Source organism: Oncorhynchus keta, chromosome 24 (genome assembly GCF_023373465.1).
Source record: "Oncorhynchus keta strain PuntledgeMale-10-30-2019 chromosome 24, Oket_V2, whole genome shotgun sequence".
Classification (NCBI taxonomy): Eukaryota; Metazoa; Chordata; class Actinopteri; order Salmoniformes; family Salmonidae; genus Oncorhynchus; species Oncorhynchus keta.
The window spans coordinates 21,711,973-21,998,992 of NC_068444.1; the positions used below are offsets into that span (position 1 = coordinate 21,711,973).

Genomic DNA, 287,020 nt, shown 5'->3' on the forward strand with positions numbered 1-287,020 from the left:
CAACAAGAGTGTAATGTTCAATATCCTGACCTAGCCAACTCCTTGCACTAAACAGCAATTACCTTAACATTACAATTCAGTCATTTAGCAGATGCTCTAATCCAGAGCAATTTACAGTTAGTGCATTAATCTTAATTAAGGCATAGATGTTATAGGTACAACAACCACTTCTCACAGTCATAGTAAGTAGAATGTTAGTGCAAGAAAGGAACTACAATGATAGGGTGTTCGTTTTCTTTGTTGCACAAAAGCCATTATGGCTACTCAAATCAAATCAAAGTTTATTCATCACACGCACAGGATACAGCAGGTGTAAACTGTACAGTGAAATGCCTACTTGCAGCTCTCCCTCAACATTGCAGTGCAACTGTAGAGTTTTGTATGTGCTATTGGGTTTTATTGATAGCATTCAAAACCAAAGCACAGCAATGACATACAGGAGAGTCAACGCATATATGTGCTCTGAAGATAACATATATACAGATGTAGGATCTTCATTTGAGCCAGTTTGCTACAGCAGGAAAATAATACTGCAGCAACAGGAAAGTTAATTATTATGTGGATTATAATTAATGGACATTTTTTGTTAGGGTTGATAGATTCTTAGTTAGGGCAAATCAGGTGTGACATTTGACTGTGCTGTTCTAACTTTAGAAACCTTTTTAAACCTTGTAGTTTATTCAAGGTTGCATCCAGTAAAAAATCCATGCAGTGGTGTCCACGGAGGACGCAGTGTTTTCAGAGGTGATCATGTGGAAAAGAGGGCTAATGTGTGTGTGTGTGTGTGTGTGTGTGTGTGTGTGTGTGTGTGTGTGTGTGTGTGTGTGTGTGTGTGTGTGTGTGTGTGTGTGTGTGTGTGTGTGGGATAAGAAGAGGTGACAGCTGACAGCAACTTCTAAGTTGCAGGGTTGAGTAAACAGGTGTAGGCCGGCTAGTGATGGCTATTTAGTCTGATGGCCTTGAGATAAGCAAACAGGAAACCACTCACCCAGAGGCGGCGCTCCTAGTGGCCGGAGACTTTAATGCAGGGAAACTTAAATCGGTTCTACCAAATCTCTATCAACATATTAGATGTGCAACCAGAGGGGGAAAAATTCTAGATCACCTGTACTCCACACACAGAGATGCGTACAGAGATCTCCCTCGCCCTCCATTTGGTAAATCCGACCACAACTCTATCCTCCTGATTCCTGCTTACAAGCAAAAATTAAAGCAGGAAGCACCAGTGACTCGGTCTATAAAAAATGGTCAGATGAAGCAGATGCTAAATACAGGATTGTTTTGCTATCACACACTGGAACATGCTCTGACGCCTGTCAGATGTGGCAGGGCTTGCCAACTATTACAGACTACAAAGGGAAGCACAGCCGCGAGCTGCCAAGTGACACGAGCCTACCAGGTGAGCTAAATCACTTCTATGCTCGCTTCGAGGCAAGCAACACTAAGGCATGCATGAGAGCATCAGCTGTTCCAGACGACTGTGTGATCACACTCTCCGTAGCCGACGTGAGTAAGACCTTTAAACAGGTCAACATTCACAAGGCTGCGGGGCCAGATGGATTACCAGGACGTGTATGTGCTGACCAACTGGCAGGTGTCTTCCCTGACATTTTCAACATGTCCTTGATTGAGTCTGTAATACCAGCATGCTTCAAGCAGACCACCATAGTCCCTGTGCCCAAGAACACAAAGGCAACCTGCCTAAATGACTACAGACCCGTAGCACTCACATCCGTAGCAATGAAGTGCTTTGAAAGGCTGGTAATGGCTCACATCAACACCATTATCCCAGAAACCCTAGACCCAATCCAATTTGCATTTCGCCCGGAAAGATCCACAGATGATGCAATCTCTATTGCACTCCACACTGCCCTGTCCCACCTGGAACAAAGGAACACCTATGTGAGAATGCTATTCATTGATTACAGCTCAGCGTTCAACACCATAGTACCCTCAAAGCTCATCACTAAGCTAAGGAACCTGGGACTAAACACCTCCCGCTGCAACTGGATCCTGGAATTCCTGACGGGCCGCCCCCAGGAGGTGAGGGTAGGTCGCAACACATCTGCCACGCTGATCCTCAACACTGGAGCTCCCCAGGGGTGCATGCTCAGTCCCCTCCTGTACTCCCTGTTCACCCACGACTGCATGGCCAGGCACGACTCCAACACCATCATTAAGTTTGCTGACGACACAACAGTGGTAGGCCTGATCACCGACAACGACGAGACAGCCTATAGGGAGGAGGTCAGAGACCTGTCTGGGTGGTTCCAGAATAATAACCTAGCCCTCAAATGAACCAAGACTAAGGAGATGATTGTGGACTACAGGAAAAGGAGCACCGAGCACATCCCCATTCTCATCGACGGGGCTGTAGTGGAGCAGGTTGAGGTCTTCAAAGTCCTTGGTGTCCACATCAACAACAAACTAGAAGGGTCCAAACACACCAAGACAGTCTTGAAGATGGCAAAGCCTCTTCCCCCTCAGGTAACTAAAAAGATTTGGCATGGGTCCTGAGATCCTCAAAAGGTTCTATAGCTGCAACATCGAGAGCATCCTGACCGGTTGCATCACTGCCTGGTACGGCAATTGCTCGGCCTCGGACCGCATGCACTTCAGAGGGTAGTGCGTAAGGCCCAGTACATCACTTGGGCAAAGCTGCCTGCCAAAATTGTCAAAGACCCCAGCCACCCCAGTCATAGACGGTTCTCTCTACTACTGCATGGCAAGCGGTACCGGAGTGCCAAGTCTAGGACAAAAAGGCTTCTCAACAGTTTTTACCCCCAAGCCATAAGACTCCTGAACAGGTAACCAAATGGTTACCCGGACTATTTGCATTGTGTGCCCCCCCAACCCCTCTTATACGCTGCTACTCTCTGTTTATCTTATATACATAGCCACTTTAACTATACATTCATGTACATACTACCTCAATTGGCCCGACCAATCAGTGCTCCCGCACATTGGCTAACCGGGCTATCTGCATGGTGTCCCACCACCCGCCAACCCCTCTTTTTACGCTACTGCTACTCTCTGTTCATCATATATGCTTTAATAGTCATAGTCACTTTAACCATACCCACATGTACATACTACCTCAATAAGCCTGACTGACCGGTGTCTGTATATAGCCTTTCTACTCTTATTTTCAAATGTCTTTTTAATGTTGTTTTATTTCTTTACTTACCTACACAAACACACATATATTTTTTTAATTTCTCCGCACTATTGGTTAGAGCCTGTAAGTAACCATTTCACTGTAAAGTCTACACCTGTTGTATTCGGCGCATTGTATTCAGCGCACGTGACAAATAAACTTTGATTTTATAGAAGCTGTTTTTCAGTCTCTCAGTCACAGTTTTGATGCACCTGTACTGACCCCCCTATCATCCAAAAAGACGAGGTCAGTACAGATGTACATCAAAGCTGGGACCGAGAGACTGAGAAACAGATCTCAAGGTCATCAGACTGTTATTAAATAGCAATCACTTGCCAGCTACCAACCAGTTACTCAACCCTGCATCTTGGAGGCTGCTGCCCTATGTACATAGACATGGAATCACTGGTCACTTTAATAATGGAACACTAGTCACTTTAATAATGTTAACATACTGCTTTACTCATTTCATATGCATATACTGTATTCTATTATACTGTAATATTTATACACACATATATATATATCTTAATTCTATTCTTTTACTTTTAGATTTGTGTGTATTGTTGTGAACTGTTAGATACTACTGCACTGTTGGTGCTAGGGACACAAGCATTTCACTACACCTGCAATAACATCTGCTGAGTATGTGAATGTGACCAATAAAAAATGATTTGATTTGATGACATTTTAACCAGGCAAGATGAAGTCATACTGCCCTGCATGGACAGGTATCATGACCTACAGTATAGCCCTCATACTCAACTCTAGACCTTGAAGCCAGTTCCACTGCTGGTTTTCTGTTCTACCTGATAATTAACAGGGACTGATTTAGGGACACCAGGTGGGTGCAATTAATTATCAGGTAGAACAGAAAACCAGCAGGCTCCGGTACTTGTAGGGTAAGAGTTGAATGCCCATGGCCTACAGCCTGTGAAAATAACAGTTAAGGTCATACCATTATCAAGGGTTTAGACCCAGTAGCAAGATTGACTTGTTCATTTGGAATTTCCACCGAGTCATTTGCATGCCTGACCAGTGACCATGCACAAACAAACTCCCTTGTACATAAGCTCATACTGTATGCAGACCCAACACAGATATTCCAGATATTCCATAAGCAACATCACAATAACAAAATCATACAGCTGAACCTTTGTAAATTTCACCAATACACATTGTGCACATTCTCCGTTGAGGTTACCTACTGTACATGGGCTTCATAGAGTATTCAAATGTGAATGCTGACATGTTACGCAGGGAAAGGGTCTACCTCTTTTCCAGAGATGAAAAGTAGTTCACACACTTCACCATACAAATAGCATGCCTTCAACAAAGCCTGTTTCTAACCAGTGATGAAGTATCCACTAATTTAGTCATTCATTTTTATTTTAAGAAAGACCTGGCCAAAATAGCAGCACACAAAGTTTCAGACACATTTACAACACAAAACACAAAGCAATAATAATATTATAGACTTGTCACGTTCGTCGTAATAATGGTCGGACCAAGATGCAGCGCGATATGGTTTCCACATAATTTATTAAAGTGAAAAACTTAGAACAAAACAAAATAAAGACACAAACAATGAACCGTGACTAATGAGATGCCACGTGCACTAACTCAAAACAATATCCCATAACACACAGGTGGAAAAATGCTACTCAAGTATGATCCCCAATTAGAGACAACGATTGCCAGCTGCCTCTAATTGGGAATCATACCAAAACACCAACATAGAAAAAACAAACTAGAACCCCACATAGAAAATATAAACTAGACTAAACCCCTAGTCACGCCCTGACCTACTCTACCATAGAAAATAAAGGCTTTCTATGGTCAGGACGTGACTAGGGTGTTTGAAGACATAATATTCAAAGTCGATGAATTTGGTTATTAACATGATGGCCTCAGTTTTGGCGAGGGAGGGAGGCCTCAATAAATGCACAAAAAGAGAAATCAACTTCAGCACCATGGACAGCGCCTGCACACATTCGAGTCGAGATTTCTGATATGTTTTGTTGTGACTATACACATATAATCTATAGAAGTGGCTTAGAGCCTCTAGTTCTGACAATTTGACTGGTAAAAGCATGTGTACACTTGCTATGGCTGACCTGGTATTGTGGTAAAATAAATGGTAATTTTGAATGTTTTATCAACTGATGCTGGAATGCCATGGTCATGTAGAATATGCATTCAAATTATGCTAAATTAATGCATTTCTTGTAATGATTGATGGAAATGGCTGCCAAACAACTCGAAAAAGTCTGAAAAAGCTACTAAAGGTTGCAAAAAATATTTTTGGGAGCTCATCGCCAAATGGGGAAACACAGCAGACACTAGCTACACCTGACAACGATGGAGATAATCTGGACAACGCTGACAAGAATCTTGATGTGCCTCAAGGCCATAGGCCTACTGGTGTGGTTCAGATGTCCAAGACATTCTCCGTAGTGATTTTCTCTGTCTGTTCTTGGCATCCTCCTCCTTCAACTTTTTACAGACCATGAGACTGAAGGGTCAACTGAAGATCTCTGAAGAACTCCTCACTGATATTTCTGTAGAATTGGACAAATGAGGACAGGTGCTTCCCAAGTCCATTAGAGACTTCAGTCTGAACCGCCACCATCCGCTACACCTACCAAGCCTATCCAGACTGAACCACCACCATCCACCACACCTACCAAGCCGATCCAGACTGAACCACCATGCCTACCACTACCACGGGAGTCCCAATGCCAACCACTGTTGAGACACCATGGAGCCGTGAACTTTACATGAACCTTTCAAGAAAGCCTGGAGTAGTGCCCGAAAGTATGTGGACGTGGATAATCATGGAGCTGATTTGATGCCATATAAAGCCAGCGCTCCTTATTCGCTTCTTCTCTCTGAGAAAGCCGCCTTTTCCATAGAGGAAGGAGAAAAAGGTGCAGATGCACAATTTAGCTGTCCGTGTTTAACTTTGACACCAGCCATCAAAGAACGAACATACAGTCCCAGTTAAAAGTTTGGACATTCTACATTGTAGAATAATAGTGAAGACATCAAAACTATGAAATAACACATATGGGATCATGTAGTAACCAAAAATCCAATGATCCAATGAACCATTGCATTACTGTTCAAAATGTATCAAGTGTGCCCAAATGTGCCGAATTCGTCAATTGATGCATTTGCAAGTACATAAAAATAGAGAACTTACAAAAATGATATGGTAATAAAAATTGTACGTTTTTACACACTCCCGGGAATGTCATAAATTATGGATAATTAGCTTCCCTACAGAAAAGACACTAACCTTCACACATCTAAACACTAACCTTCACACATCGAACCTTCACACAGCAGGGGTTCAAACTGTAGAACCCAGTTCCTACATTTGATTAGAACAATTGATTTTATCAAACAAAACTATGCTACATTTTATCTATGGGACCCTCAGGTTGACAAATCAGAGCAAGATTAATAAATGTAAGTACATTATTTACCTTCAGAGGTGAATGTATCAAACCAGTTGTTGTGATAAAAGTGTTTTGTTGTTGTGCACTCCACACAAACAATAGCATGGTATTCGTTCACTGTAATAGCTACTGTAAATTGGAGAGTGCAGTTAGACTAACAAGAATTTAAGTGTTCTACCCCTATAAGACATGTCTATGTCCTGGGAAATGTTCTTATTACTTACAACGCCATGCTAATCACATTAGCGCACGTTACCTCAACCGTCCCGCAGGGGGGACACGGATCCCGTAGAGGTTTTAATGCGTTTGAGCCAATCCATTGTGTTGTGACAAGGTAGGGTTGGTATACAGAAGATAGCCCTCTTTGGTAAAAGGCCAAGTCGATATTATGTTAAGAACAGCTCAAATAAGCAAGGAGAAACTTTAAGACACAAGACATTACTTTAAGACATGAAGGTCAGTCAGTACAGAAGATTTCAAGAAATGTGAAAGTGCAGTCACTATGATGAAACTGGCACTCATGAGGACCGCCACAGGAAGGGAAGTCCCAGAGTTACCTCTGCTGCAGAGGATAAGTTCATGAGAGTTACCAGCCTCAGAAATTGCAGCCCAAATGAATGCTTCACAGAGTTCAAGTAAACAGACACATCTCAACATCAATTGTTCAGAGGAGTCTGCATGAATCAGGCCTTCATGGTTGAATTGCTGCAAAGATACCACTACTAAAGGACACCAATAAGAAGAAGAGACTTGCTTGGGCCAATACTTGAACATCAGACTGATGAAAATCTATCCTTTTGGTCAGAGTTTTTGTTACAACATAACTTTTGTTACGTGTCTTTGAGAGACGCAGAGTAGGTGAACGGATTATCTCCGCGTGTGTGGTTCCCACCGTGAAGCACGGAGGAGGCGGTGTGATGGTGACTTGGTGGTGACACTGTCAGTGATTTATTTAGAATTCAAGGCACACTTAACCAGCATGGCCACCACAGCATTCTGCAGCGATATGCCTTCCCATGTGGTTTGCGCTTAGTGGGACTATCATTTGTTTTTCAACAGGACAATGACCCAACACACCTCCAGGCTGTGTATGACCATGAAGGAGAGTGATGGAACATTGCCTCAGATGGCCTGGCCTCCACAATCACCCTACCTCAACCCAATTGAGATGGTTTGGGATGAGTTGGACCGCAGAGTGAAGGAAAAACAGCCAACAAGTGCTCAACATATGTGGGAACTCCTTCAAGATTGTTGGAAAAGCATTCCAGGTGAAGCTGGTTGAGAGAATGACAAGAGTGTGCAAAGGGTGGCTACTTTGAAGAATATCAAAACTAAAATATATTTGGATTTGTTTACTACACGATTCCATATGTGTTATTTCATAGTTTTGATATCTTCACTATTATTCTACAATGTAGAAAATAGTAAAAATAAATAAAAACCCTGGAAATAGTAGGTGTTTCCAAACTCTTGACTTGTACTGTATGTCCATCTATCCTTCGGGTCCAGTATACACGGCTGCTCTGCAGGAGCGATGTTGGACACTTTGGTCAGAGGAGACATTTCTGAGACCATCCCCCCTTATGATGGATTCTACTGCATTGGTTTGAACAATATGGGACAAATTATTGTCTACGAGGAATCCCATCAGGATTCCGTCCACATAGATTCCAATATCAGCCATTGGAATCTATGTGGACGAGGAATCCTGACCCTCACCATGGTCAGATGTCTTTCTACGATGTGCACAGCCAACAACACCTTTACACTACCGTCTTCTCAAGAAAAGGGAAAATAGGGTTTCTTTGACATCATCATTTTTAGTTTTTCACAAAGGTATCTTCAGAAAGTGTTAAACAGGATGGGTCAGTGAAAATGGTGGAGCTCATTGGTTGAAGGTTCTTGTTGATTGCATGGAAGTAATTTTGGTTATTTTTTACAATGAAAGTTGTACTACTTCGGGGCGGCAGGGTAGCCTAGAGCGTTTGACTAGTAACCGGAAGGTTGCAAGTTCAAATCCCCGAGCTGACACGGTACAAATCTGTCGTTCTGCCCCTGAACAGGCAGTTAACCCACTGTTCCTAGGCTGTCATTGAAAATAAGAATTTGTTCTTAACTGATTTGCCTGGTTAAATAAAGGTATAAAAAAAACAACAACAAAAAAACAAACTATACTAAATATAAGACTGGCTATAAGAGTCAGGCTGGTTCCCAGACTTGCCCTCTACAAGATCATCAGCAGACTCCATCACCATGATCTACCATCCTCTGACCATCTCTACTGAAGCCATGAACTGACCCTCTTCATCTTCAGAGGATACAGCTTTCAAGGACTTGGCCTCTATTGGTTGACCTGTCATGATGCTGTATATTGCTTGTTTGAGTTTTGCTCTGAGTCTCTATGAAAAACGCTATAGAAATGCAATTTATTATTATTATTATTATTCATATTAAATGTGGGTCTTTCTAAAAGTTAGGGTGCCAGTGATGATATTGGAGGCCATCTAAACTTTGCCAGGCAATAAATATGGATATGACATTTTATGCAATCACATCTTAGATAGAGATCAGGAACAAGCTAATTTTCTGGATTGAGATTCAATCTACTTGGCGTTTTACAGCATCTACAGGACCAGTTTTGTTACTGTGGTTTAAAATATACCACAACTTTAGAAAAGAGCTTGCTATGGCTACAGGAGAGAAAATGGTAAAGAGGGAGCAGGAGTTGACTTACAATCCACATCACACAATTTTGTATCTTTGTATAGTTTCCAGATATAGGGCCTAATGTATTTTCAATAGATCTGATATGGAGTCTAGCCTGAAGATATTGGGGAATATGTCTAATAAATAGTCTACCTGGAATTATTAATGCACCTCTGCACTACAATGTATGTAAAGCAACTACTGCAGCCTAGTACATGGTCAAATGTTTTCATGAAGGCCTAGGTTGTTGTGGATACCCCACAAATAGGTCCAATTCACGAGATAATATTCAGACTTTACAATTATGATACTATATCAGAGATGGTATAGAATCTCTGACTATTACCTACCAGATGCAAATGTTTGGTTCTAGATGCTTGGACGTCACATTACTGTAGTTTTGTTAAGCCAATATCGATCTAGTGGTTCACAGTGCCCTCATCTGTTCAGAGCTTCCACTGCATCTTCACACAAAGGATTACACTCCCATGTCATGCTGTAACCATGGCTGCAACCAGCAGAAGTTGATTTAAAAGCTATTTGGTTACATTTTAACAGTAACTATTCAACTGAAAACAGCATGGCTAGCCACACATTTATGTTAGCTCACACAACAAATGGTATGGACATGTTTAGCGTTGCTAGTCGCCTAAATGTATTTAGATGAATGTAGTTCTGTCCTTAAGATTCAGAGTTTAATACTCACCTGTACATGGTTGCAGGTGTGATTGCAGGGTACAGTGAACATCTTGTAGGACTCTGTGAAATAAAACAACGGAAATGGTAACAGAAAAACAACACAACTATAAATAGCGCTATATGCATCATAACTGTAGCAGTGATGAATAAATACATGTCAATAGGGGTGGGACAAGAGCAAAGACTGTTTAGAGGGTGTGGGGGAAAGACCAAAGCGGGAGCAACATGACCATTGAGGGGGGTTTGAGGACCAAGCTGTCCTTGTCTATGTTCTGTATTAGCCTATGTCATATATTTTATGTTTTGTGTGTAGACCCCATGAAGAGTAGCTGCTCCTTTAGCAACAGCTAACGGGGATTCTAATAAAATACTAGAGGAAGAGGCGAAGCTAGAAGGTTTATTCCGCACCAAAAACGTCTACAAAAATAAGCCCTAGAAGTGAGGAATTTCCGTATGGAGCTCAATGATTGCTGAATTTAGTCAACACTTCTTTTATTGCTAATTTGCTTATTTGGTCGAATTGAAGTGTTAAAATAATTTGGGTGTTACGAGTGTACTTATAAGTGCACGGCAACTACCTGCCTGCTCATTTGCTAGAATGTTCCCATCTGGGTTGGCGCCCCCCCCCCCTTGGGTTGTGCCGTGGCAGAGATCTTTGTGGGCTATACTCAGCCTTGTCTCAGGATGGTAAGTTGGTGGTTGAAGATATCCCTCTTGTGGTGTGGGGGCTGTGCTTTGGCAAAGTGGGTGGGGTTATATCCTTCCTGTTTGGCCCTGTCTGGGGGTGTCCTCGGATGGGGCCACACTGTCTCCTGACCCCTCCTCCAGTATTTATGCTGCAGTAGTTTACGTGTCGGGGGGCTAGGGTCAGTTTGTTATATCTGGAGTACTTCTCCTGTTCTATCTGGTGTCCTGTGTGAATTTAAGTATGCTCTCTCTAATTCTCTCTTTCGAAGGACCATGCCTCAGGACTACCTGACATGATGACTCCTTGCTGTCCCCAGTCCACCTGGCCGTACTGCTGCTCCAGTTTCAACTGTTCTGCCTATGATTATTATTATTTGACCATGCTGGTCATTTATGAACATCTTGGCCATGTTCTGTTATACTCTCCACCCGGCACAGCCAGAAGAGGACTGCCCCCCCCCACCCCATAAGCCTGGTTCCTTTCTAGGTTTTGGCCTTTCTAGGGAGTTTTTCCAAGCCACCGTGCTTCTATACCTGCATTGCTGGTTGTTTGGGGTTTTAGGCTGGGTTTCTTTACAGCACTTTGAGATATCAGCTGATGTACGAAGGGCTATATAAATACATTTGATTTGGTCGCGCCTCCACCGCCTGCCTTCCGATTTTGAGGACAACATCTCCCATTGTTAGCTCGGAGACACGAGCATCTCGTCATTATATCGACAATCTAATACTAAAGCTTGAACAAGGACGTGCCGAACACCCCGAAAACAAACACAGTAAACCTGAAGTCAGAGATTACCAAATTCCCAGCCGCATTAGTTTTAGCCAACCTGTGTGTACTCTGGTTTAATCATGTGATGAATCGATTCCACGATTCGGATTTGAGCGAGTTCCCGACACTTAACGCGTTCAAACAACTCGGGAATCTTAGACTTCCAACTTTAGTGCGTTCAGACAACTGGGAAATCGGGAGTGAAACGAACACGAATTACATTGAATGAGTTACAGGACAAAATAAAAACCCTCCAACCCAAAAAGGCCTGTGGTGTCGATGGTATCCTCAATGAAATGATCAAATATACAGACAACAAATTCCAACTGGCTATACTAAAACTCTTTAACATCATACTTAGCTCTGGCATCTTCCCCAATATTTGGAACCAAGGACTGATCACCCCAATCCACAAAAGTGGAGACAAATTTGACCCCAATAACTACCGTGGAATATGTGTCAACAGTAACCTTGGGAAAATCCTCTGCATTATTATTAACAGCAGACTCGTACATTTCCTCAATGAAAACAATGTACTGAGCAAATGTCAAATTGGCTTTTTACCAAATTACCGTACAACAGACCATGTATTCACCCTGCACACCTTAATTGACAACCAAACAAACCAAAACAAAGGCAAAGTCTTCTCATGCTTTGTTGATTTCAAAAAAAGCCTTCGACTCAATTTGGCATGAGGGTCTGCTATACAAACTGATGGAAAGTGGTGTTGGGGGTAAAACATATGACATTATAAAATCCATGTACACAAACAACAAGTGTGCGGTTAAAATTGGCAAAAACACACACATTTCTTCACACAGGGTCGTGGGGTTAGACAGGGATGCAGCTTAAGCCCCACCCTCTTCAACATATATATCAACGAACTGGCGCGGGCACTAGAAAAGTCTGCAGCACCCGGCCTCCCCTGCTAGAATCCGAAGTCAAATGTCTGCTGTTTGCTGATGATCTGGTGCTTCTGTCACCAACCAAGGAGGGCCTACAGCAGCACCTAGATCTTATGCACAGATTCTGTCAGACCTGGGCCCTGACAGTAAATCTCAGTAAGACCAAAATAATGGTGTTCCAAAAAAGGTCGAGTCACCAGGACCACAAATACAAATTCCATCTCGACACTGTTGCCCTAGAGCACACAAAAAACTATACATACCTTGGCCTAAACATCAGCGCCACAGGTAACTTCCACAAAGGTGTGAACGATCTGAGAGACAAGGCAAGAAGGGCATTCTATGCCATCAAAAGAAACATAAATTTCAACATACCAATTAGGATTTGGCTAAAAATACTTGAATCAGTCATAGAGCCCATTTTCCTTTATGGTTGTGAGGTCTGGGGTCCGCTCACCAACCAAGACTTCACAAAATGGGACAAACACCAAATTGAGACTCTGCACGCAGAATTCTGCAAAAATATCCTCCGTGTACAACGTAAAACACCAAATAATGCATGCAGAGCAGAATTAGGCCGATACCCACTAATTATCAAAATCCAGAAAAGAGCCATTAAATTCTACAACCACCTAAAAGGAAGCGATTCACAAACCTTCCATAACAAAGCCATCACAAACAGAGAGATGAACCTGGAGAAGAGTCCCCTAAGCAAACTGGTCCTGGGGCTCTGTTCACAAACACAAACACACCCTACAGAGCCCCAGGACAACAGCACAATTAGACCCAACCAAATCATGAGAAAACAAAAAGATAATTACTTAACACATTGGAAAGAATTAACAAAAAAACAGAGCAAACTAGAATGCTATTTGGCCCTACACAGAGAGTACACAGCGGCAGAATACCTGACCACTGTGACTGACCCAAAATTAAGGAAAGCTTTGACTATGTACAGACTCAGTGAGCATAGCCTTGCTATTGAGAAAGGCCGCCGTAGGCAGACATGGCTCTCAAGAGAAGACAGGCTATGTGCTCACTGCCCACAAAATGAGGTGGAAACTGAGCTGCACTTCCTAACCTCCTGCCCAATGTATGACCATATTAGAGAGACATATTTCCCCCAGATCACACAGATCCACAAAGAATTCGAAAACATATCCAATTTTGAAAAACTCCCATACCTACTGGGTGAAATTCCACAGTGTGCCATCACAGCAGCAAGATTTGTGACCTGTTGCCACGAGAAAAGGGCAACCAGTGAAGAACAAACACCATTGTAAATACAACCCATATTTATGCTTATTTATTTTATCTTGTGTCCTTTAATTATTTGTACATTGTGTATATATATATATATGTATGTATGTATATATATATATATATATGTATATATATATATATATATATATATATATATATATATATATATAATATGACATTTGTAATGTCTTTACTGTTTTGAAACTGTTGTATGTGTAATGTTTACTGTTAATTTTTGTTGTTTTTCACTTTATATATTCACTTTGTATGTTGTCTACCTCACTTGCTTTGGCAATGTTAACACATGTTTCCCATGCCAATAAAGCCCTTGAATTGAATTGAATTGAATTGAATTGAATTGAAACGAGCTCCGCCTGGGAAAAATCGTTCTGTACGGTCATCCAACTCGGAATTTCAGGTCGGAAACTCAGGCATACTGAATATCACGGAAGTCATGATTTGACCTCGTTTAAAATCGAGTTCCTAGTTGTCATGAAAGCACCAACACCCTTTGCCTGCTGAAATCTAGTACCTACTAGCACTAGAACGCTGAAGCACTGGCATTGTTTGTCCCACTCCGCTCGTCGTAGCTTAATACTCTGTCGCTCATTTTGCTCCACGTAGACTGCACATGCGCACTACACTGGTCACCTGCAAGAAGAGACGAGTGACCAGGAATAATACTAAATACAGGAATTACTTTACAATAAAATACATTTCGCTTGGAAGTAACAACTTCTGGATGAAAAGATGTTCAAGAAACTAAAGCAGCAAAAGATAAATGAGGAGCAATTGCCGCAACGGAATGCGCAGTCACCGCAACAGGCCCAGGTTGGTTTACGAGTTGTCAAACTCAGCTGTTCGAACGAACATGTCATGGTAGCTAGGGCAGAAAGGAGTATTTTGATTTGCCTAGCTAGCTAGATAACTATCGCGCTAGGCTAGTTGGTTTGCTACCTTAACGTTTTCGCTAAAACACAACAACCATAGCCAAATTCAAATGTCTATCTTCCCACTATTCTGCAAAACGACTAATTTGCTAGCTGCTCAGAACCGAAAGTGTGGCGATTCCATAAAATCACGCCAATTCGATACAGTTACGACCAGAAGTGACCCCTTTCGTTGCAGGTTAGAAGAATGCCTAATTATCCTAATCTGCTGCGTAATACCGCGTTAAAAACAACTGGGTACTCGGAAATCTCAGACTTCAGTGTGTTCAAGTCAACTGGGAACATGGACAAAAACGAGCTCGGACTGGGTAAAATCGTTTGAATGGTCCTCCAACTTTCTAGAGTTCTGACCTGAAAATCGCTGACGTCATGATTTTCCGAGTTCCCAGTTGTCTTGAAAGCATCATATGTTCTTTTAACCACTAAAGTATAATAAGAACTCCTAACCTGCTACAAAACAGGTTCTCATTTGGAGAGTGAAGTCCTGTGTAGGTGTTTGAGCAACACTTGGCTGTGACATGAGCAGAGAGGAATGGAAAGGTAGCTAGGGGTGTTAGGAGTTGAGGATGAGATGAGATGAAGTGGAGTGGTAAAAGGTGGAGGTAGAGTAGTGAGAGTAAAGGTTAAGAAGGTTAAGATGAAGCCTGAGGAGCCTTTGCAGGTCTTGTCGGGGGAGTAGTGATGAGCGAGGTTCGGTTTTCAGTGTTGTACTGAGAAGTGGTGTTAAAGGTTTTGGTGAAATTGAATGATGAGGGTAGAGTCATGGCGGTCTGATCGCGTTGGCTTGCTTCTGAAGCTAAGCAGGGTTGGTCCTGGTCAGTCCCTGGATGGGAGACCAGATGCTGCTGGAAGTGGTGTTGGAGGGCCAGTAGGAGACACTCTTTCCTCTGGTCTAAAAAATATCCCAATGCCCCAGGGCAGTGATCGGGGACACTGTCCTGTGTAGGGTGCCGTTTTTCGGATTGGTCGTTAAACGGGTGTCCTGACTCTCTGAGGTCATTAAAGATCCCATGGTACTTATCGTAAGAGTAGGGGTGTTAACCCCGGTGTCCTGGCTAAATTCCCAATCTGGCCCTCAAACCATCACGGTCACCTAATAATCCCCAGTTTACGATTGGCTCATTCATCCCCCTCCACCCCCTGTAACTATTCCCCAGGTCGTTGCTGTAAATGAGAACGTGTTCTCAGTCAACTTACCTGGTAAAATAATGGTCACATTTTTTTTTAAAGGACAGGTGTCTGCTAAAGTTCTTTGTGATGGAAGTTTGGTGGTGTGTATCAATGTTTAACATTTACATTTAAGTCATTTAGCAGACGCTCTTATCCAGAGCGACTTACAAATTGGTGCATTCACCTTATGACATCCAGTGGAACAGCCACTTTACAATAGTGCATCTAAATCTTTTAAGGGGGGTGAGAAGGATTACTTTATCCTATCCTAGGTATTCCTTAAAGAGGTGGGGTTTCAGGTGTCTCCGGAAGGTGGTGATTGACTCCGCTGTCCTGGCGTCGTGAGGGAGTTTGTTCCACCATTGGGGGGCCAGAGCAGCGAACAGTTTTGACTGGGCTGAGCGGGAACTGTACTTCCTCAGTGGTAGGGAGGCGAGCAGGCCAGAGGTGGATGAACGCAGTGCCCTTGTTTGGGTGTAGGGCCTGATCAGAGCCTGGAGGTACTGAGGTGCCGTTCCTCTCACAGCTCCGTAGGCAAGCACCATGGTCTTGTAGCGGATGCGAGCTTCAACTGGAAGCCAGTGGAGAGAGCGGAGGAGCGGGGTGACGTGAGAGAACTTGGGAAGGTTGAACACCAGACGGGCTGCGGCGTTCTGGATGAGTTGTAGGGGTTTAATGGCACAAGGCAGGGAGCCCAGCCAACAGCGAGTTGCAGTAATCCAGACGGGAGATGACAAGTGCCTGGATTAGGACCTGCGCCGCTTCCTGTGTGAGGCAGGGTCGTACTCTGCGGATGTTGTAGAGCATGAACCTACAGGAACGGGGTCATTTAACAGTATGGGAAGGCGCTCAAACTCAAGCAGGTATGTAAACGTGCGGTGGATAGTAGCATGCCGGATCAAACTGGACGGCAGTGGGTGAAGGGAGTTATTACTGAATTTGTTAACGTGAAATATATAAAGGACCACTTGAAGGGAGGCTCTCTTAACATCTTACGGTTGAAATCCCGTTAACGGGATCGATTTGACAACAGCCAGTGAAAGTGCAGGGCGCCAAATTCAAACAACAGAAATCTCTTACTGAAAATTCTTCAAACATACAAGTATTATACACCATTTTAAAGATACTACACTTCTTGTTAATCCCACCACAGTGTCTGATTTCAAAAAGGCTTTATGACGAAAGCATACCATGCGATTATGGTAGGTCAACACAGCCATTTTTCCAGCCAAAGAGAGGAGTCACAAAAAGCAGAAATAGGAAAATGAATCACTAACCTTTGATGATCTTCATCAGATGACACTCATAGGACTTCATGTTACACAATACATGTATGTTTTGTTCGATTAAGTTCATATTTATATCCAAAAATCTCTGTTTACATTGGCGCATTATGTTCAGAAATGTTTTGCTTCCAAAACATCCGGTGATTTTGCAGAGAGCATTTACATTTACATTTAAGTCATTTAGCAGACGCTCTTATCCAGAGCGACTAGCCACGTCAATTTACAGAAATACTCATAAATGTTGATGAAAATACAAGCATTATACATGGAATTAAAGATATACTTCTCCTTAATGCAACCGCTGTGTCAGATTTCAAAAAAGCTTTACGGAGAAAGCACACCATGCAATAATCTGAGTACAGCGCTCCGAGACCAAAACAAGCCATACAGATACCCACCATGTTGTGGAGTCAACAGAAGTCATAAATAGCATTATAAATATTCACTTACCTTTGATCTTCATCGGAATGCACTCCCAGGAATCCCAGTCACACAATAAATGTTTGTTTTGTTCGATAAAGTCCATCATTTATGTCCAAATACCTCCTTTTTGTTTGCTTGTTTAGTTCACAAATCCAAATTCACAAGGCGCAGGCACTTAGTTTAGTTTTGGCCTGCCATATGAGTTCTGTTATACTCACAGACATCATTCAAACAGTTTTAGAAACTTCAGCGTGTTTTCTATCAAAATTGACTAATAGTATGCATATCTTAGCTTCTGGGCCTGAGTAGCAGCTAGAGGCCGGCCGATTATGATTTTTCAACGCCGATTTATTGGAGGGCACACAAAAAAAGCCGCTACCGATTAATCGGCCGATTTAAATCAATATTTTTTGTTTTGCAAGTATATATTCACACACACACACACACACACACACACACACACACACACACACACACACATTTATGTAATAATGTCAATTGCAACAATACTGACTGAACAATGAACACTTTTATTTTAACTTAATAATACATATAGGCTTTTGGAAAGGTGTTCTTAAGGTGATTCCATAGGTTGGTGGTATTTTTTGATTTAGCCATTGCTTACCCCATGCTTACATCTTTATCACAAATAAGACACCTTGCTTTCCCTGGTGCCAATTCCATGTAATAATCCCACGCTGGTGCTCTGCTTTTCTCTGCCATCTGTAAAACACACACACAGCTCTGAAGTGACAATGATACTGAAGATTCTGCTTAGGAGACAAATACTCTCAACTGTTTGAATAAAAATAGAGTTTAAGTTACCTGTGATGAATGTTGAAAACAAAAACTGTCATTTCTATATGCAGGAAATCCTATTTTAATAATGGACATGGTAGGAATTGACTACCAAAGTGCGAGTCATAATTCCTATGACACCTTCTAGCAAAATCTGAAAAGCGGTTCCTTCATTAATTTATTCCATAGGATATTTTTAGATTAACTTAAAATAAGGTCTGTGTTTCGTGTAGGCTTACACCACCTTGCCAATTTTATAACTGTGTAGATATAATAATAAATAATATATGCCATTTAGCAGACGCTTTTATCCAAAGCGACTTACAGTCATGTGTGCATACATTCTACGTATGGGTGGTCCCGGGAATCGAACCCACTACCCTGGCGTTACAAGCGCCATGCTCTACCAACTGAGCTACAGAAGGACCATCCATAGGACAAGGTAACTCTGATCAATATTGGCTAAATATAAGCGAATATCTTTTTTTTTGTCGAGTGGATTTATGAAAATATGTTGACAAACGTTACCTTATCCTAGTGAGATTTACATGGGTATCAAAACGCAGAGGTGGTTTAAGCCTGCACGAAACACAGACCTTATTTGAAGTAGATCAAGACATTCTGTATGGAAGACATGAACGGTAAAATAACGAAGGAACCCCTTTCAAGTTCAGCCGCAAGTTATTACAGGAATTATAACGCGTCGACTATTTCTCTCTAAACCATATACCTTTGACTATTACGAGCCTGCTGCTGCCTACCACCCCTCGGTCAGACTGCTCTATCAAATATCAAATCATAGACTTAACTATAATAAACACACAGAAATACGAGCCTTAGGCCAAATCCGGAAACTATCACCTCGAAAACAAAACGTTTATTCCGTTCCATATTTTATCTAACGGATAGCATCCATGAGTCTAAATATTCCTGTTACATTGCACAACCTTCAATGTTATGTCATAATTACGTAAAATTCTGACAAATTAGTTCGCAAAGAGCCAGGCGGCCCAAACTGTTGCATATACCCTGACTCTGCGTGCAATGAACGCAAGAGAAGTGACACAATTTCACCTGGGTAATGTTGCCTGCTAACCTGGATTTCTTTTAGCTAAATATGCAGGTTTAAAAATATACACTTGTGTATTGATTTTAAGAAAGGCATTGATGTTTATGGTTAAGTACACATTGGAGCAACGACAGTCGTTGATTGTTTTTTTATAAGATAAGTTTAATGCTAGCTAGCAACTTACCTTGGCTTACTGCATTCGCATAACAGGCAGGCTCCTCGTGAGGCAGGTGGTTAGAGCTTTGGACTAGTTAACTGTAAGGTTGCAAGATTGGATCCCCTGAGATGACAAGGTAAAAATCTGTCGTTCTGCCTCGTTCCTAGGCCGTCATTGAAAATGTGTTCTTAACTGACTTGCCTAGTTAAATAAAGGCAAAATCGGCGCCCAAAACTAACGATTTCCGATTGTTATGAAAACTTGAAATCGACACCAATTAATCGGCCATTCCGATTAATCGGTCGACCTCTAATCCAATCTACTCAATACTGCCCCCCAGCCATAAGAAGTTAATGAGGGAAAGCGCCTTCAGATGACACGAGATGGAAAGAAGGTGGATAGCCTGTCAGTGCTACTAAACTTTAAATATCAGATACTGCCAGAAAAACGTAGGATTAGTTATGAGTTATCATGTGCGAGCTTATGTTCCGAAACCATTGTGTTACAATAACTGTCAAAGGTTTGGGTATATGGCGACAGTGTGTATAGGAAAAACGAGATGAGAAGCAGTGAAGGTAGTTCACACACAAACAAGCGGGGAACCTAAAAGAACAGGTATTCCAGGGCAGGTCGGGTTGCAGGTTGGGTGTGATGTAGTGAGCAGAATGGGGGAGAACACAAGACTGGTAGAAGACATGAGCAAGGTTGTTACATTTGTGACAGCAGCAATCAATTGCACATAAAAATTACAATCTAAGACTAAGAAGATTCCGATCATAGTGGAGCAGGCAGTGAAGTATCCTGGGATCACAGGACTGACATGGGAAAATGTACAGGATGACATCAATAAGATTGAGAATCATTCTAGCCAGGAATCATTTATTGGTTAGTTGTCATTATGATGTTAATCCTTCAATGGAATGCCAGAAGTTTGATGGTTAATGGGCAGGAGTTCAAACAACAGTTTCTTGACGAGTTACCAGCCAAACCTGTTGTGATATGTCTCCAGGAGACATAGCTGAAAGCTACTCTAGATTTTTTAAATACAAGGTTATGTTGCAGTCTGTAGAGATAGGGGAGGAGTGGTGTGTGCTACCTTTATAAAGTGGGGGATCCCATATAGGCATGTGGGAGAGGGAGTTGAACAGGAGTATGTAGTGGTTGGGAGGGGGGAATATGCTCATAGTGTAATTTTACAACCCCTGTAAGAGAGTTGTTGGCCCTTGGGAATGTAGAAGGTCAAGATAGAGGATGGGTGATGTGGTGAGGGGATTTTAATGCTCATAGTACGCTCTGGGGAAGGGTACGGATAGATGTAGATGGACAAGTGTTGGAGGAACTACTTGATGAGAAAGGGCTTGAGTCTTAATAACGGCCGGGGAACCAGGATTGACCCAGTAACTGGAAATGAATCTGCTCTGGATCTTACTCTGATCTCAATATTCAATGGCAGGTAGATGTAGTTAGGAGGTTTTGGAGGAATCTACAGGGGGTAGTGATCATTATCCTATCATGTGTACTGTGGGAATGAGGGTGGAAAATTCAGTAGGACATTCCATTTTTTTAATTGAACCTTTATTTAACTAGGCAAGTCAGTTAAGAACAAATACTTATTTACAATGAAGTCCTACACCGGCCAAACCCGGACGACGCTGGGCCAATTGTGTGCCGCTCTATGGGACTCCCAATCATGGCCGGTTGTGATACAGCCTGGATTCGAAACAGGGTCTCTGTAGTGAAACCTCTAGCACTGAGATGCAGTGCCTTAGTCCGCTGCATCACTCAGGAGCACAAATGGATTGGATTGAGGAGATGTATATTTGGGAAAGCGGAGTGGGGTCAGTTTCAGGACTTGAGTGAACAGGAGCTGTCTTAGGTTGATCTCAATTCAGGTATAGAAACAGTGAATGATAGAGTAAGAGGTGCTATAGGAGGGGCTGCAAGCCAAGTGATTCCTATGGGAACAGTAGGGCGAAAGAGTAACTCAGTTCCCTGGTGGACTGAGGAGTGTAGAGGAGCTGTGAAAGGTAGGAAGCTGGCTTTCAGAATGTTGAAAAGGTCCCATAATTTCCAGCACCGGATACAGTGTAAACAAGCACAAGCAGTAGTCAGGAGAATCATTAGGACAGCTAAGAGGTAGGACCACTCCTGTAGGAGAGGTTTAGGGGGTGATTTAGAAGATGAGTAGCGTCAGATGAGATTAGGATCTCCCTGTGCTGAAAAGTGGGGAGATGGTTGCAGTGAGAGAGAGGCAGATGGTAGAGATGTTAGCCCAGGCATTTGTGAAGGTGCACAGCTCAAATAATCTGACAGAAGAGGGGCAGCGTGGGAGAGAGAGGAGGAGGAGAATATCTGGAGGTCCTGGATCAGAGAGCGATGGTGGGGGATGCGTTGAATAGCCCTTTTTATGTGGGCTAAGATGAAGAGAACTTTAGCTAAAGCTGGGGTAGCATCTCCTGGGAGGAGGAGATGTTACATCATGATGGTTCGTCTCAGTGACACTGCAATGGCGAAAGTATTGTGCCTGTACAGTAAGGTGAGGCAGGAAGGGAAACTGCCTGGAAGTTGGAAGCAGCATTCACATCTCATGTATGGAAACATATGGAAAGGATGGTAACAGAAAGGCTGATTTACTTTCGGGAGAGTAGAGGACTAATGTCACCAGACTAAAGTGGGTTCAGAAAAGGCAGGGGAACGATGGATCTTGTACTGTGCCTAGAGTCAGTCATACGGAAGGCACAGGCAAATATGGGGGTGGTAGCTGTTTCCTTTGATGTACAGAAGGCCTGATATGATGTGGAAGGATGTCAGGGGGGTTGATGGAAAGGTTTTCAACTGGATAAGGGTTTTTTCTTTTGGCCGGTCAATAGAAGTGAGGGTGCGGAGCTCTTTGTCAGAAAGCTATGAGGTATATAATGGTAGCCCCCAGGGAACTGTCATTAGTCCTTTGTTCTCTATTATGATTGACAATGTGTTATCCTAGGTGAGACCTGATATTGGGAGGTCATTGTTTGCGGATGACTTTGCACTGTGGAAGAGGGAGAAATATTACCCATACAGCCAGGAAAGTTCAAGAAGCTATTAGTGAAGTTGATCAGTGGTCCCTCAGGTGGGGCTTTGAATTTTCAGTTGAGAAACCACCGGGCGTTTTTTCTACATGAATGTTGGGGAGGAAATATACTTGAAGCTGTATGGAAGGAATCTGGAGAGAGTGGGAGGGTTTAGGTTGCTGGGGGTCTGGTTTGACACTCAAATGACATGGACAGAGTATATTAATAACAGTAGTTCTCAAAGGAAAGACAATATTGAATGTGATGCGTTGCCTGTCAGGAATGGAGTGGGAGTGGGGGGGGGGGCAGATAGAATGGTGTTAAATGCTTTATATAGTGCTGTTAATGTCATCACTGGATTATGGAAGTGTAGCATATGGATCAGCAGCTCGGACATCTTTAAAACATAAAAAAAGGAAGAAAAAATAAGATAGATGTAATCCAGGGCCAATCCCAAAGAATATGTTGTGGGGCACTCAGGACCTCCCCGGTGGCAGCGATGCAGGTAGAGTTGAGAGAGTTGCCGTTGAAGTTAAGACAACTAACCATGACATATTGGGTAAATATACAAGGACATAAGGTTACACATCCAAATAAAAGGTACTCCTATGGTGCTGGGAACACTAACAAAATCCGAATACAAGTTTTGGGTGGATAGTCATTGGCATGGCTAGAGAGATGGGGTTGTTTGGGAGGGAGTTTAGCCTTTCTGTGGTTCTTCCTGCTATCCCACCTTGGTTGCTCCCTCAGCCAGCGATAGATTTAGGATTGCTTGAGAAGGTAAGAGCTATTGAGGAAAGAGTAGATTTAGTTGTAAGTGAACAGTTTAAGAACACAATACTATGCTTTCTTGAATATATTCACATATGGATCTAAGGACCCCAAACAGCTTTTAGTCTTCCTGAGTTTAAGGTGGCAGTGACAAAAAGCAACGGATCATTTATCTGTTTACACAATGGAGTTGATGACCATAATCTTGGCTGCAGAGTGGGGGGGGGGTGAGGCCAGGCAGGGTACTTATCTGCTCTGATTCCTGATGAGCTTAAAATCATTTGTGTCTCGGAGCAGACAGATGTATTGTATGAGGTTTTGCAGTGCTTGTATAGGGTAAAACAGATGGGGATATTTGTGATGTTCCTCTGGGTACTAGCTCATGTGGGAGTATAATTATTATTTCTTATTTTGTTGATATATATGTTTTTTAAACATAACCTTTGTTTAACTAGGCAATTCAGTTAAGAACAAATTAGTATTTTTAATATTGCCAAGCAGGTTCTTAAACATCCTAATGTTGAGATGGAATTGTCAGTCAGTAAAGCAGAAGCCAAGGGGTTGGTTAAAAACAAATGGCAAGAGTTGTGGAAAAGGGAGGGAAAGGAAGACACCTGTCTAAGGTTCAGGAAAAGGTGGGGGCAGGGAGGTCCTCAGGCTGAGCGACAAGGGAGGATAGTGTAATCGCAAGGCTTCGACTGGGACACACAAGGCTCAATAGTACATTGCAATTGGTGGGGACATATCCAACTGGAAGTTGTGATCCTTGTCAGGAGGAGCTGGAGACAGTGGAACACGTTCTATTTCAATGCCAGAAATATGGGAGGAAAAGGGAGCGATTGTTATTATATTATTATAAGCACGACAAGCGTTTGTGTAAGTTTATCGATTCCATAAAGATTATTTGTATACCCAAAATACCTCTGTTTGTTGGTCATGTTATGTTCAGAAATCCACCGGAAATAGCGGTCACGACAACGACTAAAAAAAATCAAAATTATATCCATAATATCGACAGAAACATGGCAAACGTTTTTATAATCATCTCAAGGTGTTTTTCAAATATCTATTCGATAATATATCAACTGGGACAATTGGCTTTTCAGTAGGAGCGAGAGGAAAAATGACCACCTCTGACTTTTACGCAAGAATCACTCTGAGAGCCCTCAGCTGGCCACTTACTCAATGTAGTCGTTTACACTCATTCTTCAATATAAAGGCATGAAACTACGTCAAAATGCTGTAGGCACCTTAGGGAATACGTAGAAAAAGGAATCTGGTTGATATCCCTTTCAATGGCCAATAGGGGTGCATAGGAACACAACGGTTTCAAAATAAGAGGCACTTCCTGAGTGTTTCGCCTGCAATATCAGTTCTGTTATACTCACAGACAATATTTTGACAGTTTTGGAAACTTTAGTGTTTTCTATCCTAAGCTGTCAATTATATGCATATTCTAGCATCTGGTCCTGAGAAATAGGTTTACTTTGGGAATGTTATTTTTCCAAAAATAAAAATGGTGTCCCCTAGTTTCAAGAGATTTAAGTTGGTTGCCAACCGCTATAAAAAAAATCCACAGAAGAAGAAAGGGCCTCCTGAATGGCGCAGAGGTGTCACTAAAGCAGCGGGTTTGATCCTAGGCTGTGTCACTGCCGGCCTTGACCAGAAGACCCATGAGGCGGTGCACAATTGGCCCTGCGTCGTCTGGGTTAGGGGAGGGTTTGGCCGGCCGGCTCCTTGTGGCGGGCCGGCGCCTGCAAGCTGACTTAGGTCACCAGTTGGACAGAGTTTCCTCCATTGGTGCGGCTAGCTTCTGGGTTAAGCGAGCAGTGTGTCAAGAAGCAGTGTGTCTTGCCAGGGTCGTGTTTTAGAAGACGCATGGCTCTCGACCCAACTCCATAGCGGAGTTGCAGCAATGGAACAAGACTGTAACTACCTATTGGGCATCATGAAAATGTGGAGAAATGGGTAAAAGTACAACAAAGAAAGATAGAAGAATGCTACGAAAAGTCACTTCTGGTCGTAGATGTATTGAAGTGTTGTGTTTTTATGGAGTCGTGTCTGAGCAGCTTCGAACCAAAGTCTAGCTAGCTAGCTAGGCTAATCTATCTAGGCTAATCTAAGCTAAAACACAATAACAGAACAATAATCATAGTTTTGTCTACATTTAATCAAACAAGTGTAGCTGTCTGTGGAACCATTACATTTGTCCCAGCCAGCCAGATCATCTTTAAATAATTGATTGACTGGACTTGTTAGTAGTACTGTAGCTACAGTTCCTTGTAAATGTCTAGCCAGTTAGCTGGTGGCTTCATTTGGCAGCTCCATGCATGTCACTCCTACTGGATAATCATTTCATTTTAACCCATGATGTCTGTGTATCTCAAGGTAATATTTTTTCCATAGTCTGTGTCAATATAACCTGTCTGTCAAGCTGGCAATGTTTACAGAAAATAGTAGCCTATTGTTTAGTAAGGGTAGCTTGGTCTTTTAGTGAGTCAACACTAGAATCTTACCTAAAGATAGCCAAGGAAAAAAACAATGTTATCTAGCTTTAACAGATGCATATTTATTGTGTAGAGTGACATCCTTACTCTGTGGACTTGAACATGTTGGAAAAATGTGTTGTTTATATCATGATAAATATCAATAATTTTCCCTAAGATGGGCCCTGGAGAGAGACGTAGCAGCCACACACACCCCTCCCTGCACCAAGATACCTCAGCCTCACCTAGTGATAGAGAGGTAAGACATGAGCCTCAATGATGTATGTAATATCATCTGACCTACACTACAGTCTTCTGTTGATGTGCTTTGGCTCTACACTGCAACTTGTGCAGACAGGAGAAATTGGCCTACAGTATGCGCACTGCCTTCTTAGAATCACTTTCTTTATAAGGATTGCTTGAAATAATGTTATATTAGTCCTAGATCTTACGCTTCGGGCTAGTTTCTCTGAAACATATGAAGCCTAGTCCTGCCTAGCCTACAAAACACTTTCAATTGAGGTTCTAGAAACTAAGATTAATCTGTGTTCAAGAAACTGTCCCTCATCATTAAACATAGATGATATGTGTATGTCCCAAAGCCCTGTTTACCTTCTCTTCCTCCAACACCTCTTGGATTGATGACTTAGGCCAGGGCTCTTCAACACGGGTCCCGGAGGGCCTAAAAACTTCTGTTTTTCACCCTCTCCTTCGAATCAGGGACTGATTCAGACGTCGGACACCAGGGGCCGCCTCATTTATCAATATTACGTATATGCTATTCTAAAATACTACATCCGAACAGAATTTAGAATGTTCGTACGAATAGAATAAGGGTGATTTATCAAATAATCCTATGAGCCTCATACGCACACCGGTAGGAAGTAACTATCATGGAAATTCGAACCAAAAAGAAGAGAGACTGTAGATTCTTCAAACAACAACTTGGAGCAGTTAACAATTACTCAATCGTGCAGAGTTAAGGGCCCAATGAACAGAGTTGGGTTTCAGCTTTTATAGGAAAGTACAATGTCTTTGTTTACGTGGTGGTGAGCAGATGTGTGGAAACAGGTGTGGGAACATGGTGTAAAAGGTGATTTGCTTGTCTGTGCAGATTAAGATAGTTGACGTTGCCACAGCTCACACCATTGTCTGTTCCTTCCTGCACGTTTCCACACAGCTGAGTTCCTGCCGATAGTAAAACATGGGATTTGTCACATGCTGCGGTCGCACCCAAACGGCTCTTAGCTATACACCCAGTGTTATGACTAAGACACACAGACACGTTTGTATCAGTAAAAAAACACTAACAAATAACAATAGATCGTTCTCTTAAGTGAAATGTTTAATTAGTCATTTTCCCCCACATAATCATTGATAAATACCAATTGTTCTCAGTGCTCGTGCACTGATATATGGTCAAATTCCCCCCTTTAAAGCCTGTGGGGAATATACAACGAGGTGAGGTGATAGTGTCAGAGATTGATTACAACCAAAAGTTGTTATTTGACTCGCTCAGTCGTTGACCAGTACAAATAAAAACATGGCAACAAAGAGAACACCATTAAGACAATGAGTTGCTTTAGCAATGGCAAATCTACTTCAAATGAGTAGGCAACACTCACCAATAAGCCATCCATCCTCGACATCTCCCTCCTGTAGACGTTTAAGCCAATATTGCTTTCATGCAGAATGAAAGAGTTGTGCGTACCATCACATTCAGCAATGTCTTTTGCGAGTCATATAGCCTATCACCTGCACATTAAGAGTGGATGCCTTCACATACAGTACCAAAAGTCAAAGGTTTGGACACACCTACTCTTTCAAGGGTTTTTCTTTATTTTTACTATTCATTGTAGAATAATAGTGAAGACATCAAAACTATTAAATAACATGTATGGAATCATGTAGTAACCAAAAAAGTGTTAAACAAATCAAAATATATTTAAGATTTTAGATTCTTCAAAGTAGCCGCCCTTTGCCTTGATGACAGCGTTGCAAGGGTGGCTACTTTGAAGAATCTCAAATTTAAAATGCGGCGTTCATATTTGGGAACCCATTGATGCAAAGAAAATCCTCTTGACTTCAACCTGTTGTGCGATGGTGTATGGAAATTGTATGTTAGTTTGTTTTGCTGCTGATTTGCATTCAAAACATTGTCTCATCGAGGGCTGTGAGATGCCGCTCAGCAAGCTCCCGCTAAAAAGTGTCTGTTGCCAAAAACCCGAGGGTGGATGGCACTTGGATGTGCACCGGAATGGCATGTCTTTGCCTTTTTAAAGTAGGTCTTAAATCCTTGCAAAAATCTTATAAGATTGGCTCATCTGATATAATTTCCCAAAATCAATCTGTACTTTTTATAATAATAATAATTGCAGAAAAAGTCCCACCTGTCTCTGAAAAACACCTTCTCTGCTAAATGCAGCATGTGACAAATCTTCCAACAGAGCAAGATCAACCTAATTCGATTTCCCATAATCAAATATTTTTTTTGTATTTCAACAATGGTTTCACTTTCACGTGCCTCTAATTTAACAAATTACTGTAGTTTATATGGATTATTATCGTAACAAATGCACTGATGAGGTCAGATGATATGCCTGTCAATATATGTTGCATGAATTCACAATGGAAATACAATGAAACTGAAAATTGTTCAGACATTTTCAAGATATATTTTCCCCATTCTACGCTTGACAAGCAGCAGTTCTCTTATTCCACCACTTGGCATGGCTGTGTCTAAATTTACACACACTCTCAAGCAAACGTTCATATTGATAAATCTCACTTTCCGTGGAAATGATCCCACATATGGTTTATGCACAGATTTGTGCATTTGCATGATTGATAAATAAGGCCCCAGGTGAGTGCAGTTTGCTACCATATGTGTTTCGGCCCTCCAGGACCTGAGTTCAAGAGCCCTGACTTAGGCCTATGTCTGCAGTGCTTCCAGAGGACTACGCCGCCATGCTCTGCTGCATCATAAAACTGCCCTAATGCATATCCAAAGGTTTAAAGTTTCTGGAGCCTCACCCAAAAGATAAGCTGTTCAACCAGTATCATCCCTTAAGTCTCAGCCCTGCATCGATTTAAAGCTGATTAAAACAAACCATGACCAACATGGATGGAGGCAATTTAGCCTAATTAGTGCAAATTGTGGACTAAGTAAATTGCGGACCTGCTTAATTTCAATCACTTATTAGACCTGAAAACTAGGTTTTTATCCAATAAATTACCAAATGAATAGGGTTAAGAAATATTTCCACTATTGAAAAGAAGCTAAACCTTTTTGACTGTCTTCAAGTCCTAGCCAATTGTTTTTAGTTTTTATTGTTCAGGTCTTGGATAGTACTTCAATTAATTCCATGGGTGAACCACAATGTGTTGGCATGCCAAGTTTTTTTTCTAATGACCTCTGCCTTTGGAATGTAGCCTAAACAAGTGAAGTGACGTGTTCTCAGGTAGACTGCTCTGAAGAAGTAGCCTAGGCCATTATGCAGCAATTAGGCTACAGTCAATCATCGCCTGAAGACTGCTGGTGGAGCTGATCTATTGACACAGACTTTTAACTTTAGTTAAGGTGTAGGTGGATGGATCTCAATGAATGGCAATATATACAACAGCATTTTGATATTAGGACTTTGACTTATAGTGTTTTGTACAGTAAATCCAATTTGGCATATCCATGTCGTCAGATTAAAAAAACAAAAACATTTTTACCAAAGATCATAGGCTAAACAACTTTATTTTCAACACATCCATTTCAAAATCCGTTGTAAGAAATAAGCTACCTCAGCAAATAATTGATTGATTCCGCATTTTAAATCTCAATTCAAGCCGAAGATATTCACCAACCAAATCCAGCCTGAGGTAGTGAATTGTAGGCTAGACGTTTCAGGCTTCCAGCCCTTTGACAGCACCCGGCTTTATCATCTCCCCTGAAAGACGGCCATCCCCACTATATGGCTTCAGATAGCCTAGAGGCATCTTCTTCCTCCTCATCGTATTCAAATCATCTCTAGCTCACCGTCAGCTCCAGCCTTTACTCCTTTGACTTCACTGTTTCTGTGCCCCACAAAAATGTAGGCAAATTAGCCTCATAAAAATGTTTAGCTTAATGATGACTTGGACATCCTCGTTTAAAAGATAAGATGTTAACATTTAGGCCTAGCTTTCTATCAATCTCATGAAAGGCTATTTCACAATGGAGGACACAGATACTAGGATGTCAAATTCAGTAAATACCACATCGCCCTAATGTTGATTGGGTGTTCTTTCCATCTTTCCTTTCTCTCTGTCTCTCTTTGACCAGTCTTTCGCTCTCTCTGTTTTTTCTCTGTCTCTTTGTCAGATTCTCTCACTTTCGTTTTCTCTCTCTGACCAGTGTCTCTCCAGAGAATCTGGGCAGAGACTACACTCTCCTCAGCGCTGTTTCACTCACTCTCATGGTGTTGTTGTTTTTCTCATTGCTCTCTGTCCCCCCCCTCATCTGTCGTCCCGTTGACACACTGACCTTTGACCTGGGGTCAGGTGCTGGCCGGGATGATAGCCGAACCTGCTTTTCTCTCTGAGTATACTATCTTTGCTCTGGACCAATCAAAGCCACCCCCCAAAGCACCTCAGGCTCAGGTTGCTCAGGTAGCCAGTGCGGTGAGTTCGGTTCGCCCCCCTCACACCCACCCCTGCCTCCTCTCCTCTTCCTGCCCCTCTCGTTTTCCTTTCCTCGCTCCTGGGTAGAGGGTAGAGGAGCTGGCCTGCTGTTTAGAACCAGTGAAGACTGCTTGCACCCTGCTCTCTCTGTCATTTCCTCCTCCTTATCTGTTTTCTTTGATGTTCGTAACTTGAAGGCATCTCACCACCACCTAACCTTGCATCTAATCCCTTGGGAGTGATTGTTGGTTTGTAAATGTGACTGTTGGGATAGAAGCTTGTTGTGCTTTCTTCAGTATGCCAGTTTGTTGTTATCCAATAGTCTCTCTTTCAGTTGTCTCTGATTTGACAGAAAAGGATGTTATCCCGATTCCCCTTTGTCTTTAGTTATCCTTTATAGTTGCTTGCCCCTGAAACCCTACCAACCTCCTGTATTGTTAACTATAGATTTTATTCCCTTCCTCGTTCCCACTTCTCACCCCAAACGTCTTCTGTTTGGAGAGTTTATAGTCATGCGATTCACCTCCGGACCTTCTCTACTTAGCTTGCATAGTTGAAGCTTTTCCTAGAGCCATGAAAGATTTTCCTTTATTTCATTTTATACATATTTACCCTTCTTAATATAATTGATTAGTAGTGAAACAAACAGCCCATCCAACAAAACAATACCCTTCCAATTGGTGTTGAGTGACATATTTATATTAAAAAAGATCGTACACCAAAACAACCAAGCTGGTGTTGGGAACTAGAATAATGCAGGGGGAACTAGAATAATGCAGGGGGAACTAGAATAATGCAGGGGGAACTAGAATAATGCAGGGGGAACTAGAATAATGCAGGGGGAACTAGAATAATGCAGGGGGAACTAGAATAATGCAGGGGGAACTAGAACTAGAATAATGCAGGGGGAATTAGATTAATGCAGGGAATTAGATTAATGCAGGGGGAATTAGATTAATGCAGGGGGAACTAGAATAATGCAGGGGGAACTAGAATAATGCAGGGGGAACTAGAATAATGCATTCCTATTCCTCCTCACTTCATCTATTGAAATACAATTGGAAAATACCACACAATACATTGGTCTCAATCTCATGCTCTTAAAATAGACCAAGTTGTCCCCCCTGAAACATTTAGCTAGCCAGCAGGGTTGGGGTTGACATTCCAATTGACTTCCTGAATTGAAATGGAATTGACCCCACAGACAGACTAGGCTACAGGCTAGATTGCTGTTGAAAAACAGAGCACAATGGGCTGGCTAGCCTCATCTGTCTGTCTGGAGGATTTACACATGATCTGCATTTAGAGATGGACTTAATCCTTCTCTAGGCTGTCACCACACTCATCTAGAATTAACAAGTTATCTTTACTCATTCTGTGTCTATTACTTTTATTACATGTTTTATTTTTCTATATTTTCTTTCTTTCTGCATTATTGGGAAGGGCCCGGGACCATTTAACAAAATATCATCACTCTTCACCTGACTATAATATAGTATGTGTTTTACTATAACTGTGGAATCAACAGATATTGCAAATGATAGGCTATTTATTTAAATAATAGGTACTGACTCAGAGATATGTTACTATTTTGAGCAATGTTAAGTTGGAATCACGTCCTAATATTAGCCCATAAATGTAGTCTGTGTGTGCCCATGTGTGTTTGTACAAAACATTTAACTTGAAAGTAAATGGTAAATGTGCTTTTTTATAAACACGCAGCCTACTTGTTCCTCATAACTGCAGAGAGCTGTTCAGTTTAACACACTGACATCCTAACCTGTCCTTAGCCCTCTTGGAGTCCTCTAGCAGCTAACCTATTAGCCTAGTTTCTTATTGTGTTTGAGTGCAGAGACTGCAGACGTTCTCTGGGCGAGCAGCTTTCCTGTTAGCCTAGTTTTTTTTCTGTGTTTGAGTGCAGAGACTGCAGACATCCTCTACTTCTGACCTTGAAACACAGTACCAGTGTAGCTCTGCTTTCCACCACCTGGTGTCTGGAAGCCAAGCCAGGCTGGCATAGTTGTCTGTTGACACAGTATCGTTAGTCATCTGTTGGCTTGGTACAACTGCAGAGGGGAAAATATGATGTGTCCTGAATGTCAGGGATGCACCCTATTCCCAACAAATGGAATACATAGTGCCCTATGTAGGGAACACAGCCTACATCCTTCTGTTTGGCTACATATCCCTTTATATGCCCTGCCAGATTGTGTTCAACTACAGAGACTATGGCACATGTTGCTGGTACACTAGCCTGACTGACTGTCTGACACTACCACCATACCAGTACTGTTGTCATCTGCTAAAGATAACCCTTACAAACCTGCCCTGGTACATCCTGCTCCAGCACTACACTGCTTATACCTATCCAGCCCCCTTAGATCTGCCAACATCATTGTCAGTACGGTTAGTCATCATGCCTTGGCCAGTGGCCTGACAGACTGTGTACAACAACTAAAACTAGGCTGCTGGTTAATGATGCCACTGCCAGTCTTCACATCCAGTGAGTGACAGTACTGTTTTCCTCCTTTGTGTGCCATGTCTGCACACACAGCCTAACCTAAACAGCATCTTGGAATGACTGTTTGGGTGTAGTTGTAGGCAGCCTTCACAGTCTGGTTTGTAGGGGTGGGGATGGGTTGTGTCTAGACATTATTAGGCCATGTATAATTCATTGATTGAGAGCAAGTCAGGCCTGTTTTCCACTACTCTGAGCATCTCACTCAGCCACTCTGGGGCTCTTCCCTTTGTCTGCCTGTAAGGTAGGGTTAGGGGGCATTGGTTTGACCTACAAACACTCACACTCAGATCCAAAGTCAAATGAAATGACTTGTTGTTGTAGTCAAAGCAGACCCTGCTGCTTTGTAGCCTCACAGCAAACCAGACACATTGTGAAATGTATCCCTTCTCATCAGTCTCAAATTGCAACCTCAAACTCCCATAATACATTTGTATAGAGGTTTTCATTTGTTGAATCATAATTTATTAATATTTTTTATACTTTGCGATGGGTGTATAACTCTGTCTGTAATACGTTTGTTTCATGTGTAAGTGTGCTCTCAACATTTCTTTGTAACTGAGACAGCTCCTTGACTGGTATCACTGGTCGGATTTAAAGATCACACTTGCAGAAAACCCCTTGCTTTTCTTATCTAGTATCAATGTTACTCAAAGGAGGGGAGGAAACTGTTAACAAGCTTACAAGTAGGCCAACAACTGGGTCGTGTTCTGTAGCAAAATATTTAAAAACCTTTTTAAAACTGAAGATGACAATTTCAGGCAACCCCTCCCTCTTTCAGTCCATTTTCTTCTGTTTGGTGGCTGATGCACCAAACTCTGATCTTTTCTATAACCAACCAGCCAGGCTACCCAGCTAATGTTCACAACAACACTACTACACCTGTCTTTACTATGTTCTAGTTAACCTACAATAACACCCTGCTGCAGTGATCCACAGCAATGCCAAACCTTTGACATTCAACCTCTTCATCTACTGGCTCTTCTAATCAAGTTTGACTGTTTGTTTTGACCTAATGGCTGCTGTGTAGACAAATGCCTACCAGTTGTAGTTTAATGGCTACTAGCTGTAGATCTATTTGAACTCCTATCTGTTCTGTTACTGTATTTTGTACAGTAGAGATGCCTTCTATCTTGTAATTTAACCCCTCTGTTTAATCCAATTTTGCATGAGGGTACCCAACTACAGTACCCATAAGTCCCTGCATTGCTCCTGTCCAAGCAATACTAATATTCAGAGCCATGTATATTAGATGGCTCTGCTAATATTGCTTGATCCTATACAGAGTAATCAAGGTGTAGCGGTACTGTGCACGATGGCTGGGTGTGGGACATATGGAAGACTAACAGGTCCAGGTACCAGGGCTGCGTCTGAAATTGCACCCTATTCACTATGGCCCCTATATAGTGCACCACTTTGTCACCAGGGCCCATAGTCAAAAGTAGTGGTCAAAAGTATTGCACTACAGTATATGGGGAATAGTGTTCCATTACAGACCCAGCCCTGGTTAAACCAGGACCTAGGTTGTTCTAACCTCTCTCTCCTGCCTCCTGCTATAGAGTGGCAGGAGAAGTGCCACAGGATCACCTAGAGGAAGCATCAATGGAGATGGGAGGGCTTCTCCTCAGGCAAGTTACCTCATTCTCCTAACACCTTTCTCTGGCTTTTCTGTTTCCATTTAAATGTGGTTATTGATGTGTTCTGAAGAGGTCTTAAAGCAACTAAGAATACAAGTTAAGAGATGCTATGCCAGTTAGGCCTAATCAGCTGCAGAGGAAGATGCATTCTGATAAATGTGCCATTTGGATAGAGTCTAGGCCTAACAAAAGGAGTGGTTTAGTTGATTATCTTTAACCCATGCATGTGGAAACACGCATTCATATCCCACATGTCTCTAGCTATCTATGTACATTCCCATGTGTTTCAGTTCAATATAGTTGACTGCCATCTGGAAATGAATAACTTAAAGTAATACACTCTCCTGTCCATCCTCATACAGAGAGAAGAGCCCCAGTCGTTTGCCCAGAAGCTACAGCTCCGCGTCCCCTCTGTGGAGTCTCTCCTCCTCCGCGGTGCCAGCCGGGCCGAGGGCCTCTTCCGTTCCCCATCTAAAGAGAGCCTGAACCGCAGCCCCTCTCTCAATTCCCTCACCCCCCTGGGGGAGAATGAGCCCCTGGCCTCCCCCTCTGCCACCTCAGCCTACGACCCTCCATCAGACATCGAGAGTGAGGCAGAGGAGTCGTATGGTAGCCCTGAATCCCTGCCGGCCCTGTCTAAAGAACAGCTGATCCATCGGCTACACAGGGTGGAGAAGAGCCTGGGGAACTACAGAGGGAAATACTCAGAGGTGGGGTCATGAGACACTACAGCAGTGGTACTGCATGGTACATCCTTTAGTGAGGCTTGTGGAAATCAGTCTCAAAAGAAATCAGTGTAATCACTAAATAATTATCAGGTAAAATGACCAGTTCAGCAAGTCATTCCGAACGGCTAAAACAGGGAGGTGGCCTGCTGTATGTCTACAATACACCTCTATGGGATGTACAAGTCACTATGATCAGTCTTCTCTCGCTCATCCAGTTGGTCTCAAATTCAGATGACCAGAGTATGGAGTTGGCCTGATATGCATACAGTGCATTCGGAAAGTATTCAGATCCTTTGACTTTTTACTCATTTTGTTACATGCCTTATTCCAAAATGGATGAAATAAAAATAAAAATCCTCATTGATCTACACACTACCCTATCATGACAAAGCGAAAACCAGTTTTACGAAATGTTTGCAAATGTATTAAAAATAAAACACAGAAATACCTTACTTGCATAAGTATTCAGACCCTTTGCTATGAGACTCAAAATTGATCTCCGATGCATGATGTTTCCATTGATTACACAGTGTTGTACGAGATCTTAAGTTTCTTGGCAATTTCTCACATGGAATAGCCTTCATTTCTCAGAACAAGAATAGACTGACGAGTTTCAGAAGAAAGTTCTTTGTTTCTGGCCATTTTGAGCCTGTAATCGAACTCACAAATGCTGATGCTCCTGATACTCAACTAGTCTAAAGAAGGACAGTTTCATTGCTTCTTTAATCAGGACAACAGTTTTCAGCTGTGCTAACATAATTGCAAAAGGGTTTTCTAATGATCAATTAGCCTTTTAAAATGTTAAACTTGGATTAGCTAACACAACGTGCCAACACAACGTGCTTTGTCACTATGGAGGATTGTGTGTAGATTGATGAGGGGGGAAATTATTTAATCAATTTTCAAAATAAGGCTGTAATATAACAATGTGGAAGTCAAGGGGTCTGAATACTTTCTGGATATACTGGATATCTCTGTGTACAGCTATATGTGATTTACCTTTCTAACCATTCTCCTTCTCTCTCTGTGTGTGTCTGTCTCTCTACAGTTGGTCACTACCTACAGAACAGTCCAGAGAGATAAGGAGAAGACCCAGGTGATTTTCATAAACCACCTCAACACCAGATTACATATAGTGATGCTCTGTACTATTGGGAGGATGGAGGAACGCTTTTATCCACACTCACTGAATGCTGATGAAGTCTTTTCTGCTTTTCTCCTCAGGCCATTCTCAGTCAGAGTCAAGACAAAGCTCTCCGTAGGATAGGGGAGTTGAGAGAGGTACGAGTATGACCATGAACAACATATGTTTCTGTTAAATACCAGTATATGTCTGTACTATTTTTTGTCTTACTATCCCTATCAAAATACTGTCTACGGGGTCTTATTTTACTCTGTTATGACCCATTACTCTCTCTGAACTCAAAAGCTTTTAGGATGCAGGCAACCACTGAGTCACAGCATTAGGTGTGGAAGTCCTGAAATCTTTCTGTCCTGACCCAAAAAACAGGAGCTGAGCCAAAGGAAGGAAGTCAAGAGCAGTAGGTTAGCTAAGCCAAGGAAGGAGCAGTAGGTTAGCTAAGCCAAGGAAGGAGCAGTAGGTTAGCTAAGCCAAGGAAGGAGCAGTAGGTTAGCTAAGCCAAGGAAGGAGCAGTAGGTTAGCTAAGCCAAGGAAGGAGCAGTAGGTTAGCTAAGCCAAGGAAGGAGCAGTAGGTTAGCTAAGCCAAGGAAGGAGCAGTAGGTTAGCTAAGCCAAGGAAGGAGCAGTAGGTTAGCTAAGCCAAGGAAGGAGCAGTAGGTTAGCTAAGCCAAGGAAGGAGCAGTAGGTTAGCTAAGCCAAGGAAGGAGCAGTAGGTTAGCTAAGCCAAGGAAGGAGCAGTAGGTTAGCTAAGCCAAGGAAGGAGCAGTAGGTTAGCTAAGCCAAGGAAGGAGCAGTAGGTTAGCTAAGCCAAGGAAGGAGCAGTAGGTTAGCTAAGCCAAGGAAGGAGCAGTAGGTTAGCTAAGCCAAGGAAGGAGCAGTAGGTTAGCTAAGCCAAGGAAGGAGCAGTAGGTTAGCTAAGCCAAGGAAGGAGCAGTAGGTTAGCTAAGCCAAGGAAGGAGCCAGTAGGTCAGCTGAGCCAAGGAAGGAGCAGTAGGTCAGCTAAGCCAAGGAAGGAGCAGTAGGTCAGCTGAGCCAAGGAAGGAGCAGTAGGTCAGCTAAGCCAAGGAAGGAGCAGTAGGTCAGCTAAGCCAAGGAAGGAGCAGTAGGTCAGCTAAGCCAAGGAAGGAGCCAGTAGGTCAGCTAAGGCAAGGAAAGTGAGTACGGAGCAGTAGGTTAGCTAAGCCAAGGAAGGAGCAGTAGGTTAGCTAAGCCAAGGAAGGAGCAGTTGGTCAGCTGAGCCAAGGAAGGAGCAGTAGGTCAGCTAAGCCAAGGAAGGAGCAGTAGGTCAGCTAAGCCAAGGAAGGAGCAGTAGGTCAGCTAAGCCAAGGAAGGAGCCAGTAGGTCAGCTAAGCCAAGGAAAGTGAGGAAGCAGCAGTAGCTAAGCTGAGGATGGAGCAGTAGGTTAGCTAAGCCAAGGAAAGAGAGGAATGAGCATAGGTCAGCTGAGCCAAGGAAGAGAGTAGGTCAGCAGCTGAGCCAAGGAAGGAGCAGTAGGTCAGCTAAGCCAAGGAAGGAGCAGTAGGTCAGCTAAGCCAAGGAAAGGAGGAAGCAGGTCAGCTAAGCCAAGGAAAGGAGGAAGCAGTTTAGCTGAGCCAAGGAAGGAGCAGTAGGTCAGCTAAGCCAAGGAAGGAGCAGTAGGTCAGCTAAGCCAATGAAGGAGCAGTAGGTCAGCTGAGCCAAGGAAGGAGCAGTAGGTCAGCTGAGCCAAGGAAGGAGCAGTAGGTCAGCTGAGCCAAGGAAGGAGCAGTAGGTCAGCTGAGCCAAGGAAGGAGCAGTAGGTCAGCTGAGCCAAGGAAGGAGCAGTAGGTCAGCTGAGCCAAGGAAGGAGCAGTAGGTCAGCTGAGCCAAGGAAGGAGCAGTAGGTCAGCTAAGCCAAGGAAGGAGCCAGTAGGTCAGCTAAGCCAAGGAAAGTGAGGAAGCAGCAGTAGCTAAGCTGAGGAAGGAGCAGTAGGTTAGCTAAGCCAAGGAAAGAGAGGACGGGGCCATAGGTCAGCTATGCCAAGGAAGGAGCAGTAGGTCAGCTATGCCAAGGAAGGAGCAGTAGGTCAGCTATGCCAAGGAAGGAGCAGTAGGTCAGCTAAGCCAAGGAAGGAGCAGTAGGTCAGCTAAGCCAAGGAAGGAGCCAGTAGGTTACCTAAGCCAAGGAAAGTGAGGAAGTAGCAGTAGCTAAGCTGAGGAAGGAGCAGTAAGTTAGCTAAGACTTGGAATGAGCAGTAGGTTAGCTTAGACAAGGAAAGAGAGGAATGAGCAGTAGGTTAGCGAAGACAAGGAAAGAGAGGAATGAGCAGTAGGTTAGCGAAGACTTAGAGAGGAAGGAGCAGTAGGTTAGCTAAGACTTGGAATGAGCAGTAGGTTAGCTAAGACAAGGAAAGTGAGGACGGAGCAGTAGGTTAGCTAAGCCAAGGAAGGAGCAGTAGGTTAGCTAAGCCAAGGAAGGAGCAGTAGGTTAGCTAAGCCAATGAAGGAGCAGTAGGTTAGCTAAGCCAAGGAAGGAGAAGTAGTTTAGCTGAGCCAAGGAAGGAGCAGTAGGTCAGCTGAGCCAAGGAAGGAGCAGTAGGTCAACTAAGCCAAGGAAGGAGCAGGTCAGGAAGGAAGGAGCAGTAGGTCAGCTAAGCCAAGGAAGGAGCAGTAGGTCAGCTGAGCCAAGGAAGGAGCAGTAGGTCAGCTGAGCCAAGGAAGGAGCAGTAGGTTAGCTAAGCCAAGGAAGGAGCAGTAGGTCAGCTAAGCCAATGAAGGAGCAGTAGGTTAGCTAAGCCAAAGAAGGAGCAGTAGGTTAGCTAAGCCAAGGAAGGAGCAGTAGGTTAGCTAAGCCAAGGAAGGAGCAGTAGGTTAGCTAAGCCTAGGAAGGAGCAGTAGGTTAGCTAAGCCTAGGAAGGAGCAGTAGGTCAGCTAAGCCAAGGAAGGAGCAGTAGGTCAGCTAAGCCAAGGAAGGAGCAGTAGGTCAGCTAAGCCAAGGAAGGAGCCAGTAGGTCAGCTGAGACAAACTGAGGAAGGAGCAGTAGGTTAGCTAAGGCAAGGAAGGAGCAGTAGGTCAGCTAAGCCAAGGAAAGTGAGGAAGCAGCAGTAGCTAAGCCAAGGAAGGAGCAGTAGTTTAGCTGAGCCAAGGAAGGAGCAGTAGGTCAGCTGAGCCAAGGAAGGAGCAGTAGGTCAGCTGAGCCAAGGAAGGAGCAGTAGGTCAGCTGAGCCAAGGAAGGAGCAGTAGGTCAGCTGAGCCAAGGAAGGAGCAGTAGGTCAGCTGAGCCAAGGAAGGAGCAGTAGGTCAGCTGAGCCAAGGAAGGAGCAGTAGGTTCAGCTGAGCCAAGGAAGGAGCAGTAGGTTAGCTAAGCCAAGGAAGGAGCAGTAGGTTAGCTAAGCCAAGGAAGGAGCAGTAGGTTAGCTAAGCCTAGGAAGGAGCAGTAGGTTAGCTAAGCCTAGGAAGGAGCAGTAGGTTAGCTAAGCCAAGGAAGGAGCAGTAGGTTAGCTAAGCCAAGGAAGGAGCAGTATCTTAGCTAAGCCAATGAAGGAGCAGTAGGTTAGCTAAGCCAAGGAAGGAGCAGTAGGTCAGCTGAGCCAAGGAAGGAGCAGTAGGTCAGCTGAGCCAAGGAAGGAGCAGTAGGTCAACTAAGCCAAGGAAGGAGCAGTAGGTCAGCTAAGCCAAGGAAGGAGCAGTAGGTCAGCTGAGCCAAGGAAGGAGCAGTAGGTCAGCTGAGCCAAGGAAGGAGCAGTAGGTCAGCTAAGCCAAGGAAGGAGCAGTAGGTCAGCTAAGCCAATGAAGGAGCAGTAGGTTAGCTAAGCCAAGGAAGGAGCAGTAGGTTAGCTAAGCCAAGGAAGGAGCAGTAGGTTAGCTAAGCCAAGGAAGGAGCAGTAGGTTAGCTAAGCCTAGGAAGGAGCAGTAGGTTAGCTAAGCCTAGGAAGGAGCAGTAGGTTAGCTAAGCCAAGGAAGGAGCAGTAGGTCAGCTAAGCCAAGGAAGGAGCAGTAGGTCAGCTAAGCCAAGGAAGGAGCCAGTAGGTCAGCTTAGACAAACTGAGGAAGGAGCAGTAGGTTAGCTAAGACAAGGAAGGAGCAGTAGGTCAGCTAAGCCAAGGAAAGTGAGGAAGCAGCAGTAGCTAAGCCAAGGAAGGAGCAGTAGTTTAGCTGAGCCAAGGAAGGAGCAGTAGTTTAGCTGAGCCAAGGAAGGAGCAGTAGGTCAGCTGAGCCAAGGAAGGAGCAGTAGGTCAGCTGAGCCAAGGAAGGAGCAGTAGGTCAGCTGAGCCAAGGAAGGAGCAGTAGGTCAGCTGAGCCAAGGAAGGAGCAGTAGGTCAGCTAAGCCAAGGAAGGAGCCAGTAGGTCAGCTAAGCCAAGGAAGGAGCCAGTAGGTCAGCTGAGCCAAGGAAGGAGCCAGTAGGTCAGCTGAGCCAAGGAAGGAGCAGTAGGTCAGCTGAGCCAAGGAAGGAGCAGTAGGTCAGCTGAGCCAAGGAAGGAGCAGTAGGTCAGCTGAGCCAAGGAAGGAGCAGTAGGTCAGCTAAGCCAAGGAAGGAGCAGTAGGTTAGCTAAGGCAAGGAAAGTGAGGACGGAGCAGTAGGTTAGCTAAGCCAAGGAAGGAGCAGTAGGTTAGCTAAGCCAAGGAAGGAGCAGTAGGTCAGCTGAGCCAAGGAAGGAGCAGTAGGTCAGCTGAGCCAAGGAAGGAGCAGTAGGTCAGCTAAGCCAAGGAAGGAGCAGTAGGTCAGCTAAGCCAAGGAAGGAGCCAGTAGGTCAGCTAAGCCAAGGAAAGTGAGGAAGCAGCAGTAGCTAAGCTGAGGAAGGAGCAGTAGGTTAGCTAAGACTTGGAAAGAGAGGAATGAGCAGTAGGTTAGCTAAGCCAAGGAAAGAGAGGATGGGGCCATACGTCAGCTGAGCCAAGGAAGGAGCAGTAGGTCAGCTAAGCCAAGGAAAGTGAGGACGGAGCAGTAGGTCAGCTAAGCCAAAGAAAGTGAGGAAGCAGCAGTAGCTAAGCCAAGGAAGGAGCAGTAGTTTAGCTGAGCCAAGGAAGGAGCAGTAGGTCAGCTAAGTCAAGGAAGGAGCAGTAGGTCAGCTGAGCCAAGGAAGGAGCAGTAGGTCAGCTGAGCCAAGGAAGGAGCAGTAGGTCAGCTGAGCCAAGGAAGGAGCAGTAGGTCAGCTGAGCCAAGGAAGGAGCAGTAGGTCAGCTAAGCCAAGGAAGGAGCCAGTAGGTCAGCTAAGCCAAGGAAGGAGCAGTAGGTTAGCTAAGCCAAGGAAGGAGCAGTAGGTTAGCTAAGCCAAGGAAGGAGCAGTACGTTAGCTAAGCCAAGGAAGGAGAAGTAGTTTAGCTGAGCCAAGGAAGGAGCAGTAGGTCAGCTGAGCCAAGGAAGGAGCAGTAGGTCAACTAAGCCAAGGAAGGAGCAGTAGGTCAGCTAAGCCAAGGAAGGAGCAGTAGGTCAGCTGAGCCAAGGAAGGAGCAGTAGGTTAGCTAAGCCAAGGAAGGAGCAGTAGGTTAGCTAAGCCAAGGAAGGAGCAGTAGGTTAGCTAAGCCAAGGAAGGAGCAGTAGGTTAGCTAAGCCAAGGAAGGAGCAGTAGGTTAGCTAAGCCAAGGAAGGAGCAGTAGGTCAGCTAAGCCAAGGAAGGAGCAGTAGGTCAGCTAAGCCAGTAGGAAGGAAGCAGTAGGTCAGCTAAGCCAAGGGAAGGAGGCAGTAGGTCAGCTAAGCCAAGGAAAGCAGTAGGTCAGCTAAGCCAAGGAAGGAGCAGTAGGTTAGCTAAGCCAAGGAAGGAGCAGTAGGTTAGCTAAGCCAAGGCCAAGGAAGGAGCAGTAGGTTAGCTAAGCCAAGGAAGGAGCAGTAGGTTAGCTAAGCCAAGGAAGGAGCAGCAGGTTAGCTAAGCCAAGGAAGGAGCAGTAGGTTAGCTAAGCAAGGAAGGAAGGAGCAGTAGGGAAGGAGCAGCTAAGCCAAGGAAGGAGCAGTAGGTTAGCTAAGCCAAGGAAGGAGCAGTAGGTTAGCTAAGCCAAGGTTAGCAGTAGGTTAGCTAAGCCAAGCAAGGAGCAGTAGGTTAGCTAAGCCAAGGAAGGAGCAGTAGGTTAGCTAAGCCAAGGAAGGAGCCAGTAGGTCAGCTTAGACAAACTGAGGAAGGAGCAGTAGGTTAGCTAAGCCAAGGAAGGAGCAGTAGGTCAGCTGAGCCAAGGAAGGAGCAGTAGGTCAGCTAAGCCAAGGAAGGAGCAGTAGGTCAGCTAAGCCAAGGAAGGAGCAGTAGGTCAGCTAAGCCAAGGAAGGAGCCAGTAGGTCAGCTAAGCCAAGGAAAGTGAGGAAGCAGCAGTAGCTAAGCTGAGGAAGGAGCAGTAGGTTAGCTAAGACTTGGAAAGAGAGGAATGAGCAGTAGGTTAGCTAAGCCAAGGAAAGAGAGGACGGGGCCATACGTCAGCTGAGCCAAGGAAGGAGCAGTAGGTCAGCTAAGCCAAGGAAGGAGCAGTAGGTCAGCTAAGCCAAGGAAAGTGAGGAAGCAGCTGTAGCTAAGCCAAGGAAGGAGCAGTAGTTTAGCTGAGCCAAGGAAGGAGCAGTAGGTCAGCTAAGCCAAGGAAGGAGCAGTAGGTCAGCTAAGCCAAGGAAGGAGCAGTAGGTCAGCTGAGCCAATGAAGGAGCAGTAGGTCAGCTGAGCCAAGGAAGGAGCAGTAGGTCAGCTGAGCCAAGGAAGGAGCAGTAGGTCAGCTGAGCCAAGGAAGGAGCAGTAGGTCAGCTGAGCCAAGGAAGGAGCAGTAGGTCAGCTGAGCCAAGGAAGGAGCAGTAGTTTAGCTGAGCCAAGGAAGGAGCAGTAGTTTAGCTGAGCCAAGGAAGGAGCAGTAGTTTAGCTGAGCCAAGGAAGGAGCAGTAGGTCAGCTAAGCCAAGGAAGGAGCAGTAGGTCAGCTGAGCCAAGGAAGGAGCAGTAGGTCAGCTGAGCCAAGGAAGGAGCAGTAGGTCAGCTAAGCCAAGGAATGAGCAGTAGGTCAGCTAAGCCAAGGAAAGTGAGGAAGCAGCAGTAACTAAGCTGAGGAAGGAGCAGTAGGTCAGCTAAGCCAAGGAAGGAGCAGTAGGTCAGCTGAGCCAAGGAAGGAGCAGTAGGTCAGCTGAGCCAAGGAAGGAGCAGTAGGTCAGCTGAGCCAAGGAAGGAGCAGTAGGTCAGCTGAGCCAAGGAAGGAGCAGTAGGTCAGCTGAGCCAAGGAAGGAGCAGTAGGTCAGCTGAGCCAAGGAAGGAGCAGTAGGTCAGCTAAGCCAAGGAAGGAGCAGTAGGTCAGCTAAGCCAAGGAAGGAGCAGTAGGTCAGCTAAGCCAAGGAAGGAGCAGTAGGTCAGCTAAGCCAAGGAAGGAGCCAGGAGGTCAGCTAAGCCAAGGAAAGTGAGGAAGCAGCAGTAGCTAAGCTGAGGAAGGAGCAGTAGGTTAGCTAAGCCAAGGAAAGAGAGGACGGGGCCATAGGTCAGCTATGCCAAGGAAGGAGCAGTAGGTCAGCTAAGCCAAGGAAGGAGCCAGGAGGTCAGCTAAGCCAAGGAAAGTGAGGAAGCAGCAGTAGCTAAGCTGAGGAAGGAGCAGTAGGTTAGCTAAGCCAAGGAAAGAGAGGACGGGGCCATAGGTCAGCTGAGCCAAGGAAAGAGCAGTAGGTCAGCTATGCCAAGGAAGGAGCAGTAGGTCAGCTATGCCAAGGAAGGAGCAGTAGGTCAGCTATGCCAAGGAAGGAGCAGTAGGTCAGCTAAGCCAAGGAAGGAGCAGTAGGTCAGCTAAGCCAAGGAAGGAGCCAGTAGGTTACCTAAGCCAAGGAAAGTGAGGAAGTAGCAGTAGCTAAGCTGAGGAAGGAGCAGTAAGTTAGCTAAGACTTGGAATGAGCAGTAGGTTAGCTTAGACAAGGAAAGAGAGGAATGAGCAGTAGGTTAGCGAAGACAAGGAAAGAGAGGAAGGAGCAGTAGGTTAGCTAAGACTTAGAGAGGAAGAGCAGTAGGGAATGAGCAGTAGGTTAGCTAAGACTTGGAATGAGGAAGGAGCAGTAGGTTAGCTAAGCCAAGGAAGGAGAGCAGTAGGTTAGCTAAGCCAAGGAAGGAGCAGTAGGTCAGTGAGCCAAGGAAGGAGTTAGGTCAAGGAGCAGTAGGTCAGCTAAGCCAAGGAAGGAGCAGTAGGTCAGCTAAGCCAAGGAAGGAGCAGTAGGTCAGCTGAGCCAAGGAAGGAGCAGTAGGTCAGCTGAGCCAAGGAAGGAGCAGTAGGTCAGCTAAGCCAAGGAAGGAGCAGTAGGTCAGCTAAGCCAAGGAAGGAGCAGTAGGTCAGCTAAGCCAAGGAAGGAGCAGTAGGTCAGCTGAGCCAAGGAAGGAGCAGTAGGTCAGCTGAGCCAAGGAAGGAGCAGTAGGTCAGCTGAGCCAAGGAAGGAGCAGTAGGTCAGCTAAGCCAAGGAAGGAGCAGTAGGTCAGCTAAGCCAAGGAAGGAGCAGTAGGTCAGCTAAGCCAAGGAAGGAGCAGTAGGTCAGCTGAGCCAAGGAAGGAGCAGTAGGTCAGCTAAGCCAAGGAAGGAGCAGTAGGTCAGCTAAGCCAAGGAAGGAGCAGTAGGTCAGCTAAGCCAAGGAAGGAGCAGTAGGTCAGCTAAGCCAAGGAAAGGAGGTCAGTAAGCCAAGGAAGGTCAGCTAAGCCAAGGAAAGCCAAGGAAGGAGCAGTAGGTCAGCAAGCCAAGGAAGGAGCAGTAGGTCAGCTGAGCCAAGGAAGGAGCAGTAGGTCAGCTGAGCCAAGGAAGGAGCAGTAGGTCAGCTGAGCCAAGGAAGGAGCAGTAGGTCAGCTAAGCCAAGGAAGGAGCAGTAGGTCAGCTAAGCCAAGGAGCAAAGCTAAGCCAAGGAAGGAGCAGTAGGCTAAGCCAAGGAGGAAGGAGCAGTAAGTTAGCCAAGACTTGGAATGAGCAGTAGGTTAGCTTAGACAAGGAAAGAGAGGAATGAGCAGTAGGTTAGCGAAGACAAGGAAAGAGAGGAAGGAGCAGTAGGTTAGCTAAGCCAAGGAAGGAGAAGTAGTTTAGCTGAGCCAAGGAAGGAGCAGTAGGTCAGCTGAGCCAAGGAAGGAGCAGTAGGTCAACTAAGCCAAGGAAGGAGCAGTAGGTCAGCTAAGCCAAGGAAAGTGAGGACGGAGCAGTAGGTTAGCTAAGCCAAGGAAGGAGAAGTAGTTTAGCTGAGCCAAGGAAGGAGCAGTAGGTCAGCTGAGCCAAGGAAGGAGCAGTAGGTCAACTAAGCCAAGGAAGGAGCAGTAGGTCAGCTAAGCCAAGGAAGGAGCAGTAGGTCAGCTGAGCCAAGGAAGGAGCAGTAGGTCAGCTGAGCCAAGGAAGGAGCAGTAGGTCAGCTGAGCCAAGGAAGGAGCAGTAGGTTAGCTAAGCCAAGGAAGGAGCAGTAGGTTAGCTAAGCCAAGGAAGGAGCAGTAGGTTAGCTAAGCCAAGGAAGGAGCAGTAGGTTAGCTAAGCCAAGGAAGGAGCAGTAGGTTAGCTAAGCCAAGGAAGGAGCAGTAGGTTAGCTAAGCCAAGGAAGGAGCAGTAGGTTAGCTAAGCCAAGGAAGGAGCAGTAGGTTAGCTAAGCCAAGGAAGGAGCAGGTTAGCTAAGCCAAGGAAGAGCAGAGGTTAGCTAAGCCAAGGAAGGAGCAGTAGGTTAGCTAAGCCAAGGAAGGAGCAGTAGGTCAGCTAAGCCAAGGAAGGAGCAGTAGGTCAGCTAAGCCAAGGAAGGAGCCAGTAGGTCAGCTAAGCAAGGAAGGAGCAGTAGGTCAGCTAAGCCAAGGAAAGTGAGGAAGCAGCAGTAGCTAAGCCAAGGAAGGAGCAGTAGTTTAGCTGAGCCAAGGAAGGAGCAGTAGGTTTAGCTGAGCCAAGGAAGGAGCAGTAGTCAGCTAAGCCAAGGAAGGAGCAGTAGGTCAGCTAAGCCAAGGAAGGAGCAGTAGGTCAGCTAAGCCAAGGAAGGAGCCAGTAGGTCAGCTAAGCCAAGGAAAGTGAGGAAGTAGCAGTAGCTAAGCTGAGGAAGGAGCAGTAAGTTAGCTAAGACTTGGAATGAGCAGTAGGTTAGCTTAGACAAGGAAAGAGAGGAATGAGCAGTAGGTTAGCGAAGACAAGGAAAGAGAGGAAGGAGCAGTAGGTTAGCTAAGACCAAGGAATGAGCAGTAGGTTAGCTAAGACAAGGAAAGTGAGGAAGAGCAGTAGGTTAGCTAAGCCAAGGAAGGAGCAGTAGGTTAGCTAAGCCAAGGAAGGAGCAGTAGGAAAGGTTAGCTAAGCCAAGGAAGGAGCAGGAGTTAGCTGAGCCAAGGAAGGAGCAGTAGGTCAGCTGAGCCAAGGAAGGAGCAGTAGGTCAGCTAAGCCAAGGAAGGAGCAGTAGGTCAGCTAAGCCAAGGAAGGAGCAGTAGGTCAGCTGAGCCAAGGAAGGAGCAGTAGGTCAGCTGAGCCAAGGAAGGAGCAGTAGGTCAGCTAAGCCAAAGGAAGGAGCAGTAGGTTAGCTAAGCCAAGGAAGGAGCAGTAGGTTAGCTAAGCCAAGGAAGGAGCAGTAGGTTAGCTAAGCCAAGGAAGGAGCAGTAGGTCAGCTAAGCCAAGGAAGGAGCAGTAGGTCAGCTAAGCCAAGGAAGGAGCAGTAGGTTAGCTAAGCCAAGGAAGGAGCAGTAGGTTAGCTAAGCCAAGGAAGGAGCAGTAGGTTAGCTAAGCCTAGGAAGGAGCAGTAGGTTAGCTAAGCCAAGGAAGGAGCCAGTAGGTTACCTAAGCCAAGGAAAGTGAGGAAGTAGCAGTAGCTAAGCTGAGGAAGGAGCAGTAAGTTAGCTAAGACTTGGAATGAGCAGTAGGTTAGCTTAGACAAGGAAAGAGAGGAATGAGCAGTAGGTTAGCGAAGACAAGGAAAGAGAGGAAGGAGCAGTAGGTTAGCTAAGACTTGGAATGAGCAGTAGGTTAGCTAAGACAAGGAAAGTGAGGACGGAGCAGTAGGTTAGCTAAGCCAAGGAAGGAGCAGTAGGTTAGCTAAGCCAAGGAAGGAGCAGTAGGTTAGCTAAGCCAATGAAGGAGCAGTAGGTTAGCTAAGCCAAGGAAGGAGAAGTAGGTTAGCTGAGCCAAGGAAGGAGCAGTAGGTCAGCTGAGCCAAGGAAGGAGCAGTAGGTCAACTAAGCCAAGGAAGGAGCAGTAGGTCAGCTAAGCCAAGGAAGGAGCAGTAGGTCAGCTGAGCCAAGGAAGGAGCAGTAGGTCAGCTGAGCCAAGGAAGGAGCAGTAGGTTAGCTAAGCCAAGGAAGGAGCAGTAGGTTAGCTAAGCCAAGGAAGGAGCAGTAGGTTAGCTAAGCCAAGGAAGGAGCAGTAGGTTAGCTAAGCCAAGGAAGGAGCAGTAGGTTAGCTAAGCCAAGGAAGGAGCAGTAGGTTAGCTAAGCCAAGGAAGGAGCAGTAGGTTAGCTAAGCCAAGGAAGGAGCAGTAGGTTAGCTAAGCCAAGGAAGGAGCAGTAGGTTAGCTAAGCCAAGGAAGGAGCAGTAGGTTAGCTAAGCCAAGGAAGGAGCAGTAGGTTAGCTAAGCCAAGGAAGGAGCAGTAGGTTAGCTAAGCCTAGGAAGGAGCAGTAGGTTAGCTAAGCCTAGGAAGGAGCAGTAGGTTAGCTAAGCCAAGGAAGGAGCAGTAGGTTAGCTAAGCCAAGGAAGGAGCAGTAGGTTAGCTAAGCCAAGGAAGGAGCAGTAGGTTAGCTAAGCCTAGGAAGGAGCAGTAGGTTAGCTAAGCCAAGGAAGGAGCAGTAGGTCAGCTAAGCCAAGGAAGGAGCAGTAGGTCAGCTAAGCCAAGGAAGGAGCCAGTAGGTCAGCTAAGGCAAGGAAGGAGCCAGTAGGTTACCTAAGCCAAGGAAAGTGAGGAAGTAGCAGTAGCTAAGCTGAGGAAGGAGCAGTAAGTTAGCTAAGACTTGGAATGAGCAGTAGGTTAGCTTAGACAAGGAAAGAGAGGAATGAGCAGTAGGTTAGCGAAGACAAGGAAAGAGAGGAAGGAGCAGTAGGTTAGCTAAGACTTGGAATGAGCAGTAGGTTAGCTAAGACAAGGAAAGTGAGGACGGAGCAGTAGGTTAGCTAAGCCAAGGAAGGAGAAGTAGTTTAGCTGAGCCAAGGAAGGAGCAGTAGGTCAGCTGAGCCAAGGAAGGAGCAGTAGGTCAACTAAGCCAAGGAAGGAGCAGTAGGTCAGCTAAGCCAAGGAAGGAGCAGTAGGTCAGCTGAGCCAAGGAAGGAGCAGTAGGTCAGCTGAGCCAAGGAAGGAGCAGTAGGTCAGCTAAGCCAAGGAAGGAGCAGTAGGTTAGCTAAGCCAAGGAAGGAGCAGTAGGTTAGCTAAGCCAAGGAAGGAGCAGTAGGTTAGCTAAGCCAAGGAAGGAGCAGTAGGTTAGCTAAGCCAAGGAAGGAGCAGTAGGTTAGCTAAGCCAAGGAAGGAGGAGTAGGTTAGCTAAGCCAAGGAAGGAGCAGTAGGTTAGCTAAGCCAAGGAAGGAGCAATAGGATAGCTAAGCCTAGGAAGGAGCAGTAGGTTAGCTAAGCCAAGGAAGGAGCAGTAGGTCAGCTAAGCCAAGGAAGGAGCAGTAGGTCAGCTAAGCCAAGGAAGGAGCCAGTAGGTCAGCTAAGGCAAGGAAGGAGCAGTAGGTCAGCTAAGCCAAGGAAAGGAGCAGCAGCAGGTAGCTAAGCCAAGGAAGGAGCAGTAGTTTAGCTGAGCCAAGGAAGGAGCAGTAGTTTAGCTGAGCCAAGGAAGGAGCAGTAGGTCAGCTGAGCCAAGGAAGGAGCAGTAGGTCAGCTGAGCCAAGGAAGGAGCAGTAGGTCAGCTAAGCCAAGGAAGGAGCCAGTAGGTTACCTAAGCCAAGGAAAGTGAGGAAGTAGCAGTAGCTAAGCTGAGGAAGGAGCAGTAAGTTAGCCAAGACTTGGAATGAGCAGTAGGTTAGCTTAGACAAGGAAAGAGAGGAATGAGCAGTAGGTTAGCGAAGACAAGGAAAGAGAGGAAGGAGCAGTAGGTTAGCTAAGCCAAGGAAGGAGAAGTAGTTTAGCTGAGCCAAGGAAGGAGCAGTAGGTCAGCTGAGCCAAGGAAGGAGCAGTAGGTCAACTAAGCCAAGGAAGGAGCAGTAGGTCAGCTAAGCCAAGGAAGGAGCAGTAGGTTCAGCTAAGCCAAGGAAGGAGAAGTAGTTTAGCTGAGCCAAGGAAGGAGCAGTAGGTCAGCTGAGCCAAGGAAGGAGCAGTAGGTCAGCTAAGCCAAGGAAGGAGCAGTAGGTCAGCTAAGCCAAGGAAGGAGCAGTAGGTCAGCTGAGCCAAGGAAGGAGCAGTAGGTCAGCTGAGCCAAGGAGCAGTAGGTCAGCTGAGCCAAGGAAGGAGCAGTAGGTTAGCTAAGCCAAGGAAGGAGCAGTAGGTTAGCTAAGCCAAGGAAGGAGCAGTAGGTCAGCTAAGCCAAGGAAGGAGCAGTAGGTTAGCTAAGCCAAGGAAGGAGCAGTAGGTTAGCTGAGCCAAGGAAGGAGCAGTAGGTCAGCAAGGAAGGAGCAGTAGGTTAGGAAGGAGGAGGAGTAGGTTAGCTAAGCCAAGGAAGGAGCAGTAGGTTAGCTAAGCCAAGGAAGGAGCAATAGGATAGCTAAGCCTAGGAAGGAGCAGTAGGTTAGCTAAGCCAAGGAAGGAGCAGTAGGTCAGCTAAGCCAAGGAAGGAGCAGTAGGTCAGCTAAGCCAAGGAAGGAGCCAGTAGGTCAGCTAAGGCAAGGAAGGAGCAGTAGGTCAGCTAAGCCAAGGAAAGTGAGGAAGCAGCAGTAGCTAAGCCAAGGAAGGAGCAGTAGTTTAGCTGAGCCAAGGAAGGAGCAGTAGTTTAGCTGAGCCAAGGAAGGAGCAGTAGGTCAGCTGAGCCAAGGAAGGAGCAGTAGGTCAGCTGAGCCAAGGAAGGAGCAGTAGGTCAGCTAAGCCAAGGAAGGAGCCAGTAGGTTACCTAAGCCAAGGAAAGTGAGGAAGTAGCAGTAGCTAAGCTGAGGAAGGAGCAGTAAGTTAGCTAAGACTTGGAATGAGCAGTAGGTTAGCTTAGACAAGGAAAGAGAGGAATGAGCAGTAGGTTAGCGAAGACAAGGAAAGAGAGGAAGGAGCAGTAGGTTAGCTAAGACTTGGAATGAGCAGTAGGTTAGCTAAGACAAGGAAAGTGAGGACGGAGCAGTAGGTTAGCTAAGCCAAGGAAGGAGCAGTAGGTTAGCTAAGCCAAGGAAGGAGCAGTACGTTAGCTAAGCCAATGAAGGAGCAGGAGTTTAGCTGAGCCAAGGAAGGAGCAGTAGGTCAGCTGAGCCAAGGAAGGAGCAGTAGGTCAACTAAGCCAAGGAAGGAGCAGTAGGTCAGCTAAGCCAAGGAAGGAGCAGTAGGTCAGCTGAGCCAAGGAAGGAGCAGTAGGTCAGCTGAGCCAAGGAAGGAGCAGTAGGTTAGCTAAGCCAAGGAAGGAGCAGTAGGTTAGCTAAGCCAAGGAAGGAGCAGTAGGTTAGCTAAGCCAAGGAAGGAGCAGTAGGTTAGCTAAGCCAAGGAAGGAGCAGTAGGTTAGCTAAGCCAAGGAAGGAGCAGTAGGTTAGCTAAGCCAAGGAAGAGCAGTAGGTTAGCTAAGCCAAGGAAGGAGCAGTAGGTTAGCTAAGCCAAGGAAGGAGCAGTAGGTTAGCTAAGCCTAGGAAGGAGCAGTAGGTTAGCTAAGCCAAGGAAGGAGCCAGTAGGTTACCTAAGCCAAGGAAAGTGAGGAAGTAGCAGTAGCTAAGCTGAGGAAGGAGCAGTAAGTTAGCTAAGACTTGGAATGAGCAGTAGGTTAGCTTAGACAAGGAAAGAGAGGAATGAGCAGTAGGTTAGCGAAGACAAGGAAAGAGAGGAAGGAGCAGTAGGTTAGCTAAGACTTGGAAGGAGCAGTAGGTTAGCTAAGACAAGGAAAGTGAGGAAGGAGCAGTAGGTTAGCTAAGCCAAGGAAGGAGCAGTAGGTTAGCTAAGCCAAGGAAGGAGCAGTAGGTTAGCTAAGCCAATGAAGGAGCAGCCAAGGTTAGCTAAGCCAAGGAAGGAGAAGTAGTTTAGCTGAGCCAAGGAAGGAGCAGTAGGTCAGCTGAGCCAAGGAAGGAGCAGTAGGTCAACTAAGCCAAGGAAGGAGCAGTAGGTCAGCTAAGCCAAGGAAGGAGCAGTAGGTCAGCTGAGCCAAGGAAGGAGCAGTAGGTCAGCTGAGCCAAGGAAGGAGCAGTAGGTCAGCTAAGCCAAGGAAGGAGCAGTAGGTCAGCTAAGCCAAGGAAGGAGCAGTAGGTTAGCTAAGTCAGCTGAGCCAAGGAAGAGCAGGTCAGCTGAGCCAAGGAAGGAGCAGTAGGTTAGCTAAGCCAAGGAAGGAGCAGTAGGTTAGCTAAGCCAAGGAAGGAGCAGTAGGTTAGCTAAGCCAAGGAAGGAGCAGTAGGTTAGCTAAGCCAAGGAAGGAGCAGTAGGTTAGCTAAGCCAAGGAAGGAGCAGTAGGTTAGCTAAGCCAAGGAAGGAGCAGTAGGTCAGCTAAGCCAAGGAAGGAGCAGTAGGTCAGCTAAGGAAGGAAGGTCAGAGCAAGGAAGGAGCAGTAGGTCAGCTAAGCCAAGGAAGGAGCAGTAGGTTAGCTAAGCCAAGGAAGGAGCAGTAGGTTAGCTAAGCCAAGGAAGGAGCAGTAGGTTAGCTAAGCCAAGGAAGGAGCAGTAGGTTAGCTAAGCCAAGGAAGGAGCAGTAGGTTAGCTAAGCCAAGGAAGGAGCAGTAGGTCAGCTAAGCCAAGGAAGGAGCAGTAGGTCAGCTAAGCCAAGGAAGGAGCCAGTAGGTCAGCTAAGCCAAGGAAGGAGCAGTAGGTCAGCTAAGCCAAGGAAAGTGAGGAAGCAGCAGTAGCTAAGCCAAGGAAGGAGCAGTAGGTTAGCTAAGCCAAGGAAGGAGCAGTAGGTCAGCTGAGCCAAGGAAGGAGCAGTAGGTCAGCTAAGCCAAGGAAGGAGCAGTAGGTCAGCTGAGCCAAGGAAGGAGCAGTAGGTCAGCTGAGCCAAGGAAGGAGCAGTAGGTCAGCTGAGCCAAGGAAGGAGCAGTAGGTCAGCTAAGCCAAGGAAGGAGCAGTAGGTCAGCTAAGCCAAGGAAAGTGAGAAGTAGCAGTAGCTAAGCTGAGGAAGGAGCAGTAGGTCAGCTAAGCCAAGGAAAGGAAGCCAAGGAGCAGTAGGTCAGCTGAGCCAAGGAAGGAGCAGTAGGTCAGCTGAGCCAAGGAAGGAGCAGTAGGTCAGCTGAGCCAAGGAAGGAGCAGTAGGTCAGCTGAGCCAAGGAAGGAGCAGTAGGTCAGCTAAGCCAAGGAAGGAGCAGTAGGTCAGCTGAGCCAAGGAAGGAGCAGTAGGTCAGCTGAGCCAAGGAAGGAGCAGTAGGTCAGCTGAGCCAAGGAAGGAGCAGTAGGTCAGCTGAGCCAAGGAAGGAGCAGTAGGTCAGCTAAGCCAAGGAAGGAGCAGTAGGTCAGCTAAGCCAAGGATGGAGCAGTAGGTCAGCTAAGCCAAGGAAGGAGCCAGTAGGTCAGCTAAGCCAAGGAAAGTGAGGAAGCAGCAGTAGCTAAGCCAAGGAAGGAGCAGTAGTTTAGCTGAGCCAAGGAAGGAGCAAGGAGCCAGTAGGTCAGCTGAGCCAAGGAAGGAGCAGTAGGTCAGCTAAGCCAAGGAAGGAGCAGTAGGTCAGCTAAGCCAAGGAAGGAGCAGTAGGTCAGCTGAGCCAAGGAAGGAGCAGTAGGTCAGCTGAGCCAAGGAAGGAGCAGTAGGTCAGCTGAGCCAAGGAAGGAGCAGTAGGTCAGCTAAGCCAAGGAAGGAGCAGGAGGGTCATGAAGGAGCCAAGGAAAGTGAGGAAGCAGGTAGCTAAGCCAAGGAAGGAGCAGGAGCAGTAGGTCAGCTAAGCCAAGGAAGGAGCAGTAGGTCAGCTGAGCCAAGGAAGGAGCAGTAGGTCAGCTGAGCCAAGGAAGGAGCAGTAGGTCAGCTGAGCCAAGGAAGGAGCAGTAGGTCAGCTGAGCCAAGGAAGGAGCAGTAGGTCAGCTAAGCCAAGGAAGGAGCAGTAGGTCAGCTGAGCCAAGGAAGGAGCAGTAGGTCAGCTAAGCCAAGGAAGGAGCAGTAGGTCAGCTAAGCCAAGGAAGGAGCCAGTAGGTCAGCTAAGCCAAGGAAAGTGAGGAAGCAGCAGTAGCTAAGCTGAGGAAGGAGCAGTAAGTTAGCTAAGCCAAGGAAAGAGAGGACGGGGCCATAGGTCAGCTTAGCCAAGGAAGGAGCAGTAGGTCAGCTATGCCAAGGAAGGAGCAGTAGGTCAGCTAAGCCAAGGAAGGAGCAGTAGGTCAGCTAAGCCAAGGAAAGTGAGGAAGTAGCAGTAGCTAAGCTGAGGAAGGAGCAGTAAGTTAGCTAAGACTTGGAATGAGCAGTAGGTTAGCTAAGACAAGGAAGGAGCAGTAGGTTAGCTAAGCCAAGGAAGGAGCAGTACGTTAGCTAAGCCAATGAAGGAGCAGTAGGTTAGCAAAGCCAAGGAAGGAGAAGTAGTTTAGCTGAGCCAAGGAAGGAGCAGTAGGTCAGCTGAGCCAAGGAAGGAGCAGTAGGTCAGCTAAGCCAAGGAAGGAGCAGTAGGTCAGCTAAGCCAAGGAAGGAGCAGTAGGTCAGCTAAGCCAAGGAAGGAGCAGTAGGTCAGCTGAGCCAAGGAAGGAGCAGTAGGTCAGCTGAGCCAAGGAAGGAGCAGTAGGTCAGCTAAGCCAAGGAAGGAGCAGTAGGTTAGCTAAGCCAAGGAAGGAGCAGTAGGTTAGCTAAGCCAAGGAAGGAGCAGTAGGTCAGCTAAGCCAAGGAAGGAGCAGTAGGTTAGCTAAGCCAAGGAAGGAGCAGTAGGTTAGCTAAGCCAAGGAAGGAGCAGTAGGTTAGCTAAGCCAAGGAAGGAGCAGTAGGTTAGCTAAGCCAAGGAAGGAGCAGTAGGTCAGCTAAGCCAAGGAAGGAGCAGTAGGTTAGCTAAGCCAAGGAAGGAGCAGTAGGTCAGCTAAGCCAAGGAAGGAGCAGTAGGTTAGCTGCCAAGGAAGGAGCAGTAGGTCAGCTAAGCCAAGGAAGGAGCAGTAGGTCAGCTAAGCCAAGGAAGGAGCCAGTAGGTAGCAGCCAAGGAAGGAGCAAACTGAGGAAGGAGCAGTAGGTTAGCTAAGGCAAGGAAGGAGCAGTAGGTCAGCTAAGCCAGGAAAGGAAGGAGCAGCAGTAGCTAAGCCAAGGAAGCAGCAGTAGTTTAGTTGAGCCAAGGAAGGAGCAGTAGTTTAGCTGAGCCAAGGAAGGAGGTAGGTCAAGGAAGCTGAGCCAAGGAAGGAGCAGTAGGTCAGCTGAGCCAAGGAAGGAGCAGTAGGTCAGCTGAGCCAAGGAAGGAGCAGTAGGTCAGCTGAGCCAAGGAAGGAGCAGTAGGTCAGCTAAGCCAAGGAAGGAGCCAGTAGGTCAGCTAAGCCAAGGAAAGTGAGGAAGCAGCAGTAGCTAAGCTGAGGAAGGAGCAGTAGGTCAGCTAAGCCAAGGAAGGAGCAGTAGGTCAGCTGAGCCAAGGAAGGAGCAGTAGGTCAGCTGAGCCAAGGAAGGAGCAGTAGGTCAGCTGAGCCAAGGAAGGAGCAGTAGGTCAGCTGAGGCAAGGAAGGAGCAGTAGGTCAGCTAAGCCAAGGAAGGAGCAGTAGGTCAGCTAAGCCAAGGAAGGAGCAGTAGGTCAGCTAAGCCAAGGAAGGAGCCAGTAGGTTACCTAAGCCAAGGAAAGTGAGGAAGTAGCAGTAGCTAAGCTGAGGAAGGAGCAGTAAGTTAGCTAAGACTTGGAAAGAGAGGACGGAGCCATAGGTCAGCTGAGCCAAGGAAGGAGCAGTAGGTCAGCTATGCCAAGGAAGGAGCAGTAGGTCAGCTAAGCCAAGGAAGGAGCCAGTAGGTTACCTAAGCCAAGGAAAGTGAGGAAGTAGCAGTAGCTAAGCTGAGGAAGGAGCAGTAAGTTAGCTAAGACTTGGAATGAGCAGTAGGTTAGCTTAGACAAGGAAAGAGAGGAATGAATGAGCAGTAGGTTAGCGAAGACTTAGAGAGGAAGGAGCAGTAGGTTAGCTAAGACTTGGAATGAGCAGTAGGTTAGCTAAGACAAGGAAAGAGAGGAATGAGCAGTTGGTTAGCTAAGACTTGGAAAGAGAGGAATGAGCAGTTGGTTAGCTAAGACTTGGAATGAGCAGTAGGTTAGCTAAGACAAGGAAAGAGAGGAATGAGCAGTTGGTTAGCTAAGACTTGGAAAGAGAGGAATGAGTAGTTGGTTAGCGAAGACCGGGAAAGAGAGGAATGAGCAGTAGGTTAGCGATGACTTCGAGAGGAAGGAGCAGTAGGTTAGCTAAGACTTGGAATGATCAGTAGGTTAGCTAAGACAAGGAAAGAGAGGAATGAGCAGTTGGTTAGCTAAGACTTGGAAAGAGAGGAATGAGCAGTTGGTTAGCGAAGACAAGGAAAGAGAGGAATGAGCAGTAGGTTAGCGAAGACTTAGAGAGGAAGGAGCAGTAGGTTAGCTAAGACTTGGAATGAGCAGTAGGTTAGCTAAGACAAGGGTGAGGAGCAGTAGGTCAGCTGAGGCCAAGGAAGGAGCAGTAGGTTAGCTAAGCCAAGGAAGGAGCGGTACGTTAGCTAAGCCAAGGAAGGAGCAGTAGGTTAGCTAAACCAAGGAAGGAGAAGTAGGTTAGCTGAGCCAAGGAAGGAGCAGTAGGTCAGCTGAGCCAAGGAAGGAGCAGTAGGTCAACTAAGCCAAGGAAGGAGCAGTAGGTCAGCTAAGCCAAGGAAGGAGCAGTAGGTCAGCTGAGCCAAGGAAGGAGCAGTAGGTCAGCTGAGCCAAGGAAGGAGCAGTAGGTCAGCTGAGCCAAGGAAGGAGCAGTAGGTTAGCTAAGCCAAGGAGGAGCAGTTGGGCTAAGCAGAAGGTCAGTAGGTTAGCTAAGCCAAGGAAGGAGCAGTAGGTTAGCTAAGCCAAGGAAGGAGCAGTAGGTTAGCTAAGCCAAGGAAGGAGCAGCAGGTTAGCTAAGCCAAGGAAGGAGCAGTAGGTTAGCTAAGCCAAGGAAGGAGCAGTAGGTTAGCTAAGCCAAGGAAGGAGCAGTAGGTTAGCTAAGCCAAGGAAGGAGCAGTAGGTCAGCTAAGCCAAGGAAGGAGCAGTAGGTCAGCTAAGCCAAGGAAGGAGCAGTAGGTCAGCTAAGCCAAGGAAAGTGAGGAAGCAGCAGTAGCTAAGCCAAGGAAGGAGCAGTAGTTTAGCTGAGCCAAGGAAGGAGCAGTAGTTTAGCTGAGCCAAGGAAGGAGCAGTAGGTCAGCTGAGCCAAGGAAGGAGCAGTAGGTCAGCTGAGCCAAGGAAGGAGCAGTAGGTCAGCTGAGCCAAGGAAGGAGCAGTAGGTCAGCTGAGCCAAGGAAGGAGCAGTAGGTCAGCTAAGCCAAGGAAGGAGCCAGTAGGTCAGCTAAGCCAAGGAAAGTGAGGAAGCAGCAGTAGCTAAGCTGAGGAAGGAGCAGTAGGTCAGCTAAGCCAAGGAAGGAGCAGTAGGTCAGCTGAGCCAAGGAAGGAGCAGTAGGTCAGCTGAGCCAAGGAAGGAGCAGTAGGTCAGCTATGCCAAGGAAGGAGCAGTAGGTCAGCTAAGCCAAAGAAGGAGCAGTAGGTCAGCTAAGCCAAGGAAGGAGCAGTAGGTCAGCTAAGCCAAGGAAGGAGCAGTAGGTCAGCTAAGCCAAGGAAGGAGCCAGTAGGTTACCTAAGCCAAGGAAAGTGAGGAAGTAGCAGTAGCTAAGCTGAGGAAGGAGCAGTAAGTTAGCTAAGACTTGGAATGAGCAGTAGATTAGCTTAGACAAGGAAAGAGAGGAATGAGCAGTAGGTTAGCGAAGACAAGGAAAGAGAGGAATGAGCAGTAGGTTAGCGAAGACTTAGAGAGGAAGGAGCAGTAGGTTAGCTAAGACTTGGAATGAGCAGTAGGTTAGCTAAGACAAGGAAAGAGAGGAATGAGCAGTTGGTTAGCTAAGACTTGGAAAGAGAGGAATGAGCAGTTGGTTAGCTTAGACTTGGAAAGAGGAATGAGTAGTTGGTTAGCTAAGACTTAGAGAGGAAGGAGCAGTAGGTTAGCTTAGACAAGGAAAGAGAGGAATGAGCAGTTGGTTAGCGAAGACAAGGAAAGAGAGGAATGAGCAGTAGGTTAGCGAAGACTTAGAGAGGAAGGAGCAGTAGGTTAGCTTAGACAAGGAAAGAGAGGAATGAGCAGTTGGTTAGCTAAGACTTGGAAAGAGAGGAATGAGCAGTTGGTTAGCTAAGACTTGGAATGAGCAGTAGGTTAGCTAAGACAAGGAAAGAGAGGAATGAGCAGTTGGTTAGCTAAGACTTGGAAAGAGAGGAATGAGCAGTTGGTTAGCTAAGACTTGGAAAGAGAGGAATGAGCAGTTGGTTAGCTAAGACTTGGAAAGAGAGGAATGAGCAGTTGGTTAGCTAAGACTTGGAATGAGCAGTAGGTTAGCTAAGACAAGGAAAGAGAGGAAGGGGCAGTTGGTTAGCTAGGACAAGGAAAGAGAGGAAGGGGCAGTTGGTTAGCTAAGACTTGGAAAGAGAGGAATGAGCAGTTGGTTAGCTAAGACTTGGAAAGAGAGGAATGAGCAGTTGGTTAGCGAAGACAAGGTAAGAGAGGAATGAGTAGTAGGTTAGCTTAGACAAGGAAAGAGAGGAATGAGCAGTAGGTTAGCTTAGACAAGGAAAGAGAGGAATGAGCAGTAGGTTAGCTAAGACAAGGAAAAAGAGGAAGGGGCAGTTGGTTAGCTAAGACAAGGAAAGAAGGAGCGGTAGGGAGTGGAGAAAATCACATATTTTCATTATCAGAACATGATAAGGCATTACAGGTCACGTGTTTGAACTTGTGATGTAATTCATTGATACTCTCACCTGTGTTTGTAGGAAAGAAACCTTTCCCTGGTTGAAATGGTGCAGTGTGCCCTGCATGTAGGAAGTATAGGAACTGGCTCATGATTGTGATAATAAGGCGATCAGTGTGAGCAAGGCAATTCACAGAACTACTAATCTGGGTCTCATAGTGAGTAGTTATTAGGGAAGTAGGGTGTAAATCAGTCATTCTGAGTGGTCCGACTGCAGTGTAGTCGATCACAAACACACTATATTCCTCACCAAGAGCTGTGTGTATTAAGGCAATGTGTTATATGACAATGTTTCTCCCCAGGAGTTGCACATGGACCAGCAGGCTAAGAAGCACCTTCAGGAGGAGTTTGATGCTGCCCTGGAGGAGAAGGACCAGATGATTACTGTGCTTCAGACCCAGGTGTTTATATACAATACAGTGCAATTTTCACATTTTGTTACATTTTTGTTCAATGTAAAATGCATCACGTTGGGATTTGCCCCCACTAATCTGTACAACAACATACGCAAAGTATAAGAACAATGATAACATTTCTACAATTGATTTAAAATAAAATGTGTTTCAATGAGTGTCTGCTGAACACTGTCAGTATAATCTTGACTGTAGAATAATATCTGATCTTCAGCCTGTGTTGCTCTGTGTTTTGACTGTGTGGTCCCTCCTCCTCTGCCAGGTTGCCCTGATGAAGAAACATCTGAAGGGGGTTCCTGGTGGAGCTGTGGCCCCTGAGGTTGAACATCCTCTCCAGGCTGAAGATGCTTCAGACTCCACCTCTTCCCCACAGAGCCCCTTTAAAGATGCAGGTATTATACAGTACAGACACTATGCTGACTCCCACCCCTGATAGATGATGATGTGTAGATGGACAGTAGCAGACCTGGGTTCAAATAGTATTGTCTGGTGCAATGTAACCAATTGAATAGTGCCTAAGGTGCAAACCCTCTACACTTCTGGCACTCTAGGCAGGCTCAACTAAACACTTAGTGTTTGGATTTCAAATACTATTTTGACCCAGGTCTGAGTAATGTAATGTTGAAATGTTTAGAGCCATTTGTCTTTTATCACATTTATTGAGTATATTTAAAGGGATTAATCACCCAAATGACAAAATGACACATTGGTTTCCTTACCCTGTAAGCAGTCTATAGACAAGGTATGACAGCAGTCCCTGCTTTGATGTAGTTTCCCTGGCACTGTTTAAACATTCACATGTTTTAGTGTTTGTTGCACAAATCCCACCAGCATTTTATACACATTCTATTTATTTTATTTAACCTTTATTTAATCATCAGAAAGTATCTCAAATAGACTGTAAAGCTCAACAAAGTGACTTATAGATGTTTTGAACATGATGTGTGACAAATGCAAATATCGGTGCCATGACTTAAATGGGATTTGTGCCACAAATGCTGAAACATTAGCATGTGGAAACAGTGCCAGGGAAACTAAATCAAAGCAGGGATTGCTGTCATACCTTGTCCGTAGACTGCTCACAGGGTAAGGAAACCAATGTGTAATGTAGGTGAACTATCCCTTTAACACATAAAACCACAACACCAATCCTCTTATTCAGAGGGGTTTTGTTAAATGCGGAAGACACATTTCAGTTGAATGCATTTAATGGTACAACTGACTAGTTATCCTTAACACCTCAGTACTCCTCTTTTTCTGACTGAGCCGCGTTACCTCATCTAAACTGCAGAAGGTCAGCGCTGCCCAGTGAAAACCATGGATAGGGATAGGATTAGAACATATGTACAGTATGTATTTCTATGTAATAGAACATGTATCTCTCCATGGGAGTCCCTTTCTCACTAAGCTGTGTTACCTCTTCCAAACAACAGAGGGCGTCACTGACCCATCTAAAAGCATGGAGGTGCTGCAGAAGAGGGTGACGCGCCAGGAGAATCTGCTCCAGAAGTGTAAGGAGCTGCTCAGGACACACAAGGAGCGCAGTGCCCAGCTGACCAGTGAGAATGACACTCTGCAGGAGCAGCTGCAGGAGAGACTGCAAGAGCTGGAGAAAACCAAGGTGTGTTAACCAATGTCAGTGGAGGCTGGTGGAGGGAGAAATGGAGATAATGTATTGTGATAGTATTCCATGGCTGGAATGGAACGGTATGAAACACGTAATTATAAATGATCAATATTCCATTCCGGAAGTTACAATTAGCCATTTTGTTTAGAAACGGTCACATGGCTCTTCTAATAAACTTTTCTGGAAAGATGGCTTACCCTTCACCCTGGAATACACATTTTAGAAGACCATTTTCCACATATGGCAGCCTGTACTTAGTACACTGTAGTTTTGAAAGGAGTTCATTATATGGGACTGAAGAGTGAGTGTCTGAACTCTGAACCACAGAAGTCAACACTATGGTGTGAACAGTAACACCATGTTTCACAACACTGTTTTATAAATCATCCAATGGAGTCTTGATGGTTTAGTGATCATGTGCCTGGTCTGTGGCTTCACTATCTATTTCTATGACACACACACATGAGGCCCTCATAACGAGACAGAGCTCCAAAGTACACAATGTATGGAAATGGGTGCCATATGTAGGGAATAGGGTGCTATTTACGACTCATCCCAGTGGCTGACCGAGGTCATGTCATTCTGTTTAATAGCACAAAATTGTTCTTTGGTGGAATAATAAGTACATAGTTTAGTTTGGCTGTGGTGTCTGTCGTTTTCACTAGTGGCTGAGAGTGATGCTGGGTGTCAGAACAGGCCTGTGATGACAGACAATAGCTCTGCATCTAAGTGTGATGGGCAGAGGTGTGTGGAGTTGCAGAATGTGTATGTGTGTGCACGAGGTATAGAGGTATCTGTGTGTTTGGGTGGAGTTACTGTGTGTGTGTGGAACCTGGCCAGTGTCTCAGAACAGGGCTGTTCCTGTGACAGAAAGAGCCAGAGGTTAACAGGCGCTCAGCTCTCCGAACTTGCGTGGAGGGTCTTGCTCATCCACACACCCCACACCCTGTAAAACAGACAGCAGCTGTCTCTCAGGCCACCATTTCACCTTTGGGATCTGGTATTTATATGGCAGTGTGGTCTGTTTCGTATTTGTGTTAAATGTTTATTTACCTTATTGTATGTTCTCACACAGTAGTTTCATAGTGACGTGCTAGCTACACTACAGACCACTGCTGCTAACCTAACCTGGTCTATGTGTTGGTTTAGTTGGCCTCGTATGCGGCCTCTGTTGACAACCGCCTTGTGGCTGTGGTGGCCTGGCCTCATGGGTGGTGTAGGGAGACTCTCTGCCTGCCATGCAGAAACATTTTGCAACCTGGCTTGGTACTTCCTTGTTTTATTTAACTTTTTTTTTAACCAGGAAAGTAGCCTGTTCTGAGAGCTGTTTGTGTTGTATTCATTGTTAATTTACTACAGCGGCACACCTGTTCCTTTACTAGAGCGGTGCTCCTGTTCCTTTACTAGAGCGGCGCTCCTGTTCCTTTACCACAGCGGCGCTCCTGTTCCTTTACCACAGCGGCGCTCCTGTTCCTTTACCACAGCGGCGCTCCTGTTCCTTTACCACAGCGGCGCTCCTGTTCCTTTACTAGAGCGGCGCTCCTGTTCCTTTACTAGAGCGGCGCTCCTGTTCCTTTACCACAGCGGCGCTCCTGTTCCTTTACCACAGCGGCGCTCCTGTTCCTTTACCACAGCGGCGCTCCTGTTCCTTTACCACAGCGGCGCTCCTGTTCCTTTACTACAGCGGCGCTCCTGTTCCTTTACTACAGCGGTGCTCCTGTTCCTTTACTACAGCGGTGCTCCTGTTCCTTTACTACAGCGGTGCTCCTGTTCCTTTACTACAGCGGTGCTCCTGTTCCTTTACTACAGCGGTGCTCCTGTTCCTTTACTACAGCGGTGCTCCTGTTCCTTTACTACAGCGGTGCTCCTGTTCCTTTACTACAGCGGTGCTCCTGTTCCTTTACTACAGCGGTGCTCCTGTTCCTTTACTAGAGCGGTGCTCCTGTTCCTTTACTAGAGCGGCGCTCCTGTTCCTTTACTAGAGCGGCGCTCCTGTTCCTTTACTAGAGCGGCGCTCCTGTTCCTTTACTAGAGCGGCGCTCCTGTTCCTTTACTAGAGCGGCGCTCCTGTTCCTTTACCAGAGCGGCGCTCCTGTTCCTTTACCAGAGCGGCGCTCCTGTTCCTTTACCAGAGCGGCGCTCCTGTTCCTTTACCAGAGCGGCGCTCCTGTTCCTTTACCAGAGCGGCGCTCCTGTTCCTTTACCAGAGCGGCGCTCCTGTTCCTTTACCAGAGCGGCGCTCCTGTTCCTTTACCAGAGCGGCGCTCCTGTTCCTTTACCAGAGCGGCGCTCCTGTTCCTTTACCAGAGCGGCGCTCCTGTTCCTTTACCAGAGCGGCGCTCCTGTACAGCGGCGCTCCTGTTCCTTTACCACAGCGGCGCTCCTGTTCCTTTACCACAGCGGCGCTCCTGTTCCTTTACCACAGCGGCGCTCCTGTTCCTTTACCACAGCGGCGCTCCTGTTCCTTTACCACAGCGGCGCTCCTGTTCCTTTACCAGAGCGGCGCTCCTGTTCCTTTACCACAGCGGCGCTCCTGTTCCTTTACCACAGCGGCGCTCCTGTTCCTTTACCACAGCGGCGCTCCTGTTCCTTTACCACAGCGGCGCTCCTGTTCCTTTACCAGAGCGGCGCTCCTGTTCCTTTACCAGAGCGGCGCTCCTGTTCCTTTACTACAGCGGTGCTCCTGTTCCTTTTGATAACTTGCAGATGAATCCATCTTTTACTTTCAAAGATGGTCCATTTATCTTTACCCAAATAGCACCTTCAACCTTCAATATATATATTATCTGATCTCTCCTTCTGTCTGTCTGTTCTCAGTGCCTTCACTGTTGCTTTGATACCTTGCACATTAACCCATTTAAAAAAATATATTTCCTTCCGTTTGTCTTGTCTGAACTACAGGAGCTGCACACCACAGAGAAGACCAAGCTCATCACCCAGCTGCGTGATGCTAAGAACCTTATTGAACAGCTGGAGCAGGACAAGGTGAGTGAAGAGGGCTTCTAATGCTAGCCAGGAGATTCTGGACCTTGCTCACAAACTTAAAAACTATTTGACTAAAACAACATCACCATAGGTAATAAGCTGAAACTGTCAGTTAACTTTCCTTTTTAAGGTTGGTCATATATCTTGATTGAAGCTCCCTTTTAAGCTTCTGAGTCAGTGGAGGCTGGTGACACTTCAAATCAGGCTCATCGTATTGGCAAGAATGGAATCCTAAAGCAACACATGGATACCCGGTGTTTGAAGTGTTGTATACCTTTCATTCCAGCCATTACAATTACCCCATTCATCGATTGCTCCCTTCTTCCACCAGCCTCCACCATTCTGGTCCTAATGTTGAGTGCCCCTAAAATGTCTTCCGCACTTCTGCTTAGTGTGAATGTGTGAAATATAGACAGACATGTTTGTGCTATGCCCCTGAGTGCAGAGATGACATAAACACTCTATCCACGATTGTTGCGCTTGACCATTATCCTCTGGCTCTGCAAGAGATGTGTGTGTGTGTGTGGAGACTGTGACTTGTGAGGTCACACTGATGAATATGGGTTAGGGTTAGAGGCACAGCATAATTGTTGGAAACAATTTAGGGGACTTAGGTTTGATTAAGACATACTACATAGGAGACAACCATAACAGTGCAGATAAAAAAATAATAATTGAGGACCTATTTGAAATATATGTATGTATGTATGTATGTATGTATGTATGTATGTATGTATGTATGTATGTATGTATGTATGTATGTATGTATGTATGTATGTATGTATGTATGTATATATGTATGTATGTATGTATGTATGTATGTATGTATGTATATGTATATATACGTGTGTATATGTGTGTATGTATGTATGTGTGTGTGTGTGTGTATATATGTATGTATATATGTGTGTATATATATATATATATATATATAAGCTCTATATAGAGCTTCCCCGGTCAACGGTAAAGGCTGTTAATGTGAAGTGGGAACGTCTAGGAGCAACAACAAGTGGTAGGCCACAGAAGCTCACAGAAGGGGATCACCGAGTGCTGAAGTGCGTGGTGCGTAAAAATGGTCTGTCCTCAGTTGCAACACTCACTACCGAGTTCCAAACTGCCTCTGGAAGCAACGTCAGCACAAGAACTGTTCGTCGGGAGCTTTGTGAAATGGGTTTCCATGGCTGAGCAGCCTCACACAAGCCTAAGATCACCATTCGCAATGCCAAGCGTCGGCTTTAGTGATGTATAGCTCGCCGCCATTGGACTCTGGAGCTGTGGAAATGGGTTCTCTGGAGTGATGAATTCCGCTTCACCATCTGCTAGTCATACGGACGAATCTGGGTTTGGCGGATGCCGGGAGAACGCTACCTGCCCCAATGCGTAGTGCCAACTGTAAAGTTTGGTGGAGGAGGAATAATGGTCTGGGGCTGTTTTTCATGGTTTGTGCTTGGTCCCTTAGTTCCAGTGAAGGGAAATCTTAATGCTACAGCATACAGTACAATGGCATTCGAGATGATTCTGTGCTTCCAACTTTGTGGCAACAGTTTGGGGAATGCCCTTTCCAGTTTCAGCATTACAATGCTCACGTGACCAATGCGAGGTCCATACAGAAATGGTTTGTTGAAATCAGTGTTGAAGAACTTAATTTGCCTGCACAGAGCCCTGACCTCAACTCCATCGAACACTTTTGAGAGGTCTGGCCGACTGCGAGCCAGACCTAATCACCCAATATCAGTGCCTGACATCACTAATGGTCTTGTGGCTGAATGGAAGCAAATCCCCACAGCAATGTCCCAACATCTAGTGGAAAGCCTTCCTAGAAGTGTGGAGGCTGTTATAGCAGCAAAGGGGGGACCAACTCATTTGGAATGAGGTGTTCGACATACTTTTGGACATGTAGTGTAAGTATGCTCATTAATGTGCTATCCTCTGGGATCACATACACATATCAGCATGTATTATTTTATTCTGAAAGTAAAAATAAATTCAATCCAATCATGGCTGTACCTTCAGGGCATGGTCATAGCAGAGACAAAGCGTCAGATGCATGAGACTCTGGAGATGAAGGAGGAGGAGATCGCCCAGCTCCGCTCCAGAAGCAAGATGGCCGCCGCCCAGAGAGAGGAACTGCAGGAGCAGAAAGAGAAGTCTGAGAAAGCAGGTCAGTGGATCTCTTCTTCATCTTTAGCAATGGGTAAGTTTTACAATATCTAACCAACGATGTGTGTTTGCACCTTCCCCAGGGTTTGAGGAGCTAGAGAAGGCTCTGGCCATGGCCCAGAGGGCTGAGGAGGCACGGAGGCTGCTGCAACTCCAGCTGGAGGAACAGGTGAAGGAGGTAGTGCAGGTTGGGGAAGAGGAGAGGAGGAGTCTGCAGCAGGAGCTCACCAGGGTCAAGCAGGAGGTGGTAACCATCATGAAGGTGAGGGGCATCTACTGTACATCAAAATACTAATGAAAAACTCACTCAGTACTTATGCAGTACTCATGCAGTAGTACACAATCACTACTCACCCAGTACCAAGACCAGGGTTGGCGGCAATTCCATTTCAATCCCTGTAAATTTACTAAGGGGCCGATTACGAACAGAGTTAAGCGCACATAAATGAAACAGAATGACCTTTTTATGCACTTTTCTCTCTGTGTGTATTCTGGACTTGAAATTAAGCATGAGAATAGCATGCTATTCGTTTGGGTGGAGATCTAAGATATAAAGGTGTGGCGGAGGTGTGTCTACACATACGCTGTATTCTGACCTTAATTCCCTGAATAACTACATATATAGTCAACAGCATGCTCTTACCAACTGAGCCACGAAGGACTACCTGTATTTACCCATCATTGCAATCACTTGAAGGTGTAATATTGTGTTGCTATTTGTGTTGTAGAAATCCTCAGAGGAGAAGATGGCAGAGATGGAGAAGCTACATAGTGAAGCACTGGCCAGTAAAGAACAGGAGCTCAGCGCTCGAGTCAACCAGGCCGTGGTAAGTTAATATCTTTTAATACTGTATTTTGTCCACTACACATACACTGCAAAACAAACTCGGCTATAGTTTTGAGCTGTTTGAGCTACATGTTTACGTATATTATGTGAATATTTCTCCGGCACTGTCTTGCTGTTTTATTGTGAGAGTCCTGAGTAAGATATCCAATGTATTTGTTACATATGGCAGATTTCAACGTGAATTGTGTGTTTGGTTTAGGAGCGGTGTCAAGAGGAGCTGGCCCAGGCTGCCAAGGAGTTGGAGCAGCAGTCTGCCCTTGCCCTGGAAGATGCAGAGCTGCAGAAGGCTGCCATAGAGACCGAGGCAGAGACCAATGCTAAGGAAATACTTCTGGAGCTGGAGACCACCAGAACTGTAAGTCCTTGGGTAGTTAATACATGAAGACTAATGCATTATTGATATTTGGAATTAGAATCTTTTGCCGTTTAGCTACTCTATTCAAATATGCTGCACATTGTTGATTCTACAGCAAATAATATAGTCTAATGTATCTAGAAGCTTTACATTGTTGGTTGATTCTATGGCAAACATACAATAAATACACATCTCATTACAGAGAATTCTGGAACTGGAGAGCTCTCTGGAAAGGTACTCCCAACCTGGGTCAGTTCCGGCATCAGATGATCTCTCCACTCAGATGGAGGAGCTGAGGAGAAAACACGAGGAGGAGGTGACTGCACTAGAGGAGAAGCACCGTGAGGAGCTGGAGAAGCACAAGGTAGAGCTGCACCAGGAGGCCTTCGCCCAACACAACGCTGCCATGGAGGAGTTCAGGGCAAAGCACAGAACTGAAGTGGAGACCATCTTGAAGGAGAAAGAGGCCCAGTTGCAGTCCCATGTAGAGGACATGAACCAGAAGACAATGGAGAAGCTTGATGTGAAACAAACTGAGTTGGAAGCCCTTTCCTCTGAGCTCCAGGAGGTGTTGAGGAGCAAGCAGGTTCTTGAGGAGAGACTGGATGCAGTTGAAACCGCTGGTGGGTCATCCAGGCAGGAGCTGGAGCAGAGACTACAGGAGGTGCTGACCAAGCACAGTGTGGATATTGAGGAGATCAAGCTGCAGCATGTGCAGTCCCTGGGAGGGATGGAAAAGACGCTAAAAGAAGAACTCAACAAGTTGATGCTGGTGCTGAAGGAGAAAGAGAAGGAGCTTGAGGCTCACCTTGTCTGTGAGAAAAGACTGAATGAAGAATCAGAGATGGTTCTTCAAGACCGGAATGCCAAGGTTAAAGAATTAGAGGAGCTTAGGAAGAGTTTAAAACAGGCCCAATCCGAAAAGAAGGGCCTTGAGAAATCTAATGCCCAACTCCGTAAGATCAGAGATGAACTCTCACAGTGCAAGAGTCAGTTGATAGATTTAGAGCAAAAACTGGTGACAACTCGAAGTGACTGCCAACAGAAAGAGGAATCTCTTCAACAAAAGGTACAGGAGCTTGAAGAGCTAGAGAAGCAGTTGCAGCAGGCTAAGAAGCAGCTCTCTGAACAGGATACATCTTACACTGATGAACTGAACACTAAGCAAGAGGAAGAAAAGCAACTAAAGAAACAGCTAGAGGACCAGAAGGCTGCTCGTGAGAAGGTAGAAAACATTAAGACCGACATGGAAGCCAAGTTGAAATCACAGGAAGCGAAGATGGAGAAATTTAAAACAAAGAACAAAGAGATGCAGGAGAAATTCAAGAAGAAGCTTCAGGAACTTGAGGAATCTTCAAAAAAGGAGCTGGCAAAGAAGGAGTCAGAGCTATTGCAGAAGGAACAGCAAGGTAAAGAGAAAGTCCTGGAGTCTCAGACAAGTTCAGAAGGCCTGAGCAGTGCTATGTCCCAGCTTGAGGCCAACCACAAGGAAGAACTAGAGAAGATGTGTGAAGTCCATAAGCAAGAGAAGGAAAATCTTGAGCATCATTGGCAGGGAAAGCTGGGACAACAGGAAGAGGAAATACAGGAGAAACACACACAAATACTACAGGAGAAGGTACAGGAATTGGAGGAGGTCACCCAGCAGCTTGGAAAGACCAAAGAAGAAAAAGAGCAAGTTGTGCAGGAAGTGAAGAACATGAAGGAGGAGTTGGTGATGAGACAGACCACTGTGCAGAAACTGCAAGCCGAGCTTAAGGAAGCGGCAGTCAAGATGGAGAGTTTATCTCAATCTGAGGCAATGTTCAAAGAGCAAGTAGAGGTGATAGAGAGGAATCTAAACACGGCTCTGAATGAGAGGAACTCCTTCCAGGATCAGGTGAGCAAGACTGAGGAGAAGGCAAGAGAGACGATCAAGGCTCTGTCTGAGAGGTTTGTAGACACCGAGACGCAGCTTCAAGCTCTTGAGGCTTCTAAGGGTGAAGAAGGGGAGGCCGTTCAGAGGAGGCTTGAACAGCATTCTCTTCAATTGGAAGTCAAGGAAAAAGAACTGCAGAAGCAGTTCACTGGGATTAGCAACGAACTGATGCGTTACTGCAGAGAAATTGAGGCCAGCATCGAAGGTGGTACGAAGGAACTCTCTGAGCGAGTCGAGAGCAGAGTGAGAGAGTTGAAAGAGAGGGTTCTGGGTAATCAGAAGAAGGTAGCACATCTTAAAAACGTTATCCTTACCAAGGTTGACAGGATACGCACTTTGGAGGAGCAACTCCATCAGAGGACAGAGGAGAATAAGAACCTATGCAGTTCACTGGAGCAAATGACTGTTCAGCTAAATGCACACAAAGATGATATCAAAGCCTTAACTGCTGAGAGGGAGTTTCTGCAGAGGGATGCTGAGAATCACGCTCAAGCTCTCTCAGAAAAAGTAATTTGCATTGAACAGCTCAGTGAGGAAAACCGAACCATCTCAGAGAATGTCAAATCAAACGTTGTGCATATCAGCAACTTGGAGAGTATCATAAATGACTTGAAGAACCAGTTATCAGGTAGCCATATGAGGAAGGATGAAGCCATATCACTGCTTGATCAGCAGCACAAGGAGGAGAGACAGAGGCTTGTTTGCAAAATGGAGGAGGTCATTGACAGACTAGAGAAAGAGAAGAAATCTGCAGTGGAGCAAGCCGACACCCTCAGGAACAACCTCACTGAGTTCAAGACGAAAGCAGAGTCCAAGTTCTCTCAGAACCACAATACTGTCAAGTCTCTGCAGACCAGACTTGAGGATATGGAGAAACAGATCTCTGAGAAGAACGAGGCCTTACAGAGGCTGACGGCCAGCATTGATAATCAGTCCGTCAGCAAGTCGGAGATGGACCAAGCCTTGAGTGAAAAGGAGCAGAAAGTCAGTGCCCTTTCTTTGCAAGTGGAGAGCTGCAACAGCCGGCTCAGTGAGCTGGAGGAGCAGTTGGTCCTCAGGACAAAAGAGAGTGAGCAGCTAACTGCTGACCTGAAGCAGCAGCACATTATCAGGGAGAGTGAGAAGCGAGAGCTCACAGAGCATCTACAACAGACCCAGGAGCAGTTCAGAACCCAGAATGTAAATCTAGTCCAGGCTACAGATGAGAAACTGCAGTCCCTGGAGAGGGAGAACCAAACTTTGAAACAAGAGCTGGAGTGGCAAAGGGAAGCCATCGAGAAGACGAAGGCTGAGATTTTCAAGAGCAAAGAGGAGAGTCTGAAGGCGGCTGAAGAGAGGTTGTCAAAAGACAATGCTGGGAAAGTGACCGAGCTGAAGAAGAAAGCTGAGCAGAAAATCAGCCAGATTCGGAAACAGTTGACCTCACAACTTGAGGAGAAGGGAAAAACAATCAAAGACCTTCAAACACAGTTGGAAGAGGCCAAGATCGATGAAGTGAGAAAGAAGCAGCAGGTGGAAACCCTGGAGGAGAAAGAAAATTCCCTTGAGGAAGCCATGGCCAAGATGACGGAAGAGCAGGAGAAACGCATTGAGCAAGTGCGTAGTGATGAAAGACTGGAAAAAGAGAGGTCTTTACAGAGTTTGAAGGACATTTACGAGGAAAAGCTATCATTACTTCAGAAAGACATTTCAAACCAGGAGGAAGCCCTAGCCAAGCTGAAGGAAGAACAAGAAAAACATATTGAGCAAGTACAGAACGTCGAGAGACTTGAGAAAGAGAGCTTATTGGAGAGTTTGAAGAACATGTACGAGGAAAAGCTATTGTCACTTCAGAGAGATATTTTGAACCAGGAAGAGACCAAAGCAAATGAGACCCTCTCAAGGCTTGAGGAGATTAAGATTAATCTTAAGGAAGTGGAGGTGGAAAAAGTAAACTTTCTGGCTGAAATAAGCTGCCTGAAGGATGTTCTGCTTGAGAAGACTGCACTGATCGAACAGCAAAAGACAGAATTGGCTAGCTTAGAAAAACAGGGTATGAATGCAGTGGAGGTCGTGGAGCATTGCACTGCAGAGCAAACCAAGAGTCTCACAGCAGGCAAAGAGACGGAGAACCACTCTCTGACGCAGGAATATGGGGATGCTGAATCTCTGTCGTCCCTGCAGAATAAGCTGGCAGAGGCAGTGCAGGAGAAGCAGAATCTACAGAAAGACTTGCGTTCCCTAAGGAGGGAGCACGAGCAGGATCTGGAGTATGTGAAGAAAGAGTTGGCCCAAGAGAATGAGAAGAAGCTCAAGTAAGTTTGACCTAATGTTTAGTGCAGTCAATCAAACAAACAAACACAATTATTTATAAAGCCCTTTTTACATCAGCAGTCACAAGTGTTTTAGAGTTAGTGATTTAAAGTAGTCAGTTGAGGTCAGAAAATAAATGCTTTCATTGCCATTTTTATTCATCCTTTTTGGTACTTCCTGTTTTTTCTTTCTCTATCCATACTGTATTTTACATTTTCTCTCCCCATTGAACAGGCTTGAGGTCGAGGATCTGGAGATGAAGCAGAACTCGTCCCTGAAGCAGCTGATGAGGGAGTTCAACACACAGATGGCTTTGAAAGAACAGGAGATGACTGCTGCACTGAAGGAGACCATTGGTGAGAGTTTTCTGACAAGCCATTGCATGATAAGACACTGGCAGGTATTACCATTGAAACTTAAAAAATATTTAGAAAGTCGCAGCTTTCCTTTTCTACAGTTAGTTAGCACCTCAAGTTTTTCGGAAGTGCGTCTTACTACTTATGTTACTAGACTGTCAATGCCCAAAACACCGAAATGAATATGCATATATGAAGTCATTATATGTTATAAATTAATTTGTTTTGTGTGACTAAAATGGTTTAAGGTGTTAGTTTATAGTCTAACCATACTCTCAAACTTCACCAATGCAAATTCTTCACTGTTTGATCATTTGTCATGGAATCCACATAAATTAATGTGTAATTGGTCCTTGTAGTATTCATTTGAAGTGTTTCCAATAGAGAAAATGAAATGAGTTTTAAATATGAGTGACTTTTTAGACAGAACAATAGGGGTGAAACGGAGTTGGGAGATGATTGAATTAGGAAACTGTCTCTGTCTGAAAGAATCACCATATGTTTTCACTGTGGTCCAGTCATTAACACTGCATTCCAAAACGGAAGTGAGTGACTGCTTTGTAATATGTGAACTTCAAGGTCTACTACGTGATTTGTTTCTTGGCCCGTATTCAAAAGCTGTCTGAGTACTGAATCTGATCTAGGATCAGGTCTGTCCATTTAATCATATTCGGTGTAACCTAAAAGGCCAAACTGATCCTATATCAGCACTCTTCCTCCTCCGCTCTTCTCTTCCAATCAGGGAAGGCCCAGAGCGTGGAGGTGGAGCTTATGGACAACCATCGGGAAGAGACCAATCAGCTGCAGAAGGTGATCGCCCAGAAAGATGACGACTTAAACAGAACAGTCCATCGATATGAGCAGGTCCTGCAGGTACAGAACTGTATGAATGAATAGCACATGAATGTGTCTCTCGCACTTTTAATAACAACTACTGCTAAACTCTATCAATATGTAAATCATAGCAGTTCCAATGTAACTACAAATATATTACTACAGCTATTACTGTGTAACTACATGGGTATAATGCCATTTTAGCGTAAAGGGTTATATGAATTGACATCTATCATTACAGACTGACTGGTTTGCTTTTAGAAAGTAGTTTACAAGTAGGATTTACTGGTCCAACATTGGGTCTGTTTTCCTCAGAATAATTAGTCCACTTGTGTTTTGTTTCCACGCCGTGATTCGAATAGTATTGTGATACTGGTCACTAGTCCAGTGTAAGGGTTTTCTTCTGGTGAAAGAGAGGCGGACCAAAATGCAGCGTGGTGGTTATTCATGTTTTTAATAAAGATGACTATACATGAACAGACTATACAAAACAAGAAAAGTGAAAACCTAAACAGTCCTATCTGGTGCAAACACAGAGACAGGAACAATCACCCACAAAACCCAACACAAAACAGGCTACCTAAATATGGTTCCCAATCAGAGACAATGACTAACACCTGCCTCTGATTGAGAACCATATCAGGCCAAACATAGAAATAGACAAACCAGACACACAACATAGAATGCCCACCCAGCTCACGTCCTGACCAACACTAAAACAAGGAAAACACATACGAACGATGGACAGAACATGACATCCAGACACTCCTATCAGTTCCTGACATATTTTTCAACTTTGAGCTTTATTAGAAAAGGACATGTACTCCACCCATCATCCGGAAACTGTTACTGACATGGAACCTCCTCCCTTCAATCAGTCCCCCAGAGATACCTTCTGGCTGTAGTGTCTGCTGAATGATTTACATTAAAGACTACTAGACTGTGTGTGTGTGTGTGTGTGTACCTTCTGACAGTCTGTTAAGTGATTTACATTTGAAACTAGACTAAATTACTATAGAGGGATAGTCTGCTCTGCTCAGTTAAGTAAACTACAATAAAAGCTGTCTTCTCTCATTCATCACTGTCTCCAGACAATGAAAGTAGGGAGGCCTTAAGTAGAGTAGCACTTGGTATTTGACTGACTGACAATACTGTGCAGTTGTGATAGCAGACTATATAGAGATGAAACACACACTGAAGGCTTTTAGCTGAAATGTTTGTTTGCTGATCAAATAAATAAATGGAAAAAAAGTGCAGGCAAAAAACATAGAAAAATACATAGAAATACACTAAAATAATAGGGGAAAGTTATTTGAAATTACTGTACTTTTTGAGTACAGAGCTACTGTATTTTCTAAGAAAGGAAATGACTGGGCCGTGGTTGTCCTGTTCTTCCCGGCAGAGTCGAGAGGTGGAGATGGGGGACAGAGTGTGGCAGGTACAGAAAGAGCTGGAGGACCTGCAGGCAAGGACCCACAGCGGCAGTGGAGAGGTACGGTATCTCAGTTCATACTGTACATGTTTATTGGGTGAAGCTAGGAGTAGGGGTTAAAACTTTTAAACAAATTGGCATCCTTGATGTTAAGGGGAAAAAATGCCTGAAAAATCACAAAATTAAAATCACAGTGCAGTTATTACAAAACTACCACTAACAAGTCCTGATCATCAACATAAAGGGGAAAATTAAACAAATACCTAACGCAACAATGCTGGAACAATGCTGGAACATTGCTGGAACAAAATATATTTTTTAGCTACTTTATAATGAGGGAGAGTGAGCGGCTCGAAGCAGAGCAGCAGCTCACGTGAGAGTGACGCAGGGAGGGAGAGAGAGATGACAACCAAGTCGACTCGCGCTGGTAGACTAACTTATTGCTAGTTATGTATCATCTCATCTGATTACATAGTACTGGCCTTGACTGCATCAAACCGAGAGTAGTTAAGCTAGCTAACGTTAGCTAGAATAGTTGAGACTACATAATTTGAACTGTGCACTCCCTCCCCTTTCGAATCCTACAGTAACAACTCCATTCGGATTATTAAGTAATGTTGACTTTTGGGCTTGTTGCATGTCCTTCTCATTTAACCTTTAGTTAGATATCGCCTAATAGCTTGCCACACAGAGGCTCTAGCTCTGACTATAGCCTAGTGCCGGTTTGATGACTTTTGATTGGATGACAACAACAAGCTACACGAGCCACTCTTGTGAAAAGCAAGAGCACCAGCAGCATAAATTTTATAATTTTCTCTCTGTAGGAAGTGCAATGTAGACCATCTGCATTGTGAATTCACATGGAATTGTATGCATTTTCTTCTTGTTTTGATGGAAAACCAATAACAAAATGTCAGTTTAAACATTAAGAAAAGGTTCCATTTGTCACATCCCTAGCGAGGAGCACAACTAGCGGCACAGGGTTAGCCACAGAGCAGTTTGGGAATTAACTGCCACCACCCACTGGTTGCTTGGCTCACTCCTGCCAGATTTCTCCCGTCAGCCCTGAGACTCAAAACGGCAACCATCCGGTTACTGGCCCTTCTCTCTTAACTTTGAGGCTACCGCCGCCCCATCGCTACAGGTTTACCGGTTTATTCATACTGTATTTAATTTACCCCCGCACACAGGATGTCAAAAGAGGTTGCCATATCTGTGGTATTTTCCCACTGACTGTGTGTCTCAAATTTCACCGTATTTCCTATTTAGTGCACTACTTTTGACTAGAGCCTTCTATGCCCTGATCAAAAGTAGTGCACTATGAAGGGAATAGGTTGACTTTTTGGGAAACCCATATAGCCCTGGAGGCTTCGCTTGGCTGGATGACATATAGAATGGGATTCTGTTGAAGCAATACATTAATACAGCTTCCTGCTCATCCCGCTCACAAAAGAGACTCAACCACACACACCTCTGCACAAGCGGTCATTTTACTTCATCCTGCCTCTCCGTGGGCCTGTATTTGAAACACCTATGTGTCTGATGGAGGAAAGATTACCGGTTCAGTGTGGAAAGCCAAGAAAAGCCTAGTCTCTCTCTCTCTCTCTCTCTCTCTCTCTGTCTCTCTCTGTCTCTCTGTCTCTCTCTCTCTGTCTGTCTGTCTGTCTGTCTGTCTGTCTGTCTGTCTGTCTGTCTGGCTCTCTGGCTCTCTGGCTCTCATAATTATTTTTTATTTTTCCAAAAGTTCAGAGTTTACGAGCTTAACAGTTAGTGTCAGCTATCTTCTGGTTTGTTGTGGAGTAAAAATGTGTTTGTCTGTGTGTGTTAACAACAGGAACTTTAAAGACATTCAAGGCAATTGTCAAAGGGTGTGGCTTACATATTTTGCTGTTATCAGGCGATGGGTTCTATTAGTAAGGTGGCTGGTCTCCAGAGCTAACTGGATGATCTGAGGATTTCTTGTATCAGACTGGGTAGTGTTCTCTTTTGGAAAACAGGTTTAAAGAGGCAGTACACCCCCTCTTTATTCCTCCATCCAGACCTATGTTCAAATACTATTCAAAATACTGCCTGGAGAGCCAGAAGGGCAGAGGCTTTGTGAGTATTCTATGGGTTCCATTTCGCCAGGCAAGCTCAATCAAGCCCAGATAAAGTATGTGAATGTTAAATATTATTCAAACCCAGGTCTGGTACACACATTCCACCCTCCATCCCTGTTCCCAGTTAATCTTCTGTGTCAGAAATGGCACTCTATTCCCTATAAGTAGTGCTCTATATGTGTAGTAGGGTGCTATTTGGGACGTAGTCATTCTCTGGACGGCAGATGTATGCTTTAAAAAGGACAGGGATCTAGAGAGAGAGGTAGAAAGGCAGGAGGAGAGGGCAAATTAATACTCATGTGTTGTTGTGTAGAGAGACCCTCAGACTAACACCCACGCTCAGTCACACATTCACATGCCAGAACACATTCACCACATCACACACTCTACACAGACATTATCAGCTTGCACGCACGCACACCTACACACACACACAGGACACACTCCCCCATATACACACACAATGAAGTGCAGCTCTTTTTTCGTTCACCTCGCTGTTGCATATTTCCAAGCTGATGTAATATCTTTGTGGGGATTGTATGGGGTTACACTCAGGAAGGACTACCCTTATTCAGGGCCTCAACCGGCCACTCTACTCATGTAGATGTCAGGTCAGTCGCTCTGTCTCTATGCTTTACAGACGCTGTGAAATAGAGCACTCACATGATGCTCCTATAAAAGTGACATTTATTTTCTTTCTCCATCTTTCAGGTTAATCACATTGAGATTGGAATCTCTGTTCAGGAGAGCTCTGAAACAATGTTCAAACCATTTCCCATTTAGGAGGAACGTCCAAAACTAGACCTACAGTTTCTTTGTCGCTATTGATTTGTTGCTCATGTCTGTTATTGATGATTGAGTGGTATTGGTTCAGATGGGTGTGGAGGAGCTGCAGGCCCAGCTAGCTGAGAAGACCACCCTGCTCAGTGAGGCCAGGTTGAAGGAGCAGCAGTTTGTTGACAGGGTGAGTGTCACAGGTGGTGCCAAGCATAACCGTACTCTTCTGGCTTGGATGTTTTTTTTGTTCTTTCTTTAAAAAATTATCCAGCTCTTATTAGGGTTCAGTGCCTTGCTCAAATGCACATCGACAGATTTTTCACCTAGTCAGCTCGGGGATTCAAACCAGCAACCTTTTGGTTACTGGCCCAATACTCTTTACCGCTAGGCTACCTTTCCATTATGGTTCCAGCAACTATGATGATGATATATGGCCAGCACAGTACAGCTTGGCTCAGTAGTGGGAAAAGGGCATCAGTTGACCTTGGTCTTTCAGTCTCTGTCTCTCTACGGTACAGTACATCCCTCATTCCACACCACTGTATTCCTCTCTTCCTTTCCAGGACTCTTTCACCCTCCGGCCATCCTATCTGACTGTTAGTCTATCTCTTTGGATTAAGTTCATTACATGGAACATCTGTTTATTCTTGCTGTAACCTTATAAACAATTACCCTGCCCCTTCCCACTGTTACACACACACACACACACACACACACACACACACACACACACACTGTTTCTCTCACACATTGTGTGGACTGATCGTTCTCCAAATAAACTAACCCCTGGATGACCATAGCAGGCCAGTATATTGCTATTTATCTCCCACAAACTGTTCAGTACAAGTAATTTAAAAGAACACAACCACTTGAATAAAATGGTAACACTTTACTAAGCATGTAGGTATGACAGTTCATAACTTGTTATAAGCATGTATAATGCTTTACACTTGCAGACTTTAATTAAAGTGTTCCCAAAAAAGGAATCCCTTTTGTCGATTTTGTGCTTTTTTCTAATGTACTTTTCCCCTTCTAGATCCACTCACTGGAGGACAAAATGAGATGTGCCCACAAGAACTCAGTGTTGACTCATATGGGGAGCACGTTCAAAGGTAATGTTAACTTAAACATCTATATTTAAGTAATAAGGCCCGAAGTGATGTGGTATATAGTCAATATACCACGACTAGGGGCTGTTCTTCGGCCCAACGCAAAGCAGGGTGCCTGGACACAGCCCTTAGCCGTGGTATATTGGCCATATATCACAAGCCCCCGATGTGCCTTATTGCTGTTGTAAACTGGTTATCAACGTAATTAGAGCAGTAAAAATAAATGTTTTGTCATACCGGTCTGCTATACCATGGCTGTCAGCCAATCAGCATTCAGGGCTTGAAACACCCAGTTTATAATAACATTTATATAAAACATCTATACTACTTTACATATAAGCATCTATATAACAGAGGGATTCTTTCCTCTGGTCCAATGCCCCAGGGCAGTGATTGGGGACATTGCCCTGTGTAGGCTGCCGTCTTTCGGATGGGACGTTAAATCCTGACTCTGTGTTCACTAAAGAGCCCATAGCACTTTTCGTAAGAGTAGGCGCGTTAACCCCGGTGTACTGGCTAAATTCCCAATCGGGCCCTCGTACAACCATGGCCACCTAATCATCCCCAGATTCCAATTGGCTCATTCATACCTCTTCTCTAACCCCTGTAACTAACTGTAATTAAGAATGTGTTCTCAGTCAACTTACCAGGTAAAATAAAACAAATACACTACAAGACCAAAAGTATGTGAACATCTGCTCGTTGAACATCTCAATCCAAAGTCATGGGCATTAATATGGAGTTGGTCCCCCCTTTGCTGCTATAACAGCCTCCACTCATCGGTGAAGGCTTTCCACTAGATGTTGGAACATTAGTGCGGTTGGGCACTGATGTTGGGTGATTGGGCCTGGCTCGCAATCGACGTTCCTATTCATCCCAAAGGTGTTCGATAGGGTTGAGGTCAGGGCTCTGTTCAGGCCAGTCAAGTTCTTCCACACGGATCTCGACAAACCATTTCTGTATGGACCTTGCTTTGTGCACGGAGGTATTGTCATGCTGAAACAGCTAAGGGCCTACCACAAAGTTGGAGGCACAGACACAACTAAAATGTCTTTTTTAGAATGTCATTGTATGCTGTAGCGTTAAGATTTCTCTTCATTGGAAATAAGGAGCCTAGCCTGAACCATGAAAAACAGCCCCAGACCTTTTTAATCCTCCACCAACGGTAAAGTTTGCCATTTTGGCTATGTATCTTATTTTTCACACCCGTACAGCATACAGATAGATACAGAGCAGAGAATCTGTCACAGTGCGAGAGCTGCTACTGCAGCATCTCAAACGGCAACAGAAGGCAGGCTTCATCAGCATGTCACACACCACTTTGCAATGAGCTGGAGGCAGTAGGTTATGCATTTTGAAAACATACTTCGTTTGAAACCTGAATATTTTAATACATATGAGGCATGTCTTACCTTGCTTCAAAGTAGCCTATTAGATCTCTTTTTCTCCATTTCTAATGGATATTTTCATCACTGTCACATGAAACTGTGGTGCGCTTTTGACAACAGTGTTTTCCAGCTAATTGCATTATGGAATGAACATACCCACGTATCCTACTGCCTTGTGCGCTTATAATGTAATATGAACTGAAATACTAGTTTATCAACATTTTAAGCCAAACATTCTGATATGTTGCATCAGACTCATTGCTTTTTAACTGGGTTTTTTGTGTAGCCTAGGCCTCGTTGTTGTATGCATTTGGGCTCTGTCTTCCCACAACTGTCCTCGAGTCTGTTTGCAATAGGCTGTTTCTCGACAAGCTGACCAATATAATAGGTAAACTTTTCTACTATGGGGGCTGGTAGGTTGACATAGGCTAGTGCTGTTCGATACTCATCTTGGCTGAGGAAAGTAAATGTGGCAGTTATTTTAACATGTTTGAAGTGCACATCAGAGTTTGGTAAGAAGATACGCACATCGTTGCATCCTCGACTTGTATGGTCTGTTCATATGAATTACCATAATCTAAATGTGATTTCTGTCATTCTGAGCACCGTGGGTGGACACCCTAATCAGGTTATGCACCCAGTGTATGTGCGTCCTACAGATTTCTCAAATGTCCGGTAAATTAAAATGTTGCCGGTGAAATGTCCAGCGCCACATTTTCCATATGGAAACCTTGGTATGAATTGATGTCATATGCCAATGGAAGGGAAGGAAATGCACCTGTCTTCCTTATTTAGGAGATAAATGTAAACATGTTCAAGCCAGTCTAAACTAAACGATGCCAGAGACTGGGCATGTTATTGATTGTAGTAATATGTGCTGCGTGTGAGTGATAGTTTGACTTGTCCACACATGTAATCCCAGCTGTGCTGCTGACTCTGTGGGAGAATAGTACCTCTAACATCACTGCTATTAATCTGTCAAGTCAATCTGCGAACACACACACACGGCACGCACCGTTGAACATGGATAACAAATATGTGACATGGGACGCAGGGGTTTTGAGAGAGGGTGTGGAGGAGAGGGGAGGATAGGGTAGAGGAAGGCGGGACTGTCAAACTAAATTCTAGCCTCTTCATGGACCTTCCCTGCTGGCGTAATAAAGAGAATCGGCTGTCGGAAGGGAAAGTGGGATGAGGAGGTGGGGAACCAGGTGAAAATTAATCCCAGGACATAATGGCTTTTGCAGGCTGCAGTCTTGTTTCCCACGCAAAAACCCCTAACGCACAGCACACGGCCTGGCCTCCCTGGCCTATCCCCGTGCCTCCTGGCCTGAAGTTTCACCACTCAATATCAAATGCTCTCTCCAACCCGAGACACCTGGGGTCCACTCTTTTTGTCCTCCGTGTTTGAACAACCCTCTTGGCCAGGTCACATCCTAACCTCTTCCCTTTATGCTTACCCCATTACTTCATATTCCATAGCTTCTCTATTCTAGCTGCAGAGAAGCCTGCTGGTCCAGTGACTCACTCACACCACTGTTGACGGCCTTGGCATATATTAACACCATCTAAATATGGCTTCTGCTGTCTTGAACACTGTGAAACCCTGATAACACCGCTGAGCTGTACTCAGCCATAGTTGTTGGTAATGTGCTAAAAAGGAACAATGTGAAAACAATTTCCAAGCAATTATAGTTAGTTTAGAAACTACCTTAGAATAATGGCTCCTGGTCAAGAGGTTAATGAGGAGTGGTTCCAGGTAGAGGGACTCGCTGCTATGTTGTGTAGGGTGGGTCCTCAGCCCCCTGTTTTAGTGTTACTCTTCTGTGGGTTCAGCTGGGGTACCCTGCCCAGTGATTGAAGGTCAGGAGGTCAGAGGGCGCAAAGGATTTATTAGCCAGGCCGTTTCTCCACGCCTGATGATCAAAGGCTATTTTGCGCAACCTCTTCTCTTCATCATGCCTTTCTTTCCTACCTTTCCCTTTCCTAACCCTTTACCTTTCAACCTCAAGGCCATCTCTATCATGTTCAGATGCTGGCCCCAACATCTCTATGGAACATATTGTACTTACAGAGGAAATTCTTTGCACAGCTCCAAGTTGTTACACACAATGATTCACCCCCTAGGCATTTTTCCTATTTTGTTGTATTACAATCTGTTTTTATTTGAATTTCATGTAATGGACATACACAAAAGAATCCAAATTTGTGAAGTGAAATGAAAAAAATAACTTCATAAATTGAAAAGTGTTGCATGCATATGTATTCACCCCTTTGCTATGAAGCCTCTAAATAAGATCTGGTGCAACCAATTACCTTCAGATGTCACATAATTAGGTAAGTAAAGTCCACCTGTGTGCAATTTGTGACATGATCTCAGTGTGTATATAAACCTGTTCTGAAAGGCCCCAGAATCTGCAACACCACTAAGCAAGGGGCACCAACAAGCAAGCGGCACCATGAAGACCAAGAAGCTCTCCAAACAGGTCAGGGACAAAGTTGTGGAGAAGTACAGATCATGGTTGGGTTATAAAAAAATATTTGAAACTTTGAACATTCCACGGAGCACCTTGTATTAAAAAATGGAAATAATATGGCACCACAACAAACCTGGCAAAAGAGGGCTGCTGACCAAAACTCACAGACCAAGCTAGGAGGGCATTAATCAGAGGCAACAAAGAGACCAAAGATAACCATGAAGGAGCTGCAAAGCTCCACAGCGGAGATTGGGGGATCTGTCCATAGGACCACTTTAAGCCATACACTCCACAGAGCAGGGCTTTATGGAGGAGTGGACAGAAAAAAAGCCATTGCTTAAAGAAAAAAATAGCAAACATGTTTGGTGTTCGCCAAAAGGCATGTGTGAGACTCCCCAAACATAGACTCCCCAAACATAGGGAAGAAGGTACTCTGGTCAGATGAGACTAAAATTGAGATTTTTGGCCATCAAAGCAAATGCTATGTCTAGTGCAAACCCAACACCTCTCATCACCCCAAGAATATCATCCCCAAGCATGGTGGTGGCAGCATCATGCTATGGGGCTGTTTTTCATTGGCAGGGAAATTGGTCAGAATTGAAGGAATGATAGATGGCGCTAAATGCAGGGATATTCTTGAGGGAAACCTGTTTCAGTCTTCCAGAGATTTGAGACTGGGATGGAGGTTCACATTCCAGCAGGACAATGACCCTAAGCATATTGCTAAAGCAACACTCAAGTTATTTAAGGGTAAACATTTAAATGTCTTGGAATGGCCTAGTCAAATCCCAGACCTCAATCCAACTGAGAATCTGTGGTATGACTTAAAATTTGCGAATTTTGCCCAGTTGTGGTACGCTAAGCTCAAGTCCTTTTACGAGGGCCTCCCATCTCCCAAAAATAGGAACACACCCACCCCAGCAGCTTGAGGATTTATCAGCCTATTTGCATTTGAAGTTGGAGCACATCGACTGGTATTTCCATCAATGAAAAAAAAGCACTATTTTGCAATTTGGCCAGCAACAATTTTTATCTGCTTTTCATTTTTTTTATCAACCAAAAGCCGGCATTTACGGCTAACGGAAACCCTGAACTGGACTGTTTGTAATGTTCTTTCGGTGTACTAGTGCTCATCTAGGCCATGTGCCATGCTTTCCAGTTTTGGTCGTTTTTGTATTTGGCACTTGGTTTGAACCCACGCCTGTGCACTGCTGTAAGGGTTTCCATGTTCTGTAACTAATTGAAACATTATTCACTCCCTTTTTGTTTAGGCATGCCTAAATTAGTTCAGGAGTAAAATTTGGCTTAACAAATCACATAAATTACATGGACACACTCTGTTTGAGTGTGTCCAAGCACAGATAAAACTAAAAAGACCAGGGAACTTTTCGAAAGCCTCAAGGAAGGGCGGTGATTGGTAGATGGGTAACAATTCAGACAAATAACAACATTGTAGTGACTCCACAATAATGATCGAAATGACAGAGTGAAAATAATACAAATATACAGAATACAAATATTCCAAAACATGCATCCTGTATGCAACAAGGCACTAAAGTAGAACTGCAACAAACAAGAAAACACGTCAAAGGAAAGCACTTTTTGGCCTAAATGCAAAGCCTTGCAAAAGTTGGGGCAAATCCAACACAGCACATTACTGAGTAACTGCCTCTTTATTTTCAAGCATGGTGGTGGCTGCATCATTGTATGGGAATGCTTGACATCGGCAAAGACTGGGGAGTTTGTCAGGATACAAAGAAATGGAATTGAGCTAAGCACAGGCAAAATCCTAGATGAAAACCTGCTTTACACCAGACACTGGGAGAGGAATTCACCTTTCAGCAGGACAATAATCTACAACAAATCTTAAGGCCAAATCTAGCTACACTGGAGTTGCTTACTAAGAAGACTGTGAATGTTCCTGAGTGGCCAAGTTACCATTGTTGGCTTAAATCTGCTTGAAAATGCCTGTCTTGCCATGATCCCCAACACCTTGACTGAGCTTGAAGAATTAATGTGGATGCTAGCATGATTACAGATAATCCTGAACGAATCGTGAATAATGATAATGAGTTTGAAAGTTAGACGCACAAATATCATACACCCCCCACCCCACACACACACACACACACACACACACACACACAAAAATGATAACCTCCCCTGTTATTATAATGGTGAAAGGTTAGCATGTCTTGGGAGTATGATATTTGTGCGCCAAACTTTCTCACTCATCATTCACGATTCATTCAGGATTATCTGTAATCATGGTAGCATCCACATTAATGTAGAAGTGTTAGAAACATTCTATTCTTATTTACAATAAAATTGACTCCAATGACACACACTACATTATTTACCATTATTTTCTATTGTGCACAAATGATCAGAAACACAACCAAAACAAACAACATTTGCATCCAACCAGTTTGTAGAGTCACCAGCTTTATGTAGTCATTGCGTGCTATGAATAGGGGTCCAAATACTTTTAATATACATACTGTATACAGTGTAAGTGAACTTGTCCCCTAAAATGGAGGGGACTATGTACCAAAAGTGCTGTAACTTCTAAACGATTCACCCGATATGGATAAAAATACTCTCAAATGAAATCTGACAGTCTCCACTTTAACCTCACAGTCATTGTATCATTACAAATCCAAAGTGGAGTACAGAGCCAAAACGACAACAAATGTGTCCCAATTATTTTGGAGCTCACTGTATGTCCTAGTTAATAGCTTGGTGACTGAATTCACTGATGATCAAGATTTTACAACTTTGTCCATACATTTTAAAGATTTAGTGACTTTAATTTTGTGATGAATTAATTTGACCCTTTGTGTGTTCTAGATCCTGGCCATTACCGTGCTGAGTCCTTCTCGGAACCCACAGAGTTTGAGTACCTGAGGAAGGTGCTGTTTGAGTATATGATGGGGCGGGAAACTAAGGTATTTTATCAATAATCAATTTGCATCTTTAGCATTAAAGTAACATTTTCTGATGAGGGAAGATTGACAGTGCACATAATCCTGCATCATTCAAGTTTCTTAAAATATAACCATCGGTATCACACTTCCCTTTTATTCAGCCCAGGATAGATTGCCATTTGTTTAGTTGCTTTCTCTCAATGAAAATGTGAGAGGAGGTCAAAAATATGGAAGGAGGAGAGACCGTAGAGAGAAAGCCAATAAACTTCTCCATTCCCACACAGCCATCACCCAGTTAGACTCGCACAAAAGTAATTTTGTGTTTGTGTCTGTTTAGCATAGGTGCTAATTAATGATGCTGTATGGGAATTAACAGTGCTAGTTGACACGGTCCTAAAAACAGCGGGTATCGCACGCACACACATAAAGTTAGCAGGGTTCCCCCCTAGGTCCTCAGTAAACAGTTAAACTTGATGATGTCATAGCCATATCATTATGGCCTCCCTGGGAGTGGAAGGATGTCCCCCCCAACAGACATACTATTCACATGACTCACACTGACATTTTAAAGACTTACTGGACTTGTTTAGCTCCTCTACAACAAGAAGAGATCTTTCGGTTGGTTGTTACCCTGGTTTCCTCAAACAGTAGCACCTTTTCTGATTAGGGCCAGAATTTTATAAGCTAGCTAACACATGCTGCTAACGCTGGCAGATAGACTTTTTTTGGTCTCAATGAGCCAGACTGATTTGATTGGGTCATTGATGGTGGTGTTGAGAGCAGGTGGCCACAGAGCCTTATGGGCTGCAGTGTGTGATCTTATGTGGTGAATGGCTGGAAATGGGTTCACTTAACCTCAATTGTTTATCTGATGGAAGATGGTAGTGATGAGGGCAGGGTGTCACAGAGTAGAGACTGCATGTTGGATTACTATGGGGTGAAGTGGGTGACTGAGCTAGGTGATTGGCTGGACAGGGGATCACTAAGCCTCCATGATGGATCTGAGCTTGGTATATGGCTGGACAGGGGTTAACTGTGCCTACATATTGGATATGCATCAACTGAATAGGGATCTGAGCTTGGTATATGGCTGGACAGGGGTTAACTGTGCCTACATATTGGATATGCATCAACTGAATAGGGATCTGAGCTTGGTATATGGCTGGACAGGGGTTAACTGTGCCTACATATTGGATATGCATCAACTGAATAGGGATCTGAGCTAGGTTATTGGCTGGACAGGGGATCACTAAGCCTCCATGATCGATCTGAGCTGGGTGATTGGCTGGACAGGGGATCACTAAGCCTCCATGATGGATCTGAGCTTGGTATATGGCTGGACAGGGGTTAACTGTGCCTACATATTGGATATGCATCAACTGAATAGGGATCTGAGCTTGGTGAATGGCTGGACAGAGGTTGACTGATCATCCATGTTGGGTCTGGGCTGGGTGAATGTCTGTACAGATGGGCAGTTTTAGTACTAGGTTTACTGCAATGATCCCAACCCGGCGGCCAAGAATTGAGAGACTGAAAAACATTGACCCATGCCATTGAGAGCATTGACTCTAACAACTCAGTTGTGAACTGTCATCAGTTTCCCAACACATATCACAAACATCCCCAGCCACCAAGTTAAAGTTCATGTTTAAGGAATTTTCAATGAAAAGAAATGGGTAGAAAAAACAGTTTTTATTTGAATGTATGCTACTTTTCTTTTTAGATGGTTAAGTCATTTCTGTATTTTTCTCTTCCCTCCCACAGACGATGGCTAAAGTCATAACCTCCATGCTCAAGTTCCCACAAGACCAAGCTCAGCAGGTTCTGGAGAAAGAGGATACAAAAGCAATTGTAAGCATCTGTTCTTCCTTGTCGTAAAGCCACTAATGATGAGCCATATGCAACCACACAGATACGCACACGCGCACACACACACACCCAGTCCGTGCTATGTCAGCAATCGCTTACAGACGTTGCCTTGGCCTATAGGTATAGTATGTTGATAATATCCTACTCATCCAGATATATTGCATCTTAAACAACTAGACCCACTTACCCGTGACTACAGTATCGGTTACAGCAATGGAAACACATGGCGGGATGTGAAGGGGGAAGACATGTCTAGCCTCTTGTCTGTTACAGTATTAAGGCATATTGGTAAGCAGAGTACAAGCATACAGAATTTGGCTTTAGTATCAAATCACATTTATTTGTCAGATGATCCAAATACAACTGGTGTAGACCTTACTGTGAAATGCTTAGTCATAAGTGTGTTTTAGGTCAGATCAGAGTAGATGGTATTTGTGCTTCTATTCTCTTGTTACCAGTCAAAGTAGTACTGTGCAGTTAAAGTAATCATATATCTCTCTTCTCCCTATTGTTTCAGCCTTGGCTACGATGAGGGTCAGGTATTAGAATGATGCTGGTACTTTAAGGATGGAGGGTGGACTAAACTGCTGCTGAAGGACTAGAATGAAGACTACTGTACCTCTGTGGACTAGCTCTAGCCCTTCTACTGTCCTGTCGGACTTCTTTTGCTTCTGACTGTGTGTGTTTGTGCGCTGTGTAGATATGTGTATGAGCTGCATAGCTAATCTTATGAGGGAACTATAAAATATGCCAACTAAAGATAGTATCTAATTCTTCCAGTCTACTTTCACATGATGAAATTAGGGTTTTTAATTTATGAATTATACAATATTTGTTTGTTTTTTAGTCCAAAATTAATTATCTTTCTTACTTAGATTTTCTTTGGATGGATGGCTTGTGCAATAAGTTTGTTTTGGTCATTGGGTTGGTTGATTTTTTTTTAGTTGATTCTTTGGTTGTGTTTTCTGACAAATGAACTGTCCAGTTTTTCCAGATTTCTATTAAATATGACCTATAATTAATGACAATATGAGTGAAATACTTTTCCTTTGAGAACGTAGTATTTAAATGCCAGAAACTAGATTCCCTACACACTAGTCTTGACGAGAAGGAAAAAAACTGTCAGGGGAGGTTCTCTTCTGCACTGCTCAGCCAATCCATTAAATGTGGAGGAGGAGTTAAGATGGAGTTGCAACACAGGCTCTTTCCATTTCCTCTGAAAACCAGAACATCAGGTTGTTGGGGACTACCCAACAACAGAATAGTGTGGGCGTATACCGGTCATTAAAAATATGAACGTGAGTAGACCGCTGATTGGCCAGCTCAGCCAATGAGGCAGGATGACATCGTTCTCTATGAGGAAATGGTAAGCGTTTTTTAAATGTCTGTTTGAGATACAAGTTTGAGGTGGGTTTTTTGAAGTGTTATTTCTTCAATTTATGCTTTGCCCACAAATATGAGTATAAGACTAGTCAACAACATTATTTGGGTATGAGTTAACAGAATATGAACTTTTGGGAGATTTTAACTGGACAGTTACTTTAAATTGTGTTTTTCAGTTGATCCATGGTTGTATTTGAGTCGATCTTTGGTTGTTTATAAGTTGATTTTTGGTTGTTTCTGCTCTACGTATCAATTCCCCCTTGTGACTGTGTGATGGATCATAGAAATAAAATATCTATGTTCTATTTCTATCGGTTCTTAATATGAATCTGCATTGTATTTCTATGGATGAGATGACCATTTAACTGTACCTTCCATTACACTCTACCACTTAGACACACTGGCTTCTAGGACCATGTGTGTTTGTTTCCCACAGCTTTTCTACTTTATATTTTGTGGAGACTGACCAAAAAAATTACTCAAAACATATTGTAAAGAAAAAAGTGAATCTGTACTATTGGGAACAATGTGACTGTTGGCTATATTAATACATTTTGAGACGAGCTAATACAACTTTATTTACACTGATTTTCTGTCTTCCTCTGTGCTCATTTTTCACTTTGCTGAAATGTGGATCTTTTTCAATATTGTATAAACAGTATGTACATGTTAGCCTATTCTGACCTTTATATTCTTGTATGACCAGATATATTTCAGAAAAAGATACTGTATTTCACTAAGATATTTTCTTAATTTCCTGAACAACCTTTTGAAGAGTCCGGTGGTAAGGTACGCTTATTTGAATTTTCAGTAAGAGATGTCAGTCAGAGGTATTTTGTTGAGGTATTTCAGTCCTTTTTTCCCCACAATTTCTGTTACACAATCTGTATCACAAGATAAGATGACAAATAAGAAGTGATCACCTGCTTGTGTTCTAACTGTAGAGAGTGATCAGAATAACAACCACTCTAACCAAAACAGGACATGTCACCGTTCTATTAACCTGTAAGTATAGAACTGTTTGGCAAGCTGATAGAGGACATCTCTTTCATACTGTTGAATAACAAATGCTTCACTTTAGGAAATAAATAACATCTGTATTATAAACTGCCAGGATTTAAAGTTGCCTTTATACAGTACTACTCTGTGATTACTTTGGTTTGCCAGATGGCAGTAATCTTTTGTAACATACATTTAATTGAATTTATGGAACCAGGTCCTTGTTAAGTGAACCAAAAATTACAGTCCACTCAGTATTTTATGTCTGATATTTTAATTTGCTGGCAAGCCACTTATTTTGTTAAGCAAGGAAGTATTTCCAAAATATATGAACAAGTGATGAAGACTGCATGATCCACAAACATCAGCCAATATACAAATGGATTGGTCTACAACAGGTAGTTTGTCTTTTGCCCTTGGTTTGTTCACATACCGAACGGCAGGGGGCAGCATCGTTCATAAACGTAAGCGCGAAGCGGTTTTTGGTGAAATCTGATGCTCGGGCCCCGAACCCATTTGCGTTTCACCATGACCGCACTTATCATCGCAGCGAGCAACTACGAGCTGCAGACTCCAGTTCCTCAGATTCACAGTATGGAGAGCAGCTGATCAGACCGTTACTTTTCACCGGACCATTCTTTTTATTCTCGAGCACCTACCCCTGTCATTTTTCCATGTTCGAAGTGCTAGACTTCAGAAACTAGTTGAACTGTTAGTTTTTGTAACTTTTTCTGTTGTAGCACTGAAACCTTGACGAGCTTTGTTTTTAGATACTTTTTCCATAGTGTTGTTCCTCTCAAGGATGCGCAAAAGGATGGCCCATTTTCTGAATCAGAAGAGGAGCCTTTTGAATGTGCTCTACGTGTATTTGTCTGTTTCTGTAGTTCACTCCTACAACATTGACTTAGAACATCCTATTGTGTTCCGTGGACCTGACTCGAGTTTCTTTGGATATTCTGTTCTGGAGCACTATCATGACAATACGCGCTGGTAAGTCTCATAGGCTACATGTTTACTCATGGTAGCTTATAACGCCTAGTATCTATCTTATAGTGAATGTTATTGCAATGGGGACTGTTCATGCACTTATGTATCCGCCCTTGGACATTAATGGCACAGTATTTGGGCCATTCAGATTTGTGCGCGTTACGTAGCCTACATGCAGTTGTTGAAAGAATAGCCTACATGCAGTTGTTGAAAGAATAGCCTACATGCAGTTGTTTAAAAATAATAGCCTAATGATGTGAGCAATAGCCTCTAAAATCACTAACTAAATAATATTTTCCAAAACAAATACACGTACTCAATTGATAGTGTGTGGGTGAAGTTTACTACTTTACTGCTTAAACTCATTTATCTTGTTTCGAAAAACAGTCCATTTGTATGATGGTGACATATAATCTTATCATTATTATGTCAACAGTTTGATTGATGTGCAGTATTTAAGAATGTGCATGTCATTTGGTTTCTTTAAAAAAAAAATTCTGTAGTAGCCAAGCTGGCCTGTCCCAGATTCCAGCATGTAGCCAAAGCTTATGGGATCATGTCCCCATAGCTGTGAACTCCCACCATTGTCTTCATTGTCATGAGTCCATGAATCAGGGTGCTGATGCCATGACTGACCCATATACCCAGGGGTGGAATTGTAATAAAAGTCACTCGGGAACTCCAGAGAACTCCAGAAATTTCACTTTGAGAACTCCAGTTCCACATGTTCTCCCCCAGTTCCACCCCTGAATATAGGCAACCATACTTGTCTTAAACATGGGGGGAATTACTCTGTTGTAGAGTGGGCCTTATGAAGATCATTATGTGACTTTACTCTGACAGCCCACTGGGCACAGACGTCAATTCAACGTCTATTCCATGTTGGTTTAACGTCATTTGATTTAAATGACTTGGAAACAACATTGATTCAACCAGTGTGTGCCCAGTGGGAGGATGTGTGTTATTGACACTGTATCCTTCATGCTTGGTGACAACCACCATTTGACTCTTCATGCAAGGTGTTCTTGTTCTCCCATTGTTTCTGTATGCAAGGTGCAGATAGGGCCCCCCAAGGCCAACTCTTCCTACTACAGCAGTCCTCCTTCTTGAAGTTGTTCTTGTTCTTGGCCGCTGTGACAGGATCTGTTGCGTTTGCACCGTTTACAAACGATGTTTTGTTTCTGTCTACAGGGTGCTGGTAGGGGCCCCCAAGGCCAACTCTTCCCACAGCAGCTCTGTTCACACCCCTGGAGCCGTGTTCAAGTGCCGTGTCCACAGCAACCCAGAGAGACGCTGCACTGAGATGGACTTAGGCAGAGGTCAGTACTGAACCACAGACCATGCAGTCACCAGGGACCACAAGTAGAGCCATCTGGATAACCACAAACTATACTGACCTTTAGGACCAGAGTCTTCTGTTCAGTATAACCTCCAGGACTCAAGGCTGGAGGCTTCTATGTATAGATGGCGCTCCTCAGAGCTCGGAGCCACTGGCCGTTTGTAGGACTGTTTGATAAATCACACATTTTCTATGCGTATGAACATTCTAAATTCTGTTCGTATGTAGTATATTAGAATAGTTTTCTATGCAATATTGACAAACTAGGCCTCTGCTTCACAACCTTCTACAGAGAACTACTTACAGGACATAGACAGGACAACTGACCATTGACAGGACAACTGACCATAGACAGACAGGACAACTGACCATAGACATACAGGACAACTGACCATAGACAGACAGGACAACTGACCATAGACAGACAGGACAACTGACCATAGACAGCCAGAGCAACTGACCGCAGACCAGACAGGACAACAGACCATAGACAGACAGACAGGACAACAGACAGACAGGACAACAGACCATGGACAAACAGGACAACAGACCATGGACAGACAGACAGGACAGAAGACCATGGACAGACAGGACAATAGACCATGGACAAACAGGACAACAGACCATGGACAGACAGGACAACAGACCATGGACAGACAGGACAACAGACCATAGACTGACAGACAGGACAACAGACCATAGACTGACAGACAGGACAACAGACCATGGACAGACAGGACAACAGACCATGGACAGACAGGACAACAGACCATGGACAAACAGGACAATAGACCATGGACAAACAGGACAACAGACCATGGACAGACAGGACAATAGACCATAGACAGACAGGACAATAGACCATGGACAAACAGGACAACAGACCATGGACAGACAGACAGGACAGAAGACCATGGACAGACAGGACAATAGACCATGGACAAACAGGACAACAGACCATGGACAGACAGGACAACAGACCATGGACAGACAGGACAACAGACCATGGACAGACAGGACAACAGACCATGGACAGACAGGACAATAGACCATGGACAAACAGGACAATAGACCATGGACAGACAGGACAATAGACCATGGACAAACAGGACAATAGACCATGGACAGACAGGACAATAGACCATGGACAGACAGACAGGACAGCAGACCATGGACAGACAGACAGGACAGCAGACCATGGACAGACAGGACAATAGACCATGGACAAACAGGACAACAGACCATGGACAGACAGACAGAACAGCAGACCATGGACAGACAGGACAACAGACCATGGACAAACAGGACAACAGACCATGGACAGACAGACAGGACAGCAGACCATGGACAGACAGGACAATAGACCATGGACAAACAGGACAACAGACCATGGACAGACAGGACAATAGACCATGGACAAACAGGACTACAGACCATGGACAGACAGACAGGACAGCAGACCATGGACAGACAGGACAATAGACCATGGACAAACAGGACAACAGACCATGGACAGACAGACAGGACAGCAGACCATGGACAGACAGGACAACAGACCATGGACAAACAGGACAACAGACCATGGACAGACAGACCATGGACAGACAGACAGGACAGCAGACCATGGACAGACAGGACAGCAGACCATGGACAGACAGGACAACAGACCATGGACAAACAGGACAACAGACCATGGACAGACAGACAGGACAGCAGACCATGGACAGACAGGACAGCAGACCATGGACAGACAGGACAATAGACCATGGACAGACAGGACAATAGACCATGGACAAACAGGACAACAGACCATGGACAAACAGGACAATAGACCATGGACAGACAGGACAATAGACCATGGACAAACGGGACAATAGACCATGGACAGACAGGACAACAGACCATGGACAAACAGGACAATAGACCATGGACAAACAGGACAACAGACCATGGACAGACAGACAGGACAGAAGACCATGGACAGACAGGACAGAAGACCATGGACAGACAGGACAATAGACCATGGACAAACAGGACAATAGACCATTGACAAACAGGACAATAGACCATGGACAAACAGGACAACAGACCATGGACAGACAGGACAATAGACCATGGACAAACAGGACAATAGACCATGGACAGACAGGACAATAGACCGTGGACAAACAGGACAGCAGACCATGGACAGACAGGACAATAGACCATGGACAAACAGGACAACAGACCATGGACAGACAGGACAACAGACCATGGACAGACAGGACAACAGACCATGGACAGACAGGACAATAGACCATGGACAAACAGGACAACAGACCATGGACAAACAGGACAACAGACCATGGACAGACAGGACAATATACCATGGACAAACAGGACAACAGACCATGGACAGACAGGACAATAGACCATGGACAAACAGGACAACAGACCATGGACAGACAGACAGGACAACAGACCATGGACAGACAGGACAATAGACCATGGACAGACAGGACAATAGACCATGGACAGACAGGACAATAGACCATGGACAGACAGGACAATAGACCATGGACAGACAGGACAATAGACCATGGACAGACAGGACAATAGACCATGGACAGACAGGACAACAGACCATGGACAGACAGGACAACAGACCATGGACAGACAGGACAACAGACCATGGACAGACAGGACAATAGACCATGGACAAACATGACAACAGACCATGGACAAACAGGACAACAGACCATGGACAAACAGGACAACAGACCATGGACAAACAGGACAACAGACCATGGACAAACAGGACAACAGACCATGGACAGACAGGACAACAGACCATGGACAGACAGGACAACAGACCATGGACAGACAGGACAATAGACCATGGACAAACAGGACAATAGACCATGGACAAACAGGACAACAGACCATGGACAGACAGGACAATAGACCATGGACAGACAGGACAATAGACCATGGACAGACAGGACAATAGACCATGGACAAACAGGACAACAGACCATGGACAGACAGGACAATAGACCATGGACAGACAGGACAACAGACCATGGACAAACAGGACAACAGACCATGGACAGACAGACAGGACAGCAGACCATGGACAAACAGGACAGCAGACCATGGACAAACAGGACAATAGACCATTGACAGACGGTACAATAGACCGACCTACAGACAGACAGGACAGCAGACCATGGACAGACAGGACAGCAGACCATGGACAAACAGGACAATAGACCATGGACAAACAGGACAATAGACCATGGACAGACAGGACAACAGACCATGGACAGACAGGACAACATACCATGGACAGACAGGACAATAGACCATGGACAGACAGGACAATAGACCATGGACAGACAGGACAATAGACCATGGACAAACAGGACAACAGACCATGGACAGACAGACAGGACAGCAGACCATGGACAAACAGGACAGCAGACCATGGACAAACAGGACAATAGACCATGGACAAACAGGACAATAGACCATGGACAGACAGGACAATAGACCATGGACAGACAGACAGGACAGCAGACCATGGACAGACAGGACAGCAGACCATGGACAAACAGGACAATAGACCATGGACAAACAGGACAATAGACCATGGACAGACAGGACAACAGACCATGGACAGACAGGACAATAGACCATGGACAAACAGGACAACAGACCATGGACAAACAGGACAACAGACCATGGACAAACAGGACAACAGACCATGGACAGACAGGACAACAGACCATGGACAGACAGGACAACAGACCATGGACAGACAGGACAATAGACCATGGACAAACAGGACAACAGACCATGGACAGACAGACAGGACAGCAGACCATGGACAGACAGGACAGCAGACCATGGACAGACAGGACAATAGACCATGGACAGACAGGACAATAGACCATGGACAGACAGGACAATAGACCATGGACAAACAGGACAATAGACCATGGACAGACAGGACAATAGACCATGGACAGACAGGACAATAGACCATGGACAAACAGGACAACAGACCATGGACAGACAGGACAATAGACCATGGACAAACAGGACAACAGACCATGGACAAACAGGACAATAGACCATGGACAGACAGGACAATAGACCATGGACAGACAGGACAATATACCATGGACAGACAGACAGGACAGCAGACCATGGACAAACAGGACAATAGACCATGGACAGACAGGACAACAGACCATGGACAGACAGACAGGACAGCAGACCATGGACAAACAGGACAATAGACCATGGACAGACAGGACAACAGACCATGGACAGACAGGACAATAGACCATGGACAAACAGGACAACAGACCATGAACAAACAGGACAACAGTCCATGGACAGACAGGACAACAGACCATGGACAGACAGGACAATAGACCATGGACAAACAGGACAACAGACCATGGACAGACAGGACAATAGACCATGGACAGACAGGACAATAGACCATGGACAGACAGGACAATAGACCATGGACAGACAGGACAATAGACCATGGACAGACAGGACAATAGACCATGGACAGACAGGACAATAGACCATGGACAGACAGGACAATAGACCATGGACAGACAGGACAATAGACCATGGACAGACAGGACAACAGACCATGGACAGACAGGACAATAGACCATGGACAGACAGGACAACAGACCATGGACAGACAGGACAATAGACCATGGACAGACAAACAGGACAACAGACCATGGACAGACAGGACAATAGACCATGGACAGACAAACAGGACAACAGACTATGGACAGACGGGACAATAGACCATGGACAAACAGGACAACAGACCATGGACAGACAGGACAGCAGACCATGGACAAACAGGACAACAGACCATGGACAGACAGGACAATAGACCATGGACAGACAAACAGGACAACAGACCATGGACAGACAGGACAGCAGACCATGGACAGACAGGACAATAGACCATGGACAGACAGGACAATAGACCATGGACAGACAGGACAATAGACCATGGACAAACAGGACAACAGACCATGGACAGACAGGACAGCAGACCATGGACAAACAGGACAACAGACCATGGACAGACAGGACAACAGACCATGGACAGACAGGACAATAGACCATGGACAGACAGGACAATAGACCATGGACAGACAAACAGGACAACAGACCATGGACAGACAAACAGGACAACAGACCATGGACAGACAGGACAATAGACCATGGACAGACAGGACAACAGACCATGGACAGACAGGACAGCAGATCATGGACAAACAGGACAACAGACCATGGACAGACAGGACAACAGACCATGGACAGACAGGACAGCAGACCATAGACAGACAGGACAACAGACCATGGACAGACAGGACAATAGACCATGGACAGACAAACAGGACAGCAGACCATGGACAGACAGGACAATAGACCATGGACAGACAGGACAATAGACCATGGACAGACAGGACAATAGACCATGGACAGACAGGACAATAGACCATGGACAGACAGGACAATAGACCATGGACAGACAGGACAATAGACCATGGACAAACAGGACAATAGACCATGGACAGACAGGACAATAGACCATGGACAGACAGGACAATAGACCATGGACAGACAGGACAATAGACCATGGACAGACAGGACAATAGACCATGGACAGACAGGACAATAGACCATGGACAAACAGGACAACAGACCATGGACAGACAGGACAGCAGACCATGGACAAACAGGACAACAGACCATGGACAGACAGGACAACAGACCATGGACAAACAGGACAATAGACCATGGACAAACAGGACAACAGACCATGGACAGACAGGACAATAGACCATGGACAAACAGGACAACAGACCATGGACAGACAGGACAATAGACCATGGACAAACAGGACAACAGACCATGGACAGACAGACAGGACAGCAGACCATGGACAGACAGGACAATAGACCATGGACAGACAGGACAATAGACCATGGACAGACAGGACAATAGACCATGGACAGACAGGACAATAGACCATGGACAGACAGGACAATAGACCATGGACAAACAGGACAATAGACCATGGACAGACAGGACAATAGACCATGGACAGACAGGACAACAGACCATGGACAGACAGGACAACAGACCATGGACAGACAGGACAGCAGACCATGGACAGACAGGACAATAGACCATGGACAGACAGGACAATAGACCATGGACAGACAGGACAATAGACCATGGACAGACAGGACAATAGACCATGGACAGACAGGACAATAGACCATGGACAAACAGGACAATAGACCATGGACAGACAGGACAATAGACCATGGACAGACAGGACAATAGACCATGGACAGACAGGACAATAGACCATGGACAGACAGGACAATAGACCATGGACAGACAGGACAATAGACCATGGACAAACAGGACAACAGACCATGGACAGACAGGACAGCAGACCATGGACAAACAGGACAACAGACCATGGACAGACAGGACAACAGACCATGGACAAACAGGACAATAGACCATGGACAAACAGGACAACAGACCATGGACAGACAGGACAATAGACCATGGACAAACAGGACAACAGACCATGGACAGACAGGACAATAGACCATGGACAAACAGGACAACAGACCATGGACAGACAGACAGGACAGCAGACCATGGACAGACAGGACAATAGACCATGGACAGACAGGACAATAGACCATGGACAGACAGGACAATAGACCATGGACAGACAGGACAATAGACCATGGACAGACAGGACAATAGACCATGGACAAACAGGACAATAGACCATGGACAGACAGGACAATAGACCATGGACAGACAGGACAATAGACCATGGACAGACAGGACAATAGACCATGGACAGACAGGACAATAGACCATGGACAGACAGGACAATAGACCATGGACAGACAGGACAATAGACCATGGACAGACAGGACAACAGACCATGGACAGACAAACAGGACAACAGACAATACTAACCACAAAGTATGTTACATAGGCAGCTACTGCGTTTAACACTAGTCAACTGTTCCTTTTACTTATAAATAATAAAGACATACAGAAAGAGAGAAAAATCTCGGGTTGCTAGAAGTCCAGAAATATTTTGATAGGTATGATTAATGTTTTAGCTAATATTTTCCAAGTGGTTGTGCCAGAAAGTTTACTGCAATTGCTATTCTTATGGTCAAGAGAGAGAGAAGGTTTATGGGTTTAATAGAAATCCTCACTTACTCCTCCATGTCACCAACAAGATGTACATTATTAAACGAAGCGTCAGGCCAGACATGGGGTTCTGTTGCAGTGTTCACTCTCTCCCTCTGTCTCTGGTCTCATTCTTTGTCTCTCTGGTCTCTCTCTCTCTTTCTCTCTCTCTCTGTCTGTCTCACGCACTGTCTCACTCACTCTCTCTCTCTGTCTTTCTCACGCTCTCTGTCTCACCCTCTCTGTCTCTCTGATCTCTCCCTGTCTCTCTCTCTCTCCCTTTCTCTCTCACACACAACACACGACACACACACACATACAGAGCGAAAGCTACCATGAATTACGCCAGACAGAGGGAGTTCAGCCCTAGGGTGCCTCAGAGAAAATATTAGTGATGAACTCCGGAAATAGCGTCAATTATAACTTTTCTTATTTGCACTGACTGCTCCAGTAAATCTGTGTGTGAATCACAAATGGCACCCTGTTTCCTATAGCCTAGTGCACTACATAGGGCACAGGGTGCAATTGGGGACAAAGCCGGTGATCTGAGACGGAGGGCAGAGGAACTGAACCGTTTAAGGGCACCCATGCTGCTGAGAGAGAGAGAAAGAGAGAGAGGCTTCTTTTTTTTCTAAAGTGACGTTAGATTCAGACTCTGTAAATGCAGTGCCTTGATTGCACAATTCTTCTTGTGGGTGTCTATGACTGCTAATTCACCTAACATATGCTAATTGATTTTATTTGCCCAGTTAAGTGCATTCTTGTTAAAGTGAATAACTGTGTTCCTTTCTTACTGCTGTTTACTCGTTGCAGTCATGTTTTAATGGGACTAATGTTTTTATGTCTTGGGCAGTGTCCCAAATGAGACCCAAGGTCTTGGTGAAATGTAGTGCACTACGTAGCCAATAGGGGTGCCATTTCGCAGGAGACACAGTCTTACTCCTTTCTCAGACATTCCTTAGGGCTTTTTGATCTTCATTAAGATTTAAGAATTGTTTAAAGTTGCAGAGACAGAGAGCAAATGGACATAGAGGCCTAGAAGCCAGTCATAATATAGCCCAGCACCATCAAAAGACATGTATGCTTTTCTAAACCACTTTTATCTGTTAGCAAACATGAAATAACTGGGCAGCTCCTTTGGCCTAGAGTTCTGCTACACACTCTGTAATGATTAAAAAGGGTAGGATGACCAAACAGCGATTCTGTCCTAAATGGCACCCTATACCCTACATAGTGCATTACTTTTAACCAGAGCTCTATGGGCCCTGGTCAAAAGTAATGCACTATATAGGGAATAGGGTGCCATTTAGGATGAAGGAAGCGTTTCAATCCTCTCCTCCCTCCTCCTAGGTCACTGTGCTCTCCATCTATCAGAGAGACAAACACACACACCACATTCTGGGCTGTAGTCTGGGATTTAGGCCATATCTGTTGACCCAAGAGTTGTTTGTTTGGTGTCAACACCGATAAAAAAAGGCTGTCTGGTATTCAGATCATTACATGGTACATTTTCCTGCAGTCTCAAAATGTAAGACTGTTCAATAGTGAACCAGGGTTGAACCCAGGATGTATGGATGCCATAAGACTGTGTTAGCTTGATGAGCTAAAGCCAAGGCATTATCTCAGGGCAGCTAACACAAATCCTCAGACCTCAAACAAGGTCACTCATCATTGGCTCACCGAACCACGTCCACTACATCTACAAAAAAACTAAAATATAAAAGATCAACTTTAAAGCTAGTTTGTTAGAACTGTATTAGAAACTTGTCTCTAGGCTCACCTTTCATCTGTTGACTCCCAGAGGATGGGGGAAAACATCCACTTTAAATATTACAGTCATTATTAACAAACTGCTATCTTCTGTCTGTCTCCTGCAGGGAACAAGCCCAGGGAGTCTTGTGGGAAGACGTGCCAGGGAGACAGGGATGATGAGTGGATGGGGGTCAGCCTCGCCCGGCAGGACAAATCCAATGGAAAAATACTGGTGAGTTCAACGTTCACAGTACGACCCTGATCATCTGTTTTAATCTGTTTCATCTGTGTCTTCTAAAGTGTGCACTTGCACACTCTCTGTCATGGATTTGAAAGCATTGGATTGATGTACGCAGTTACTTCAGCAATTGTTTAACACAATCCATGTATGCTTGCAAAAGCTGCCGGGTTTAAACCATCATCATTGTTACAAATGTCCTTCCATGAACCACATAGTCAAACCCCAGCTTTTCCTAACATCAAAGCGCTCCTTAAAAGGCAAATGTATTTTTTACTCCATCCTTTGGTTTTCAAGTAGAGGCACATGCTTTTGGCAATACGGCATGATGGTTTTCAATTGGATAAGTAGACACAACTTAATTCCAAATAATACACTTATACGACACAGCAACTATGAAAGTACACATTACGTTTTTTGTTTATTTGTGAGTTTGTGTGTGTTTATGGATGTGTGCGCACATGCCTGTGTGTGGCTGTGCATGTGTGTGTCTGTCTTTCTGTGTGTCCGTGAGATGTGCATGTAAAATGCATGTTTTCTTTCATTCTTTTTATTTCACCTTTATTTAACCAGGTAGGCCAGTTTAGAACACGTTCTCATTTACAACTGCAACCTGGCCAAGATAAAGCAAAGCAGTGCAACAAAAACAACAACACAGAGTTACACATAAACAAACGTACAGTCAATAACACAATAGTCAAATCTGTATACAGTGTGCGCAAATAAAGTAAGGAGGTAAGGCAATAAATAAGCAAATAGTGGCAAAGTAATTACAATTTATCAATTTACACTGGAGTGATATATGTGCAGATGAGAATGTGCAAGTAGAAATACTCGTTCTAGTCATAGGCAGCAGAGAACTGGAAGGAAAGGCAGCCAAAGAAGGACTTGGCTTTGGGGATGACCAGTGAAATATACCTGCTGGAGCGTGTGCTATGGGGGGTTGTTGCTATGGTGACCAGTGAGCTGAGTTGAGGCGGAGCTTTACCTAGCAAAAACGTATTGATGACCTGGGGCCAGTGGGTTTGGCAACGAATATGTAGCGAAATGGCTATTGTACGAGATAGCTGTGAACCATGCATGCCGCTATCATTCTGTTAGCAGTTGACGTTAAAAACACCTATTTAATTTTAAAGCAATCAATAAACCAATTATATGCAGTAGTAATCTCTGACGTGCTAGCAAGGCTGTGGGTCTTTACTCCAGGGTCTCTTTTTGTATATTTACTCCCAGATCAGAGGGCAGCTGGCTGGGTTTGTTTAGGCTGCAGTCCCTGGCCCTTCCACGGTGGTGGTCTCCCAACCTTAGTTTCATTAAGTGTTAACTCCTGCACCCTGCAGTGGGCGATGAAAGGACCAATCCCCTCTCTCTTTGGCCCTGAAGCCCGTCCCTCGCCCTGTGGGACATTCCATGGCCTTGAGACTGGCTGGACGCTTTGGAGGGTTGTCAGTAGTGGGTCGAAGGACACTTGTAACGGCTATAAACCCATGTAGAGAAATAGACAGAGTAGAAGGACACTCATAGCCTCTGTTGGCCTCGTGTTGAGACAGTCTGTAAACACCTCTGGCAGGTGGCAATGTGTTGACACACTTGTTGATAGGCTTCCCCCATCAGGGGAGTTGGAGGAATCTTGAGAATTTGTGTTCTGTTGCTATGGTCTTTCTCCATCTCAATGCTTCCATTATCTGATCATTGCGGAGGGATTATATTTGCATGATGTTCAAACCAGTTCCAATGGTTATTATGCATGAATAATAACAGATACAGAGAATTCGGAGGGATATGTCTTGGGTAATGTATTGTAGTTGTTTGTAGGTGATGGCTGTTTTCCTTATCCGTTGAGAAAACACTTCATTATTAACTTGGCCCAAACCCTATCCAGATGTTGCAAATATCAACAGAGTTGAAGTTAATCATTGGTTAATCATTTTAGCATCTGTAGACCATTTGTAAAAGGACTCATTAAATAAAGTGATACCAAAATGTTAGTTAGGGCCAGGCACCACAGGCTGAAATTACATTTTTGCATCTACCTATATTTTTGAAATGTGTTAATATTTTGTCCCATTAATATTAATATTTTCGAAAAGTAAACATACAAATGTCAAAAACTTGATGAACATTTCTATTTTGTTTTGTTTATCATACTACCGTCATCAACATTTATATTTTGTTTTGTTTATCATACTACCGTCATCAACATTTATATTTTGTTTTGTTTATCATACTACCGTCATCAACATTTATATTTTGTTTTGTTTATCATACTACCGTCATCAACATTTATATTTTGTTTTGTTTATCATGCTACCGTCATCAACATTTATATTTTGTTTTGTTTATCATACTACCGTCATCAACATTTATATTTTGTTTTGTTTATCATGCTACCGTCATCAACATTTATATTTTGTTTTGTTTATCATACTACCGTCATCAACATTTATATTTTGTTTTGTTTATCATACTACCGTCATCAACATTTATATTTTGTTTTGTTTATCATACTACCGTCATCAACATTTATATTTTGTTTTGTTTATCATACTACCGTCATCAACATTTATATTTTGTTTTGTTTATCATGCTACCGTCATCAACATTTCTATGAATTTTAAGCATTACATTAAATGACATGTCATTTAAAAGGATATTTTATACTGGACTATAATTAGTAACTTACTTAGAAGGGATGGTGATTGGGTCTAAATATGCATTTGTTATAGTCTAAATTCAGTGCACTTGTTTTCAACTGTCATTTCTTAAATGTCAGATTCTTCCAACATGCCAACACATTTTTCTCAGCTTCAGAAGCATCTGCATTCACCAAATGTTGTGTGGTTTTCCTTAGATATATTCTCCAGACTTGCCCAGAGGGAGTTATTGATATGTTGTAAATGTTTTATTGTAGATAACATTTTTGGGGGAAAAATGCGCCAAAAAAGCTTTTAGTATTTTCCAGATAGAATGATAGAAAAAGTATTTATCCACAATCTGCTCTGGATAAGTCTTGGAGTGTCTTAACATAATGAAACTTCATCCAGTGTCCAGAAAAATTGATTTCTGTGATATGCAAATATGCACATATTAATGACACATCACTGCATTTGCATATTTTAATTAAACTTAAACATTTAATTTAAAAAATAAAATTATAATCAAATATATTTGACATTAAACTGGTAAAAGTTGGTTGTGATATGATTAATGAGAAAACAAATACCCTATGAGGGTGTGGTGCCTGGCCTTAACTCCAGCAGGTTTGGTGATTTTACAGCAAGTCAAGTGGCAAATTGTCCAAGTAGTTGTTTTAAACTCCCCAGCAGGTTTGGTGATAACAGAAAGATAGTGAAGTTTTAGAGCCATGTATCCATGGGCCCCTGTAGAGGTCTGCTGAGTAGAAGTAAACTACTATCCATTCTGAGGGGAGCAGGCTGCTGATATTTGTTTTTATCTCATCTGAATGGACTCAGGTTTCTCTGCATGAGGAGAGGACCGGCTGCTTGGCAGATGTCGCTCTGTGCTGTACGTATCAAGCGTCTCAGAGTAGGAGTGCTGATCTAGGATCAGTTTTGTCTTTTAATATCACAATGAATAAGATTACATTGACGGTACTTGATCCTAAATCAACACTCCGACTCTGAGACACTTGATACATCCAGACTATGAACTACATTTATTTCAGCCATGTGTTGCTGAAGGATTAAAGTTTAACCAATCAGCTGTGTTTAACTGAACGTCTAAACCAATCAGCTCTCAGTCTGGACAGCAAAATGTGTGATAATAGAACACCTCCATAATTGGTCTCTGATTCTGGCAGAGAAACACAACATTAATATTCTGGTTTTACTAGTTTATTACTTGTTTATAATATACTGGTTCTTTGGAGTCAGGCATACTGCTTCTGTTGTAGTACTGAATATGATTTAGTAGCAAGCTTGTTGGAGAACCAGTAGTACTGCTAGTGCTGTCGGCCAGACTGCTCTGAAACACATGAGTGTTTCCCAACACAGCCATACTTCTGCCAGACAGTCATCTGATGCTCTCTCTCTCTCTGTGCCCACAATCTGCTGCACAACTCTTCTACCCGCTTCAATAGGCTGTGTAACATTGTGGACTGGAATTCTCCTCCAGTATGACAGAGGAAAGGGCTGAAGTGTGTGTGTGTGTATGTGTGTGTGTGTGTGTGTGTGTGTGTGTGTGTGTGTGTGTGTGTGTGTGTGTGTGTGTGTGTGTGTGTGTGTGTGTGTGTGTGTGTGTGTGTGTGTGTGTGTGTGTGAGAGTGTGTGTGTGTGTGGAAAAGCGTAAAGATACCTTCATAGAAAATGACAACTTAAGTATTTAAGTATCAAAAGTAAATGTAATTGCTAAAATATGCTTAAGTATTAAGAGTAATAGTATGAATAATTTCAAATTCCTTATATTAAGCAAACCGGCACCATTTTCTTGTTTTTTAAATGTACGCATATCCAGAGGCACACCCCATTCCCTAGATAGATAGTGCACTACTTTTGACCAGCAATACCTTGATCAAAGTAGTGCACTATCTAGGGAACAGGTTGTCCTTTGGAATTAGTCTAAATTCGGACCACATTTCTGTGGCACCATTTGTGAAAAGAAGCTTGGAGGCTGCTGCCATAGTTTCCTATTAAAACCCCCTAAGGTCGATGCCCCCCCCGCTGAAACCGAATTTTAATTATACAAAAATCACCCTAAAAATCTGTCAGTTTAAGCTTGAGATATCTGTTTTGCATTTGATGAAATCTCAATCCACCGCATCCGCCTATGTCGCACTTCCGCATCTGTGGTGACAGAGCAAGAGCAGTGTTTGTCAGACCATGAGACATCTGTGGTGAAAGGTGACAGAGCTAGAGCTGTGTTTGTCAGACAATGAGACACCTGTGGTGAAAGGTGACAGAGCTAGAGCGGTGTTTGTCAGACCATGAGACATCTGTGGTGAAAGGTGACAGAGCTAGAGCGGTGTTTGTCAGACCATGAGACATCTGTGGTGAAAGGTGACAGAGCTAGAGCGGTGTTTGTCAGACCATGAGACATCTGTGGTGAAAGGTGACAGAGATAGAGCGGTGTTTGTCAGACCATGACACATCTTTGGTGAAAGGTGACAGAGCTAGAGCGGTGTTTGTCAGACCATGAGACATCTGTGGTGAAAGGTGACAGAGCTAGAGCGGTGTTTGTCAGACCATGAGACATCTGTGGTGAAAGGTGACAGAGCAAGAGCGGTGTTTGTTAGACCATGAGACATCTGTGGTGAAAGGTGACAGAGCTACAGCGGTGTTTGTCAGACCATGAGACATCTGTGGTGAAAGGTGACAGAGCTAGAGCGGTGTTTGTCAGACCACGAGACATCTGTGGTGAAAGGTGACAGAGCTAGAGCGGTGTTTGTCAGACCAGGAGACATCCCGAATATCGGTCTTCTCACAAAATCGTCTGTAGCGTCCAAACAGTTTGGCCTACAAACTAATATGACCCCTCTGTGGAAAGGTGACTCTCACGAACACATACATGTTGCTATAGGATGCCCACAGGCCTCACAAGACAAGGACCGCCACAGGAAAGGAAGACGCAGAGTTACCTCTGCTGCAGAGGATAAGTTCATTACAGTTACCAGCCTCAGAAATGGACAATTACCTGCACCTCAGATTGCACTTCACAGAGTTCAAGTAACAAACACATCTCAACATCAACTGTTCAGAGGAGACTGCGTGAATCAGGCCTTCATGGTCGAATTGCTGGAAAGAAACCACTACTAAAGGACACAAATAAGAAGAAGAGACTTGCTTAGACAAAGAAACATGAGCAATGGACATTAGACCGGTGGAAATCTGTGCTTTGGTCTGATGAGTCCAAATTAGAGATTTTTGGTTCCAAATGCTATGTCTTTGTGAGACGCAGAGTGAATGGATGATCTCTGCATGTGTGGTTCCCACTGTGAAGCATGGAGGAGGAGGTGTGATGGTGCTTTGCTGGTGACACTGTCATTGATTTATTTAGAATTCAAGGCACACTTAACCAGCATGGCTACCACAGCATTCTGCAGCAATACGCCATCCCATCTGGTTTGCGCTTAGTGGCACTATCATTTATTTTTCTACAAGACAATGACCCAAAACACACCTCCATGCTGTGTAAGGGCTATTTGACCAAGGAGCGGGATGGAGTAATGCATCAGATGACCTGGCCTCCACAATCACCCGACCTCAAACCAATTGATACGGTTTGGGATGCGTTGGACCAAGAGTGAAGGAAAATCAGCCAACAAGTGCTCAGCAATGTGGGAACTCCTTCAATACTGTTGGAAAAGCAATCCTCATGAAGCTGGTTGAGAGAAAGCTAAGAGTGTGCAAAGCTGTTATCAAGGCAAAGGGTGGCTACTTTGAAGAATCTCAAATATAAAATGTTTTTGATTTGTTTAAAACTTTTTTGGTTACTACATGATTCCATATGTGTTATTTCAAATGTTTTGATATCTTCACTATTATTCTACAATCTAGAAAATAGAATTACATTTTTTTTTGGAATGAGTTGGTGTGTTCAAACTTTTGACTGGTGGTGTATATATATATATAAATAAGGGGTTAAATGCAAGTAAAAAATAAAATATGTTTCCTGATCTTTCTCATATTTCTCAGATACAAGACACACTTCAGGACAAACAAACAAAAACATTTTTGGGGTGGGGTCAATCTGTTGTGCCATGTAGTGAATCTGTTATTCAGTGTGTGTGTTTGGGCTAATAACCTTAAGGCCAAATAAATAACATTTTCAGCAAAAACATTTTTGATACACCAAGGGGTCTTATTATACATATAGCTCATTATACAATGGGTGGGTCTAATCCTGAACGCTGATTGGTTAAAACCGCATTCCACCTGGTGTCTATTCCACAAACTACCACCGGCTAAATCTATGACGTTAAAATGCCTATTTACTCTGTTCTGTCTGCGCAATCCACTGTTATACTATCCCACCAAAGCAATTTATAAACTTGATCTCCACCATAAAAAAAAAACATCTAAAAAGTATCTAGACATTATCTCACATTTATTTTATACTAACATGTATTTTTCAACAGCGAACATTTGTATAAACCCTGCTGTCTGTCTGTGACATTAACAAAATGTCTCATCTCGACTCCAAAAGTGCTGAGTCAGGATGAGACAGATGTGCAGCTTTTCTCAGCCAGTCGAAATCATGAATCAGCATAATGTGTATGTGTATATACGAAGAAATATCAATAGAAAACAGGTAAAGCAAAACGAAGTGGCACATTTTCCTTGTTTTACCATCCTTGTGAGGACTTCCGGGCCCCACAAGGATAGTACAACCAAACGTTACACTCACAAAGAGATGGAGATAGTTCTGGAATGTTTATCCAAAATACAAGATGCTAAGCGATTATTTTGAGGAACACTTTCAACACGCAATATTAATGAAGAAAACAACTCCATGGGACTGGAAGAAATTAAATGCTTTACTCCATATTCAGACTCCCCCTAACATGACATAAATAACACAAAAGTTTTGAAAATGAACTTGAATTCACTTCTTTAAAAAAAATGTTATTGTGATTTACAGTGCTCTATTTCTATCTGTGAGTTGGTGTATTTGGAACTAGCCATGGGAGAGTTTTTCAATGCCGGCATTACCGCTGAAATCATTTATCTTTGAAGTATTTTAATACAATATAATATGTGTAGCTACTTTTTAAGTAAATGCCTGCAGTCAACCTTTGCAATACGTTAGGAGATAAAGAAGATCGCGTTCTTCATTTCACCTGTCACATCATTTTTCATTATGAAGCTTACTGGTAGACCCCCGTCACGTGGAGTTTGTTTACAACGAGAGACCGGAGTCTTGTGAGTCACTCACTGTTGTGCAGCACGCGCCATGTGATCTAGTTAAAGTAAGGAATTCACGACTACATTTTGCCAGCTAGATATCTTATAACTATTAAGTTAATTGTCTAAATGTACTATCTAGCTAAGTGGAGAACACTGTAGCTCAGTTGGTAGAGCATGGTGCTTACGATGTCAAAGATCGTGGGTTTGATTCCCAGGACCACCCATACTTAAAATATATTCCTACATGACTGTAAATCGCTTTTGGAAAAAACGTATGCTAAATGGCATATGTAGAACTGGTTCGGGGATTTTCACACTACTCAACTGAGCCTAACTGAGCTGGCCAGGTTACTAGAGATGTGCATTTTTCTCTTTCAAGACGATTCAATGGGTATCTGGATACATCCGCTCCGATACAGGAACTATACATTTTAGTTTGAAACTATTCTGGGTATGTTCTGGGTATAACCATGTAAATCACATTGGTTGTAACTCAACAAATAAAGCCTAATATTGCGCAAGCCAGTTTACAAACATTTGAACGCTGAAGGTGACCTGCAGATAGAAGTGCCAGATCAGGAATAGGCGATCTCGTTGGTCAGCGCGCGAATCTGCGCACGGCGCGCAGTTTGACGAGGCTAATGGTTTTGCCTGGGGTTGTTCGTCATTCAAAAGGCCTTGTAATCAACGACTTTCAACATAATTACATGCTTAGTTAGACACTGAAGAAGAGGATGCAGTTGTCATAAAAGATGAGCGGTATTTTCAGAAGGTAGAAAGAATGTCATTTGAGCAAAACATTTTAGTGAACCTGCAATTGGAATTGATTTCTGACGGATGCATGCTACTTTTGGGGTCCTGTTGACCAACGCACAGGGACAGATCCATATCTGTGAATAGTTACATCCCTAGTGCTTATGCATCATTGCTGAAACCATGCTGAAAAGAACATGTGAAAATAAGAAATACTCCTGTGGCTGTGAAGTTTGGCTCGGGCCAGCACAATATTGGGAAATGTGTTGGACGAGCGCAGTGTGTTACTACAGTATGAATATGTTATGAGAAATGATAGGAATTCAGAGGTTATTATTAACATCTTATGATCAGTAAACTTATGACCCACTACATATACAATTGCTTTTTTGGAGGCAGGGGATGTTTAAACGAGGCTGCCTGGATCTTTAATTTAAAGACCCTTGCACCCTTCGGTCTCAATGTAGACTTTGATCTAAATCCATTCTTGTGATTGTGTTTTTGCTCTCCATTGTAAATCATGTTTGTAGCCAAATTATATCTATGATTGTATGTAATGTTCTTTTTATATCTGTAAATTGATCAATGAAATCAAGCCACAGTAGGCCATGATTACAGACACAAATCACATTTATTCATAAAGCCATATCAGCTGATATCTCAAAGTGCTGTACAGAAACCCAGCCTAACCCCTCAAACAGCAAGCAATACAGGTGTAGAAGCACGGTGGCTAGGAAAAAAGGCCAGAACCTAGGAAAAAACCTAGAGAGGAACCAGGCTATGCGGGGTGGCCAGTCCTCTTCTGGCTGTGCCGGGTGGAGATTATAACAGAACATGGCCAAGATGTTCAAATGTTCATAGATGACCAGCAGGGTCAAATAATAATAATCACAGTGGTTGTCGAGGGTGCAACAAGTCAGCACCTCAGGAGTAAATGTCAGTTGGCTTTTCATAACCGATCATTCAGAGTATCTCTACCGCTCCTGCTGTCTCTAGAGAGTTGAAAACAGCAGGTCTGGGACAGTTAGCAAGTCCGGTGAACAGGTCAGGGTTCCTTAGCCGCAGGCAGAACAGTTGAAACTGTAGCAGCAGCACGGCCAGGCACCTGTATATCTTTTCAAACTATATAAATTAGTAACCCGCAGTGTTTGCCATTATACCGTGATGAAGACAGCTTGGCTGTCCAAATGTTGGTTAAACTATTGCATCTGAGCTCTTAGAGTGTGCAGCTCTCCTTTTCTTTTTCAAGATGTTCTTTAGCTGACCTGAACCACGCTGGACTGAGCTGGCCTGGTTACACATCCACCATAGTTGCTGGAACGGTACTGGACAGAAAATAAGTGTCAGCACAGTTTGGTTCAATAGTGTGAAAGGAGGCCTGGGAAGCAACTAAAATGTTAATATGAAGATGTTATGAGTTAGGTCTAACTAGGAGTTAGGATCTCGTCCCACCGCATATAAAATGTCTGTTTTGGAAGCAGGGATTGTTCCTAAGCTGATGTTCAGATATTCACACCACAGACCAATGAGACCAGGGCCGTTATGGTCACAGTTGGCTTTGCTTTCATCCCCCTTCTTCTCTCAGAACAGTTAATTTGGCAGCCACTATCAGTGGCTGAATCCCAAATGGCACCCTAATTCCCTATATAGTGCATTATTTTTGACCAGGACCCATAGGGCTGCTATTCGGGACGCAGACACACTGTCTCCAGCTCACATAATACAGAGTCGGTCTTGCCTTCTGCTTTGTGGATATCGAGTTACATAAGAACTATTAGGTTAAGGAATCAGGATGGTAGATTGAAGAATACACCTATTATGTCAAGTGTTTGGGAATGCACATTATTGGTTAATGTGTGTGGGGGTGGTTGTGTGTGTGTGCATTTGCTTCTGTCTGTCATTTCTGTCTGTCCATCTGTCTGTCTCTCCGCCCTTTCTGTCTGTCCATTCTCTCAGAGGAGGCCAGCAGATCCAGTCATACTTGAGTGAGATGCCATGTCTCTCTGTCTGTCAGTGTCTGTCTTTCTGTTATGACTATGCCTCACTTCCTTCATGTGTTTGATGCAGGCCTGTGCCCACCGTTGGAAGAACGTCTACTATGACTCTGAGCTCATCCTTCCCCATGGTTACTGTTCCATTATCCCTCCTGCGCTACAGGGCCGGACCCAAGCCCTCATCCCCTGCTATGAAGGTACAGAAGTACACACACACACACACACACACACACACACACACACACACACACACACACACACACACACACACACACACACACACACACACACACACACACACACACACACACACACACACACACACACACACACACACACACACACACACACACCAACTGTACAGGACAGGACCAACGCCCTAATCCCTTGGTAAGAAGGTACAGTAATGTGATACAGTAATAATATTTTTGGATTACTGTACCCCTAATTAGATTTTTCTCTGCCTGAAGTACCCCCTCGTGAACGATTGATCGTCTATTTTCTTATGAGTCTTCCAACGTAACCCCTGCTTATAGGCCAGTTACTCTTATAAGTAATAGCACACCATGCTGAGAAACACTGCTTCACATCCACTTCATGATGGATTAGATCAAATAAAGTAGAATCATTTCCTTCCTGGTAAACTATGCATACACAGATGCCTTCATTCTGAAGACGAACAGACAGACAGTAAGGTCATGGTTACTGCATGAAAATTTCAATGGAATTCTTTTATCAGCCAAATTGACTCACACTGTACACAACTTAGACACAGACAGAGACTTTACCAAAGTTTACTGAGTTTATAAGTAGGATGAGGGGAGAGGGCTTGTGTGTGTGTTTAAGCTGTGTATACCCTCGGCCTCGGGTTAGACAGTGCAGGTAGTTTATCATGGCACACGTTCTCTCCGGCTCTCACAATGAGTTATAGATTTACTGCACACACACACACTCCAGACCACTGACTGATATCCTGACTTTAAAAGCTAGCTGACACTTTTTGAGCCTTGAATTGTATTCACTATTCCTCTTTCTCTCTCTCTCTCAAACCAACTTAAGAGAGAAATATGAGCTCTCAGTCTGGCAGGACGCAACACCTACGGATTCCAAGGACACACACACTTCATTATGCTGCTAAAGGATCAAATATTACACGCACACACCCTATGCATCTAGTCATGTTTTATTTATTTATCCATTATTTTACCATGTAAGTTGACTGAGAACACGTTCTCATTTGCAGCAACGACCTGGGGAATAGTTACAGGGGAGAGGAGGGGGATGAATGAGCCAATTGTAAACTGGGGATTATTAGGTGACCGTTATGGTTTGAGGGCCAGATTGGAAATTTAGCCAGGACACCAGGGTTAACACCCCTAATCCTACGATAAGTACCATGGGATCTTTAATGACCTCAGAGAGTCAGGACACCCGTTTAATGTCCCATCCGAAAGACGGCACCCTACACAGGGCAGTGTCCCCAATCACTGCCCTGGGGCATTGGGATATTTTTTTTAGACCAGCGGAAAGAGTGCCTCCTACTGGCCCTCCAACACCACTTCCAGCAGCATCTGGTCTCCCATTCAGGGACTGACCAGGACCAACCCTGCTTAGCTTCAGAAGCAATCCAGCATTGGTATGCTGCTGGCAATATGCTGCTGGCAATATGCTGCTGGCAATATGCTGCTGGCAATATGCTGCTGGCAATATGCTGCTGGCAATATGCATTATAATCTGAAAGGAAAAACTGATCCCAGATCAACTGTCCTACTCTGAAACTCTTTGTTTGCGCCATTGTGACACCCGTTCTCGCGGGCCCTTGTGCGCGGTTCCGCAAGGGGCTGCGTGTGGGGGATCACCGACAACGATGAGACAGCCTGTAGGTAGGAGGTCAGAGACCTGGCAGTGTGGTGCCAGGACAACAACCTCTCCCTCAATGTGATCAAGACAAAGGAGATGATCGTGGACTACAGGAAAAGGTGGGCCGAGCACACCCCCATTCTCATCGATGGGGCTGTAGTGGAGCAGATTGAGAGCTTCAAGTTCCTTCGTGTCCACATCACCAACAAACTATCATGGTCCAAACACACCAAGACAGCCATCAAGTGGGCACAACAAAGCCTATTCCCCCTCAGGAGACTGAAAAGATTTGGCATGGGTCCTCAGATCCTCAAAAAGTTTTACAGCTTCACCATCGAGACCATACTCTCTTTACCCCTACCTACATGTACATATTACCTCATTACCTCGACTAACCTGGCCCTCACACATTGATTCGGTAACAGGTCATTTCCCTAGAATGTTCTATACAAGTGTCATGGTATGCGATCTAAATGGCACCCTATTCCCTACATAGTACACTACTTTTGACCACAGCCAGGATTTCATTACATTATTTGTTTTGATTCAGCCAAGTGAGTTTCTTTTTCAAATGAAGGCAGGCCTTTATTTCTTGATTGGACTCGCAGATTTAGATTTTCTTTAATTTTTTTCCTTTCTGCTATTGCTTCCAATCTCACGGAGCCACTGCAGCTAGGCACACACACACACACACACACACACACACACACACACACACACACACACACACACACACACACACACACACACACACACACACACACACACACACACACACACACACACACACACACACACACACACACACACACACACACACACACACACACACACACACACACACACACACTTCAGCTAGGCCTCAGATGGGGCCATGTGTACCCTGTGATTCAGAGAGATCCAAGCCCAATATTGTTCTGTAACTCGAGAGGTAGTGTCCCCCCAAGTGTGAGTTTATGTTGAATGTTGCCTTACTCTGTAGTTTGTAACTCTGCTTCCTAAATGTCACCCTATCCCCTACATAGTGCAATACCTTTGACTAGGGCCCATAGTGAATCCCATAGGGCTCTGGTCAAAAGTAGTGCACTATATAGGGAATAGGGTGACATTTGTAACAATACCTAACTTTCTTCCTCCTGATTCCAGATTCCTACTTGGCTGGCGCTGAAGACTTTGACTAGGTCCATATGGAATACAGAAATAAGAGGAGTGAAAGTGCTGGCTAAGACACAAAGCGAAATCATTTGTGGTTTGTTTTTTCTTTGCAGACTATAAGCAGAAGTATGGGGAAGAGCACGGCTCGTGCCAAGCGGGGATAGCGGGCGTTTTTACTGAGGTCAGTAGCAGTGCATTCTCCATGTTCTACTTTTCTCTTCTTCTAATGCATGTGATACTGCTTCTGTCTCTGTTAGTTCCGTCATACTGCTCTTTCAGTCCGGGATATGTATTAATGCTCAAATACACATGCACACTCACACACACACACACTGGACGCCCCGGACACACACGCTCACCACAAGCACAAACAAACACACAGATGACAGTCATAGTGTTTTTAGCAACGCGCATGCCCCGTCCACTTGGTGAACTCTTTTTCAGGCGTCTATGTCCTGGGTTTGAGGTGTGAAAAATCCAATTGTCACTTAAATCTCGCTGGATTGAATGCTTTCATTTTACTCCTGCGACTCTTTTCTACTCTTGTTCGTGCCTGTCGTTTTTTCTCGTTAACGTTATGACCGTGGAAATGTTTGTAATGACCTGTCAAACAAACCACGGTAAGGGCTGAACTGGGCTCAATGGAATAAATTGGCTATGAGAGCATTAAAACTCGGGAATTTAAAATCTTGACACTTACATCACAAGTAAGAGAAGAAAGATAACTTTATTTTGTGGAATTTCAACAAGTAATCATTTGAAACAGCTGAAATGTTTACAAATGAAATGCGCTGAAATAAAAGCAACTTCGGAAACTGAACACTGGTTTTATAGTGGTATTATTTCTGATCTAGCAAACAGCTTAAAGTATGTATAGAAAGTTGTAATCTAGATCCAAGTGCGTTGATTTTTTACCTGCCGGTATCCTGCTATTGGCACACAAGTTGAATTATGCAATAGAACATGACAACAACAGTAATTAATGAAAGGGAAAGGGGGATACCTAGTCGTACAACTGAATGCATTCAACTGAAATGTGTCTTCCGTATTTAACCCGACCCCTCTGAATCAGAGAGGTGCGGAGGGCTGCCTTAACTGACCTCCAATGAGGCAGTCTAGACAGTACAGGTGAGTGCAGGCAGACAGAGGAAGGTTTTGTGGTTGCAGCCCTGTTCTACGCCTTTAAGTTAATTCATATATGCAAGTCAAATACAAAGTTGCATGGACTCACTCTGTGTGGATTAATAGTGTTTAACATGATTTTGAATGACTACCTCATCTCTGTGCCCTACACATACAGATGAACACCTTAGCCAACTACATTTAAACTCAGTTTTTCACAATTCCTGACATTAAATGTCCTTGTCTTAGGTCAGTTAGGATCACCACTTTATTTTAAGTATGTCAAATGTCAGAATAATAGTAGAGAGAGTGATTTATTTCAGCTTGTATTTCTTTCATCACATTCCCAGTGGGTTAAAAGTTTACATACACTCAATTAGTATTTGGTAGCATTACCTTTAAATTGTTTAACTTGGGTCAAACATTTCAGGTAGCCTTCCACAAGCTTCCCACAAAAAGTTGGGTGAATTTTGGCCCATTCCTCCTGACAGAGCTAGTGTAACTGAGTCAGGTTTGTAGGCCTCCTTGCTCACACACACTTTTTCAGTTCTGCCCACACATTTTCTCTGTGATTGAGATCAGGTGTTTGTGATGGCCACTCCAATACCTTGACTTTGTTGTCCTTAAGCCATTTTGCCACAACGTTGGACGTATGCTAGGAGTCATTGTCCATTTGGAAGACCCATTAGAGACCAAACTTTAACTTCCTGACTGTTGTCTTGAGATGTTGCTTCAATATATCCACATAATTATCCATCCTCATGACGCCATCATCATGATGCCACCATTTTGTGAAGTGCACCAGTCCCTCCTGCAGCAAAGCACCCCCACAACATGAAGCTGCCACCCCCGTGCTTCACGGTTGGGATGGGGTTCTTCGGCTTGCAAGCCTCCCTCTTTTTCCTCCAAACGTAACTATGGTCTTTATGGCCAAGCAGTTCTATTTTTGTTTCATCAGACCAGAGGACATTTCTCCAAAAAGTATGATCTTTGTCCCTATGTGCGTTGCAAACCGTAGTCTGGCTTTTTTAATGGTGGTTTTGGAGCAGTGGCTTCTTCCTTGCTGAGCGGCCTTTCAGGTTGTGTCGATATAGGACGTGTTTTACTGTGGATATAGATACTTTTGTACCTGTTTCCTCCATCTTCACAAGGTCCTTTGCTGTTGTTCTGGGATTGATTCACAATTTTCGCACCAATGTGCGTTCATCTCTAGGAGACAGAACACGTCTCCTTCCTGAGCGGTGTGACGGCTGCGTGGTCCCATGGTGTTTATACTTGCATACTATTGTTTGTACAGATGAATGCGGTACCTTCAGGTGTTTGGAAATTGCTCCCAAGGATGAACCAGACTTGTGGAGGTCTACAATTGTTTTTCAGAGGTCTTGGCTGATTTCTTTTGAGTTCCCCATTATGTCAAGCAAAGAGGCACTGAGTTTGAAGGTAGGCTTTGAAATACATCCACAGGTACACCTCCAATTAACTCAAGTTATGTCAATTAGCCTATCAGAAGTTTCTACAGCCATAACTTCATTTTCTGGAATTTTCCAAGCTGTTTAAAGGCACAGTCAACTTAGTGTATGTAAACTTCTGACCCACTGGAATTGTGATACAGTGAATTATAAGTGAAATAATCTGTCTGTAAACAATTTTTTGAAAAATTACTTGTGTCATGCACAAAGTAGATGTCCGAACCGACTTGCCAAATGTATAGTTTGTTAACAAGAAATTTGTGGAGTGGTTGAAAAATTGGTTTTAATGACGCCAACCTAAGTGTATGTAAACTTCCGACTTGAACTGTATATGTGATTCAAACACAAAGACCACAGAGGTTTTCCAATGCCTCACAAAGAAGGGCACTTATTAGTAGATAGGTGAAAGAAAAGGAGACACTGAATATCCCTTTGAGCATGTTTAAGTTATTCATTACACTTTAGATGGTGTATCAATACACCCAGTCACTACAGAGACACAGGCGTCCTTTTTAACTACGTTGCCGGAGAGGAAGGAAACTGCTCAGGGATTTCACAATGAGGCAATTTGGTGGTTTTAAACAGTTAGAGTTTAATTGCTGTGATAGGGGAAAACTGAGGATGGATCAACAACATTGGAGTTATTCTACAATACTAACCTAAATGAGAGAGTGAAAATAAGGAAGTCTGTACAGAATAAAAATATTCTAAAACATGCATCCTGTTTGCAATAAGGCACTAAAGTAACACTGCAAAAAAATGTGGCAGATACATTCACTTTTTGTCCTGAATACGAAGCATTATGTTTGGGTCAAATCCAACACAACACTTCACTAAGTAACAATCTTCATGTTTTCAAGGATGGCAAAATCCTAGAGGAAAATTTGCTTCAGTCTGCTTTCCAACAGACACTGGGAGACAAATTCACCTTTCAACAGGACAATAACCTAAAACTCAATACCAAATATACACAGGAGTTGCTTAGCAAGACGACATTGAATGATCCTGACTGGCCTAGTTCCAGTTTTGACTTAAATCGGCTTGAAAATCTATGGCAAGACTTGAAAATGGCTGTCTAGCAATGATCAACAAACAACTTGACAAAGCTTGAAGAGTTTAAAAATGGGCAAATATTGTACAAGCCAGGAGTGCAGAGCTTTCAGAGACTTACCCAGAAAGACTCTAATCGCTGCTGAAGGTGATTCTAACATTTATTGACTCAGGTGGTTGAATACTTACAGTGCATTAGGAAAGTATTCAGACCCCTTGATTTTTCCACATTTTGTTACAGCCTTATTCAACTTTGTTGAAGCACCTTTGGCAGCGATTACAGCCTTGAGTCTTCTTGGTTATGACGCTACAAGCTTGGCACACCTGAATTTGGGGAGTTTCTCCCATTCTTCTCTGCAGATCCTCTCAAGCTCTGTCAGGTTGGATTGGGAGCGTCGCTGCACAGCTACTTTCAGGTGTCTCCAGAGATGTTCCATCGGGTTCAAGTCCAGGCTCTGGCTGGGCCACTCAAGGACATTCAGAGACTTGTCCCGAAGCCACTCCTGCTTTGTCTTGGCAGTGTGCTAAGGGTTGTTGTCCTGTTGGAAGGTGAACCTTCACCCCAGTCTGAGGTCCTGAGCGCTTTGGAGCAGGTTTTCATCAAGGATCTCTCTGTACTTTTCTCCGTTCATCTTTCCCTCAATCCTGACTAGTCTCCCAGTCCCTGCCACTGAAATACACCCCCACAGCATGATGCTGCAACCATGGCTCACCGTAGGGATGGTGCCAGGTTTCCGCCAGACGTGATGCTTGGAATTCAGGCCATAGAGTTCAATCTTGGTTTGATCGGACCAGAGACACTTGCTTCTCATGGTCTGAGAGTCTGTAGGTGCCTTTTAGCAAACTCCAAGCCGACTGTCATGTGCCTTTTACTGAGGAGTGACTTCTGTCTTGCCAATCTACCATAAAGGCCTGATTGGTAGAGTGCTGCAGAGATGGTTGTCCTTCTGAAAGGTTCTCCCATCTCCACAGAGGAACTCTGGAGCTCTGTCCATTGGTTTCTTGGTTACCTCCCTGACCAAGGCCCTTCTCCACCGATTGCTCAGTTTGACCGGGTGGCCAGCCCTAGGAAGAGTCTTGGTTGTTCCAAACTTCTTCCATTTAAGACTGATGGAGGACACAGTGTTCTTGTTGACCTTCAAAGCTGCAGAAATGTTTTGGTACCCTTCCCCAGATCTGTGCCTCAACACAATCCTGTCTCGGACCTCTGCGGACAATTTCTTCGACCTCATGGCTTGGTTGTTGCTCTGACATGCACTGTCAACTGTGGGACCTTATATAGACAGGTGTGTGCCTTTCAAAATCATGTCCAATAAATGTAATTTACCACAGGTGGACTCCAATCAAGTTGTAGAAACATCTCAAGGATGATCAATGGAAACAGGATGCACCTGAGCTCAATTTCGAGTGATATTGAAAACTTGTTTTCGCTTTGTCATTATGGGGTATTGTGTGTAGATTGAAGAGGAAATTGTTTTATTTAATCCATTTTAGAATAAGGCTGTGTATTCGTTTTTTTTTTTCATTCATCTTGAAACATTTGTTTCTTCCACTTTCACAATACAGAGTATTTGTGTAGATTTTTTTTTAAATCCAGTTTGTAACATATATTTTTTGGGGAAAAAAATATTTATGCAAATTAGGCACAAATTTAACAAAAAATATAAAATAAATACCTGATACCATTACAAAATGTATATTTGAGTGCACTCTAAGGGGGAAAAAAGGGACATTTTACAATTTATAGTACCAGTCAAAAGTTTGGGCACGCCTACTCATTCAAAGGTTTTTCTTTATTTTTAATATTTTCTACATTGTAGAATAATAGTGAAGACATCAAAACTATAAAATAACACATATGGAATCATGTAGTAACCAAAAAAGTGTTAAACAAATCAAAATATATTTTATATTTGAGATGCTTCAAAGTAGCCACCCTTTGCCTTGATGACAGCTTTGTACACTCTTGGCATTCTCTCAACCAGCTTCATGAGAAAGTCACCTGAATGCATTTCAATTAACAAGTGTGCCTTGTTAAAAGTTCATTTGTGGAATTTCTTTCCTTCTTAATGTGTTTGAGCCAATCAGTTGTGCTGTGACAAGGTAGGGGTGGTATACAGAATATAGTCCTATTTGGGAAAAGACCAAATCCATTTTATGGCAAAAACAGCTCAAATAAACAAAGAGGAAATGACTGTCCCTTCTTACTATGTGACTCCCAATCACGGCCGGTTGTGATACAACCTGGAATCGAACCAGGGTCTTTAGTGAGTGCCTAAGACTGTTGCGCCACTCGGTAGCCCCATAGCTCTCTGGTCAAAATGTGTGCACTATTAGGGGATAGGGTGCCATTTGCTACACAGCCATTCTCTTTGTACTTAGTCTGTGCTTTTGATGAGATGAAATAAGGACATATCAAAGAGGTAGTGCACCGTTTAAAGTTGTGCCAGTCCATTAAAGTGTAATCAGTCATTTGACTTATTGAGTTATTTGCTGAGCTGTCTGAATGTCTCTGTCTGTGTGCCCAGAGAAGAGCAGTGTTCTGTTCTATTCTGATCAGGCCCTGGAACATAACAGCACCAACACCACCACCATTATCTTACTTGACAGAGAGTAGCAGTTCCAAGCCCAAAACCAGGTCTGTCTTTCAAATTGCTGAGCTGTCTATATGCCAAGAGAAGTCTTCCTATTTGAGGAGCATCACCTAACAGCAGTAGTATCCAGAACCCAAGTCCATCTATCAAATCAGTTCAGACCATTATTTCATTCTAACGTGGCTCCAGATCATATAAGAACTTTGCCTAGTTAACCTTCAAAAGGAATGAAAAAATAAAGTTATGCCATTTATAAATCTAAAAAATTGTTTCAAGTTACCATCACATCAGTTCAGACCACAGACCATAATTTCACTCTGCACCCCGTACTGTGTGGTATCTAGCCTGGAATCCAAAACTGCAGCCTTTGGGGAATCTTAGCCTGGCTCCAACCTGAATATCACTCAGTTTCATTATTGTTTCACTTCACAGGTTTAGTCTGGAACTACACCAATAGACAGACACTTGGACTGTCTAGATGAGAAATGATTCAGTTTGGATTCCAGGCTGTGTGGAATCAACATTGTATGAGACCTTTGCATAGTGCACGGCTGAACATTTATAAGGAATGGGAAAATAAGTTATGTAAGAATAGGAATAGCGATGAGCATCCAAGTTGCATATCAAGGTTGTGTTACCAGAAGGTCGGGGGGTTGTTGGACTCAACAACGGAGTCGTCTGAACAAAGGAGCAAAGGAACAACACGTTTTTTCCACCACAGACTGTCCATACACAGACAAGCGAAGAGCTGTCAGACTCTTGGACAGCATTTCAGTACAGAATGTCAGGATCTGAGGAATGTTAGATATAAGAGACAGCTGTTGTTCTTAACCTTTGTCTCTGAATTGTAGCTAATGTCTTAGTATTCTAGTGTTTCCCAGATGTGTGACAGCAGGAGGACAACATTCTGACATTCTAAAACTGAAGTGACAGCAGGACGCATCTCACATTCCAGAATCTAGTGAAAGCGGGATGTATCTGACATTCTAGAATCTAGTGAAAGCGGGATGTATCTGACATTCTAGAATCTAGTGAAAGCGGGATGTATCTGACATTCTAGAATCTAGTGAAAGCGGGATGTATCTGACATTCTAGAATCTAGTGAAAGCGGGATGTATCTGACATTCTAGAATCTAGTGAAAGCGGGATGTATCTGACATTCTAGAGTCTAGTGAAAGCGGGATGTATCTGACATTCTAGAATCTAGTGAAAGAGGGATGTATCTGACGTTCTAGAATCTAGTGAAAGCGGGATGTATCTGACATTCTAGAATCTAGTGAAAGAGGGATGTATCTGACGTTCTAGAATCTAGTGAAAGCGGGATGTATCTGACATTCTAGAATCTAGTGAAAGAGGGATGTATCTGACGTTCTAGAATCTAGTGAAAGCGGGATGTATCTGACGTTCTAGAATCTAGTGAAAGCGGGATGTATCTGACATTCTAGAATCTAGTGAAAGAGGGATGTATCTGACGTTCTAGAATCTAGTGAAAGCGGGATGTATCTGACATTCTAGAATCTAGTGAAAGAGGGATGTATCTGACGTTCTAGAATCTAGTGAAAGCGGGATGTATCTGACATTCTAGAATCTAGTGAAAGAGGGATGTATCTGACGTTCTAGAATCTAGTGAAAGCAGGATGTATCTGACATTTTAGAATCTAGTGAAAGCGGGATGTATCTGACATTCTAGAATTTAGGGTGACCATCAAATCAAGGACTGACTGACCAATCAACTCCAGATGTTTGTTTCTTTACTCCCTGACTGGATAATTTCTTGTCATTCCGTTAGACTTTTTGATGTTTTGTAACTTTCGTTAGGTCGACTGTGAGAGACTGGTGGTAAATTTGGAGTCACCGACCTGATATTTTTGTTGTTTGCTTATTTGTTTTTAATTTGCTCTGTCTGTTGTAGGTATATGCAGGGGTGAAAGTAACCAGTACAGCACAGGAGTACTGGAAAAATAAATTGTGGGTACACCGAAACATCTGAACATGAGCCTAAATCACAATAATTAAAACAGAGATCCCAAGAAAGCTGTAGGTCATTTCACTATTATTTATCATTACCGCATGTCAGTGTAATTACAAATGAGCAAATGGACTTGAAACCTGAGGAAGTACGCTCCAAAATGCGGTGTGGTTCGAAAATAACAGTGACATTTTGCCAAGGCAGAGATAAGTGGCCGAAACGCACACACACAGTAGTAGACGGATCAATACAGGTCAAAAGTCCTATTTGAAAATCGCAGAATGTCATTTATTATACTTTTTGGTGTTTTCTAACAGATGCCTCTTTCCCTTCATCAAATGACTGGTGCACAGTGCACTGTATGGATGCGGGAATGATTTTAGAGTGGACAAACATGCGCAGGCAGCCAGGCTTAAAGGAGCCTTTTCAAGTGATTGTTTGACAATCAGATGAAAATATCAGGACTAGAGGTCGACCGATTAATCGGAATGGGCGATTAAGTAGGGCCGATTTCAAGTTTTCATAACAATCGGAAATCTGTATTTTTGGGCGCAGATTTCCAATTATTTAAATAAATAAAATGTATACCTTTTATTTAACAGGCAAGTCTGTTAAGAACACATTCTTATTTTCAATGACTGCCTAGGAACTGTGGGTTAACTGCCTTGTTCAGGGGCAGAACGACAGATTTTCACCTTGTCAGCTCAGGTGTTCTAATCTTGCAACGCATAGTTAACTGGTCCAACGCTCTAACCATTGCACTCCATGAGTAGTCTGCCTGTTACACGAATTCAGTATAAGCCAAGCTAAATTGCTAGCTAGCATTAAACGTATCTTATAAAAAACAATCAATCATAATCACTAGTTATAACTACTATTCCAGTTTAGCAGGCAATATTAACCAGGTGAAATTGTGCCATTTCTCTTGCGTTCATTGCACGCAGAGTCAGGGTATATGCGACAGTTTAGGCTGCCTGGCTCATTGCGAACTAATTGGCCAGAATTTTACGTAATTATGACATACATTGAAGGTTGTGCAATGTAACAAGAATATTTAGACTTAGGGATGCCACCCGTTAGATAAAATACCAAACGGTTCCATTTTTCACTGAAATAATAAACGTTTTGTTTTCGAAATGATAGTTTCCGGATTTGATCATATTAATGACCAAAGGCTCGTATTTCTGTGTGTTATTATGTTATAATTAAGTCTGATTTGATAGAGCAGTCTGACTGAGCAGCAGCAGGCCCGTAATCATTCATTTAAATAGCACTTTTGTGCATTTTGCCAGCAGCTCTTCGCAAGCACAGCGCTGTTTATGACTTCAAGCCTATCAGCCTAATGGCTGGTGTAACCAATATGAAATGGCTAGCTAGTTAGCTGGGTGTGCGCTAATACTGTTTCAAACGTCACTCGCTTTTAGATTTGGAGTAGTTATTCCCCATTGCAAGGGCCGCTGCTTTTGTGGAGCGATGGGTAACGATGCTTAGAGTGTGGCTGTTGTCGATGTGTTCCTGGTTTGAGCCCAGGTAGGGGCGAGGAGGGGGACGGAAGCTATACTGTTACACTGGCAATACTATAGTGCCTATAAGAACATCCAATAGTCAAAGGTATATGAAATACAAATGGTATAGAGAGAAATAGTCCTATAAATACTATATTAGCTACAACCTAAAACCTCTTACCTTGGAATATTGAAGACTCATGTTAAAAGGAAACACCACGTTTCATATGTTCTCATGTTCTGAGCAAGGAACTGAAACGTTAGCTTTTTTACATGGCACACATTTTGACATGGCACATATTACTTTCTTTTGCATTATTTAAACCAAATTGAACATGTTTCATTATTTATTTGAGGCTAAATTGATTTTATTTATGTTTTATATTAAGTTAAAATAAGTGTTAATTCAATATTGTTGTAATTGTCATTATTACAAATGTTTAAAAAAAATTGTCTGATTAATCGGCACCGGCCTTTTTGGTCCTCCAATAATCGGTGTCGGTGGTGAAAAATCATAGTCGGTTGACCTCTAATCAGGACTGGTTGTGTTTATGCCACATTAAAAGGCAATACATTTTAAAGGTGTTTTTTAAAAATTTCACCTTTATTTAACCAGGTAGGCTAGTTGAGAACAGGTTCTCATTTACAACTGCGACCTGGCCAAGATAAAGCATAGCAGTGTGAACAGACAACAACACAGAGTTAGTTACACATGGAGTAAACAATAAACAAGTCAATAACACAGTAGAAAAAAAGAAAAGAAAGAGTCTATATACATTGTGTGCAAAAGGCATGAGGAGGTAGGTGAATAATTACAATTAAGCCGATTAACACTCGAGTGATAAATGATCAGATGGTCATGTGCAGGTAGAGATACTGGTGTGCAAAAGAGCAGACAAGTAAATAAATAAAAACAGTATGGGGATGAGGTAGGTAAATTGGGTGGGCTATTTACAGGTGGACTATGTACAGCTGCAGCGATTGGTTTGCTGCTCAGATAGTAGATTCTTAAAGTTGGCGAGGGAGATAAAAGTCTCCTACTCCTATTTTTGTAATTCGTTCCAGTCACAGGCAGCAGAGAACTGGAAGGAAAGGCGGACAAATGAGGTGTTGGCTTTAGGGATAATCAGTGAGATACACCTGATGGAGCGCATGCTACGGGTGGGTGTTGCTATCGTGACCAGTGAACTGAGATAAGGCGGAGCTTTACCTAGCATGGACTTGTAGATGACCTGGAGCCAATGGGTCTGGCGACGAATATGTAGCGAGGACCAGCCGACTAGAGCATACAGGTCACAGTGGTGGGTGGTATAAGGTGCTTTAGTAACAAAGAGGATGGCACTGTGATAAACTGCATCCAGTTTGCTGAGTAGAGTATTGGAAGCTATTTTGTAGATGACACCGCCGAAGTCGAGGATCAGTAGGATAGTCAGTTTTACTAGTGTACGTTTGGCGGCGTGAGTGAAGGAGGCATTGTTGCGAAATAGAAAGCCAATTCTACATTTGATTTTGGATTGGAGATGTTTGATATGAGTCTGGAAGGAGAGTTTACAGTATAGCCAGACACCTAGGTACTTATAGATGTCCACATATTCTAGGTCGGAACCATCCAGGGTGGTGATTCGTGAGGGTGCAGGCAGCGGTTGAAAAGCATGCATTTGGTTTTACTAGCGTTTAAGAGCAGTTGGAGGCCACGGAAGGAGTGTTGTATGGCATTGAAGCTCGTTTGGAGGTTAGATAGCACAGTGTCCAAGGAAGGGCCAGAAGTATACAGAATGGTGTAGTCTGCGTAGAGATGGATCAGGGAATCGCCCGCAGTAAGAGCAACATCATTAATATATACAGAGAAAAGAGTCGGCCCGAGAATTGAACCCTGTGGCACCCCCATAGAGACTGCCAGAGGACCGGACAACATGCCCTCCGATTTGACACACTGAACTCTGTCTGCAAAGTAGTTGGTGAACCAGGCAAGGCAGTTATTAGAAAAACCGAGGCTACTGAGTCTGCCGATAAGAATATGGTGATTGACAGAGTCAAATGCCTTGGCCAGGTCGATGAAGACGGCTGCACAATGCTGTCTTTTATCGATGGCGTTTATGATATTGTTTAGTACCTTGAGCGTGGCTGAGGTGCACCCGTGACCGGCTCTGAAACCAGATTGCACACCGGAGAAGGTACGGTGGGATTCGAGATGGTCAGTGATCTGTTTGTTGACTTGGCTTTCGAAGACCTTAGATAGGCAGGGCAGAATGGATATAGGTCTGTAACAGTTTGGGTCCAGTGTGTCTGGACCCAAACTGAAGAGGGGGATGACTGGCACACTTAGACGGTCCCGTACTGGCATAGCCACGGGAAGTAGTTTGGGGGTGCTAAAAAAATATATTGCTGCTGCTGAAGACATCTATATTGGTCAGCTAATACGGAATTGGTAAAGGCACACTGCATTATTTTTGTGGGGAAATAAATCAACTAAATGTATTGAGGTGTTTATCAGCATTTGTAACTGGAGTCAGATAATTATCTCTACAAAACAGTTAATCTGATAATACTTGTGGAATATAAAAATACTTGATATACAGTACAAGTCAAAAGTTTGGACACACCTACTCATTCCAGGGTTTTTTCTTTATTTTTACTATTTTCTACATTGTAGAATAATAGTGAAGACATTAAAACTATGAAATAACATATCGAATCATGTAGTAACCAAAAAAGTGTTAAACAAATATTAAAATATATTTTATATTTGAGATTCTTCAAAGTAGCCACCCTTTGCCTTGATAACATGACATCTTTGCACAATTGCAGAGAAAGGGACAGGGCAACAACTCTTACAATTCCAACTATTGAATCTTGCATGATACTGTTCTTAATTATACAACTAACTTTTTTTGCCAAAGCTGAAAAAATCAAATCTTCCTGCACTACAGATGTCTACAGGGGGTGCTGCACCATCCTCAACACCCCTACTTCCCGCAGTTATGCGTACTGGGAATACATTTGATCTACTTTCACCCCTGGGTATATGTATTATTTTGCTGAGTCAGAATGCTAATAAATCTCTATGGCTGTGTTTACACAGTCAGTCCAATTCAAATCTTTTGTCAATTATTTGCATATCTGATACCTATCGGCAATGGTGGAAAAAGTACCCAATTGTCATACTTGAGTAAAAGTTAAGATACGTTAATAGAAAATGGCTGAAGTAAAAGTGAAAGTCACCCAATAAAATACTGGTTGTAATGACCGTTATTATCATTACAACCACTCAAAAATGTAAAGGAACAGTGACAGGAAATGAACATTGCATCTGTGTGCTACTTCAGAGGCTACATCAGAGTAAAAGTCTAAAAGTATTTGGTTTTAAATATACTTAAGTATCAAAAGTAAATGTAATTGCTAAAATATACTTAAGTATCAAAAGTAAAGGTATAAATAATTTATATTTCCTTCTATTAATCAGGTGACACAATGTTATTTTTTTTATTTTTTTTAAATGTACCAATATTTAGGGGAACACCAAAATTCAGACATAATTTACAAATGAAGCATTTGTGTTTTGTGAGTCCGCCAGATCAGAGGCAGTAGGAAAGAACAGGGATTTTTGTGTCATGGAAAATGTATGGATAAAAACGACATCATTTTCTTTAGGAATGTTATTAAGTAAAAGTTGTGAAAAATATAAATAGTAAAGTGATGACTTAAGTAGTACATTAAAGTATTTTTACTTAATTACTTTGCACCACTGTCTATCTGATATTTTCCCTAATGTGTAAACAGCAAAAAAAAGAAAACACATGTAATCAGATTTTTGGACTTCCGATTAATACCACCTCCTATGTGGATCTAAATCCTTATCCAAACCCGATCTTCCATGTGCGACTTCTGTCTGGATGCTCAGATCATATTTGTTTTTTTAGCTCTGAAGTGGTTTTATTGCACATGACTGTTATCATTACAACCACTCCAAAATGTAAAGGAACAGTGACAGGAAATGAACATTGCATCTGTGTGCTACTTCAGAGGCTACATCAGTGTGAATGCTCAAATCTTATATGGGTCACATGTAAAACTATGTGTGGACAGTCAGGAAAAAAAGATTGGCGATATAGAAAGAAATTCAGATTTGGGTTCTTAGGGTGGCTGTGTAAACACAGCCTAATGTTGCAAGATGCATGGTGTGTGGTCAATTTCAGGAGCTGGTGGTGATGGGAGCTCCAGGATCATACTACTGGACAGGAACAGTCAAGGTCTACAACCTGACCTCCAGCACCTTCTACAACCCCAACAAAGAAGAAGTCGACTCACACAGATACAGCTATCTAGGTATGTTTCCTTTGATTGATTTAATTGATTAATCACTTATGCAATCGATCAATCGGTCTTTCAATCAGTTGATTAATTAAATCAATAAATAAATAGCCCAATCAATTTATAAATCATCAATCAAATGTATTCACAAAGCCCTTTTTAAATGACAGTACACTTTGCACTACACTAACCTGGTGTAGACCCTCTAAGAGCACGAGTAAAATAGTTGACTACCTGTACCTCATTTATTTGATTGTATTGACAACTCTGACTGTTTCTGTCTTTCTCTCTAGGCTGTGCTGTGACTAACCACTATTTAATGTAAAGTCTGACTATTTCTGTCTTTCTCTCTAGGCTGTGCTGTGACTAACCACTATTCAATGTAAAGTCTGACTGATTATGTCTCTCTGTCTCTCTAGGCTGTGCTGTGACTAACCACTATTTAATGTAATGTCTGACTGTTTCTCTGTTTCTCTCTAGGCTATGCTGTGACTGCTGGACACTTCTCCTCTCCTAACTTCATAGATGTGGCTGCAGGAGCTCCACAACACAGTGGAGGAGGAAAAGTATGTACAGGATTTGATTGGTTGATTTAGGAGGAGTATCATATCTTTGTTAACACTGTATTTTAACACTGTATCCTCCTTTCCCTCCAGGTTTACATTTTCAGAATAGATGGTGGGTCTTTGGTGAAGATCTTTCAAGCCTCAGGGAAAATGGTATGTGTCTGAAATATGGACCACAGCGATCTACTACGCTGTTTAACCATTACTACATGACAGTGACATGTTGTTTCTTTAGTGTGTCAGTGGTGATCACTGTTCACTTCTACCATCTGTTAGTATTCTTTGTTATCAGAAATGACATAGGCCTACACTTGAGTGATCATACTCAATGGAGAGTCTCTAGACTTAATCAGGGTCTGGGAAACCATGCCCCATGTGTAGTAGAGTACACATACTGTAGCTGGTGCAGGTGAAGCATGGCAGACTGTTAGTTAATGGTTTTATCAGAAGCACCACACTGTTTATGTGGTTTATGTAAAGTGTTTAGAGCGCTCTAGGCTTGCATCCCAAATTGCACCCATTGGGCTCTGGTCAAAAATAGTACACTATATAGAGAAAGGGGTGCCATTTGGGACACATCCCTAGTCTGACCACAAACCAGACAGCTAGGGAGGGCAATTCACATGGTTTTAAGAGTAAATAAGAACTCAATCTTTGTAGATTAAGACCCTATGTTTTGTAAATATTCCTTTAATATTGGTAGAGATATGAAAGGGAAAATTAATCCAGTCAGATTGTGGAGGGAGAGAATGATGAAAATAAAAAGGAAGTGTCTGTCTATCTTGAGGGCAATCGAAAAAGCAGTCCTCATTGGCAATGAGTAGAATAGAATATAAATATTATAAGACAGAACAGAATGAAAATAATAGAATAGGACAGAATAGGATATAATATTTTTCCTAGATGGACCTTCAGTTGTGGCTAATAATTAAGACAATAAATATACACTTAAATACACACACACAATTCACATGACAAATACATTACATGTTTCGATGAAAAGACTGATCTGACTAGTGGTGTGTGTGGCTCTGTGGCTGTAGTGGTGTGCCTGTCTGTGTGGCTCTGTGGCTGTAGTGGTGTGCCTGTCTGTGTGGCTCTGTGGCTGTAGTGGTGTGTCTGTCTGTGTGCCTCTGGCTGTGCTTGGTTATTTTCCAGATGTGCTCTTACCTTGGCTCCAAATTGTGTGAATAGAATAGAATACATGTATATCTCTATACATTATACACAAGGTGAACACAGCGTTATGTATTTTCACTGACCCAATGCTACCTGTCTGTGTGGCTCTGTGGCTGTGCTTGGTTATTTTCCAGATGGGCTCTTACTTTGGCTCCTCATTGTGTGCAGTTGACCTGAACCGGGATGGCCTGTCGGACCTGCTGGTTGGAGCGCCCATGCACAGCACACTGCGGGACGAGGGACAGGTCTCTGTCTACCTCAGCAAGGGCAATGTGAGTGGGAATAGAGTTGGAAAATGATGTGAACTTTCTGAAATGTCCCAGATCTTCCAGAAGTTGTAGGACATTCGGAAGGGAGTGACCAGGTAGAGAATCCTCCAACTAGGAATTCTCTAAATGAGATTTGTGAAAAACATTGGAGATGTACAGTATATTCTAGCCCTCCAGTCAGCCTGTATATAACCCACCATATAGAAACATGGCTGCCTATACAGCCTGGTCTCATAGACTAGATGTAAACGTAAATCCACTCAAATTAGTGTCATATGTCACGTTTGGTATGGTTACATAACACAGATGGTTACTTAAGGCAAACATGAAAGTATGGTGGTTGGTCAGGGTGGATGAGTTGAGTGTATATTATGACCTCCATATAGAGTGTTTGATCCTGTTGTATTTATGAGTTATCATTAGGATCTTATAACTAGCTCGTCTTGGAGGTTGTTACTGTGTGTTTGAGTTGTTCATGAAAGTCAAGTAACTAAAGGAAGGGGAACGCAGCCATCTATAGCCGATAGAGACAGTTCCTCAACTGTTATTGTAAAAAGCAGGATGTATTTTAGTTAGTAGTAAGTTATAACCATTCTACTTTAAAGTGAAGGGTTGTGTCATGCCGTAACTGCTCCCCTTTTATAGTAATGGCTATATCACACAATAACCATTCCCCTTTAAAGTTATGGGTTGTGTTACGCAATAACCCTTCCCCTGTAATGGGTTGTGTCACGTCATAACTATTCCCCATTAATGTAATAGGTTGTGTCACATCCTAAACATTCCTCTGTAATGTCTTGTGTCACGTTATAACCATTTTCCTTTAAAGTAAAGGGTTGTGTCACGTCATAACCCTTCCCCTTTAAAGTAATGGGTTGTGTCACGTCATAACCATTCCCGTTTGACTCTACTTGCAGGGGGTGATGGAGCAGGCTGAACTCTTAAATGGAGATGATGCCTACAATGCACACTTTGGAGAGTGCATCACTGCAATCGGAGACATCGATGACGATGGGTACCAAGGTAAGTGTCTCTCAACTAAGTCACTGTGTTTTCAAGTATAGAATGTATGCTTATATAAAAATGTTAACCCTCCTCAAATCACTATTTAGCACTATTGTTGTATACATACAAAACTTCTGGATGACACATATTAGATTTATGAGAATTCGTCTAGTCTAGTTTTTCTTCCACAATGTTAAACATTGTGACATAAGCAAACGTTGGATGGTTGTAATACGTATGCTATAAAACCCCAAAAGCTTTTCTCTCAGGGACATTCTGTTTTGATTATTTTGTGGAGAGTGGGATCTTAAGCACTGCCATATGGGGCTCCCAAGGGGCACAGCGATTTTAGGCACTGTATCTCAGTACTTGAGTCGTCACTACAGACACCCTGGTTCGAATCCAGGCTATATCACAACCGGCCGTGATTGGGAGTCCCGTAGGGCGGTGCACAATTGGCCCAGCGTCGTCCGGGTTTGGCCGGTCTTGGCCGTCATTGTAAATAAGTATTTGTTCTTAACTGACTTGCCTAGTTAAATAAAGGTATAAAGAGAGGAAATGAGTTATAACATCTTTAGCACCCAGCATTTACATTCAATGTTCAGAAAATTGGAATAACATTCTGTAGGTTTCTGCTTTCAATTCACCACATTTGATAATGTAAGAGATACAGGATGAGGTACTTAGTAGCCTATGTTGTTAAACCACATTGTAAACCTTGAAGATTTCCTTATCCATGTTATGATTGTTTCAAAACGTTCACTTTTTTCTTATGCATGCTATCACTGAAGAACTATTTTTGTTTTAAAGGGGAAAGTGTATTTTCCAGCTTTGGTTGTGAGGGGGGATTAAGGGACGTTGCCTGCGCATCAAATGCCACCCTCTTCACTGCATAGTGTACAACTTTTGACCAGGGCCCATTTGGGATGCAGACTTTATGTTCATCCTTTTGCCTTCAGTTTTATGGTTCTGTTTCCACTCTTACAGAGGTTTCACACTGGGGTTTATGGGGACTGACAACACTTAAATGTCTATTAAGAGACTGTAACAACATGTTTCTGAAGCACAGCCCTGCAAAAAGCAAAAAGACTCAGGGGTCCTGACCATAGAAATAGAATGAATAGAATGGACGTCTTCATTCATGTCATGGGTGGACTGGCAGCCATTTTGAGTGTACCCATGCCAGGAATTAAAAGCAGGAAGCGTACCCTTCAATTTGTGCTGTGATTTGTTGAGTCAACTCAACTGACATTACAAAAAATACATGTCATTGCATGAGCCATATCAGATAGAATAATTTGAATGAACATTCTACATTACCATGTAGAATGTTGATAGAACACTCCAAATAACCATGGAAATTATTGCATTACAATACCAGGCAGCCAATGCAAGTGGACCCATGAGTTTACCAGTCAAATTGCCATAGTTAGAGCTTCCAAGCCTGTTCTATTCAGAGGCGTCATGCCCGTAGGCAGCACAGGGGCACGTGCCCCTTCAGATTTGTCCTGTTTAAAAATATATACTTTTTTTATCTATATTTTTTTGTACTACTAGCCACTTAAGAATTTCATGAAGTTAGCTTCTCCCAACCTCATAACTACACTTAACCAAAAAATATGAACGCAACTTGTAGTGTTGGTTTCATGAGCTGAAATAAAAGATCTCAGAAATGTTCAATACACACAAAAAGCTTATTTCTCTCAAATTTTGTGCACAAATTTGTTTACATCCCTGTTCGTAAGCATCCCTGGTATATCAATAAGCTAATTAAACAGTATTATCATTACACAGGTGTTGGGGACAATAAAAGGCCAACTCAAATCATATTGTATTTGTCACATGCGCCGAATACAGCAGACCTTACAGTGAAATGCTTACTTACAAGCTCTTAACCAACAATGCAGTTTTAATCAAATACCAACAAAAAAATAAGAGATAAGAATAACACATAATTAAAGAGCAGCAGTAAATATCAATAGCGGGGCTATATACAGGGGGTACCGGTACAGAGTCAATGCGCAGGGTGGTGGAGGGGGGGCTATGACTAGGGTGGCTGGAGTCTTGACAATTTTTAGGGCCTTCTTCTGACACCGCCTGGTATAGAGGTCTTGCATGGCAGGAAGCTTGGCCCCGGTGATGTACTGGGCCGTAAGCACTACCCTCTGTAGTGCCTTGCGGTCGGAGGCCGAGCATTTGCCATACCAGGCAGTGATGCAACCCGTCAGGATGCTCTCGATGGTGTAGCTGTAGAACCTTTTGAGGATCTGAGGACACATGCCAACTCTTTTCAGTCTCCAGGTCTCTGATCTCCTCCCTATAGGCTGTCTCATCGTTGTCGGTGATCAGGCCTTCCAATGTTGTGTCGTTGGCAAACTTAATCATGGAGTCGTGCCTGGCCGTGCAGTATTGAGTGAACAGGGAGTACAGGAGGAGGCTGAGCACACACCCCTGAGGGGCCCCTGTGTTGAGGATCAGTGTGGCGGATGTGTTGTTACCTACCCTTACCACCTGGGGCAGCCCATCAGGAAGTCCAGGATCGAGTTGCAGAGTTAGGTGTTTAGTCCCAGGGTCCTTAGCTTAGTGATGAGCTTTGAGGGCACTATGGTGTTGAACGCTGAGCTGTAGTCAATGAATAGCATTCTCAAATAGGTGTTCCTTTTGTCCAGGTGTGAAAGGGAAGTGTGGAGTGCATGGAGATTGCATCAGCTGTGGATCTGTTGGTGCAGTATTCAAATTGGAGTGGGTCTAGGGCAGCTATTCCCAAACTGAACACCCCCCAGGGTACGCGCAATGCCGTTGGGGGTAGGCCAAATAAAAATGTGATTCACATTTTACATTTTTAAATTAAAAAAATTGTTTTAAAAAAAAGAAAAATTCTTCACATTTTCAAACAGTTCATTTATATTTTCCAACGGGGCTATACATTTGGGTGAGTTTTTTTTCTCGCCTGAGTAGCCTCGTTTCACTGCCAAAAATAAAATGAAGCCACCTAGTTAGTGTTCAGCGAAATAACAACACAATGTCAAATACAGGTAATTAACATCCAATCACATTTAACCATTACTCTTTTGCGGTAATTCCACAAATGTAGCCAAATGTAGCTGCTGCTCATGTTGGAATTTGTACTGATGGCGCAGAAGCCATAACAGGGAGACATAGTGTAGTGGACACGCGTGTGCAAGCAGTTGTTCCCGATGCCACTTGGGTACACTGCAGCATCTTCCGAGAGGCTCTTGCTGCCAAGGGAATGCCTGACAGCTTGAAAGACATTTTGGACACTACAGTGAAATTGTTAACTTTGTTAAAGCAAGGCCCCTGAACTCTCGTGTATTTTCTGCAGTATGCAATGATATGGGCAGCGACCATGTAACACTTTTACAACATACACAAATGCGCTGGTTATCAAGGGGGAAAGTATTGACACGTTTTTTTAAATTGAGAGACTAGCTTAAAGTTTTCTTTACTGACCATAATTTTCACTTGTCTGACGGCTTGCAATCATGACAAGTTTCTCACATGACTGGCCTATCTGGGTGATGTTTTTTCTCCCTGGAATTATCTAAATCTTGGATTACAGGGACTCTCTGCAACTATATTCAATGTGCGGGACAAAATTGAGGATATGATTAAGTTGGAGCTCTTCTCTGCCTTGATTAGCAAGGACAACACACAGGTCTTTCCATCATTGTCTGGTTTGTTGTGTGCAAATAAACTCAAGCTTACGGACAATTTCAAATGTGATATAGCGAAGCACCTTAGTAAGTTGGCTATTCAATTACGCAGGTACTTTCCCGAAACGAATGACACAAACAACTGGATTTGTTATCACTTTCGTGCCCTGCCTTCAGTCCACTTACCGATATATCTGAACAAGAGACACTCATCGAAATTGCAACAAGCAGTTCTGTGAAGATTTTATTTAATCAGAAGCCACTCCCAGATTTCTGGATAGGGCTGTGCTCAGTGTCCTGCCTTGGCAAATTGCACTGTTAAGACACTGATTTCCTTTGCAACCACTTACCTATGTGAGAGTGGATTCTCGGCCCTCACTAGCATTAAAACTAATACAGGCACAGACTGTGTGTGGAAAATGATTTAAGACTGAGACTCTCTCCAACACCACCCAACATTGCAAAGTTATGTGCATCCTTTCAAGCACACCCTTCTCATTAACCTATGGTGAGTTATTCACAGTTTTCGATTAACAAATAAAGTTTTATATGTAAGATGGCTAAATAAAGAGCAAAATGATTGATTATTATTATATTAATATTTGTGCCCTGGTCCTATAAGAGCTCTTTGTCATTTCCCCTGAGCCGGGTTGTGATAAAAACTCACACTCGTTCTTATGTTTAATAAATGTATTGTATAGTGTGTGTCTGTGTGTGGCAGGCTGACCCTGGTGCTAGAGGGGGTGCTAGAGGGGGTACGCAACTGGAGGTTGAATGTTTGAAGGGGTATGGGACTATAAAAAATTTGGGAACCACTGGTCTAGGGTTTCTGGGATAATGGTGTTGATGTGAGCCATGACCAGCCTATCAAAGCATTTCATGGCTACAGACGTGAGTGCTACGGGTTGGTAATAATTTAGGCAGGTAACCTTAGTGTTTTTGGCCACAGGGACTATGGTGGTCTGCTTGAAACATGTTGGTATTACAGACTCAGACAGGGAGAGGTTGAAAATGTCAGTGAAGACACTTGCCAGTTGGTCAGCGCATGCTCGGAGTACACGTCCTGGTAATCCATCTGGCCCTGCGGCCTTGTGAATGTTGACCTGTTTGAAGGTCTTACTCACATTGGCTGCGGAGAGCGTGATCACTCAGTCGTCCGGAACAGCTGATGCTCTCATGCATGTTGAAGTGGTACTTGCCTTGAAGCGAGCATAGAAGTTATTTAGCTCGTCTGGTAGGCTCGTGTCACTGGGCAGCTCTCGGCTGTGCTTCCCTTTGTAGTTCTAATAGTTTGCAAGCCCTGCCAGATCCGATGAGCGTCGGAGAAGGTGAAGTACGATTAGATCTTAGTCCTGTATTGGCGCTTTGCCTGTTTCATGGTTCGTCGTAGGGCATAGCGGGATTTCTTATAAGCTTCCAGATTAGTCCCACTCCTTGAAAGCGGCATCTCTACCCTTTAGCTCAGTGCGAATGTTGCCTGTAATCCATGGCTTCTGGTTGGAGTATATACGTAGTCACTGTGTGGACAATGTCCTCGATGCACTTATTGATAAAGCCAGTGACTGATGTGGTGTACTCCTCAATGCCATCGGAAGAATCCTGGAACATATTCCAGTCTGTGCTAGCAAAGCAGTCCTGTAGTTTAGCATCTGCTTCATCTGACCACTTTTTTATAGACCGAGTCACTGGTGCTTCCTGCTTTCATTTTTGCTCGTAAGCAGGAATCAGGAGGATAGATTAATGGCCATATTTGCCAAATGGAGGGCGAGGGAGAGCTTTGTATGGGTCTCTGTGTGTGGAGTAAAGGTGGTCTACATTTTTTCCCCCTCTGGTTACACATTTAACTGTAGCACAGTTGGTAGAGCATGGCGCTTGTAACGCCAGGGTAGTGGGTTCGATTCCCGGGACCATCCATATGTAGAATGTATGCACACATGACTGTAAGTCGCTTTGGATAAAAGCGTCTGCTAAATGGCATATATATATATATATATATATAACATGCTGATAGAAATTAGGTAAAACTGATTTAAGTTTCCCTACATTGAAGTCCCAGCCACTAGGAGTGTCTGGATGAGTGTTTTCCTGTTTGCTTATGGCGGTATACAGCTCATTGAGCGCGGTTTTAGTGACAGCATCGGTCTATGGTGGTATGTAAGACAGCTTCGAAAAATATAGATGAAAGCTCTCAAGGTAGATAGTGTGGTCTACAGCTTATCATGACATACTCTACCTCAGGCGAGAAAAACCTCAAGACTTCCTTAGATATTGTGGACCAGCTGTTCTTCACATACAGTTGAAGTCGGAAATGTACATACACCTTAGCCAAATACATTTAAACTCAGTTTTTCACAATTCCTGACATTTAATCCTAGTAAATATGCCCTGTCTTAGGTCAGTTAGGATCACCACTTTATTTTAAGAATGTGAAATGTCAGAATAATAGTAGAGAGAATGATTTATTTCAGCTTTTATTTCTTTCATCACATTCCCAGTGGGTCAGAAGTTTACATGCACTCAATTAGTATTTGATAGCATTGCCTTTAAATTGTTTAACTTGGGTCAAACGTTTCGGGTAGCCTTCCACAAGCTTCCCACAATAAGTTGGGTGAATTTTGGCCCATTCGTCCTGACAGAGCTGGTGTAACTGAGTCAGGTTTGGAGGCCTCCTTGCTCGCACACACTTTTTCAGTTCTGCCCACCAATTCTCTATGGGATTGAGGTCAGGTGTTTGTTATGGCCACTCCAATACCTTGACTTTGTTGTCCTTAAGCCATTTTGCCACAACTTTGGGAGTATGCTTGGGGTCATTGCCATTTGGAAGACCCAGTTGCGACCAAGCTTTAACTTCCTGATGGATGTCTTGAGATGTTGCTTCAATATATCCACATAATTTTCCTCCCTCATGAAGCCATCTATTTTGTGAAGTGCACCAGTCCCTGCTGCAGCAAAGCACCCCCACAACATGATGCTGCTTCACGGTTGGGATGGTGTTATTTGGCTCGCAAGCCTCCCCCTTTTTCCTCCAAACATAACGATGGTCATTATGGCCAAACAGTTCTAATTTAGTTTCATCAGACCAGAGGACATTTCTCCAAAAGTACGATATCTGTCAACATGTGCAGTTGCAAACTGTAGTCTGGCTTTTTTATGGCGGTTTTGGAGCAGTGGCTTCTTCCTTGCTGAGTGGCCTTTCAGGTTGTGTCAATATATGATTGATTTGGATTGATTTGCACTTTTCGCACCAAAGTACATTCATCTCTAGGAGACAGAATGCATCTCCTTTCTGAGCGGTGTGACGGCTGCGTGGTCCCATGGTGTTTATACTTGCATACTATTGTTTGTACAGATGAATGTGGTACCTTCAGGCGTTTGGAAATTGTATCAAAGATGAACCAGACATGTAGAAGTCTACAATTGTTTTTCTGAGGTCTTTGCTGATTTCTTTTGAGTTTCCCATTATGTCAAGCAAAGAGGCACTGAGTTTGAAGGTAGGCCTTGAAATACATCCACAGGTACACCTCCATTTGACTCAAATTATGTCAATTAGCCTATCAGAAGCTTCTAAAGCCATGACATTATTTTCTGGAATTTTCCAAGCTGTTTAAAGGCACAGTCAAATTAGTGTATGTTAACCTCTGACCCACTGGAATTGTGATACAGTGAATTATAAGTGAAATAATCTGTCTGTAAACAATTGTTGGAAAAATTACTTGTGTCATGCTCAAAGTACATGTCCTAACCGACTTGCCAAAACTATAGTTTGTTAACAAGAAATTTGTGAAATGGTTGAAAAAACTAGTTTTAATGAATCCAACATAAGTGTATGTAAACTTCTGACTTCAACTGTATATGCATAGGCCCCCACCTTGTGTCTTACCAGAGGTTGCTGTTATGTCCTGCCAATGGAGTGTATAACCCGCGAGCTGTATGTTCTTAATGTCGTCGTTCAGCCTTCACTTGTTGAAACATAATATATTACAGTTTGTAATGTACCATTGGTAAGATATATGTGCTTTCAGCTCGTCCCATTTATTTTCCAGTGATTGAACATTAGCTGGCTGGACAGAAGGCAAGGGCAGATTAGCCACTCGTCACCTGATTCTCACAAGGCACCCTGATCTTTTTCCACAAAATCTCAGTTTCCTTCTCCAGCGAGTCTCGGGGATCGGGGCATGGTCGGGTGTCTGTAGTAGTATATCCCTCCCATCCAACTCATTGAAGAAGAACTCTTTGTCCAGTTTGAGGTGAGCAATCGCAGTTCTGATGTCCAGAAGCTCTTTTCAGTCATAAGAGATGGTAGCAGCAACATTATGTAAAAATCAAGTTACGAACAACGCGAAAAAACAAACAATATAGCATGGTTGGTTAAGAGCCGGAAAGACGGCAGACCTCCCCTCCGGCGCCATCGTAATACTCTAAAATGTGCAGTTTTGTCACACAACACAATGCTACAGATGTCTCAAGATTTAGGGAGCGTGCAATTGGCATGCTGACTGCAGGAATGTCCTTCAGAGCTGTTGCCAGAGAATTTCATTTCTCTACCATAAGCCACCTCCAACATCGTTTTAGAGAATTTGGCAGTACGTCTAACCTGCTTCACATCTGCAGACCATGTGTAACCACACCAGCCCAGGACCTCCACATCTGGTTTCTTCATCTGAGGGATTGTCTGAGACCAGCCACCCAGACAGCTGATGAAACTGTGGGTTTGCACAACCGAAGAATTTCTGCACAAACTGTCAGAAACCGTCTCAGGGAAGCTGATCTGCGTGCTTGTTGTCCTCACCAGGGTTTTGACCTGACTGCAGTTTGGCATCGTAACCGACTTCAGTGGGCAAATGCTCACCTTGGATGGCCACTGGCATGCTGGAGAAGTGTGCTTTTCACAGATTAATCCCGGTTTCAACTGTATCGGGCAGATGGCTGACAGCGTGTATGGTAATGTGTGTGGCAGTGGGGTTATAAATTATGGACAAAGAACAATTGCATTTTATCGATGGCAATTTGAATGCACAGAGATACCATGACGAGATCCTGAGGCCCATTGTCGTGCCATTCCTCCGCCGCCATCATCTCATGTTTCAACATGATAATGCACTGCCCCATGTTTCAAGGATCTGTACACAATTCCTGGAAGCTGAAAATGTCCCAGTTCTCACCAGACCTGGATACATCTAGCATGTTTGCGATGCTCTGTATTAACGTGTATGACAGCGTGTTCCAGTTCCCACCAATATCCAGCAGACATAAATCAATCAATCAATCAATCAATCAAATGTATTTCTAAAGCCCTTCTTACATCAGCTGATGTTACAAAGTGTTCAATGGAAACCCAGCCTAAAACCCCAAACAGCAAGCAATGCAGGTGTAGAAGCACAGTGGATTGGAAAAACTCCCTAGAAAGGCAGGAACCTAGGAAGAAAGCTCGGGAGGAACCAGACTATGAGGGGTGGCCAGTCCTCTTCTGGCTGTGCCGGATGGAGATTATAATAGAACATGGCCAAGATGTTCAAATGTTCATAGATGACCAGCAGGGTCAAATAAAAGTAATCACAGTGGTTGTAGAGGGTGCAACAGGTCAGGACCTCAGGAGTAAATGATAGTTGGCTTTTCATAACTGATCATTCAGAGTATCTCTACCATTCTTGCTGAGGTATGGGACAACATTCCACAGGCCAGAATAAACAGCTTGATCAACTTTTTGCCAAGGAGATGTGTCGCGCTGCATGAGGCAAATGGAGGTCACACCAGATACTGACCGGTTCTCTGATCCACACCCCAAATATTTTTTAATGGTATACGAGATTACCAAAAGTATGTGGACACCTACTTGTCGAACATCTCATTCCAAAATAATGGGCATTAATATGGAGTTGGTCCCCTCTTTGCTGCTATAACAGCCTCCACTCTTCTGGGAAGGCTTTCCACTAGATGTTAGAACATTGCTTTGGAGACTTGGTTCCATTCAGCCACGAGCATTAGTGAGGTCGGGCACTGATGTTGGGTGATTAGGCGTGACTAGTAGTCGGTGTTCCAATTCATCCCATAGGTGTTCGATGGGGTTGAGGTCAGGGAAAACCATTTCTGTATGAACCTGTATGAACCTCCCTTTGGTCCTTCCCCAAACTGTTTCCACAAAGTTGGAAGCACAGAATTGTCTAGAATGTCATTGTATGCTGTAGTTTTAAGATTTCCCAACACTGGAACTAAGGGGCCGAGCCTGGACCATGAAAAACAGCCCCAGACCATTATTTATCCTCCACCAAACTTTACAGTTGGTACTATGCATTGGGGCAACCCAGATTCATCCGTTGGACTGCCAGATGGTGAAGCGTGATTCATCACTCCAGAAAACACGTTTCCTCTGCTCTAGAGTCCAATGGCTTTACACCACTCCATCCGATGCTTGGCATTGCGCATGGTGATCTTAGGCTTGTGTGCAGCTGCTCGGCCATGGAAGCCCATTTCATGAAGCTCCCAACGAACAGTTTTTGTACTGACGTTCCTTCCAGAGGCAGTTTGGAACTCAGGAGTGAGTGTTTCAACCAAGGACACTTGATTTTACGTGCTACGCAAATCAGCACTCGGTGGTCCCATTCTGTGAGCTTGTGTGGCCTACCACTTCGCGGCCTACCAGGCGGCATCCTATGACGGTGCCACATTGAAAGTCACTGAGCTCTTCAGCAAGGCCACTCTGCTATCAATGTTTGTCTATGGAGATTGCATGGCGGTGTGCAAGATTTTATACATCTGTCAGCAGCGGGTGTGGCTGAAATAGCAGAATCCAATCATTTGAAGGGGTGTCCACATACTTTTGTATATAGAGTGACCAACAGATGCATATCTGTATTCCCAGTCATGTGAAATCCATAGATTAGGGCCTTTATTTAAATTGACTTGATTTCCATATATGAACTGTAACTCAGTAAAATCTTTAAAATTGTTGCATGTTTGTGATTATATTTTTGTTCTGTGTAGTTATTAGTAAGAAGCTATTTCAGGCTATCAATCAAGATAGTTCGACAAGCTCCTCTATCTTAGCTGGCATGCCTGCTGGATTGCTAGATTTTAGAAAAGCTAAATGTACTGAATAAGACTCACATTCCTTTCAATCTTTTAGCAGAGAAGCATATTTAGTTTCTTTAAAAAAGAGCAACACAGTGTTTAATAGTCACATGTACAGGGTTGCAGGTTTGATTGCAGGGTACAGTGAAAATCATATGGTGAAAAGTTGACCGCTCAAGAGGTATGCTCAGATATTAATTACGTGTAATGATTATGGATAGATTGCAGGAAAAAGCTGTTTCAGGTGTTTGAAAAATGTGAAATTCTCCAACTTACGGATGGGGGGCCTAACCCATTCAGGTTAGCGATCCTCACATACTTTGTGCCCCCTCAGATTTTTAGGGTGCATGACAACACTGGTTCTATTCATTTAATTTCTATGGTCCTGACACACACAAAGCAACTTTTTGAACAGCAGTTGGAATCCAATCTTGTTGGTTCTTAACTTTCTTGTTAATTTTCTGTAGACGAGTAATACTGAACTCTTTCTCGCTGTGTGTTTGTCTTTGTCTCTCTGCCTCTGTCCTATTTTCTCTCTCTCTCTCTCTCTCTCTCTCTCTCTCTCTCTCTCTCTCTCTCTCTCTCTCTCTCTCTCTCTCTAGATGTGGCCATAGGAGCACCCAAAGAAGATGACTACGGTGGAGCAGTCTATATTTACCATGGCGATGCCGCAGGAATCGTCAACAAATATTCTATGGTAAAGACACTTTCAATGGTTAGACACAACAAGTAGTCAGCACAGGTCTTGGGTAGATAATATGCCACCATCATAGGCTCTTTTGGAGGAAGAGATACTAGAAAGTCAAGAGACAATTCATCTTAAACCAATTGAGACATTATGTTCCCTGTGTTTAAGACCAACAACATAAAATATCATCTTCATCTGTTTTTAATTTCTAGTTTAGTCCACACACACGTTTGTTTTACAAACAGTTGTTTGTTTTCCACTAAAACAGTTGATTCCCTAACTCTTCCTAACCCCTAAACCTAAAATAGTATTTCCTCTTGTGGGGACCGGCAAAATGTTCTTAATAGTCCTTGTTTTACTATCCTTGTGAGGACTTCTGGTCCCCACAAGGATAATGAAAACACACACACACACACACACACACACACACACACACACACACACACACACACACACACACACACACACACACACACACACACACACACACACACACACACACACACACACACACACACACACACACACACACACACACACACACACACACACACACACACACACACACACACACACACACACACACACACACACACACACACACACACACACACACACACACACACACACACACACACACACACACACACACACACACACACACACACACACACACACACACACACACACACACACACACACACACACACACACACACTGCATTGTGTTAGCAACAAGGATAACATCACAGCTCCATCTGTGTTGACACAGCAGCACTATTACTCTCTGTCTGCATCTCAAATGACACCCTATTCCCTATAGTACAATGTTTTTGACCAGAGCCCTATGTGCACTAAATAGGGAATAGGGTTCCATTTGGGAAGCATCCTCTGACTAACGTGTCATAAAGACCCAGGTGGTAATGTTATCCTGGGAAGAGATTTTCCACTCATCTAATACGAACACACACATACACACACACAGGAGTGTGTTTTCAATAGCTTGGAAGCCAGACCAAAAGATCCCCACAATGGATATTAGCCCCATGAAACAATATTATAGAGTGTGAGTCCCAAATGGCACCCATATATAGTGCACTACTTTTGACCAGAGCCAATAGGTCCCAGGTCAAAAGTAGTGCACTGCATAGGGTCCCATTTGAAACAGTCACAGTAGTTCATCATTTCTATTTACTGAGATACAGGATGAGGTGAAATGTAAAAGTCCACTTCCCTCTCAAACCGTAGCCTTGCTCAGTGTTGTTGGTAGATTAAAGCTCAGACAGTGGTCTGTTATGGTAGCAGTAACAGACACAGTTGTCTGTTATGGTAGCAGTAACAGACACAGTGGTCTGTTTTAGTAGAGGTAGCAAAAACATGCTTGACTGTTGTGAGACAATGTGATGCTGATCCCTCCTGCTACAGTAATGTGTTCGCTAATGTTAATCTGTCAGATCAGTCTGTGTGTGTGCGTGTGTGTGTACTTGCGTGTGTGTGTGTGTGTGTGTGTGTGTGTGTGTGTGTGTGTGTGTGTGTGTGTGTGTGTGTGGTGTGTGTATTCTCACGTTTATATAATTCATTGCAGAGGCTGTCTGGACGGAGTGTAAACCCCGCCTTCCAGATGTTCGGCCAATCAATATCTGGCAATGTGGACATGGACGGCAATGGATATCTAGGTACTGTCACAATATACAGTACATAGAATGAAGAATTGGCGTGCTCAACTGAAAAGTTTGTAGTAACAAAAACTCTTTGGGTGCCAGATTCAAAAGGGATACACTGTTTAAAAAAAACAATGAATATTCTTAAAGATTAACTTAAATAATATTTCAGTGAGTGCAGGTTTTTCCTTTGTACAGTACAAAACAGATGATACAACGTAGCCAACACTAGGTTCAGGGTCAATGATGTACGTAGGGGCTACTGCTCTACTAGCCAACACTAGGTTCAGAAGTTAACTTCTTGATGCACCCATCCCGTTAGCGGGATCATTTTCGTCAACCGCTGAATTGCAGAGCGCCAAATTAAAATTAAATTACTACAATATTTAATTCATAAAATCACAAGTGCAATATAGCAATCCACCTGGTGTGTCAGGTGATCCTGGTGTGTCAAATTAAAAAAAAAAGCTTTTCGGCGAAAGCATACCAAAAGTTTATGTAAGGACATCTCTCTCAGCAGACAAAACATTACAAACAGCTAGCAGCCAAGTAGATTGGTCACGAAAGTCAGAAAAGCAATAAAATGAATCGCTTACCTTTGATGATCTTCGGATGTTTGCACTCACGAGACTCCCAGTTACACAATAAATGTTCCTTTTGTTCCATAAAGATGATTTGTATATCCAAAATACCTCAATGTGGTTGGCGCGTTATGTTCAGAGATCCACAGGCTCGAGAGGTCACGACCGGGCAGACGAAAATTTGGAATAGTATCCGTAAAGTTCGTAGAAACATGTCAAACGTTTTTTATATAAATCCTCAGGTTGTTTTTACAATGTATAATCAATAATATTTCAACTGAACTGTAGCTTCTTCAATAGGAGAGAGAGAGAAAATATCTGCTCCAAGCTGTTGCGCATGCAAAACGCTGCTGGCACCCAGCCATCCAATGACGCAATGTGATCTTACTCGCTCATTTTTCTAAATGAAAGCCTGAAACCCTGTCTAAAGACTGTTCACACCATGTGGAAGCCACGGGGAATCTGGTTGATATCCCTTTAAATGGAGTGATGGCAGGCAATGGAACAGAGAGCTTTCAGGAAAAACAACACTTCCAGGTTGGATTTTCCTCAGGTTTTCGCCTGCAATATCAGTTCTGTTATACTCACAGACAATATTTTGACAGTTTTGGAAACTTTAGAGTGTTGTTTATCCTAATCTGACAATTATATGCATATTCTAGATTCTGGGCCTGAGAAATAGGCAGTTTCATTTGGGTACGTTTTTCATCCAAACATCCAAATACTGCCCCCTACACTCAACAGGTTAATGATGTATGTAGGGCCTACAGCTCCACTAGGTTCAGGGTTAATGATGTACATAGGGCCTATAGCTCCACTAGCCAACACTAGGTTCAGGGTTAATGATGTACGTAGGGCCTACAGCTCCACTAGCCAACACTAGGTTCAGGGTTAATGATGTAAGTAGGGCCTACAGCTCCACTAGGTTCAGGGTTAATGATGTACGTAGGGCCTACAGCTCTACTAGGTTCAGGGTTAATGATGTACGTAGGGCCTACAGCTCCACTAGTTTCAGGGTTAATGATGTACGTAGGGCCTACAGCTCCACTAGCCAACACTAGGTTCAGGGTTAATGATGTACGTAGGGCCTACAGCTCCACTAGGTTCAGGGTTAATGATGTACGTAGGGCCTACAGCTCTACTAGGTTCAGGGTTAATGATGTACGTAGGGCCTATAGCTCCACTAGCCAACACTAGTTTCAGGGTTAATTATGTACGTAGGGCCTACAGCTCTACAAAGTTCAGGGTTAATGATGTACGTAGGGCCTACAGCTCTACTAGGTTCAGGGTTAATGATGTACGTAGGGCCTATAGCTCCACTAGCCAACACTAGTTTCAGGGTTAATGATGTACGTAGGGCCTACAGCTCCACTAGCCAACACTAGGTTCAGGGTTAATGATGTACGTAGGGCCTACAGCTCCACTAGGTTCAGGGTTAATGAAACACTTGGAGCCTACAGCTCAACTTTATGTCGTTATTGTAAAAGAGAATGTGTTCTCAATATCCTACCTGGTGAGATTTAGGTTAAACGAATAAATCAAACGAGCTCGGATCAAATCAGCAGACAAAGTAAAGAACGTCTGCTGATTCGAATGTGGTGTTATTCACACCTTCTCCCACTTGTTCACCTGTCTGTCTGACTCTGAGTGGACACTGGTTAGCCATTTAGACTCCTGTCTGTCTGACTCTGAGTGGTCCCTGGTCAGTCAGTTAGACTACCGTCTGTCTGACTGAGTGGTCCCTGGTCATTCGGCTAGATTCCTGTCTGTCTGACTCTGAGTGGTCCCTGGTCAGTCAGTTAGACTACCGTCTGTCTGACTCTGAGTGGTCCCTGGTCATTCAGCTAGATTCCTGTCTGTCTGACTCTGAGTGGTCCCTGGTCAGTCAGTTAGACTACCGTCTGTCTGACTCCGAGTGGTCCCTGGTCAGTCGGTCAGACTCGTGATGCTGAGGCATGTTGTTTACTGCATTCCACATCAACAGGGGACATTCGGAACTAGAACAGTAAACAACAAGTATGAGGACTCCATTGTTAAAGTGCAACTGAAGGCAATAAACTTAATTGGTTGAAAACAGCCCATATGGCATCGATATTAGTCAGAATAATTTATTCTAGTGTCAAAATTGACTACAATGTGTAAATAGAATAAATTTGGTCATAGTCAGTCTCATTCAAAACTGAGATGTGCAAGATAATTAGAATGGGTACTGTGTAGTAGGTTTCCTTGGTTTGGGTTTATTTCAAGCCTGCCCACAGCTAGCAGCACCCAAGTAATCATCAATTTGGAGCGCAGCTGCACACAACCCGATCGTAATGCCCGTGAACAATTTGGTTTGACATTCGATATCCCTATCGGGCTAGTTAGGGACCATCATAAATTACACAATTTACATGGGACAATATTTACAATTGTCAATAGCTAAACATTTCAATGACTTAAAAATCTCAAACCAACTATAAATTGTAGAAATTAATATACAAATATTGCAATCATTTAATGAGACAACTAAAAGTAGTGTAACATGGAAATATTGTCCCATTTACATTGTGTAATGTATTGACAGTCCCTAACTGGCCCCGGAGATAGTCTATCCAAAGACAAACTAACTTTGCCACGGTCGCTCACCAGCCGGCTGAAGCTAATTGGCGAAAGAAGTTTGCTAGCCCTAGCTAGCCAAGGCGACATTAAGATACAAGACCTGGTTAGACTGTTTCAAGTTATCTAGATGGGTGAGTGACTGTAACTGTGTACTGTTTTGGCAGAGTGAATGTACAAACGCTTGCCACGTGAGATATCACACACGCGAGAGACACCCACATTAAACAACATCCCTAATACTCTCATTTGGCTTCAGTCATGGTTGCTGCATATACTAATAAGCAAACTAAATTAACGGCCAAATCAGTAAGTTCAGCCCCCTTTTAATGATAAACTTTGTGTATTGTGCCATATATTCAAAAAAGGATAAATCTGCACTAACTTAGGTTTCGCTCATTGGTTGTTCTTTCATTACAGACATTACCATTGGTGCTTTTATGGCTGATAGTGTGGTGTTATTGAGGTGAGTGGTTGTATTGTTGAAGTTGGAATGTAATATATTTTGGTGTTACTTGAATAGTGGCTTTGTTTCACTGTCCATACCAGCATACCACTTTGAATGTGTGCACAATACATTGTTTTATTCTAAGAGTGAACCTATGCTTCTGTGGATATTGGAAAATAGCAGTATACACGCATACAGTGGAACAGAGTATGTTTTTCATCACAGAAAGACATTAATGCCATGCTGTGTCCACTGCAGTACCATGTTCAACATGTTGTATTAGTTGTAGGTCCATTGACACCATGCTGTATTTTAATAGTTGTAGGTCCATTGACACCATGTTGTATTGTACTGGTTGTAGGTCCATTGACACCATGCTGTATTTTAATAGTTGTAGGTCCATTGACACCATGTTGTATTGTACTGGTTGTAGGTCCATTGACACCATGTTGTATTTTAATAGGTGTGGGTCCATTGACACCATGCTGTATTTTAATAGTTGTAGGTCCATTGACACCATGTTGTATTGTACTGGTTGTAGGTCCATTGACACCATGTTGTATTGTACTGGTTGTAGGTCCATTGATACCATGTTGCGTTGTATTGGTTGTAGGTCCATTGACACCATGTTGTATTTTAATAGTTGTAGGTCCATTGACACCATGTTGTATTGTATTCATTGTAGGTCCATTGACACCATGTTGTATTGTACTGGTTGTAGGTCCATTGACACCATGTTGTATTGTATTGGTTGTAGGTCCATTGACACCATGTTGTATTGTACTGGTTGTAGGTCCATTGACACCATGTTGTATTGTATTCATTGTAGGTCCATTGACACCATGTTGTATTTTAATAGTTGTAGGTCCATTGACACCATGTTGTATTGTACTGGTTGTAGGTCCATTGACACCATGTTGTATTGTATTCATTGTAGGTCCATTGACACCATGTTGTATTGTATTCATTGTAGGTCCATTGACACCATGTTGTATTTTAATAGTTGTAGGTCCATTGACACCATGTTGTATTTTAATAGTTGTAGGTCCATTGACACCATGTTGTATTGTATTGGTTGTAGGTCCATTGACACCATGTTGTATTGTATTGGTTGTAGGTCCATTGACACCATGTTGTATTGTATTCATTGTAGGTCCATTGACACCATGTTGTATTTTAATAGTTGTAGGTCCATTGACACCATGTTGTATTGTACTGGTTGTAGGTCCATTGACACCATGTTGTATTGTATTCATTGTAGGTCCATTGACACCATGTTGTATTGTATTCATTGTAGGTCCATTGACACCATGTTGTATTTTAATAGTTGTAGGTCCATTGACACCATGTTGTATTTTAATAGTTGTAGGTCCATTGACACCATGTTGTATTGTATTGGTTGTAGGTCCAATGACACCATGCTGTATTTTAATAGTTGTAGGTCCATTGACACCATGTTGTATTTTAATAGTTGTAGGTCCATTGACACCATGTTGTATTGTATTGGTTGTAGGTCCATTGACACCATGTTGTATTGACACCATGTTGTATTGACACCATGTTGTATTTTAATAGTTGTAGGTCCATTGACACCATGTTGTATTGTACTGGTTGTAGGTCCATTGACACCATGTTGTATTGACACCATGTTGTATTTTAATAGTTGTAGGTCCATTGACACCATGTTGTATTGTACTGGTTGTAGGTCCATTGACACCATGTTGTATTGTATTCATTGTAGGTCCATTGACACCATGTTGTATTGTATTCATTGTAGGTCCATTGACACCATGTTGTATTGTACTGGTTGTAGGTCCATTGACACCATGTTGTATTGTATTCATTGTAGGTCCATTGACACCATGTTGTATTGTATTCATTGTAGGTCCATTGACACCATGTTGTATTGTATTCATTGTAGGTCCATTGACACCATGTTGTATTTTAATAGTTGTAGGTCCATTGACACCATGTTGTATTGTATTGGTTGTAGGTCCATTGACACCATGTTGTATTGACACCATGTTGTATTGACACCATGTTGTATTTTAATAGTTGTAGGTCCATTGACACCATGTTGTATTGTACTGATTGTAGGTCCATTGACACCATGTTGTATTGACACCATGTTGTATTTTATTAGTTGTAGGTCCATTGACACCATGTTGTATTGTACTGGTTGTAGGTCCATTGACACCATGTTGTATTGTATTCATTGTAGGTCCATTGACACCATGTTGTATTGTACTGGTTGTAGGTCCATTGACACCATGTTGTATTGTATTCATTGTAGGTCCATTGACACCATGTTGTATTGTATTCATTGTAGGTCCATTGACACCATGTTGTATTGTATTCATTGTAGGTCCATTGACACCATGTTGTATTTTAATAGTTGTAGGTCCATTGACACCATGTTGTATTGTATTCATTGTAGGTCCATTGACACCATGTTGTATTTTAATAGTTGTAGGTCCATTGACACCATGTTGTATTGTACTGGTTGTAGGTCCATTGACACCACGTTGTGTTTTGTCTCTAGGTCCCGACCGGTGATCACTGTGGACGTGTCCATCTACCTACCTGTCTCCATCAACATCTCTGTTCCTCAGTGTCACGAGGGACCACAGCACCTCAACTGTTTCAACGCTACAGTCTGCCTGCTCTTCAGAGGAAAACACCTGCCTGGACAGATAGGTGAGCACACCTACAGCATAACTACAGCAGACACACAAAATAATGTACAGCGCACTTAAGTTGATAGAGTGGTATGTTTGAAATGGGACCCCTCATGCCTTGTTTTAGTAGTTAGAACAAGTAGACTATATTTTAGTGGATTATTCAGAGCGATTTGTGAATGTGCCACTGAATTGTGTCATTCCATGATGTAGCCTTTGGCCAATGGATGCTGCCTATGGTTGTGGTTCTCCTTCAGTCTACTAACAACAGCTGGTGCACGAAATCTAAGAAAGCCTCTACATTTTGCTCGCTTGAAGTAGAATATATTATGATAAATTGAAGGCCACACTACTTGCCTAGAGAGTTCTCAGCTATACTTTTCATGGCTGTTTATTTACCACCACAGACAGATGCCGGTACTAAGACTGCACTGAGCCAGCTGTATAAGGAAATAAGCAAACAGGAAACCACTCACCCAGAGGCGGCGCTCCTAGTGGCCGGAGACTTTAATGCAGGGAAACTTAAATCGGTTCTACCAAATCTCTATCAACATATTAGATGTGCAACCAGAGGGGGAAAAATTCTAGATTACCTGTACTCCACACACAGAGATGCGTACAGAGCTCTCCCTCGCCCTGCATTTGGTAAATCCGACTACAACGCTATCCTCCTGATTCCTGCTTACTAGCAAAAATTAAAGCAGGAGGACCAGTGACTCGGTCTATAAAAAAATGGTCAGATGAAGCAGATGCTAAACTACAGGACTGTTTTGCTATCACAGACTGGAACATGTTCCGGGATTCTTCCGATGACATTGAGGAATACACCACATCAGTCACTGGCTTTATCCATGAGTGCATTGAGGACGTCGTCCCCACAGTGACTGTACGTACATACCCCAACCAGAAGCCATGGATTAAAGGCAACATTAGGACTGAGCTAAAGGGTAGAGCTGCCGCTTTCAAGGTGCGGGACTCTAGCCCGGAAGCTTACAAGAAATCCCGCTATGCCCTGTGACGAACCATCAAACAGGCAAAGCATCAATACAGGGCTAAGATTGAATCATAGTACACCGGCTCTGACGCCCGTCAGATGTGGCAGGGCTTACAAACTATTACAGACTACAAAGGGAAGCACAACCGTGAGCTGCCCAGTGACACAAGCCTACCAGATGAGCTAAATCACTTCTATGCTCGCTTCGAGGCAAGCAACACTGAGGCATGCATGAGCGCATCAGCTGCCCCGGATGACTGTGTGATCACACTCTCCATAGCTGACGTGAGTAAGACCTTTAAACAGGTCAACATTCACAAGGCTGCGGGGCCAGACGGATTACCAGGACGTGTGCTCCGGGCATGTGCTGAGAAACTGGCATTTTCAACATGTCCCTGATTGAGTCTGTAATACCAACATGCTTCAAGCAGACCACCATAGTCCCTGTGCCCAAGAACACAAAGGCAACCTGCCTAAATGATTACAGACCCGTGGCGCTCACATCCGTAGCCATGAAGTGCTTTGAACGGCTGGTAATGGCTCACATCAACACCATTATCCCAGAAACCCTAGACCCACTCCAATTTGCATACCGCCCAAACAGATCCACAGATGATGCCATCTCTATTGCACTCCACACTGCCCTTTCCCACCTGGACAAAAGGAACACCTATGTGAGAATGCTATTCATTGACTACAGTTCAGCGTTCAACACCATAGTACCCTCAAAGCTCATCACTAAGCTAAGGAACCTGGGACTAAACACCTCCCTCTGCAACTGGATCCTGGACTTCCTGACGGGCCGCCCCCAGGTGGTGAGGGTAGGTAGCAACACATCTGCCACGCTGATCCTCAACATTGGAACTCCCCAGGGGTGCGTGCTCAGTCCCCTCCTGTACTCCCTTTTCACCCACGACTGCATGGCCAGGCACGACTCCAACTCCAGGGTAGTGGGTTCGATTCCCGGGACCACCCATACGTAGAATGTATGCACACATGACTGTAAGTCGCTTTGGATAAAAGCGTCTGCTAAATGGCATATATTATTATTATTATTAAGTTTGCTGACGACACAACAGTGGAAGGCCTGATCAACGACGAGATCGACGAGAACTCTAACCTCCGCCTATAGGGAGGAGGTTAGAGACCTGGCCTGGTGGTGCCAGAATAACAACCTATCCCTCAATGTAACCAAGACTAAGGAGATGATTGTGGACGACAAGAAAAGGAGCACCAAGCACGTCCCCATTCTCATCGACGGGGCTGTAGTGGAGCAGGTTGAGAGCTTCAAATTCCTCGGTGTCCACATCAACAACAAACTGGAATGGTCCAAACACACCAGGATAGTCGTGAAGAGGGCACGACAAAGCCTATTCCCCTTCAGGAAACTAAAAAGATTTGTCATGGGTCCTGAGATCCTGAAAAGGTTCTACAGCTGCAACATCAAGAGCATCCTGACCGGTTGCATCACTGCCTGGTACGGCAATTGCTCGGCCTCCGATCGCAAGGCACTTCAGAGGGTAGTGCGTATGGCCCAGTACATCACTGGGGCAAAGCTGCCTGCCATCCAGGACCTCTACATCAGGCGGTGTTAGAGGAAGGCCCTGAAAATTGTCAAAGACCCCAGTCATAGACTGTTCTCTCTACTACTGCATGGCAAGCGGTACCGGAGTGCCAAGTCTAGGAAAAAAAGGCTTCTCAACAGTTTTTACCCCCAAGCCATAAGACTCCTGAACATGGAAACCAAATGGTTACCTGGGCTATTTGCATTGTGTGCCCCCCCAAAACCCTCTTATATGCTGCTACTCTCTGTTTATCTTATATACATAGCCACTTTAACTATACATTCATGTACATACTACCTCAATTGGCCCGACCAACCAGTGCTCCCGCACATTGGCTAACCGGGCTATCTGCATTGTATCCTACCACCCGCCATCCCCTCTTTTTATGCTACTGCTACTCTCTGTTCATCATATATGCATAGTCACTTTAACCATACCCACATGTACATACTACCTCAATAAGCCTGACTGACCGCTGACACACACACACACACACACACACACACACACACACACACACACACACACACACACACACACACACACACACACACACACACACACACACACACACACACACGCATTTTTATTTTATTTTCTCCACACTATTGGTCAGAGCCTGTAAGGAAGCATTTCACTGTAAGGTCTACACCTGTGCACCTGTATTCGGTGCACCTGACAAATAAACTTTGATTTGATTTGGTCTAGTCTAGTTATAATCCAGCCAATAGGTGTTGACTGTTTAGATGTGGTCCTGGTTGGTTGTTTAGGTCTGGTCATGGTGTTCTGAGTGTTTAAGTGTTTGGTCATGGTTATCGTTTGACTCTTTAGGTGTGTTCATGGTTGACTGTTGTTTGGGTGTGGCCACAGTTGGGTGTGGTCGTGTTAAGCACCCCTCAGGACAGGGAACTAGCCTGCTGTTTCATTACATAATGAGGAGCAGGTCCAGGGCCAGGCGTAACAGGAGGAATAAGGGTCCTCTGTTCTCTTCTGTTTGACTGTTTGGCACGACCAGTGGAAAGTAGTTCTGCACTGCAACACCTTGTGTCTTTCTGTTTGGTGATGATGCCCGGTAGTGTATGTATGTGTGTGTGTTTCTGTTCTGTTTGGTGAAAACGCCTGGGCTGGTAATGAACACTCAACGCCCCTTTCCGCCTGACAGGGTGAGGTCATGGAAGGCACCCCCTCACACACACAAACACGCATACATGCATGCACATGCACACAAACCATGGCGCAAGCACCACACCGAGATGCATACACACACATACACACTCACGAGATGCACAAATTCACACACCCACACACACAGTACATTTACATTTGTGTATGTTTTTTAAATAATTGGGAATAAAGTGACACAGTAAACAGTAGCAGCGTATGTGATGAGTCAAAAAAGTTGGTGAAAAAAGTGTCAATGCAGAGTGTCCAGGTAGTTTGGTTAACTATTTAACTAACTATTTAGCAGTCTTATGGCTTGGGGGTAGAAGCTGTTCAGGGTCCTGTTGGTTCCAGACTTGGTGCATCGGTGCCCCTTGCCATGCGGTAGCAGAGAGAAAAGTACATGGGTGTTTCCAAAATACACACTACTGTACTCTACATACTCAAGTGCATTTTCTGAGGACGTTCTCTTGAATACGTTCTTGTGAGGATGAGAGTGTGGAGAACACATAAAACATTTCATTTGAGAAGCACTCCCCCTACGTATTACCTCGCGCTGCATCTCCCCATTCTCTGAACCTGATTCCATCCAGGACAATGGCAACAATAGAGACAAAACATACACAAAGAAAATGTTTTATTTCCTAATTATCATCGTAATCTATCTTGCCAGCAAGCTAGTTAAACAGGCAAAAATGACCTAAAACTAATGGTATGCAAGGTATATGTCAATTCGTTTTGGCTAGCTACTTACCTATTCACTAAACCTTCCTTTTTCTAGCCAGGACAATGGCAATAGATCCAAAAGAAGATATACACAAAGCAAACATTTTACTTCATAACTACCAGCTGGCTATATGTGAATCATAATAATGTAGCTAGCCAGATAGTATAACTGGCAGAAATGACCTAAAACCAATGTTATCCAAAGTAGATGTTAATTCTTTGTTGGTAGCCACAAAGGACTGTTAGCTAGCTATCTAGCAACTAGCCAGTTAGCGCTATTGACTTCCTTTTTTTTCTTTTTTTAACCAGGTAGGCTAGTTGAGAACAATTTCTCATTTACAACTGTGACCTGGCCAAGATAAAGCATAGTAATTCGACACATTCAACAACAGAGTTACACATGGAATAAACAGAACATACAGTCAATAATACAATAGAACAAAAGAAAACAAAAAGTCTATATACAGTGAGTGCGAATGAGGTAAGTTAAGGAAATAAATAGGCCATGGTGGCGAGGTAATTACAATATAGCAATTAAACACTGGAATGGTAGATCGGCAGAAGATGAATGTGCAAGTAGAGATACTGGGGTGCAAAGGAGCAAGATAGATAAATAAATAAATAAATAAATAAATAAATAAATACAGTATGGGGATGAGGTAGGTAGATAGGTGGGCTGTTTACAGATGGGCTATGTACAGGTGCAGTGATCTGTGAGCTGCTCTGACAGCTGGTGCTTAAAGCTAGTGAGGGAGGTGTGAGTCTCCAGCTTCAGAGATTTTTGCAGTTCGTTCCAGTCATGGGCAGCAGAGAACTGGAAGGAAATACGACCAAAGGAGGAATTGGCTTTGGGGGTGCCCAGTGAGATATACAGTGCCTTGCGAAAGTATTCGGCCCCCTTGAACTTTGCAACCTTTTGCCACATTTCAGGCTTCAAACATAAAGATATAAAACTGTATTTTTTTGTGAAGAATCAACAAGTGGGACACAATCATGAAGTGGAACGACATTTATTGGATATTTCAAACTTTTTTAACAAATCAAAAACTGAAAAATTGGGCGTGCAAAATTATTCAGCCCCCTTAAGTTAATACTTTGTAGCGCCACCTTTTGCTGCGATTACAGCTGTAAGTCGCTTGGGGTATGTCTCTATCAGTTTTGCACATCGAGAGACTGACATTTTTTCCCATTCCTCCTTGCAAAACAGCTCGAGCTCAGTGAGGTTGGATGGAGACCATTTGTGAACAGCAGTTTTCAGTTCTTTCCACAGATTCTTGATTGGATTCAGGTCTGGACTTCGACTTGGCCATTCTAACACCTGGATATGTTTATTTTTTAACCATTCCATTGTAGATTTTGCTTTATGTTTTGGATCATTGTCTTGTTGGAAGACAAATCTCCGTCCCAGTCTCAGGTCTTTTGCAGACTCCATCAGGTTCTTCCAGAATGGTCCTGTATTTGGCTCCATCCATCTTCCCATCAATTTTAACCATCTTCCCTGTCCCTGCTGAAGAAAAGCAGGCCCAAACCATGATGCTGCCACCACCATGTTTGACAGTGGGGATGGTGTGTTCAGGGTGTTGCTTTTACGCCAAACATAACGTTTTGCATTGTTGCCAAAAAGTTCAATTTTGGTTTCATCTGACCAGAGCACCTTCTTCCACATGTTTGGTGTGTCTCCCAGGTGGCTTGTGGCAAACTTTAAACAACACTTTTTATGGATATCTTTAAGAAATGGCTTTCTTCTTGCAACTCTTCCATAAAGGCCAGATTTGTGCAATGTACGACTGATTGTTGTCCTATGGACAGAGTCTCCCACCTCAGCTGTAGATCTCTGCAGTTAATCCAAAGTGATCATGGGCCTCTTGGCTGCATCTCTGATCAGTCTTCTCCTTGTATGAGCTGAAAGTTTAGAAGGACGGCCAGTTCTTGGTAGATTTGCAGTGGTCTGATACTCCTTCCATTTCAATATTATCGCTTGCACAGTGCTCCTTGGGATGTTTAAAGCTTGGGAAATCTTTTTGTATCCAAATCCGGCTTTAAACTTCTTCACAACAGTATCTCGGACCTGCCTGGTGTGTTCCTTGTTCTTCATGATGCTCTCTGCGCTTTTAACGGACCTCTGAGACTATTACAGTGCAGGTGCATTTATACGGAGACTTGATTACACACAGGTGGATTGTATTTATCATCATTAGTCATTTAGGTCAACATTGGATTATTCAGAGATCCTCACTGAACTTCTGGAGAGAGTTTGCTGCACTGAAAGTAAAGGGGCTGAATAATTTTGCACGCCCAATTTTGTAGTTTTTGATTTGTTAAAAAAGTTTGAAATATCCAATAAATGTCGTTCCACTTCATGATTGTGTCCCACTTTTTGTTGATTCTTCACAAAAATATACAGTTTTATATCTTTATGTTTGAAGCCTGAAATGTGGCAAAAGGTCACAAAGTTCAAGGGGGCCGAATACTTTCGCAAGGCACTGTACCTGCTGGAGCGCGTGCTACGAGTGGGTTCTGATATGGTGACCAGTGAACTGAGCTAAAGCGGGGCTTTACCTAACAGAGACTTGTAGATAACCTGTAGCCAGTGGGTTTGGCGACGAGTATGAAGCGAGAGCCAGCCAACGAGAGCGTACAGGTCACAAAGGTGGGTAGTATATGGGGCTTTGGTGACAAAACGGATGGCACTGCATCCAGTTTGTTGAGTAGTGTTGGAGGCTACTTTATAGATGACATCACCGAAGTCGAGGATCGGTAGGATGGTCAGTTTTACGAGGGTATGTTTGGCAGCATGAGTGAAGGATGCTTTGTTGCAATATAAAAATTTAATTAGATTTAATTTTGGATTGGAGATGCTTAATGTGAGTCTGGAAGGAGAGTTTACAGTCTAACCAGACACCCAGGTATTTGTAGTTGTCAACGTATTCTAAGTCAGAGCCGTCCAGAGTAATGATGCTGGACGGGCGAGCAGGTGCGGGCAGTGATCGATTGAATAGCATGCGTTTAGTTTTACTTGCGTTTAAGAGCAGTTGGAGGCCACGGAAGGAGAGTTGTATGGCATTGAAGCTCGTCTGGAGGTTAGTTAACACAGTGTCCAAAGAGGGGCCAGAAGTATACAGAATGGTGTCGTCTGCGTAGAGGTGGATCAGAGAATCACCAACAGCAAGAGCACTTACTATGGTCTTACGACCTACACACACTACAGTGTGTATTGTAGGCAGGTAAACATGCCAAAATTAACACAGCATGTATTTATTAACGTAGCAAGATAAAATATTGTAGTCAGTGTATTTTCTCTTGCTTCAGTTGAAATAATGTCCACCATTGATTTTTTAAAAAAGCATTATTTTTACATGGTTGCTTCATATTTCTTTGCATACTTTCCGTTGAAGCTTGAATCAATGCATGCTTCAAAATATGTACATGTAAATGCTCCATTTCGCATACTTTGATTTGGACTTATACTCCAACCCTCCCATGCTTCCATTTGCCTGCTCAAGAGCACGGTAATATGCATTTTGAGAAACAACCTGAGTTGGGAGGCTCGACTCTATTCCAATTTTTAGGGCCTTCCTCTGAGATTGCCTCATATAGATATTGCCCCATCTGTGGATATGTTGGGGTGTTATGCAAATTTGTGTAGGTTGATGTGAGTAATGTAAGCATTTCATGGCTACAGATGTGAGAGCTACAAGGCGATAGTCATCTAGACAGGTTACCTTAGTCTTCTTGGGCAGAGGAACTATGTTGGTCTGCCTGAAACATGTAAACTGGGTCAGGGAGAGGTTGAAAATGTCAGTGAAGATACTTACCAGCTGGTCAGTGCATGCTCTGAGTACGCGTCCTGGTAATCCGTCTGACCCCACTGCCTTGTGAATGTTAACCTGTTTAAAGGTCTTACTCACATCGGCTATGGAGTGTGTGATCACTCAGTCATCCGGAACAGCTGGTGCTCTCATGCATGGTTCAGTGTTACTTGCCTCAAAGCTAGCATGGATGGCATTTAGCTTGTTTGGTTTCCCTTTGTAATCTGTGATAGTTTGCAAGCCCTGCCAAATCCGACGAGCATCAGTGTAGTAGTAGTAGTTTTGGTCTTAATCCTGTATTCACCCTTTGCCTGTTTGATGATTTGCCGGATGGCGTAACGAGATTTCTTATAAGCCTCCAGGTTAGTGTCCTGCTCCTTGAAAGCGGTAGCTATAGCCTTAAAATCATTGCAGATGTTGCCTGTAATCAATGGCTTTTGGTTGGGATATGTACGTATGGTCACTGTGGGGACGATGTCGTCGATGCACTTATTAATGAAGCCGGTGACTAATGTGGTAAACTCCTCAATGTTATCAGATGAGTCAGGGAACATATTCCAGTCTGTGCTAGCGAAACAGTCCTGTAGCTTAGCATTCACTTCATTGGACCACTTCCGTGCTGAGCGCGCCACTGGTTCTTCCTGTTTGAGATTTTGCTTGAAAGCAGGAATCCGGAGGATAGAGTTATGGTCAGATTTACCAAATGGAGGGCGAGGGAGAGCGTTGTATGCATCTCTGTGTGTGGAGTAAAGGTGATCTTGCCTTGCTTTTGCCTGTAGTTGCACAGGTGACATGCTGGTAGAAATTAGGTAAAGCAGATTTCAGTTTTCCTCCATTAAATCACCGGCTACTAGGAGGACCACTTTTTGGATGAGCATTTTCTTGTTTGCTAATGGCCCTATTCAGCTCTTTCAGTGCGGTCTTAGTGATAGCATCGGTTTGTGGTGGTAAATAGACAGATACGAAAATTATATATAACTCTTGGTAAATAGTATGGTTTATCATGAGGCATTCTAACTTTGGCGAGAAGAACCTTGAGACTTCCTTAACATTAGAGATTGCACACCAGCTGTTGTCAACAAAGATACAAACACCACTCCCGTTGAGCTTACCCGACGCTGCCGTTCTGTCCTGACGATTCATAGAAAAACCAGCTGGAATATTATCCATTTCCTTGTTCAGCCAAGTTTCAGAGAAACATAGGTAATTACAGTTCTTTAGATCCCGTTGATAGGATATTCTCAAACAGAGTTTGTTTGGTTTGTTCTCCAGTGAAGAATAGAACAGAGAGTAGAAGCGGATCATTTATTCTCCACCGTAGCTTCATCAGGGTACCTGTACGTCAGCCTCTATATCGCTTTCTCTTCCGAGTGTCAGGGATTAGGGCCTGGTCTGGGGTGAGCAGCATGTCCTGTGCCGCTGACACATTGAAGTAGAAATCTTCATCCTAATCAAGGCTGTTGATCACTGTTCTGATGTCCAGAAGCTCTTTTAGGTCATAGGAAACGATGGCGGAAACATTATTTACCAAATAAGTTAAGATCAGCTCCAAAGAACACACAAAATAGTAGAATTGGTCAGGGTCCCGTAAAACGTCCGCTATACATCCCAGCTTAATTTCCTGTGTGCGTGCATGTCTGGTAGTGAGACCTCCAACTAAGGCTTGACCTAACTGGGGCGGTCAGCCGGTGATTGTCAAGCAAATAACTGTCGGTCTCACGGTAATTGACAGTTAATTAACATAAACATAAAAATGCAGCATCTCCTGGCGCCCACACACAGCCTACAAGCCATTTAAAAAAGTTTAATGAATCCATGTGATATAGCCTACACCTTCACAATAAGCACTTGATAATGCTTCGAATTTCACAGCGGGGGGGCGCCAACCCAATTTAAATAATATATGTGTAATTTAAAATACATGTCTTCTATACAGTTAAATAGCGAATGGAGGATGCTGTTCCCCGTGGTTTATTTTCATGCCAGCCAGGTAGGCTATACTCCTGCTGTCAATATAAGCAATGTGCTTAATATTAGGAAAGTTGAGAAATAAATTTAGTTGGCCTAGCCTATAGAAAAGCTGATGGGATCCTCCTCTTTTTATTAGCGGCCATCACTCTGTTTTCTCCCGCAATTGCATAGCCTATAGAAATGTTGAGCAACATGAGCTCATGAAGTGTTTGATTAGATTTTCTAATACATTTGCATTGAAGTCAAGAGTGATTATAGGGACAATGTAGTGCTGAGTCTATTGTAGTTAGCAAGTTTGGTAGGATACTAATGACCAGCAGCATCATCAGAGCTTGGAGAAGCCTAATTACAGTACCTATACAGTCATGTGGAATTTGACTGCCTTCATGACACGTGACCGCCAGTGTGGAGGTAATACGTCACCGCATCAGCCCTAGACCTGACTAAGATCCACCTTGGATCGGAACATTGTCACTATTAAAAGGTGCTATTAGGAGCCTTACATTGCCTCTCTAACTAACATATGTCTCTCTCTCCCCTATGTTTGACTGCATTAATATGTCTTATTCAGACTGTGTGAAGTGAAACATGACTTAGCTTTATCTAACCCATGATTCCCACTCTCTCTCCTCTCTCCCAGAGTTGCTGTATAACCTGACAGCTGATGTGGATAAGAGACAGAGGAGCCAGCCTTCTAGAGTGTACTTGGTTCAGAACGGAGCCCAGATGAGCTCTGTGAGCAACGAGCTCAGTCTGGACATCAACACAGTGGAGTGCCACCAGTACACTGCATACGTTAAGGTGAGTTCCTAGACCTCAGTCATATGAGGGAGTCAGTCATATAGCTTTCACCTGGATTCACCTGATCAGTCTTTGTCTTGGAAAGAACCGGTGTTCCTAATGTTTTTTACACTCAGTGTAGCAAAATGCTTGTGTTTCTAGCTCCGACAGCACAGTAATATCTAACAATTTCACAACATATACCCAATACACACAAATCTAAGTAAAGGAATGGAATTAAGAATATATAAATATATGGACGAGCAATGTCAGAGCGGCATAGACTAAGATACAGTAGAATATAATACAGTATATACATATGATTAATGCAAAATATGTAAACATTATTCAAGTGACTAGTGTTCCATTTATTGAAGTGGCCAGTGATTTCCAAGTCTATGTATATAGGCAGCAGCCTCTAATGTGCTAGTGATGGCTATTTAACAGAAGCTGCTTTTCAGTCTTTCTGTCCCAGCTTTGATGCACCTGTACTGACCTCGGCTTCTGGATGATAGCGGGGTGAACAGGCAGTGGCTCGGGTGGTTGTTGTCCTTGATGTGTGTGGTTGCATGTGTGTATGACAGTTCAACAGTCTGTTTGAGTGGTATTTGACTGTAGCCTGCTGGGTCAGGTCAAAGGTGAAAGGCAGGCGGTTATAATGGTTCATAAAACCACTGTTTACATTGACTGTGCTGTCATCTCCAAATGGATAGAAACCATAGACATTGAAACCAGTTGATAGTAATAGCGCTGACCTCATCCACGTATTCTTAGGGAAAACTCCCGATGGCGCATGAAGCCAGAAGTATGTGAATTTGAAGTGCTCAAAGGATCATGGCTGATGTAGTCGTTTTCATTCTGCCTGAGAGAGTAAACCCAATGCTGCAAGATGACGTCGCCGTCAATAACGGAAGCCATAAACAGTCGAAAACCAACCGATCACAACTCTGTTAGGCTAGATTGGATTTATATATAATTTATACAATTATTTTATCTTGATTCTGTATTTTTATATATTTGTAGGCTATCTTTATCATTTGTGCAACTGCTCTGTCATCCTCTGTTCTCCACTCTGTCATCCTCTGTTCTCCACTTTGTCATCCTCTGTTCTCTGCTATGTTGTCCTCTTGCAGCTCCATAGACATTGGTCAGCCACTCCATCTACTCTTGACAGGCTTGTTGACTCTGCGCTCTCATCTGGATAGCACACCACACCCCCTTAGGTGCATAATTCACCTAAGGGGGGATCGAACTTGATCATAATTTAAAAGAAATAGAGCCCAAAATGGCAGGCCCCCCCAAAAAAAATTGTCCGTTCTGGGGCCTCCCTGGTGGCGCAGTGGTTAAGGGCGCTGTATTGCAGTGCCAGCTGTGCCATCAGAGACTCTGGGTTCGTGCCCAGGCTCTATCGTAACCGGCCGCGACCGGGAGGTCCGTGGGGCGATGCACAATTGGCCTAGCGTCGTCCGGGCTAGGGAGGGCTTGGCCGGTAGGGATGTCCTTGTCTCATCGCGCACCAGCGACTCCTGTGGCTGGCTGGGCGCAGTGCGCGCTAACCAAGGTTGCCAGGTGCACAGTATTTCCTCCGACACATTGGTGCGGCTGGCTTCTGGGTTGTATGCGCGCTGTGTTAAGAAGCAGTGCGGCTTGGTTGGGTTGTGTATCGGAGGACGCATGACTTTCAACCTTCGTCTCTCCCGAGCCCGTACGGGAGTTGTAGCGATGAGACAAGATAGTAGCTACTAAAAACAATTGTATACCACGAAATTGGGGAGAAAAAGAGGTAAAATATATATATATATATATATATTTTTTAATTGTCCGTTCTGGTGATCGTAATTTACATAGGCATTCTAGGGCAGACTATGGCTTTTGGCACCGCTAGGTTGATATGCAGTAGCCGACCAGCAGAGCTTGTGACTTCACGCTCCAGATGGACAGAGAGGGCCTTGTAGAAACAGGAGGCAGAAAAGTAATCTATTACACAGACAACATAGCTAAGTAGCAGGGAAATATGTGACTTAAACTGGAGAAAGAACCCTCCACACTCACTGTTGAGCCATGCAATTTTCAGTCATTTAATTTCCAAGCTTTCTGTCACAGTAGTAAATCTTTGTCACTATTTTCAGATAGTATAGCCTAGAACTCTAACGAAGCCTATTTTTAAACTAAGTTTTAACGACTGCAATTTGCATGGATCTTAATGTGCAGACGAAAGCTTCTCGTACTCAGTAAAAACAGTAGACAGATGCTCCATTGTCACTTCATAAGTACTTAGTTACTTTATGGTAGCCAGCTGATTCAGAAGTGGCAATAGAGCGGACCTATGTCCTGAGGTCTGAGGACGTACATTTATGTCTCAACTCCTGCTAATGGGGACCAGAGGTCCCACCCCACACGGAGCCTGTACATTTTACTGGCATTCTTCACAGTGGACCCCAGGCTCTTTTCTCCCTGGGAGGCTGAGCCCGACTGAACTATGCAGTGAAAGGATCTGTCTTTATAATGCTAGCCTTCTCTTCATCTCTCTCTCTCTCCCCCAAACAGCCCAGGGTTCAAACACCATTCAAAAACTCTTATACATTATCTGTGCTTGCCTGGTTTAATTGTCCAATAGAATAGTTTCCAAAACTGCAAACCCCGCCCATCTGGCACTCCAGGCAGGCTAAAGCAAACACTCAAAGAATTTAAAAGATCCCTGAACCCAGAGCTTCTACCCACCCATACAGCCCTGTGATAAGTATACTTAAATTAAGTGATAATGCCTGAGAAGCCAGTATTTGGAGGATATATTGGCATGGGTGTTGTTTAGTATATCCTCCAATATATCCTCCAAACAGCGGCTTCGAGGGCATTATCACTTTTATACAACGGGTTACAAACATATTCAAATTATGATGAACATATTTTCATTAAAAACTTTATTTTATTGAATGTATCTATGTAATCTATGTCATCCTTCCACAAGATATAGTCACGAAACAAATCTAGGGTTGCTACCCAAGCCGGCTGGTCGTTCGTTCTATTGGTTCTGTTGCCAGAGATACGACTGTGTCTGTTCTGTGTCTATGGACCACGACCCAGTCGTTCAGTCTTTTAGTTCTGTGTCTATGGACCTGACCCAGTCGTTCAGTCTTTTAGTTCTGTGTCTATGGACCACGACCCAGTCGTTCAGTCTTTTAGTTCTGTGTCTATGGACCTGACCCAGTCGTTCAGTCTTTTTGTTCTGTGTCTATGGACGCGACCCAGTCGTTCAGTCTTTTTGTTCTGTGTCTATGGACCACAACCCAGTCGTTCAGTCTTTTAGTTCTGTGTTTATGGACGTGACCCAGTCGTTCAGTCTTTTTGTTCTGTGTCTATGGACGCGACCCAGTCGTTCAGTCTTTTTGTTCTGTGTCTATGGACCACAACCCAGTCGTTCAGTCTTTTAGTTCTGTGTTTATGGACGTGACCCAGTCGTTCAGTCTTTTTGTTCTGTGTCTATGGACGCGACCCAGTCGTTCAGTCTTTTAGTTCTGTGTCTATGGACCTGACCCAGTCGTTCAGTCTTTTTGTTCTGTGTCTATGGACGCGACCCAGTCGTTCAGTCTTTTTGTTCTGTGTCTATGGACCACAACCCAGTCGTTCAGTCTTTTAGTTCTGTGTTTATGGACGTGACCCAGTCGTTCAGTCTTTTAGTTCTGTGTCTATGGACCTGACCCAGTCGTTCAGTCTTTTAGTTCTGTGTCTATGGACGCGACCCAGTCGTTCAGTCTTTTAGTTCTGTGTCTATGGACCTGACCCAGTCGTTCAGTCTTGTTGTTCTGTATCTATGGACGCGACCCAGTCATTCAGTCTTGTTGTTCTGTATCTATGGACGCGACCCAGTCGTTCAGTCTTTTTGTTCTGTGTCTATGGACCTGACCCAGTCGTTCAATCTTTTTGTTCTGTATCTATGGACGCGACCCAGTCGTTCAGTCTTTTTGTTCTGTGTCTATGGACCTGACCCAGTCGTTCAGTCTTGTTGTTCTGTATCTATGGACGTGACCCAGTCATTCAGTCTTTTTGTTCTGTATCTATGGACGCGACCCAGTCATTCAGTCTTTTTGTTCTGTATCTATGGACACGACCCAGTCATTCAGTCTTTTTGTTCTGTGTCTATGGACGCGACCCAGTCGTTCAAAATCAAATCAAATCAAATGTATTTATATAGCCCTTCGTACATCAGCTGATATCTCAAAATGCTGTACAGAAACCCAGCCTAAAACCCCAAACAGCAAGCAATGCAGGTGTAGAAGCACGGTGGCTAGGAAAAACTCTCCAGAAAGGCCAAAAGCTAGAGAGGAACCAGGCTATCTGGGGTGGCCAGTCCTCTTCTGGCTGTGCCGGGTGGAGATTATAAACAGAACTTGGCCAAGATGTTCAAATATTCATAAATGACCAGCATGGTCGAATAATAATAAGTCAGAACAGTTTAAACTGAGCAGCAGCACGGCCAGGTGGACTGGGGACAGCAAGGAGTCATCATGTCAGGTAGTCCTGGGGCATGGTCCTAGGGCTCAGGTCCTCCGAGAGAGAGAAAGAAAGAGAGAAAGAGAGAATTAAAGAAAGCACACTTAAATTCACACAGGACACCGAATAGGACAGGAGAAGTACTCCAGATATAACAAACTCACCACAGCCCCCCGACACAAACTACTGCAGCATAAATACTGGAGGCTGAGACAGGAGGGGTCAGGAGACACTGTGGCCCCATCCGAGGACACCCCCAGACAGGGCCAAACAGGAAGGATATAACCCCACCCACTTTGCCAAAGCACAGCCCCCACACCACTAGAGGGATATCTTCAACCACCAACTTACCATCCTGAGACAAGGCTGAGTCTAGCCCACAAAGGTCTCGGCCATGGTACAACCCAAGGGGGGGGTGCCAACCCAGACAGGATGACCACATCAGTGAATCAACCCACTCAGGTGACGCACCCAGTCTTTTTGTTCTGTGTCTATGGACGCGACCCAGTCGTTCAGTCTTTTTGTTCTGTGTCTATGGACGCGACCCAGTCGTTCAGTCTTTTTATTCCGTGTCTATGGACACGACCCAGTCGTTCAGTCTAAATGTTCCATTGCCATACTGGCTGGCAAAGTTCTTATCCCTTGCTTGTTAGCTAGCCTACTACAGCTAACAGTCACATCAAAATGTGAAGTCATAATAACAGCAAAGTAGCTGTATTTGCATTTGTTTAAGCTGTTTTCTAGTGACATTTATTTCGATACATTCATAACATTGAGCTAATGAGGCGCGATTTCGCCTGGCATAAAAAATTGATATATACTGTAATGATTCATGATTTCGAATGGTTGAAAAAAGCTGTCTGTCTGTCTCGTCGCGACTCCCGGCACGTTCATCACTATGGGACTGCTAGAGATCAAATTTGAATATTGAAACAATGTTGCAGACAGCAAGGTTTATACAAATCTTCGCTGTTGAAAACTAAATGTTACTCTAAAAGAAATGAGATAATGGCTAGATGCTTTTTATAGTGGTGATCAAGTTTATAAATTGCTTCGCTGGGCTGATTGTGCAGTCAGATGAAACAGAGTAAATAGGCATTTTAACGTCGTAGATTTAGCCGGTGGTAACATGTGGAATAGACACTGGCTAGAATGCCCTTTTAACAAATCAGCATTCAGGATTAGACCCACCTGTTATATAAATCACTACATTGCACAGAACAGTTGTAACAATAATAATCCTCATTCATCATACTGGGTAATGTGTGAGGCTGAGGCTTCGCATTTTGTTGTATTCTGTTCTTTTAACTTAAGACACACAACTTAGTCATGTCATATGTGAGGCTTTCAACTACACATAATAACACAGTTATCGAGCCTTAGACAATGAAAAGTTATGTTTATTCATCCGATCTATCCCAGTGAAGTGGGGATCATTTTGTGGAGTCAGTGGTACTCCTAGATGACTATAGTAGTCATTGATACTTAGGGTTGCCTCTTCTAATTTAACACTGTAATCAGACAGAGCATAAACTGTTAGCTTCAACTGTGTAAATTGTAGGTATGCAATAAGAAGTATTGTATTGTTAATTCCCAAAGTAAACATGTTCCACATCTATACAGCATTATCTCTATTTTTTTGCATCCCAAAAGGCACCAGATTCCTTTTATAGTGCACTCATTTTGACCAAAGCCCTATGTGGGGCCCTAAGTGCACTATAAAGGGATTAGGGTGCCATTTGGGACGCTGCCTCTGTGTTTCTGGGTGGGCAGTAGTGTACTGTAGATTAGCTTTGACATCTGGTGTGTGCCACGTACGTAACTAACTGGCATCTCTCTGGCACTGTGTGCTTTAATGTACTAGCAGGGATAAGCACTCTTCCAGTAATACTGACAGTGGGATTCATCAGGTCAGAACCACATGGCATGATAGAGTTGAGCTGTGTTGTAGAATAAAACAGAACTTTGTTTAAAAACATTGGCAATGTACAATTGTTTGATTAATCAGAGATAAGAGGATCACTTATTCTGCTGTGTGGAGTTAAATAGTGTGGTGCCAAAATTACACTTCCTCTTGGATATAGCATTATTTCTAGTCAATGAATTACTATTCAAAGGTGTGACATATTGTTATAACTTCCAATATAACCTTTTGTATTTCATGTTCTGTGACATTTATTTTTGCATTACATTTTTTATTAGATTCGCTTGACACCTTTAACATTTTCTTCACACAACATTCACACATACGCACGCACGCACGCACGCACGCACGCACGCACGCACGCACGCACGCACGCACGCACGCACGCACGCACGCACGCACGCACGCACACACACACACACACACACACACACACACACACACACACACACACACACACACACACACACACACACACACACACACACACACACACACACACACACACACACACACACTCTTACATATTTTGTGTGAAGAAATGTTGAGTCTGAATTAGCTTATTGTAGGTTTAAAGAGGAGTGTGTAGGCTCAGCCCATGTAACCATGAGGTGTCTGGTAATGTAGCTGATTAGTAGTGGTTATTGTTGGATTGAAGGGGTATATTTTCCTGACTCTGTTGTGTGGGGTAACAAACACAGATGTGTGAACAAGGAATAGACACTGCAGTTCTATAGATGAGTTGAATAAAGGTAACATTTTAAATGTAAATCACCACCACAAGCCAACCAAAGAATCAGTGCACTCACTCATCTTCGCTAGCTCAGAATCCCGCACAAGTAGAATTCCAACCTAACCACACCAGACTGCTTAGACTACTAGAGTGATCGTGGCTTTCAGTTTGACCTTTGATACTGTACATATGATTGAGGGAAATAGAGGGGAGAAGAATATTATAGTATAGAGATTATAGGGATTACACACTTTAATTTAATCCTCTAAATGTTTGTTTGTGACTCTGAGAAAAGACTGGAGAGAGAGATGCCCATCCTATCATTTGTCTTGCTAAAGTGTGTGTCCACATGAGCCAGGCTTTCTATTTGCTGGCTGAGGTATGCTAATGGTAAACAGCTGGTGTCCATCTACATCCTCCGGGAGACCCTGCCTCATACACATATGGCTAAAACACAGGATCCCACTATTTGAGGTTAACGTCACAGCAAGAGCAGGGTGGTGTCGTGTCAAATGGAACTGGTTGGGTGGGTGTGTGAACTCCACCACGCTGTCTGTCGCTGGCTCCGGTGGGTGATGCAATGGAAAACCTAGCTGTAGCTGTGTTTGGAGTTGACTGACTGGCTCTGACCATGCCTGGTGTATGACTGGTAGGGGTAGCAGTCCATGTCATGAGCTATTTTAAGATATTTAAGTTGCTTGTACAGTACTGTATCTGGGCATGACTGTCCATGGATAGACATGGCAGTTTATCAATCCTGCTCAGTAAAAAACAAAGACGTTATTTCTGTTTCAGTTATTAGCCTAACCATTATTACAATAGCTGTTCATTCACTGCTATACATAGATTCTGGGGATTGTTGGCACAAGCCAAAGGACAAAGGAAAAACAGATTATTTTACACAGATGGACCTGACTTGGATTAATCAGTTGATCAATTCATCTTCAGGCTAACTTTCTGATCTAACTTGTAATGGACAGTGTACACATGGACTAAGAAAGATTAGAAACCACAGGGTAATTCTTCACAACCCTACATCTGAGGCAGATATCAGGAATTACCACTCACTCAGTAAATCACACAATATTATGGAGTGCGAGTTAAATAATAGTGAAATCATAACATGTTTTTTCTAAAGCAATTCCTGAAATTAGATAAGTCTTTCATGTTGATCATTTTAAACATGTTTTGGTTGGCGGGTGAACGGTTATGGAAAGGCATACCAGACCTCCAGATGGACTTTGTTTAGTTATTTTTAGCTAAATAAACTACACACTGTATTTACCTCAGTCATACCTCACATTCTAGAGAGGGAAAACAGGGTTGTTATAATGATGAATGCTGAATGATGTGGGTGCTTGAAATAAGCAGTAAGGTCCAGGAGGCTGTGTATACTTGAGTGAGTGATTACAAGAGCTGAGAGCTAGAGAAAAACACCCATATTATTCTCTACCCTTAATTTTCAAGTCTCACGTTCAGGCATTTTTGTGCAATTGGCACATTATGTCTTTGTTTATTGTATCTCAGCTGACTGTACACCACCAGACACCCTTGAAAATGAATCATGAAATAGCTTGCAGGTTTGGCTCAGTATTCATCTACTTTTTGTATCTGGATATTATACTAAAGCTTAAGCACTCGTTGTCTTCAAGGAGCTGTAAAATCATATACTGTACTTTTAAACTTTTGACATTTAGTCTGATATGCCCATCAACTACCAATCCAGCATGGAAATAAAATGACTGTAAAGGAAAAAACGTTAACTCTATTTTCTATGTCTACTTCATTGGTACACACGGGATGGGAAGTTACGAAGAGTGCGAAGAGGTCACTTTTCTATGTGTCACTATGACATCTTCACTTGTTTACAGTTGTTTGGTCCTCTGTAGCTCAGTTGTTTGAGCGTGGTACTTGCAACGCCAGGATACTGGGTTCGATTCCCGGGACCACTCATACGTAAAATGTATGAACGTAAGTTGCTTTGGATAAAAGTGTCCGCTAAATGGCACATCTATTAACAGACAGATGTCCAGTGCTCATACCCAACTTTTCCCCTAGAAGAAGCTCCAAGGTCCAGACATCAGAATAGGTTGATGTGTCTTTAAATACCCAGTGGTGCCAGGACACTGTTAGAGGATATACAATACTGCCAGCGAAGTAGGGCTCTCCCCAACAACAACAAAATTATTGGTCGACCGAGAGTCGTCTGTTTAAAACAGGTATTTTTCCATATATAGACACACCCTATGTTTGAATAAAATCAACAATATGTATGCTACTGAGCTTGTCTGATGCTTTAAACACTGCGTTTAAAATTGAAGACACTCAAATGACTAAAGAGTGAGCCAGAGATCATTATAACCCAACCAGAAGAAAACTTGTTCCTTACCCTCCTCCAACTGCTGCGGGCCTTCACAGATTCTGCCATTATGCTCCTGAAGTTTCCGGCAATAGGCTACACCAGTGGTTGTCAACCTTGTCCATTTGGAGTGTCAAGTTATTGTACCATTTCTATTGATCTGCCTGCCAGTTATGATTTTCCGATGCACATTTTTTGTGGAACAGTTTAATTTAATTTATAATAAAGTCTTCATATCGCAAACTCAATGTCATGTGATGAATCAAAATTCTCTCTACAGTACCAGTCAAAAGTTTGGACACTTACTCATTCAAGGGTTTTTCTTAATTTTTGGATCTTTTTTTCTACATTGTACAATAACAGTGAAGACATCAAAACTATGAAATAACACGTAATCATGTAGTAACCAAAAAAGTGTTTTAAAAAAATGAAAATCTATTTTATATTTGAGATTCTTCAAAGTAGCCACCCTTTGCCTTGATGATAGCTTTGCACACTCTTGGCATTCTCTCAACCAGCTTCACAAGGAAAGATTTTACATCAGTCTTGAAGGAGTTCCCACATATGCTGAGCACTTGTTGGCTGCTTTTCCTTCACTCTGCAGTCTAACTCATCCCAAACCATATCAAATGGGTTGAGGTCGGGTGATTGTGGAGGCCAGGTCATCTGGTGCAGCAACTGGTGCATCTGGTGCAGCCACATCACTCTCCTTCTTCCATATTGACTGACCTTCATGTCTTATTTGAGCTGTTCTTGCCATAATATGGACTTAGTCTTTTACCAAATAGGGCTATCTTCTGTATACCACCCCTACCTTGTCATAACACAACAGATTGGCTCAAACTCATTAAGAAGGAAAGAAATTCCACAAAGAAGAATATATTTATATTTAAATATATTTAGATTTGTTCAATACTTTTTTGGTTACGACATAATTCCATAGTGTTATTTAATAGTTGTATGTCATCACTACTTTCTACAATGTAGAAAATAATACAAAAATAAAGAAAAACCCTTGAATGAGTAGGTGTGTTCAAACTTTTGACTGGTACTGTAGATCCTCCTTGGAGAATGTAATGGAACTAATAGCCTGCTAAGCTGGCTAGCTACACAACAGCGGGAGATCACGGCTTACGCCCATCCATCATCCATATCTCCCATCCACAATGCCCTAGCAAGCCACAAGCCTACTTGATGGTAATAGTGCTCACTGTTGCCCTTAGAGGGCAGTTTTGAAGGCCTTTTCGACATCCTGGGGACCTGGACGAACATCAAATATCGCCTTGGATCTCGAGTGACCTAGCTGCTCTGAGACTCAGTCTCAGCCCTCACTGGCACGTTAGCAGACAGAGCCAGAGCCACACGATTCCACCACAACCACACTGCATGCTTTGTTTGCCTCCTTATACAGTTCTGCAGCAGTAAGACATTTTCAATTCCCTCAATGCCATTCAACTGGTTTCATTTACCACAGGCCAAGAATGCTGATACAATAACACACACACACGTGTGCACACACATACAGCTATACACACACACAAGCATAGAGAGGAAACTGATACAATGAATCCACATGGCAGGAGGAAGGTAATAGTGTCCAGCTGGTTTCTAAAGAAAGTCATGGCAGCTCCACTCTATTTATTCAGATTCAGAAAACTTCATTGTCCTCAGAGAGGCAATTTGTCTTGCAGCAGTCGTAAACAATAGGATGGAAAAACATTAAAATGCATTGAAGCTGTCTCTCAAATGCCACTCTATTCGGCTCTGGTCAAAAGTAGTCCACTATATAGGGAGTCATTTGGGATTACATTTACATTTAGCAGATGCTCTTATCCAGAGTGATTTACAGGAGCAATTAGGGTTAAGTGCCTTGCTCAAGGGCACATTGACATATGTGTCAGCTCAGGGATTTGAACCAGCAACCTTTTTGTTACTGGCCCAACTCTCTTAATGGCTAGACTAGTATAGTCAGAGGGATGTAGTCAGAGCAGAGGAGGGCTACGGGAATAAATAAAGAGGAAAAATGTAATGTATCCTGTTCTTGGAGTATATCCTTTGATATACTGCACTGTCTGCAGGTATCAGTCTGGACAGAATTGAGTGGATTAGGCAATATTACAGCACTAGATTGTGCAGAGTCATAAGATGTTTAGCATACTGTTGAGGACTTCCCCATGTGGATTTGACAGCAGGGACTGGGACAATCTATGAGCCGTTCTCATCTCAGTCCCAGTTTAGGCGGACCCCTGGAGGTACTTGGCCTATCCACAGGGGTACTTGAAAAGCCTCATGAGCCTCATGAGACCACAGGGTTACTGGTAAAATTCACACGAGACCATAGGGTTACTGGTAAAATGCACACGAGACCATAGGGTTACTGGTAAAATGCACATGAGACCATAGGGTTACTGGTAAAATGCACATGAGACCATAGGGTTACTGGTAAAATGCACATGAGACCATAGGGTTACTGGTAAAATGCACATGAGACCATAGGGTTACTGGTAAAATGTACACGAGACCATAGGGTTACTGGTAAAATGCACACGAGACCATAGGGTTACTGGTAAAATGCACACGAGACCATAGGGTTACTGGTAAAATGCACAGGAGACCATAGGGTTACTGGTAAAATGCACACGAGACCATAGGTTTACTGGTAAAATGCACATGAGACCATAGGGTTACTGGTAAAATGCACATGAGACCATAGGGTTACTGGTAAAATGCACATGAGACCCTAGGGTTACTGGTAAAATGCTCATGAGACCATAGGGTTACTGGTAAAATGCACATGATGGGGTACTTAAGTCGCTCTGGATAAGAGCGTCTGCTAAATGACTTAAATGTAAATGTAATGTACTTCAGTGTTACTCCGGGCAGAGCAAAATTTAGGTGGTGGTACGGTAACCAAAAAAGGTTGGGAACCACTGCAATAGAACACTAAATTTAAAAGGTTTCCTGGATGGCTCTTGTACTGGCTAGATAGCTGCCACTTAATCTCACCATACACACACAGTATGTGGTGGCCAAGTCTGACCGGAGGGAAGACTCTCTGCCCACTATGTTTCCCTCTAACCACTGAAAAGGAAACTCAAGTGACGTTGAAAGGAGGGAAATCTTCTCAACCAAAGGTTGGCTATGGGGAGCAGCTTGGAGTAAAAATAACTGTAGCTCTCGCTCACAATTAAAAGCTGATGATTTATTTTTTCTTTAGATGAAAAACATGACTTTTTAGCCATCGATGGCTATAGATATAGAACATTGTTTATTATCTACGTCAATGTCCTCCATCAGAAAACGTAGGTTAGTTGATAAGGCACTGCATCTCAGTGCCAGAGGCGTCACTACAGACCCTGCTTCAATCCCGGGCTGTATCACAACCCACAGTCCCATTGGTTAGGGGTGGGTTTGGCCGGGGTAGGAATTCATTGTAAAATAAGAACTTGTTCTTAACTGACTTGCCTAGTTATATAAAGGATAAATAAATAAAAAAATATTGATACTATGGACAACATGAGATCACAAAGGGGCAGGATCAAATGTGTGTTCTCTGATGACAGGCTGTGATTAGAGCTCTGGCCATTAAAACGTTACTAGAATGGAGGATTGCCTATAGTTTCTGAACAAATGGTTATGGTAAACAGATGGTCACAGAGGTGCTGAATGTATTACATTGGGCCTCATCCTTTATTTATTTATTTATTTATATTTATTTAACCTTTATTTAAGTAGGTAAGTCAGTTAAGAACAAATTCGTATTTACTGTACAATGACGGCCTACACCGGCCAAAGCTGGGCCAACTGTGCGCCACCCTATGGGACTCCCAATCACGGCCGGTTGTGATACAGGCTTTCCCCGAGCCAGGACAGGATCAGATGTGTGTTATCAAATAAATCAAATCAAATCACATGTATTTGTCACGTGCTGGATACAGCCGGCCTTACAGTGAAATGCTTACTTACAAGCCCTTAATTAACTTCTTGGTGACAGGGGGTAGTATTTTCACTTCCGGATGAAATGCATGCCCAAATTCAACTGCCTGCTACTTATCCCCAGAAGATAAGATATGCATATTTGGATTTGGATAGAAAACACTCTGAAGTTTCTAAAACTGTTTGAATCATGTCTGTAAGTATAACAGAACTTATTTAGCAGGCGAAACCCCGAGGACAAACCATTCAGATTTTTTTTCTTTTTTGAGGTCACTCTCTTTTCAATTATTTTTCATTGGAAACACAGCATTTCTTCTCTTTTCCACTGGATGTCAACAGTCTTTAGAAATTGTTTGAGGTTTTTCCTTTGTGTAATGAAGAAGTATGGCCTTCTTGAACGAGGGTCACTTGAAGTGTACTGTTAGAGGCGCGTGACCAGAAAGCCAGCTACAGTTTGTTTTCCTCCTGTATTGAACACAGATCATCCCGTCTTCAATTTTATCGATTATTTACCTTAAAACATACCTAAAGTTGTTTTACAAAAGTAGTTTGACATTTTTGGGCAAAGTTGACAGGTAACTTTTGAGATATTTTGTAGTCATGTTGCGCAAGTTGGAACCGGTGTTTTTCTGGATCAAACGCGCCAAATAAATGGACATTTTGGATATATATCGACGGAATTAATCGAACAAAAGGACCATTTGTGATGTTTATGGGACATATTGGAGTACCGACAAAAGAAGCTCGTCAAAGGTAAGGCATGAATTATATTTTTATTTCTGCGTTTTGTGTCGCGCCTGCAGGGTTGAAATATGCTTTTCTCTCTTTGTTTCCTCAGATAATAGCGTCGTTTGCTTTCGCCGAAAAGCCTTTTTGAAATCTGACATGTTGGCTGGATTCACAACAGGTGTAGCTTTAATTTGCTATCTTGCATGTGTGATTTAATGACAGTTTGATTTTTATAGTAATTATTTTGAATATGGCACTCTGCATTTTCCCTGGCTTTTGACATATCCCAGAGAGGTGTAACCAACAATGCTTTAAGAAGTTAAGGAAAAAAATGAAAATAAATGTTAAGGAAAAAATAGAAAATAAAAGTTACAAATAATTAAACAGCAGCAGTAAAATAACAAGCAAGGCTATATACAGGGGGTGCGGTACAGAGTCAATGTGCGAAGGCAGGGGTTTGTTTTCGGTAATTAAGGTAATATGTACATGTTGGTAGAGTTAGTGACTATGCATAAATTATAAACAGAGATTAGCAGCAACGTAAAAGAGGGGTCTGGTTAGCCCTTTGATTAGCTGTTCAGGAGTCTTATGGCTTGGGGGTAGAAGCTATTAAGAAGCCTTTTGGACCTAGACTTGGCGCTCCGCGAATATCTTACCATGCAGTAGCAGAGGGAACTGTCTCTGACTAGGGTGGCTGGAGTCTTTGACAATTTTTAGGGCCTTTGACACCGCCTGGTATAGAGGTCCTGGATAACAGGAAGCTTGGCCCCAGTTATGTACTCGGCCGTACGCACTACCTTCTGTAGTGCCTTGCAGTCGGAGGCCGAGCAGTTGCCATACCAGGCAGTGATGCAACCAATCAGGATGCTCTCGATGGTGCAGCTGTATAACCTTTTGAGGATCTGAGGAACCATGCCAAATGTTTTCAGTCTCCTGGGGGGGAATAGGCTTTGTCGTGCCCTCTTCACGACTGTCTTAGTGTGTTTGGACCATGATAGTTTGTTTTGATGTGGACGCCAAGGAACTTGAAGCTCTCAACCTGCTCCACTACAGCCCCATCGATGAGAATGGGGGTATGCTCGGTCCTCCTTTTCCTGTAGTCCACAATCATCTCCTTTGTCTTGATCATGTTGAGGGAGAGGTTGTTGTCCTGGCACCACACGACCAGTTCTCTGACCTCCTCCCTATAGGCTGTCTCATCGTTGTAGGTGATCAGGCCTACCAATGTTGTGTCATCGGCAAACATCATGATTTTGTTGGAGTCGTGCCTAGCCATGCAGTCATGAGTGAACAGTGAGTGCAGGAGGGGACTGAGCATGCACCCCTGAGGGGCCCCACGTTGAGGATCAGCGTGGCGGATGTGTTGTTCCCTACCCTTACCACCTGGGGTCGGCCCGTCAGGAAGTCCAGGATCCAGTTGCAAAGGGAGGTGTTTAGTCCCAGGGTCCTTAGCTTATTGATGAGTTTTGAGGGCACTATGGTGTAATCTGATAACGGTGTGATTATAACTCACTGTGTGTGATTTTGTGGGTGGGTGTGTGTGCTTGTGTATGTGCACACAAGTGTGTTATAACAGTCACTGATTATAACTCAATGTGTTTACCATAGGGCCCCTGAAAGGCTCAGCCTCACACACACACACACACACACACACAGCCTCGACCCTTGGTCCCAACCCCGGCACTACTTCTTATCTAACCTGGCTACTCGCCCTGGTTGTTGCTGGAAGCGTATACTCCTACCATCACAGCCCCATGTCAATACTGGGATTCCTGTACATGTATACACATCCTGGCCTCAGTGAGAATTTTTTTTAACACATCAGAGATTTATTTTGTGTGCACTTTTTCACAGCAGAACTGGGTTAAAATACTATTTTAGATTATTTTAAAAACTTTAGCTGTGTTCAATTGTGCCTGAAGAAATGTGCCGACCTGGCACTCTAGGCATGCTTAAGAAAAGGGTCAAAGTATTTGAAAGATTTAAATTAGTATTTGAACCCAGGTCTGAAGTGCACTACAGTCAGTAACCTGGCACCATCAAGAGGATTTGAAGCATTTATGTTGATCTATGATCAGAACACAGTGCTAACTGACTGTTGTACAAATGTCCCACCACAATGGATCCAAGAATAACAATGAATGTCGCAGTAAAAGTGTCCCTAGCAGGGTTTGTGACCAAATCAGCTACAGGAAACATCTGGAGCTCTCCTCAGTCAGTTATCAGGATGTCTCAAATAGAGACAGGGATGACAGGGGCTTGCTACATGATAAAACTACATAATACCCAACATGTCTGCTTATCCCTATCCACACCTATTTGGTATTCTCTTTGATATGATAGCAGAAGTTCTTTCTAGGTCACATGAATGAATAATGTGCCGCACACCTGACCATAATGTGTCGCACACCTGACAATTAGGTTAGGAAAAGGTGCAGGAGATCATTTCAGATTTGTTAGTCGTACAGTATGTACTGTAATTCTAAATCATATTTGTGTTTTTCCCAGAGTGCTTTGGTCTGTAAAAATTATTATTTGTCCAATCAGACCAGACTCTGACAAGTGGAAATCAAAAGCTTCCTGTTTATGTTTCGGTAAATCATTATCAAGATGTCACAGGAAGTTCATTTCTCAAAGACAGGAAGTCTTCAAACTTCAGGAAGTCTTCAAACTCTTGTTGTCATGTAAAAACAGCAACAAAGAACGTCATTAGCTACGGTTGATATAGAATTTGAGTACATTTATTGTTAGCCTAGAGGTATAAAAAGCATTCAAATGTAATAGTGCATTGTAAGAATTGTTTTTTGATCAACATAAACACTAGCACCTTCCAGACTTTAAGGGATATTTTGGCAATTTCTATCTACTTCCCCAGAGTCCGATGAACTCCTGGATACCACTGTATACACTGTGTACAGTATTTCTTCTAAGCAGAGACGCTGGGGTTCATACCCCAGCGTCTCTGGTTTAGCTGCAAATGAACTTCCTGTGTAGAGTGGCTGCCGAGAAAGTGATTGAATCCATGTTTCAGCCGGCCACAGCCCTCATACACACACACACACAAACTTGCACACGTATGCACGTATTTTGCTTCCATAAAAGGAACGGCTCTGAATCCTCATTTTCTTCAGCAGCACTAGAAGCTACAGTTGTTCTGCTTTGTTGGAGAGCCTCAACCTAGTGTGTGTCCTTAAGGTGACTACACACTGTGAAAACAGTGGGACCCAGTAACAGGGAAGGCCTGCCAGGGAGCAGGGGATAGGTGGACAAGGTGATTGGCAGGCACTGGGAATTCTGGAATTGTCAGGGATTCTGGAATTCTGAGAATGGGGAAGCAGCAGTGGAACTCTCTTTTGAATTAAGAAGCTCTCTGTTTCGTCTTAAAAGTTCCGCAAATCCCTCTTATTTCAGTCTTTTAAGGCGCTCTCAGTCCACACTTGGTGAATTGCTAGGAGCGTGAAAAATGGGAAGTTGTCCCAAAGTGGATGACATAATAAAAGAGGAAATAGTTTTCTCCAAACATCAAACAGGCATGTTATGTACAGATGTAGGATCCTAATTTGAGCCAATTTGCTACAGCAGGAAAATAATCCTGCAGCATCAGGAAATGTGGATTATAATAAATTATAATTTAGCAGGGGTTCATTCATTAGTCATTACCGTAAATCAAGTTTGAGATTTTAAAGTGGATATGTTAAACCTTAGAAGCCTTTTTAAACCTCAAGATGCATTTCCTTCTGAGCAGGAAAAATCTCAGCAACAAAAGAGTGATAAAATTTACATCTTACATCTGTAGTGACTTTTAAAAAAACTGTGCAGCTTACAGTGTTAGGGAACTGTTTGTTTCGTGTGTTAGTGAAGATGTACAGCTGTGTTGAGCTATTCCTTTGTAGTTGTTTTTTCTCAAGGCTCACTTTGTTTTGAATGTTTTCACTTCCATTACAACCTTGTAGTTAGATATCTACATTGGGATAAATATCTAAAGCTCTTCATTTGTTGACAGAATGTACAAATGGTAAAAACAGGGATGGTTTTAGTGTGTTTGAAGCAGAAAATGTGTGTGTGTGTGTGTGTGTGTGTGCGTGTGCGTGTGCGTCTTTATGAATCCCAGCTGTATTTTAACTGTCTCAGGGTCAGGTCCTGAATGCCTTTTACATGATGTGTGCTGAGCTCATAAAGGTTTACTGTAATTTGTGTTTACATGCACACACACACATACTGCCATTGTTTCAGAAAGCAATTAAACAATTCCCTCTCCTATTCTCTTATGCCCATAAGCATTAAGGTCATGTACTGTATGTGAGCATGTGAACTTCAGGACCCGTATTCGAAAAACGTCCCACAGAAGGAGTGCTGATTTAGGATCAGTTTTGCCTTTTTGACAATATTATATATGATTACATGGACAGCGGGGACTGAATTTATAAGGAAGTGTATGGGAGATGTAGTACCCACTGTGACTATTAAAACCTACCCTAACCAGAAACCGTGGATAGATGGTGGCATTTGCGTGAAACTGAAAGCGCAAACAACTGCATTTAACCATGGCAAGCTGACTGGGAATATGGCAGAATATAAACAGTGTAGTTATTCACTCTGCAAGGCAATCAAACAAGCTAAACATCAGTATATAGATAAAGTGGAGTCACAATTCAACAGATCTGACACGAGACGTATATGGTAGGGACTACAGCCAATCACGGACTACAAAACGAAAACCAGCTAAATTGCCGAGATCGATGTCTTGCTTCCGGACAGGCTAAACACATTCTCCGCACGCTCTGAGGATAACACAGTGCCACCGACGCGGCCCGCTACCAAGGACTGTGGGCTCTCCTTATCCGTGGCCGCCGTGAGTAAAACATTTAAACGTGTTAACCCTCGCAAGGCTGCTGGCCCAGACGGCATTCCTAGGCATGTCCTCAGAGCATGGGCATACCAGCTGGCTGGCGTGTTTACAGGCATATTCAATCTCTCCCTATCCCAGTCTACTCTCTCCACATGCTTCAAGATGGCCACCATTGTTCCTGTACCCCAGAAGGCAAAGGTAACTGAACTAAATGTCTACCGCCTGTAGCACTCACTTCTGTCAAGGATCATATCACCTCCACCTTACCTGACACCCTAGACCCACTTCAATTTGCTTACCACCCCAATAGATCCACAGATGATGCAATCACCATCACTCTGCACACTGCCCTATCCCATCTGGACAAGAGGAATGCCTTGGTAATAATTCTGTTTATTGACTATAGCTCAGCATTCAAAACCATAGTACCCTCCAAGCTCATAATTAAGCTTGAGGCCTTGGGTTGGAACACCTTCCTGTGCAACTGGGTCCTGGACTTCCTGACTGGCCACCCCCAGGTGGTGAAGGTAGGAAACATCTCTACTCCGCTGATCCTCAACACTGGAGCCCCACAAGGGTGCGTGCTCAGCCCCCTCCTGTACTCCCTGTTCACCCATGATTGTGTGGCCAAGCACGCCTCCAACTCAATCATCAAGTTTGCAGACACAACAGCAGTAGTACATTTGATTACAGGGAGGAGGTGAGGGCTCTCGGAGTCTATTGCTTGGAAAACAACCTCTCATTCAACATCAATGAAACAAAGGATATGATCGTGGACTTCAGGAAACAGGGGGTGCACCCTCTGCTATCTACATCGACGGGACCGCAGTAGAGAAGGTGGAAAGCTTTAAGTTCCTTGGCGTAAACATCACTAACAAACTAAAATGGACCACCCACACAGACAGTGTGATGAAGAAGGCGCAACAGAGCCTCTTCAACCTCAGGAGGTTAAAGAAATTTGGCTTGTCACCTAAAACCCTCACAACCTTTACAGATGCACAATTGAAAGCATCCTGTTGGGCTGTATCACCTTCTGGTACGGAAACTGCACCACCCGCAACCCCAAGGCTCTCCAGAGGGTGCTGCGGTCTGCCCAACGCATTACCGGGGGCAAACTACCCGCCCTTCAGGGCACCTACAGCACCCGATGTCACAGGAAGGCCAAGAGGATCATCAAGGACATCAATGACCCGAGCCACTGCCTGTTCATCCCGCTCTCATCCAGAAGGCGAGGTCAGTACAGGTGCATCAAAGCTGGGACCGAGAGACAGAAGCTGCTTTTCAATCTCAACGCCATCAGACTGTTAAATAACCATCACTAGTACATTAGAGGCTGCTGCCTTATATACACAGACTTGAAATCACTGTCCACTTTAAGGAATGGAACACTAGTCACTTTAATAATGTTTACATATCTGGCATTCTCATCTCATATGTATATACTGTATTCTTTACTATTCTACTGTATCTTAGTCCGCTCCGCTCTGACATCGCTCGTCCATATGTGTATATAGTCTTAATTCATTTTTACTTAGATTTGTGTGTATTGGGTATATGTTGTGTAATTTGTTAAATATTACTTGTTAGATATTAATGCACTGTCGAAGCCAGATGCACAAGCATTTCGCTACACCCACAATAACATCTGCTAATCACGTGTATGTGACCAATAAAATTTGATTTGATCATAGATCAGCACACCTACTCTGAGATGGTTTATACATACAGCCCCTGGGCTCATCACAGCAGTGGTTCCCATTAGGGACTATTGTATGGATGCGTTCCAAATGACACCCTATTCCCTACATAGTGCACAGCTTTTGACCGAAAGTAGTGCACTACGGAATAGGGTGCCGTTTGGGACGCATACGATAGTCCCTAATGGGAACCACTGCTGTGATGAGCCCAGGGGCCGTTGCTTTAGAGGGGGTAGGGTAGTGTTAGGTAGGTTACTTAGTGATGTGCGATGTTTGTGGGTGAGGCTTTCTATGCTCGGATTTCGAATGGAGTTTGTGCGCGTACTTGCATGCATACATTTGTGTGTGTGTTGTGATGGAATGTTATGTGTTGTTGTGTCAAGAGTGGGAGGTAGATAGTTCTGTATGCTGGACTAGCCTCCTGGGACTAGCCTCCTGGGACAACTTCACAGATGGTTCACGTTTCCTGTTGAACGCGCGCACACACAGATGGTACATGTTCCTGCTGTTGAAGTTATATTCCTCTAAAGCAGGGGTTCTTAAAGGGTAACTCTCAGCCCCAATTTCAGCCTTTGCCCAACCCCTTCACTTAAAAATACAAACAATGCATTCAGGTGAGAAGTTATGAGTGGGGGGAATTGCTCATACATTTTCATTTTGGAGGTGGGTTAGTGTAGTTGCACCTGATCCCAACACTTTCTCACTAAAGCACACTTACCAGAAGTCCACTGGCATGCTCTGATAATGAAATGATGTGCATTGCGAGCAAATACAGTTCTGGACAGTTAACACACAGTGGTAAGGTGCCGAGTTCCTATTGCCACTATTCCAATTCCCCATTGGGTGCAAAATAAATATTTTTAATGTGGACTCACATTTATTACAGTATTGTGTTGGGAAGAAAAGTGCAATCATTACCTTGAAAATGAAAATAAGGGGCTCAATTCAATCCAACCCGCATTGCAGTATTTACGCAGTAGCTCTTTTTCCAATGGTCAAATGAACTCACAGATTGTTTTTGGTACTGTATACAAACCTACAACTACTCCCAGGGGGACCCCTCTCACAGGTATGCTTTCACTTTTCAGAGTTAGAAATCTGTGGGCCTCTACATCACAATTTCAATGGTAGTTGAACCACTAGGGGCAAAAAGAGCTACATTTACAACTAAAATTTCAACAACTGTCAAAACGAAGACCAGAATTTACGTGTTTGACTATAACTAAGCCTAAAACATCTGGTTTTCAATTAACACATTTTTTTTTTCATGAAAGCTGCTCTTCAAACCTTTCCAGTTCGAGACCCAAATGAAACATTGACCGTCCTTCCGTGACCCAAATCATCCTACCTACGAGTGTGTGATTGTAGATGTATTCTCATAACTCACGACCCTCCAGGGCACACTTTGGGTCCCAACCCATCATTTAAGAAACCCTGCTCTAAAGTGCTCACTTCCAATGTTCCCTTCTAATTCCCTTCTTCAGCCAGACAGAGGATAGGTTCCAAATTGTACCCCATTAGTACCCTAGTACTTTTGACCATGGCCAATAGGGCTCTGCTCAAATAAAGTTAACTTGATACAGCTGTAGGATCTTAATTTGATCCAGTTTTCTACAGCAGTAAAATAATACTGCAGCAACATAAAATGTGAATTATTATGTGGATTATTGTTAATGGAACATTTGTGTAGGGGTTGATACATTTTTCGTTAAAGCAAATCAAGTCTGACATTTTAAAGATTAAATTACAAACTTTGGAAGCTTTTTTAAACCTTGAATACAATACAAGTTTCCAAATTCTCAGCAACAGAAGAGTGATCAAATTAAGATCCTACAACTGTACGGATTCGGGTGCCATTTGGGACAGAGTTTTGTTTGTTTATCTTGCTATGGTAAAACAGTTACAGCAGCACCCATGATTTTTAACATCAACTAGAGGTCAGAATTTATCTTATATTTCTCTTTATTGCTCCTTGTTATCACAACAAATATCACAGACACAAAAGCCCAGTGGTTCGAAAGGAGGAGAAACGTGCATATCAACTTGAGAGAGACTTGCTTTTCATTTGAATTATTGATCAATGAGTATGGATTATGTTAGTTTTCTTGTCATCATCATTTAAAAGATGACCTGTCATGTACAGTAACATTAGCCATTATGTACACTAGGATAACTAAATGTCATGTAGGGACATTAAACCTATCAGCTATAAAGATAAGCACTGGAAATACTGGATAAAATGGGATGGCATCGCATTTCGACAGGAGTGTGTGTGTTGGCATGACATCTATCCAGTGAAAAATCTGTTGTTCGTCAGTATGATTTGTTTGGTGAAAACAAAGTGCTTCTGTACACAGAGTCATACATCAAGAATGAGAACCCATCCGTGAATTATTATGGGGTTCAAGTTGGTGCGTAAACCTGGAGTGTGATCTGAGAAATGTTTCCACCTCTACTTCTAACACTATGCCAGAGTAGACTCAGCTATTCTCTCCTGGCTGAGTCTACTGAAGTAGAAGGGTAGAGTAAGGGTCTGTGTCAGGGCGGGTGCCTATTATAACTTATAACATTCAAACTCATATCTGGAAGGAAAAAATGTTCGGTGGCTGATGTTGAATGGTGTGATTATTGTCAATCCATTTAGCAGTATTGGCAAGTCATGATAAAAGCCTGCTTCACTCGTAGACTTTCATTTTGAGAAGAGGAACATCTCCTTCTCTTCCTTCTCATCCACCGCTACCACACTATTATCCCTTCAAGCTTCCCCACCAATCATGTCCTTTCCTTTAGGGACCGTATTATATTGGTTCCATATGAGGATTGGGACCAGCTGAAGCCTGTCCTAGCCTCACCTCAACCTGTAGTAGACCTGGCTTCAAATACTATTTGAAATCATTTGAAATACTTTAGTTTGGCTTGATTGAGCTTGCCTGGCTGATGGAACCAATAGACATGTTAAAAAGGTGCAAATCCCTCACATCTGGCATAATGAGGCAGGCTGAAGGAAATATTGAAAGTACTTAAAATATTCAAAATAGTATTTGAACCCAGGTCTGGCCTGGGTAGATATCTGGTAAAGAACTTAAGACTGGCCTGGGCCAGGTCAGGAATGGTCTGACTCTTGCCTCACTCCTCTGGGAGGCAATGGGAAGACGAAGCCAGATAAGATGCTTAACTAACGTATGTCCCCCATATGTGCAAGTTGTTAACGGAAATACTTGTCATGAGATATTTCAAATAGTGTCGATCTTCTTTAGCACCTCAGAGGGAGTGAGTCCCATGAATCACTCCAAGTTTATTTCCACTAACCCCATTCACAAGATCATCGTGGAGATATTTACTTCTTCAGTTTCTCCAGCTGTTCTTGTAGGTTAGTTTTAACTAATATTAAGGCTACTCCTGGAATATAAAGTGCTTTCAATGTTGAATCTCCATTAAGCATGATTTTTTTGTCCAGGTCTATATTATGCTTAATCTGGTCTGGAAAACCATCTCGTAAAGATGTATTTGAATTCAAACCTTCAGTTACTACTATTCATTAGAAACAAGCTGAATTGTAGACCGGAAATAAATAATATATCAACTCAAATATGCAATTCCCTTGCTCTGCCCTTTAAAGGAAGTTGTGTGTGTGTGATAGGGAGAGAGCGAGAGAGAATCAGAGCTTTGAAAAGGCTGACATCATCCTCCCCGCACCCACTGTGACGGAGAGATGGAGAGTGAGAACATGAAGGGGAGGCTTGGGGTGCTGCCATCTTGCTGATCAGATATGCATGTGAGCAGTGGCGGTCCTAGCTTGTATGGCTCCCTGGGCGAACCCCCCCCAACAATATGTCTGTGAAACTATGTACTCACAGTATTATGAATGAATTGTGGTTTATTTGGTAGCATTTCGTAGTGCGACTGATTTTATTAATTGCGTTAGTACTGTACAAAGTTAGAGGTGCACTATTTGATAGATTCCCCCACTCCCCCTACCTTGGGCTTCTAGTGGGGAGACCTGAGGTCAACCTACCCCCCCTCCCCATCTTGTACTTCTGAATGGGAAACCTTTGCAGGCAGTAGCCTGCCTAGCTTACAAACTAGAATCAGGACGCCTACTCCGACAAGGTTAATTGACCCACAGTCCCACACGGTGACCTTATATCATTGATGTGATGTGCAAATGAGCAATAGAAAACAGATTGCGCAAATGTCACCATTCAGATTTTTTTGTGCGGGTGCCCCGTGCCGCCCTCAGCGGCTGCCCATGTCGCCTATACCTAAACCCGCCACTGCATGTGAGTGAGAGTGTGAGAGAAGTTCCCGGGCTTAGGCTGCTGTGCCTGTGTGGGTAAATAGTTCCGGGTATAACAATCCTTAAACTACAGTAAAGAGTAGCAAATTGTCAGTATCCTAAGTAGTCATTTTGTCCAGTGTTATCAAACTGAAAACAAAAATAAAGCTATATATACTGCCTGAGAATTGTTCCCAGGTTGATTGAAATGCCATGAAACATAGTCAAATTACAAGTAGTTTATAGTTATAGGAGCCCCTGCCCAGTCATGTGAATTCTATAGATAAGGGCCTAATGAATTTATTTCAATTGACTGATTTCCTTATATGAACTGTAACTTGTTGAAATTGTTAGATGTTGCGTTTGTTTTTGTTCCGTATATATTGTAAGTAGGCCTATATTGTAAACAACTGGATGGTAGATCAACTTGTCAGATGACGAAGAAAGGTAGTTTAAGTGACAAAAATCCAAATGACAACTAGTCACAGAGTAGTGCCTGATGTTGAGCTAGGGGACATGGACCCTGGTTTATTGGAAATGTATCCTCCCTCCCTCTCACTCACTCAAACGGTCTCTTTCTCTCTCTCCCTCTCACTCTCTCTCTCCTTTCAATCTCTCTCTGGGGATAAACGTGAACCTCCAATATGTCACATAAACTCTTCAATCTTTAAACTCTCTCTCTGATTTATGACTGTGTATTTATGAGTTGAAGCTTTCCTTGATGACTGTCGTAACTTTTTATTCTAATATGTTCTAAAGAACATAAAACTGATTCTATAGAACAAACTCATTCTATAGAACAGAAACTCATTCTAAAGAACAGAAACTCATTCTATAGAACAGAAACTCATTCTATAGAACAGAAACTCATTCTATAGAACAGAAACTCATTCTATAGAACAGAAACTCATTCTATAGAACAGAAACTCATTCTATAGAACAGAAACTCATTCTATAGAACAGAAACTCTAAAGAACAGAAACTGATTCTATAGAACAGAAACTAATTCTATAGAACAGAAACGGATTCTATAGAACAGAAACTCATTCTAAAGAACAGAAACTCATTCTAAAGAACAGAAACTCATTCTGAAGAACAGAAACTCATTCTGAAGAACAGAAACTCATTCTATAGAACAGAAACTCATTCTATAGAACAGAAACGCATTCTATAGAACAGAAATGAATTCTATAGAACAGAAACTCATTCTATAGAACAGAAACTCTAAAGAACAGAAACTCATTCTATAGAACAGAAACTCATTCTAAATAACAGAAACTCATTCTAAATAACAGAAACTCATTCTATAGAACAGAAACTCATTCTATAGAACAGAAACTCTAAAGAACAGAAACTGATTCTATAGAACAGAAACTAATTCTATAGAACAGAAACAGATTCTATAGAACAGAAACTCATTCTAAAGAACAGAAACTCATTCTAAAGAACAGAAACTCATTCTAAAGAACAGAAACTCATTCTATAGAACAGAAATTCATTATATAGAACAGAAACGCATTCTATAGAACAGAAATGAATTCTATAGAACAGAAACTCTAAAGAACAGAAACTGATTCTATAGAACATAAACTAATTCTATAGAACAGAAACGGATTCTATAGAACAGAAACTCATTCTAAAGAACAGAAACTCATTCTAAAGAACAGAAACTCATTCTATAGAACAGAAACTCATTCTATAAAACAAACTCATTCTATAGAACAAACTCTAAAGAACAGAAACTCATTCTATAGAACAGAAACTCATTCTATAGAACAGAAACTCATTCTATAGAACAGAAACTCATTCTATAGAACAGAAACTCATTCTATAGAACAGAAATTCATTCTATAGAACAGAAACTCATTCTATAGAACAGAAACTCATTCTATAGAACAGAAACTTATTCTATAGAACAGAAACTCATTCTATAGAACAGAAACTCATTCTATAGAACAGAAACTCATTCTAAAGAACATGCTTGTGTTCCGTCCGATGTGAAAAGGCACAATTGAATGAAACAGACCCTCCCTGAGGCATCTGAGTACAAACGAGTGTTGGTTCATACAATGGCAGCCTTTCACTATAGAGTGACCTGTTGCCATGCTGTCTCTCGTGTGTGTGTGTGCAGCGCTGTGACCGGTGTGTGTGCCCTCGGTGTGTATGTGTGTTAGTGTGTGTCTGTGACTGGTACCTGTATGTAAGGACCAGTTGTTGTGTGGGTACATTCCATTGACACAATTAAAGGCAACAGTCTGTGAATGCCCAGTAGGTCTCAGTTTCAGTTGGAGCTCAGTAACTCCTGTGTTCTATAAATACAGCAGTTAACAGCAGCACCGGGAGGGAGATGGAGCTGGGGTGGGAGGCTGGAGTAGTGGACTATGTAAGGTTGGGGAGCTGGGTTTGAAAGGCTGTGGTAGGAGGCTGGGGGGTCGGGGTGTGATAGGAGCCTGGAACTAGGGCTGGTGTGAGACTGGGGGGCTTGGGAGGCAGGGGTCGAGGTGGGGTGGTATGGCAAACATTAATAACTGCCTGATAAAAGCTTGGGCCAAAGAAGGCTTACCAATGACCTCCACTGTTTCCTAATATAAAGGGGGATGTGATGTGAGTCCTTGCTGCTCTTTCTCAGAATCCAGCCAGGCATAGTTCTGTTCCTGACTCTGGGTTTGGGAAGTGGTTCCATTCCAAATGGCACCCTATTCCCTATATAGTGCACTACTTTTGATCAGGTCTTATAGTAGTGTACTATACTGTATAAGGAAGAAGGTGCCATTTGGGACCCAGGCTCTGTCTCCGTCTCCCACAATAAAACAGTCTCTGTTTGACAAGATCTAGTGGAAAGACCTCTAAACTAGTCTAAGTTGTTGTTTAATGAAGGTCCTAATGGCTACCAGGGACTACAACTCTTTATTTCCCTACTTACTTAAAGGGCATTTAGAATTCCAAGAGTTCACACAACAAACACTAGTTATGTTTAATGTTTTGCAACAACTCCATTTAAGTCCTTTAGTGTTGGAGTGCTGGGCTGCAGCTGAATGTGGGGACACTGGCCTGTGGCTGACTGGTCCCTGGAGGTAGGTTCACTCAGAGGCCACTGGACAGGGGCTATTTGAAGCATTTAGCTCTAAACACCACTGGGAATTTGAAAGGCCATTCCCTCTCTCAAACAGTACATGACCTGTGTGCGTGTTCATATGCGTGTTTGCGTGTTCATATGCGTGTTTGCGTGTTCATGCGTGTTTATGCGTGTGTGCGTGTTTATGCCTGCGTGCGTGTTTATGCCTGCGTGCGTGTTTATGCCTGCGTGCGTGTTCATGCGTGTTTGCGTGTTTATGCGTGCGTGCGTGTTTATGCCTGCGTGCGTGTTCATGCGTGTTTGCGTGTTTATGCGTGTGTGCGTGTTTATGCGTGTTTGAGTGTTTATGCCTGCGTGCGTGTTTATGCGTGTGTGCGTGTTTATGCCTGCGTGCGTGTTTATGCCTGCGTGCGTGTTTATGCCTGCGTGCGTGTTGAGTGTTTATGCGTGTGTTATGCCTGCGTGCGTGTTTATGCCTGTGTGCGTGTTTATGCCTGCGTGCGTGTTTATGCCTGTGTGCGTGTTTATGCCTGCGTGCGTTTATGCCTGCGTGCGTGTTCATGTTTATGCTGCGTGCGTGTTTATGCGTGTGTGTGCGTGTTTATGCCGTGTTTATGCCGTGCGTGTTCATGCGTGTTTGCGTGTTTATGCGTGTGTGCGTGTTTATGCGTGTTTGAGTGTTTATGTGTGTGTGCGTGTTTATGCGTGTGTGCGTGTTTATGCGTGTTTGCATGTTTATGCCTGCGTGCGTGTTTATGCCTGTGTGCGTGTTTATGCCTGCGTGCATGTTCATGCGTGTTTGCGTGTTTATGCGTGTGTGCGTGTTTATGAGTGTTTATGCGTGTGTGCGTGTTTGAGTGTTTATGCGTGTGTGCGTGTTTATGCGTGTGTGCGTGTTTATGCGTGTGTGCGTGTTTATGCGTGTTTGCGTGTTTATGCCTGCGTGCGTGTTTATGCCTGTGTGCGTGTTTATGCCTGCGTGCGTGTTTATGCCTGCGTGCGTGTTTATGCCTGCGTGCGTGTTTATGCCTGTGTGCGTGTTTATGCCTGCGTGCGTGTTTATGCCTGTGTGCGTGTTTATGCCTGCGTGCGTGTTTATGCCTGCGTGCGTGTTCATGTGTGTTTGCGTGTTTATGCCTGTGTGCGTGTTTATGCGTGTGTGCGTGTTTATGCCTGCGTGAGTGTTCATGCGTGTTTGCGTGTTTATGCGTGTGTGCGTGTTTATGCCTGCGTGAGTGTTCATGCGTGTTTGCGTGTTTGTGCGTGTTTATGCCTGCGTGAGTGTTCATGCGTGTTTGCGTGTTTATGCGTGCGTGCGTGTTTATGCCTGCGTGCGTGTTTATGCCTGCGTGCGTGTTTATGCCTGCGTGCATGTTCATGCGTGTTTGCGTGTTTATGTGTGTGTGCGTGTTTATGAGTGTTTATGCGTGTGTGCGTGTTTGAGTGTTTATGCGTGTGTGCGTGTTTATGCGTGTGTGCGTGTTTATGCGTGTTTGCGTGTTTATGCCTGCGTGCGTGTTTATGCCTGTGTGCGTGTTTATGCCTGCGTGCGTGTTTATGCCTGCGTGCGTGTTTATGCCTGCGTGCGTGTTCATGCGCGTTTATGCGTGTGTGCGCGTTTATGCGTGTGTGCGTGTTTATGCGTGTGTGCGTGTTTATGCCTGCGTGCGTGTTCATGCGTGTTTGCGTGTTTATGCCTGCGTGCGTGTTTATGCCTGCGTGCGTGTTTATGCCTGCGTGCGTGTTCATGCGTGTTTGCGTGTCTATGCCTGCGTGCGTGTTTATGCCTGCGTGCGTGTTTATGCCTGCGTGCATGTTCATGCGTGTTTGCGTGTTTATGCCTGCGTGCGTGTTTATGCGTGTTTGCGTGTTTATGCCTGCGTGCGTGTTTATGCGTGTTTGCGTGTTTATGCCTGCGTGCGTGTTCATGCGTGTTTGCGTGTTTATGCCTGCGTGCGTGTTTATGCCTGCGTGCGTGTTCATGCGTGTTTGCGTGTTTATGCGTGCGTGCGTGTTTATGCGTGTGTGTTTATGCCTGCGTGCGTGTTTATGCCTGCGTGCGTGTTTATGCCTGCGTGCGTGTTCATGCGTGTTTGCGTGTTTATGCGTGCGTGCGTGTTTATGCCTGCGTGCGTGTTTATGCCTGCGTGCGTGTTTATGCCTGCGTGCGTGTTTATGCCTGCGTGCGTGTTCATGCGTGTTTGCGTGTTTATGCGTGCGTGCGTGTTTATGCGTGTGTGTTTATGCCTGCGTGCGTGTTTATGCCTGTGTGCATGTTCATGCGTGTTTGCGTGTTTATGCGTGTGTGCGTGTTTATGAGTGTTTATGCGTGTGTGCGTGTTTATGCGTGTTTGCGTGTTTATGCCTGCGTGCGTGTTTATGCCTGTGTGCGTGTTTATGCCTGCGTGCGTGTTTATGCCTGCGTGCGTGTTCATGCGTGTTTATGCGTGTGTGCGTGTTTATGCCTGCGTGCGTGTTTATGCGTGTGTGCGTGTTTATGCGTGTGTGCGTGTTTATGCCTGCGTGCGTGTTTATGCCTGCGTGCGTGTTCATGCGTGTTTGCGTGTTTATGCGTGCGTGCGTGTTTATGCCTGCGTGCGTGTTTATGCCTGCGTGCGTGTTTATGCCTGCGTGCGTGTTTATGCCTGCGTGCGTGTTTATGCCTGCGTGCGTGTTTATGCCTGCGTGCGTGTTTATGCCTGCGTGCGTGTTTACGCCTGCGTGCGTGTTTATGCCTGCGTGCGTGTTTATGCCTGCGTGCGTGTTTATGCCTGCGTGCGTTTTTATGCCTGCGTGCGTGTTTATGCCTGCGTGCGTGTTTATGCCTGCGTGCGTGTTTATGCCTGCGTGCGTTTTTATGCCTGCGTGCGTGTTTATGCCTGCGTGCGTGTTTACGCCTGCGTGCGTGTTTATGCCTGCGTGCGTGTTTATGCCTGCGTGCGTGTTTATGCCTGCGTGCGTTTTTATGCCTGCGTGCGTGTTTATGCCTGCGTGCGTGTTTACGCCTGCGTGCGTGTTTATGCCTGCGTGCGTTTTTATGCCTGCGTGCGTGTTTATGCCTGTGTGCGTGTTTACGCCTGCGTGCGTGTTTATGCCTGCGTGCGTGTTTATGCCTGCGTGCGTGTTTATGCCTGCGTGCCTGCTTCTTTCAAAAACAAGGACATTTCTTAGTGACCCCAAACTTTTGAACGGTCGTGTACGTCCATGCTGTGTGTTTCAAGTTCTGATGTCACATGCACAAGTACAGGGAAATGCCTTTCTTCCAAGCTCTAACCCCAATAATGCAGTAATCAATAACAGTGTAATACTAAAAATAACTTACGGTAGAACAAAAAGACATGAGGAAGTACGTAACCATAGTACATACAGGGTCAGTTCCAGTTCCAGTGGAGTGAGAGGGGTAGATATGTACAGGGGTAAGGTGACTAGGCATCAGGATATATGATAAACAGAGTAGTAGCAGCGTATATGATGATTGTATATGAGTGGGTGCATGAGTGTAGAGTCAGTATAAATGTGTGTGCGTGTTGTGTGTGTGAGCAAGTGAAGTGCGTGTGTGTGTTGTATTGTCAGTGTGAGGGTGCATAGAGACAGTGCAAAAATGTAAATAAATAAAATAGAAGGATCAACTCAGATGTAGCCCAGGCCAAACCTTTTCAACCTCCTGAGGTGGAGGTTCTTCACGAATATGCGTGTATGAGGGCCATTTTAAGTCCTTAGTGATTTGGACACCAAGGAACTTGAAGCTACACTTCAGCCTCCTCGATGGGGAGGTGCTCGTCCCCATTGTTTAGTATATGGAAGGTTGGGAACCAAACCCATCAAATTACACTGAAGAAAAATATAAACACAACATGTGAAGAGTTCATCGCATGTTTCATGAGCTGAAATAAAAGATCCCAAGGATTCTCTGATTTTGTGCACAAATTTGTTTACATCCATTTTAGTGAGCATTTCTTCTTTACCAAGATAATCCATCCACCTGACAGGTGTGGAATATAAAGAAGTTGATTTAAACGGCATGATCATTACACAGGTGCACCTCGTGATGGGGACAATAAAATGAGCAGTTTTGTCACATAACAAAATGCCACAGATGTTTCGAGGGAGCATTCAATTGGCATGCTGACTGCAGTTTTGCCCACCAGAGCTGTTGCCAGAGAATGTAATATTAATTTAACATAAGCTGCCTCCAATGTCGTTTTAAAGAATTTGGCAGTATGTCTAACCGGCCTCACAACCGCAGACCGTGTGTATGGCGTTGTGTGGGAGAGCGGTTTGCTGATGTCAACATTGTGAACAGATATCAGCGTTTCTGCCACCATCACCTCATATCGCAAGGATCTGTACACAATTCCTGGAAGCTGAAAATGTCCCAGTTCCTCCATGGCCTGCATACTCACCAGACGTTTCACCCGTTGGGCATGTTTGGGATGCTCTGGATTGATGTGTACGACAGCGTGTTCCAGTTCCTGCCAATTCCACAGGCCACAACCAACAGCTTGATCAACTCTATGAGAAGGAGATGTGTCGTGTTGCATGAGAAAAATGGTGGTAACACCGGATACTGACTGGTTTTGTGTTCCACACCCCTACTTTTGTTTTTAAAAGGTATTTGTCTTGTGAAATCCATAGATTAGGGCTTAATTAATTTAAATGGAATGATTTCCCTATATGAACTGTAACTCAGTCAAATCTTAGATATTGTTGTATGTTGCCTTTATTTTTTGTTCAGTATATATTCAATGATATTTGTGTTCTGTTTAATGTGACATTTAACAAAGAAATACTTCAATCATACAGTACAATGACATAATTAGCAAACTTATTCAATGACAAACAGTAAAGCACATAAAGCACAGTAAGAAGACTGCATATCTTGGTATATTTCTATCTGTGCGTTACCAGAAGCTTGACAAAGTAAGCTATACTACTAAGAGGATAATTCACAAAAACTTTTAGTGAATTTCACAATTTGACTTATGGGGATGGGCTGCAGTATTGTATCCCTCCTCATGGAGGAATAAGCCCTGTAACCAGGCCTGTTTCTGTTGATTATTGTATCCCTCCCCATGGAGGAATAAACCCTGTAACCAGACCTGTTTCTGTGGATTATTGTATCCCTCCCCATGGAGGAATAAGCCCTGTAACCAGGCCTGTTTCTGTTGATTATTGTATCCCTCCCCATGGAGGAATAAACCCTGTAACCAGGCCTGTTTCTGTGGATTATTGTATCCCTCCCCATGGAGGAATAAGCCCTGTAACCAGGCCTGTTTCTGTTGATTATTGTATCCCTCCCCATGGAGGAATAAGCCCTGTAACCAGGCCTGTTTCTGTTGATTATTGTATCCCTCCCCATGGAGGAATAAGCCCTGTAACCAGGCCTGTTTCTGTTGATTATTGTATCCCTCCCCATGGAGAAATAAGCCCTGTAACCAGGCCTGTTTCTGTTGATTATTGTATCCCTCCCCATGGAGGAATAAGCCCTGTAACCAGGCCTGTTTCTGTGGATTATTGTATCCCTCCCCATGGAGGAATAAGCCCTGTAACCAGGCCTGTTTCTGTTGATTATTGTATCCCTCCCCATGGAGGAATAAGCCCTGTAACCAGGCCTGTTTCTGTGGATTATTGTATCCCTCCCCATGGAGGAATAAGCCCTGTAACCAGGCCTGTTTCTGTTGATTATAGTATCCCTCCCCATGGAGGAATAAGCCCTGTAACCAGGCCTGTTTCTGTTGATTATTGTATCCCTCCCCATGGAGGAATAAGCCCTGTAACCAGGCCTGTTTCTGTGGATTATTGTATCCCTCCCCATGGAGGAATAAGCCCTGTAACCAGGCCTGTTTCTGTTGATTATAGTATCCCTCCCCATGGAGGAATAAGCCCTGTAACCAGGCCTGTTTCTGTTGATTATTGTATCCCTCCCCATGGAGGAATAAGCCCTGTAACCAGGCCTGTTTCTGTTGATTATTGTATCCCTCCCCATGGAGGAATAAGCCCTGTAACCAGGCCTGTTTCTGTTGATTATTGTATCCCTCCCCATGGAGGAATAAGCCCTGTAACCAGGCCCGTTTCTGTTGATTATTGTATCCCTCCCCATGGAGGAATAAGCCCTGTAACCAGGCCTGTTTCTGTGGATTATTGTATCCCTCCCCATGGAGGAATAAGCCCTGTAACCAGGCCTGTTTCTGTTGATTATTGTATCCCTCCCCATGGAGGAATAAGCCCTGTAACCAGGCCTGTTTCTGTTGATTATTGTATCCCTCCCCATGGAGGAATAAGCCCTGTAACCAGGCCTGTTTCTGTTGATTATTGTATCCCTCCCCATGGAGGAATAAGCCCTGTAACCAGGCCTGTTTCTGTGGATTATTGTATCCCTCCCCATGGAGGAATAAGCCCTGTAACCAGGCCTGTTTCTGTTGATTATTGTATCCCTCCCCATGGAAGAATAAGCCCTGTAACCAGGCCTGTTTCTGTTGATTATTGTATCCCTCCCCATGGAGGAATAAGCCCTGTAACCAGGCCTGTTTCTGTGGATTATTGTATCCCTCCCCATGGAGGAATAAGCCCTGTAACCAGGCCTGTTTCTGTTGATTATAGTATCCCTCCCCATGGATGAATAAGCCCTGTAACCAGGCCTGTTTCTGTTGATTATTGTATCCCTCCCCATGGAGGAATAAGCCCTGTAACCCGGCCTGTTTCTGTTGATTATTGTATCCCTCCCCATGGAGGAATAAGCCCTGTAACCAGGCCTGTTTCTGTGGATTATTGTATCCCTCCCCATGGAGGAATAAGCCCTGTAACCAGGCCTGTTTCTGTTGATTATTGTATCCCTCCCCATGGAAGAATAAGCCCTGTAACCAGGCCTGTTTCTGTTGATTATTGTATCCCTCCCCATGGAGGAATAAGCCCTGTAACCAGGCCTGTTTCTGTTGATTATTGTATCCCTCCCCATGGAGGAATAAGCCCTGTAACCAGGCATGTTTCTGTTGATTATTGTATCCCTCCCCATGGAGGAATAAGCCCTGTAACCAAGCCTGTTTCTGTTGATTATTGTATCCCTCCCCATGGAGGAATAAGTCCTGTAACCAGGCCTGTTTCTGTTGATTATTGTATCCCTCCCCATGGATGAATAAGCCCTGTAACCAGGCCTGTTTCTGTTGATTATTGTATCCCTCCCCATGGAGGAATAAGCCCTGTAACCAGGCCTGTTTCTGTTGATTATAGTATCCCTCCCCATGGAGGAATAAGCCCTGTAACCAGGCCTGTTTCTGTTGATTATTGTATCCCTCCCCATGGAGAAATAAGCCCTGTAACCAGGCCTGTTTCTGTTGGTTATTGTATCCCTCCCCATGGAGGAATAAGCCCTGTAACCAGGCCTGTTTCTGTTGATTATTGTATCCCTCCCCATGGAGGAATAAGCCCTGTAACCAGGCCTGTTTCTGTCCATTCATGTCCTACTCATTACAACACTGTTCCTCTTTCCTGCCACAACTCTCTCAAGTTGCTAGGTAGCAGACAGTCGCCTCTCCACAGAGGATGTCAGTGTGTGTGTGTTTCAGTATGTGTGGGCTAATGTGTTAATCCAACCAGACAGAACTTCAGCCCTCCTAAATGACCTGAAGAGGATGGGGGTGGGTGGGTTGACGAACGGTGTAAAATGGAGCGATAAAGGAATGGAAATTGGGAGAGAGACGGACGGAGAGAGATGTAGAGAGAGACCCCCCACCGGAAAGAAAAAGAAAGTGAACCCATCTGTGTTTACATAAGGGGTTTGGCTCCAAGCTGCCAGACACTAGTATGGGGCAAAGATAAACACTTGTTTTCTGTTAAGCATCAGCTTGTGTGAGTTTTCCCCGTCTGTTGGTAGTAAGAGACAGGACGATGGAGTCAAACCCATCACCATCAGAGAGTCTCTAGCTCTTCAAAGTACAGAGTGAGTGAAGTGTAATGGACAGGAGAGATAGATGAAGGAAAAGCGAGAAAGACAAAGATGTGATTTTCTCGTGTCCCCTTTCCAACAGTATTCTCTAATGAGGATGTAGGGTTTGATCATATTCAGGCGCTTTTTGTTTCCAAGTCCCGTGCCAAAAGGAACACTTTCTCTATGGTTCTCTCAGGTTGTGTGGCCTCACAGTGAAAAAGATAGTGTAGAGCACAGGCCAATGCAATGCCAGGTGTTTATTATGAAATGTATTACATTTTATCTTCTTCACACTACTGAGCCCAGCCAAGGCTGAGCTGAGCTGAGCTGGGCTGAGCTGTACTAGGCTGAGCTGAGCTGTACTGGGCTGAGCTGTACTTGGCTGAGCTGAGCTGTACTGGGCTGAGCTGAGCTGTACTGGGCTGAGCTGTACTGGGCTGAGCTGTACTTGGCTGAGCTGTACTTGGCTGAGCTGTACTTGGCTGAGCTGTACTTGGCTGAGCTGAGCTGGGCTGAGCTGTACTGGGCTGAGCTGTACTGGGCTGAGCTGTACTGGGCTGCTCTGGTTACGCATCCACCATAGTTGCTGGATCCAAGCAGAAAAGGAGAATGTGTGGAGAAAATATCTGAGCCAGAACAGTTCAGGTTGGCATGAGTGTTTTTCTGAACCTAGGATCCAGTCCTGAAGTTTGGGTGGCTCTGTCCATGTTGAGATTGCTAGAGAGCAGGAGGAAACTATTTTAAAACCACTCAGAGGTTCAGATGGTAACATAAGATAAAGGCATTTATTTTCTAGGTGGTAACATTTAGCTCTTTTCTCATGACAAACCGAGCATTTAAGAATTGGTTCTGGATTCCGAGATTACATTGTGCTTGAACAGCCATTTTGTTTCTCTCTCTCTCTCTGCAGAAGGACGTGAAAGACGTGTTCACAGCCATCACCTTTGAAGTGGCCTACACCCTGGGGAAGCATGTGGTGGATGGACATCTTGACAATGACCTGCCTGCTCTCACACCTGTACTACGCTGGAAGAAAGGAGACAAGATAGCAGCAAAGAATGAGGTAACATTCTACAGTTGTTGTGTTGCCTGTATGTACGTTGAATGAGGAAACAGGCTTCAGTTGTTGTGTTGCCTGTATGTACGTTGAATGAGGAAACAGGCTTCAGTTGTTGTGTTGCCTGTATGTACGTTGAATGAGGAAACAGGCTTCAGTTGTTGTGTTGCCTGTATGTACGTTGAATGAGGAAACATTCTACAGTTGTTGTGTTCTACGTTGAATGAGTTGTTGTGTTGCCTGTGTTGCCTGTATGTACGTTGAATGAGGAAACAGGCTTCAGTTGTTGTGTTGCCTGTATGTACGTTGAATAGGCTTCAGTTGTTGTGTTGCCGTACGTTGAATGAGGAAACATTCTACAGTTGTTGTGTTGCCTGTATGTACGTTGAATGAGGAAACATTCTACAGTTGTTGTGTTGCCTGTATGTACGTTGAATGAGGAAACATTCTACAGTTGTTGTGTTGCCTGTATGTACGTTGAATGAGGAAACATTCTACAGTTGTTGTGTTGCCTGTATGTACGTTGAATGAGGAAACAGGCTTCAGTTGTTGTGTTGCCTGTATGTACGTTGAATGAGGAAACATGGAAACTTCAGTTGTTGTGTTGCCTGTATGTACGTTGAATGAGGAAACATTCTACAAACGTTGAATGGAAACTTCAGTTGTTGTGTTGCCTGTATGTACGTTGAATGAGGAAACATTCTACAGTTGTTGTGTTGCCTGTATGTACGTTGAATGAGGAAACATTCTACAGTTGTTGTGTTGCCTGTATGTACGTTGAATGAGGAAACAGGCTTCAGTTGTTGTGTTGCCTGTATGTACGTTGAATGAGGAAACATTCTACAGTTGTTGTGTTGCCTGTATGTACGTTGAATGAGGAAACATTCTACAGTTGTTGTGTTGCCTGTATGTACGTTGAATGAGGAAACAGGCTTCAGTTGTTGTGTTGCCATGTACGTTGAATGAGGAAACAGGCTTCAGTTGTTGTGTTGCCTGTATGTACGTTGAATGAGGAAACATTCTACAGTTGTTGTGTTGCCTGTATGTACGTTGAATGAGGAAACATTCTACAGTTGTTGTGTTGCCTGTATGTACGTTGAATGAGGAAACAGGCTTCAGTTGTTGTGTTGCCTGTATGTACGTTGAATGAGGAAACAGGCTTCAGTTGTTGTGTTGCCTGTATGTACGTTGAATGAGGAAACATTCTACAGTTGTTGTGTTGCCTGTATGTACGTTGAATGAGGAAACAGGCTTCAGTTGTTGTGTTGCCTGTATGTACGTTGAATGAGGAAACATTCTACAGTTGTTGTGTTGCCTGTATGTACGTTGAATGAGGAAACATTCTACAGTTGTTGTGTTGCCTGTATCTACGTTGAATGAGGAAACATTCTACAGTTGTTGTGTTGCCTGTATGTACGTTGAATGAGGAAACAGGCTTCAGTTGTTGTGTTGCCTGTATGTACGTTGAATGAGGAAACAGGCTTCAGTTGTTGTGTTGCCTGTATGTACGTTGAATGAGGAAACATTCTACAGTTGTTGTGTTGCCTGTATGTACGTTGAATGAGGAAACATTCTACAGTTGTTGTGTTGCCTGTATGTACGTTGAATGAGGAAACAGGCTTCAGTTGTTGTGTTGCCTGTATGTACGTTGAATGAGGAAACATTCTTCAGTTGTTGTGTTGCCTGTATGTACGTTGAATGAGGAAACAGGCTTCAGTTGTTGTGTTGCCTGTATGTACGTTGAATGAGGAAACAGGCTTCAGTTGTTGTGTTGCCTGTATGTACGTTGAATGAGGAAACATTCTACAGTTGTTGTGTTGCCTGTATGTACGTTGAATGAGGAAACATTCTACAGTTGTTGTGTTGCCTGTATGTACGTTGAATGAGGAAACATTCTTCAGTTGTTGTGTTGCCTGTATGTACGTTGAATGAGGAAACAGGCTTCAGTTGTTGTGTTGCCTGTATCTACGTTGAATGAGGAAACAGGCTTCAGTTGTTGTGTTGCCTGTATGTACGTTGAATGAGGAAACAGGCTTCAGTTGTTGTGTTGCCTGTATGTACGTTGAATGAGGAAACAGGCTTCAGTTGTTGTGTTGCCTGTATGTACGTTGAATGAGGAAACAGGCTTCAGTTGTTGTGTTGCCTGTATGTACGTTGAATGAGGAAACAGGCTTCAGTTGTTGTGTTGCCTGTATGTACGTTGAATGAGGAAACAGGCTTCAGTTGTTGTGTTGCCTGTATCTACGTTGAATGAGGAAACAGGCTTCAGTTGTTGTGTTGCCTGTATGTACGTTGAATGAGGAAACAGGCTTCAGTTGTTGTGTTGCCTGTATGTACGTTGAATGAGGAAACAGGCTTCAGTTGTTGTGTTGCCTGTATCTACGTTGAATGAGGAAACAGGCTTCAGTTGTTGTGTTGCCTGTATGTACGTTGAATGAGGAAACAGGCTTCAGTTGTTGTGTTGCCTGTATGTACGTTGAATGAGGAAACAGGCTTCAGTTGTTGTGTTGCCTGTATGTACGTTGAATGAGGAAACAGGCTTCAGTTGTTGTGTTGCCTGTATCTACGTTGAATGAGGAAACAGGCTTCAGTTGTTGTGTTGCCTGTATGTACGTTGAATGAGGAAACAGGCTTCAGTTGTTGTGTTGCCTGTATGTACGTTGAATGAGGAAACAGTCTTCAGTTGTTGTAATGTCCTTAAAACAAGTCAAAATGAGGCTCAGTAGTGTGTGTGGCCTCCACATGCCTGTATGACCTCCCTACAACGCCTGGGCATGCTCCTGATGAGGTGGCGGATGGTCTCCTGAGGGATCTCCTCCCAGACCTGGACTAAAGCATCCGCCAACTCCTGGACAGTCTGGTGCAACGTGGCGTTGGTGGATGGAGCGAGACATGATGTCCCAGATGTGCTCAATTAGATTCAGGTCTGGGGAACGGGCGGGCCAGTCCAAAGCATCAATGCCTTCCTCTTGCAGGAACTGCTGACACACTCCAGCCACATGAGGTCTAGCATTGTCTTGCATTAGGAGGACCCCAGGGCCAACAACACCAGCATATGGTCTCACAAGGGGTCTGAGGATCTCATCTCGATACCTAATGGCAGTCAGGCTACCTCTGGCGAGCACATGGAGGGCTGTGCGGCCCCCCAAAGAAATGCCACCCCACACCATGACTGACCCACCGTCAAACCGGTCATGCTGGAGGATGTTGCAGGCAGCAGAACATTCTCCACGGCGTCTCCAGACTGTCACGTCTGTCACATGTGCTCAGTGTGAACCTGCTTTCATCTGTGAAGACCACAGGGCGCCGGTGGCGAATTTGCCAATCTTGGTGTTCTCTGGCAAATGCCAAACGTCCTGCACGGTGTCGGGCTGTAAGCACAACCCCCACCTGTGGACGTCGGGCCCTCATACCACCCTCATGGAGTCTGTTTCTGACCGTTTGAGCAGACACATGCACATTTGTGGCCTGCTGGAGGTCATTTTGCAGGGCTCTGGCAGTGCTCCTCCTGCTCCTCCTTGCACAAAGGCGGAGGTAGCAGTCCTGATGTACTGGCCTGTCTCCTAGTAGCGCCTCCATGCTCTGGACACTACGCTGACAGACACAGCAAACCTTCTTGCCACATCTCGCATTGATGTGCCATCCTGGATGAGCTGCACTACCTGAGCCACTTGTGTGGGTTGTAGACTCCGTCTCATGCTACCACTAGACTGAAAGCACCGCCAGCATTCAAAAGTGACCAAAACATCAGCCAGGAAGCATAGGAACTGAGAAGTGGTCTGTGGTCACCACCTGCAGAACCACTCCTTTATTGGGGTGTCTTTCTAAATGCCTATAATTTCCACCTGTTGTCTATTCCATTTGCACAACAGCATGTGAAATGTATTGTCAATCAGTGTTACTTCCTAAGTGGACAGTTTGATTTCACAGAAGTGTGATTGACTTGGAGTTACATTGTGTTGTTTAAGTGTTCCCTTTATTTTTTTGAGCAGTTATTTAAATAGGCAAGTCAATTAAGAACAAATTCTTATTTTCAATGTCGGCCTAGGAACAGTGGATTAACTACCTTGTTCTGGTGCAGAACGACAGATTTTTACCTTGTCAGCCCGGGGATTCGATCTTACAATCTTTCAGGTTAAGTCCAACGCTCTAACCACTAGGCTACCTGCCACCATATAGTGAATTATATACTTAACTATCAAAAGTAAATGTAATTGCTCAAATATACTTAAGCATCAACAGTAAAAGTCTAAATTCTTTCAAATTCCTTATATTAAGCAAACCAGATGTGTAACGTTCTTGGTGTAGTGGGTGCGAAGTCAGGCGCAGGAAGCAGAGAGTTCAGGGGAGTGCTATTTAATGCAGTAACGGCGAACATAAGCCACCACACAAACCAAATGCCCCAAACACGGGGACTTAAACAGTCCAGCAAAACCCCACGAAATGGGAAACACGTAAACCTCACACAAACCACACACAAGTCACACAAAACAATCCCACACAAAGAGCAGGCGGGCCTTCTGGTAATTATAGCCCAACTAATCAGCCTAAACACAACACAGGTGAAACCAATCAACAGAAAGTGGGAAAATGATCAGTGGCAGCTAGTAGGCCGGTGACTACGAACGCCGAGCGCCACCCGAACAGGAAGGGGAGGCACCTTTGGTAGGAGTCGTGACAAGATGGCGCCATTTTCTTGTTTTTTTATTTTATTTGCGGATAGCCAGGAGTACACTCCAACACTCAGACATCATTTACAAATGAAGCATGTGTTTAGTGAGTCCTCCTGATCAGAGGCAGTAGGGATGACCAGGGATGTTCTCTTGATAAATGTGATCGACCGGCTCAATTTGGTCTTATCTATAAACATTTGAAATTGTGTTTTTTACTTTAAATACATTTAGAGACTCAGAGCTAGAAAATGGTATATCATACACTCCAGTTGAACAATGGCAAAGTAATTCTGTTTTGAAAATTGATAAACTTGTAACCTCACTTTTGAAAAAATGGTCTTTAAATCTCTTTAACGATTCAGATATGAGGCCATGTACTAAACAACCAAAGAATTAAAGACTAAAAGCATTATACTATGGGTGTGTTCATAAATTGAATCTGGAGTGCCAGAGTGTGCTCTGGGCATTCGTAAACTCAGAGCGTTGTCAGATTGTACGTTTGTAAATTCAGAGTGTTTCGCTCTAAGAGTGTTCAGAGTGCACACTGGACGCTCTGTCTGAGGAGCAGGGTTGATCCGAGCGTTCTGTCCTAACAGCAGTCAAGCACCCAAGCTAACTGGCCAACGTTTGCTAGCTTGAGAGCTACTTCCAGACACAAATGAGAGAACACCTCACTCTGACCATTTTACTTGCCTTAGCAGAGCTGGTTAGGCTGGCAACAATTGAATTGTACTTTATTGCCAATGTTTACTGACACTGGCCATATTCAACGAGTGTTGAGTGTTCGTAATTTCGTCAGTTATTCTGCGCTCTGGCACACTCAGACGAGAGTACTCTGGAATCAGAGTAGATAGCCAGAACACATTTTCCAGCTACGTCTATCAGCAGATGTCGCAGTGACATCGTGAACATTCTATTGAAATATTTACTTGGATATTGGAGTCTTTTGTTAAGACATGTAGCTAGCTGAACAATGGACCATAATCCCAACTCATGACGTTATTACCCTGCATGAATCTGCAGGTAGCTAACCAACCAGGTTCAATGTTAGCTAGCTAACATTATGCTAAATTAGCAAAGCAAATGGCTCTGAGATATGTATAATATTACTACACAGATCATGCACATCACATTAGCTAGCGAGCCAGCCAGCTAATGTTCGCTAACTAGTTAACAGTACACTAATGACTTCCTGACACGTATAATATCTGAACATTTTGCTAGCTAGACTATCTTAACCGTTATACATGGATGGACGCTTCTCCCTATCACGGATGCCAAGGTTGCCCTTAGTTTGAAGATGTAATCCTGAGATAGGTGTTTTCTCCATCTCCTTAACTATCATACTCTACTTCCACTGATTTCAAAACTTGGTCCTCCATAAAGTGGAGAGCAACACTTATGCAGCTCTACTACGTGATATCTTTAAAAAAAAAAAGCCACGTTAGAAAGGGTTACCTACACATACTGACCAGCTCAAATAAACAGAAGCATGCTACATGGCAGACCAATCTGAACACATCTCTCGGCATGTCCAACCCACTCATTATCTCAGCCAATCATGGCTAGCGGGAAGGTTGCTGACTTCTTCTGTGGCTAAACCGACATCCGCCTAGTTTCCTGAAACAAATCACAAATGTGTGAATTAGACCATTTTCCTGTCCTGCTAAGCATTCAAAATATAACGAGTCATTTTGGGTGTCAGGGAAAATGTATGGAGCAAAAAGTAAAAAAAAAATTTTTTAGGAATGTAGTGAAGTAAAAGTAAAGTACAGATAACCCCCAAAATTACTTAAGTAGTACTTTCAAGTATTTTCACTTAAGTACTTAACACCACTACCTATATGTCTGTTGATTGAGATAACAGGCTACAGTTGTTGTGTTGCCTATATGTAGGTTGAATGAGGTAACAGGTTTTGTGTTGCCTATACGTATGTTGAATGAGGTAACAGGTTTTGTGTTGCCTATACGTATGTTGAATGAGGTAACAGGTTTTGTGTTGCCTATACGTATGTTGAATGAGGTAACAGGTTTTGTGTTGCCTATATGTATGTTGAATGAGGTAACAGGTTTTGTGTTGCCTATACGTATGTTGAAATACTCACACACAACATAATGTAGTGACAACACCTAGCAACCTTACTAAGAGTTTTGGTGTAACAGCTAAGGTGTTTGATTGACAGTCGCTGGACCCAGATTTGAGTCCAGGTCTGATTTACCCCCCGAAATCACTCCAATACCATTGTTTTATTCTGGATCAAAATGGAGCTTAGGTAGTGGGAGTGGCGGGAGCGTGGCAGTGGTCGGAGCCAAGACTTTTCAATACTGAAAAATCACTGAGTCTATCCGAGTTTAATTTAAATATACAGTATATTAATTTCCTTTAAGTTGTAGGAATATTTTAAGAATCCATCCTCTAACCATGGTACCTGAAAGCAAAGTCACGTCTTCCTCTGTATCAGCAGAGGAATGTCAAAGAAATAACCTCAAAGAAATAACCTCAAATGATCGTTATAACGAGGTGGTTTCAGTTACCACTTGGTGTTACCACTGTGTTTTCTTTCCTTGAAAGAAATTTGGAAGGTTGATGAATTTATTTATTTTTCTAGCACCCACCCCTCCTCTACCCCCCCACCACCCCTCCTCTACCCCCACCCACCCTCCTCTACCCCCACCCACCCTCCTCTACTCCCACCCACCCTCCCTCTACCCCCACCCACCCTCCTCTACTCCCACCCACCCTCCTCTACCCCCACCCACCCTCTACCCCCACCCAGCCCTCCTCTACACCCACCCCTCCTCTACCCCCACCCACCCCCTCCTCTACCCCCCCCACCCCCACCCACCCTCCCACCCCCACCCCCCCTCCTCTATCCCACCACCAACCACCCCTCTACCCCCCCCACTACCCCCACCCTCCTCTACCCCCCCCACCCCCTCCTCTACCCCCACCCAGCCCTCCCTACCCCCACCCAGCCCTCCTCTACAACCCCCCCAACCACCCCTCTACCACCCAACCACCAACCACCCTTCCTCTACCCCACCCACCCCTCCTCTCCTCTCCTCTACCGCCAACCAACCCCACCCACCCCTCCTCTGACTAACCAACATTTAAATAATCATCCCTCTACTCCCATTTATTTATTTAAATTAGCAACTGCATCTTTCAATACTTACATAACTATTTCTGTGGACTTTCATGGGCTGCAACTGCACTGTACTGTCTGTCTGCATCCCAAATCTCTCCCTTTTCCCCCTTAAAAGTAGTCAAAAGCAATGCACTCCATAATGGACAGCGCTGTTCTGGATGACTGACTAAATGTTTTATTTATTTAAATCTGTTAATATAAAGCAAGTGATTCTTGGAGACTAGCCATCCTGTAGCCACACACACATACGCACACACACACACACACACACACACACACACACACACACACACACACACACACACACACACACACACACACACACACACACACACACACACACACACACACACACACACACACACACACACACACACACACACACACACACACACACACACACACACACACACACACGACCGTCAGCGCTGCAATGGCAGTTCACCAGTCGATTTATCCCACATTAACCACAACACAACACTGCCCTCTAGTTTGTGTGTGTGTACGTGTGTTCAGACCGGAACTGTGAGGACATATAAACTCTCGGCCTCTCTCTCTCTCACTCCCTTTCTCACTTCCTCAATATCCTCTCGATCTCTCTCACTCCCTCTCTCTGTTATGTTTCCTCTTCTAGACATGGTTTGAGAAGAACTGCCTGTCTGATGACTGTGCTGCTGACCTGAGACTCCATGGGAAACTGCTGCTTTCTGGGTAAAGAACACCGACAGACAGACAGTCTGTTCCTCTGTTTGGCCACTTACTTCATTGATATTGTGCGGATGGGTGTGTGTTTCTTCTTTTCTGGCCACTGCTCACCACTCCTCTATGAAAGCTGACTGACGTCATGCTGTACACACTGAGGAGGTGTGGGTGTGGTCAGTGGAACTATGATGCGTCCTCATTGGCTCTCGTTGTGGTTGGAAACCATCCATGCCTTTTCCATATTTAGTGAGGGAGGTCTTTTCCTTTCCTCTTTGTTGTATGAATCATTGGCAGTCTGTACGTTTGGAAACCAAAATCGGGTGTTATTCAGTGTGTAGAGTGAAATATCTCTATAACTCCACTGTAGTTATGATAATAACTTCTACCTCACAGGGTAATGTCTCTATATAAAGAAAAACACATTAAGAGACGGTGGCAGTCTTGAGACAGGTATTATACATAGGCCTACATGTTACTTATTGAATTAGAGACGATACATAATGATCCCAGAGAATGGAAAACAAATGCAGTTAATCAGCACTGTGCACTAATTAACTGAAATAGTTCATCAACTGAAATAGTTCATCAACTGAAATAGTTTATCAACTGAAATGCCTGATTCCTCATCCTGCTAGGCTCCATGTCTGTCCTCACCTTGCCCTGGAAGGAGTGAGTAACCCCTCCCAATGTTTTAATTGTTTCTTTCCCTATCAAATAAAATGTTAACTATTATATTCCTGCCTCCAGGCTCCACGTCCATCCCCACCTTGCCCTAGGAGGAGTGAGGAACGTCTCTCTGAACGTGACCGTCTCCAACGCAGGGGACGATGCCTACGACACCAATATCTACTTCAACTTCTCCAGAGAGGTCTTCTATATCAACTACTGGCAGAGGGTTAGTTGTTGTTCTATTTCTGTAGTTCTGTTATTGTTGTTATGTTGTTGTTGTTAGTGCAGGCTGTTGTGTAGAAGAAGGTAGGAGCGAAGAGGGAAGAGAGAGGAGAGAAGAGAAAAAAGAGAGCACAGAGGAAGCCAGACTTTGTGAGGAGAGAGAGACATAGAGAGACAAGTTTAGGTAGTTAATTTGGCTGACCTTGTGTCACTCTGTCACATGCACTACTGACTAGGGACAGACGAACCATGTCAACAAGCCAAATTCCGGAAACTTTCCCAACATTCCCAAGTTTTTCAGAAACCCCTGTTGGAAGATTCCTGGAATCAAGAGAGAATACTCAGAAAGGGAATCCTACAACTGGAAATCCTACAAATGGCATCCAACAAGTGCAAATTCTTGAAAACCTATGATTTTTGGGGGAAAGTTTCATTTTAACCCTAGCAAGAGCACAATACCTAACAAAACTACTCCTCATTCAACAACTCCCTAACACTGTGACTATGTGCTATGACGTGAAACAGATTTGAGCCAGCATTCAATCACTTTTAATTACATGAGGGGAAGAGTGCAAGTGCAGGGAAGGGAAGTGTGCACGTGTATGGAAGGAGGACAGAACAGATGTCAGAGATGAGAGTGTGAGAGACAATAATATTTTACCCATATGCACAATAATATTTTACTCAAGTATTGCGCAAATAGTATTTTAAGGGTTTTAGTTTCACCTGGCTAATTTAATTAACTATGAACTTCAGGTTGACGTTTAGTATTGGGATACCTCCTGTAACAGAGTCTCTCTTTGTCTGGGAAGCTAATAGGTTGAGGGACCAGCGGGACCAGGAAGTCACAGACAGGAAAGGAACAATATTAAATGAAGACACAGGAGTCTCTCACAGTCAGACCTGGGTTTAAATACTATTTGAAATATTAGTAATAGGCTGCCTGGAGTGCCAGGTGGGGGGGGTTTGAATTTTCTGGACTTTTCAATTGGATCAATTGCATAAGAACATTTCAATCAAGCACAGCTAATACAGTATATATTCTAAAGTATTTGAGTTGATTTCAGATAATTTTTTAACCTAGGTCTGCACGATTCTCACACACAGCAACAGCCTTAGTCTGACTACTGTATGAGACTTTAGTAATTACTTCTCCCTGCTGGTTGAAGATAGAGGTGTTGATACTACCTACCTCTGCTCCGCTATGGTTCTGCAAGGGTCAGCTCCCGGCTCCCGTTTCTCGGATGAGGCTCTTTCTTTCGTTCTTTCTTTCTGTGTCTGTGTGTGTGGAGTCGAGCGTAAACTCCCGTTCCCTCCGTGTTTTGGGGGGGATGTCACTGTTGTTCTTGCAACCAGAGCTGTCTTAAAACCAGGGAGGTGAATTGGTTTCAGAAGCTCAACATCGTCTCACTTCTCAGGGAGCCAAAAGACAGCACACTGTTCAGAAGACCTGGGTTCAAATACTATTTGAAATCTTTCATATACTTTGAGTGTTTAGTCTAACCTGCCTACAGTGCCAGATTGGTGAGGTTGTCACTTTTGTGACTGTTCTATTGGTTCCATTGCACAAGGCACGCCAAATCAAGCCCAGTATTTTAAATGATTTCAAATAGTATTTGAACCCATGTCTGTCGTCACACTGACATACACCGAAGCACAGGAGCCTGGGTTATGAGGTGGAGCTGGGTGGTGGGCTTATTTTTTGGGGAAGGGAGCACCAGGTTTGTGTTTTGGAAGCTTATGTTACTCATGACAGGTCAGGGGTTTGGGACAGCCAGAACCTCTGCTAGAGACTTTTGCAGTAAAGTAAGAAGGAACCAAATGCCTTTAGCAGAGGTTCTGACTATTGACATCAGGGTACTGGTGTGGTACTGGTTTGAGGGCTCATCATGTAACCAGAGCAGTGTTGTTATTTAGACTGCCAAGTCCTGCTGTCAAAGTCCAAATTCGTATGGTTTTTCTGAACTGAACTAAAGAAACTGAAAAAAAGCATTGCAAACACAAAATCCTTAGCCAACAACAACAACACTATCAGTATTTATTTAGAGTACTGGATGAGCTATGCTATGTGAGTTAGGGAGGGAGGGAGGGAGGGAGGGAGGTGCACCACAGGAAAGATGGAGGAGTGAGGGAGAAGGTTGCGAACTCGTGATGATTTAACAGGAATTTCAGGGGCAATGAAACCTCATGGTTAAGGAGTATGTCCTTCCTCATAACCTGTTGTACAGATAAAGGTGGTAAATCAAGGGTAAATCATGCTTGTAGTTCTTTATGAAGCAGAAGAAAGTAGAGAGTTCTAGTCACAGTTGTTTAGCTATAGAAGAGGTAGACTACAGAGGGTGAAAGATACAGCCTCATTTTAATCATGTCCTATTTTTCAAGCTCTATCAGTTTGCGTCAATTCGTTCCTTACACCTTCCCCTTGGCTCCAACCATTCAATGTTTAAAAATATGTAAAGTCTGGATAGATAAAAGCATTTTAGTGGTGGAGCTTCCGCCATTTTGCTTCCACCTTAAAGATCTCAACAAACATTGAAGTGTAACTGCCAAGGGGTAGTGAGTGAAATATTTTGGGACTGATAGGTCTCATGGGTAAAGTAATTCCCACCAAACTACGACTCCACTGAAGCCTTCTGCTGAAACTAAAACAACCTAAATAAACCCAGTGAGATTTACTGGGTCTGCCATTTGTCAGAATCCTAACATGAGACGTGGAAGACGGAGGAAGACCAGAGCGAGTGGAGAAGAGGGAAAGGAGGGTGAGGGGGTAATAAAGAGAGGGAAGAAAATTAGAGGTCTGCCATTTTTCCAAATCCCAAACATGAATCTGTTCATGACTACAGAAGACCAGAGAAAATGGGAGAGAGAGGGAGGCCAGAGGGAGAAAAAGAGGAAACAACCAGAGAAAGAGTGACAGAGAGAGGAAGATCATTAAAAGTGAGATGGAGAAAGAAAGACCAGAAAAATGGATAAAGAGAGATAGTGTGGAAGAGAGAGAGAGATGATCAAACAGCTGGTAGTCCCCTCTGCCCCAATTTCCACACTCTGCCCTAGTCTCCCCACTCTGCCCAAGTCTCCCCTCTCTCTCTCTCTCTCACTCACTCACTCACACACTCACACACTCACTCACTCACTCACTCACTCACTCACTCACTCACTCACTCACTCACTCACTCACTCACTCACTCACTCACTCACTCACTCACTCACTCACTGACTGACTGTTGTTCTCAATTCAAAGGGCTTCATTGGCATGGGGAACATATGTTTACATTGCCAAAGCAAATGGAATAGACAATAAACAAACAAAAGTTTCAAAGGAATAGAGACATTTCAAATGTTATACTATGGCTATGTACAGTGTTGTGGAAATACTTAAAGTACAGAAGGGGAAATAAATCAACATAAATATGGGTTGTATGTTATGTTTGTTCTTCACTGGCTTTCTTGTGGGGATGGCACACTGTGGTATATCACCCCACCAGCCCACCCCCTTCCCTGAAGACCCAGCACTGTTTGCACAGCAGCATGGAAGGAATACAGGAAATAGCTAGGAAATTTCTCCATCAGTTCCAGTCCTGTTGGGGTCCCCTCCCTCTCTACTGGGATCCCAGTTGCATCCATACAGGTGGCTGTGGGAGAGTAGTAGGTTTGGGGGGATGTGGGCCCCACCCTAACCCCCCACCCCACCCTGGCCTGTAGCTGGGAAACTGATGAGTAAGGGAGGGAAGAGTGGAAGAAGGAGGGGAGGCTGGATGATAGGTGTGTGGAATGATGTTTCCTCATCATGGTGTGAGCAAAAGAGGGTAAATCTAATGACTGGTAATAGTTGGTAGGTGCTATGGCAAAAAGAAGAAGAGGAGGAGGATGAGACTTTGTAATGAGAGGTGTGTGGATTTATGTTTTCCTCGTAAGTGTGTGAGCAGAGGAGGGAGAGGTAACGACTGTTAAATATGCAGCAAATCTCTCATCTCTAATCTATCTCCCTGGTAAATAAGCAGCACATTTCTCATCTCTAATGTATCTCCCTGGTAAATAAGCAGCACATTTCTCATCTCTAATCTATCTCCCTGGAAAATAAGCAGCACATTTCTCATCTCTAATCTATCTCCCTGGTAAATAAGCAGCACATTTCTCATCTCTAATCTATCTCCCTGGTAAATAAGCAGCACATTTCTCATCTCTAATCTATCTCCCTGGTAAATAAGCAGCACATTTCTCATCTCTAATCTATCTCCCTGGTAAATAAGCAGCACATTTCTCATCTCTAATCTATCTCCCTGGTAAATAAGCAGCACATTTCTCATCTCTAATCTATCTCCCTGGTAAATAAGCAGCACATTTCTCATCTCTAATCTATCTCCCTGGTAAATAAGCAGCACATTTCTCATCTCTAATCTATCTCCCTGGTAAATAAGCAGCACATTTCTCATCTCTAATCTATCTCCCTGGTAAATAAGCAGCAAATCTCTCATCTCTAATCTATCTCGCTGGTAAATAAGCAGCAAATCTCTAAACTATATCTCTTGTATGCAGCATATCCAGAAGTTAGTAGTTTAGGTAAAGTCCAGTTGAGGTTAGGAATCGCTGTAGTTCCCTTATGAATACTGTAGTTCACAGGTGTCAAATTCATTCCACGGAGGGCTGAGTGTCTGCGGATTTTCCCTACTCCTTTGTACTTGATTGATGAATTAAGGTGACTAATTAGTATGGAACTCCCCACACTTGTTTGTATAGGGCTTCATTTAATGGAACAACTAAAAACACTAGGCCCTCCCTGGAATGAGTTTCACACCTGTGCTGAAGGAGTTAATTGAAGACTTTTGATACTATTTAGCTTTTTCCAAGCTGACAATTGTATAAATAATAATACAGTATTTTAAAAGATTAAAAAGCTGCAGTAGGATTCAGTGCAAAAGCTTCAGTAGGATTCCGTGCAGGCATAAATGAATATATTTGTTGTCCATTGATTTACCTCTTCCAGCTCTGCTGAACATTCCAGAACCACTACTTTGTCTGTTTTTATCAGTGAACTTGTCAAAGTTGAGATGTGTCACAGCCTTCTTACTTTTATCCTCCTCCTCCTCCTCCTCCTCCACACACATGTAGTCACACACCTGCACACACATACAGCACACACATACACACACAATCTGTCCCCCCCACACACACACATGCAGCACACACATACACACACAATGTGCCCCCCCACACACACATACAGCACACACATACACACACAATGTGCCCCCCAAACACACACACACACACAGAATCAGCAGCCCCTTAGTGAACTCTCACTGTTTGAATTCTTCCTCCTCTCAGAGTCCGAGTGTTTACACACACACACACACACACACACACACACACACACACACACACACACACACACACACACACACACACACACACACACACACACACACACACACACACACACACACACACACACACACACACACACACACACACAGTGTTTATACTGTCCAGCCGGTGAAGCTCTCTTCTGTTTAGACAAGCTTCCAAACACACAGGCGGCATCCTAAATGGCACCCTATTCCCTATATAGTGTACTACTTTTAACCAGGACCTATTACCTATATAGTGTACTACTTTTAACCAGGACCTATTACCTATATAGTGTACTACTTTTAACCAGGACCTATTACCTATATAGTGTACTACTTTTAACCAGGACCTATTACCTATATAGTGTACTACTTTTAACCAGGACCTATTACCTATATAGTGTACTACTTTTAATTACCTATATAGTGTACTACTTTTAACCAGGACCTATTACCTATATAGTGTACTACTTTTAACCAGGACCTATTACCTATATAGTGTACTACTTTTAACCAGGACCTATTACCTATATAGTGTACTACTTTTAACCAGGACCTATTACCTATATAGTGTACTACTTTTAACCAGGACCTATTCCCTATATAGTGTACTACTTTTAACCAGGACCTATTACCTATATAGTGTACTACTTTTAACCAGGACCTATTACCTATATAGTGTACTACTTTTAACCAGGACCTATTACCTATATAGTGTACTACTTTTAACCAGGACCTATTACCTATATAGTGTACTACTTTTAACCAGGACCTATTCCCTATATAGTGTACTACTTTTAACCAGGACCTATTACCTGCGCTAATTAGAGGTTGTCCTCCCTCTTTTACCGTCCTCTCCTGCAGGGACAAGAGAGTTTGGAGTGTGATCTTTAAAAAAATTGAGCGTACATCATTTTATATTAGCTAAATGTTTACCTGCATTGTAAAAATATTAAATGTTTTTGTAGGAGCTAATATCTAGTCAGTTTATACACTGTACTATACTTTCTCCTCACAGGCACAGCTTTTAATGTCAGTATGTATATACTGTATGGTGAAGTGGATGAATCAGCTCTGTTCATTGTCATTTCCATTGGCTCCTCTCAATGCTTTCACCATGGCTCACTCATTCTCTAATACTGTGTCTTTGGCTGTCCCCTCTTTCTCTGTCTCTTGCACTCATGCTCTCTCCCCTCTCTCGCCCGTTCTTTCTCTCTCGCTCGCTCTTTCTCCATCCCCCATCCCTCTGTCTGTGTTTCTCCTTTCAATAAGTCATTTTTCCTCCGAGGCACAGCTATATAATGTGAAGTGAGGTTTTCACCGTGATCATATTTTCTTTATGCTGCGTTCACCTTGGTTCTCACTCCCTCCGTCCTCCCCCATTCCTCCCTCCCTGTGTGTTTATCTATTGAAGGAAGAGAAGGGTATTTCCTGTGGTCTTGTTGATTTAGACTTCCTCAAATGCAGCGTGGGATTTCCCTTCATGAGAGCACAGACTAAGGTATAGCTCCTAATTGTCATGGCAAAATGTTTACATCCATGTATTATACAGTTACCATGCTACAGACTAATGTAGCTGTCCTAAACATAATCATTGAACTTTTACATATGCATTTTTTACAGTCAATACTTGTCTGTTTGTAGGTTAGACATAAACGTCTTTCCATACATACCATGTAGTGTCTAGTTGTTATAAACACAACCACAACAGGATGGCATAGTATACACTTACAGTATCGTCTGCAGTCACTGGGCCATGTCACTATGCAGAGCCTGAAAAGCAAACTAATGATTTTGACGACTACTTGATATACATCATGTCGCTTTACTAAAAGCTTTCCCCAATACTTCTCCTCTTACCTTGTCTTTCCTCAGTATCATCTTGCAGTGATCTTCGACACAAGCCGGCTTTCAGGGGAAAATGAGACATTGCAGTTTGTAGTTCATGCAAAAAGGTAAGTTGAGACGCTGTACGTTGAGACGCTGTACGTTGAGTAAAAGGGAAAGTTGTTAGTGTAAGGTAAGGCTAACCCAGGACCATTTGTTGGTAATGAGAAGATGTATACACTCGATATAGACTGGTAAAATATTTGCATTTCCTTTGTACACTTTGCAAATCATGCCTGGTAGTCAGAGTCGAAGTCCTCCCCTAAACATACACACACATACAGTGCCTTCAGAAAGTAATCGCACCCCTTGATTTTTACACATTTTGTTGTGTTACAGCCTGAATTTAAAATATACTAAATGTATGTATTTTTGTAACTGGTCTACCCAATACCCTTTAATGTCAAAGTGGAATTATGTTTTTGAATTTTTTTGCTAAGTAATTAAAGATGAAAAGCTGAAATGTCTTAAGTCAACAAGTATTCAAGCCCTTTGTTATGGCATGCCTAAATAAGTTCAGGAGTAAAAAATGTTCTTAACAAGTTACGTAATAAGTTGTATGGACTTACTGTTTGTGCAATAATAGTGTTTACACATATTCAACCACAGAGACCAGGTTTTCCAATGCCTCGCAAAGAAGGGCACCTTTTGGTAGATGGGTAAAAAGAAAAAAACGGACGTTGAATATCCCTTTGAGCATAATTAAGTTATTAATTACAGTTTGGATGGTCACTACAAAGATACAGGCTGCCTTCCTAACTCTGTTGCCAGAGAGGAATGAAACTGGCATGATTTCACCATGAGACTGTGATAGAAGAAAACTGAGGATGGATTAACAACAAGTGTAGTTACTCCACAATACTAACCTAATTGACAGAGTGAAAAGAAGGAAGCATGTGCAGAATAAAAAATATTACAGATGTCTATATTGGTCCGCCAATACTAGTAAAGGCCCAGTGCACTACTTTTGTGAAAAAGTATATATTTCAAAAAAGTAGATTTTCTTTTAAAATTCTGATTATCATTCTATATTTAGATTTTTCAGGGGGTGCTTCAGTACCCTCCGAACCCCTGCTTCCCGCGGCTATGGCTACAACTGCTTTCACATAAGACCAGAAGGGTCTGCTGTCGTATAAGGCTGGGAGGGGTCTGCTGTCACATAAGGCTGGGAGGGGTGAATAACTTCAAGTTGCCAGATTAGTGAAGTTAGCAGTGGAAAAAATACCTTTCTTTCTTTGACAGAAGAATTTGACCTAGCTAACTTTCTCTTTCATGTTGCTGTCAAGAATACAAAGATTTGTACTTGAATCACTATGCTGAAAATTGGCATTGTTAATGTATTAACATCTACTATCATTGACTATATGTTAAATGCCTGTTATTGTTTTCTCATTGTAGTGCCAACCCTGAACATAAACTGTTGGACAACACCTTGGATCTTTCTATCCCACTGGTCCATGAGGTAGACACAACTATCACTGGGTAAGTGGTTCAAAATGCGGACAAAACATAATTACTTTGTCTGCAATGGGAGTGGTCTGCTAACTGTAGACATACTGTAAGCCATTCATTACAGTTAGGCCAAACCATAGAGATGGAAAGATCTTTGTGTCTGTGCTATTACGGCATCTGTGCCAGCATGGGCAGCGCCATTAAGGCTATCTCCATTTTAAAGTAGTCCATTTGCTTCTTATTTTGTGTTTGAAAAAAGTGTAAAGCTAATATTGGTGATTTACCGCCATCTGCAGTGCTGGAGTCCTGAACCAAATATTGTAAATCATTTATTGTGGCCACTAGATGGCGGTGATATAGCTTAAAGCCATTTACAAACCATAGCACTCAAGAAGAAGATGGCAATGCCCATGCAAAAACGTGTTATATCAAAGTTGAATCCTCTAACTATCTCTATGGGCCAAACACACTACATTCCCATACTGTCTGGGTGCGTAGACTCTGAATTTATGCTACGCATATGCTATTAGATGAAGTCACTAGACAACACCATGGATTATTCAAATATACAGTATCAAGCAGCTTGGACTGCATGCTAAAATGGTAAGCTAAAATCAAGCTGAGAGACAGTCACTCTGTTTATTTTAACTGTATCAAGATTAATATAAACGGTCACATTAAGATCAAAGTGGTAGACAAACTAATGCTCAGTTTCTCTGCTAGTTTGTGTGTCTGCCTGGTCTCTACAGCTCTGTTCTAAGCCTCTTGACAGATTAAAGTCACCAGACAGACAGAGCTGAGTTACATTATCAGACAGCATTATCAGACAGCAGAGCTGTAGCTGAGCTGTTTTCTCTCTGTGGAGGAACTTGGCCATTTGGACATTGCATCTCTCTCTCCATTTTCTCTGATTTATGCTCTCTTTATGTCTGTCTCTCTCTGTTTCTCTTGTCTCTCTCTCTCTCTGTGTTTCCCTCTCTGTGTCTGTCCCTCGCTCTCTCTCTCTGAACTAACTATCTCTCTGATAAAATGCAGCTAGAGATAAAGGGCTTTCAAGCTGAAATGTTCCATTCTCACAACAACAGAACAGCCTTCCTCCCCCGCAGGACACAAAGAAAACATCTGGACAACACACACCAGTCTTTAATCACCCTCTCTTACAGTCAATTTATATATAAAACATACAGACCTACACAAATTTGTTATAAAAAAAGTGATTTGATATCATGAATCTGTTGGTAATGTGCAATACCAATTACTGTCTGTCTGACTGACTGACTGTTAGTTGAACTGTCTAACTGTCCATCTGCTTGCCTGTCTGCCTTGATGCCTGACATTCTGTCTGTCTCTGTCCGTCCGTCTGTCCACAGTGTGGTGAACCCAACGTCCTTTGAGTATGGGAACTCCATCGATGCCTCTCGCTTCGTCCAGCTGGAGGACATGGAGTGTAACTTCCAGCCACTCAACTTCACCTTTCAGGTACTGGTGACACCCCTCCCGGCACCCCGTTTATTTGATTTATTTCACCGTTATTTAACCAGGTAGGCTAGTTGAGAACAAGTTCTCATTTACAACTGCGACCTGGCCAAGATAAAGCAAAGCAGTGCGACACAAACAACAACACAGAGTTACACATGGAATAAACAAACATCCAGTCAATAATACAATAGAGAAAGTCTATATACTGTGTTTGCAAATGAGGTAGGATAAGGAGGGTGAGGTAATAAATAGGCCATAGTGGCAAACTTATTACAGTATGGCAGATTAAACACTGGGATGATAGATGTGCAGAAGATGAGTGTGTAAGTAGCTGTACTGGGATGCAAAATAAATAACAATATGGTGATGAGGTAGTTGGATGGGCTATTTACAGATTGGCTATGTACAAGTGCAGTGATCTGTGAACTGCTCTGACAGCTAGTGCTTAAAGCTAGTGAGGGAGATATGAGTCTCCAGTTTCAGTGATTTTTGCAGGTCGTTCCAGTCATTGGCAGCAGAGAACTGGAAGAAAAGGCGGCCGGATGAGGAATTGGCTTTGGGGGTGACCAGTGAAATATACCTGCTGGAGCTCGTGCTGCGGGTGGTTGCTGCTATGGTGACCAGTGAGCTGAGATAAGGCGGGGCTTTACCTAGCAACAACTTATAGATGACCTGGAGCCAGTGGGTTTGGCGACAGATATGAAGCGAGGGCCAGTCAACGAGAGCATACAGGTCGCAGTGGTGGGTAGTATGTGGGGCTTTGTTGAGAATAACGGACGGCACTGTGATAGACTGCATCCAATTTGCTGAGTAGAGTGTTGGAGGCTATTTTGTAAATGACATTGCCAAAGTCAAGGATCGGTAGGATAGTAAATTTTACTGGAGTATGTTAGGCAGCATAAGTGAAGGATGCTAGATTTAATTTTGGATTGGAGATGCTTAATGTGAGTCTGGAAGGAGATTTTACAGTCTAACCAGACACCTAGGTATTTGTATTTGTCCACATATTCTAAGTCAGAACCGTCCAGAGTAGTGATGCTGGACGGGTGGGTAGGTTTGGGCAGCGATCAGTTGAAGGGTATGCATTTAGTTTTGCTTGCATTTAAGAGCAGTTGGAGGCCACGGAAGGAGAGTTGTATGGCATTGAAGCTCGTCTGGAGGTTAGTTAACAGTGTCCGAAGAAGGGCCAGAAGTATACAGAATGGTGTCATCTGCGTACAGGTGGATCAGAGAATCACCAGCAGCAAGAGCGACATCATTGATTTATACAGAGAAAAGAGTCGGCCCAAGGATTGAACCTTGTGGCACCCCCATTGAGACTGCCAGAGTTCTGGACAACAGGCCCTCCGATTTGACACACTGAACTCTGTCAGAGAAGTAGTTGGTGAACCAGGCTAGGCAGTCTTTTGAGAAGCCACGGCTGTTGAGTCTGCCAATAAGAATATGGTGATTGACAGAGTCGAAAGCCTTGGCCAGGTCAATGAAAACAGCTGCACAGTATTGTCTCTTATCGATGGCGGTTATGATATCGTTTAGGACCTTGAGCGTGGCTGAGGTGCACCCGTATACCAGCTCGGAAACCAGATTGCATAGCGGAGAAGGTACGGTGGAATTCGAAATGGCCGGTGATCTGTTTGTTAACTTGGCTTTCGAAGACCTTAGAAAGGCATGCTGGGATAGATATAGGTATGTAGCAGTTTGTGTCTAGAGTGTCTCCCCCTTTGAAGAGGGGGATGAACACGGCCGCTTTCCAATCTTTGGGGATCTCAGATGATACAAAAGGGAGGTTGAACAAGCTAGTAATAGGGGTTGCAACAATTTCAAAGAGGGTCCAGATTGTCTAGCCCTGCTGATTTGTAGGGGTCCAGATTTTGCAGCTCTTTCAGAACATCAGCTATCTGGATTTGGGTGAAGGATAAATGGGGAGGCTTGGTCAAGTTGCAGTGAGGGGTGCAGGGCTGTTGACCGGGGTCGGGGCAGCCAGGTGGAAAGCATGGTCAGCCGTAGAAAAATGCTTATTGAAATTCTCAATTATTGCGGATTTATCGGTGGTGACAGTGTTTCTTAGCCTCAGTACAGTGGGCAGCTGTGAGGAGGCGCTCTTATTCTCCATGGACTTTACAGTGTCACAAAACTTTTCGGAGTTAGTGCTACAGGATGCAAATGTCTGTGTATATTGGTTCCTAACGTCCCTGAAAAGTTGCATGTCGTGAGGGCTATTCGATGCTAATGCAGTACGCCATAGGATGTTTTTGTGCTGGTCAAGGGCAGTCAGGTCTGGAGTGGACCAAGGGCTATATCTGTTCCTTGTTCTAATTTTTTGGAATGGAGCATGCTTATTTAAGATGTTGAGGAAAGCACTTTTAAAGAACAACCAGGCGTCCTCTACTGACGGGATGAGGTCAATATCCTTCCAGGATACCCGGGCCAGGTCGATTAGAATGGCCTGCTCGCAGAAGTGTTTTAGGGAGCGTTTCACAGTGATGAGGGGTGGTCGCTTGACCGCAGACCCATTACGGATGCAGGCAATGAGGCAGTGATCGCTGAGATCCTGGTTGAAGACAGCGTTATTTGGAGGGCAGGTTGGTTAGGATGATATCTAGAGGGTGCCCGTGTTTATGGATTTAGGGTTGTACCTGGTGGGTTCATTAATAATTTTAGTGAGATTGAGAGCATCAAGCTTAGATTGTAGAATGGCCCGGGGTGTTAAGCATGTCCCAGTTTAGGTCACCTAACAGAACGAACTCTGAAGATAGATGGGGGGGTACAATTAATTCGCATATGGTGTCCAGGGCACAGCTGGGGGCAACGCCAACGGTAAGAGACTTGTTTCTGGAGAGGTGGATTTTTTAAAGTAGAAGCTCAAATTGTTTGGGCACAGACCTGGATAGTAAGACAGAACTCTGCAGGCTATCCCTGCAGTAGATTGCAACTCCGCCCCCTTTGGCAGTTCTATCTTGTCGGAAAATGTTATAGTTAGGGATGGAACTTTCAGGGTTTTTGGTGGTCTTCCTAAGCCAGAATGTGCTAGGGCAGTGAATAAAACAAACTTAGGGAGGAGGCTTCTAATGTTACCATGCATGAAACCAAGGCTTTTACGGTTACAGAAGTCAACAAATGAGAGCGCCTGGGGAATGGGAGTGGAGCTAGGCCCCGCCCACACCATCTCTCTCTAACCTCAATTCTCTACCTCTCTAACCCCCGACTTTCTATTTCTCTCTACCCTCCACAATATTTCTCTCCCTAATATTTCCCTCTTTCTCATCTTCTTCCAGGTGATCAACAATGGCCCCAGCAGGCTCCCTGGCTCCATTGTGGACATCAGGATCCCCAACCGGCTGGCTGGCAATGGGGCCGACATGTTCCTCATCATGGACTCACAGGTCTGTCTGTCTGTCTGTATGTCTGTCTGTTTGTATGTATCTGTCTATGTATGTATGCATCTGTCTATATATGTATGTATCTGTCTATCTATCTATATATCTATCTATCTATCAACCATCTGGTTGGCAAAAGGGCAGATGTGTACCGTACCATAGGTGTGTACCTCAGTCTGGCCTACCTGTCTGCCAACAACAGTATTTTTACCTGTCCATCCATCTGTCCAAATGATCGACCGGTATCTACATTATTTACCAATCCATCCATCCAAAAGCAGTCTATCAATCAAATGAAATGAATCAGATTCATGTATATGGTCCTTGTTACATCAGCAGACTCTACAAAGTGCTTTACACCAAAGGCGTCCGCATGCTTCCCAGCCAAAACAGTTTGTGCATATATTATAGCCCTATTGGGCGGTTTTACTGCGGCAGCTCAGGTAATGGAATAATGTGCACGAGCACACATCACCACATCCGTCATTTTAGTCCTGTCCGAATCTGCCATGTCACTCATTTTTACAGGAAGGTTGTTATCCCAGCCCTAAAAACCTACTGTTTTTCAGAAAACTCCCAGGTCCTCTGATAATACTTATCCTGTGCGAATCATCATTCCTGTGTTTTAAGGGATATTACAGAGTTTAACAGGTGGAGCACCCAGTTTGGGTAAGAACATGGGAACAAATCGATGCTTAAACAAAGTGCTATGCACATGGCCTACAGATGAACGATCTGTTTTGTCACATATCAACTTTCCTAGTGCCATACTTCTCTTTTAAATAATGAAGTGGACGATATTGTGCTAATGAATTGATAAATTGCAAAATACGTCAATGAAATGTCTGCGTAGGTTGAAGGAAGTGAATTGATATGCATTATTATTTTGACTGAAAGTCATCAGGTCAATATCAGCATATTCCTAGATATTTGAAATATCTTCTCGCCTGGAGAGCCTCCAGGTTTCCTTCATAGCGGTCAATTTTGAATGAGGAAAACAAATTATTGCAGGGGCAGTTTGGTAAAACTAATCCCATCCGAATCGTCCACTGGAAAAACGGACATGCTGGGGTAATAATTACATAACCGACATTCTATAGTAATTCTCGTCCAGTGCAAATAGGGCTCATGACGGTATTTTGTGACGTTTTTGTTTGTTTTGGACTTCGGTCAGTATTTTTTTGGGCTGTTCGGGCTCACATCATTCTTTCTCGAGGCAAGCCAAGGTCAGTAGCCGAAGTCTACGCCCCTTGGACGGTGATTGGTCAGCAGTAGGGATTCTTCAATAAAGTATTTTTTGTCATTAAACGAGAGATGACTCGTTTTTATGCACAATTTGTTATTGAGAAATACTGCACTAAACATCTTAGTTAGATGTAAAATTGCGTGACTGAGATCTCCTCGGCAAAAACATCAAAATGAATGACAGATTTCTTGAGTTTAATTCTAACAATTTTGAGGAAGTGTATATTGGCTACGGCATCTCAAAGTGGACAAATAGTGCTATTGGCGCTTTTTTCCTAATTTTTCAAGCAAAGGTCTTTTAAGGGACTATGCGAGCACATTCGTTTGCCTAGCCAAGTTCAGCTAGGCGCCAGCCGAACTGAAGCATGCTAATGCTTAACCGAGCCTGGACTTCAAAGGGCAATCAAAAGGCTAGTGAAAAACTTCCTAGAAGGATGATATCTAGACAAGAACCAGGCTCAGAGGGGAGACCCATAACAGTATTTCGCTGTCTATATGTCCAACAGCAGTCTCCCCACACTATTTACCCATTCGCCCAAACATTAGTACCTCTGGCGTTATTTATTGGTTTATCGACCTACAGGCCATCCACATCCTTTGTTGCCTTTATCCTACAGAATGAAGTCTATCACTCTTGTTTGCCTTCATGGCCGAGTGCTCTGGATCCACAGTAGCAAACACTTTAATACAAGCTGCTAGTTTATCTGTCTCGGGTCATGGAACACAGGACCTGTTAGAACGGTGCGAGACACCTTTTGAGGCCCCCAAAAAATCTATAAAGGGGAAAGAAATGTTGATACAGCTACTATAGCTAGCCTGGCTGGGCGACCATTTTGTTTCAGAACAGCAGTGTCTCATTTAGGCTGAGAAACTCCATATCCTCAGTGGGTGCTGTGTTATCATAACCCCTGCATATAGGTAGATCAGGGGAGAGCTCAACCTGTTAATTGTGTTGACTGTGTGAATGGGAGGACTGGAGCAGAGACTGCAGACCATATCCCACCCTGCGTCACCACATCTGGAATCACTTGGAAGGATCAGATAGCTTGCATGGAACTAACGGGGAGATGGCGGGGGAAACGGGGGGTAATGGGACACCTGCAGATCATTCTACTATTCTATAACATCCCCAACGTAGATATGGAGTCACAGCGATCAGAAACTGGGGCCCTGGTCAAAAGTAGTGCACTACATAGGGAATAGGGTGCCATTTTGGATACACCCTTTGTCTGTGTTAATTAACACGGTCTGAATATGTAGTCTCTCTGTCCTATATGGATAAGGATTTTACAGTGAGATGTTCTCCTTATACTGTATTTCAGCGTGACAGACATCTATTAACAGACAAAATAAACATGCAAGAAAAACGAGCAAAAAAACTTGGCACGTTGCAGTTTGTTTGATTTCCAGTCATGATCTTACATTCACCCTAACGTATTGATTTCAGTGTAAAAAAACAACAAGGCAACCCTTTATTTAGGAGCTCGGTTTAAGATTATACTTACCTGAGATTTGATTGGTATTAACTAAGAATCTGGTAGCAATGGATACAAAATAAATAAACATAATTGGTCAATTAGTCCAACACCTGTCTGGCACCAAATGGTGGGCTACACACTGACGCCAGAAACAACATTGTTTTTTCATGTACAATAATGATGCAGTCATTATTAAAACAAAACCAGCTTTTGAGAGTCAACAATGTCTTTATTGATATAATGTATCACAGCAAAATGAGCTGTGGCCCTTACTCTAGGGAAACTAAACATACCATCAATCTATTCAGAATTCCATACCATTAAATTCTCTTCCAGCAGGGAGTCTCTCTCCTCTCTCTCTCTCTCTCTCTCTCTCTCTCTCTCTCTCTCTCTCTCTCTCTCTCTCTCTCTCTCTCTCTCTCTCTCTCTCTCTCTCTCTCTCTCTCTCTCTCTCACACAACCTCACCTCACTTTCTATATATCTCTCTCTCATCCAGACAGGAAGTGCCCCTATAATGATCCATTGTCTGTCCAAAATGGCACCCCTATTCTCTAGTGCCCTTCAGAGGGAACTATTTTATTCTATCTACAATCGCTACACTTTTATGAGTGGATTGGGCTTAACAAAAACACAGGGTACCCTGTGACAGTTAAGCCCAAAGTCCTGAAAAGAGTCATGTCTGTGACCCAAATGGCACTCTGTTCCCTATATAGCGCACTACTTTTTCGGGAATAGGATGCCATTTTGGACAGACAATATCATTCATACAGTGGGCTAACTTTAACTCTGTCTGTTAGATGAGAGAGAGAGAGAGAGAGAGAGAGAGAGAGAGAGAGAGAGAGAGAGAGAGAGAGAGAGAGAGAGAGAGAGAGAGAGAGAGAGAGAGAGAGAGAGAGAGAGAGAGAGAGAGAGAGAGAGAGAGAGAGAGAGAGAGAGAGAGAGAGAGAGAGAGAGAGAGAGAGAGAGAGAGAGAGAGAGAGAGAGAGAGAGAGATCAAAAAAGGGGATGAGAGGGGGAGAAAGCGAAGGATCGGGAGAGATGGAGAGAGAGAAACAGAGCGTGGAGCGAGACAGAGGGAGAAAAAGAGGGATAGTAGAGAGAGAGAAATGGTGGGGGAGGGAGAAAGAAAGAGCGACAAAGAGAGAGATATGGGGGTAGAGAGGGAGAGGGGGGAGAGGGGGGAGGCAGAGGAAAGGGTAAGCAGAGAGAGGAAAGGGGAAGTGTTCCCTGGGGGTATGGTTGGTGGTGATAAACCACCCTGGCTCTAAATCACTCCATATGGGAAACCTGTCAGGGAGCGGCACCGTCTGTCGTTTTCTACCCCCACCTCCTGCCCTCCTGCTGGGGGACAGAACTTCCTCTCAACCCCTAAGACCCATAATCCTGGGACATCAGCAGGAATAGGTGACAGTATGCCTGATAGACAGGCTTGCGTCCCAAATGGCAGCCTACTCCCTATATAGTGTACTACTTTTAACCAGAGCAAGTAGGTTCCCATTTGGGACAGAGACAGTCTCCACATCCACACTCTCAAGCTCACACCCTGGGGACCCCTACAAGCTGAAGGCCGAGTCCAATGAACCAGAGTCAGACTTTTCTCTTCACTCACCGACGGTCCCACAGGCACCCAGTCCTTGTACTTTTTAAAACAAGTAAAAATCATGTTAAACCAATAAACATATTGTTAAACCTTTACCATTATGAGAAATATATTTGTATGAACATCAGTGGGTCTTAAAAATAACATTATTGGGCTCTCAGGAGAGTCCTCTGTTATTACTTACTTGTAGAATGTGTATATTGTTGAACAATTCTGAGAGATTTCTCTCTCCAACTCCTATCCTCCCTCTCCTCCCTCAACCTCCCCCTCCTCTCTCCCCCTCTCCCTCCATCTCCCCAGGTGGCGGAGGGGCGAGGGAACTGTACCCCCCACAGGAACCCCCAGCCCTGTACCATCCCCCAGGACAGAGAGAATATCTTCCACACCATCTTCGCCTTCTTCACCAAGTCTGGCCGCAGGGTCCTGGTAAATAAACACACACACATACAGAGAGAAACACACAACACAGACACAGAGAGAGAAACACACAACACAGACACAGAGAGAGAAATGCATAACACAGACACAGAGAGAGAAATACACAACACAGACACAGAGAGAGAAATGCATAACACAGACACAGAGAGAGAAATACACAACACAGACACAGAGAGAGAAATACACAACACAAACACAGAGAGAGAAACGCATAACACAGACACAGAGAGAGAAACGCATAACACAGACACAGAGAGAGAAACGCATAACACAGACACAGAGAGAGAAACACACAACACAGACACAGAGAGAGAAACGCATAACACAGACACAGAGAGACGCATAACACAGACACACATAACACAGACACAGAGAGAGAAACGCACAACACAGACACAGACACAGAGAGAAACACACAACACAGAGAGAGAAACGCATAACACAGACACAGAGAGAGAAACACACAACACAGACACAGAGAGAGAAACGCATAACACAGACACAGAGAGAGAAACACACAACACAGACACAGAGAGAGAAACGCATAACACAGACACAGAGAGAGAAACGCATAACACAGACACAGAGAGAGAAACACACAACACAGACACAGAGAGAGAAACGCATAACACAGACACAGAGAGAGAAACACACAACACAGACACAGAGAGAGAAACGCATAACACAGACACAGAGAGAGAAACACGCAACACACAACACAGACACAGAGAGAGAAACGCACAACACAGACACAGAGAGAGAAACACACAACACAGACACAGAGAGAGAAACGCATAACACAGACACAGAGAGAGAAACACACAACACAGACACAGAGAGAGAAACACACACACACACATAGGCACAAAGAGAGAAAGTTTCACACACATACGCACTCGTGCAAACATACAGATGCATGCACTCACACTTCCACACACACTTGGGACAGTCACAGTCAGTGGAGTTTTAGGGTTCACTGAAGGTATTTCCCCTGCTGATGTATGATGTGTGTTGTAGTGTAACAACTGTTCACCTCTCTCTCCTTCTTTCTCTCTCTGTCCTCTCTCCCTCTCTCCTGCTCTCTATCCCCCCTTTCTCTCTCTGTGTCCCTATCTCTCTCCACTTCTCTCTCTCGCTCCTGCTCTATATCCCCCTTCTTACTCTCTCTTTCTCTGTCTCTTTCTCTCTCTCAATCCCTATCCTTCCTCTCTCTCTCCATCTCGCTCGCTCTCTCTCTTTCTCTCCCAATTCCCCCTCTCATTGTCTCTCTACCTCATCTCTCTCTCCAACAGGATTGTGACCGGCCAGGGAGAGCATGTTTAACTATCTCATGTACTCTAGGCTCCCAGACCAAAGAGGATGCTATCAGTATAGATGTGAAACTTCTACTAAACACAGAGATACTGAATCGGGTATGCACATGGTTATTACATAATTATTACATAGTTGTTACATGATTATTACATGGTTGTTACATGATTATTACATGGTTGTTACATGGTTATTACATATGACATTGTTACATGGTTGTGACATGGTTATTACATATCAAATCAAATGTATTTATATAGCCCTTCGTACATCAGCTGATATCTCAAAGTGCTGTACAGAAACCCAGCCTAAAACCCCAAACAGCAAGCAATGCAGGTGTAGAAGCACAGTGGCTAGGAAAAACTCCCTAGAAAGGCCAAAACCTAGGAAGAAACCTAGAGAGGAACCAGGCTATGTGGGGTGGCCAGTCCTCTTCTGGCTGTGCTGGGTGGAGATTATAACAGAACATGGCCAAGATGTTCAAATGTTCATAAATGACCAGCATGGTCAAATAATAGTAAGGCAGAACAGTTGAAACTGGAGCAGCAGCATGGCCAGGTGGACTGGGGACAGCAAGGAGTCATCATGTCAGGTAGTCCTGGGGCATGGTCCTAGGGCTCAGGTCAGTTGAAACTGGAGCAGCAGCATGGCCAGGTGGACTGGGGACAGCAAGGAGTCATCATGTCAGGTAGTCCTGGGGCATGGTCCTAGGGCTCAGGTCAGTTGAAACTGGAGCAGCAGCATGGCCAGGTGGACTGGGGACAGCAAGGAGTCATCATGTCAGGTAGTCCTGGGGCATGGTCCTAGGGCTCAGGTCAGTTGAAACTGGAGCAGCAGCATGGCCAGGTGGACTGGGGACAGCAAGGAGTCATCATGTCAGGTAGTCCTGGGGCATGGTCCTAGGGCTCAGGTCCTCCGAGAGAGAGAATGAAAGAAGGAGAGAATTAGAGAACGCACACTTAGATTCACACAGGACACCGAATAGGACAGGAGAAGTACTCCAGATATAACAAACTGACCCCAGCCCCCCGACACAAACTACTGCAGCATAAATACTGGAGGCTGAGACAGGAGGGGTCAGGAGACACTGTGGCCCCATCTGAGGACACCCCCGGACAGGGCCAAACAGGAAGGATATAACCCCACCCACTTTGCCAAAGCACAGCCCCCACACCACGAGAGGGATATCTTCAACCACCAACTTACCATCCTGAGACAGGGCTGAGTATAGCCCACAAAGATCTCCGCCACGGCACAACCCAAGGGGGGGGCGCCAACCCAGACAGGATGACCACAACAGTGAATCAACCCACTCAGGTGACGCACCCCCTGCAGGGACGGCATGAGAGAGCCCCAGTAAGACAGTGACTCAGCCCATGTAATAGGGTTAGAGGCAGAGAATCCCAGTGGAAAGAGGGGAACCGGCCAGGCAGAGACAGCAAGGGCGGTTCGTTGCTCCAGAGCCTTTCCGTTCACCTTCCCACTCCTGGGCCAGACTACACTCAATCATATGACCCACTGAAGAGATGAGTCTTCAGTAAAGACTTAAAGGTTGAGACCGAGTTTGCGTCTCTGACATGGGTAGGCAGACCGTTCCATAAAAATGGAGCTCTATAGGAGAAAGCCCTGCCTCCAGCTGTTTGCTTAGAAATTCTAGGGACAATTAGGAGGCCTGTGTCTTGTGACCGTAGCGTACGTGTAGGTATGTACGGCAGGACCAAATCAGAGAGATAGGTGGGAGCAAGCCCATGTAATGCTTTGTAGGTTAGCAGTAAAACCTTGAAATCAGCCCTTGCTTTGACAGGAAGCCAGTGTAGAGAGGCTAGCACTGGAGTAATATGATCAAATTTTTTGGTTCTAGTCAGGATTCTAGCAGCCGTATTTAGCACTAACTGAAGTTTATTTAGTGCTTTATCCGGGTAGCCGGAAAGTAGAGCATTGCAGTAGTCTAACCTAGAAGTGACAAAAGCATGGATTAATTTTTCTGCATCATTTTTGGACAGAAAGTTTCTGATTTTTGCAATATTACGTAGATGGAAAAAAGCTGTCCTCGAAATGGTCTTGATATGTTCTTCAAAAGAGAGATCAGGGTCCAGAGTAACGCCGAGGTCCTTCACAGTTTTATTTGAGACGACTGTACAACCATTAAGATTAATTGTCAGATTCAACAGAAGATCTTTGTTTCTTGGGACCTAGAACAAGAATCTCTGTTTTGTCCGAGTTTAATAGTAGAAAGTTTGCAGCCATCCACTTCCTTATGTCTGAAACACATGCTTCTCGCGAGGGCAATTTTGGGGCTTCACCATGTTTCATTGAAATGTACAGCTGTGTGTCATCCGCATAGCAGTAAAAGTTAACATTATGTTTTCGAATAACATCCCCAAGAGGTAAAATGTATAGTGAAAACAATAGTGGTCCTAAAACGGAACCTTGAGGAACACCGAAATGTACAGTTGATTGACATTGTTACATGGTTATTACATGTTACATGGTTGTTACATGGTTATTACATATGACATTGTTACATGGTTGTTACATTGTTACATTGTTACATGGTTGTTACATGGTTATTACATATGACATTGCTACATGGTTGTAACATGATTATTACATATGACATTGTTACATGGCTGTTACATGATTATTACATATGACATTGTTACATGGTTGTTACATGATTATTATATATGACATTGTTACATGGCTGTTACATATTACATTGTTACATTGTTACATGATTATTACATATGACATTGTTACATGGTTTGTACATATGACATTGTTACATGGTTGTTACATATTACATTGTTACATGGCTGTTACATGATTATTACATTTGACATTGTTACATGGTTATTACATATGACATTGTTACATGGTTGTTGCATGGTTATTACATATGACATTGTTACATGGTTGTTACATGATTATTACATATGACATTGTTACATGGTTATTACATATGACATTGTTACATGGTTGTTGCATGGTTATTACATATGACATTGTTACATGGTTGTTACATGATTATTACATATGACATTGTTACATGGTTGTTACATGATTATTACACATGACATTGTTACATGGTTATTACATATGACATTGTTACATGGTTATTACACATGACATTGTTGCATGGTTATTACACATGACATTGTTGCATGGTTATTACATATGACATTGTTACATGGTTATTACACATGACATTGTTGCATGGTTATTACATATGACATTGTTACATGGCTGTTACATGATTATTACATATGACATTGTTACATGGTTATTACATATGACATTGTTACATGGTTGTTACATATGACATTGTTACATGGTTGTTACATATGACATTGTTACATGGTTGTTACATGATTATTACATATGACATTGTTACATGGTTGTTACATGATTATTACACATGACATTGTTACATGGTTATTACATATGATATTGTTACATGGTTGTTACATGATTATTACATATGACATTGTTACATGGTTGTTACATGGTTATTACATATGACATTGTTACATGGTTGTTACATATGACATTGCTACATGGCTGTTACATGATTATTACATATGACATTGTTACATGGTTGTTACATGGTGATTACAAATGACATTGTTACATGGTTTTTCCATGATTATTACATATGACATTGTTACATGGCTGTTACATGATTATTACATATGACATTGTTACATGGTTGTTACATGGTTATTACATATGACATTGTTACATGGTTGTTACATGATTATTACATATGACATTGTTACATGGTTATTACATATGACATTGTTACATGGTTGTTACATGGTTGTTACATATGACATTGTTACATGGCTGTTACATGATTATTACATATGACATTGTTACATGGTTGTTTTACATGATTATTACACATGACATTGTTACATGGTTATTACATATGACATTGTTACATATGACATTGTTACATGGTTGTTACATGGTTGTTACATGGTTATTACATATGACATTGTTACATGGTTGTTACATATGACATTGCTACATGGCTGTTACATGATTATTACATATGACATTGTTACATGGTTGTTACATGGTGATTACAAATGACATTGTTACATGGTTTTTCCATGATTATTACATATGACATTGTTACATGGCTGTTACATGATTATTACATATGACATTGTTACATGGCTGTTACATGATTATTACATATGACATTGTTACATGGTTGTTACATGATTATTACACATGACATTGTTACATGGTTATTACATATGACATTGTTACATGGTTGTTACATGGTTGTTACATATGACATTGTTACATGGCTGTTACATGATTATTACATATGACATTGTTACATGGTTGTTTTACATGATTATTACACATGACATTGTTACATGGTTATTACATATGACATTGTTACATATGACATTGTTACATGGTTGTTACATGGTTGTTACATATGACATTGTTACATGGCTGTTACATGATTATTACATATGACATTGTTACATGGCTGTTACATGATTATTACATATGACATTGTTACATGGTTGTTCCATGATTATTACATATGACATTGTTACATGGCTGTTACATGATTATTACATATGACATTGTTACATGGTTGTTACATGATTATTACACATGACATTGTTACATGGTTATTACATATGACATTGTTACATGGTTGTTACATGGTTGTTACATATGACATTGTTACATGGTTGTTACATGGTTGTTACATATGACATTGTTACATGGCTGTTACATGATTATTACATATGACATTGTTACATGGTTGTTACATAGGACATTGTTACATGGCTGTTACATGATTATTACATATGACATTGTTACATGGTTGTTACATGGTTATTACATATGACATTGTTACATGGCTGTTACATGATTATTACATATGACATTGTTACATGGTTGTTACATGATTATTACATATGAAATTGTTACATGGTTGTTACATGATTATTACATATGACATTGTTACATGGTTATTACATATGACATTGTTACATGGTTGTTACATGATTATTACATATGACATTGTTACATGGCTGTTACATGGTTATTACATATGACATTGTTACATGGTTTGTACATATGACATTGTTACATGGCTGTTACATGATTATTACATATGACATTGTTACATGGTTGTTACATGATTATTACACATGACATTGTTACATGGTTATTACATATGACATTGTTACATGGTTGTTACATGATTATTACATATGACATTGTTACATGGTTGTTACATGATTATTACATATGACATTGTTACATGGTTATTACATATGACATTGTTACATGGTTGTTACATGATTATTACATATGACATTGTTACATGGCTGTTACATGGTTATTACATATGACATTGTTACATGGTTTGTACATATGACATTGTTACATGGCTGTTACATGATTATTACATATGACATTGTTACATGGTTGTTACATGATTATTACACATGACATTGTTACATGGTTATTACATATGACATTGTTACATGGTTATTACATATGACATTGTTACATGGCTGTTACATGATTATTACACATGACATTGTTACATGGTTGTTACATGATTATTACACCTGACATTGTTACATGGTTGTTACATGATTATTACATATGACATTGTTACATGGTTGTTAGATGGTTATTACATATGACATTGTTACATGGTTATTACATATGACATTGTTACATGGTTGTTACATGGTTGTTACACGATTATTACATGATTATTACATTGTTACTGTACATGATTATTACATTGTTACTGTACATGGTTATTACACAAGTATATTGGTATTGCATTATGGATCTAAAGGAAGTTGTATTAAACCCCCGCCCACCTTCTATTTATCCCCCCTCCCCCTTCTCCTCACACACCTATAGGACAGCTCGTCGTTGATCCAGTTCGTGACGAGGGGTAATGTGAGAGTGGACGGGAGGGCCATGGAGGTACCAGAGGGCCTATCAGAAGACACTTCAGTAAGAACATCAGTCGCACAGATGTATTACTGCAAAGCACTTTAGAGTATGTGTGACCCAATCAGCATGTTTGAGGGGATCAGTTTCAGCATGTAGTCGACACAACATGATGTCAGTGAGACAAACAGTTTAATAGTATTAGGTGTTGTACCTCAGCCAGCCTTGAAGGGTGAATCTAGAAGCTGAATCTTGATTTAAGCCTGGGGAGCAGCTGGTGGCAGGAAACTAGCTCAACCTGGATGTCATGGGGGTTATATTTTGGGGAGGGTGAGTCCTCAAGGACAGCAGGGTAGCACACACACACATACACACATACATACATACACACTCACACATACATACATACACACTCACACATACATACATACACACACACACACACACACACACACACACACACACACACACACATACACACATACATACATACACACTCACACATACATACATACACACTCACACATACATACATACACACTCACACATACATACATACACACACACACACACACACACACACACACATACATACATACATACACACACACATACACATACACATACATACATACACTCACACATACATACTCACACATACACACATACACACACACACACATACACACACACACACACACACACACACACACACACACACACACACACACACACTCACACAGGGCAGCAGGCCTTTGCGTTGAGTGATTGGATGTGCCTGTGGACCAGTGGAATGAAGTGACGAGCGCTCGGCATCCCCTCATCCCAGATCCTCTCAGCTGATTATATTGATGACCTCCAGGCCCCAGCTCGTAGCTCCATCTCCTAGCGTCGGTTCCTGTGCTCCCTCGGGGTGCAGTAGTCTTGGTTTATCTTTACTGCGATGGGGCCCTTTTCCCAGCAAGCCTGCTACTTATCAACAGCTGACAAGATTTAGTTTATCACCCATGCCATGCAAACAGGCCCTGGTAAATGATGGGAGAACAAAATAATGTATGAGTTATAAAGCTCAGCAATAGAAGACTCGCCTTAAATGGTTCCTTAAGTTTTAGTACCCGTAGGCATAGACATTTTTTCAACGTTGTTAGCTCAGCACAAACTCAGCTGGAGTCAGTCTGAGTACAGATCAGAAGGTAACATACGTTCCCATTGCACACACGCAAGTGATTTGGCATTCGTAATGACAGAAGGCAGAATTACACAATGGATTTTTTTTTTTACAAATGTGGGAAAGCGTTCAGGAGGAGTGACAGTTAAAGAAGATTTATCCTAGTCACCTTCTAGGTCTCTGTCTTCTCTGTCTGTTGTTCGGCCGGTGTTGCGTTTTTCATGCCACATTTGCATCCTTATCCCATGAGGACTGGAGTCTCACACGGTGAAACACTCTTGATAACGCTGCGTACGCATCCCAAATGGCACCCTATTTCATATATAGTGCTCGTACTTTTGATCACAGAAGTAGTGCACGCTATCAGGAATAGGGTGCCATTTGGGACGTATCCTGACAGTATTCTTAACGGAACACGTTACAGTTTAAAGAGGTGAAATTCTTCCATATTTCATGGTCATTTTCCTTTTCGCTACGCACCATATATTCCAGTTGGAATGGTGTGTTATTGTGGAAGCCTGATGTCTAGGATGGAGGGACAGGAGAAGGGTTTCCTGCACTGGGTGCAAACACTATCGCTGATCTTTCTTCCATATTTTGAATGTTTGCTCTAGCCTGCCTGGAGTGTCAGATGGGCGAGCTTTGCAGTTCAATTGGTCCATTAAGCCAGGCAAGCTCAATCAAGCACAGACACAAACACACACTGTCTGGTTGCCACCTATAGTAGTGTGTGTGCGCGTGTTTGAGACTACGTCTTCCCTCCAAAGACAATATTTAGGCTCACTCCCTCTCTGGCCTTGGAGGTTGGCACTTAGCTAAATTATGAAGAGTTAAGTCAACTAAGGATTTTGTCAGAGTAAACACAGATAATTTAGTGGGTCATTGTGAATTAATGTCATGGGAAGCAGGCAAAAATGACTTAGACCTATAATTTATAGTGGGATCAGACTGTCTGTTTGTGCAGACGGAGAATGTTTGTTATGAAGTTCTCCTTTGAATTTAACGAACCAGTTCTCTTAAATTCATAAATGAGCTGACTATACAGTAGTTTCAATGTTGTTTTAAAATCTCATGTCATATACACTGAAATGGCTATATTACACAGCTCCAATTTTGATTCGTATCACATAATGTGCCGCAGAATATTATCTGTGGCCTTACTGTGTGAGGATGATGCAATAGTAGGATTGATTTGATTCGTGTTTTGAAATACGTTCACATGTACAATGAAATAACTAAACACTTCAAATGTAGATGGGTAACAGGTATTTTATGCAACAGAATATTCTACTCTTTTCTTAGATTAGAACAAGAATGCTGCAATTGTATGATTGATTTGAAATCATATAACGCCATGGGATCCTCTATCTTTCTCAGACATTCTTGCTTCATCCAACTCCTTTTAAAAGTCACCTTGGAATAGTCCTCCAGACATTCCAGTCTCTGACACAGCCAAGCTTGCATTCCAAATGGCACCCTATTCCCTGTAGTGCACACTACTTTTGACTAGGGCTTTGACCAGAGCCCTATGGGTCCTGGTCAAAAGTAGTGCACTTTAAATGGAATAGGGTGCCATTTGGGACAGAGACCAAGTAATACTCTCACTATTGTTCCAAAAAGGAACTTCCCGTGAGCCTGTTTAAAAAGTAAGACATTTCACAGCAGACACTATTATCAACCAGGAAATGGCATCATCATGCAGTCGTCATTCAACCCTGCACCTTAGAGGCTGCTGCCTTATATACATAGACATGGAATCACTGGTCACTTTAAAAATGGAACACTAGTCACCTTAATAATGTTTACATCCTGTTTTACTCATTTCATATGGACTGTATATACTGTATTTTATTCTACTGTATTTTAGTCAATGCCACTCCGACACTGATCGTCCTAATATTTATATATTTCTTAATTCCATTCTTTTACTTTTAGATTTGTGTGTATTGTTGTGAATTGTTAGATACTACTGCACTGTTGCAGCTAGCAACACAAGCATTTCACTACACCTGCAATAACATCTGCTAAATATGTGTATGTGACCAATAACATTTGATTCTCTTAAACTCCACCAGACCGTAGAAGATATTCCCACTGTGTCTACATCCCAAATAGCACCCTATTACCTACATAGTGCACTACTTTTGACCAGCTCTGATTGGGCCCTGGTCAAAATTTGTGCACTCGTTAGGGAACAGGGTGCCCTTTGGGATTCGGCCACAGTCCAATGGGAATGTCTTCCGTGGTCTGGTTTGTCTGTCAGATATAGACTGATACAGTTCTCATAGAGAGCTTTGGATCTTTGGCATTTCTAGATAATGAGACACAGTTGAGCAGGTCTCTGGGTTTTATTTTAAACTCGTGTCCGTGTGTCTGTCTGTGTTGTAATGTGATCTTGGTTTGTGTACAGTATATCTCTGTGTTTCCAATGTAATCTTGTCTGTAGCCTCGAATTTCCCATCTTTAACATTTCCATCACTCGGGAAAGTTAGCATAGTTGTAGGTATACATAATGTTTCGGAAACAATTAATATTTTCCAGATGAGTGTTAGTGTATATATTTGTGTTTGACTGTAATCTTGTTGTGTCTGTACGTCTAAGTCTATTTGTCTTCTTGTTGTGTTTTAGGTGGTGTTCCAGGAGCCGATGGGCTAAGTGGTTGGCTGGATGTCTCTGTGTGTCTGTGTTTGATGCTTGACTGTATTCTTATTGTGTTGCAGCTGGTGTTCGAGGCGCTCCACAGCCAGGAGCCAAGGGGCTATGTTGTTGGTTGGATCATTGCCATCAGCCTGCTGGTGGGAATACTCATCTTCCTACTGCTGGCTGTGCTGCTCTGGAAGGTAACACACACACACACACACACACACACAAACACACATTGTCTTCTGCAGTACAGCGAATAGTATGGACTATACTTGGTTATTGCGTTGTTATTGGGAGGTGTTTGTCCCTCATATTGTTTTAGACTATAGCCTAGAACACCTCCACTCTAACTGGCAAACACACCCTCATCGTGCTCTAGTCTACACTGTAGCCTCCAACTCTGGTTGACCTGTATCCAGGTCAAAACGTTAACCACAACTCCAAATTCTAACACAAAGTAATCAAGGCTGGGGTCATTAAGGACTGTACCCTGTCATTTACTAATTTGACACATTTTTCCTATGATAATTATCTCTAATTTACATAATTAGTTTCCTCACCACTTAATGGCACTATCTTTAATTGCTGTAGTTTGTGTCATGGTAATGTATAATGTAGGGCTCTCCAACCCTGTTCCTGGATCACTATCCTCCAGTAGGTTTTCACTCCAACCCTGTTCCTGGATCACTATCCTCCAGTAGGTTTTCACTCCAACCCTGTTCCTGGAGAACTACCCTCCAGTAGGTTTTCACTCCAACCCTGTTCCTGGAGAACTACCCTCCAGTAGATTTTCACTCCAACCCTGTTCCTGGAGAACTATCCTCCAGTAGGTTTTCACTCCAACCCTGGTTCCTGGAGAACTACCCTCCAGTAGGTTTTCACTCCAACCCTGTTCCTGGAGAACTATCCTCCAGTAGGTTTTCACTCCAACCCTGTTCCTGGAGAACTACCCTCCAGTAGGTTTTCACTCCAACCCTGTTCCTGGAGAACTACCCTCCAGTAGGTTTTCACTCCAACCCTGTTCCTGGATCACTATCCTCCAGTAGGTTTTCACTCCAACCCTGGTTCCTGGAGAACTATCCTCCAGTAGGTTTTCACGCCAACCCTGTTCCTGGATCACTATCCTCCAGTAGGTTTTCACTCCAACCCTGTTCCGGGAGAACTACCCACCAGTAGGTTTTCACTCCAACCCTGTTCCTGGATCACTATCCTCCAGTAGGTTTTCACTCCAACCCTGTTCCTGGAGAACTACCCTCCAGTAGGTTTTCACTCCAACCCTGTTCCTGGAGAACTACCCTCCAGTAGGTTTTCACTCCAACCCTGTTCCTGGAGAACTATCCTCCAGTAGGTTTTCACGCCAACCCTGTTCCTGGAGAACTACCCTCCTGTAGGTTTTCACGCCAAACCCTGTTCCTGGAGAACTATCCTCCAGTAGGTTTTCACGCCAACCCTTTTCCTGGAGAACTACCCTCCTGTAGGTTTTCACGCCAACCCTGTTCCTGGAGAACTACCCTCCAGTAGATTTTCACTCCAACCCTGTTCCTGGATCACTATCCTCCAGTAGGTTTTCACTCCAACCCTGTTCCTGGAGAACTACCCTCCAGTAGGTTTTCACTCCAACCCTGTTCCTGGAGAACTATCCTCCAGTAGGTTTTCACGCCAACCCTGTTCCTGGAGAACTATCCTCCAGTAGGTTTTCACGCCAACCCTGTTCCTGGAGAACTATCCTCCAGTAGGTTTTCACGCCAACCCTTTTCCTGGAGAACTACCCTCCTGTAGGTTTTCACGCCAACCCTGTTCCTGGAGAACTACCCTCCTGTAGGTTTTCACTCCAACCTTGTTCCTGGAGAACTATCCTCCAGTAGGTTTTCACGCCAACCCTGTTCCTGGAGAACTACCCTCCTGTAGGTTTTCACGCCAAACCCTGTTCTAACTAAAATGATTCAGCTTATCAACCAGCTAATTATTAGAATCAGGTGCGCTAGATTAGGGTTGGAGCAAAAACCTACATGACTGTAGCTCTCCAGGAACAGAGTCGGAGAGCCCTGGTATAATGTCGCCATCATTGGCTAATGTCATTTGGCATATTGTCAGAGGAAAATTTTCTCCCTGTGCTAATGCGTAAGCTCGTTAAACAACAAGCTGCATTAGGCAATTTGTGTAGAGCCTCTTGGTTTGTCTGTGGCAGTGCTACATTTCTTCTGAAAAAGACAGTCAGCACTCTCAAATAAAGTACGACTTTGAATTATTATCAGCAGTCGCAATGAACACATTTCAGCCATCAAGCCTTTGTCAGTGCTACGTTGTCCAGAGATTGGTTCACACAGAGTCCAGTTGTGAAGTGCTGCTTCTCTTGGATTAGAGTGGCATGCAGTCAGTCACAGGGGAGGTGCTCTTGGCCAGTCTATAACAACCATCCCAGGAACAATACAGGAAACTCACTATAATTTACACCAACCATACATACCCCACACACACACACACACACACACAGTCAAGCAGACACACACATGAAAGAAAGGGGAAATGGCAATCACACTGATGTCCAGACAAGAGGCCCCCCCCCTCTTAATTCTCTTCACACAAAACTCCTATTCTTTTCCTCTTTTCCTACTCCCTTATTTTTCCCCACTGGGAATACCATGACTAAACCCTGGAATGTTGGTCCTGGGATATCCTGTGTGTGTGTGTGTGTGTGTGTGTGTGTGTGTGTGTGTGTGTGTGTGTGTGTGTGTGTGTGTGTGTGTGTGTGTGTGTGTGTGTGTGTGTGTGTGTGTGTGTGTGTGTGTGTGAGACACCAGCCACCCCCTTTGCCCAGGTCCTTGCACCCTGCCAAAATAAACCCCTCTTACAAGTGCCATGTCCACTATTTTCCTTTTTCTGGAAATTCCTGAGAGGCAGAGGTGTCCCAAATGGCACCCTATTCCCTATATAGTGCCCCACTTTTGACCAGGGTCCATAGGGAATCCCATAGGGCTCTGGTCAGAAGTAGTGCAATACTGTATGTACATATGTAAGAGCTTAATATGATCACTCTTTTGTTGCTGAGAATTCTCCTGCCAGCAGGAAATGCAAACTTGTAGTGTATTCAAGGTTAAAAAAAGGCTTCTAAAGTTTGTAGAATTTCCACAAACTGTATCAACCCCTAAAAAAATGTCCATTAATTATAATCCACATAATAATTCAGTTTCATGTTGCTACAGGATTATTTTTCTGCTGTAGCAAACTGGCTCAAATTAAGATCCTACGTCTGTCGGAAATAGGGTGCCATTTGAGACGCAGCCTAGAGGTCTGTATCAATAAACGGTCTGGTCAATCGAGATATATGAATGAAATCAATGCGAGAGAGAAAAGACAACATACCATACCATCATGACAGTACCACATACAATCAGCACATCATCATCAAATAAAACATTTTGAATAGTAGAAACTACATAAAACAATAGAAAACATGAGAAGCACAAGGAAGACACCACAACAGCAGGGCCAGAAGCTCACTTTGAGCTCCTAATGGAGCAAAAGGCCTCAACAGTGCATCTCCAGCAAAGGAAGCCTGGAACTTCATTCAATGTGGTTCTATCCTGGTGGTTGCTGCCTGGTGGCCAGTGTAATAGAGACTGGTAAATCTTAACAGGTCAAACATCTGGCCGTAGGTTCACCTCACTGGCAAATGCTCCTTCCCATTGGCCCTTAGAACAACTGCCTACGATGGCTCCTGGAGTGGTCTAGCGGTCTAAGGCACTGCCTCAGGGATGCATGCACCAGTGCAAGCGGGTTTGAATCCGACCCACTGCTAGCACACCCTCTCCTACCTTTACTGTCAGTCTTTCACTGTCCTACAGTATATAATACCGTACATACAAACAATATGAAACCGCTGACCCTAAGAACAACTGACATGAGTCAAACATCTGGCCATTGGTCCATCTCACTCCCTAACCTTTGCACCTGAGATTCTAGAAACTGTTGATTGTTGATGCCCATATGAGCAGAGATAATGGAATAGAGACATGTAAATCTTAAGAGGTTAAACATCTGGCCACTACACCTCACCATTGACCCTGAGCTAACAACAAGTGGTTTTATTCTCTCCCCTCTCCTTGTCATCCTCCTCTCCTTCCCCCTTTCCCAGATGGGTTTCTTCCGCCGGCGCTACCGGGAAATCATTGAGGCTGAGAAAAACAGGAAGGACAGTGACGAGAGCTGGGATTGGGTGGAAAAGAATCACTGAGAGACAGAAGCCAATGAGTGCGCAGGAATTGGGGATTGGGTCAATGGTGGATCCAATGAGCTGGGGGCTTTCACCACAGCCAGCCAATCAGGACTAAGGGCCCTTCAATCTTCCATATGTGGAAGAGAAAAAAATATTCTCCGGATTTTTCGGAGGGAGACCTGACATTTTAGTGGGTGGGGGACTGGGGATTGAGGAAACGAACGAACAGACATCTGAGGTGATGGTTGGTGTGGCTTGCTAGGGTCGTATTCATTAGGACCCTAATTCAGTGCAACAGAAAATGGAGCCCAATGAGTCTTTTCCTGTTTGTTTTCTTCCGTTTGGTGCCAAATGAAAACAACACTCGCAATAGAATTGAATTAGTCCCTATGGAGCTTATGGAGTTAACTTCCTGACAGTCAAATCTATGGAGGTAACTCCCTGCCAACAGAAAATAACAGAATGGAACTGGTAAAGAAAGAAGGGGCCTGTTCAGAAGGCTGTAACATAGATAGAAATATATCGTGCAGAACGGAAATGATTGTCATATATACGAATAGGGAATTGCATCAGCTCTATTCATTCTATTTCTATCTGCAACGTTCAGAGTGCTTCACGTCCCTGAATTCACCCAAGGAGATTGATGTCCTGTGACAGGAAGTGGAAATGACAGATATTATCAGACAAGACCACGAAAACCCTCAGGGCTCTGTTTTAATAGTAGCAAAAATTTATTTTTATACATATTATAGCCATATTGTATTAAATTGGGGCTTCGAGAAAGGGTTGGTTGGGGTTTTTGAAGTCTAATGTAAGCATATCTATATGTTTTTCTTTAAAGCACTGATGTCCGAGTTGATAAGAATGTTGATGCTATGTTTCCAAAGTTGATCCTTTCTTTTTGAGGCCAAAGATAATCTATAGTATAGTATATGAGTATAGTATATAATTCTGTACTGTTTCCTGCTCACAAATATCTCTTAAATATCTCACACATATCCTTCTCCCTTAGATATCTTTATGGCAACCAGCCAAAGCAAGTCCTATGAAAGCCCATATAAATATAACTATTAGAGCGGACATTCCCATTCAAGTCAACATTCTATTTTTATGTGTAGACCTTCCCTTCACCATAAACAGAGCTATATTTTTGGCACACATCGAAGTTGTCATTGTCATGAAGAAATGCTGATAACCAAGCAAAAGAGTTCTAATACGTTTTTAATTGATTGTATATGTAACGCTTTTCCAGACCCTCAGAGCGCTTTATATAGTAAAAAGGAAACTCACCTCATCAACTACCAAGTAACCCATGGTCCAGATGCAGACATCACCAACACCACTGTAGCTAGAGCATTTAATTTACAGTTAGAGCTCTATTCAGTCTGTATGACTGAAGCGTTACAGATTGCGCGCTAGAAATGTAAAGCCGACATGCTGTGTTTACCGTGAATGCTGTGTTTACCGTGAATGCTGTGTTTACCGTGAATGCTGTGTTTACCGTGAATGCCGTGCTTACCGTGAATGCCGTGAATGCTGTGCTTACCGTGAATGCTGTGTTTACCGTGAATGCCGTGTTTACCGTGAATGCCGTGTTTACCGTGAATGCCGTGCTTACCGTGAATGCCGTGCTTACCGTGAATGCCGTGCTTACCGTGAATGCCGTGTTTACCGTGAATGCCGTGTTTACCGTGAATGCCGTGTTTACCGTGAATGCCGTGCTTACCGTGAATGCCGTGCTTACCGTGAATGCCGTGTTTACCGTGAATGCCGTGCTTACCGTGAATGCCGTGAATGCTGTGCTTACCGTGAATGCTGTGTTTACCGTGAATGCCGTGTTTACCGTGAATGCCGTGTTTACTGTGAATGCAGTGCTTACCGTGAATGCAGTCTCTGCTAACCGTGAATGCAGTCTCTGCTGTATCGCGGAACTTCCGTGATACAGATTGAATAGAGCCCTTAATTTGCCACATTTCACAAAGTGTGGTCGTTTCAAACTGAAAGTTTAAAATGTGAGTAAGGCAGAAGAGACAGTGGATAGAGGAGGAGTGGATAGATGGCATAAACAGATATACTCATAATTTTTTAGCTCAAAGAAGCATTCCACTTGTCGCCACTAAGTTAATAATCTCTCCAGTGTTGTGTGCCAGAGGAGAAGGTCCATCAATTAGATGATAGTCTGGAAAATTTCACAAATCATGGTATTTAAAAAAATATATAATAATTTTAACTGTATCCTTTCATATGAGTGGAAAGGTTTACATTATACCTTTAAATTGCCATTATACCTATGTAACTACATAGAAAGAACTGTATAAACAACATTGTAGTTACAGTAGTGATAGAGTATTGGCATAGGGCTATGCATTAGATGCAAATTAGAACATGTTGGTTTACAGTTCAAATGTGTAATTTAACCCACATCCCGCCAATCTTTTGAAGCTACAACAAATGTTGTAAAGGAGAAGTGGAATATAGGCAACATTCTTTGAGAATCAAGTGTCAAAAGCTGTTTTGGCAAAGAGCTATCGCTCAGATATCCACATGATCAATCACAAGCATAGCCTGTTTCAAATTTCAGTAAACATGTTTTTATGATCCTCAATGTAGGATCATATGTTGATTATAATGCCAAACATGACAATGACTAAATAGAAATTGGCTATACAGCTCAAACAGGTCTGGGACCAGGCTAGAGCGATATCAAACCGTATAGGATGTTTTACTCTACATTGCCGGAAGAACACAGCCTAGATCCAAACTGAATTGTTCCGTTTCACTATTGTTTCAGTTCATGTTTGCCACAGTTTTACAATAGTGAAGCTGAATAATTCAGTTAGAATCGAGGCTAGGATGAATATCTGAGATCAGAGTAAACTATACCAACCTACAGTTGAAGTTGGAAGTTTACATACACTTAGGTTGGAGTCATTAAAACTTGTTTTTCAACCACTACACAAATTTCTTGTTCACAAACTATAGTTTTAGCAAGTTGGTTAGGACATCTACTTTGTGCATGACACAAGTAATTTTTCCAACAATTGTTTACAGACAGATTATTTCACTTATAATTCACTGTGTCACAATTCCAGTGGGTCAGACGTTTACATACACTAAGTGCCTTTAAACAGCTTGGAAAATTCCAGAAAAGGATGTCATGGCTTTAGAAGCTTCTGATAGGCTAATTGACATCATTTGAGTTAATTGGAGGTTTACCTGTGGATGTATTTCAAGGCCTACCTTCACACTCAGTGCCTCTTTGCTTGACATCATGGGAAAATCAATAGAAATTAGCCAAGACCTCAGAAAAACAATTGTAGACCTCCACAAGTCTGGTTCATCCTTGGGAGCAATTTCCAAATCGGCTGAAGGTACCGCTTTCATCTGTACAAACAATAGTACGCAAGTATAAACACCATGGGACCACGCAGCCGTCATACCGCTCAGGAAAGAGACGCATTCTGTCTTCTAGAGATGAACTTACTTTGGTGCGAAAAGTGCAAATCAATCCCAGAACAACAGCAAAGGACCTTGTGAAGATGCTGGAGGAAACAGGTATAAAAGTATCTATATTCACAGTAAAACGAGTCCTATATCAACATGACCTGAAAGGCAGCTCAACAAGGAAGAAGCCACTGCTCAAAAACCTCCATAAAAAAGCCAGACTATGGTTTGCAACTGCACATGGGGACAAAGATTGTACTTTTTGGAGAAATGTCCTCTGGTTTGATGAAACAGAAATAGAAGTGTTTGGCCATAATGACCATCGTTATGTTTGGAGGAAAAAGGGGGAGGGGTGTTAGCATCATGTTGTGGGGGTGCTTTGCTGCAGGAGGGACTGGTGCACTTCACAAAATAGATGGCATTATGAAGGAGGAAAATTATGTGGATATACTGAAGCAACATCTCAAGACATCAGTCAGGAAGTTCAAGCTTGGTCGCAAATGGGTCTTCCAAATGGACAATGACCCCAAGCATACTTCCAAAGTTGTGGCAAAATGGCTTAAGGACAATGAAGTCAAGGGATTGGAGTGGCCATCACAAAGCCCTGACCTCCATCCTATAGAACATTTGTGGGCAGAAATTGAAAAGCGTGTGCGAGCAAGGAGGCCAACAAACCTGACTCTGTTACACCAGCTCTGTAAGAAGGAATGGACCAAAATTCACCCAACTTATTGTGGAAAGCTTGTGGAAGACTACCCGAAACATTTGACCCAAGTTAAACAATTTACAGGAAATGCTACCAAATACTAATTGAGTGTATGAGAACTTCTGACCCACTGGGAATGTGAGGAAAGAAATACAAGCTGAAATAAATCATTATCTCTATTATTAGTCTGACATTTAACATTCTTAATATAAAGTGGTTATCCTAACTGACCTAAAACAGACATTTTTACTAGGATTAAATGTCAGGAATTGTGATAAACTGAGTTTAAATGTATTTGGCTATGGTGTATGTAAACATACGACTTCAACTGTACCTACACCCATTCCATTACTAGAGGCCCAGGGCATTTAACACCTCTACCTACACCCATTAGTAGATGCCCAGGGCATTTAACACCTACATACACCCATTAGTAGAGGCCCAGTGCATTTAATACCTACATACACCCATTAGTAGAGGCCCAGGGCATTTAATACCTACCTACACCCATTATAGTAGAGGCCCATGGCAATTAATACCTACCTACACCCATTAGTAGAGGCCCAGGGCATTTAATACCTACCTACACCCTTTAGTAGAGGCCCAGGGCATTTAATACCTACCTACACCCTTTAGTAGAGGCCCAGCGCATTTAATACCTACCTACACCCATTACTGGTGGCCCAGGGCATTTAATACCTACCTACACCCATTACTGGGGTCCCAGGGCATTTAATACCTACCTACACCCATTAGTAGAGGCCCAGGGCATTTAATACCTATCTACACCCATTAGTAGAGGCCCAGGGCATTTAATACCTACCTACACCCATTAGTAGAGGCCCAGGGCATTTAATACCTACCTACACCCATTACTAGAGACCAATGGTATTGTATACCTAGCTACACCCATTACTAGAGGCCCCGCCCCTTCCCATGACAGAGAAACAGGGCTGAGTAATACCCTTAAAATAGCAAGGTTAGGGAATATGCTTCACTCTACTCCATCACCATGCATAAACTACTAGCTATTTAAGGCTTATGAGAACATCCAGTTTTGAAGTCAACATGTTTGAATGTAAGTGTTCGAAACTGATACGACTGAATCATCTGGAATGCTCCCATTAAAGCTACAATCTGGAAGACATGTTTTGAGGTAACGGTATACAGCTGAAGGATGGGTCCTATATACAGTGGGGCAAAAAAGTATTTAGTCAGCCACCAATTGTGCAAGTTCTCCCACTTAAAAAGATGAGAGAGGCCTGTAATTTTCATCATAGGTACACTTCAACTATGACAGACAAAATGAGAGAAAAAAATCCAGAAAATCACATTGTAGGATTTTTTATGAATTTATTTGCAAATTATGGTGGAAAATAAGTATTTGGTCAATAACAAAAGTTTATCTCAATACTTTGTTATATATCCTTTGTTGACAATGACAGAGGTCAAATGTTTTCTGTAAGTCTTCACACACTGTTGCTGGTATTTTGGCCCATTCCTCCATGCAGATCTCCTCTAGAGCAGTGATGTTTTGGGGCTGTTGCTTGGCAACACGGACTTTCAACTCCCTCCAAAGATTTTCTATGGGGTTGAGATCTGGAGACTGGCTAGGCCACTCCAGGACCTTGAAATGCTTCTTACGAAGCCATTCCTTCGTTGCCCGGGCGGTAAGTTTGGGATCATTGTCATGCTGAAAGACCCAGCCACATTTAATCTTCAATGCCCTTGCTGATGGAAGGAGGTTTTCACTCAATCTCACGCTACCCCATTCTGGCCCCATTCATTCTTTCCTTTACACAGATCAGTCGTTCTGGCCCCTTTGCAGAAAAACAGCCCCAAAGCATGATGTTTCCACCCCCATGCTTCACAGTAGGTATGGTGTTCTTTGGATGCAACTCAGCATTCCTTGTCCTCCAAACACGACGAGTTGAGTTTTTACCAAAAAGTCATATTTTGGTTTCATCTGACCATATGACATTCTCCCAATCTTCTTCTGGATCATCCAAATGCTCTCTAGCAAACTTCAGACGGGCCCGGACATGTACTGGCTTAAGCAGGGGGGCACTGCAGGATTTGAGTCCCTGGCGACATAGTGTGTTACTGATGGTAGGCTTTGCTACTTTGGTCCCAGCTCTCTGCAGGTCATTCACTAGGTCCCCCTGTGTGGTTCTGGGATTTTTGCTCACCGTTCTTGTGATCATTTTGACCCCACGGGGTGAGATCTTGCGTGGGAGCCCCAGATCGATGGAGATTATCAGTGGTCTTGTATGTCTTCCATTTCCTAATAATTGCTCCCACAGTTGATTTCTTCAAACCAAGCTGCTTACCTATTGCAGATTCAGTCTTCCCAACCTGGTGCAGGTCTACAATTTTGTTTCTGGTGTCCTTTGACAGCTCTTTGGTCTTGGCCATAGTGGATTTTGGAGTGTGACTGTTTGAGGTTGTGGACAGGTGTCTTTTATACTGATAACAAGTTCAAACAGGTGCCATTAATACAGGTAACGAGTGGAGGACAGAGGAGCCTCTTAAAGAAGAAGTTACAGGTCTGTAAGAGACAAATCTTGCTTGTTTGTAGGTGACCAAATACTTATTTTCCACCATAATTTGCAAATAAATTTACAAAAAATCCTACAATGATATTTTCTGGATTTTTTTTCTCATTTTGTCTGTCATAGTTGAAGTGTATCTATGATGACAATTACAGGCCTCTCTCATCTTTTTAAGTGGGAGAACTTGCACAATTGGTGGCTGACGAAATACTTGTTTGCCCCACTGTATAAAGAAAGCTACAATCTGGGATAAAAAAAGACAAATTACAGCAATGCCACTTGTTTTAGTGATGGTATACAGCTGAGGGGATAGGTGGTATAAGAATTTTTAATGACCATGAAACAGATTCCCAGAATGCACCTTTTAAAGCACATATCTACTTGAGAAAGGGACCATTAATCCATTGTAAGAGACCCATAACCCTGTAAACACCAGTGTCTCTTTCTCAAAGTGTGGATATGTGTTATCTGATTAGATGAGTAAACCCAATTTAATCTAAAGCTTTCCTGACATGGAATGATGTAATTGACAAACAATGAGATAGATGTGTGTGGATGTGAGATGTTTTAAAAGCGCACACCTGTCAATTTAAAAGGGTTGAAAAGTTTCTGAATGTGCAATCCCAAATGTTGCATGTGCTAGGCAGAGGCGCAACTTTGGTTTTAGATGTGGGGGGGGCCCATAATTTGTTTTATTTTATCCAGTCGGATAAACACTCCAAACAGCCTACCCGACCACTCGGATGCGTCCGCATGGTCCTAAAGCACATTGAAGTGGATTTAACAAGTGACATCAATAAGGGGTCATAGCTTTCACCTGGTCAGTCTATGTCATGGAATGAGCAGGTGTTCCTAATGTTTTGTACACTCAGTGTATATAAAAACAGCCTTTGGCGTTTCAGAAAGGCTTTTGTGTGATAATTAAATTAGGCTCTATTCAATTTGTATCGCTGAAGTGTTACAGATTGCGCACTAACATTTTTACAGTAATTTCCTATTGAGCTGACATCTGCAGTGTTTACCGTGAATACAGTCTCCACTAACGTGGGAACAATGCCTTTTAAATTTGAACTTTTGCTATACGGATTGAATAGAGCCCTAAGTTATGTAGAGCTTTTTGAAAGCTGAATTGTGTGGTGTTCCTTTACAAGGCTAAAAGGCTGAGACACTTTACTGTGCTTACTATGATGGCATTGCCTTTATCAATCATGCTGCATTGATCTCTGATTGATTGGTTAGAAATACATCCTATATTTTAATGTCACCCATTCATTTCACTGGCATGGCAAGTACTGTACACATTCACCATCTCCTCTGCACCTGATATAGTTATCTAATGGAAACTTGACATGTTTTTTTTGTATTTTAACTGTGATGGTTTCGTTCTTTACATGTATATTGTTTCACCTTTATCACACCATAGGTATTTTGAATTTTGTTTAAGATATACTACTGTCACTGAATTATCATTTGTATAAAAGTATTGATCTACATGTTTGATGTTTAAACTCATGTTCAAGCTGTATATTTATCTGTTGATACATTTTAGATTAAAACGAAGTTCTCTTCTTTTTTTAAATCAAGAAATGTTCTCCCACTTTGACGTTGTTATAGCTGTACCTGTTTGCGGTGTATGGCGCCCTCTTGTGGCAGACAGGTGGTGTTTTTTTCACAGTAAAAATTAGAAGGGGGAAACGTCATCTGATACTGGTTGCCATGAAACACTCACATTAAGCACAGCGCTTCTCACTCAGTTGCATCTAAATAATGAATGTGAGATGAAACAACTAGACTACAGCGCCATGCTGCAACAGTTGCAGACAGAGCTGTCATCCTCACAGGTAAATTCAGCATTTAATTTATTGAAAGCTTTCATCCTCACTTACGAAAATTAAAGACTTTGAAACGTCTGCTTACAAAGTATTTAGTTAAAGATAGACAGCAATATGAGGTTGAACGTGTTATGTTTGCTCCTTGTATAATGACAAACCAGGGTATAGGTTTAACTAGTTTTAATGAACATATACTTCAGCTAGAAAACTTTAGCCATGCAAGGCATTCTTCAACCTCCTTCCCCCGCATAACCTGCTGGGTAACGTAGTCTTAATGTTATTAACACATAACAACACATAAAGTAAACAGCATATTGGGTCAACTTCTCTGCTGTTTTGGTCCGGTGGCTACCACGCTATAACAGCGTGAAGTTAACCCGTACACAGATACTAGATTCTAGACTGAGAGAGCATCGAAAAGTCTTGCATCTCACTCGTCGCAATTTCTGCGGCGCTGCTCGTGGCAACGTCATTCCGCTGGGTTAAAAACATATTGTAATGAAACAGCAGGGAGCAAGTCTCAAACACTCAACCTTCTAGCGCTCTATCGACTGTGCCCCAAAAGCATGCTCGAGTGGCAGAGTCGATATCCGCGCTTTTAACCAAGTTTCGTTACAATAGGTTTAGAAGTTGTTTATAAGGAGACCTAATGTAGTTACCAATGTTAAAAACACCTGCAAATACAAAAACTAATCAACATGATTGGCTATCTGTATCATTTGTAAATTAAACTTAATATAACATTACTAACCTCCTGGCCATCACTCCTGCAGTACCAGTGTCCAGGTATGGCATCTTTCCTAGAACAGGCTAGCCTGATAAAGACAGCTGCTATAGAGAAGGTGGTGGCCCCCATCGCAGTACACCTGGTCCACCTGGTCCTGCTGTGTGAGAGGGCAGAGGGGCTGGAGGGACCAGAGCAGTTCACCCAGCTAGAGGGAGAAGCCCAGGCTGTGGCCAGAGCCACCATGAACATGGCCGCCGTTGCCTACAGGTGGTGGGACCCTGCATTCCAATTCACTCTATCCTTTCTCTTAAAGTGTGTACTGCTTCCCTTGCATATATGTATTTTAAAAAACAAAGGACAGGTAGTCTATAATAAATATGGTTGAAGCTCCGCATAAAACATAATATACAGTAATAGTATTATTTGCTAGATTTATAATTTTAGGTTTTACTGTGTTCCCCAAATTTACAAGACAGGTATATTCTCTTGCTTCTACCTGGACTGGCTTCTTCTGGTCTAGCATGACACACATTTGTTGACTCCATCTGCTATTGCAAAACAGGAAGAATGTCTTTTAGTCATCTGAGCAGGAATCGGTTAATTGAAGCCAGACTTTATTTTCTAAACTTAACAACATGCAAAGTTTGTCATGAACATCACAGGGTGAAAAATATGAATACCATACAGAACTGTGAGTGCCCTGAGTAATAACAACAAGCCTGTAATCCAAACTGATATGCTCCATTTTACCAGAGCCTTTTATTGCATATAGAAATAGATGGCTCTGCTCATGGCTCATATCCATTTGGTTTCCAGGCTAAATAACAACATCATTAAATGAAAACCAGGCTGTTTTTTCTCTCTCGCTCTTTTCCAAGACGTTCAGAAGCCTCAGATGATGAGGTAATGAGGACAAAGATGTCATCCCTAGTGGAGCCAATGACTGTGTCTGGACAGCATGTCCTCCTGGCAGCCCAGAAACTCAGTATCCAGCCCAGCCTAGCCGAGCACAGAGAGGAGCTCATCACTGCAACACAGAATGTTCTGCTAGGAGTGGTCAAAGTACAGTAACATTAGCCTATGTAGTGACACTTTTCTTAAAGTCTGCAGGTACAAACATGGACAAAAGTTTTGAGAATGACACAAATATTAATTTTCACAAAATCTGCTGCCTCAATTTGTATGATGGCAGTTTGCATATACTCCAGAATGTTATGAAGAGTGATCAGATGAATTGCAATTAATTACAAAGTCGCTCTTTGCCATGCAAATGAACTGAATCCCCCAAAAAAAATTCCACTGCTTTTCAGCCCTGCCACAAAAGGACCAGCTGACATGTCAGTGATTCTCTCGTTAACACAGGTGTGAGTGTTGACGAGGACAAGGCTGGAATCACTCTGTCATGCTGATTGAGTTGGAATAACAGACTGGAAGCTTCAAAAGGAGGGTGGTGCTTAGAATCATTGTTCTTCCTCTGTCAACCATGGTTACCTGCAAGGAAACACGTGCCGTCATCATTGCTTTGCACAAAAAGGGCTTCACAGGCAAGGATATTGCTGCCAGTAAGATTGCACCTAAATCAACCATTTATCGGATCATCGAGAACTTCAAGGAGAGCGGTTCAACTGTTGTGAAGAAGGCTTCAAGGCGCTCAAGAAAGTCCAGCAACTGCCAGGACCGTCTCCTAAAGTTGATTCAGCTGCAGGATCGGGGCACCACCAGTACAGAGCTTGCTCAGGAATGGCAGCAGGCAGGTGTGAGTGCATCTGCACACACAGTGAGGCGAAGACTTTTGGAGGATGGCCTGGTGTCAAGAAGGGTAGCAAAGAAGCCACTTCTCTCCAGGAAAAACATCAGGGAAAGACTGATATTCTGCAAAGGTACTGGGATTGGACTGCTGAGGACTGTTGTAAAGTCATTTTCTCTGATGAATCCCCTTTCCGATTGTTTGGGCCATCCAGAAAAACTTCTCCCAACCATCCAGGAGCAGTTCAGTGATGAACAATGCCTTTTCCAGCATGATGGAGCACCTTTCCATAAGGCAAAGGTGATAACTAAGTGGCTCGGGGAACAAAATATCGATATTTTGGGTCCATGGCCAGGAAACTCCCCAGACCTTAATCCCATTGAGAACTTGTGGTGAATCCTCAAGAGGCGGGTGGACAAACGAAAACCCACAAATTATGACAAACTCCAAACATTGATTATGCAAGAATGGGCTGGCGTCAGTCAGGATGTGGCCCAGAAGTTAATTGACAGCATGCCAGGGCGGATTGCAGAGGTCTTGTAAAAGAAGGGTCAACACTGCAAATATTGACTCTTTGCATCAACTTCATGTAATTGTCAATAAAAGCCTTTGACACTTATGAAATGCTTGTAATTATACTTCAGTATTCCATAGTAACATCTGACAAAAATATCTAAAGACACTGAAGCAGCAAACTTTGTGAAAATTAATATTTGTGTCATTCTCAAAACTTTTGGCTACGACTGTATACTGTGTTATGGTGAAGTTATACGAATTGTTATGACTTGTCATTGTAAGACTTGTGATGAGCATGAATGAACCCATTATAATGTGTTATAAACATGAACTGTTCTTCGTATATACAAACTTATGAATATTAAACAGCATAGAGGATCTGTTTCCAGGTTGGTTCACATAGTTGTAGAACAACATATGTAATTGGAAAAATAACAACTATCTGAAAAATATGTGGAGAGTGTTCAAGAAAACCCTTTATAACCCTATAAAGCATGTTGTATAACATTATCATATTCATTAGAAAATGTAATATTATTCAAGTAAACCCTCCAAAAATCATAATTATCGATTATTTATATTCCTATGTCATCTAGATACTTTCAGTGGAAGATGATGCAACAGTGAGAAAGACCATAGCGGCTGCAGACTGGGTGTTGGACTGCCTATCCTCTCTAGCTTCCTCCCTGGACATCCTATCTCTACTGAAGGCCTTCCATCGTTTCACTGAGGCCCTGGTTCTCCTGAACAACCTGGTAGTGGAACGGGCTGAAGCCCTGCTGGTATGGGGAGGGAACGTGCTCAACTTTTAGCCTGGTCAAGCAGACTGATCGTTTCACTTCAATTGTCAATTGAAACAGAGTGTGAGCTATCGTGAGATCAGGCTACTCAACTCCATCTTCTTGTGTAAAAATAGTGAAAGGGTGTTTGCAGTCAACAGTCTGTAACAATGAAAAAGAGAGGACCAGCTGAGCACTCACTCAATGTACCTGTAGTTACAATTGAAGTCTTTGTTTATCTTCTGTTTTCCTACAGGATCCTAGGCAGACGGAGCACTTGCACAACTCTTTGGACTCCTTGAGGAAATGCATCTCTATGCTTCACACGGCTATGGTCACCACTATCAAACACCGAACCAGTGAGCAGGCCCAGGCCGCCAAAACGTACATTCTGGACAGGGTGAAAAGCACTGTGAAAGACATTGTAACTACACTCGAGAGTTATTGCCGTAGAGGGGGTGTTGCCTTAGGTCCGTGTGGGTACTACATTGACAGGCGTGATGCTTTGATAAGGCTACTGGCCAGTTCTTCCTCCTCTTCCTCGATCAGTAACGTTGACAGCCTCTTAAGAGATCTTGTGTTCCACTGCATGGTGGTGGCCAACTCCTCACAAAGGGAGCTTCAGCACTGTGTGGTGGATCATTGCCGACATGTCCTACATCTCTGGTCAGAAATGTCCAGGCTTGTAAAGCTTCCAGCGAATCCTGATGATGATAACCTGAACCAGCATTTACAGAGTATCTGTTTTTCACTAATGCAGCAAATCCAGAATCTTGACAGTGCTATGATGACTGCAGTTCTCTATCAAGTTCTGGACATGTTTGTTACAGGGTCAAGTCCACTCGAAGATCTGGTGAATATGGTTGGACAAGTCTTGGAGAATGATTCAGTTGAAGAGTTGCTGGTAGATCCAGTTTCTATCCGTGTATTGCTCATGGATCTTCTAACACAGGCTGATAGGATGATCCAGGTTGCAAGTTTCATCTCGGCTTTCGCCACGGATTCTAAGAGTCTAGAAAATGTGGAGAACTCAAGGGCATGCCTCACGCGTCTGAAGGTTGAGATCGGACCTCTTGCACTGGAGTTGGATAAAGACGGTTCAGACTTAGAGAACTGCTTTGAGGCCGTGCAGAAACTCCACGATGTGTGTGAGAGATGGGAAGAGGAGACCGGTCAGCTGCAGGATGCTCTTTGTGACATCATCGATGTTAGAGAATTCACTAGCTTGGCTGTTCACGAGATGGCTAACGACCAGTGTGGATGCGACGCGGCGTACAAAGCCCAGAACCACAAACTGTTCAGAAAGCATGCTGATGACCTTATCTCCCACACGAAACAGGTGGTTCACTCTGTTAGAAGACACGTAGACAAGAGTGACAACCCCATCTACCGCAATGGACTCCTAGTTCTGTTGAAACAGGTTGAAGCGTCACAGGCCAAAGTGGTCGGATCTGTCAGAGACATGTGCTCTGGTTCCAGTCTTGATGTGAATGTATACTCTGTCTTTTCAGATCACACATTTGTGGTGATCCAGCACTTTAGAGTGTTAAGAGAAGGGCTGGATGGACAGCAACATCCACATCTCCTCAGTCCACTGCGAGAGTCTGCACGCCAGAGCATAGTCTCATCCTCAGTCCAAGCAAACAATCAGGTTCAAGGATCAGCTATGGATCAGGAAATAGGAGACCTTGGCCTTCAGTTTCCTGTTCTAGATGTTTCAGAAAGGGATTCACCAGTTGAATATAAAGTTGAGTTATCAGAAAAAGAAATTAGAGAGCCTATGATGGCAGACAAAGACTTCAATGATGATTTAAAGGGGCCAGCTGTTTCAGGTGAAGCGAATCCAATCCCAAAGCCTCTTGATTTCGACCTTTTGCCCCTCTTGTATAAGGTTGTGACTGTGACTAAAGAAAAAGATATAACGGTCCTCAACAAAGCCTGTACAGGAGTTCTCAAGCTTTCAAATTGTTACGCTCAGGCTGCGAAAGAAGCTTCAACTATTGTTGATGCTGTCGATAGTCAGACATTGGATATCTTCAGATCAGAGTTAGTGGCCCTGACGCCTCAGTTAGTCCAGACAGCTCAGGAGACTGCGATAAGCTTAGCTATGAGCACGGACAGTCTCTACAAACACAGTACACTGTTCTCTGACCTGATCAACAACATCAGGAAAGTGCTCTTACCAGCTGCTGGAACCTGGTACCATGCCGTTTATTCAATGTTTCAAGGTCGTCCACGAAACATGGCCGCCACTGCCATTTCTCAGGAACTCAGCAAAGTCATGAGTTTGTGTGCCGATGTGGTGCAGCTGTTGACGTCGTCTGATATAACGCCACCAAGTGACTGTCAGGAGAGCTTTACAGTTTTGCACAGCAAGCTGAACAAAGCCCATAACAACACAAGAGAGCTGACAGAACTTGCTAGCTCATCAACATCAGGTCAGGCAGATCAACTTGAGGGGCCTTGTATTCTGTGGGCACTGTCAGTCCAAGTTTTACTGAATTCTTTGGATAAGATTTTAGGAACAAGGGAAACATTGATGAGACAGTTGACCCCTCAGAAAAGGTTGGCGGCCATGTCCGAGAACTCACTGCGAATCCAAGAGGCAGCGAGACTGACTAGCGTGAATTGTAAAAGCGCCTACAAAGTGAAAACGTTGACACAACTTCAGGAGGAATTAAAGACTCTCACTGAGGCATACTTACAGGTAGCTGAGGACCTCTGCATTGTATCTCTCTCAGGCATCCTCCAGTTTGCCAGGTCAGAAGTTCTACAAAGACAGCTTCTGATTAAAATGAGGGTGCTATCCGGCCACTTGAACAAAGCAAATAAGGACTATGTCACCGCAATTCAAAATATCGTAAACATTGCTTATAAGGCTTCCAAGCACCACAAAGATAACAAGACATCCAAGGAGGCCCAAGAAACATTTGAGACTGCTGCAGAGTTGCTTTTCGAGAACGCCAAAGCTGCTACCAAGAGGGTTGAAGACTGTTTCAACTACATTCGCAACCCTCGTGCTCGGATTAACCTGAGGTCCATCAACGATCATCTGTCCTTCCAGATCTCGGATATAGTGAGCCGAGCCAGACTGGTAGTGGAGACCCACTGTATCTACGACACTCTCAGTCTGGAGATCCAGATACAGTGCTGGTCGGCCAAGGCTCACTTTTTAGCCGAGGAAATCTATAAGGTGGATGGGCTAAGCCAGGAGGCTAAGGAACACGTCAAGGTAGAGTTAACTTAGCTCTTTGTTGTTTATATTCCCCTTGTTTTCATTATTTTAAAGAACACACTGTAACACTTTGAGATTGTTCTAAAAATAAAATAATGTTATAAAAGTATTGTTATTCTTATGAAGGTTGGTCTGCAGGGTGGAACACCAGGAGATTCCAAAGAAGGGATGACTGAGAGCAATCTTTCTCCTACTCTGAAGAAGCTTGATTACCAACCAGACATTGCACCCTGGCAGACAACCAATCCAGAGAATATAAATACCACAGAACAGAATTCCAGTATCTGTGGTGCAATGCTCAAATATGAACCTGCGATGGCAACAAAACAGTATGTGAGTATTGAATAGCTGATACTTTAAATATTTTAACTACATAGATACAAGATCATCTACTTTTGTATTGTACGGTATTTACATTATATAGAGTATATATAGTTGAAGTTGGAAGTTTACATACACTTAGGTTGGAGTCATTAAAACTCGTTTTTCAACCACTCCACAAATTTCTTGTTAACAAACTATAGTTTTGGCAAGTCGGTTAGGACATCTACTTTGTGCATGACACAAGTCATTTTTCCAGCAATTGTTTACAGACAGATTATTTCACTTATAATACACTGTATCACAATTTCAGTGGGTGAGAGGTTTACAAACACTAAGTTTACTGTGCCTTTAAACAGCTTGGAAAATTCCAGAAAAGGTTGTCATGGCTTTAGAAGCTTCTGATAGGCTAATTGACATAATTTGAGTCAATTTTAGGTGTACTTGTGGATGTATTTCAAGGCCTACCTTCACACTCAGTGCCTCTTTGCTTGACATCATGGTAAAATCAAAAGAAATCAGCCAAGACCTCTGAAAAAAAATTGGAGACCTCCACAACTCTTGTTCATTCTTGGGAGAAATTTCCAAACACCTGAAGGTACCACGTTCATCTGTACAAACAATAGTACGCAAGTATAAACACCATAGGACCACACAGCCGTCATAACGCTCAGGAAGGAGAAGCGTTCTGTCTCCTAGAGATGAACGTACTTTGATGCGAAAAGTGCAAATCAATCCCAGATCAACAGCAAAGGACCTTGTGAAGATGCTGGAGGAAACGGGTACAAAAGTATCTATATCCACAGTGAAACGAATCCTATATTGACATAACCTGAAAGGCACCTCAGCAAAGAAGAAGTCACTGCTCCAAAACCGCCATAAAAAAGCCAGGCTACGGTTTGCAACTGCACATGGGGACATAGATCGTACTTTTTGGAGAAATGTCCTCTGGTCTGATGAAACAAAAATAGAACTGTTTGGCCATAATGATCATCGTTATGTTTGGAGGGAAAAGGGGGAGGCTTGCAAGCTGAACACCATCCCAAACGTGAAGCATGAGGGTGGCAGCATCATGTTGTGGGGGTACTTTGCTGCAGGATGGACTGATGCGCTTCACAAAATGGATGGCATCATGAGGATGGAAAGTTATGTTGATATATTGAGGCAACATCTCAAGACATCAGTCAGGAAGTTCAAGCTTGGTCACAAATGGGTCTTCCAAAAGGACATTGACCCCAAGCATACTTCCAAAGTTGTGGCAAAATGGCTTAAGGACAACAAAGTCAAGGTATTGGAGTGGCCATCACAAAGCCCTGATCTCAATCCTATAGAAAATTTGTGGGCAGAACTGAAAAAGCATGTGCGAGCAAGGAGGCCTACAAACCTGACTCAGTTACACCAGCTCTGTCAGGAGGAATGGGCCTAAATTCACAAATTATTGTGGGATGCTTGTGGAAGGCTACCCAAAATGTTTGACCCAAGTTAAACTATTTAACTTCTGACCCACTGGGAATGTGATGAAAGAAAGAAAAGCTGAAATAAATCATTCTCTCTACTATTATTGTAACATTTCACATTCTTAAAATAAAGTGGTGATCCTAACTGACCTAAGACTGGGCATATTTACAAGGATTAAATGTCAGGAATTGTGAAAAACTGAGTTTGGCTAAGGTTTATGTAAACTTCTGACTTCAACTGTACATTATTATTATTATTATTGAAAATAAAAAACAGATACCTTATTTTCATAAGTATTCAGACCCTTTGCTATGAGACTCAAAATTGTGCTCAGGTGCATCCTGTTTCCATCATTGAGGTGACCCATGAACCCAATAGTCTCTCTGACAGAGCTGCATAGTTCCTCTGTGGAGTTGGGAGAATCTTCCAGAAGGACAACCATCTTTGCAGCACTCCACCAATCATGCCTTTATGGTAGAGTAGCCAACCGGAAGCCACTCCTCAGTAAACAGAACATGACAGCCTGCTTGGAATTTGCCAAAAGACACCTCAAGGACTCTCCGACCATGAGAAACAAGATTCTCTGGTCTGATGAAACCAAGATTGAACTCTTTGGCCTGAATGCCAAGCGTCACGTCTGGAGGAAACCTGGCACCATCCCTACGGTGAAGCATGGTGGTGGCAACATCATGCTGTGGGGGTGTTTGTCAGCAGCAGGGACTGGGAGACTAGTCAGGATCGAGGGAAAGATGAACGGAGCAAAGTACAAAGAGATCCTTGATGAAAACCTGCTCCAGAGCACTCAGGAACTCCGACTGGGGCGAAGGTTCACCTTCCAACAGGACAACAACCCTAAGCACACAGCCAAGACAAAGCAGGAATGGCTTCGGGAAAGTCTCTGAATGTCCTTGAGTGACCCAGCCAGAGCCCGGACTTGAGCCTGATTGAACATCTCTGGAGAGACCTGAAAATAGCTGTACAGCGACGCTCCCCATCCAACCTGACAGAGCTTGAGAAGATCTGCAGAGAAGAATGGGAGAAACTCCCCAAATAAAGGTGTGCCAAGCTTATCGTGTCATACACAAGACTCAAGGCTGTAATCGCTGCCAAAGGTTATTCAACAAAGTACTGAGTAAATGGTTTGAGTACTTCAGTTATATTTCAGTTTTCTATTTTTTTTATACATTTGCAAAAAATGCAAAAACTTTTTTTGCTATGTTATTATGGGGTATTTTGTGTAGATTGATGAGGGGAAAAAACTATTTAATGAATTTTAGAATAAGGATGTAAGGTAACAAAATGTGGAAAAAATAAAGGGTTCTGAATACTTTCCAAATGCACTGTATACATTCCCATCTTTCTTTGCAGGATGCCCCAAGGTCTGCATTCTTCAGAGACACCCTATCCCCGACTTACCTCACCCCTTCCCTCACCTACACCACAATCACCCCATCTCTTACCTACACCGCCTTGTTCCTCAAACAAGAGACAGACAGGTGGGACGCTCGGGGCAACCGTATCGTTCAGGTAACCAGGGAGATTGCAGACCAGATCTACCACATGGCCCAGTACCTGAGGAGGAAAGGGCCCATACTGGTAATGGCAATCAATCAATATTTGTATTTATTTTCACACACTCGGTAGGTGCAGTGAAATGTGTGGTTTTACAGGGTCAGCCATAGTAGTAAGGCGCCCCTGGAGCAAATTAGGGTTAAGTGCCTTGCTCAATGGCACATCGGACGATTTATCACCTTGTCGGCTCAGATATTTCATCTTTCGGTTACTGGCCCACAGGCAAGGTGGTTTAATGGATTTATTTTCATGGTTGGACATAAAAGACTGTAAAAACACCAGGAAATCAGCTCCAAGTGATTTTAATTTAACAAATCCGTTCCCAAGTATTCCCAAACATAATAGAGAGACACGTGATCGTATATAAATGTAATCAAGGTTTGAAATTATTATGTTATAGTGAAATATTATATCTGTTTGGGCTTCTTGTAGTCAATTTGCAGTCTACAAATGATTTGTAACTATGCTCTAGCCGCTAGGCTACCTGACACCAATAATCAATCTGTTTATTGTATTTAGTGCAGTCAGGACGAATTCTGAATGCCTGAATATTTGCTATTTATTTGTCCGTATTAAGCTTTTTCTTATAAGTATATGGACACTCCTTCAAATGAATGGATTCAACTATTTCAGCCGCACCGTCATAGAGTGCCACCTTTCCAACAAGTCAGTTTTCACATTTCTGCCCTGCTAGAGCTGCCCCGGTAAATTGTAAGTGATGTTATTCTGAAATGTAAACGTCTAGGAGCAACAACGGCTCAGCTGCGAAGTGGTAGGCCACATAAGCTCACATAACGGGACTGCCGAGTGCTGAAGCGCGTAGCGTGCAAAAATTGTCTGTCCTTGGTTGCAACACTCACTATCGAGTTCCAAACTGCCTCTGGAAGCAACGTCAGCACAAGAACTGTTCGTCAGCAGCTTCATGAAATGGGTTTCCATGTCAGAGCAGCCGCACACAGGACTAAGATCACCATGCGCAAAGCCAAGAATTGGCTGGAGTGGTGTAAAGCTTGTCGCCATTGGACTCTGGAGCAGTGGAAACGCGTTCTCTGGAGTGATGAATCATGCTTCACCATCAGTCAGACGAATCTGGGTTTGGCGGATACCAGGAGAACGCTACCTGGCCAAATGCATAGTGCCAACTGTGGAGGAGGAATAATGATCTGGGGCTGTTTATCATGGTTTGCGCTAGGCCCCTTAGTTCCAGTGAAGGGAAATCTTAACGCTGCAGCATACAATGCCATTCTAGATTATTATGGCTTCCAGCTTTGTGGCAACAGTTTGGGGAAGGTCCTTTCCTGTTTCATCATGACAGTGCCCCCGTGCACAAAGAGGTCCATACAGAAATGGTTTGTCGAGATCGGTGTGGAAGAACTTGACTGACCTCAACCCCATCGAACACCTTTGGGATTAATTGGAACGTTGACTGTGAGCCCAGGCCTAATCGCCCAACATCAGTGCCCAACCTCACTAATGCTCTTGTAGCTGAATGGAAGCAAGTCCCCGCAGCAATGTTCCAACATCTAGTGGAAAGCCTTCACTGAAGAGTGGAGGCTGTTATAGCAGCAAAGGGGGGACCAACTCCATATTAATGCCCATGACTTTAGAATGTGTTTGACGAGCAAGTGTCAACATACTTTTGGACATGTAGTGTTGATCTATATTACAGAGCAAAGAGATGTTTGTCAACACAGCAAAAGGCGTGGTCTCAAATTGCCAATACATCACCCACTTTGTGAGGGTCATATCAAACCACTGTCTGGACAAACAGTGTACTGCTGAACTGTCTCTCAGAGTGGAACAGATTCTCACCATCACCAACCAACTCACTATCATCTCCAGGTGAGCGATCAATCATTCAAACCAATCAATTCAATGTATTTATAAAACACCTTTTACACCAACAGATGTATTGCACTGTAGACAACTTATGTAGACGTTACCTTCCCAACAAGAAACATTTTGCCTTATAGAATAGCAGTCAAAATACCTGAATATAATTTGTGGGAGTCCTTCAAGGGTCCATACTTGGTCCCTTCCTATTCTAATTTACATCAATGATCTTCACCTCGTTTCCAGTTGTATTTTTCATACTGTTCACTTATAAAAATAATGTATTTATATTATACAAACATCCACAGAATCCAATATCCTAAAGTAGATCAGAACTAATACAAGTTACATACATCTATTTCTACAGTGTTAATGCATTGACCCCTGGAAGCAAGTCTTCAGATGAGATCCTTGTGAAGAATGCCCAGAACCTGCTTCAGATAGTTCTGCATGGGGTCAGAGCAGCAGAGACAGCCTGCATCAAGGTAATAACCACTACCGGGAGATGTACAGATTCACAGTGGGAGATGTATACATTCCCTGCCCCATAAATGTATGGATTCCCTGGTAAACCTGTACATTTACAATTGATAGGGAATGTATATATTTCCTGGTAAATGTATAGATTTCCCGATTTTACACATCAACCATAACAGATAGCAATCTGCCAAACAGGGTTTGAAACAGCCGGAGCCCAACTCAGATGGGGTTGAGGCAGCAGCGCTCTGTTTCCAGTGGAAGAGGAACCTACAAATGCACCGAGCCCAGCAGAACTGTAATTCAGACACGGATGATCTTGGCCTGAGGAGAACCTCCCAGCACAGAGAATCCCCCAGCCTGGCCCCTCCTATTCACATACAGAAACAGGGATTCAAGTGAACGTGTCAAACCCCATGGACTGGACACCAGGAACTACTTGTTGCTACCATGTAAACATATGGATCATGTCCACAGGACACAAAACTTTGGGGAAATGTAATGAAATAACTTCCAGTGTCCAGCACTTTGTTCCTATGACAAAAGTTTTGTGACCACATTTCTTAAATACTAGATATGTTAGCAAGCACATGATGTGCAATGCATTATACTTCATAGAAATTTTTGGCTGTAAAGGCTATTTTGAAAATAGCAAAAAGTTTAATATCAATGTGTATTTGAAATATTTTGGGCATCAGAGCAATCTTGAGGGTAAGATATACAAAACTTGCAGAGATCCTATCCAACTGACAATCTCTGACAAAAAAAGATAAACTATTGGAACCAAGACTTAAAAATAACTGATATTGGTACAAGATTGAGGGAATGTTGGAACATAACTAACGAAATTACAGTTAACAAAAATGTACGCTTAATCCAGTATAAACTAATGTTTTTAATTTATTACACGAGACAAAATTCACAAATTCTACAGCACAATGGCAGAGTCATGTCTGAAGTGTAAAACGAACAATGATTCAATAATCCAGGCCTTCTGGGAATGCTATGAAGTCCAAAAGTTATTGGCAGAGTTAGAAAGTTGTCTGTCAGAAGTATTACAATGTAAATGTACTTTTAATCTGTCTGCATATTTCAAGACATGGCATATGAGGGTGCAGTGGGTTGGACCATATTTTTCTCGTCAATTATCTTGAAAAGATGTATAGTTACAAACTGGAAATCAACCAATCCTCCATCGTTAACACAGTGGAAAAGTCAAATCCTTTATTATCTAAATGTTGAAAGTGCGTGTGGCCTGGCGGAGAGTATTGCTGGAGATGGGGGTGTGAGAGGGTCTAGGCAGGGGTGATGTTTGTGACTGTATATTGTTGTTATGTATTGGGGGGAATAAAAGAGGAATATAAGTAATGTACATGTCCTTTGGCTATACATAAATACATCTCACAACATAAAGGAGGATGTCATGTATGGATTTTCTTTTTGAAAGACACTGCTTAAAAAGGCATTTCAACATGATGAGCATCTTTGAGTTTGACCATTTAGACTATCTGATCAACCATATTGACATTATAAAACAAACATGACATAACCCAGATTACACCATTCATAAAAAAACACTGCGTTTATGATACGAAACAAGCCATTTAAAATGTGACCTAATAGCATATAATAAAAATAAATTCAATTCAGTCAATTTCAAATGTAGCACCATACATAATCACACAAAATGGACCAAATGAAACCCATGTTACACCCACTTTCAATATTCTCATTTCTTAACCACCATAGTGAGCATGGAACACAAATGTAAAAGAGTCTGTAAATAATATTAAAATATAAGATCAAAAGGAAAAATAGCTGAGATTCTAGGTTTACTTAGTGTTCTGGTATATAGGACTGTATTGTTTGTTTTTTAAATGTTTTTTTTTCAAAAGGTGTAGACCTGGCCGAAAATACTGTACTGTTTCATAAAACAACCATTAATACAGTTCCTTAATATTACATATTTTGATATGAAAGTTAAACCCTTAATACTGTCCATATCTTAACTCCCTTTCAAAGACCAATAACATCCCTATAGACTTAAGATAGTTATACTGTACATGAACCAAGTCTTTGCACAGCCAGCATCTACCCTACTGTCTATGCTGCCATGACTGGTAGCCATATACTGTATAATAACATGATCAAATATCTGTCTTGAAGCGACAGACAGGGACTATCTATCAATGTACAATACATTTAGTGACACGTGAGTCTATTCTCAACAGATCCTGAAGAACAGACAGTTTTATATACAGGTGAAATAAATATGTAAAGCTCAATAATAATGATACAAGTTTCTAATAAATGTACAGAACATACAGTATATTTTACTAGGTTGTCAATATATTTAGAAACATTGCAACACAGGAGTGTTTTTATATATTTCAAAATAAGAGTATTTACTGACTGAAAGGGGAGGCAGTGGGGTCGAAGGTCTTGAATACGTCTTTCAGCGGCCTATCGTCTTCTGTCTCCTCCTTCTCCTTTGCTTCCTCCACCTTCTCTTCTCCCTTCTCCTCCTCCAGCTCCTTCTCCTCCTGCTGCTTGGCCTCCTTCTCTACCTGTTTGACCTGTCTGGGGTCTGTGTAGGGGGGCCTGATCAGGCCTGCGAGGGCCTGGATGGGTAGGTGGTGGACCGCGGGGGCAGAGGATTTGACTGGGGAGCTGGGAGGCTCCGACCCTGACATTGTCACTGTAGGAGCAGAGGAGAGGGTAGGAGGTGGACGACTTTTGGACCCAGACCCATCCATGGCGCTCTCGGTACCGCCCTTGACATCCTGTGTGGATACAGACCCTCCAGATCGCTGCGTTGGCGAGAGCGAGGATGATGGTGGAGTTTTAGTGTTAGTGTTGTTTTCTCTCTTGGCTGGTAGTTTGAGGATCCCAGTCTTCCTCGGGGGCTCTGTCTCGTCCCGCTGGCCCTGCTGTGGTGCCTGGTTTCTGGGGTCATAAAGGCTGATGCCCCCTAGCAGGGTGGAGGTGGTGGGGCTCTCTAACCCACCACCGGAGGAGGACAGGCGCCCTGGGGCGTACGGACACAGCTTCTCTGGCTTCTCAGCCTCAGATTTAGATGGAGCTGGCGCCGGGGCTGAAAATGTTAACGTAGTGGTTTTGGAGGAAGAGGTTCCACTAGCACTGCTCCTCTGCAACCTGGGGTCTCCTCCAGCACCCCCACCTCCCCCACCACCTCTCTCCGTCTCCCTCAGGATAGGGAGCTTAGTGTCCACACTACCTGACCGACCTATCCGGGGGTCCACACCCAGGGCCTTGTGTTGCCTGGGATCCAACAACCTCTCTGTTGACCCCCTGGGCTCCAGTGTCCTGGAGGGGAGCCTGCCTAGTCCAACCCCCACACCCAGCACACCCTCCTTCAGACGGGCAGCGACCAGGCGAGGGTCCATGTGTGGAGGGGTGGTGGAGGTGGTTATGGTGGAGTGGTCAGGGGATAAAGTCCTGGTCCTATTGTTGGTTCGGTTCATCTGTGCGTCAGCGATGAGGGGCGGTAGAGGTAGATTGATGGAGTGCTCCTGTTTGGGCACCAGTGAGGGGATGAGATCCTCAGCCGACCAGACCACGGTTGAGGCATAGGCTGGGCGCTGTAACACAACGTCTACACGGATGTGGCTGAACTGCTGCAGCTGGCAGCGTGGGTCGCGGAGCATCACCCCTAAAAGTTAATTTCATCAACATTTTACGAAATATTGTTATGGACAACAAAGTTTTATATTCTATTCTATTTCATTTAATTCAAATGGCAGATGTCAGTAAGACTCTGATATGTATGATGAATACAAATATAAAAAAAGATTAAATACTAGGCTAGAAAACAACAACAGCAGCAGCATTCAAAAGAAAAATAGGCTTTAAAATATTAGGGTTATACCTGGGCAGGAATCCAAAGGGATGAGAGCAACCCGCTCTCTTAGCTCCCTCTCCCCATCCTCATCCTCCTCTCTGGCTGGAGCCTTATTGTGGTGGTGGTGCTGCTGCTGGCGATGGTGGTGGAGCTCTGGTTTGAAGGAGTTGGGTGGCTCCAGGGGCCTCACCTTATTAGATTAGATTCAAACACTAATGTCATCAAAGAGGAGATTGGTTTTTCAGCATAAAAGCTCAATACAAAGTAACAACAACAGACATGCACCAGCATTAAACAGTAGGCTAGATATCTATACCTTCCTGGGGTCCCTGGCCTGTCTGGGGCCCCCGCTGGAGTCGGGCTCTTTCCTCATGTCTGGTGGTCTCTGGCGGGGGTCTGCTGCCTTCATACGGGGGTCGCTGGGTGGGGCCCGCTCCTTCTGGAGCCTGGGGTCTCCAGGGGCCAACTGGGGAACAGAGGGGTGTTTGATGGACTGTGGCCCCTGCTGGAGCTTCTCATTCTGTTTCTTCAGAGACTTAAGAATGGCCGTGACACAGTTCCCATCCTCGTCATCACTGGAATACCAGTTAGTAGAGTCATCTGAAAGGTGTAGAGTGGGGATCATCAACAAGATTCAGCCAGGGGCCAATTTTTTCTTGAGTGGATGGTTGGGAGGCCGGAACATAATTACTAATAATTTGTAGACTGCAAATTAACCGCAAGAAGCCCAAACAGATATGTTTGACTAAAACATAACAATTTTAAACCTTGATTACATTTATATACGATCTTGTATCTCTCTATTATGTGTGGGAATACTTGGGAACAGATTTCTTAAATTAAAATAACTTGTTTATTGTCTTATGTCCATTTATGAAAAAATAAAACAAATAGTGGGGAGCCAAATAAAACCACCCGCCAGTTGGGGAACCCTGGTGTAGAGCATGTAAGTTATGTTCATGACGATTATACAGTATAAGCATGATTTAAGTATTGCCAAGCAAGTGCAACCAAGCATACTGTGCAATATCTGTGAAATGTGTACCCTAGTTATTAAATGGTAATGTTTGGTGATGAGTACAAGACTGTTTCACTTTGCTGTAAATAAATAATCCTTCACACTCACCTTTGGGGGTTTTGCCACCTTGTTCCTCAAAACCTTGTGGCTCACTGCCTTGCTGCTGCTGTAGGTGTAGGAGCAGGGCCTTCTGTACTGCAGGGGGTAGACCCTGCATCTGGGACAGCATTTGGGAGTCAGCGCTCCCCTGCTGTTGGGAGGTGTTCTGACTGAAAGGCATACCCATGTCTAATGGAGAGGTGGGGAGATATGAGGAGGAATATGCAGAGAGTGAGGTTTTAATGAATCAACATCTGTTAACACATCAAAAGAACTGGATATAAAAAAGGAAAGCTATAACAACAGAATAGAATATGGTCATTGCTTGGAGCATTTAGACTGAAAAACCCACATACTGTAAATAATTAAATCCTTGACATAACAAATTGATGGCTATTATCTGCATTATCTGCTTATTCATTCACATCATTGTAAGACCAACCTCCTTGGCCCATGGCCTGGGCCTGGTTCCTGAAGAAGTTGTTAAAGAACTCTGCAGGGTTTTGGCCCACGGCTCCCATGGTTTGGAACGGCACGTTCATGTTCTGAAGCATCTGCATGGGGTCTGGGAATGGAGGGAACGGTGGAGGGGGCCTCTGGAGGTTCATGTTCATATTGGGGTTCAAGTTCATATTTGGTCGGTGACCCAGGAAGGGTGGTGGCGGACCTGGAGACAGGAAAAAACAGCAAATGAGAGGTTTTAATTAATCAAACTCTACAGATGCATTGAAAAAACCCAAAGTAAAGAGAAGAAAGCTAGTAAATACCTGGAGGTGGTGGCATGGGGAACCCATGGGGTGGTTGGTGTTGGGGGTGCTGTCCAGGGGGGTTCTGCTGTTGCTGCATTGGTGGCCCAGTGTGGGATGGATAGGGAGGAGAGGGACCCCCCATGGAGCCAGGGGGAGACCCCGGAGGGAGGACAGGGGGTGGGCCATTGGGTCCACTCTGCTGTATGTTGTCATCGGGCCCCCCTACACCAAACTCATCACCCTGAAACTGGCCTCCAGACTGACAGTTGAAGTTGGATCCACTGCAACCCCCCAAAATATGCATGAATTAATTCAGTTTTTTTTTTATAACAAATTTAATGGGATAATAAACACAGTGTAAAAAACATTAAGAACACCTTCCTGATATTGAGTTGCATCCCCCTAGAACAGCCTCAATACGTTGTGCAACAACTCTACAAGGTGTCGAAAGTATCCCAAAGGGATGCTGACCCATGTTGATTCCAATGCTTCCCACAGTTGTGTGAAGTTGGCTGGATGTCCTTTGGGTGGTGGACCACTTGATACACATGGAAAACTGTTGAGCGTTAAAAACCCAGCAGTGTTGCAGTTCTTGACACAAACCGGTGCACCTGGCACCTACTACCATAGTAGTAGCATAGTAGTAGGTGCCAACTACCCCGTTCAAAGGCACTTACATTTTTGTCTTGCCCATTCACCCTCTGAATGGCACACATACACAACCCATGTCTCAATTGTGTCAAGGCTTAAAAATCCTTCTTTAATACTGATTGAAGTGGATTTAACAAGACATCAATAAGGGATCATAGCTTTCACCAGGATTCTCCTGGTCCGTCTGGTACTGTATTTATCACAGAACAGCACAAACTGGTTCTAAACATAATAGAAAGAGGAGTGGGAGGCCCCGGTGCACAACTGAGTAAGAGCATGGACTTTTGAACGGTAGTGTACGTACACTACCGTTCAAAAGTTTGGGGGTCACTTAGAAATGTCCTTTTTTAAAGAAAAGCACATTTTTTGTCCATTAAATTAACAAAATTGATCAGAAATACCATGCAGGCATTGTTAATGTTGTAAATGAAGAGGCGACTCCAGGATGCTGACCTTCTAGGCAGAGTTGGAAAAAAATAACCATATCTCAAGACTGGCCAATAAAAAGAAAAGATTAAGATGGGCAAAAGAACAGACACTGGACAGAGGAACTCTGCCTAGAAGGCCAGCATCCCGGAGTCTTCTCTTCACTGTTGACGTTGAGACTGGTGTTTTGCGGGTGCTATTTAATGAAGCTGCCAGTTGAGGACTTGTGAGGCGTCTGTTTCTCAAACTAGACACTCTAATCTACTTGTCGTCTTGCTCAGTTGTGCACCGGGGCCTCCCACTCCTCTTTCTATTCTGGTTAGAGACAGTTTGCACTGTTCTGTGAAGGGAGTTGTACACCGCATTGTACGAGATCTTCAGTTTCTTGGCAATTTCTCGCATGGAATAGCCTTCATTTCTTAGATCAAGAATAGACTGTCACGTTTCAGAAGAAAGTTCTTTGTTTCTGGCTATTTTGAGCATGTAATCGAACCCACAAATGCTGATGCTCTAGATACTCAACTAGTCTAAAGAAGGACAGTTTTATTTCTTCTTTAATTAGAACAGTTTTTAGCTGTGCTAACATAATTGCAAAAGGGTTTTCTAATGATCAATTAGCCTTTTAAAATTATAAACTTGGATTAGCTAACAAAACGTGCCATTGGAACACAGGAGTGATGGTTGCTGATGATGGGCCTCTGTACGCCTATGTAGATAATCCATTAAAAATCAGCCGTTTCCAGCTACAATAGTAATTTACAAGATTAACAATGTCTACCCTTTATTTGTGATCAATTTGATGTTATTTTAATGGACAAAAAAATATAATTTTCTTTCAAAAACAAAGACATTTCTAAGTGACCCCAAACTTTTGAACGGTAGTGTATATATTAAAGAGAATATTATACACAGTTGAAGTCGGAAGTTTACATACGCCTGAGCCAAATACATTTAAATTCAGTTTTTCCACAATTCCTGACATTTAATCCTAGTTAAAATGACCTGTTTTCGGTCAGTTAGGATCACCACTTTATTTTAAGAATGTGAAATGTCAGAATAATAGTAGAGAGAATGATTTATTTCAGCTTTTATTTCTTTCATCACATTCCCAGTGGGTCAGAAGTTCTCCAAAAAGTACGTTCTTTGTCCCCATGTGCAGTTGCAAACCATAGTCTGGCTTTTTAATGCCGGTTTTGGAGCAGTGACTTCTTCCTTGTTGGGTGGCCTTTCAGGTTATGTCAATATGGGGCGGCAGGGTAGCTTAGTGGTTAGAGCGTTGGACTAGTAACCGGAAGGTTGCAAGTTCAAATCCCCGAGCTGACAAGGTACGAATCTGTCGTTCTGCCCCTGAACAGGAACTAGGCAGTCATTGAAAATAAGAATTTGTTCTTAACTGACTTGCCTAGTTAAATATAGGACTTGTTTTTACTGTGGATATAGATATTTTTGTACCTGTTTCCTCCAGCATCTTCACAAAGGTCCTATGCTGTTGTTCTGGGATTGATTTGCACTTTTCGCACAAAAGTATGTTCATCTCTAGGAGACAGAACGCATCTCCTTCCTGAGCGGTATGACAGCTGCGTGGTCCCACTGTGTTTATAATTGCGTACTATTGTTTGTACAGATGAACGTGGTACCTTCAGGGGTCTGGAAATTGCTCCCAAGGATGAACCAGACTTGACGAGGTCTACAATTTGTTTTCTGAAGTCTTGGCTGATTTCTTATGATTTTCCCATGATGTCAACCAAAGAGGCACCTAGTTTGAAGGTAGGCCTTGAAATAATTCCACAGGTAAACCTCCAATTGACTCAAATGATGTCAATTATCCTATCAGAAGCTTCTAAAGCCATGACATCATTTTTTTGAATTTTACAAGCTGTTTAAAAGCACAGTCAGCTTAGTGTATGTAAACTTCTGACCCACTGGAATTGTGATACAGTGAATTATAAGTGAAATCATCTGTCTGTAAACAATTGTTGGCAAAATTACTTGTGTCATTCACAAAGTAGATGTCCTAACTGACTTGCCAAAACTATAGTTTGTTAACAAGAAATTTGTGGAGTGGTTGAAAAATTACTTTTAATGGCTCCAACCTAAGTGTATGTAAACTTCTGACTTCAACTGTATAGCTGACAAATTGTGCAAAAAAACATTTACATTATACTGAAGATTATGTGAGCGCATGTAAGGTAAAAGTAGAGCTACCTTTGAGCAATCTTCTGAGCCAGGTCCACTGTAGGTTTCACCACAATCTCAAACAGAGAGGGGATCTTCTTTCCCCCGGAGTTCCCCCCACTGCTTCCCCCCTCCTGTGGGCTGGAGGGTCCAGGACCAGGGTTAGGACCTCCAGACCCAGGACCACCGGGACCCGGTGTGGGCAGCAGCCCCACCCCAGGAGGGGGTTTAGGCAGGGGGGCAATCCCCTGTTTCCTCAGGTCCTCCAACTCCATCTCATCTTCATGGGCGATCTCCTCCTCTGTGTTGATTATCTGAAGACAATACATAGGACACACAATGAAGCAAACAATCTGATGCAGAAGCTATACTCTTCACTGTATGGCTGTGGGTAAGGAACTAGTGAACTACTGTTCAGAATTTAGACTTTTGATAGATGACGCTATTAGATGTTACTATTTTGATCCACACACAATCACTAAGTTGTTAAGTGTAATGGTTTTAAAATGCAGACCGTTTAGACCGGGGGTAGGCAACCATGGTCCTGGAGGGCCGCAGGCACTTCATGTTTTTCATTCAACCAACCTGGAAGACCAGGTGTGTTGAATTTAGGCAATCACTGAACTGATCAATGAGATCAGTTGGTCTGGCGTGGTGCCTAGTTGGTACAAAATCCTGTAGTACCTGCTGCACTCCAGGAACAGGGTTGTCTAGTCCTGGTTTAGACACACAATATTTCAGTTTGTGGCGTTTATGATTATGATGTTTTTCTTACCTTATCAAGCAGGTCTTTGGTCACATCATTCAAAGGATCATGCGAGAATTTACAGTTGTCTCCCTGATAACACTTGGCTCCAGTATGAAAAAACTTACAGGGATATTCACGTACAGCCACGAGTCAAGGACAAGTATGGAGGAATAAATGTATTACAAATAAGTGTATTACAATTGTCTGTTTTTATGTGGTGAAGCCAGACACATTTTCACATTGTGTGGACAATAAAGTTTTTCTAATTCTACAGAATACATCAAAGTTTAAATCTGGACTCTAGACTCACATATTAGATTGCATATCAATATAGGACATCACTTATCTCACATACAATAAAACACACATATTACATTGTATTTTATGAAGAGAATTTTTGGCCTAGTCAATATATGACGGCCATCTACTGACCCAATGAGTCATCATGACTAAACAGATGAGGGAACTCAACTAATTCCTCTCACATGAAGTTGATCAGATAAGCATGAACCCTCTAGAGTTAGAGTAATGGTTTCATTCCAGGGTTGGGGTCAATTCCATTTCAATCCAGTCATTTCAGATAGTAAACTTAAATTCCAATTCCAATCCATTGCTTATCAAAGAGGAATTGGAATTTCAGTTACCTTCATGAATTAACCTAATAAAAAATAGCTTTGGCAATTCCACGCAACGACAGAAACAATTGCAGAATATTTGTTGGTGATTCATATTGAAGGATATTGTGCATGTAGATGCAGTTGTCTCCTTTACTGCAGTATCCTTGGAGGTAGAATTTACACAGCTCCTTCTTCTTGTCTGGAGTAACCAGCTCATGTTCAAACTTACACTGGTCCCCCTGAAAGAGAGCGAATATGATGTGAGGCAGACAGAGATAGAATACAAGGTTGTTCTTTTTAAAGCAAATCAGCATACCAGCCTAAAAAGTACATTGATTTATTTTTGCACTGCCATGATACTAACACAATATAGACCTAAGCAGTTCATAGATACTTATAACAAGGCTTATAATTATGAGCGTGCCATAATGCATTATACCTGTAGACCTCCGGTAGTGTACCCAAAGTTTCTGTTGTTACATTCACCTCAGAGGTGCCGACTTGACTTGCCTTAACTTGATGCAGTCCCTCCAGGAAGTATTTACCTTGATACATCGTCCCTCCAGGAAGTATTTACCTTGATACATCGTCCCTCCAGGAAGTATTTACCTTGATGCAGTCCCTCTAGGAAGTATTTACCTTGATACAGTCCCTCTAGGAAGTATTTACCTTGATGCAGTCCCTCTAGGAAGTATTTACCTTGATACATCGTCCCTCCAGGAAGTATTTACCTTGATGCAGTCCCTCTAGGAAGTATTTACCTTGATACATCGTCCCTCCAGGAAGTATTTACCTTGATGCAGTCCCTCTAGGAAGTATTTACCTTGATGCAGTCCCTCTAGGAAGTATTTACCTTGATGCAGTCCCTCTAGGAAGTATTTACCTTGATGCAGTCCCTCTAGGAAGTATTTACCTTGATACATCGTCCCTCCAGGAAGTATTTACCTTGAAGCAGTCCCTCTAGGAAGTATTTACCTTGATACATCGTCCCTCTAGGAAGTATTTACCTTGATGCAGTCCCTCTAGGAAGTATTTACCTTGATGCAGTCCCTCTAGGAAGTATTTACCTTGATGCAGTCCCTCTAGGAAGTATTTACAGTCCCTTGATACATCAGGAAGTATTTACCCATCGTCCCTAGGAAGTATTTACCTTGATGCAGTCCCTCTAGGAAGTATTTACCTTGATGCAGTCCCTCTAGGAAGTATTTACCTTGATGCAGTCCCTCTAGGAAGTATTTACCTTGATGCAGTCCCCTAGGAAGTATTTACCTTGATGCAGTCCCTCTAGGAAGTATTTACCTTGATACATGCAGTCCCTCTAGGAAGTATTTACCTTGATACATCGTCCCTCTAGGAAGTATTTCCCTCTAGGAAGTATTTATTTACCTTGAACATGCAGTCCCTCTAGGAAGTATTTACCTTGATACATCGTCCCTCCAGGAAGTATTTACCTTGATGCAGTCCCTCTAGGAAGTATTTACCTTGATGCAGTCCCTCTAGGAAGTATTTACCTTGATGCAGTCCCTCTAGGAAGTATTTACCTTGATACATCGTCCCTCCAGGAAGTATTTACCTTGATGCAGTCCCTCTAGGAAGTATTTACCTTGATGCAGTCCCTCTAGGAAGTATTTACCTTGATACATCGTCCCTCCAGGAAGTATTTACCTTGATGCAGTCCCTCTAGGAAGTATTTACCTTGATGCAGTCCCTCTAGGAAGTATTTACCTTGATGCAGTCCCTCTAGGAAGTATTTACCTTGATGCAGTCCCTCTAGGAAGTATTTACCTTGATACAGTCCCTCTAGGAAGTATTTATTTGCAGTCCCTCTTGATACATCGTCCCTCCAGGAAGTATTTACCTTGATGCAGTCCCTCTAGGAAGTATTTACCTTGATACATCTTGATCCCTCCAGGAAGTATTTACCTTGATGCAGTCCCTCTAGGAAGTATTTACCTTGATACATCGTCCCTCCCAGGAAGTATTTACCTTGATGCAGGAAGTATTTACCTTGATGCAGTCCCTCTAGGAAGTATTTACCTTGATACATCGTCCCTCCAGGAAGTATTTACCTTGATGCAGTCCCTCTAGGAAGTATTTACCTTGATACATCGTCCCTACCTGCAGGAAGTATTTACCTTGATGCAGTCCCTCTAGGAAGTATTTTTGATGCAGTCCCTCTAGGAAGTATTTACCTTGATCATCCCTCCAGGAAGTATTTACCTTGATGCAGTCCCTCTAGGAAGTATTTACCTTGATGCAGTCCCTCTAGGAAGTATTTACCTTGATGCAGTCCCTCTAGGAAGTATTTACCTTGATACATCGTCCCTCCAGGAAGTATTTACCTTGATACATCGTCCCTCCAGGAAGTATTTACCTTGATGCAGTCCCTCTAGGAAGTATTTACCTTGATGCAGTCCCTCTAGGAAGTATTTACCTTGATGCAGTCCCTCTAGGAAGTATTTACCTTGATGCAGTCCCTCTAGGAAGTATTTACCTTGATGCAGTCCCTCTAGGAAGTATTTACCTTGATGCAGTCCCTCTAGGAAGTATTTACCTTGATGCAGTCCCTCTAGGAAGTATTTACCTTGATACAGTCCCTCTAGGAAGTATTTACCTTGATACATCGTCCCTCTAGGAAGTATTTAGCTTGATGCAGTCCCTCTAGGAAGTATTTACCTTGATTGCAGTCCCTCTAGGAAGTATTTACCTTGATACATCGTCCCTCCAGGAAGTATTTACAGATGTATCTCCCATTGTGTTCCACCGTGTGTTGGTTAATGAACTCCTTGGTCATAATGGGACGCTTCTTCTGAAAACCACCCGGAGGGCCCTTCCCACTACCCTCCTATGGATAAGACAAGCAAAGGGACAACATTGGTCTGAAGCAGACTGTAAAAAATATAGACGAAGCCATCAATGACGTCACCCTATTGTTTCCTATGAGAATGCTCAGTGGTGCATTTGATGACCAGGAAGTGTCATTACAGCATGTCGCCATCTTGCTACAGGGAGAGATTTTTGGAAACATTGCAGTTTGAGCTGCTCTAGGAAGTGATGTTGCAGGCTAGCTCAGTGCTGCCCCCTCTCATGGAGTATCTAAACTTGAAGGCCTCCATTCGCAACTAAATGATCCCTTTGTCTGTGTGTGATTTTAAAGTACCATACAAATCCCCATTTCGCCATTCACTATAATGGAGCGTCCTGTTTTCTAGAAACAATGCCTGCAGTAACGCAGATGGCCTTCAACTTCAAATCCACAATGCAAGTGGGCAGTCATTCTCCCCTGGTCTGAAGGTAACAGGTAGATTCTAACAATACTAGATTTTTATATAGAGAAATTATCTTTGCTCTGACATTTCTTCTATAAAATTAAAATAAAAACACCAGGAGGGCCCTTACTTCCTTCTTATGGACAAGGTCACCAAAGGGACCAAATGGATTGGTCTGAACTCTAAACCAACTGAGGTACATTCTAACAATTCTATTGCACCTTCTCAATTAGTCTTTTCTAGATTCCTCTCAACTTCTCTCCTCATCACCTTCTCAAACTGGATTGGAGAAGATCCAAGATCCTTCCCCTCTGACCTTCTTCTCCAATGCTTTTTGAAAAGGAGACGAGGAGAGAGGATGCAAGCAATTGAGGAAAGACATTGGGAAAGCGCCTGAATTGCAATTTACGCCATCTTTGTTCTTTACCTGCTTCATCCCCTCTCCGGCCTGCTCGGCCCCCCCGCCTCGCCCCCGGCCACGCCCCCAGTTCTTGTTGCCCTTCATCTGCTGCATCTGCTTCTTGTTGTTCTTGTTGAGCATGTTTCCCCGCCCCCTTCCTCCCACTCCACCTCCTCTGCCCCGCCCCCGCTGACCACCAACTGAAAAACACAACAACCATTAAAAGTCAGAACAACAGGATCTAATACATAGATCTTTGTAAAACATTTATGTAAGCTGCAATAAAATAAAAAACACATTTGTCAGAGGTGATATGAAAATCCAAAATGGACACACTTTACACTACTATAGCCACTAGCCTTAACTTCGACAAACTTGAATATCATTCGACAAGACATTTCAACACAAAATCAACACAATTCACACAGGCCATACATACACTGCTGCTGTTGTTGTTTCTGCATGCCCTTCATGCCACCCCTCTTCATCTGGTCCTTGGAACCGCGTCCCCTGCCCAGGCCTTGGCTAGGAGATATAGAGTCTTTCCCCTGCCACATCTCCTCCTCATCATAATCACCCCCCTCGCCCTCATAGTCATACTTGTCTTCGCTGTAGTCGCTGTACTTGTCATAGTCACCACTACCACTCCTGTGTCGGCCTGCTGACCTCTCTGACCTCTGTGGGTTGCCATGGCCACCACTTGATGGATCACACCCATGCTGGAGGAGTCAGTCAGAAGAGATGGTATTGTTGTTATTGAAAAGGTATTGTATATGGTAAAAATGCTTGTTTATGCATGCCTATAGGCCCTGCGATAGACTAGTGTCCTGTCCAGGGAGTGTACTTGTAAATCACAAGCTGCCTCCTGATAGGCTCCTGCCCTATGGGCTGTTCTGGCTCAGACAAGGCTTACTTGTCCAAGGCTCACTTACTTACTTATACATGCCTATAAATACTTTAAATATATGTAACAAAAATATAAATGCAACATGCAACATTTTTTTTTTTTATTACTCAGTTACAGTTGAAATCAGTCAACTGAAATAAATAAATTAGGCCCTAATCTATGGATTTCATACGACCAATGGCCATATGGCCCAGCCAATCAGAATGAAGTTTTCCCCACAAAAGTTCCACCCTTCAATGCTTATGTTTATAAATTCATATAAATGTTCTAAATGCTTATGAATTGTAATACATATAAATGTTACCAAACAATGAAATATTCACCTGAGCTGACTGGCCATCATAGTCACCACCACGGTGTGACCTGTCTTGGTTCTTCTTGTTCTTGGGCCTGTCTCTCTCTGGTCTCTCCAGGGAAGACTCATAGCTGTCAGAACTGGAGCTACTGGAGGGGGAGTGATGCTGGGAGAGAGGAGAGCAAATACTTAGGATGGTATTATGACTTCATTCACATTTTCTGTCTCCCACTGAAATGAATGAATGACTTAAACAAATGTTTGAGTTGTAAGTGCTTATCTCAACTGAATCGGGTCCATAGAGAAAAACTGAGGAAGTAGAAAATATCTAAATAAATTGATTTGTAGGTCTAAAGGTCAATTAAGTCAAATCAAAACCTGAAGGTCTACAATATCAAAAGCAGTGCTTTACATGCTGAATTGAAGGATTTTGCAGACCGAACATATTTGTGATTGTAATTTTTGGAGGACTCTACTTTAACGATGCCAGGTGTTGATTTCATGATTCTGGTCTTACTTTCCGACTGTCGCGTCTCCTTCTCTTTGACCTCCTCTTCTCTCTTGTTTTTTTGTATCTTTTTCTGGAGTGCCTGTGTGTCTTGTCTTCTTTCTCTATGTCTTTTTCCTTTTCTTTCTCGTTTTCTTTTACTTTCTCTTCCTTTTCTTCATTCACTTCTTTGACTTCTTCTTTGCTCTCCTCTTCAATCCCAATCCCTTCATCATCTATTTCTCCATCTTCCAATTCACCATCCTCTCTTTAAACAGAACATAACAATATCAATTTAGAGAATCAAGAAGTGGACAGGAAACCAAATAAGCCATTTTCAATCTCAGTAAACTGCTGTGTCAAAATCAACTTTCCTATCAAACCGAAATTACACTTTTAGAGACATTTAAGAAGAAATTGCTTGAATGAACTTCAGTGTTCTACAGAATTAGAAACAACTGTGTTTTTGTCAATAAATCACTAGAAATATCCACTTTTGTATTTTTTGGTGAGAATCCCATCAACCCTCTAGCACCCTATTCTATGGGCCAGATACACATATGAAGCATTTGTGATTTTACATTGAGGTAAACAAATGTTGTGATTTTCATATATAGGTTAACAAATGTTGTGATTTTAGCATTCAGGTAAAACAAATGTGATTTTGACATATAGGTAAACAAGTGTTGTGATTTTAGCATTCAGGTAAAACAAATACATTTACATTACATTTAAGTCATTTAGCAGACGCTCTTATCCAGAGCGACTTACAAATTGGTGCATTCACCTTATGACATCCAGTGGAACAGATGTTGTGACTTTGACATGTAGGTAAATAAATGTTGTGATTTTAACATTCTGGTAAACAAATGTTGTGACTAACATTCCGGTTAAACTAAAGAGGTGGGGTGAGTTTGACAGCGCAAATTTGATGTGTTCAGGCAAAATGTGATAATTCACACAGTTCATGTACTGTAAGTCAGGGCATAAATGTATTCTCAGGGTAAAGGGACAGTAGTAGAAACAGGGGTCTATGTAATTAACACGTACTAAGCTGCAATTTAATATCAAACAACTTGTGCTGATAAAGGAATAGTTATGGGATATGAATGAGCTGGTTGGGGCATGTAATAGCTTTCTTTGTTGAAGATGTGCATGCTGGATGTTTGCAATGGGGATAGGTGACAATATATGAACTGCTACATGTTCATATAATGACCGTAGAGTTCAGATTGGTTGGTGATGGGCCTTAGTATAAAGTGGATGCATTTCAAAAGATGGGAAACACTGGCAATTGAAATAAACAACATATACATTCCTGTTGATAAATATCATGCTTATTCATGCATATCTCCACCAATAATTGTGTTACTTGTTGATGTGAAACCAGAAATTCACACAGGTCATTCCATACCAGGTGCATGACCCATATTTTTAAAGTGAGGTCCTAAATATGCTAATTGACTACCTGTACTGATTTGGTTACTATTCCGGTTTGGGCATTTCTACTGAAATCAAGTCAAACTTGTTTTTTTATATATCAGAAGTGGCCATTTCTTTTTATATATAATATATAATGTAGTTCCCACAAACTTAAAACTAATGCTGCATTAAAAGCATCCTTCTTTTTTTCCCCAGTGGTGCAACCTAAACATCTAACAACACTGGCAAATAGATCAAATTAAAGGGGCTTCTAATGATTGTGAGAGGGTGTGGGAGTTATCGACATCATCAACTGACAGAGACAGTCATTCAACACTGGCATTACAGCACAGCAGAGGCAGATTCTCATTCACAATTCTCTCAGCAATTTGTGTGGTGTTCGATAGGGGGTGGTAAAGAAGCGCATCATGACTGGGGCGGGGCTACGGCTATTACATCGTCGACATTTACATAACCCCCTACAGAATGCAACAATATGATATGACCATGATAACTAACCAAACCCATCCCATATCCTCACTCAGTCAATGATACAGTGGAACATTGATGCGATGTCGCTATGCTTCCAAATGGGTGTTTCGTGATGGGAATTCTGTTTTGGACAGCGGGATAATGTTACTAGTACCTCGCTATAACGCATGCATGAAATAATCATATGTGAAAAGGCCCGACTTCAACAACGGAGCGTTGTCTGAGTCATTCGAATACAAATTCGGCTCATAACACAACAGTAACACAAGCATGTTGTTGAGACGCACAGATGAGTGGGTAAAGAAGATATAATTCCAGACAGATAAGAATGTTACTCGACCTTTCCTCCTCTGCAAGCTCAGAGTCTGTCATGTTTTTGTCAAGAACAACAACGGGGGTTGGGGGACTGGAGACCAGGCTCACAGAAGCCATGGACGGTAGGTGGAAAGAACAACGGTTGGAAATGCCTTTCTCCTTTCGAAACAAGACTGAGTTGTTGTAGGCTATTCAGTCTGAGACCGTTGGTGTTGGGTTGTGTCGTGAGAAATGCTGGTAGATTTCATGGAGACTGGAAAAAACTCACGGTAACCGTTACAAGTCTCAAACAGAGACAGGCAACAGACATTCTTTCTCCTCTCTCATTTCAATGACGTATTAACCCAGCAAGCACAGCTTGATACCCCGCTTTGTTATTATCATCCCGCCGGTTGACTGCTGCCATGGTATCGAGATATTGGAGACGGAGGGAGAAACACACAGATTTGTAACAATTTTCGTTGGTTTCAGCATCTTCATCGTCATAGGACATTGCGCCCGAAACATGTTCTCAAAATGGCTTCTCGGAAACCGAAGAACATCCTATTTTTTTAATGTATTCTTCCACGTATAATGTCCTATCAGAGACAAGGTACAACAAAACACTACAAAGTAATTGGTCCAAATATTGTTGCGGGATCTTTTGCTATACCCATTGGCCTAAAAATGTGTCCATTTTTTTTGCACCTGGTGCAAGAATAAAGGGTATAAGGCTCACTAGAGAAGTTAACAATGTCGTTGTCAGCGGACTGATTTGTAAAATTGACATTCTTGTTTTCTGTATTTCTCACAGATCATAATCTTTTGCCTTATAAATTGTATGAAATAAAATCAATAAAGATCTTTATGCTGTTATATATATATATATATATATATATATATATATATATATATATATATATATAGTGTGTGTGTGTGTGTGTATGTGTATGTGTGTGTGTGTGTGTGTGTGTGTGTGAATGTGCGTGAATGTGTATGTGTGCGTGTCAGAGAGAGTGAGAGACAGTGAGCTTAGCCTTGCTATTGAGAGAGGCCGCCATAGGCAGACCTGGCTCTCAAGAGAAGGTAGGCTATGTGTACACGTCCCACAAAATGAGGTGGAAACAGCGCTGCACTTCCTAACCTGCCAAGTGTATGACCATATTAGATACCCATATTGCCCTCAGATTACACAGACCCACAAATAATTCGAAAACAAATCCAATTTTCCTTAAATCCCATATCTATTTGGTGAAATACCACAGTGTGCCATCACAGCAGAAAGATTCGTGACCTGATGCCACAAGAAAAGGAAACCAGTGAAGGACAAACACCATTGTAAATGTAACGATGTGTGCAGAGGGTCCCTGGTTCGAGCCCGGGTATGGGCGAGGGGACGGTTTAAAGTTGTACTGTTACATAAATACAACTCGTATTTAGGCCGTGTGTCAATTCCAGGTAAATTCGCGCACAAGAAAGATTGTTCCAAGTACCGCCAGCGTGTGTCGCTTCAACCCAAATAATGAATCAAAGTGATCACAAACAGACTTAAGCCCTGTTTCATGCAGCTTCTATAATCAATATTATGTTGTTCGATCAAAACCGTTTGCCATGTTTCTGGGGTATAACAAAAACAATAATTTATCTGAATGGATAGCCTATGCGTTATTGCGAAGAAGGCTAATATGTCTGCTATGATGCGAGTCTACCTGCTCCATCCCATTGATGTTTTCCCATGAATTCATGTAACCGGGGCACAGGGGGGCAGATTTGGCCTCATCAAAAATAATTCCAACCCAAAGCCTAATGGTAAAGTATCCTATTTACGTGCATGTTACGTTTACAAACTCTCCAGTCAACTTCTGCAATTACTTTCTGTAAATTGATCACTGTAAAAATAGCCTATAAATACATCCCCAGTCATAAGAACCCACATGGAAATAGTTTTGTTCCACCCCATGAACTCACAGATGGTTGCTTGATCTATTCGGTCTGAGTCTGGGAATGGCGACACAGCCAATGAGAAGAAGAACATAACATTGGGGAGAGAGAGAAACCCGACTGGAGTGTTGGTGGGAGGGATTATTCCTAGTACATCTATCGCTTTTCAAAGTCTACATTTTCAGTTTGGTTAAACAGTAGATTCAGGCTCACTCTCATCATAGTCTATCCAAGAGCGCACGGACGGGCACGGGAGCGCACAGCATCCCAACCGTCACTCGTACCACCTGATGAGAAATATCTCAGTTCCCATCCTGAATCCACACACTGCCAGTTCGGTTGCGCAAACGCTGCGGAGGAGCTTCGGAAATCGAAGTTGAGTTCGTTGGTTTTCTATTCTTTAAACACCTGACTAAGTTTGACCATTTGGAGAAAAAATCGGATATCATTCCAACACCAATCCAGTTGGAATTAAAGTTATGGCACTATCAATGCTGCGCAGCGGTTTGCTTTTTCTGTGTCTGACAACTATCCATACTTGCCATGGTGGCGGACAGGTTTGTAGTTTTCGCACCAAATCATCTGTGTATGTGTGTGTGGTAGGCTACATGCTTATTACGCGTAGAGATGCGTAATTTTTAAGAATATTTTGTTGGAAAAGTTATTGTTTTTTTCCCCTCAACAACAACCCATGCTGCAAAAGTTACTCTAGGCTACAGTTAATTAGCTTTATGTTACGCTCAAAAAAGAAGGCATTAATTAACACGTATATAAATATGTCTTGCAGTGTTTTGTTATCTGTACACGTAGTCCTTCATGTTCTTCCTCAGACAAAACAAACCTTAACTTGCAATTGCTATCATTCCCTGGTATGTTCCAATGTAAAAGGTTTAGCCATAATTTGAACATGTAAGCTATTATTGGCCATGTCCTCATCACAAATGAGCAAGGACTGTCCTTATAGGATTAGACAAATATCCCATTGAGCAAGGGAAAATACCTATTGAAGGTTTATAAGAGGGAAGCCGTGAGCACTGACTCTTGGACGCCTTTCGGCATCTTTGTCCAGAATTCTAAAACAAGCCATCTATATATGAGCCCACTGTGTGTGTGTGTGTGTGTGTGTGTGTGTGTGTGTGTGTGTGTGTGTGTGTGTGTGTGTGTGTGTGTGTGTGCGTGCGTGCGTGCGTGCGTGCGTGCATGTATGTGTGCGTGCGTGTTTGTGTGCAGGGCTCCAGACTGGGACCATTCGCATCAGTGAGAACTCCACATTCTACATGGTCACCTCTCTTAAAAGGCTAAAACCATGATTTGGTCAAACAGTAAAGTTCATTATCCTCATGATTTCCGTAATGACAGTGTCAGCCTGCCCCTCTACCTCTTACGCTGGGGCCTGCTGCGGAAAACACAACTATTCAACTGTGTCAGCTCTCAATTTTGAGCTCAATGGCAACTATTTATAACAAGATATGTGATATGGTTTGCAATAGGCCTATGGAGCGCGAAAGTGTGCATTGGCCATTGGGATTGCAAAGGCCTTATTGGGCGCTAAACTACAACTGGGATTGCTTAAGTTTAGGAAAGTTATTGCAGTACTCACAGTGGGCATTGCTTATCATTTCAAGTATGCAAGGTATGCCCTCACCTGAGAAATTACACTTTTCTACAGACTTGTTAAATATGATTGAAAAGGATTAGCAAACAGCCATTTATTTCACTGTTCTCTGAGACTTTGGAATGAGCTTATCTGTCAACAGCCTGCTCTCAAATAGCTCATGGGCTCATGGCATCCAGGCTATGTGCTGAAGCTGAATACAAAGCTGGTCCATTCAGGGTTTGTTATCCAAGGAGTCTGTAGCTGTGTCCCAGATGGCACTCTATTCCCTATATAGTGCATTATTTTTGCATCGACCTCAGTCAAATGTATTGCACTATATAGGAAATAGGGTGTAATTTAGGATGCAACCTCTGTGTTTCCTGCCATGTAAATATACAGAGGGCCAGGGTTCTGGACAGCGGTCTCACTGACAGACATCTGTCAAACAGCTTTGGTCCAGCTGCTGTATTGTCTGACACTGGAGAAGAAGGAGAATGTGAAGAATAGAGCGAGGGAGAGAGAGGGAGGGGTAGAGAGAGAGGGAGAGAGACAGACAGTGAGAGGTGCATGGTGTGGCGGCCTCTCACATGGTCCTCCAGGTGAGTACCAGGACCAGGGGGAGGAGGGTTTTGAGGGCTAGTGGAGACAGCTGTGGCTAGAAGGGTATTACTTTAGAAGTAGTGTACGCACAGCCAATAACTTTCAGGTGCACTGTTTTGACCCAAAGGTCGTTGTCAGGCTCTTTCTTTCAGGAATCCTGGGTATGACTTCTGAATGTTAATAAAAGGATATGATGGCTGAATCTTCCATGACCAGGTGGCAGGTTGCAGGCCACAGCCATAATACTAATACAGTAATAACACAACGATATGAATGTTATCATTATTTGATCTCTGAAATCACAACCAGGTCTCTACATTACTATAATAATACTCAGTGGTGTAAAGTACTTAAGGAAGAATACATCAAAGTACTACTTAAATCATTTTTGGGGGTATCTGTACTTTACTCTACTATTTATATTTTTGACCACTTTTACATTTACTCCACTACATTCCCAAATACAATATTGTACTTTTTACTCCATACATTTTCCCTGACAACCAAAAATACTCATTACATTTTGAATGCTTAGCAGGACAGGAAAATGGTTAAATTCACACACTTATCAAGAGAACACTTGGTCATCCCTACTGCCTATGATCTGACAGACTCAGTGTGCCCCTGGCAATCCGTACATTTTAAAAACAAGAAGATGATGCCGTCCGGCTTGCTTAATGTCAGGAATTTACAATTATTTATACTTTTACTTTTGATGCTTAAGTATATTTTTTCAATTACATTTACTTTTGATACTTAAGTATTTTTAAAACCAAATACTTTTAGACTTTTACTCAAGTAGTATTTTACTGGTTGACTTTCTCTTTTACTTGAGTAACTTTCTATTAAGGTATCTATACTTTTACTCAAGTATGACAGTTGGGTACTTTTTCCACCACTAATAATACTACAATGATTTAAATGTTATTGGTCTTGTTGAAAACACCTGTGCAGCTGTGAAATTGGATTGGGATTTGTTTTGGCGACGGTTGTTGGAAATGCTAGGGAACACTGGCGGAATGTCAATATTTGTAACCACAGCCATCACAGAACCCACCCACCACCAGACATTTTGAAGTTTGATTTGGGTACATCCCAAATGGCAACCTATTCCCTACACTCTTAGAAAAAATGTGCTATATAGAACCTAAAAGGGGTTTTCGGCTATCCCCATAGGAGAACCCTTTGAAGAACCCATTTTTGGTTCCAGGTAGAACCCTATCGGGTTCCATTTAGAACATTAGGGTTCTACATGGAACCCAAAAGAGTTCTACCTGGAACAAAAAAAGGTTATGCTATGGGACAGCCAAATAACCCTTTTGGAACCCTTTTTATGTATATTGTGAATAGTCTATATAGTGCACTACTTTTGACCAAGGCCCATAGTGCTCTGGTCAAAAGTAGTGCACTATATAGGGAATAGGGTGCCATTTGGGGACGTGCCTTGGAGTTAATCGGGTGATGTCATTAACTACCACAGCTGCGCTAGGCTTGTTAAATCATACCTGCCTCTTCTCATATGTTATGACGATTACACATTTTGTGGATTTTATTGGAAGTTGTGATTTATTGAAGCTTGCTCATTTTAATTGCCCATAATACTGTCATAGTGCAAATCATGGTTTATTAATATGCTTCCCATTAAATTGATATTAATCATGGTTTAATATCTTCAAATACTTGTTGTTTTAACATTTGGTTATGTGTGTGACTAAGAACAAAATAGGTTGTGGCTTGTAAAACTGAAAGCCAACACTCCTTAGTATCTAATTTCCCAGTTCTGTACTGGTATGTGCTTCATTATTTTAGAACTGCATGGACAAACACCACCAAGAACCATGTTCTGCATGTTGTTTTCATGTTTGACCAGTTATACATGTATGTAACTGTATGATATCTTATGTTAACATCACAGGAGGCTACTGAGGGGAGAATGGCTCATAATAATGGCCTGAACAGAGCAAATGGAATTGAAACCATGTGTTTGATGTATTTGATACCATTCCATTGGTTCTGCTCCAGTTATTACCACACGCCCATTCTCCCCAGTTAAGGTGCCACCAACCTCCTGTGGTTAACATGTACTGTATTTGTCTCTCTGTCTCTAGAACTGCATGGATAAACACCAGGTGGTTGGTGTTCTCCGTCAGATGGAGAAGTTTCTGAAGGGACAGGAGATGAGGTTCACAGAGGGACTACGCATCATGAAGTCCAAACTGGCAACCCTACAGAACTCTGTGTCCAAGCTACCGCAGGCCGATCAGTCGGCTGGTGAGTAGACCGAGAGTATAACCATTCTCCAGCACTCTGAGCACCTGAAATCAAGCTCTTATATAGCCATGTACAGACCAGCATAAGGGTTCTTTACGCTATCTTGCTCTCTTTCTCTAGCTGTCTCTCCTCAATATAGCAGCTGATGAATGATTTGTTCTTAACTGACTTGCCTAGTTAAATAAAGGTCAAATTTAAAAAATCATTCATCAACAGAGGAGAAAATTGGAGCACGTTGAATGATAATGGAAGTCGATTTCAGAAATGCTTCTTTATTATTAAAACCATAAATCTACT

At 43.3% G+C, this 287,020-nt stretch overlaps 7 protein-coding genes and 4 long non-coding RNA genes across 29 annotated transcripts in view; 7 read left to right on the plus strand and 4 right to left on the minus strand.

The window, feature by feature from the left end:
- The first annotated feature begins 14,018 nt into the window (after positions 1 to 14,018).
- Positions 14,019 to 34,966, plus strand: LOC127911414 (golgin subfamily A member 4-like). Its single transcript, XM_052477967.1, has 4 exons — positions 14,019 to 14,484; positions 25,992 to 26,072; positions 30,344 to 30,463; positions 34,541 to 34,966. Exons 1-4 carry the CDS (start codon positions 14,404 to 14,406, stop codon positions 34,661 to 34,663), a joined length of 405 nt encoding a protein of 134 aa, XP_052333927.1. The 5' UTR covers positions 14,019 to 14,403; the 3' UTR covers positions 34,664 to 34,966.
- LOC127911468 (golgin subfamily A member 4-like) lies at positions 34,960 to 36,639 on the plus strand (the record flags this gene model as incomplete). The annotated part of the gene is made up of 3 exons (XM_052478424.1): positions 34,960 to 35,328; positions 36,395 to 36,442; positions 36,571 to 36,639. Coding segments are annotated over 3 exons (486 nt in total), but the record flags the coding sequence as incomplete, so codon positions are not given.
- Positions 36,640 to 38,107: 1,468 nt separating this feature from the next.
- Positions 38,108 to 57,431, plus strand: LOC127911415 (uncharacterized). Of its 9 annotated transcripts, XR_008078355.1 has the most exons (12): positions 38,108 to 39,015; positions 40,054 to 40,507; positions 40,991 to 41,623; positions 42,683 to 43,875; positions 44,058 to 44,258; positions 47,223 to 48,005; positions 50,010 to 50,550; positions 51,396 to 51,535; positions 51,681 to 51,736; positions 54,511 to 54,538; positions 56,539 to 56,883; positions 56,968 to 57,431. It is a non-coding gene; the product is annotated as an uncharacterized LOC127911415 (long non-coding RNA). The 9 variants fall into 9 exon arrangements; XR_008078357.1 differs by lacking the exons at positions 51,396 to 51,535; positions 51,681 to 51,736; positions 54,511 to 54,538; positions 56,539 to 56,883; positions 56,968 to 57,431 and adding exons at positions 53,799 to 53,910; positions 56,071 to 56,198 and having other exon boundaries at positions 50,010 to 50,578; XR_008078358.1 differs by lacking the exons at positions 50,010 to 50,550; positions 51,396 to 51,535; positions 54,511 to 54,538; positions 56,539 to 56,883; positions 56,968 to 57,431 and adding exons at positions 48,627 to 48,906; positions 49,827 to 49,882 and having other exon boundaries at positions 47,223 to 48,117; positions 51,709 to 51,885.
- Positions 57,432 to 58,525: 1,094 nt separating this feature from the next.
- On the plus strand, positions 58,526 to 88,080 carry golga4 (golgin A4). 2 transcript variants are annotated; one of them, XM_052477966.1, is made up of 18 exons: positions 58,526 to 58,645; positions 58,920 to 59,049; positions 60,091 to 60,278; positions 63,186 to 63,269; positions 65,283 to 65,430; positions 65,513 to 65,691; positions 66,158 to 66,256; positions 66,476 to 66,631; positions 66,834 to 70,843; positions 71,076 to 71,197; positions 71,940 to 72,070; positions 73,434 to 73,523; positions 76,437 to 76,526; positions 77,376 to 77,451; positions 81,242 to 81,322; positions 84,164 to 84,261; positions 86,005 to 86,091; positions 86,627 to 88,080. In XM_052477966.1, exons 1-18 carry the CDS (start codon positions 58,556 to 58,558, stop codon positions 86,639 to 86,641), a joined length of 5,874 nt encoding a protein of 1,957 aa, XP_052333926.1. In that variant the 5' UTR covers positions 58,526 to 58,555; the 3' UTR covers positions 86,642 to 88,080. The 2 variants fall into 2 exon arrangements, with proteins under 2 accessions (XP_052333926.1, XP_035656967.2); XM_035801074.2 differs by lacking the exon at positions 81,242 to 81,322.
- A 937-nt stretch (positions 88,081 to 89,017) lies between these two features.
- itga9 (integrin, alpha 9) lies at positions 89,018 to 242,365 on the plus strand. The gene is made up of 28 exons (XM_052477968.1): positions 89,018 to 89,481; positions 90,670 to 90,797; positions 99,961 to 100,067; positions 110,756 to 110,879; positions 113,811 to 113,878; positions 127,603 to 127,732; positions 128,198 to 128,283; positions 128,374 to 128,436; positions 129,597 to 129,734; positions 130,649 to 130,754; positions 142,081 to 142,175; positions 143,751 to 143,841; positions 147,426 to 147,471; positions 149,996 to 150,150; positions 160,998 to 161,158; positions 198,042 to 198,194; positions 206,645 to 206,721; positions 207,460 to 207,607; positions 214,366 to 214,452; positions 214,827 to 214,906; positions 216,237 to 216,320; positions 217,661 to 217,769; positions 221,045 to 221,152; positions 225,771 to 225,896; positions 227,201 to 227,320; positions 233,145 to 233,240; positions 237,066 to 237,185; positions 241,124 to 242,365. Exons 1-28 carry the CDS (start codon positions 89,294 to 89,296, stop codon positions 241,220 to 241,222), a joined length of 3,093 nt encoding a protein of 1,030 aa, XP_052333928.1. The 5' UTR covers positions 89,018 to 89,293; the 3' UTR covers positions 241,223 to 242,365.
- Positions 202,580 to 208,938, minus strand: LOC127911417 (uncharacterized). The gene is made up of 3 exons (XR_008078364.1): positions 208,796 to 208,938; positions 206,772 to 207,007; positions 202,580 to 204,481 (listed from the first exon to the last, which is right to left on the minus strand). It is a non-coding gene; the product is annotated as an uncharacterized LOC127911417 (long non-coding RNA).
- On the minus strand, positions 213,080 to 214,134 carry LOC127911416 (uncharacterized). The gene is made up of 3 exons (XR_008078363.1): positions 213,580 to 214,134; positions 213,371 to 213,543; positions 213,080 to 213,308 (listed from the first exon to the last, which is right to left on the minus strand). It is a non-coding gene; the product is annotated as an uncharacterized LOC127911416 (long non-coding RNA).
- A 4,282-nt stretch (positions 242,366 to 246,647) lies between the features above and the next one.
- Positions 246,648 to 263,816, plus strand: LOC118402806 (uncharacterized). Its single transcript, XM_035801075.2, has 10 exons — positions 246,648 to 249,747; positions 250,512 to 250,732; positions 251,344 to 251,527; positions 253,325 to 253,510; positions 253,764 to 256,739; positions 256,869 to 257,075; positions 259,890 to 260,117; positions 261,763 to 261,935; positions 262,294 to 262,411; positions 262,602 to 263,816. Exons 1-10 carry the CDS (start codon positions 249,685 to 249,687, stop codon positions 262,803 to 262,805), a joined length of 4,560 nt encoding a protein of 1,519 aa, XP_035656968.1. The 5' UTR covers positions 246,648 to 249,684; the 3' UTR covers positions 262,806 to 263,816.
- LOC118402807 (zinc finger CCCH domain-containing protein 6) lies at positions 263,614 to 280,991 on the minus strand. The gene is made up of 15 exons (XM_035801078.2): positions 280,361 to 280,991; positions 278,137 to 278,374; positions 277,648 to 277,785; positions 276,857 to 277,136; positions 276,445 to 276,617; positions 275,456 to 275,593; positions 272,873 to 272,987; positions 272,159 to 272,268; positions 271,414 to 271,697; positions 268,150 to 268,412; positions 267,825 to 268,049; positions 267,392 to 267,571; positions 266,582 to 266,865; positions 266,293 to 266,455; positions 263,614 to 266,076 (listed from the first exon to the last, which is right to left on the minus strand). Exons 1-15 carry the CDS (start codon positions 280,450 to 280,452, stop codon positions 264,809 to 264,811), a joined length of 3,951 nt encoding a protein of 1,316 aa, XP_035656971.1. The 5' UTR covers positions 280,453 to 280,991; the 3' UTR covers positions 263,614 to 264,808.
- On the minus strand, positions 273,375 to 275,144 carry LOC127911418 (uncharacterized). Of its 9 annotated transcripts, none has more exons than XR_008078367.1 (4): positions 275,091 to 275,144; positions 274,756 to 274,847; positions 273,510 to 273,541; positions 273,375 to 273,417 (listed from the first exon to the last, which is right to left on the minus strand). It is a non-coding gene; the product is annotated as an uncharacterized LOC127911418 (long non-coding RNA). The 9 variants fall into 9 exon arrangements; XR_008078368.1 differs by lacking the exon at positions 273,510 to 273,541 and adding an exon at positions 274,168 to 274,199; XR_008078365.1 differs by lacking the exon at positions 273,510 to 273,541 and adding an exon at positions 274,290 to 274,321.
- A 1,370-nt stretch (positions 280,992 to 282,361) lies between the features above and the next one.
- LOC118357701 (fibulin-7) overlaps positions 282,362 to 287,020 on the plus strand; it is a 103,336-nt gene continuing 98,677 nt past the window's right edge. Inside the window, exons 1-2 of one of the 2 annotated variants that reach the window (XM_052477969.1) lie at positions 282,362 to 282,812; positions 286,561 to 286,723. In XM_052477969.1, the coding sequence (XP_052333929.1) occupies positions 282,735 to 282,812; positions 286,561 to 286,723 (241 nt within the window). In that variant the 5' untranslated portion in view covers positions 282,362 to 282,734. The remainder of the gene's footprint in view (positions 282,813 to 286,560; positions 286,724 to 287,020) is intronic. The other variant, XM_052477970.1, reaches the window with a different exon arrangement.

What these genes read in the sequence shown, in the direction of transcription:
- LOC127911414 (XM_052477967.1), top strand. Translation starts at nt 14,404, where the DNA reads ATGTTCAAGAAACTAAAGCAGCAAAAGATAAATGAGGAGCAATTGCCG. An exon ending in CCTCACCTAGTGATAGAGAG is followed by an intron (nt 26,073 to 30,343) that starts GTAAGACATGAG and finishes ACCTGGGGTCAG; the next exon opens with GTGCTGGCCGGGATGATAGC. An exon ending in TTGCTCAGGTAGCCAGTGCG is followed by an intron (nt 30,464 to 34,540) that starts GTGAGTTCGGTT and finishes CTCCTGCTATAG; the next exon opens with AGTGGCAGGAGAAGTGCCAC.
- golga4 (XM_052477966.1), top strand. Translation starts at nt 58,556, where the DNA reads ATGGACCAGCAGGCTAAGAAGCACCTTCAGGAGGAGTTTGATGCTGCC. An exon ending in CTCGAGTCAACCAGGCCGTG is followed by an intron (nt 66,257 to 66,475) that starts GTAAGTTAATAT and finishes TGTTTGGTTTAG; the next exon opens with GAGCGGTGTCAAGAGGAGCT. An exon ending in TGATGGGGCGGGAAACTAAG is followed by an intron (nt 84,262 to 86,004) that starts GTATTTTATCAA and finishes TCCCTCCCACAG; the next exon opens with ACGATGGCTAAAGTCATAAC.
- itga9 (XM_052477968.1), top strand. Translation starts at nt 89,294, where the DNA reads ATGCGCAAAAGGATGGCCCATTTTCTGAATCAGAAGAGGAGCCTTTTG. An exon ending in ACACAGATACAGCTATCTAG is followed by an intron (nt 127,733 to 128,197) that starts GTATGTTTCCTT and finishes GTTTCTCTCTAG; the next exon opens with GCTATGCTGTGACTGCTGGA. An exon ending in TCTACCTCAGCAAGGGCAAT is followed by an intron (nt 129,735 to 130,648) that starts GTGAGTGGGAAT and finishes CTCTACTTGCAG; the next exon opens with GGGGTGATGGAGCAGGCTGA.
- LOC118402806 (XM_035801075.2), top strand. Translation starts at nt 249,685, where the DNA reads ATGAAACAACTAGACTACAGCGCCATGCTGCAACAGTTGCAGACAGAG. An exon ending in CAGAGCTGTCATCCTCACAG is followed by an intron (nt 249,748 to 250,511) that starts GTAAATTCAGCA and finishes TCACTCCTGCAG; the next exon opens with TACCAGTGTCCAGGTATGGC. An exon ending in ATGGCCGCCGTTGCCTACAG is followed by an intron (nt 250,733 to 251,343) that starts GTGGTGGGACCC and finishes CTCTTTTCCAAG; the next exon opens with ACGTTCAGAAGCCTCAGATG.
- LOC118402807 (XM_035801078.2), bottom strand. Translation starts at nt 280,452, where the DNA reads ATGGCTTCTGTGAGCCTGGTCTCCAGTCCCCCAACCCCCGTTGTTGTT. An exon ending in CAACTGCATCTACATGCACA is followed by an intron (nt 272,269 to 272,872) that starts ATATCCTTCAAT and finishes TCGTGGCTGTAC; the next exon opens with GTGAATATCCCTGTAAGTTT. An exon ending in CCCCATGCCACCACCTCCAG is followed by an intron (nt 268,050 to 268,149) that starts GTATTTACTAGC and finishes TCCTGTCTCCAG; the next exon opens with GTCCGCCACCACCCTTCCTG.